The sequence below is a fragment of the Pelobates fuscus genome, chromosome 5, assembly GCF_036172605.1.
Source record: "Pelobates fuscus isolate aPelFus1 chromosome 5, aPelFus1.pri, whole genome shotgun sequence".
NCBI classification, from domain to species: Eukaryota; Metazoa; Chordata; class Amphibia; order Anura; family Pelobatidae; genus Pelobates; species Pelobates fuscus.
In genome coordinates this window covers 155,940,965-156,172,815 of record NC_086321.1, presented here as the reverse complement: position 1 = coordinate 156,172,815, position 231,851 = coordinate 155,940,965, and the positions used below count along the sequence as shown (strand labels likewise).

The 231,851-nt window shown below is 41.8% G+C and overlaps 3 protein-coding genes and 1 pseudogene across 5 annotated transcripts; 1 reads left to right on the top strand and 3 right to left on the bottom strand.

Annotated features, from left to right (window-relative positions):
* The first annotated feature begins 3,714 nt into the window (after window positions 1-3,714).
* On the top strand, window positions 3,715-102,388 carry BICDL1 (BICD family like cargo adaptor 1). Of its 3 annotated transcripts, XR_010090877.1 has the most exons (11): window positions 3,715-4,330; window positions 12,188-12,403; window positions 43,003-43,119; window positions 76,097-76,243; window positions 77,267-77,446; window positions 78,799-79,017; window positions 79,421-79,564; window positions 89,657-89,787; window positions 92,980-93,100; window positions 96,054-96,162; window positions 101,913-101,992. XR_010090877.1 is itself a non-coding variant. In XM_063454599.1 (10 exons), the coding sequence occupies exons 1-10, from the start codon at window positions 4,025-4,027 to the stop codon at window positions 102,111-102,113; spliced, it is 1,731 nt and encodes a 576-aa protein (XP_063310669.1). In that variant the 5' UTR covers window positions 3,715-4,024; the 3' UTR covers window positions 102,114-102,388. The 3 variants fall into 3 exon arrangements, 2 of the variants coding, with proteins under 2 accessions (XP_063310669.1, XP_063310668.1); XM_063454599.1 differs by lacking the exon at window positions 96,054-96,162 and having other exon boundaries at window positions 77,318-77,446; window positions 101,913-102,388; XM_063454598.1 differs by lacking the exon at window positions 96,054-96,162 and having other exon boundaries at window positions 101,913-102,388.
* Window positions 102,389-103,317: 929 nt separating this feature from the next.
* RAB35 (RAB35, member RAS oncogene family) lies at window positions 103,318-135,345 on the bottom strand. The gene is made up of 6 exons (XM_063454601.1): window positions 135,171-135,345; window positions 124,683-124,733; window positions 116,896-117,019; window positions 105,362-105,486; window positions 105,142-105,266; window positions 103,318-104,229 (listed from the first exon to the last, which is right to left on the bottom strand). Exons 1-6 carry the CDS (start codon window positions 135,220-135,222, stop codon window positions 104,101-104,103), a joined length of 606 nt encoding a protein of 201 aa, XP_063310671.1. The 5' UTR covers window positions 135,223-135,345; the 3' UTR covers window positions 103,318-104,100.
* A 30,676-nt stretch (window positions 135,346-166,021) lies between these two features.
* On the bottom strand, window positions 166,022-183,829 carry LOC134612046 (uncharacterized; annotated as a pseudogene).
* Window positions 183,830-193,902: 10,073 nt separating this feature from the next.
* Window positions 193,903-228,150, bottom strand: GCN1 (GCN1 activator of EIF2AK4). Its single transcript, XM_063454597.1, has 58 exons — window positions 228,078-228,150; window positions 223,853-223,955; window positions 222,489-222,552; window positions 222,277-222,408; window positions 222,080-222,188; window positions 221,305-221,403; window positions 220,923-221,057; window positions 220,752-220,820; window positions 220,562-220,670; window positions 220,069-220,143; window positions 219,709-219,837; window positions 219,578-219,628; window positions 218,772-218,870; window positions 217,979-218,152; window positions 217,451-217,603; window positions 215,481-215,573; window positions 214,453-214,528; window positions 214,183-214,342; window positions 213,725-213,917; window positions 213,520-213,644; window positions 213,187-213,365; window positions 212,993-213,086; window positions 212,756-212,869; window positions 212,113-212,311; window positions 211,779-211,928; window positions 211,442-211,620; window positions 211,237-211,317; window positions 210,986-211,129; window positions 210,709-210,836; window positions 210,403-210,592; window positions 210,037-210,107; window positions 209,710-209,875; window positions 209,310-209,504; window positions 208,969-209,215; window positions 208,771-208,892; window positions 208,575-208,689; window positions 208,213-208,392; window positions 207,892-208,112; window positions 207,263-207,331; window positions 207,019-207,157; window positions 206,736-206,932; window positions 206,493-206,635; window positions 206,277-206,394; window positions 205,530-205,745; window positions 205,292-205,456; window positions 205,016-205,177; window positions 202,506-202,598; window positions 202,256-202,399; window positions 201,528-201,797; window positions 200,331-200,444; window positions 198,658-198,888; window positions 197,954-198,147; window positions 197,745-197,859; window positions 196,956-197,052; window positions 195,427-195,575; window positions 195,132-195,239; window positions 194,735-194,953; window positions 193,903-194,348 (listed from the first exon to the last, which is right to left on the bottom strand). The coding sequence occupies exons 1-58, from the start codon at window positions 228,093-228,095 to the stop codon at window positions 194,223-194,225; spliced, it is 8,010 nt and encodes a 2,669-aa protein (XP_063310667.1). The 5' UTR covers window positions 228,096-228,150; the 3' UTR covers window positions 193,903-194,222.
* Between the last annotated feature and the right edge of the window lie 3,701 nt (window positions 228,151-231,851).

Genomic DNA, 231,851 nt, shown 5'->3' with positions numbered 1-231,851 from the left:
CCAGCATTTCAAATGGACAAGAGTGACACTTTAATTTTACAGGTGTGAGTGGAGGTGTGACAAACTGCAGGGCGGGCTGTTCTGTGACTTCGGATAACAGTTTATACACCTAAATTGTGTTACTCTGAGAGTACATGTAAGAGCTTGTGTACATGAGACAGGGAGGTGGGGATCAGTTAGGGAGGGGCTGGCGACCCACAACTTTACAAATTTTAAAAATTAAAATTTTGGGGGCCAAAATACTTGAAAAATATCTAAACATGCTAATTTGTCCTTTAATGTATCATTTTCCTCAACAATTCAAAATTCCCAGTTAAGTGAAAAGGCCATAAATGATTGTAATACACCTTTCATTGGTTAATTCAGGCTTCATATGCTTATGAAAGGTGTGAGTATATAAGCAATTATAAAACTGGCACTCAGAACCTTTTCCTGTATGTTTTTTTAATGTGCACAGTGGTGGACCTCCACTCCAGGTCCAAATAAATAGAAACAGGCTAACATAGTGGCTTGTAGTAAAACATTGCCACTAGTAAGGGGGGAATAAAGTGTCATGTAGGTTTGTTTTCCTGACACTATAGTGATCCTTTAACCCCTTAAGGACACATGACATCTGTGACATGTCATGATTCCCTTTTATTCCAGAAGTTTGGTCCTTAAGGGGTTAAAGAAGATTTCTGATTTGGCTATTTTGGCAGAAAGTGTCTAAATTCACTTTGAATTCCCAATTTGTACTTTAGTTTATAATCCTGATAGTGCCTCTTCCTCTCCAGCCCTTCATCCTTTATATGACGAATGGAAGAGATAGAATAACTAGCAGCATCTGCAAATAGCAGGTACTGGAATGTTACCCCAAGATTGATGTGTCCCACACAGCATAATGTGATGTTAAATAATGCAATTGCATTTTTTTGATAGACAGACAGATATCCCCCCAAATAAATGATTAAATAGGTAAAATAGCTGAAGTAGACAACAAACGTTCACAGGATTAACTCTTGTTCCAGGCTGGCTAATGACGCACCAATAACGCTGTCAGATTTTACGTTACACCTTCAGCATATGGGCTAAACTAAGTATGTACAGTGTTTCTTAGTGAAATGATGCATATACAGACTACAGGCACCACAACCACTTCAAATAACTCAAGCAGTCATGGTGCTTGGAGTAACTATATAATGTAAAACCTCATTAGGATAAATTCCTGATCACCATGAAGTGAAAGCAGACATCCCCCTACGATTAGTGAATATGTTCAGAAAGCAAAATCTATATAGGCTTTGGAGGAAAATTGGCTTTCATTCTTACTAAAACATTTTAGCTATCATCCAATATGGTTCCCTTGGACCGAATTCCTCTCACGCCCTTCCTCAGGGGAGGTTAACCCCATTCCTAGCTCCAGTATTACTTCTGATGTTGGCCATAGCCAGTAAGATCTTCTAGATCATTTGGTAATTCCACAGCCCTGCCCTGTCAAGTTGTTATACTTTTCATCGAAACACAATATGCAGCTCTGGCCTTTACCTCTTTGTTTCTGATAACCAACTTTTGAAAAGCAAAACTTCACAGTATCTCTGTTTTTGTTTTGTATTCTTGATGATTCTAAACTACCTGTTGCCCGGTGATGTTATCCTATGGACTTATTACAGAATACAGAGATACAGACAACGAATAGCACATAACAATTTTACATAGAAGCTGCCATTATTATGCATTGTATTGATGAAAATTGTTGTACGTTGTGAACATCTCTATTTGTATTTGTATATGCTGCTCAATTGTACTAGAAACTGTGCTGCATTTTTATACCCTGTATGTACCCATTATGTTTAATCAACCATTGAAGAAAAGAAAAAAGAATTGCAAGCAACCACCCTCCTGCAATTCATTCACATTTATTATAATTTACTCCATTGCAAACAAATGCCATTTCCCAGCATGTAATAACCAGAATGTGGAAAAGAAAGATAGGTTGATTTTCATATTAACATGTACTCATATACAGATTAACAAACTATTTTAGTACTATAGACTTGGGGGGGAGGTAGCAAGACTGTGTGATTAGTAAAAATTAAGTTCAATGAGTCTCTCTTCAAATGATATATACAACTTGGAAAGAGGGAGTAGGTGAAAATATGCACATAATAAATAGCATCAGTGTATCATTACCGTTTTCTGCATTTTGTTACTACTTTGGGTAGCAATTATTATTTTTTAGGAAGGGTGGGGTATCAAGGTTTAGACCTTTTTTTTTGCATTATGTCCTTGCAGATGTTCCAATTCCCTGATCAGAAACTGCATTTATATATTTAGTTGTTATGGTCCTGACCATTATTTAAATATGTATACCTCATTGTAAACCACAAGACATGGCATTTCGACTTTGGCTATTACTACCTTCTCTGTCCTTGGATTTTAATGTCCACTCCTGACAAACAGATGTAGTTGCCTTTAAATATAGTTTCACGGCGACAAAATGATGCACATGCTACTAATTTCCCCTGTATCCTCCTGTTTTTCTTATATTTTTATTATCCCCTAAAAACACCTTGTCCTCTTCTCTCTTCACTAATTGTTTCACTTTACTCTATGTTATCATTACTATTATTAATTATGTTTCAGACCCATTTATGGTCTAATTTGTTTACATGAACAACATTTTTTAAAATATGTTTTTGGTTTCTACTCTACCACGTATTGAGGGTGTATCTATTATAATCACACAGTTCATTATCTATTGTACTTTTCAATAAAAACTTTAGTCTTAGAATCCGTTCTGTTTCCTTTTATGGAGAGGGAGGAAATTTTAACTTTTGTTCAGGTTTTACAGCTTGTGAGATGTTTTGTAACATTCCCTCTACCACGGTGCTAAATGCAGGGGGAGGGGTTATTAACCAGCTGCATCGGCCCCCACTGGGTCCTTCTTGGCCAGAGCTGAGCCCACTCTTTATGTCATTACAATTTATTTAGTGATAGTCAATGAGGGTCTGATCCAGGTCCCACTCCCAGCAGCCCCCGCACTCAGTCCTGCCCCGTGCCCAGCTGATGCTGCCATGCTGCTGGAGGTGTGAGGGTCTCTCCACAGCTGATCGCGCAAGCTCTCCCGGCCAATCGGAGCGGCGCTGAGAGCAGGTGCCTGTGACGTCACTGGGCTGCGCGCGCACTTCACCGGGGTCTCGCCGCGATGGGTGCGGGGGAGCGCGGCGGCGCTGAGGGGCGAGGAAAGCGCAGCGCAGCCCGGGGCCTGCGGGGCCGGACACTCTCACTGTGAGCTCACACAAATCGCACGGGGAGAACGGAAAACAACTCACCGGGAGCAGCAGGGCAGCAGCCCGGGGGTGGGGGGGAGGCTCCGGCGGGCATTGCGCGTGCTCCGGCACCGGCTGGCATGGCTGGCTGAGGGTCCTGGGCGTGCGGGTGCGGTGCCAGTCACAGCGAGGTGCGGCCGGTGCTGGCACGGTGTGTGTCCTGACACCCGGACAGATAGGACAGGGTGCTTAGTGTGTAGCGGCCCCCCATTACCTCACACAGCCCCCCATTACTTCACACAGCCCCCCATTACCTCAACAGCCCCCATTACCTCACCTAGCCCCCCATTCTCTCACCTAGCCCCCCATTACCTCACACAGCCCCCCATTCTCTCACCTAGCCCCCCATTCTCTCACCTAGCCCCCCATTACCTCACCTAGCCCCCCATTACCTCACCTAGCCCCCCATTACCTCACCTAGCCCCCCATTACCTCATCTAGCCCCCCATTCTCTCACACAGCCCCCCATTCTCTCACACAGCCCCCCATTCTCTCACACAGCCCCCCGGTTCCCCATTCTCTCACACCCAGTGCGGAGGTCGCACTCCATTAATGGGGGTCTGGCTCCCCCGTGGGGTGTCCTAACGCCCGCCGGACACGGCCTCTCCGGGAGCGGCTCCGTCCATCACTCCGGCTGTGGCTCCTGGGGGCCAGGCGGGCGGCCCCGAGTGTCCGAGGCTCCCAGCTTCAGCACCACCGGCTCCGGACAGCGCTCCATGGAGCTCCCCATCAGCTTCCTGTCAGACAGCAGCCGGCCTGAAGCCTCCCCGGAGCGGGCACCGCGGGCACACCGGGGGGAGCTGGAGCTGGAGGAGGAGCTGGTGCTGCTGGCCACCGAGGCCGGGGAGGACCCCGGGGAGGGCGAGGGCCCCGGGGTGGAACCCGGGTTGCTGTCAGTCATCAGGAAGAAGGAGAAGGACCTGGTGCTGGCGGCCAGGCTGGGGAAAGCCCTGCTGGAGAGAAACCAGGACATGAGCCGGCAATACGAGGACATGCAGCGGGAGCTGACCGACAAACTGGAGGTGAGTCTGCTGCAACCTCTGCCATCAGCTGCTCTGGGATACTACTCCTAGCATGCTGAGCCAGCGTGGGAGTTGTGGCCTCATGCAGCTGGACGGCCAGAGGCTGCTGATCTTTTATTTGCCTGCATGCTTACTGTCTAATACAGAGTGATTGATTGTGGAAAAGGGGCTGACAAACCATGTGCAGTCTAATACCTGCATAGTGTAACATACTGATAGACACATACCACACTGACAGTGTAACATACTGATAGACACACATAGCCACTGCTACCCCTAGTGTAACATACTGATAGACACACATAGCCACTGCTACCCCTAGTGTAACATACTGATAGACACACATAGCCACTGCTACCCCTAGTGCAACATCCTGATAGACACACATAGCCACTGCTACCCCTAGTGTAACATACAGATAGACACACATAGCCAATGCTACCCCTAGTGTAACATACTGATAGACACATACCACAATGACAGTGCAACATACTGATAGACACACATAGCCACTGCTACCCCTAGTGCAGGGGTAGGCCATCTTCGTCTCTACAGATGTTTTGGACTACATCTCCCATAATGCTTTTACAGCCATATTGCTGGCAAAGCATCAAGGGAGATGTAGTCCACAACATCTGTAGAGCCGAAGGTTGCCTACCCCTGCCCTAGTGTAACATACTGATAGACACACATAGCCACTGCTACCCCTAGTGTAACATACTGATAGACACATACCACAATGACAGTGCAACATACTGATAGACACACATAGCCACTGCTACCCCTAGTGTAACATACTGATAGACACACATAGCCCCTGCGACCCCTAGTGTAACATACTGATAGACACACATAGCCACTGCTACCCCTGGTGTAAGATACTGATAGACACACATAGCCACTGCTACCCATAGTGCAACATACTGATAGACACACATAGCCACTGATACCCCTAGTGTAACATTCTGATAGACACATACCACACTGACAGTGTAACATACTGATAGACAGACATATACCACACTGATACCTCTAGTGTTACATACTGATAGACAGTCACATACCACACTGATACCCCTAGTGTAACATACTGATAGATAGACACATACCACACTAATACTTGTGCTGTAGCAGACTGATAGAGAGGCACATACCCCATTGATACCCCTCCTGTAGCAGACTGATTGTAAGGTTTATACTTCATTGATAATTCCTGTTAGCAGTCTGATAGACAGGCAGGTCTCATTGATCTCAGCCAGGGGTAGGTACCCTTTTGCACTCCAGATGTGGCTATATTTTCCCTAGTGCTTTGCCAGCATTATGTGAGATCTAGTCAATGACATCTGGAGGTTGTCTACCCTGATCTGGGGTTTTAACTAACTGTAATACAGATAGGTTGACATCTAATGTATCACCCACGCCTGTTTTCACCCAAGCCTGTGGCTATGCAGGCCCTTCTAGTCTTCTTGAATATTGAAGAGAACCCGATAAGAATCTTGTCTACCCATCTAAATGACCCTTTTTTGAGATTTTTCACTAAACAGTGAATGAGTAATATTTTTACAACCGACAAAAATTTAGGTCCTATAATTCCTGATTTGGAAAATAAAAACATCAGATACCTGCTGATATAAAAAAAATTTTTCCAACTCAACAGTTTTTGTCTAAATTTTGTAGTTGTCACACCTCACTATTCAGTCTGTGATAAATAATAAATAGGTCTATGTAAGCATAATATGCCCTGATTGTGTCAATACTCATGTAGTTGTTTTATTTTACAGTGCAGTATCTTGCCTTAACATCTGCACCATATTTATATTACATACATGGAAATATTCATTTTGCTAGCAGAGAAAACATCTTTCAGAGGTCTTTTGTGCATGCTTTTGTCTATATGAATTACTGTAATTTAGGTCTGCAGGCTTTCAAAGACTTTGATGTTTGTAATGTAGTCTCTTTTTCCTATGCAAGACAGGACTTGCAATGAATGTATAATAGTCTTGTCTTCTTCCTAAGATAGAAGAAATGGAAAAATAATTCATATATGATTAAGGATATTACAAATATGGTGGCAAAAAAGTATCACACTGTACATTATGGGACTAGGAGCATCATATTTTATATCTTAAAACAAATTCCATTAATATACTGCAATGGTTTGGCTACAGGACTGAATGGAATATTCCAAGCACCATAACCAATACAGTGACCTGTAGTAGGTATAGTGACCGGGCTGCACTCCTTCCCCCCATTTTAGAAAGGTTTGACTTCTTACTTGGGGTCTGCCAGAGCCTACGTCCACTACAGCCAGATACTCGCTGTCTGGCAGTGCATGGTTTAGCTCAGTGCTTGAGAAATCCCAGATCACCATGGCGACTAGGAATTTTGTCCTGGCGCCTGAGTGTTTGTCAGCCTTGGCTCCTTTTTGCGCCCGCCCCCCCAGGGGGGCAGCTGTGAGCAATGGAGGCGGGAAGCGAGGAAGCTGCCATTTTCCTGCTTTTCTTGCTCTGTTCCCTTGTGCCCTCTGTTGTGATGATGGGCATATGACGTCACTCTGGCCTCGGCATCACTAAACGGCGCTCAAGGGAGCAGTGTGAGAAGAGGAGGAAGATGACAGCCGCCAAATTGGATCACAGTAAAAGAACCCACTCCAGCTGTCCAAAAAGTAGGGAGTCTGAGTGGTCGTAATTTGAATTAAAACAATTTGTAAGTGTATCTGAGACAGAGTGTGTCTGTCAGCGGGTGTGTGTCTGGCAGTGAATGTGTCTTTTTAGGTGACCAGCCCCCTCCGATTGCATGGGAAAGGTGTTTTTACTCACCTTTTCACCTTTTTTCCCATGCAGTGCCGGTGTCACCATGGCTGGCACGCCACTATGGCTGATATAATCCATCTTGATGATCTTGGCCAATCCTGTGATGCTATTGGGCATGTGCCAATCAAGTTGCACCAATCAGCATCTCCTCATTGAGATGAATTTGAATCAATGTATTTCTGTGGGGAACATTCAGCATCTCCAAGCAATGCATGGAAACGCTAAACGTAGGTGCTGCACACTGTGCAGCACTGGACTAGGAAGCACCTCCAGTGGCTGTCAGAGTGAATGCTAAAGCAAAGTAAACTGCTTATACTGAAAGGCCTGCAAGGACAGTCTATAGACGCCAGAACCACTACAGTAAGCTGTAGTGGTTCTGATGACTATAGTGTCCCTTTAAGAATTGTATTTTTGTAGTTGAAAATAAAGCTTGCTGGTTTAAAAAAATTCAAAACTGTCTCCTGACCTTTTTAGCTGGCTCCTAGATTCAAAGCAAATTTATCGAGCTCTGGCTTAGCTCAGAGAGCTCTCTTAGCCAATGAGCTATCCCTGCTTTAAACTCTTCCAACTCTGCTGAAGACTGAGCGAAGGCTGGAAGAGCCACTCTGGAACCCCAGGTAAGACGTCAAGCCATTTGCAGAATTTTGACTACTTACTTTGTGGAGGGAGACCACTTCACTCCTAGCACACTGTAGTGTTTATGGTGTCTGAAGTGTTCCTTTAAATTTTTCAAATTGATCCATCACAAAACATTTGCAACCTGTAATTGTAACTATACAAAATATACTTTCAATTAGATTAGATTACTTTCTAAAAACTTTCACATTTAAGAGTGATAGCTATATAGAGTATTATTTTCTAAAAAATAAAAAAACTGTGTGGTCACCCCAAAGATTATTTTACGTTCTCAAATATTATTTTCAGTTTTATGTCATATTCAATGTGATATATTTATTGGAATACAATAACATTTCCTACTTTTACTTAAAAACTACTAAACAAATATTTTTGAATTTGCACTGCACAGTGTTATTCACAAAACCAGAAATTGCCAGAATGCACATTAAGACATTTAAAAAAATTCAATTCAGATAGTCGAAATGAAAGGGAATTTTACTGTGTAATATGTCAGGATGAATGTACCACCTAGTCAAAGTTTTGTATAATTTGTTTTTGGATAACAGTGTTGACAATGATTTTCAGTGGATTCTTCAAACTCGTATCACACACACTCTCACTCTCACTCTCTCTCTCTCTCTCCCTCTCCCTCTCCCTCTCCCTCTCCCTCTCCCTCTCCCTCTCCCTCTCCCTCTCCATCTCTCTCTCTCTCTCCCTCTCCCTCTCTCTCTCTCTCTCGTGCATGAGCATACAGGAGAGTATCACACTCTCAAAAACATTCTAACAATTTTGGCAAATTAATTAAAAAGGGAGTTCATTTTTAAATTGATTCATGCATTTTTACACCTAAAGTATTCATGAGTAGGCAAATCATACAACTTTGAATTTGCAACAGGATGTTTCACATAGTGAGATCCATGTGAAACCTCGAGTATCCCATCTTAAATAAAATATATGTTTGGTAATCTTCTGTAAAAGCAGGAATGCCAACTACTGAAAGCATTCATGAACCTAACTATGTGGGGCAGCTATGCAGTGAGTTTGTGCCAATGAGTGGTACAATGTGGGGTTTGTCTAAATATACAAGGAACAAATAGCCACTGTTAACAGTTTTTTCTCATAACACATTTTATATTTACTGCAATGTTACTCAAAATGAAGAGCCATATAATTGAATTTCTAATCTTGTTTTTGTTCTAAACAGTGAGTTGTGTCAGGATGACAGCTTGCACAACTTAGGATAAAATAGGCAATTTGGAAAACATCCACTTTACACAGAGTTAAAATAGGAACATAATATAAGAAAATGTTGATCATACCAGGCTCCTAATTAGTAATCCTGCATTTTTCTAGACAGCCAGACAGACAGATAAACATGTAAATCAATACCACTAAAACAGAATATGTGGTTATATTCTAGTATACCATATTAAATTCTCAGTAGTGCAGTACACATGCCATATTATAATTTGCAACAAAAAAATTTTTTTAGAAAAAATATTGGCTCTATTGTTATCTAGTTAGATAGAAAACACTAGGAGTGTTATTAGACAAAGCAGTATTACTTGTAAAGGATGTAAAGGGGAGGTAATTGGAGAGATCCTGTTGAAATAAACTTATTTAGAGTGTTTTCTGTAGTAAAAATATGATTTGTCCATTTTTAAAAGGCTATTAACCAGATAAACATATTTAGTTTTTATGGCATTCTATTTACTTAATACAAGTATAACAACTATCCTCATAGATAGGCAAAAAAAAAAAAAACTTGAATTTTCATAGAAATATAGGTTTATTTTGAAAAGTGTATATATATATATATAAAAGAAAAAACAGCTTCCTCCTCTTCTAAACCCCAGCACCATCCTCTACTAAACCCCAGCCCCCCCCCCTCTACTAAACCCTAGTCCCCTCTCTGTACTAAATCCCAGTGCCCTCTCTGTACTAAATTCCTGCACCCCCCTTTACTAAACCTCAGCCCCTGTTTAAAAAGAAAACAATTAGCCAACAAGCAGACTCCACTCACATTGCCGCTGCCAGTATGCGACTCCAGAGTCCAGCCTCTGGTATACCCCCAATGGTGATGTCCGCACCCTGTACCAAATCGGATCCTCCCATTACTCCTTAAAACCCTGTGGAGGTGGGGCACGTTGACGTCACGTCTGAATGTTACGTGGTCTTGCGTGCCTCTGTGCACCTACAGGTCCTCCACTGTCCAGTTGCGGCCATGGCAACACTGACCAACACACATGCTTACTGACAGACACGCGCTCACTGACACACACACGCTCACTGACAGACACACACACTCACAGACAATCTCACTGACAGACACACACACTCACTGACAGACAGACAGACACACTCACTGGCAGACAACACACACACACACACACTGACAGACAAACACACACACACACACACACTGACAGACACACACATTTACACATTCTTGCACACGCTCACAAATCATTTTATTTATTGCTCTCTACCTCGGGCTCCTCACTGCTCCCTCACGCGTGCAGTTTAATAATGCCGGGCAGGAATGACATCACATTCCTGCACTCGGCATCACTACAGAGGGCACGCTTGAGGGAACAGGAAGAACAGACTGAACTCCCTCACTGCCGCCAGCGACCTCTTCTCCTGGACGGGTAAATTTTAGCAGAGCAGGCACCTGCAATGTGGGTACCTACTCTGCCTTAACATGTCAAATTGCAGCTCGCTGAGACGCAAAGATATTTATTGTGGGCCGCATGCGACCCACGGGACACGAGTTTGACATGCTTGGTATACAGGTTACCTATTTAGAATTCTACATGCTACTTCCAGAATTGTAAAGCATATAATAAATAATAAACTTTCACTAACACAGTTATATCTGCGCTTTGATGTGTAAGCTTAAACATTGAGCATTTCAATCGGGTTGAGGTATGGACTTTGAGCCATTGCAACACCTTGATTCTTTTATTTTTCAGCCATTCTGTTGTAGATTTGCCGTGTGTTTGGGATCATTATCCTATTTCGTGACACAATTTAGGCCAAGTTTTAGCTGTTGGACCGATGGCCTCACATTTGACTCTAGAATATTTTCTAGAGGAGTTTATAGTCGACTCAATGACTGCAAAATTCCCAGATCCTTTGGATGCAAAACAAGCCCAAATCATCACCCCTCCACCACCGTGCTTGACAGTTGGTATTGGTGTTTGTGCTGATATGCTGTGTTTGGTTTTCACCAAACATGGCACTGAGCATTATGGCCAAACATCTACATTTTGGTTTCGTCTGTCCAAAGCACATTATTCCTGAAGTCTTATTGTTTGTTAAGATGCAACTTTGCAAACCTAAGCTGTGCTGCCATGTTTTGTTGATAGAGAAGAGGCTTTCTCCTGGCAACCCTGTCATGATTGGTTGAGCATTACTCACTATTACAATTCCTTTGTGAACGATCGTTTCCAAGTCAGTATCACTTGGTGATTCAGAACCACAAATTGCTTCCAGACCAAGCATTAAATATGATTTTGTTGCTTGGGCTCAAGCTTGGAGTTTTTCTAATGTCATTATTGTTTTTATGTATACATAAAAAATTTAGTGATCCACTAACTGACCTAAGTACTCTTTTACTACATATTTACTCTTTTTCTCTTAATACATATCCAATAAAGGTTAAGTTTTATACCATTATTTTATGGTCAGGGCATTCAGTCAGTCTAGTTCAACCCTGTCACGAACTTTCATTTGCGATGCTAACTGAGACTTTTTTGCAATTTCTGTGAGCATTGCCCGGTCTGACTGTGGGTTGAATTTGCTTGGATGTCCACTGCTGGGAAGATTGCTATCTGTCTTGAATGTTTTCCACTTTTGATTAATCTTTATCACTGTAGGAGGATGGGCTTTAATTTTTTGGAAATGACCTTATAACCCTTCTCAGTTTGATGGACAGCAACAATTGCTTATCTAAGATCATTGCTGATGTATTTCCTCCTTGCATTGTGTTAACACACACCTGAATGCTCCAGACCAGCAAACTCCTAAAACTTTGACTTTTATAAAGGTGACCACACTTGCTGATGATCAATTAATCAAGGGTATTTGAACTACTAGGCCTCTTAATTCATATGGAGGCAGTAATGGTGTACTTAGTTTTTCACACATGGCTTCCCAATTTTGACTTTATTTTTGTTAAATAAATCATGACATGGTGTATTGTTATGTGTTGTTCATCTGAGACTGCATTTACCTAACTTTCTAAGGAACAAGTGTTTGTTATTATGTCCTGATATTTAAAACCATAGAATTCAAAGAGGGTGTACTTTTTCCCCCCCATGACATATATATATCTGTTAGTAGAAGATAGAGTGGCAGTTATTTGGGGGGAGTTACAGAGCTAAGTTGCATAAACATTTTAATTTTTTTATGGATTTACCAGCATCTGGAACAAGAAAAACATGAATTGAAACGAAGATTTGAAAATCGTGAAGGTGAATGGGAAGGGCGAGTGTCTGAACTGGAGAGCGATGTCAAACAACTGCAGGAAGAATTGGAAAAGCAGCAGGTCCACCTTAGAGAAGCCGATCGGGAGAAATCCTCTGCTGTACAGGAACTGTCTGAACAAAACCAAAGACTCCTGGAACAGCTCACTAAGGTTAGTATGTGGCTAAAGATCCCTTAACACGCTAAGCAAACAATAGACACAGTGTTGGCAATAGCCTGCCCTCTAGCAGCTAGCTATTGGTTTATTTTTGAGATCTGAGCAGGGACCAACGGAAGGGCAAGCTATTGAGGTTTCTCTGAGCCTTTGCTTGTTCTCAGAGTTCTGATATACTCTGTTTGTTTGTGGTTTTTACCTGAATTTTCTTAAATTCCACTATATAGTTAAATATTTAAAACTCACTTTGAATTTATGACAAATCACAGTGACTCAGGTATATGTATAATAAGTTGTTGCAGCTGATCCATATAGTCAATATTTTTCTCTTTTTGGTTGTGTTTTTTTTTTTTTCTAAAAATATATACAAAAGTATGTTAATGCAATAATGAAATTGATGCAGTTATAACTTTGGTACACCTACTTTTAAAATAGTTTTGCTGATGGCGTTAAAATCTCGGTATCAATGTTTGCTGTTGACACAAATTTATGTACAGTAAAGAATTCAAAACATCTCTACAGAGGGATTTAAACTGACTGATGAGATTTTACATAGATCAGAGATGCAATCAGCAGTCCTCAAGGGCTAGAAATGTACTGTGTTTAATGATCATAGTTAGCATACAACTCATTGATCCACAAACAGCACTCTACATGTTTAAGCAGTTGCTGTCCTGAATGGTTGCATATTTGCATTTATTCTTAGAAATATATACTTTAACTATGGCTGATTATGGCATCAATTTAATATTGTAGGATAAGCTTTTCAAATGATTTCATGTTTTAAAAAAAAAAAAAACACACATTTAAAACCTGTATTTCTAACCCTATAGTGTTAAAATCACTATCTATCCCTCCTTGCCCTATGAAATATAGTAAAATCTTACCCTGTTTCCAGGCTGACAGTGCTGGCTGCGCCCCCGAACCACCTCCTTGGCCGATATCATCAGAAGTGATGATCTCAGCCAATCACAATACTTTCATAGGATAGCATTAGATTGGCTGAGGTTGGCAAGGAGGCAGAGCAAAGGACGTAAACAAATGCCACGCTGGCCAATCAGCATTTCCTCTTAGAGATGCATTGAATCTCTATGAGGAAAACTTCAGTGTCTCCATGCAGAGTGTGGATATGCTGAACGTCAGTGCTGCACAGTGCAGCACTGCCCCAGGAAGCACCTCCAGTGGCCATCTGAGGAGTGGCCACTGGAGGTGTCCCTAGGCTGTAATGTAAATACTGCCTTTTCCCTGAAAAGACCGTTTTTACAACAAAAAGCCTGCAGGTACTGACTATACTCACCAGAACAACTACGTTATCTGTAGTTGTTTTGGTGACTATAGTGTCTCTTTAAAGAATTTTAAATGTTTATCTAAAAATCTGAAATTATTTGAAAACCTTATCCAACAATATTCAATCGAGACCTATGTTTGGGTTGTTACATACAAAGGTCACTGTGTACTTGGGGTTGCATGTAAATATGTCCTTTCTCATTCCAACACCAGTGCCATGTTACTATACCCTTGTGTTTGTTTGTAAGGTAGACACAAACTTCAAAGTGTATATACATGTGTTCGGTCATTCATTGGCTGGCTTCAGAACCTTTCCTTTCTGATGTTAAAGTAGCACTGTCATCCCAAAGTTGCCTTTCCCCAATAGCTTCCTCTTCTCTCCCTCTCTCAAGATCTGTTCTTCTTTTTTGCATATCTGCTCTAGTTTTCTTTAAAAAATTAAAACAAAGTAGGGACTACTTTGTCTTATGGAGGATTCCTACAGCAGCTTTGACCTACTTCTCAAGGTCAAAGGAATTTTCTCACAATTCTCACCTGATCTCGCGATGCTTCCTTTAACTATTCCCCAGCGTCCTGTCATACAACAGTGGCTGCTCACTGTTGTAAAAAAGACCCCCTCATGCCTCTAATAAAGTGTCCCTTAGTGGGGCACCTATAACAAATAACGGGGGGCATAGTTTCATCCCCGAGCCCCCACTTGTGCACTGCGAGTGGGGGCCACTAAACTAAATGGGGGACTTAGTGTCTCCCCCTGGCCCACACCCATGAGCGGCAGCTGGGGGCCCTAACATAAAAGAGGGGAAGGGGACCTATTGTCCCATCCTCCCCCCGGCCCCCACACATGAACAGCGGGTGGGGAACCTAAATGGCAATGGGGAAGGACCTATTGTCCTCCCCCCGACCCCCATCCGATGCCTTCCCGTGCCCTACAATTTGACTCAGAGTGCTCTGATTGGAATTTTCCCACGCTGTGTAATTTGACTCATACCAACACTCTGATTGGTTGGCTTGGAATCCAACCAATCAGAGTGTTCTGAGTAATTTTACACGGTGTGGGAACTTTCCCACGCTGTGTAAAATTACTCAGAGCACTCTGATTGGTTGGACTCCAAGCCAACCAATAAGAGTGCTCTGATAGGCAAATAGTGAGCCAATCAGGTAAGGCTCACTATTTACCTATCAGATCACTCTTATTGGTTGGCTTAAGCCAACCAATCAGACCCCTTTGAGTCAAATTGCAGGTCGTGGGAAGGCTTTATAAGCCCTGCGGAGCTCAGTCTGCGCGGTGCCCTCGCTGGGTAAATATGGATTTTTTTTTTTAGCGTCAAGATATTTTTGGGCTTTATGGTTTTTAATTTGGCCTTTTTAGGGCTGAAAAAAAGAAGATTTTAGAAAAAAGAAGACTTCAAATGGTAAGTATTTATTTTTATTTACAGGGATTTAGTTTTATTGTCCCCCCTTCACTATTTTTAGGGTGAAGGGGTAGGTAGAAATGTATTTATTTTTTGAGCCCCCACCCACCACTCATAGGCCCCCCCCCTATTTTCATGTAGGGCCCCCACCCGCCACTCATGGTTGGGGTTAGAGGGACGGGACAATAAGTCCCTCCCCTTTTCATCTTAGGGCCTCCACCCGCCGCTCATGGGTGGGGGCCAAGGGGAGGTCATTAGGTCCTCCCCCCATTGCCATTTAGGGCCCCCGCCCGCCGCCCATGGGTGGTGGCCGGGCACGACGACAATAGGTCCCCCCCTATTTTAATGTAGGGCCCCCACCCGTCGCCCATTGATGGAGGCCAGGGGGCAATAGGCCCACCCCCTTGTCATTTAGGGCCCCCACCCGCCACTCATGGGTGGGGGGACAATAGGTTACCCCCCTATTTTTATGTTGGGCCCCCACCCGCCGCCCATGGGACAACAGGACCCTCGTCATTCCCCCGGGGCACGGATGGGGGCTCGGGGGGACACTATGTCCCCTCCGCTAGTTAATAGATAGATAGGGGGGCTTTTTAAATAGATGGGGGGCTAGTTAATAGATGGGGGGTCTGACGAATGAATGAATGAATGAATAGTTGAAATTCCCGTCTAAATGCAAAACTGGCATGCACGGGAATTACATAGAGCTATCTAGTGTGAGCAGATGACATGTCCGACAGGGACTTGATCTACCGACACAAAGATGGCGGCGCCCAGGACCTAGGTCCTGTCAGAAAATAAACATTAAATATAGGTAATATGGGGGGCTTAGGGGCATTTGGGGGCGACCAGCAGGGCTATTAGATGTATTACAGTCAGGAAGGGGGTTTAAAAAAAAAAAAAAAAAACGGATCCGGCCATGACAGTGCCATTTTAATATATTGCTACATACATAATGCATCTGAGCTTCTCAGAGAGCTGTGGTTTTTGATAGACAAGAATTATTTCTATACATCTTTAATAACAACATTGACTTGAATCTGTTAATACATAAAGTTAAATAGATGTAGGGTATTTAATACGTGTGTAGGGTTTTTTCATTCCTTCATTTTATACTTACATGTTTGTATTATTATTATTATTATTGCCATTTATATAGCGCCAACAGATTCCGTAGCGCTTGTAAGCTTATGGCCCCAGGATCTGATTAAAATTGATCATTGAGAAGTTACCATTAAGAAATAGCAGCAGACCAATGCTATATGGAAGTGACAGGCAACAAGATAATATAATTTAAATTGTTCCTCTGTAAGTACTTCAGTGATAAGATGCTTGCATAGTGCAAATAAATGCAAAGTAATGATAAGCGCTTCGGAATCTGTTGGCGCTATGAGTACTGTAAGTACTTCAGTGATAAGATGCTTGCATAGTGCAAATAAATGCAAAGTAATGATAAAGCGCTACGGAATCTGTTGGCGCTATATAAATTATAATAATAATAATAATAATAAGCTGCATACACTGCATGCACAGACACAGCCTACAAACTGTAGGACTTCGAAAGGTAAGCAAGCTCAAGCAAAGGTGGATGATTGGTTTGATAAACAAAATTGCATGTCTCATGTTCATTGAAAAGGGAATTAAGGATAAAACTGATACAGTGTTTGTTTAATGAGTGGCATAAGTAATTACATAGGCAAAACAGCCAATCTAATTCAAAATAAAAAAATATATACTCACTTCTAAAGTTGCTGCATTTGCAGTAGTTTCCAAGAACTAATCAGTCACTCAGGACACTTCAATAATGTTTTATGAGTAACATTGAACTCTTGTTCTGTATATGCTGAAAGAAGCCAATACTTGCCAATGCACATACAATACAATACCAATTGATTTATAGAAAGAGGGGAAAGGATGAATCTCCCAGAGCAGCCATTTAGGAGGTCAAACCAGGGGTCAGGTCCAATAGATATTTCCAGGATTGCATTAATACAATTAAATTCACTTTTGCATTTTTGTGTAAATAATTTGTTGCTAATGCCATTTCAGTTGTACATCAAAAGCGCTATATTGTAGTACCTGCTTCGTGGTTTATTTATGTTACATTTAGTATAGCTGACATTGCTCAATAGCACCGTGATAAAGCAGCATTTTGTTTTCAAAAGTGTTAGATGAAGTACATGAAGAGTACAGTCTTTGGACTCCAAATTGCAAATTTTTGACAATTCAAAGTGATTGTCAAATATGGCAAATTTATAAAAGCACAAAAAGTATAGTGAGTCTCCTAGTTGTCACCAACACCCCGGTTAACTCCAAAAAAAAACAGGTAATTGTTGCACACCACACCATTTGTTTTTGGCCTCTTATGGGCAATTTATGAAGGAATTTGTAAGCCAAATCAGCAGAGATAGAAAATTGCTGAGCTGGATGATTGTTTTCAATTTCTAAAATATGCAACTCCATTTTTCAGTCCTCCACAATTCTCAGATTAGTGAATCAGTCTCTTACTAATGCTTCTGCTAATGGCATTATGAGAAATTGAGAAATAGAGAAACTGTAGCTTGTCAGCAAGACATTATAAGACCTAATCCTGGGGACATATTACATAAGGCTTATAGCTGTCAAAACTTCAGCTGCACATTTTGTTTTCTATTATTTATTCTATTTTTTTCATTCACCTGAATGGGAAATATAGCCAGCAACAGCTGCAGGTTAACACATAATTATTGTAAGGTGCATTTCGTCCTTCAGTGACTTTACCTAATCGATAACTTTCCACGTTTTATACAGTATTTTGTTTTTCTATGTGTTTGGTTAGGTGTTACTTCACATTCAGTGGTAATTATTGTTACAGTGCAATTGGATTTGGTATAATTAAGTATTCATTATTTGTGGGGCCTATGTTTGGTTAGAATATAAGGACATCTTATAAAATTTTTTGGGAGGCTGTTGGAAAATCAGGGACAGAGTAAATATATTACAAGAGATGTGTTATCCCATCTAAAAAAAAGGCCCTGGGGGGGGCAGGGCCTGACCGCTGAGAGCAGAGGATGCAAACTCGTACAGCTCCTGCTCTGCGGCAATAAATCAACGGATTCAGACAGCCAAAACGGGATCTGATCGGTCCAAAAAGACCTCCAGATGACAGGCGGAACCCAGGGGCACACAACGATGCCACACAAGCTACGATTCCGGCTTACTGCACCTGAGTTTCCCGTGAGGCCTACACACATGGCCGGCGTGAGGGAGACGGCCGCTCCCCCGCTGGCACTGGCGGCTGACAAGCGGAGACCAGATCCTCATTCCCCCCCCCTATGGACCGGTGGGGGTCATCCCGATCCACCCTCGGGAGACCACGATACAGCCCGGCAAGAAAGCCGTGACGACACAGGGGCCTACCACAAGCGACGACACAGCACCCACACTTCCCACTCTACCAGTCCGCGCTGCGGTCCCACCAAGCAGAGGTATAGGCTGAACTAGCCCCTGGAACTGGCAGTCCCACCAACAACACTCTCAACCGAGGGCAACTGGGGACGTAGCCCTCATGGACTCTCCTTACTGGACTATCACTTACAGTTAAACTCACCACGCTGCTCACTGGCATAAATATTCTGCTACATGAAGCTCAAACGGGTTCACAAAATTACTTTTTTTTTTTTTTTTTTTCTACTAACATGAGATTACAGACTACCCACAGGCCTCAACCACCCACTGATCAGCCGACACAGACAGGCAGGCCTGAGCAACGCCTCTCTGAGGGACAATATTTTAGCGGCGGCTGGCGCAGGCTAAGTACCTATTAAGAACTTACGCTGACTGTATTAAACTTGCCGTACCACTAATGATTAGACAGCCTAGTACTGTCAACTCTGCCAGGATATCACTGTTTATAAGTTAGCCTAATGGATACCCTCAGACTGTCCCTGTGTTGCACCCTCTTCTATGACACACACTTTGATGCCGACAAGTAATAATCAGCCCCAGCGCTTTAAACTTGGCCTCACACACTATAATGCATCAACGCAACGATACCAAATATTAAGTCATTATAGTCCACAACCTGTTTAGCGATACCTGCCAATGTGGAAATGATGGCACAATTTATGCTTAGAATTTCAAACACTATTCACCAAGGTATTACGGTGAAACTAAAAAGTTTAACAACACAGAACAAGGAATGTTAGCATGTACCCTACTGATACCACACGTTGTTTTATCTGCTATGACCTCACATACTACTTATTTACTGCGTGCCTAAGTTATTGCATAGTCTAATGTTACTTTTTAATAGTCTATCAGGATAGGCATAGCTACTAGCTACAACATGCTTTTGTTACACGACAAGTTAACACAATTAAAAAATGAGGCATCATTACTCAGGAAATTTAATTTTCCAAAGCTATCGATGTACTAACCCTTTATTGTAAACCGTTTTTGCATTTTCCTCTCTTTGTTTCTGTACCCCATCTAATATAAAAAAGTGGCCCTGGCAATGTTTCAACCAGTTAAGGGTTTGTTTTATTTTCCCACGTCTTGCAAGGTCCACTTGTTCAAAGAGACATTCCAAACACTTCAAAGAGAAATCAGCGCTTTTATAAACAGACAGAGTTTAACCCTCTGAGCTGGAAGAATACTCTTGCTGGTTGGTTTGCGTTCCAGTGCTTCTCTATGAGAACTGATGATCTCCTGCAGGCTTCCATTGCTGGTGTGAATTGGAATGACTAAGGAAGTGTTATCTTTGCCAAAGCCATTCTTCCAGCGGGGACCAGGCTGTGGGCAGCCACTGACCACCATTCTTTAGGGCCTCCAGTCACTGTACCAAGTTCAATGAGATGAAATGGTTATTGTGTCTATAGTGTACATTTAATGGGGAAATAAAATGTCATTAAAGTTTGGTGTTACAGCTCTTTCTTTTATTTCTCATGGTAAACTAGGAAGTCGTTGAATTTTGCAGCAAAATCTTCACTCCAGGTGAAATGTTGAGGATCTCGCTTCTTAATTTAATTTGGTATGCAGCATATATCTTTTCTATAATATCAGGAACACATTGAAAATGTAAATAGGTTGATGTTTTTCCTTCTTTTTCATCTTCTTGGTATTGCATTCAAAAAGATTTCTTGGCTCATACTGTTCTATGACAACATTTGGTCTAAAGCCAGTCTTTTCAGAGACATTGAAATAAAACTCCAGAAGGCCAATAACTTCCAAGAATTTAAACCAATTGTTCCTTGCCTACCATCTGATTCTGCATTTGTGGACTATCTGCACAACATGTTGAAAAATATGAGGGCATCCTTCCTATTTGGTGGATACATCTATTTCTGCAACACACACACAGACAGAGTTGTTAAATAAGGCATAAATCATAAATCACGCAATCTTCAAATACAAAAAATGACAAATTGGTCCATAGCCTATGGATTTAAAAAGTTGCACAGCCATAGAAATTGTCCTTTCCAACTAGTCAGTTTGTGTATGTTTTAGCTTGCTAGGGGCACTAATATGTGCTGTCCTTTTGGAACTGGCTGCAGATTGCTGAAGCTTGTGGCACACATATATAATATCTGTTATCTGTGCCACTCAATAGAAAGCTCCAAACTGCTTCAGCTAAACAACTTTTCATTGGTGTCAGGATAATATATGATCCTAACACGCAGAACTGCGGTTAGTCCTAATAAAGACTAAGAACAGAAAAGATATCAGCATTTTATTGGGCATTAAAAACAGTAGGCATAATGCAGTGCCTAAATATGTAGAACAGCCCAGAGAGTAAACCAGAACAGAGTACAGAATAATCGAGTACTATGTACGAAAGTGACCTCGCCACTAGTTTTTGGAGGGGCCTGTTTGCTAGCCTCCTGCCCTGTGACTATGTCCCCTGTAATGAACTTTGGGTTAAAGACTCTGGTTGTGCCTCTTGGACTTCTAACAGGAACAATTTGAACACGTGGCGGTGGCCTTCTTGTTTAGTCGAACGCATCCTCCGGTGTTTGGTCGTTGAGTGCATGGAACTCAAATCAGACACTTGACTGCGCAAACACCGCTAAGCTTTACCTTCCATGGATGTTCGGCTATTCGAACATGACTAGAACGGCGTTCGGTAAAAAGAAACTCACGAACAAGAGACATACACTGACTTTATCCACAAACGGCTAAGTTCGGTATTTCGAACTGTACTTCGAATCCCCGAAGTAGACCGGCCACACAGCCTGATTCTCTGGAACTGTTTTGGGCATGGGACCATGTGTCACGGGTGACGGTACGGAGACCGGGACCCCTGTGTGCCCGATGATGATGGGAGTCAACCTCGTGGAAATGAACAATCAAGGCCTGGTGTGGGGTAACCACACACCCTGTGGTGTTGAACACCAGAGCTTTTTCCAGCCACATACCTGGGCCCTGATGCAGCTTCTGCGGATCCCAGGAGCTAGGCAACAATATGTAGACCGCCCAGGATCTGGATAGGGAGGCTCTGCAGCAGATATGTATCCAGTGCTAGAAACAAGGCAAGACTAGAACAGGCACCAAACAAGATAACAAGACAAGACTAGGAGAACCCAGAACCAGAGAAGGACAGAAAGCAGAGTCCAGAACATGTACACAAGACATGAGGGAAACCAGAACAAGGCATGGTGGGGACAAGCCTGTACATGAACTGGGAAGACAAAATAAAACAAGACAAGAGATACAAGGCAAAACAAGAGGAGACATAACTTAGTACTAATATGTGTAATAAACATTGGAGATTTAGACATACATAAATGGCCAAAATGTATGCAGCCCACCACTGTGCCAAAGTACTCCAATTACGGTGGGTCCTAACTGCCTAGATATGGACGTGACACCATGAGTGTGGTTGGTCAAAATATGACTTCCATAGAATTCTTGAACCCCTGAACTGATCTGGGTGATTTTTGGATATGTTGGTCACCCAAATCAGGGCTATCAGGGGATGTAACAATTGGGGGATATCATGTGTTTTTGGGGTACTTTTGGAGTTTTTTTTAAATGGGTGTTTTTTCTGCCTGGAGATAATTGAATTGATACAGTATCTGACTCAATATACAGCCTGTTTCCAATAATCGATATTGGTCTTGTAATTTACCAGTTTTACAGTTAACTTACTCACCTCTCCCAATCACCGCACACTGGGTTCAGCTACCGGAAAAAATTAGATGCCACATCTCGGTGAGTGCCCGCATGTGGAGCTCATCTGAAGACAGGGAAGGGAGACAGTGGATAATCTACAGTACTGGGCTAGTTGACTGAGAGTGATAGAGGTGCTGTCAGCAATCACACTCTTGATCCCAGCATTAGTGGCTGGCTGAGAGTGATGGGAGTGTGGTTTCTCTCAGCATGTTCAGTTAATGCCAGATTTCTGTTTCTTTGCCATCAGACACTTCAATGCACAATTCAGGGTTTGGTAAGTTTCAAACAAATACTATCTGCCTGACCTCTTAAAGGACCACTCTAGGCACCCAGACCACTTCAGCTTAATGAAGTGGTCTGGGTGCCAGGTCCAGTTAGGGTTAACCCATTTTTTTATAAACATAGCAGTTTCAGAGAAACTGCTATGTTTATTAATGGGTTAAGCCTTCCCCCAAATCCTCTAGTGGCTGTCTCATTGACAGCCGCTAGAGGCGCTTGCGTGATTCTCACTGTGAAAATCACAGTGAGAGCACGCAAGCGTCCATAGGAAAGCATTGTAAATGCTTTCCTATGCGACCGGCTGAATGCGCGCGCAGCTCTTGCCGCGCGTGCGCATTCAGCCGACGGGGCGGAACGGAGGAGGATCGGAGGCAGAGATCTCCCCGCCCAGCGCTGGAAAAAGGTACGTTTTACCCCTTTTCCCCTTTCCAGAGCCGGGACTGGAGGGGGTCCCTGAGGGTGCTATAGTGCCAGGAAAACGAGTATGTTTTCCTGGCACTAGAGTGGTCCTTGAAAACTACAATTTAAAATAATACTTTAGAAAATTAATTGCTTCCACTTTTTCTTCAGTGATGATTGCCTTTTTTCCTGTTTCAACATAGCAGTGCCCCTGTGAAAAAAGTGAATTCCATACAGAACCATGGAAGAACATGACTTGGCAATGGTCCTAAACCTAAGCCCATTAAACACTTTTGAGATGCATTGGAATGCATTCAGTGAGCCAATCTAATTCTTTAAATATTGGTGCCAGCCTCACTAATGATTTTGTGGCTATATACACTGATCAGCCACAACATTGAAACCACATGCCTTATATCGTGTTGTTCCCACTCGTGATGCCAAAATAGCTCTGACGCATCGAGTCATGGACTCCACAGGACCTCTGAATGTGTCCTATGGTATTTGGCACCGAGACATTAGCAGCAGATCCTTTAAGTCCTGCACGTTGCAAGGTGAGGCCTCCGTGCATTAGATTAACTGTTCCAGCACATCCCACAGATGCTCAATAGGATTGAGATCTTGAGAATTTGGAGGTCAAGGCAACACATTGAACTCTGAACAATGTTTTCAGTGTGGCAGGGTGCATTATCCTTCTAAAAGAGGTCACTGCCATCAGTGAAAATCATTTGCATGAAGGGGAGTGCATGGTCTGCAACAATCTCTAGGTAGGTTGTATGTGTCAAAGTAAAAGCCAAATTAATTCCAGGACCCAAGGTTTCCCAGGGCATAACACTGCCTATATTAGCCTGCCTTCTTCCCATGATACATCCTGCTGCCATCTCTTCCCCAGGTAAATGGTGGACATGCATCCAGCCATCCATCTGATCTAAAAGATAATGTGATTCATCAGACCAAGCAACCTTCTTTCATTGTTCCATGGTCCAGTTCTGTCACTCAAGTCCCCATTGAAGGCACTATTGGCATTGAACAGGGGTCAGCATCGGCACTCTAACCGTTCTGTGGAAACAAAGCCCCATAACCTGCATACCACTGCATGCCAGGAACACTACATAAGACCTGGTCATCTACCAATCATTAAAGAACAGTTTGACAACTTACCTGGGATCTGCTGAGATATGGAGCTGTAGTAGGGCATAGTAGCAATGGTGTGTGAGTGGTGCAATATGTGAGGTTCAGTGTGTGTGTGTGGAGGGTGTAGTGTGTCAATGTGTAGGGTGTGTGGGGCAATGTGTGTATGGGGGCAGTGTGTGTGTGGGGGGGGCAATGTGTGTATGGGGGTTGTGTATGTGTGGAGGGCAATGTGTGTATGTGTGTATGGGTGGGCAGTGTATGTGTGTATGGGTGGGCAGTGCATGTGTGTATGGGGGCGATGTGTGTGGGGGTGCAGTGTATGTGTGTGTGTGGTGAGGAGGTTAGGGGGGCTTTTTTATAATTTTTTAAAAGAAAAATACATTTATGTCCCCCCTCCCTTCTTACCTTTACTGAGGGAGGTGGGGGGACATTTCTCAATCCCTGGTGGTCCCAGTGGTGAGAGTGAACTCTAGCCCACAGCTCCAGGGCTAGAGTTCACTCTCGCGAGATCTGGAGCGTTGCCATGGTAACTGCGGCAATGCTCTGTGCTCGCGAGAGAAGGAACCGGAGGAATTGCAGGCTGAGCTCCCAGGTCCTCTCTCCCTCCCCTGCCTGCTGCCAGCACGGTGCCTGCGGAGCGTGGAGGGAGATCACTGATCTCTCCTCCAGTCGTTAAAGGCAAATTGCAGGGTTGGTTCTTGGATAGTGCCAGACCTGCATTATCCAGCAGGGGAGAGCCCTGGGGGGGGGGGCAATTGCCCCGTTGCCCCCACCCCAGCCCCCTGGACCGCCAGTGGCGTTGGTGAATAAATGGTTTAGAACCCTTTATTTACTTACCTTTCCTCAGGGCTGATGTCCCACCTCCCACGATGTCCTGCAATGAGCGTGCCTTAATGCGCATGCATGGCAAAGGTCCGTTTGGATCTAGGAATTGTCTCCAGTGTCTGACTAGTAGAGAGCCACTGGAGGCAGACTTAGTGCTGCAATGTAAACATCGCAGTTTCTCTCAAACTGCAATGTCATTTCAGCACTAAGTGCAATAGGGACACTGTACCCTAACCACTTCAATGAACTGAAGTGGACTGGGTGCCTGTAGTAGGAGTAGGAGAGATTTAAATGCTAGAGCATGTGCTATTAACCATTTTCCATAGCTTAATTTTGTCTTGACGAAAGTGGCAGGAAAGTCACAAAATCTGTTAACGTTTGTTGCTAAACTTTAGGAGACAACTTCCCATCCTTTAACACATATTAATGTCTTTATTATTATTATTATTTTATATTTGAGTTGCACTTTGCCTTGTCTAGTTATATTGTTGTTTCTTTAAATAAGAACTGTGACTGAAATGATGTCTGATCACTTGGAAATGGTATTAGAAATAATACATTAAAATAATGCAAACAAAAATAAAACTGCATTTAAAAGTTACTTATTTGCCTCCGATCTTCAGTATCTGCAAAGATCATGATGTGGCTGATATTTGTTAGCAGATCCTAATCTTTCACTTGTTTGAAATGAGATACATGAACAAAGCAATCTTAATAGTTTCATTTTTTAATAGTCTATTAACAATGTGTATTTGTTTTTTGTTTTTTGGTCTGGTAATGCCCTAATTTTGCAATGTGTTTTTGTGTTCACCACAAAAAATTCTCTCTTTAGAATATTTTGTTTTGTTTCATTGTGTTTGTGAAATTCATTTCCCTAATAAGCCAGCCTTTTATTCATATGACTTGTATTTTAAATGTACAACATCTTCAGTGAAAAGACTATAGACTAGGCCTTGTCCCAATCATACCTAAATGTAGAAGACACAATCATGTCATGTCAGAGCAATATTCTTTTTTTTCCTCTTCATAACACATGTATGTTTTACTTTGTGGTGAAAGTAACCTCACCACTGGCACTTGGAGGGGCCTGCTTGCCAGCCTCTGGCCTTAGGATTATGGCCCATGTATTAGACCTGGATTCAGGACTGGGGAAAGTCTTTGTTCGTGCCTTTTTCCTTCTACAATTCAGTATATGGCACTACCGAATGGATTGTGCCTATGGTGTTCGTTTACCAAACAAACAACTGAACAGTCGGACCACAAGCAAGTGGATTGTGCAGCCTATTTACCTCCCAGGCTGGTTGTTAACCGCAGCCAAATTGACGAACGGCTGGGTGGTCGCCGTTCGTATAGTCGAACATGTGGCGGCGCCAATCTTGTTTAGTCGAATGTGTTCAGCTGTGTTTTGTCGTCGAGTTCATGGAACTCAAATCGGACACGCGACTGCATGAACACCACTGAAAACGGTGTTCGACAATTCGAACGGCACTTTATCATTGACTATGTGCACGAACGGTTACCGTTTGACCATACAAACTGAACTTAGACATTGAAAATAGACTGGCCGCACAGCCGGAACTGTTTTGGGCATGAAATCATGCGTGCAGTCGGTCAAAAGAGACTTCCAGGAATTTCCTGAACCCCTACTCTGATATGGCTGATTTTTGTATATGTTGCTCACCCAGATCAGGGCTATCAGGGGATGTAATATGTATGGGGATATGTTATGTTTTGGGGTGTTTTCTGTACTTTGTGGAAAGTGTGTGTTTTCTGCCTGTGGATAATTAGGTTATTGTATTAGCTACTTTAATTATATCACAGGCAGAGGGGAGGGATTTTTTTTACTGTATGTGGGAGTGTCGTACTGTTAATGACTGTTTTGATTGGTTTACGTCCCTTGTGTCCCTGTCTTCCATCAGGTCCAGGAGGAGTGGCCTATAAAAACAGTATAAATTGTAAGTGCTGGCTTGTATTAAACAGACCTGCTTTACCCCTTCATGAAGTCTTGGCTCATGTTTGGGGGATTGGAGAACTACACTCTTGGGGATCGCTATAATCACAATACTCCCCTGAGTATAATCACTAAGCTCTTGAAAGAGCTTGTTCCTGCTACGCTCTCTGGAGTAGGAGAGATCAGCCCACTGGGAGCTGGATCCTGGTCTTGGGTCCAGGGTGGGTGGAGGACTGCGAGACCCCAGCGCAGCTGCATCGCTGGAAGAGGGGGCTGCAGTGCTTATGGTGTTTGGTGGAGTGCTTGGAGCCCTCAGAAAGCACTAGGAGCATCGATTGGTGGAGGTACTCGGTCGGAGTGCCAGGCGGTCCGTCACGGTCTTTTTAAAAAAATCTTTATTTATGTTCATCATTAGTGATGTCCCGAACTGTTCGCCGGGAACAAATGTGATGGTCGGTCCGCCCCCTATTCATCATGGAGGTGGGATGGTCTGGGAGGGAGGGTCTGCTGCTGATTGGCTGGAATGTGTCTGCTGACTGTGAGGTACAGGGTCAAAGTTTACTCAATGATGACGAATAGGGGGCGGACCGACCATCGCATATGTTCGCCCGCCGCATTCGCCACGAACAAGCTATGTTCGCCGGCGAACGGTTTCCGGCGAACAGTTCGGGACATCACTCTTCATCATCCAATGAATACATTGCCAATAAAATCAGATCATCATATATCATACATTTCTTCACAAGTTATGTATTCAGTGACAGGTTATAAAGAGAGCATTGCATTGCAAGTGGCAATCCCTTGTAACCAGAATGTGATATGGTGTCTCCATTCCCGTGGGGTACCCCCGGATGAGAACATTTTAACAACATAGAAATAAAAACAGGTGGGGTTGGTGTGAGGGGTCACAACAAGGGGGGTAAGAGGTTCTGCCTGATATGCTCCCCCAAGTGGGTTTCTTCCCGGTGTTACTATGGTCTTTTTGAGGACATTAAAACTAAATAAATATACATATGAAAAAACTAAAACCTCAATCTAACTTTGGCCTCTACTTAATAGTGTTGGATACACTTTCAAAATGATTTAATATTCTTGGATAAACATTTAAAATTATTTCAGTGTGAAAAAACTTTTAACTCTGTAATTCTTTGATAAATTTATGTTTTTTATATTTTGAAATAACCATTTTAAATGGTTATACAAATATTTTATTTTTTTTGTCAATCTCTGTTTATTGAAATTTTTTTCTTTTTTCATATCAACGCATTTTGGGTTACAGAATAAAAAGGAAGGGTGGGGGATACATAGATATACAAGATAAGCTTTCACATTAGTCAGAGTTGTGGTATGTGTCCTTGCGCCAAGTCCGTGTGCATTAATATGTAGTCATGGGAGTATGGTTGGCTTAGGGAGATCAGCCATGTGGTCAAGTGTGTCAAATCCAAGGTTATGGGGTCCGGCCGTCTTCTATATGTGCCCCTAACCAAGGGGGTGGCGGGGGGGTGTGGAGTGCTGTCCATGGCGTGTGCATTATGTCCGTACAGTCATATTAGGCTGCGCCTTATTTTGGTATTACCAGAGTGCGTCTGTAGTGGGTGTATTGTCGCTGTCATGTCAACCTAGGAGCCTTGTAGTCATGTTTATAAGAATAACATAATAGTAGGGTTTAACAGAACTAAACAGCTGTGTATGAGCCTCATGGCATTGGGGTATCCCCCGGGGTATTCAGGTTTCGGATCGTAGAGTCGGGTGGTCCATGGTCGTTGAGGGTACCGCTGTTCTGGTTCCGGAGTGTCTTTCCGGGTGGATCCGCGGGGCCTGGATACCCAGGGCTTTGAAGAATTGAGGCGCCTCGGCTAGCGAAGAAAGTTTATGGACAGTCCCTGTATGAGTGACCACTAAGAACCTGGGAGATCTCCAGTGGTATTCCAACCCTGCTGCCCTTAGATGGCTGGTGACTGATTGTAGGGATCGACGCCATTGCAGTGTGGACCTCGTTAGGTCCTGGAAAAATGAAAGGTTGGACCCTTCAAAGGGTAGTGGTGTCTTGCCATGCATCGCTGTCATCAGGAGCCTTTTATCCTGTGAGGTGGAGCAGCGGACGATCACATCCCTCACCATGGTAGAGGTAGCGCCACCTGCAGCTGGTAGGCGGTATATCCCGTCTATAGAAAATTTCTTGGCTTGGGGCTGGGGTAGTATGGAGGCCACCAGGCGCCTCATATAATGAGGTAGTTCGTCCGGCGTGATTGTGTTAGGGATCCCTCTAATTTTCAGGTGGTTTCGCCGAGACCTGTCATCTAGGGCTGTGTAATGCAGTGAGAGTGCTTGTTGATGCGTTTGCATGGTCAAGACTGTGGCTTGGAGGTCTGAGAGTCCCTGCTTAAGTGTGACTATATCCTCTTCCGAGGCCTTCACCCTAGTGTCCACAGCCTGTATGTCTGCCTTAATACTTGCCACGTCTGCCGCCAGGAGGGACTTGATTTCCTGCACCAGGTTGTGGAAATCCCGCTGAGTAACCGGCGCCGATCCATCCACCTTCTCAGCTGTGCCCGGTACCTGCTCTGGTAGTGGGTCTGGGCGAGCAGACTCTGCAGGAGAGATTGCTGGTCTGTGGTCTGCTTTGTCCGCCATCTTAGCTGCCTGGTTTCGCTGCAGTAAGGCCCCTATGTCTCTGGAACCTGGTTGTGGCTCCAGGGGGGCCTTCTGTGATCGTCTGCCCATCTGTGTGAAGGATAATTGGGAGGTGTCAGCGAAGTCTTCAGCCTCCGGGTCTCCGTGAGGCTGCCAGCAATCCAGCAGGTCTGACCAGGTCGGGCTCCGTGAGTGCGTGTAGGCCCCGGGTTTGCGTTTCTGCCGCTTGCCTCTCGCCGGCTGGATGAAAGGCATAGATCGTCTCCGGTTCTCACACTCCGTGGGTTAACAGCCTGTGGCAGGTAGGGCAGAGGGTTTAATCCCTCAAAATTCAGGCTTTTTTCGGCTAGGAGCCACGGAGCTCCGTGAGATGGCGACTGCTCTCGCTCGCGGTCAGGCTCCGCCCTCCGGTTATACAAATATTATCTCAGTTGGAAAGCTTATCCAACAATATTAAATTGAGCCTATTTTCTGCTCTTGTCCTTGCTCACTGTTTTTGTTTTGAATATTTTTATTGGAGTCGCAATAAAGTGTGAGCAGGCACATTGCGGATTCATAGAAACAACATTTGGTTGCCTGCGTAGAGGCATAGACATCAAAATAAACAGGCAGTTAAGTAAATGTAATGTACCTAAACTTTGCGGGAGGTAAGATGCCATACGTATTCAATCGGCATATTTACGCATTGTGCTGGCTATAAATTCCTCCTAGTTATACCTAGTCGTATGAGTCTCTTATGGCATAGATTTTTAAGTTTTTAATAGGTATCCTATGGTTGCCTGCGCAGAGGCCAATAATTCTCAGCAATCATTCCATGTTGTAGGCTAAACGTATATTAACGTATATTAACTTTGCGGAAATGTCCAGATTTCAGACCAAGCGTGAGAAAGCAGTACACTAGCTCTGTATATCAACCATTATAACTATACGTAGGCCATTAGTAGCATTTATCCGGTGAGTTACTCAGGCAACTACTAGAAGATGCAGGCACGCAGAATCCAGTAATCATTTGGTAAGGAGTATAAACATAGAATTAAGTCCTAGCTGCCTGGTCTGGGTCTTATCAATCCATTTTGCGTAGTTATGATCAAATCAAATATATTAACTAGTGCGTTACGCTAGCTGTTAGTGTGTAAGCTATTAATAGTAAACTTTAGTCCCTGTCGAAACATTTTAGCATTTCTAAGCAAATCAAATTGTGCAATTTCTGCTGATAACTAGGCATTTCTTTTCCGTATCAGCGTGCGTATCTTGAGGTTGCGTCTAATATGTATACGGTTAACGATATGGGCATTATTAAATCAGGTACATTTAGCCAGTGTTAGCTTATGCATTTATTCTTCATATGTTGCAGCAGTTAGGCTATACTGTAAGCGACATAGTGTATGCAATGTCTGCTGGTATCTGAGCAGCATGCCTAGAATCTGCGTAAAAGAGTAAGATTATTTAAACTAATATAACGGATATCATGCTGTTTTCAGTACAGTTCAGTTAATGTAAGACTGTAATATTAATATCTTTGATGCTTTTAACCACAACAGAGCTGAACTGTTCTCAAGAAATTAGGGTAAAGAGCAAATATAATATGTGAACAATTTCAGCAGACCATTTGTATTATATCGCCTCCAGGCTTGGACCCTAGGACTCAAACTGTGACACAAATAACCTATGCATGTTAGCATTCCCCTTATGATGCCGCTGTTCGGCTATAAATTAAGCAATAGAGCCTAACACTCAACTTTTGCCCATGGGGCACTGTGGCACCAATAGCCTATTGACTTTTAAGGCTGATAAGGGTAGTCCACTGCATTGAGTCCCTTCTCTGGAGGTGCTTTATCAGCTCCGCTGCGGGGGGGGGGTCCCTTATCCCAAGGTATATGGCTTCTCGGGGAGTCTTTTGCGCTTCAAACTGGTTGCTTGGTTGCTTGGGCCCCCCAGTGTCCCACAGGTAGCGAACCCCCTCAGTTTCTCCCAGGGCTTGCCCCTGCCGTGCATCGGAGAGTCTCTCAGTGTTGTGGGCACTCAGGGTCGGGAGCAGTCCGGCGGCCTCCCACCCCTGAAAAGTCTGCGGGTCCCCTGCACCTCCCCAACTCCTGCTGACCTCTGTTGGAGCTCCAGTCCTTTAACGCCTCACCTTTCTCCGGCAACATGCTCGGCGTCGGTGCGCGCCTCCCCAGCCACTGGTCCGTTGGGGGTCCGCACACCCCGGCACCGCAGGGCTCGCAGAGTTGGGGGCATCTGCCCCTGGACCACCACCAAATCCTGGGGCCCAGACCGGCTCCTTGCCAGGCAGTTCTCCGCCCCGAGTGGTCCTTCTATAGGGTCCGGTATCCTGGGGGTTCGAGTTACCTTGGAACCTCCTGGAAAGGGGGCCCAGCGCTGCGCGGGCCTTCGCCTTCATCCTCTGAAGGTCTGACTCATGGGCTGGGCTTACCCCCACCGGCCGGGGGGGGAAGCGGGACCGAGCCGGTGCCCATCTCTCTCCCTCCATCGCCTTACGAGCTCCACCGCCTCCACACGTGTGCAGGCCTTGTGCCCGTCATTAGGCTTCGCGGTTGCAGCCGCTTGTTCATCGCTCGGGCCCTTCTTACATGTTGCCCCGGGTCCCTGTCCTCTGAGAGGGTAACTTTTCCTTTGGCTTTTTTTTTGGCTTTTTCGGCTTTTTCAAAGCTTTTGTGCCGTTCAGGGTCGGAGCTAGTGCGGATGGCTGCCGCTCTGCTCGGCGGCACGGCCCGCCCCCGCCCGCTCACTGTTTTTGTATCAGTATTGGTATTGCTGTTTTTGCAACAGGTTTATAAATTATTTTTTATTTTTGCTGAGGAGAGTTTTTTGTCGCTTTGTAGTCACTAAAAAGTAAGAATTCACAGGATACATTGGAAGCTTTGTATTATGACCAGAAAAAGAATATATGTTATACTTGTATTTTTTTTTTTATTATTTATTATTATTTTTTTTTAGTTGGGACATTGTATAAATCGTTATGAGTGTCTGTACACCTTTCAGGATTTTCCCTGTTTATGCACTGTATAATTCATAGCTACATGGCTATATTTATGATTGTCACCATCCTACCTTGCCATATCTAGTTAAGAGATCTTCACATCCGACACTTTTCATTGCTCAAATCACGTTTAGTTCACTTATCGTTTTTATTCTCCTCCTTTCTCATTTCTCTAACCCTTATTTGTTGTGGTTTCTTTTTTTTGGCATAACCCTTGTATTTCTGAACCACTCCAGCTTTTAGCTGGCAGCCCTACATCCCCTAAATGCTTCCTCGCCCTCATTGGCTCTCTTTTTCTATCTGCAAAACACTATACATTCCAAACTGTCTTTTCTGCCAGCTGCACATTCAACTGGTACTTAGAGACAGAATGTGTAGCAATGTGATGAATGCAACCAGTTCAAATAAACAAGCAGAATGTTTGGAATGAGTACTGTATCTTAGAGACTTTACCTAATACAGATGAAATATGTGTGCAGCAGGATAATTACATGTAAATTACATATATTTAGATATAGAGACAAGAACATATACAGACAAAATAAAAATATTGTAGCAGTCTTGTCAATCATACCATCCAGAGCAGGTTCTTTTGTAACCCAATGTAAAACGAATGGCATATTCTTATTTAAGAAATGTGGCAGAATATGACAAGAAATTAAAACATGAGATTACATTTCATTCTGTTTTGGTGGCCATATTTTTTTTTAGAATCACCAAACTTAACCAGGAATTGTGAAGTATTGTAAACTCATGTGACAAGGGCCCTTAACGATCTCTGTTCCTTTTATTAATGTAAACATTAGACTTGGGCACCGCCAGAATTTTCATTTCGTCCGAATAAAAATTTCTTTCATCCAAACTGAATATTGTCAGTTTGTTCATTCATTTTCAGATGAAAGTCAGGCATTATTTTTGCTTTCGATAGTTCTTCTGATGAATGAAATTCTGATCTGTATTGCATGCCGTGGCTGTATTTTGCAGCCGTTTAGTAGATAACTCGCTAAATTGGTACACTAGTGGGTTTGCAATATTTAAGTGTAGAAAATTAGGGTACTGTTTAGTAGATAGTTTCTTTTTGGTATCCTTATAGCAATCCAACAAGGATTATCTACTAAGAAGTTGAAAGACCAAAATTACAAAAGCACTTGCTTTTAGGGGCACGGCTGCTCTCTGTTATAAAAAATCAGAGTGCTCTAACAGACAAATCTGGATACATTTAGAGTCTTACCTATCAGCCTCAAGATTTATATGTGAGAGCACTTAAGCCAACCAATCAGAGCGCTCTGAGTAAAATTGCATGGCGCAGAAAAAGCTTTAAGGCTTTTCCTGCCCTGCAAGCTCAGTCTGTGCGGAGCCCATGTCCGGGTGAAGATGAATTATTGTTTTTTTTTTCTGGGTTTTTTATTGTCCTTTTTGGGGCTCAAAAAAGAAGGTGGGAAAAAAAAGACATGTAATGGTAAGTATTATTTTTTTATTTTACAGATTTTTAGTTTATTGCCCTCCTCACCACCACTAGGGGGTCGGGATTTTTTTTTATTGGGGGGGGGGGAGGGTAGCTAGGGTTTATTAGACCCCTACCTATTGGGGGAGGAGGGGCTGGGTTTTTTTTAGGAGCTTGGCAATCCCTAGTCATGGGGAGAGAAATACATTTATTTGCAGCCCCCGCCTGATGCCGATGGGTGGGGGCTGGGGGCAACAATAGATCCACATTTCACTTTATAATTTAGGGCCCCCAACCACCACCAATAGGTAGGTATTGGGGGGGGCAGTATTATTTGGGCCCACAGCCAGTGGGTGGGGGTGTGTGGACACTATACCCCCCCCCCCCATTTATTTAATAGCCCCCAACTGTATGACCCCATTGGGTGAAGGGGGCAATGGGGGGTTAAGGAAGTGACGAAAAAAGCACAGCTCCCCACTGATGCTAATTTTAAATATTAGAAGGAGGGAGCCATGTTAGCTCCTGCCTTGTAATATAAAACAAACAAATCATTATTCGTTTCATTTGTTGTAATTTATATTCGTTAATTAGTCTTTCGAACGAATGGACAAATAGCCGAAATTGTGTTCATACGAAAATGAATGCCCAAGGCTAGTAAACAATACCATTCTAGCAGAACGGCATTGTTTTCAGTTGCAGGGTTAAGACTACAGGGGCATGACACTTAGACTCCTTCATTGAGATAAAGTGGTCTGGGTGCCTATAGAGTCGCTTTAATAAATAATCATTGTTATTGTGCTACAAAATATGTTTGCACTATGTATTTGGTAAAAACAATAAAAAAAACTAGAGAATTGCACATTTTTGGGCAAAATAGTTAAACTGTTGGAGAATTGTTTGTTCCTAACATTTGCAATTTAGTAAGTTTTTATTATTCTTGACATGCATCATTGTATTTTCAGTATTTTGCTCAGTAATTTATATGTAAATTATATAACAGAATATTCAGAGGAATATATTTACAATTGAATATTTGTTTTAGTCAATAAGGCATTTTCACATTAGCACGATGACATAACAGGTAAGATAGCTTCTTTTAATCCTGCCCTGTTCCTATTTTCCTTGCCTGTTGGCTATAAGAGATGCCAAAATCTTTATCATAGTTGCTAGGATACAGTATATTATACTGTCACAGTCTAGTGACGTTACCATGGAGATGTGGTTTTATTGCAGTTCTCTTGAGTTTAGGTGTAACATGCCTGTGACATCAGAATATTACTCAGATATTGCTCACTCTGAAAACATTCTGTATAATTTTGGTTTACCGTAACTATCCTGATCCCAGAGGAGCACATTAATTGTTTTATGCTGCAGTGAAATGCTTTCTTATCCTTTACATTTATTAAAGTAAAGGTTATGAAGATTTCTGTAAATTGATGTATGTTTTACAGTTATTCTGAGGATGTTGAAAAAGAAGCCCATGAGCTCCTTAGCAAGGATGCTCCACAAAATGCAATGCATGTTATATTAAGAAGATTTCCTGATAAAAAAAAAAAAATGGAACATGCGTTAAAGGCACTTGGATTGTTATATAAGCTTACACCACCTCTATTACTCTATATAGCTAACAGACCACATTCTCTTCTCTGAGGTTGCTTACAGTTACAATTTTACAGCCCCTTTTTAAATCAATCTACTTTTGATTTCTTCCCAACCTGTATCCCAGCATTTTGTTTGAGAATAGTGCACTTTTGTACAACATGCTAGTAACTGATTATGCATAGTGCATGAGTAAGCGCACTATGTTTTTGTTTTAAACAGTATGCTGTACATATAGGAAAGACCCATTGCTTGCAGATGAGCTGAGTGACTTAATATACTGTTTGACTTTGCTTGCTTATAAGCCCTGGAAATGAAGTGCCAAACCTGTAAGCTTCATGCTACATCTACAGAGTAGCTATCATGTGTTTAATTAATTCCTAACCTGTTAGGTTGCCATCAGGGCCGGTGCAATGATTTCTGCAGCCCTAGGAAAATGATCCATTTTGCCGCCCCCTCATGTCACTCACTCACTGACAGACACATACACTTTCTCACTGACACACACACATAGAAACTCACTGACAAACATACACTTACTCACTGACAGACACACACACACAGACACTTACTGACAGACAGACACTCACTGACAGACATTCACTCACTCACTGACAGACGCACACACACTCACTGACAGACATTCACTCACTGACAGACACACACACAGACACTCACTGACAGAAACACAGAGACACTCACTGACGCACACTCACTGACAGACATACACTCACTTCCTGACAGACACAGACACTCACTGATATACACTCACTCACTGACAGATACACTCACTGACAGTCAAACACTCACTGTCACACAGACTCACACAATTTTTTTTTTGAGGCCCATCCAGCCTCCCTACCTCCCTGGAATCCAGTGTGGGGCAGCTCCTTACTCCTCCCGCCCGCAGTTTAGTATGCCGGGGCCGGAATGACATCATATTCTGGCTCCCGTCATCACAGAGGGTGCGCAAAGGATTAGTGGGAAGCTGCAAGAAGAGGCTCCCTCGCCGCCTGCCTTCTCTTTCTCCTGGCTCCTCCGGTCACCTGCATTTGTTCGCAGAGCAGGCACCTGTCATCAAGACCGGTGAAACGCGTCTCGGACTGCCAACAGGATTGAAGATTAATTTGTATTACTGTTTTTATACAGCTATTTTATTTTGTATCAATGTTTTTATATTTCTAATACATTTTATTTTACTCAACTTCCTCCTGTGGACGTAAGCATCCAGTGTTCCTGATACCTACCTATAGGGTTTTGTGTCCCCTTATTGACACATATACTATTACACTCAGAGACAGGTTTTAGGCTCTGAATAAGGTGTGCAGTTCTGTTTACTTTACTATATATATTGGAATCCACCTACTTACTGCACCATATTTGGTCTCTTGTCTTTTTAAAGGAACAGCACGACTCCCATCAGCTGTAGGTTTCGTGTTACCCTAAACACTCTTGCCCAAGTGATCTGATCCTGTCCTGCTGAGGTCCATATATTTCTATTACCACTCCATTGTTACCAAAACGTACTTTACAATTCTACTCTGTTTTATACCATCCCCACCTCTAGGTTATTCTTAAAGCCCAAGAGGGGGGGTGAGTTATTTCATTTTGAGCACTCCACCTATCGACTGATGTTGGTTTTCTAACCACACAGTCTACTACTACACTCTATATATCTGTGCCAAGTTGTGAGAGAATTGCACATTGGGGGTAGCAGCATTTTGTCCACCCATATATGAACCTTAAGTGCCTGAATACACAATATCACTTTCATTATCTCTATAAGGGGCAAACTGAAGGGCAAATTGGGGGTGCCCTGAGGTGGCCAGATGGCCACCTCCTGGGCCCCCTGTGACAAGGTTCCCCTGGGCACCCCACCTTCGGGCGCCTGGAGGAGTGGCCCTGTGCTGGGGGTGGTCCCAAGACAAGGGCCCAAATATCCCGGGGGGCGCCGGCCCTGGTTGCCATAGATTTCAAACAACCAAATGAGATTTTAAATGGATGATAAAAATATTAATTATTTATGGCTTTATTTAAAGAATAGTGGCAAAAAGTCAGGAAACTGAATTTAAATATCTTTTGTTCATCTGCACTCATACTTTATACATGCAGACAGGCAGTCAGTATCATGCACATATTAATCTTAAAGGACCAGTTTGGGCACCTTAACAACTTCATTGAAATCAAGTTTTTATGGAGCCAGGAGGTCCCTGGCCCAGACTCACCTTTAAGGGTTAAACCATTCTCGAATGGTTTAACCCCAAAGTCTGTGTTCTGGCACCTGATCACTCTGCGCCCCTGTCCTTCCGTTACCTTAAATTCAAAATAACAGAAGTCTTGGCAGAGGATCCATTGATTGGCTTCGAGCGGTCATTTGGGCTGTATTAGGGGATTGGGACAGTAGTGTGTTTAAGGGGTGCAATATGTGTGTGAGGGGTGCAGTGTGTGTGTGTGTGTGTGGGTCAGTGAGTGTATGGGGGTGCATTGTGTTTGTAAAGGATGTAGTGTGTGTGTGAAGGATGCAGTATGTGTGTGTGAGGGGTGCAGTGTGTGTGTGTGCGGCAGTTTGTGCGTAAGGGGTACAGTGTGTGTGTGGGGTCAGGTTGTATGAGAGTACAGTGTGTGGGGGGGCAAGTTATGTGAGGGGGCAGTGTGTGTGTGTGAGGGAGGCAGTGTGTGTGGGGAGTACAGTTTATGTGTATGGAGGGGCAGTTTGTGTGTATGGGGGTAATTGTGTGTATAGGGCGAGTTATTGTGGGTCTGTGGGGGCAGATAAATATATGCTTTTATTTATTTTTAATTTAAAAAAAAATATTATTATTTTCATATCACCCCTCCCTTCCTACCTTTGCCTGGGAGGGGGGACAGTATAAGGTCATCCCTGGTGGTACGGTGGAGATGCCCTGGTGGTCCTAGTGGTCCAAGTGTTAAGATTGAACTCTGGTAGCCTCAGGAGCTGCTAGAGTTAACTCTCGCGAGATTCGAAGTGTTGCCATGGCAACGATCCGAGCTTGTGAGAGGAGAATCTGGCGGAGCTGTAGGTTAGAGCTTCCTGGGTCCTCTCTCTCTCCCTGCCGGCTGCCAGCATTACACTGCTAGGGGGCCAGTGAGGGAGATCTCTGATCTCCCCTCTGGTCCTGCAGAGATGGCAGGGGACAGTGGGGCACACAGTTTGGGAACCGCTGGAATAGATTATCCTTTTAATTGCAGGACTCTTCTGCATACTGTGGCATTAATAGAAACCCTAAGCTAAAAGGGTCACTCTAAGCACCATGATCACTTTATTTTACTAGTGTATAGTAGTTTATTTTTTTATGTGTGTACGGCCACTTCCCTGTGCTGTCAATCAGACAGCTGAAATAATCTCTTTCAGGCTGCCAGTGTCAGTTTCGTGCATTTTATGCATTTGGTCTCAGCACATACAGCACCTACTGCATGCTAACACCAGATGCCTTAGACAGGCTGTCCATAGTTAAGTGTTATACATACAATTTCAAAGCTACCATCTGGCTCTCAGGCAACTAACACTTCCTGGTAAAGAAAAAAGGTAAATCAGTTCTGAACTTTGACCTCTGTCCTATCTATATACAGAGGTCAGATGAAAAAAACAAAAGGCCCCTGTATTGGTCATCTATGTCAAATCAAATCGAGTCATGAAATTGCCTGTCACTGCTGGATTTCAACTCTTAAAATGATAGGAGCTGAACTATACATCTAACTAGCTGGTGCATCTAGGTAATTAGCGTGTGTGGAATAGAGCTACAATCAACCTCATCCAGTGGTTGGCTAAGTGTTATCAGAAGTTTATGTAGCAAATAACCATTTTAATGGATAAATAAAAAATAATACTTAAAGAAACACTGTAGCACTAAAAATATAAACATATTCCTAATGCTAAAGGGCTTTCCAGTATATTTTGATTATTAGGCCCCAGAATTAAACACAAAATTGTTTTTTTACTCACCTCTACTACACCAGCACGCTGGTCTCACTGTGGCCAGCCTGCCATCTCAGCTAAGATCATCAATCCTGACATTCTCAGCCAATCAACTGCTTCCCCATAGGTGAGGTTAGTGTGCACGTGCAACATATTGCCGCTCTTCACCAATCAGCATCTCCTCATAGGGATATCAATACACGTGACATACAACCGCACATCACGCCTCAATCTGAACGCTCATTCTAGTTCACATACATTTATGCCAATACTAATCCTACTGTCACAGTGGAAACTACTCTTGCCACACTTTAACTCTCTGTTGTTTTATTCTGCAATCTTCTCAACATTTAAAAAATTGTGCCGTCACCATATATGCCATGCTGATGTTTTATTCTGTTACTGTTGGACTTGTTATAGCTGTCCTTGCTATCCAAGCATGTTGTTAATGCTCGCACAATAAAAATAAAGATTTTTTTTTTTTTAAAAGAGAGCGAAAATTGACTCGCTGCAAAGACCAGTTCTGTACCTAATGAAAGGTACGTTTTTAGGGCTTAGGAAATATTTGTGTAAATTGCTTTTTGTCCCTGCAATGATTTTTTTCCCTTTAACACCACTGTAGTCCAGGTCAGTTCTCCAAAACAGAATATGTAAGAGGCAAGAAAATACTAACTTACTAAAGCACTGCTTTGTCTTTAAAATAACTCCCCATTTTTGTATTAGTATGTGCATTCTTCACTTCTTTAATCAGATCAAAGTAGATTTTTTAAAGAATTGTTTTATTACATATGATACATGTATGACTAAATATTTGAAAATTGCTCAAATCCTTTTTTTGGGCAGTGCAATGTGAATACAAGGAACAGCTTTACATCCAACAAGAGATTTTTGATGGTCACTGAGTAATCATTTGAATCAGAGCTCAAAATAAGTCTGTCAGGGTACCCGTTCCTAGTGTCAATCTCACACTCGCAACATTGTGAATCCCTCAAATTTGATGCAAGCTGCTCCATCTCTGAGATTATTTCCGCTCTGCATCTTTGCCAAGACAAAAATGATGCCGTACGTCGTTCCAGCATCTTGAGTGATTATGGTTCTTATGTACATAAAAAAAGACTCAAGCACAGCCACTAACGTTTGTCATTACTCAAATGGCGCAGGTGTCTAAAGCCTATATATTCTCACTCAACCATGAGACCTGTTCCCTGTTATGGTCTCTAGTAGCCTTAGAGTGTATTATTGTGTATTGTTTTTTTGGTATTTTAAATTTGGCTTGCTCTCTTACCATTCCCAACCTTGGCTTGTCTCACTTTCCTGTTGCTTGGAGGGTCCATATCACACTAATAAGGGGTGAACTTCTACTTGTAATGACTCGTTTTTTAAATGGTGTGCCCTTTTATTTAATAAAGTGTTGGTGGTTTATCGTTACCCAATATGTCAATTTGGATGAAGAGGTGTTTTGCAAACCTAAGAGAATAGTATGGAATTTTATCTTTCATTTTTTTTTTTTTTTAATGTTCTAAGGTGTTTAAATAAATTAACCTACAAGTAAATGTTTTATTATTATCCCCACTGAAATTGATATTGATAATGGCTACATTCTGTACTGTTAACTGGTAAGTTGTTGGAAAAGCTTGTAGAGAATGGCATTACTTGGTCTCCGCTTTGGTGCTAAAGGTCCATTATTTTCACAAACAAGCCAAAAAGCTGAATATGTATATACCACAATTATGAGCACTGAGTTATTGCGTTTGTATAACTGTTTAATTACTAAGATGTTCAATACCTTTCTACCAAGTGAGCTATGTAAATTATCATTTTTGTGAAAAAATGAAAATATCAATAACTAATAACTAAGATCTAAAGTAAAAAAAAGTAAAATATATATATATATATATTGGAAGAATTGTGCTAAAGGTATGTTACATCAGTGGATTTATTCATACTTGGATCTTAAAAGCAAGAGAACCTTGTCTGGTCTAAAGCTGGAAAAAAGATAAACTCTTTAATCTGTCTAATCTGATAAAGCTCTGTATTCTGTTAGAATCTTGAACTGCTAAATTACTCTATAATTATGCTGGGCTAATTGTACTATATTAAAGTGCATCAAGATAATCAGTTTAGAATAGAGTGATTTAGGCAATTTTAATAAGAATAATTTATACGTTTTTACCTGTTATGCATATTAACACTGGGTACTCATTCTAATTCTAGAAATAAACTTTACCACCTCAGGACAATAATAATAGCATGAATCAAATGAAATTAACCATGCATCAGGGAAATCTGTTTGTATAAATTAAGACTAACGTAAATATAAACAATTAACAAATAATAAATGCATTCTATTTCAATGTGCTATACAACATCATATTGTGTTCTGGTTTACTGTGAAGAATTGGCAGACCTTGGGAATGAAACAGATGACATTGGGTACACATTGATAAAAGGATGTTGCTGTCAATTTTCTTCACCCAGTTTTTAATAAAAAATAAATGACCTCTATAGTGTTTACTAGTGTCCAAGCTAATTTAATTAAGCAGCACTGAATCTCTGGCTAGCAAGTACTTCCATTAATCCTCTGTCCTTAACAGTAAAGGCTTTGTTGCAAATCAAGGTGAAAACCCTTACTGCAAGACTGTGAGATGCAAATTGGCAGGTATCGTGACAGCCCTAGCTGAACCTTAATCTTAATCATTTACATGTGGGTGAGTCAGTGGCATTATCCTGCAACTGCTCACTGGTAATGATCTGAAATATAATGTATATAAAAGGTCCCTGTGTTCTTCCAATACAAGAATACAACAATTTATCTTCTAAAATAACATTTTCTACAGCTTGTTTACCTGTTTAATGTAGATTGTCAACAATACATTTGCTTTGCATGTTAATCTGATCTTTTGTAGGCACATTTTCAAGTTGTCTAAATGGTACTTTGCATCTAAACATGGTAATTGTCTGTGTACCTGTACTCGCTAATGGGAGTAAAAACATGATCAGATTAGAATTGGAAACTAGCCCTTCATTGATAACAGACACGTTATTCCACATGTAAAGAGCACGATTTAATCACTTTGACTCAAACCAATGCACCATGCCAGTTATCTTCTATGTATGATACCTTATCTATGTGAAAGCATTACAAAAATGTAAGATGTTTCTAATTATTCCCTTATGCTGAGCAACACAGGATGAAGATGCAATTCACAGTAGGCCAAGTATCCCTTGTTATGTTAGGATTATTCACAAAATATTATATTTGCAAGGAATTTTGTCTTTTTTATTTCCAACACGGCAAACCTGGAACTTGCTGCTTTCTTTTTACCTGATAAAATGTAAAAGATGTATAGAAGGTGGGCTGGTCATATAATTATTTTACTGTTCTTCCAGATACACAGCTGCTTACCATGACTTTAAAGAAAATGCTACCATTATACTTTACAAAGTACATAATTGCTTATTTTTTCTACGAAGATTTCCATATGTAAAATTTAGATATATTTCTGGTTTCCCATCTAATCACATGGATTTGTCTACTACAGGCCACAGAGATGGAGAGACAGCTCTCGATGCAGGTGAATATTCTACAGGAAGAATTCCGTGGGAAGAGTCTATCTAGCAGCCAACATATTTCACGCTTGGAAAGTCTCCTGGCCGAGGTGAGCTTGCTCTGACTTGTTACTAAAATGACTAATGTAATTGAAGTGAGGTAAATGTTAGAGGCTGAATAGTGAGGTGACTAATGGAATGTCTTTGAGGAACTCTCCACAATACAGTATCATAATGTAGGATAACTTCAGAGGCCTAGTCCTTGCAATGCACTCTTTTCAACATCACACGTTAACCATTACATGGCAATGTTTATTTTATCCCTTTGAACTTTATTATTATATAGCAATGATTACTTAATTCCAGACGAGACAGTGCATGGTTCCACGGCTCTTATTTACAATAGAGTTCTTATTTCTTCTTGACACTGGGCCTTTCTTTAGGTGTATATATGAGGCTTAGCCTGCTTTGAGTAACCATTTCTTTCATTTTAGCATCATTTCTTCTTTTCAAATCTGCATTCAGCACACTATCCTGACACCACTACCTTAAATTTCAGTATTAGTCTATCCTATCAATTACTCTTTAGTTTAGGTAAAAATAAATGACCTGAAAAATTGATCATCTTGCACATTATATCTTTGATACTGAAATAAATCCTATTTCTTTCAGTATCAAAGATATAATGAAAGAAATAGCTATTTAAAAACATAGAATATTTGTGTTTGTGCATTCTGTAAATCTGGTTTTACTGCTCCATGTTGCATGAATGTTTTCAACCACCTTCTCCTTACCTTTTATCCTTCTCACCCTGCACCAACCTCCTTTAGTTTCCTTGTACATAAAAGCAGTGTACTGTAAAGTTTTCTAGGCTGCTATTCAAGACGCATAGGTAGACAAATTAAACGTTTTATTTGGTCAATGGATTGTTAATGAGGTGTTGCCACTACGTTCAAAGAGATAAGAGATGTAGAGATCAAAATATTGCAAAACAGATTACATTCATATTAAAGTAACATTATTTTTAGGTTAAAATAAAAACTAGCTTAAGTACTCAAGCGAAAAGCCACTGGAGCAGCATTGAGTGTCAGCACTATAAAATAGCTAGGAACTTTAACAGGCTCAGCAGAGTGAGGCAAAATAATAGAATACGGTCGAACGTAAAAGAAGCAGAAGGTTGAATTAAAAGAGAGGCACTCCCAATTCAGGCCCTACATGATAAAAAGTCACCCTATTCCCATCACTGGGAATTGCTCTCATGCAGATAGCAGGGTCCTAAAGTCCCAGCTTAGTGGGTAAATTTGATAAAAGGCTTCCTCCATTGAACCTAGACTGTGACCAGAGCCTGCATTAAATGTTTCCTGAACTCCTAGCATATTGTGTCCAGAACAATTTCCTGGATGGTTAGATAGGTTGAAGCATGAAGAGTCCTGAAGGCTTGTGTCCCCGATGAGTAGCAGAGACTGGTGGTAGGTGTAAGTGCCAGAGCCAGGTAATCCTGCTTGGGAGATTGGATATATAAGGCCCATATATTTTTGTCAATCTCATTTTATTGAAATTTTTTGTTTTTTATTGCACCAGTGAAGGCCATGTAACACAAAGAAAAGAAAATATAAGTATACATATGTTTGCAAAACAAGGTGTACATTAGTCAAAAAACAGGGATGTATCACAGAAATTGCAGACCAACATTGGTACGTTATCAGGAGTGTGTAAATTGCTCTGGGAGAATGGCCATGTGGTATAGGTGGGCTTAAATGCAACCCGGTCGGGTTTTGGAGTTATGTCCTTCTTCTAAGTGTGGGCTTGCAGTGGAGTGGCAGAACGCTCCTTTTTAGAGGGAAACAGCTCCCAGCTTAGTGGGTAAATTTGATAAAAGGCTTCCTCCATTGAACCTAGACTGTGACCAGAGCCTGCATTAAATGTTTCCTGAACTCCTAGCATATTGTGTCCAGAACAATTTCCTGGATGGTTAGATAGGTTGAAGCATGAAGAGTCCTGAAGGCTTGTGTCCCCGATGAGTAGCAGAGACTGGTGGTAGGTGTAAGTGCCAGAGCCAGGTAATCCTGCTTGGGAGATTGGATATATAAGGCCCATATATTTTTGTCAATCTCATTTTATTGAAATTTTTTGTTTTTTATTGCACCAGTGAAGGCCATGTAACACAAAGAAAAGAAAATATAAGTATACATATGTTTGCAAAACAAGGTGTACATTAGTCAAAAAACAGGGATGTATCACAGAAATTGCAGACCAACATTGGTACGTTATCAGGAGTGTGTAAATTGCTCTGGGAGAATGGCCATGTGGTATAGGTGGGCTTAAATGCAACCCGGTCGAGTTTTGGAGTTATGTCCTTCTTCTAAGTGTGGGCTTGCAGTGGAGTGGCAGAACGCTCCTTTTTAGAGGGAAACAAGTGGACTGGGTATGGCTCAAAGCAAACAAGTTAAATCACATCTTTAGCTGAGCAGTGTATGTTCTGGTTGCTGCTGCCTATTCGGTTCTCGGAAAGGTCAGGCATCCTGCTTGAGTGCGGGGAGGCCCAAGGCTTTACAGAATGTCAGGGACTCAGCTACTGTGGAGAGTTTATGTACAGTTCCCTTATGTGTGACCACCATGAATCTGGGAGATCTCTAGTGATATTCTATTCCCGCTTCTCTGTGGATGCTGGTGACTGGGTACAGTGATCTGCGCCATTGTAGCGTGGATCTGGTGAGGTCTTGATAGATGGAGAGTTGTTCTCCTTCAAATGTTAGTGGTCTCTTGCCCCAGAGTGCCGTCATCTGGATTCTCTTGTCTTGGGTAGTGGCGCAGCGTACAATCACATCTCGGACCATGGTTAGGGCTGTTCTGCCCGAGGATGGTAGACGGTATATCCCGTCTATGTTACATTTTTTGGCATGCGTTGGTGGCAGAATTGAGGCCAGGAGGCGCCTCATATAGTGAGGCAGTTCATTGGGTGTGATGGCGTCTGGCACTCCCCTGATCTTAAGGTGGTTACGTCTTGTCCTATCATCGAGGGCTATGTAGTGGAGAGAGAGTGCTTGTTGTTGGGCTTGTAGGGCTAGCACAGAGTCCTGTAGGGTTGTCATTCCCTGCTTGATGTCTGAGATATCATCCTCCGTGGACTGCACCCTGTCAATGATAGCCTGCACGTCTGCTTTAATGGCCGCTACGCTGGTTGCCAGGAGATTTTTGATTTCCCTAATTAGGTTGTGAAAGTCCAACTGGTTGAATGGGGCAGACCCATCTGGATTTCACTTGGTTGTTTGTGCCCATTCTGGAGGTAAGTCAGGCGGTATGAGGTCTGTTGGTACCTTGGCGTCACGTATTCATCCCCATATAAAAATGTGGTTAATGACATTTACTGTCCACACAGGAAAAGTTGTGCCGAGCAGCAACCTAATCCACAGAAGGGTTAATGCTGAGCAGCAATTATGCAAATGAAACATGGTAACTGAATTTGGGGTCAAAGGCCGGTTACAGCCTATCAGATCTAGAGGAGGGGTATTTAGGCCCAGTTCTCATCCTGCTCAGTGCCCTGTCGTGGTTTCCCTTGTGGTTGTCCGAGAGCGCGTTCCTGTTTATAGTTTTTTGCCTGTTTTATTACTTTGGCTTTGTTTAATGACTTCTCTATATTCTGGTATCCTGACTCCTGGCTTTCCTCATCGCTGTGTCCCTTTCTGTGTTCCCTGACCTCGGCTAATATTTTTGACTATTATTTGTACGTTAAATCCGGCCATTCTAAGGACCGGTAATACGTTACTTATTTGTCATCCGTGCTATACAGTTCTATGTGCTGGATCAAACAGTAATCCTGACACTTGGTGACTTCGTGTTTTGTGCTCAGCTGGTGCCCCCGGTCAGGAGTGGGTTATTTGAGGGTTTTAAGCCTCAAATATTAGGCTTTGATGCGGGTTTTGATCGGGAGCGATGCTGGGTTGCGTCTGCTCCGGCTCGTGGTCAGGCTCCGCTCCTATAATATGCTTTAGCCATGCCTTCAATGAAGGGTTGGGCTTTGGATGACTAGGAATCTCATTCAGTGTTAAACTGCTCAGAAATGGTTAAACACAGAATTGAGGGACAGCGTCAGAGGACTCTAGATCTAGGTACACTATAACCAATTGAATGAGATGAAATGAAGAGTGTGGAGAGAGTTAAAGGACGGCCCTATACTTTTAAAACCAACTACAATCATCTATATAACTGGACAAACTTTCTATCCTCTCTGTGTGTTCTAGAAGGTGATTTCACAGTCTAGCAATTGCTAAGATATGGAAGGTAAAATCCCATTGACATAATCTCAATATTGAGTGGGAGATTTGCACCTTTAACACCTGCTAAAACTGCACCAGGAGGGGGCACAACCACAATATGTGTGTAAGTGTTCCACCCATAAGCAAGGCTGAAAAGAAAATATGAACACCATGCTGTCTGGACATACCAAGGGATCAAAATCTTCTTATTAACCTCGTAATGAGAAACACATTTAGAAAATTTAGAAAGGTTGGCAAATTAATCACTATCAAAAGAACACTACTTTTTGCATGTATTTGTGTAACACAATTTGCCTGGGAAGGTTTGAAGTATCGATATAACAAGTAGATATTTCATGTTTTGCTTTCTCAGTCTTAGTAGACAAAGGAAATATTTGGTAGGAAGGGAAAAGCCTTTTAGTTATAAGAGTGCTATCCATTCTGATATAATTTCTGATTTGTAAATATGAAAAGGAGTCCCTACTAAGGAGTTCCCATTGCGCTTGGATCTGTTGAAAATGTGACAGTATCAAACCATGAAATAAATCTCTCAATACACATACCCCTCTTTAGTCCATTCTGAAACATTTAATGAGTCCATACCCATAGTCAGGTGCTGCTAGTGGAGTAACCCTTGATCCCATTACTACATCTCAATGAGTTGCACCCAATGATCTCCAAACCAAAAAAACATTGAAATGGGGCTGCATCCAGCAGGCAATTTAGATAGAAACTTCAACCACAAATAAAAACACAGCCTATCTGGGAATACCAGAACATTCTCAACATCCAGTTAGCAATGAGAACATCCCAAAGATGACATTAAAACTTAATTTACCAAAACAGAGGCCCTATAAAAACCAATAAGATTGGGAATTCCCAACCCACTTTTATTGAACAGGTAATATACATTTTATTGTTTAACCCTGGATGTTTTTGATGAATGCACATATTTGTTTAGCTCACACTGTTTAATTTTAAGAGTATTTACTGGAATGGAAGAGTAATTGTACAAAATAGATCAGGTAGCACCGTTATCTTACTCCCAGCATTTCTCCCAAGCTCATTTAATTTACATGCCAGCTGCTCAAGTACATTTTAATAGTGTCATACCTTATTTAAAGTAACATCTGCCACCTTACATACTGAAAATGATAATGATATGCCCAGATAAGTGATATGATATGTCCTAAGAGCTACAAACGTTGATCAAAGGCAAATATATATCAGCTTGGATTGAGTTTTCCTAAAGAGCTGTCAGTGATGCATAAGGGAAAATAATCATTAACAAGATGTCACCATCATATAAAATAATTTATTGCTGTCCAAGGTCAGGTATCTGAACTCTGCATATATCAGAATTGGCTATAATAGTACATGTTAGTGGTTCAAAGGGCAAACCTATTGTAACAGTGAAAATGGGCACCCCTGCCTTGTTCTGTTTGAGAAATTAAATCTGTGTGAAAGAAATCCTGCTGTCAACCTATGCTGATGGATTTAAATATAGTTCTATGGCTATAATACTTTATTTAATTTTTCTCAGGCTTGCCTAGGTTGTGCAGCACAGATTCAATGTAACCCCAATATAATCTGCTAAATGCCTTCTCTGCATCTAAAGACATAAGAAGGCATCCAAATAGTTCTTCTGCTTTATGAATTTAATTGAAGTCTTTTCTAGTAGCATCAGAGTAACTAACCCAAACTTATGATAATGAGTGAGTTATGATTTTAGAGTTAGATCTTGAATTCATCCTGTTTTATGTTCACTCTCCCATGCTTTGAAATGCATTTACTTATAGAAGAATGATCTAATGAACACACCAATAGTCACCATTTTGTCCCCATACTTACCCTCACCATACAAACAACTGGTGTCATAAAGGAGAAAAAACACTATTTAAAAGAAAAATGCTTACTAGCAACTTCTGCATGTATTTGCAGATGTAAGTAGAGTTATAACAGTCAGTTTATTGTAAAAAATTTGTAAAAACCTCTTGTGTCAACTAATCTATATTGGGAGGTAACCCCTAGGTGGCAGGCATATGCAGCACTCACCAGGATTCATTATTATATGATCGTCAGTTTTAGCTCTTATCAAATTAATACGTTTACTGTTTTTATGTACCAGTATAGTGTGTAGTGATGTACCAGCCACCTGGTGGGATGCGTTAGTAGTCCTCTGTTAAATAAGTTCCAGTTTGCTAAGGGTTTAGCTGTGTGTGTACAACAGGTACGAGGGATTGCAACTATTGCTATCATTATCTTAAATCATAGAGCTACCACATTTTCTGCAGTGCTGTAAATGGGTAAATGATACATACAAGTAATTGTGACAAATTAAAGAGCAGAAGTGATGAGACTGAGTTCTGCTCAAATGAGTTGAAAGTCTGAAGGAAGTGGGTATAAATGTACAAATGGTAAAAGTGTATTATGTCCAGACAAGAAAAGTAAGAAGTAAATATATATTATTTCATTTTCCTCTGAGAAAAATGTAGTTGCAGTTCTCAAGAGTTCCCACTCTCTTCCTAACCTGGTTTTGCAACACATATAATGTAAATTGCAACTACAATCATTCTTAAACAAACAAAAACAATTGTATTGTAAATACAATCCAAAGCATTTAGAGTGTGGAAGGTATTTTTAAAAATAAAACACAGATGCTGTAGTCCCTGGCCTAAGAATATTACCGTATTTAACTAACTTTCATGACAGCAGTCTAACCATAGTTTCTCATCCAAACTCAAATTACCCCTCGCCTAACCTAATCTTTAACCCTAACTCCCAAGAGTTATGTAGATGGCAACTACAATCACACTCAAGCTGGTTGTTTGATTGTCTCAGAGTGATGGCAGTTACAATCCATGTAGCAATCAAAAATAAATGCAAAGTGAACAGTAGGCGTGCACCTTGAGCCTGTATCTAGTTAAATAAATAAACCACTCAATACTAAATTGTTAATATTGGAAATAAAGGTTTTTTTTTTTAATTAAAAATGCATATACCATCTAACGGTCAATCTCATAAAAAAGGGAAAACATATTAATCACCTCAACAGGGTAAAGAGCAGGAAGCTGGAGTTGAAATGTTCAAAATCAATCATTGAAATCTATACCTAAAAATATCTGCAGAATAGTTAATAAATGATAAATTAATAAAACACAAACATCTATTAAGCGGGGGGGAAACAACAACAAATGAATTGGTCCATCCACTATTAGTAAGCATCTTAAAGTCAGTCTCAATAGAAGTGTGAGACTCCTTCCCAAAGCAATGAATGTAGCCATTTAACAGTAGTGTAAACATGAATTGATTGTTGCAGAGCATCAATATCACTGTGAAAAAAAATATTATTATGTAGCCATCTAGTCTACAGACTTCTGACTATATTAGGCAGGGCTAAGACTGATCTGCTGGATAATGAAGTACTGAATTAAATCTCTGTTTAGTACATCATCCCCAGAATAGAGATCAAACCATATGTGTATATCTATACACTGGATATACAAATAATCGATCTGCAGATCTACAAAAGAAAAAGCAAAACTATAGTGCTCTCTGTAATATTAGTTTTTTTTTTTTTTAAATCAAATGTATTAAAATGTAAGTAAAATACACACAAAAAATACAACACTACAAATAAAATAAAATAAATTAAAAAAATGAATATGTATTACATATTATTGACTGAACTTAAATGGTCCAGTCAATTATATATTAGACTTTTAGTTCTTTAAAATTAAGTTGATTTACTTTTACAAAGGGGCATCTATAGTGGAGGGGTGGGGTGCTCAATCCAAAAGGAATCTGGTCTGCATTTCTCAGTAGTGGTGCTGCCGTAAAGACCAAAATATTTACAAAATACAGATTAAGGAACAGCGCACACAAAAAAATGTTTTAAATGTAAAAGGCTACTTAAAATTACCTATCTCTGCAAACAAATATAGGGCTTCAGTTACACCACATGGCCATATTGTTTTAAGCCTACCACTACGTCGCAGTACCCCAATATTGGTGGGTCCTACACTAATTGTAACATAGGAGATTAGCACGCAACCTACAATACTTACTGCTCAAACTGCTTCCAGAGGTTCTTCTCAATTTATGCTTTCCTGTGGTCACCTCCAAAGGGGAACCCTTAACCCCTTAACGCCGTTACGGCGTTCTATGCTGTCGCGGCTTTAAAGGGCTTTAAAGCCGTTGCGGCGGCATAGAACGCCGTAACGGCTGAAGCCCCCAGGAGGTACTGTATACTCACCTCCGCCGCGATCCTCTTCTGGGGGGCTGCCTGAGAGCCCAGGCAGCCCCCCTCCGGCAAATGAGGCCCCCGGGGGCCATGTGATCGCTCTCAAAGAGCGATCACATGGCCCCCTATAGCAGGCTATGGATCTGCCAGCAGGGGGACTGTCTAAAATATTAGACAGTCCCCCTGCTGGTAGGAAAGTATAAAAAAATAAATACACATGTTAAAATAAAATACAAGTATTTATATATATATAATATATGTATATATATTATATATATATATATATATATAATATATACATATTATATATATGTAACGTCATACAAAGTGTATTTTAATATTAATATTAATATATATATTAGTATTAAAATACACTTGGAATGACGTTACATATATATAATATGTATATATATATTATATATATATATATAATAGATCTACATATATATATTATATATATATATACGTATAATTAAAATAATAAATAAATAAGATAAATAATTAAATAAATAAAATATTGAAACAAAATTTAAAATAAATTATATATTCATATGTAATTTCATTCTAACTGTATTTTGTTATTAATATATATATATAGGAAACAGAATACACTTAGAATGACATTCTATATATATCTATCTATATATAAAATACAAATAACCGCAAATATATATATATAGATAAATACATATAATTACATAAAAGATTACATTAGTATACACGTAGAATTTAAATACCTATAAATGCATATATATTAAAATTCTACGTGTATATTTAAGTAATTTTTTAACATAATTATGTAATTTGATTAATTAAAATTTGATTGACATGCCTGACAACACAGGGAGAAAGTGCAGAGAATTTAATTCGCAAGCACTATATTTGACCCTGTAACTCTCCAAGACACCATAAAACCTGTATATAGGGGGTACTGTTTTACTCGGGAGACTTCGCTGAATTCAAATATTAGTGTTTAAAACTGGTAAATTGTATTACAACGATGATATTTTAAGTAAAAGTGAAGTTTTTTGCATTTTTTACAAACAAACGGCACTTTTATGGACTACATTATTGTTGTAATATGTTTTACTGTTTTAAAACACTAATATTTGTGTTTAGTGAAATCTCCCGAGAATAACAGTACCCCTCATGTACAGGTTTTATGGTGTTTTGGAAAGTTAGAGAGTCACATATAAGGCTTGCATTTCATTTTTTTGACATTTAAATTTGCCAGATTAGTTATGTTGCCTTTGAGACCGTATGGTAGCCCAGGAATAAGAATTACCCCCATGATGGCATACCATTTGCAAAAGTAGACAACCCAAGGTATTGCAAATGGGGTATGTCCAGTCATTTTTAGTAGCCACTTAGTCACAAACACTGGCCAAATATTAGTTTTTTGCTTTTTTCACACAAAAACAAATATGAACGCTAACTTTGGCCAGTGTTTGTGACTAAGTGGCTACTAAAAAAGACTAAACATACCCCACGTTCAATACCTTGGGTTGTCTACTTTTTCAAATGGTATGCCATTATGGGGGTAATTCTCATTCCTGGGCTACCACACCGTCTCAAAGGTAACATTACTAATTTGGCAAATTTCAATTTGAAAATGGAACGTTCTATATTTGACCCTGTAACTTTCCAAAACACCATAAAACCTGTTAATGGGGGGTACTGTTGTACCCGTGAGACATCGCTGATTACAAATATGTGCATTTTGTTGCAGTAAAACCTAACAGTATTATGACATTTACAGCTAAAATGTGAGGCGGAACTACAAATTAAAAAAAAAAAATCTAATTTCTCAGTTTTTTTTTTATTTTATTCATAATAAATTGTTTCATATATAAATATTTTATATGAAATGAAAGCCCTGTTTCTCCTGAACAAAATGATATATAATAAGTGTGGGTGCATTTAATATGAAAGAGGTGAATTACGGTTGAACAGACATATAGCGCAAATTCCAGTTTTTGTTTACGTTTTGTTTTGATCAGAACGTGCACTATTGACTCCGTCCTGGGGTTAATGGAGGGGCAGGGTACGCAACCCAAATTTAGAAATAAATAAATAATTTGGTCTGGATTCCAAATCTAAATAGTAAAAAAAATGCATTACATTTGGAAAGATGCCATTTATCTACAGTAGCACAAATTCTCCCTGAAATACTTCCACAGCCATTCCCTACACACCTATTGCATAAAACTTACTACAATCTCAGTAAGAGTATTTTATACCTCTATTTATTGCACTCAAAGAGGGCAACATTATGTTTTTTCCTAGCTCCATATAACTGCACTTGTGTTAAAGGAAGTGGATCCCGAAAGAGCAATTAATGCATAATCCAGAAGAGTTGAAGGGTTTTGGGTGGGCTGGATAGACCTGCCAAAGTAGAATTATCTGAGCGTGCAACATACAAATATAGAAAGATGGCACAAGTCAAGGTAGACTTTAATGTAGTAATTTATTAATAAGGGAAACAAGCAAGAACACTGATAGAGGACATTCTAACTCAGAATTATGCAATATAGCTCTTGTGCAACAGTGTAGTAGCATTCAAAAATATTATAGTTAAATAGTTAAATATTTCGTGCATGCACTGGCAAGTAAAGAAATGTCATTGACATGCGATGATTAATTATTCATATACTGTATCAGTCAGTGATCATCAAATGAATTGAAATACTGACTGACTGACTGACAATTACAGTTGTTCGTGTTAATGGGTCAGCTTGTGAAACAAGTCCTGCTACCATGTAATTCCTTTTGTGATTGTTATTAACCTTACTAAATGTAATCTGCTAAAGCTCTCTCATGCAAATTAAAACTAATGTATTAATTTCAACAGCCCACTTGTAAATCCTGGATCATTCCTTGTAAATAAGCACAGTGCAAGGCTAATTAGTTTCATAGTAATCTAGATTGAAACAAGTCCATAAATTCAACCTTTAAAACAGTAAATATAAATAAAAAGAGCTTAAACTCAAAATCACACACAGTAAGTACTTTTTGGGCACCTCTGCTCTACACTATAAGTTAGGTTAGAGGGCAGTACCCCATGTTATTTAAGCCTCAGATACAGAAGCGTAATTTCAACATACGCAAGCTTAATGACACGCCACTCATATGAACATTGTATTATTAGCCCATTGCCCTATTTAATGGTTACATTTCTTCCTTTTGTCATTCAAGGCCAGAAACATTTCTAATTTGACTTCACAAGGTTGATATTTTAAACATGCACAGTTAGTTAAATGCAGGGAAATACTTCTGCTTATCAGTATGTGTGTATAAACAAACATTATTGTTTTGGTTTTTGTTGTTGTTGAGCTAGTGTGCAGGGTGAGTTGCCCCTGATCTCTATAAAAATGTACAACAATTGTTATGCTGTATTTTACTGGGACATACATTTCAATCCAGCATTTATGGGTTGATGCAGATTTGTGAGGCCTGACCTCAAAAGTGCCAGTTGGGATTGGCCGAGATTGTAACACAGTGTAGGAGGACAGATAACAAATAACAGAAATGACAGGCAGTAACTGTTGGCTGTACCTCATGCAGTATTCTTGGAAGATGCCCAGCAATCACTGACAAACCTTGTAAAAGGTGTATAAGAAATGCTGCAACATCAATTTAATGATGCAAAGCAAAATCTGATATACCCTTTTAAAAGCTTTGAATAGCTGTGTGGACTGAATAAACTGCACAAAATTAATTTCATTACTAGTACATACAGCGATTTATGCTCAGATGAACATCTCTGCTGAAGCTTTGGGGCCAAAGCTGCGAATTGCAGATACACTCTACATTTACCTCAGCTACTTCATGACCTAAACAGGACATCTCTTTTCATACCAAAAAATCAGTTTGTACAATATTGCTTCCAATAGTTTGTGGTTAATGCTCCAATAGAGACAAATTGTTGAACAGTTGATTTCCTAACAAAGCAAAAGGTATTATACCAACAAGTTTGCAATTCACAGCATATGTACAGATTTGCATTAGGAGTTTGCACAACACTACAGTTACTCTGCTGTCCTTGTGAGACAACAACTTGTGTTGTAATGACTGTATGCTCTAATGAATTGATCTCAGTAGCAAACTCAGCATTACAGTTGCACAGCATTTCATCCTTGACATTTCAGTAATCAATGCAAACTGCTGCTCACTGGTTCCATAAACAACTTGATACCGGAGAAACTGACGGAAGCCAAGTACAGAGAGATGGACACAGGTTTCTTCAGGAAGGAAGAGATTCTTTATTGGATCACCGATCGGGACTCAGAGGGACTAATGTCACCAAAATACAGCAAGTTCTGAGCCCCGGACAATAGTGCAGGCTCCTTATATAGGCACATAACTCCTCCCATATTAAGCTCCACCCGCACATTCTCTTGACCAATCAATACAAATAAGAATTAACTTCCTGCTTGACCGCATGGCCTGTCCAGCACAATGGAGGAGGGGAATACTACATCCTGTATTCTTGCACATGCTCCGTACACTACTGATCGTATCTTGCCTCGTGCAACCAACTGATCGATACGTCAGCATATGCACGTACACATGCCACGTGGTAATCTCGGCCTACTAAATTTATTTTTACAGAGATTCCACCACATTCCCCCCTTTGATGCCTCTTGATATTTCACAATTACTTGAGGCATCACTTAACCTTAGTTTGCATACACCGCAAGTTACCTTGAACCAGACCAGACTTATCTATGATGTGAATCTTCAACACTCATCTTCCTGCATTGGTTCTCCCTGATCTAGAGCCTTATATTTATAAATTGCCATTATCTGTGCAGCAGCCTTCCTCTCTGCTATATTTTCTATCAGGCTTTGCACAGACCTAACTACTAAGGGTATAAGACACGGCAGGAGTAGACACAACATTAAAATTAGTAGGACTCCACCTACCACTGCCTTAAGCCCTCCAACCCACTCATACCAGCTACCAAACCAACTACTTGGATTATACCCTTTCCATACCTGAGTAGGCACATGCGCTAGTTTAACCATATGGCTAGTAAGCTCAGCTATTGCTTGCCCTTCGTCATCTATTTGAAGACAGCAATTGCTCAGGTTAAACTTCCCACATACACCTCCCTCTACTGCCAAAAGGTAATCCAAGGCTAATCTATTTTGGTATACTGCTGTCCTCATCCTGGTATTGTGCTTCGCTAGAAGATTGAGCGCTTGTGATGTCTCGTTAGTAATGATCTCAACCACTGCCTGTAATCTTATAATACGGTTGAGCATATAAATTGGGGTTCTATAACCAAAGGTACCGTCCTCTGCCCACGTGGCTGGCCCATAGTAATCTATAATACGCTGGGGAGGCCATTCATTATCTTCCCAGGCGCCTATCTCTATGGGTCCCCTTTTCTTCCTATGATTCACATCATACACTTTAACACCTAAAGTCTCACCTGTTTCAATAGGTAACAAGAAGAAGGATGGTTTGAGCATACCCAACACACATGCCCCTTCCCAGTCCTGTGGCAACTCCGAATAGGCTTTCTTACCACAGATCCAGTACAAATTTGCTGGGGCTCTCCAGTTAGATGTGATGGATAAATCAAACCACACATCCTTTAAATTGGCGTATCTAGCAAACGGGTTAGATGGTTCTGAGACATTTGAAGCCGACCACCAAGTTGTATTCTTCGTATCATCATCATAAGCTTTTTGCCCTAGACAAGTTAATTCTCCTACAGAAGTATTATACATCATTCCTTTCCTCGCTATGCAAACATAACATATGATGGAGGTCTTTAATCTCCACTCAGATTTACCTCTAACACTCATATGATAATCGGCTTGTGTAGATATTAATTGGTCAACTGCCTCAGAACCGGACATTACCTCCTTTGCTTCCCAAGGCCATTGGTCTCCCATGTTAGTACCTCCACACACATAGCAGTTGGTAACATTAAGACTACCGGCAATACTTTCAGCTAAATCAATAAACAGGTTTTTAGCATTATGGGGGATCTTATTATCTATGCTCATCTCTTCATAAAAGGAATGGTATACTTGATGAGTCTGGGAGGATACCGTATCAGTCTCTATCCCTATAAACAATACTGTCCCAGGATCTAAACCCGTCCCATATATTTGAAACCCAAATAAATTACCATATTTATCTAAGAACTTGTCGGGGTTATTTATAAGTATATGGACTGGATTGCATTCCATAGACTTACAATATGGACTAGTAGGCAACTTAGTCACAATCATGTCCTTGTCTACTGTCTGTCCCCAAGTTGCCCACCCCACACAAGACCAATATGGGCAAAAGTTATAATCTCTATTTGGGCATCTAGGGCTCACATACTTATTTTTACTACTGGGACAAATATATTTATCGTTAGACCCATACGTCCTCTCCCATCTAAGATCCCCACATACATTCCACGGCTTTCTACCACTTGATATCGCCTTACACGCATCAAATAGCAGAACACCCGAAGAATGTACGGATTCTAATACCGTCTTATTAATTAGGGTCCCCTGAGGATCTCCATTCCTGAGAGTCAACCAAATTGTACGAGGTTGATACTCTGGACTGAAGCACTTAGGTTCTCCTACTCCTAAATGGCACACACTATATTCTATATTTAGGTATCTACATCTTGATAGATCTCCTTTACACTCGTATTGCGAATGCCAAATTAGGGTTTGGGAAATATGGTTACCTGTTCTTGTAGTCTTAATGCATACCTCACAGCTAGGAGTGTCGGTACCTCTACCTTCCTGAATATAAAAATACACATATAAAAACATTATTAAGAATACATCTTTCGTCGTCATCCTCAGTCTTCGTCCGTGCGAAGGCACCTCAGCTTCCAGGATGTAAGGGCTGCAGGGAATGGAGTTCTGCTCGTCTTCACAGGGGTCCCTTCGGGACTTTTCCTGGCTTATACACTCGTTGGTGAGCGGACAGGCTTTATTATGGCCTTCTCACTCACTTACCAAATCTCTGAAACAATAAAATTTGTAATCCACAAGGTTCCTCGTCACTCCGACTGAGTCGTGCGCTTTAACCGGATCTTGCAGGGATTCTCTGGATCTGCTGTAGCTTGCCAAGAATCGACTGCTGCTGGTTTAACCCTGGAGTGATGTATCCACGGAGTCACTTCGGCTACTTTTATCGCTGTAGGGGTAGACAAAAGAACAACATAAGGACCTCTCCACTTGGGCCCTAACGGTACATTATTCCACTCTTTAATCCACACTTGGTCTCCTGGGTGGTAACTATGAACTGGGGGATAAATATTCACAGGTAATCTATCTTGTACCCATTTCTGTACCTCCTCCATAGTCTTACCCAACTCTACAACCTGCTGCCGGGTAATTCCTTCTCCCAACTGACTCAAATCCCCCCTTAAGTTACCAAGTACGGGAGGTGGTCGCCCATACATGATTTCAAAAGGAGAGAGGCCCATCCTTCTGGTAGGTGTACTGCGGATTCGCAATAGAGCTATGGGCAAGAGAACGTTCCACTTAAGTTGGGTTTCCTGACACATTTTAGCCAACTGATTCTTAATAGTTCTATTCATTCTCTCTACCTTACCAGAACTCTGGGGTCTATATGCCGTATGAAGCCTCCACTTTATACCAAGCATATGAGTCAGTTGTTGTAGGCACTGATGAACAAAAGCTGGACCATTGTCCGATCCTATAGAGCAGGGTAGTCCATATCGGGGTATTATTTCTCGTAGCAGCAATCTCACAACTTCCCCTGCTTTCTCCGTACGAGTAGGCCATGCTTCTACCCAGCCTGAATAGGTACACACAACTACCAGCAGGTAGCGATGTCCACCAGATTTAAGCATTACTGTATAGTCAATTTGTAAATCGGACATGGGGAGTCCCCCCATAAACTGGACTCCTGGTGGCTTTACTGGTCCTTGCCTTGCATTATTTTTAGCACACGTTACACATCTTCGTACAATGGCCTGAGTCAAGTTGGACAATCTTGGTATGTAGAAATGTTTTCTGAGGGATTCTTCTGTACTATCTCTCCCAGAATGTGTCCCGTTGTGATAGTTTTGGACAATTTCTACCGCTAGTGATGCTGGAATGACTATTCTTCCATCTTCTAACTGATACCATTTGTTCTCCAAATACTTTCCAGGTTCAGTCTTTAACCACTCCTCTTCTTGAGCTGTATAAACTGGAGTCCATTGAGACAGTGGAGTTGGTATAAGAGCAGCTATATGCCCCACATACTCCTGTCTTCCCGATTCAGCGGCACGCTTAGCTGCACTATCTGCCATCCGATTTCCTTTGGTTACATCACCATCTCCTCTCAGATGCGCTCGACAATGTATAATACCGACTTCTTTCGGCTCCCACACTGCTTCCAATAGTTGTAGGATTTCAGCTGCGTACTTGATTTCCTTGCCTTCTGAATTCAATAGTCCTCTTTCTTTATACAAGGCTCCGTGGGCATGAGTGGTTAAAAACGCATACTTGGAGTCCGTGTAGATGTTCACTCTTAAACCTTCAGCCAATTGTAACGCTCGTGTCAGTGCTATCAATTCTGCCTTTTGTGCTGATGTTCCTTTTGCCAGTGGCCGAGCTTCTATCACCTTGTCTATCGTTGTTACTGCATATCCTGCATAGCGGATCCCTTCTTTCACATAACTACTGCCGTCGGTGTAATATTGAACATCTGGGTTCTGGATGGGAAAATCACGAAGATCTGGTCTACTTGAAAATACTTCATCCATTACTTCCAAACAATCATGTTGACTTTCAGTAGGTTGTGGCAAAAGGGTAGCTGGATTTAAGGTGTTTACAGTCTCTAAATGCACTCTTGGGTTTTCACACAACATTGCTTGATACTTGGTCATACGGCTGTTACTAAACCAATGATTTCCTTTGTAATCCAACAACGTCTGTACTGCATGTGGGACTCGTACATAAAGTTCTTGACCCAGAGTGAGTTTATCGGCTTCAGCTACTAGCAGGGCGGCTGCAGCTACGGCTCTTAGACAAGGTGGAAGTCCGCTGGCCACTGCATCCAGTTGCTTAGACATGTAGGCAACAGGTCTTTGCCATGATCCCAAGTACTGTGTCAATACTCCCACAGCCATTCTTCTTTGCTCATGTACATACAGGTAGAATGGTCGTGTGTGATCAGGTAGACCTAATGTTGGGGCACTCATCAAAGCCTTCTTCACATCTTCAAATGCCGTTTGCTGTTCTTGAGTCCATAAGAAGGGGTCGTGCTCTGTACCTTTGATAGCTGCATACAGAGGTTTTGCCAGTATCGCGTAGCTGGGAATCCATATCCTACAGAAGCCTGCTGCCCCCAAGAATTCTCGCACTTGTCTTCTATTCTTGGGTATCGGTATTTGGCACACAGCTTCTTTTCCCTCTGGCCCCATAATTCTTTGACCTTCAGAGATATGGAATCCCAGATATTTGACAGTTGGCAAACACAACTGAGCCTTCCTTCTAGACACCTTGTATCCTGCCTTCCAGAGAATGTGTAGTAGATTGTGCGTTGCTTGCTGACATATTTCCTTTGTAACTGCTGCTATCAACAAGTCATCTACATATTGTAACAATACACACTCTCCTGGGATGGACTCGAAATCCAATAAATCTTGACTTAGAGCTGAACCAAATAGGGTAGGTGAATTTTTAAACCCTTGGGGCAGTCTTGTCCAGGTCATTTGGCGTTTTGAGCCCGTTACAGCGTTTTCCCATTGGAAAGCGAAGATACATTGACTTTCTGCGGCAATTCGGAGGCAAAAGAAGGCATCTTTGAGGTCTAGGACTGTAAAGTAAGTAGCCCCGCCCGGAATTAAAGCAAGCAGGTTATATGGATTGGGCACAACTGGATGTATACTAACAACCGCATCATTGACTGCTCTCAAGTCCTGCACAGGTCGATACTCATCTGTACCGGGCTTTTGAACAGGCAGCAATGGGGTGTTCCAGGGGGAAGTACAGAATTTTAGGATACCATACCGTATGAACTTATCCAGATAAGATTAGATGTTCTTCTTAGCCTTCTGCGGGATGTGATATTGTCTTAGGCTCACTGGATAAACCCCAAGTTTTAGTTCGATTTTAATAGGTGGAATATTGCGGGCCAGTCCTGGTGGGTTGTTCTCTGCCCAAACTCCTGGTATGTTGAATAAGGACTCATCACTCCTAGGGTTTTGGCTAGTCAACGCTGTATAAAGTCGCCACTCTTCTTCCTTTGGTACGGATAATGTCATAATACCTGAAGGTCCATTAAACTTTAAGGATGTTGTTCCATTTGGTAGGAACGTAATCTGCGCTTGTAACTTAGATAGCATATCACGTCCCAGCAATTGGACTGGACATTCAGGCATATAAAGGAATTGATGTTTTACTACGTGGCCTCCCAATGTACAGAGTCGACTTTTAAGAACCGGTTTTGCAGCACTTCTTCCAGTTGCTCCTATTACAGTAATAGTTCTTCCAGATGGAGGAGCAACTAGGTCAGTCACCACCGAATGTTCAGCACCAGTGTCGATCATGAACGCACTCCTTTTTCCCCCTATTGATACATCGACCATAGGCTCCGCTCGACCAAGGGGGATGGAGCCCGGTCGGTATCAATAGTCCTCCATGACCATGTCAGCCAATCCTACAAAGTCCCTACCTTCTCTATCGCGGGACCTTTGCGCTGCTGGATAGTACCTATCTTCCCTTACACTTCCTCTGTTCCCATTACTCCCTCTATTACCATTGCTCCCTCCGGGGCCTCCTCTACCTCTCGCTCTGCCTCTAAAGTTTCCGTAACCTGCCCTGGGTAGGTCTCTCTCGTACTGCTCTCTTTGCGGACACTCGTTTCTCCAATGCCCTTCTTCCTTGCAATACGCGCACTCATTCCTACTCAAAGGCTCCCTATTCCATCTACTATCGCCTCTATCTGGGCCCGTCTATCTACGCCTGCGATCGCTACCGCTAGCATATCAGCCTTTTTACGCATCTTGCGCTCTTCCTCTTTCTTTGTCTCTGTTTCCCTGTTCATGTATACTTTATTTGCTACCTCCATTAGTTGGGTGATAGACATTCCTGCAAACCCTTCTAACTTTTGTAGCTTGCGCTTAATATCTCCGTAAGCTTGGCTGACAAAGGCGGAGTTTACCATTCGGGAATTATCAGCGTCTTCCGGATTAAAGGGGGTATACAAGCGGTATGCCTCCAATAATCGGTCATAAAAGACACTGGGCGCTTCATCACTTTTCTGAATCACCTCAACTGTCTTCGACATATTAATAGCTTTCTTCCCTCCGGCTTTCATTCCAGCAATTATAGCGTCTCTATAGGCTTTGAGTTGAACCATATCTGCGCCATTAACATTCCAATCGGGATCGGTATTAGGGTAATGTGTTGCGGCCCATGCTGCCGGATTGGCTTGATTTAAAGCACGGGCTCTATCCTCTAGCGCTTTAATGGCCGCTTGGTTAATCCTTGTCCTTTCCTCATTATTAAACAATGTCATTAATAACTGCTGGCAATCAGCCCATGTCGGATTATGTGTCTGAACTATCGAGGTGAACAGATCGGTCATAGCTTGTGGTTTTTCAGTGTACGAGGAATTGTGGGTCTTCCAATTCAAGAGATCGGTAGTCGTGAACGGGACATATACGAAGACTGGGTCAGCATGTGCCATTTGACCTGCGGCATCGAGATAGGCTGACCCAGGATTCAGACGAAGGGGCATCTGGTAATGTTTGAGTTGTTGGGTACCGGTCAGTTGTCTGGTTAGTATAGGGCTAGGTGAAGGGGCGTCAGTTATGGGTTCCAGTCGGGGGGAAATAAGGCATGAGGATGTGGGAGCTTGATTTTGGGAAAAGCTAGTAAATAGAATACTCCCAGCCGAGCTAGAAGAAGCTTGACCGGAAGTTTGAAGTGGCGCCAAATCAGGATATAGAACTTCCTGCACTCGCGTCACCTCTTCCTGTAGGGAAGTAAGGGGGCGGCAAAGGGATCTCGGACTCAGGGGGCGTGTCCAAAATGGGCCTAACCACAGTCCTAGTGGACAAACAAGTCCTGGCCACCATGAGGCGACATTGCTCCTCGTGGCATATCTGAATCCATTTTGGCGAGTCGTTTACGGCCTGTCTCCAACAATCAATATATGGAAACTGTCCGTAAAGTTCAGGCCTACCTGACACAGCCACGTGTACACGCTGTATCAGGGTTGGATCCAAACTACCACGTGGTGGCCATGCCGCAACCAAAATAGGCCACTCCCTAGTGCACAAAGTGACCAAACGTACAGGAGACATTTTAACCCCAAAATCACATGTTTTAAATCCCTTTTTAAAATGCTTTACCATACAACCTAAGGGATCCAAAATCGTTGACTCCGACGCGCCCATACTTATCAATGGAACGTCGTTGACAACGAATACTATGCACGCGTTCTGTTCAACAGTCACACCCCTTTCCTTCGGCAACAGCACCACGTGGTACGGTTACCAAGTGAAACGTACACAATAACACAATAAACACTCAGGGAATTCCCGTACACACACAGCTGTTACACCAGTCACTAAATAATCAATATTATGCCCTTTGGCGAAACTATACAGTCACCCACGCTATAATTCTCTATATATGAATTACCCGTCTATAACACACCCCAGTAACATCGTCTTTTACAAACAGCGGTTACAGTACGGTTAGCATAGGTCAAAGCACAATTTAAGGTCACAATACAATTATTAGTGGTTATGGTGTTAAACATGCAATAGACGACAATGATTAGTACTTATATACAGTGTCAGTAAATATACAGGGTTATGGTACCGTGCACTATGATACAGCAACACACTATTAACACTCTCGCTAGACGGCTGAGCTTGCGCTATCTAACAAGATATACACTTTACTAACAATCTTTAACACATATACAATCCCAACTAAACTATTGGCCAGTACCTTGAATGGACTACCTAAAACTATGTACACCCGTTTTGGTTAGCCACACTGCCCAAGCACCACATATAGCGAACTAGAGGGCGGAATTTACAACAGAACCCTCTTAGTCTATTTACTCTATCAAAAATCTAGTGGGTTCCAAATTTACACGCCTTCCCACTTAGCCAAGATAGGTTGAGATCTAGCGAACCGAATTTACACAGGCGCCGCTTAGTCTCCCGGTCCCTCCGACCTAGCGAACGTAATATACACCCTAGAACGCTAGTCTAGACAAGACACCGGTGTCCGGCTAGGGCTATTTACACAGGACCCCGCCTGACTCCAAACCAAATCAAACGGTCTTACTAAAGAGCGTTCGATTGAGCGGTGCGCCTTCGCTCCTTCCCTCCGACAGAGGGGGCAGATTCCATACACAGATTTAAACCCCTTTTGGGCCTACCGCACAATCGGTATACCCCTAGTGGGTCTGCCGTCTAAAACAGCAGTTGTCTTACCTCCTCGTTCCTGAACCTGAGTTCACACTCATCGACGGGGACACCCCAGCACTTCTTACGTAGAGGCCGATGATCTCCTGGACAACAGACCAGTGGCGCCGAGACGAAGGGAGGTCCACGCAGAAGTTCAGGGGTGCAGCCGTAGAGAACGTGGGCAAAGATAGACCGTCTCACGCCTCTGCCTCTCAGCTACCGTTGAACGATGAGCTTCCCGGCCAATGCACCAAATGATACCGGAGAAACTGACGGAAGCCAAGTACAGAGAGATGGACACAGGTTTCTTCAGGAAGGAAGAGATTCTTTATTGGATCACCGATCGGGACTCAGAGGGACTAATGTCACCAAAATACAGCAAGTTCTGAGCCCCGGACAATAGTGCAGGCTCCTTATATAGGCACATAACTCCTCCCATATTAAGCTCCACCCGCACATTCTCTTGACCAATCAATACAAATAAGAATTAACTTCCTGCTTGACCGCATGGCCTGTCCAGCACAATGGAGGAGGGGAATACTACATCCTGTATTCTTGCACATGCTCCGTACACTACTGATCGTATCTTGCCTCGTGTAACCAACTGATCGATACGTCAGCATATGCACGTACACATGCCACGTGGTAATCTCGGCCTACTAAATTTATTTTTACCGAGATTCCACCACAAACTGATTTTGTGACTATAGCCAAGTTGAAGATCAGTACGTTTTGTCGAAATATGTGCAATTCCATCTACAGTTCAATACTGTTCACTATTAATTCCATAATTCCAACCATGTCTTTCCCACAGAGGAGATGTGTGACTTTTTTTTCCCCAGCATCCTTTGGATGTGGGAGCCAACAAAAATACCATGCATCTCTGCAGGGTGCCAGAACTCACTGTTAGCGTTGCTTACAGGTTTTATGGGCGATCTTGTGGCCAGCCAGAGCACAGCTTTACCACTTCAGCTTGACTCCTTTTGACAGTATGCATAATAATGTACTAAATTCAAGTAATTTTTGTTTATTCTTATAACTATTGTGGTTGTAATTAGTGCTGACATTTCCCAGTTTAGAGATTTACCCTGACAGACAATTTGATACAAGGAGTTTTGAGAGTCCTGCTACAAACTTTTAGTCTAGTAGGAAATGGCACTGTTAAAACATAATGTACAGAGAATGGGGTATGAACAGCTAGTTCTTTTGATAACCAAAGAGAATAATTAAGAGTGGCACACAGCCAAAAAGGAAGCAGTGCTAGGTTCCAAGTGACCTTCATGTGATTGCTGCACTTAGGCAGGCTTGCTGACACCATTTAGATGCCAAATACTGCTGACTGAGTTGGAGAATTTTTCTAGTGTGGTTTAAAATTTGCTATTTTTTTTATTTTTCCACATTTCATTTCATTATTTTTCCACATTTCATTATTTTTATTTTTCCACAGTGCATTATTCTTATTTTAATTAATATTTTTGGTTTCCTCATATTACGGCAAACACTAACACAGTGCAGCCAAAAATAACTACTTCACAATCAATGTGCAAAACAGCACGAACAATAGACCTAGACAAAAACAAAGAAAGTGGAAATCAGAGTAAATTTTTGAGATAGATGTATTTTAATTAGTGAGTGCTGGTTGCGTGTTTTCATATTTTTTATTCAATGTATGTGATCACTTGTTGCACAGATACCATTGCAGAAAACTGTCACTTCTTACTCTAGGAATTAATGCATTACTATGAGAATTGTTTATCTTTCTGAAACCTTATATAAACACTTCTTACCCCTCAGCAGCTTGTTATTAATCCTGCTGACTGTATTTGCATGGTGCTCCTCTGCAACAGCTACATTTCACCCAGAGACCTTTACAGTGCTGGCTGTCTCGGTGGCTTTCTCTCCTGTGGTAGTAGATTCATTGTAAAATGAAATCAACTTTCAAAAGTTTCATGACGTTCAACCAGAAACTATTAAGTGCGCATAGGAAACACATTGAATTCAAGCTTGCCATGTCTCATGAGATATGTCACAAGAGGCCATTCCAGTGTGCAGAGTGCAATAAAACATTCTCTTATTATTTCCAGGAGGAATAATAGCCCTTCTTTCAATTGATGATTCACATTGTTGCCTCAGGGATATTAAACACAGATAACTGTTTCAATTTAAGCACTGACTCATGTTCATACGCCATACTGTAAAAACCATAAAGAATGCTTTACGCAATACAAATGTTAAAAAATGATTATATTGTTTTTCATCTTAGAATAGCTTCTTGTTGCATTACATTACTTTCATGCTAATCTGTTGGGTATATAGTTGTCTTTAACTGATACTTTGAAAATACCACAAATAGAACAGGCTAATTTTATTCACATGTCCTTTACTGATGTTTAGGGCCTTAACCATTGTATTAAAGGAACACTATAGGCACCAAACAACTTTAGCGTAATGAAGCAGTGGTGTATGGTGTATACATCATGCCCCTGTAGTCTCACTGCTCAATTCTCTACCATATAGGAGCTAAATTACTTTGTTTATGCAGCCCTAGCCACGCCTCTTTGCATGTGACTTACACAGCCTTCCTAAACATGTCCTGTAAAGATCTAATAGTTAAACTCCCTTTATTGCACAGTATGTTTCATTTAGAATTTCTTTTCTCCTGCTTTGTTAAAAGTCTACTAGAGCCCGCAAGAGCCTTACATGTGGTTAAAGTTTCTTTTATAGAGCAGGAGATACAAACTTCTAAAGTAAGTTTAGGATCTGATTGAAATTAAATCATTTTTGTCATGCAGGCTGTGTCAGTCACAGCCAGGGCAAGTGTGGCTAGTGCTGCATGGACAGAAACAAAAGTGAATTAACTCCTAAATGGCAGCAAGACATTTGGGTACATGGTCCATGCACCCAAACTGCTTCATTAAAGGGAATCTATAGTGTTAGGATCTCTAGTGACTTATCATTTAGACCGTTACTAGAGGCAGTCTTAGTACTGCAATATAAAAGTTGCAGTTTCTCAGAAACGTCAATATTTTACATTGCAGGACTAAGGTGGACAGGGACACTGCACAAGGCCACTTCAATGTGATAAAGTTGTCTGTATGCCTGTACTGTCAATTTAAGTTAAAGTTATTTTGATAATATTCATATAAACAAAGAGAAAAAACAACCAACTCCATTTTACACTAAAATACTGTTTTTTGCTGCCCATCTAGATATTTAAATGTATTCTGTGTTGTACGATGAATGAGTTAAAATCTGTTCTAACATGTACTTCATTATATCAGTATTTGTCAGATAAGATGACATTAGTCAACAAACCCTAGAAATAAAAAAATGAGGAGCTTTGTGATTTTACCAAATACAGTAGGTCAGTGAGAATTTGGATAACATAACATGAAAGAAACTAAAATGAATCCTTTTGAATATTTATCAATACCGTATATACTCGAGTATAAGCCGACCCGAATATAAGCCGAGGCCCCTAATTTTAACCCAAAAAACTGGGAAAACTTATTGACTCGAGTATAAGACTAGGGTGGGAAATGCAGCAGCTACTGGTAAATTTCTAACTAAAATTAGATCCTAAAAAAATTATATTAATTGAATATTTATTTACAGTGTGTGTATATAATGAATGCAGTGTGTGTGTATGAGAGCAGTGTGTGTATGAGAGCAGTGTGTGTGTATGAGAGCAGTGTGTGTGTATGAGAGCAGTGTGTGTGTATGAGAGCAGTGTGTGTGTATGAGAGCAGTGTGTGTGTATGAGAGCAGTGTGTGCGTATGAGAGCAGTGTGTGCGTATGAGAGCAGTGTGTGTGTATAAATGCAGTGTGTATGAGTGCAGTGTGTGTGTATGAGTGCAGTGTGTGTGTATAAGTGCAGTGTGTGTGTGTGTGTGTGTGATGCAGAGCATTGGTGGGGGTTGGGCATTTTTTTATTATTATTTAATTATTGTTCTTTTAATATTATTTTTTTTTATTTTATTATAATTTTTTTATTTTTTTTTTTCGTCCCCCCTCCCTGCTTGCTAGCTGGCCAGGGAGGGGGGCTCTCACTCCCTGGTGGTCCAGTGGATGGGCTGTAGGAGGGGGGCTGGCAGAGAGCTATTACTTACCTTCACAGCAGCTCCTGTCAGCTCCCTTCTCTGTCCTCCGGTCCGTGCAGCTCCCAGGTCAGCTCCCTCTGCAAGTCTCGCGGCCGCGCGGAGCGTTGCCATGGTAACCCGTGGCAACGCTCTGACCCCGCGGCTCTTGCGAGACTTGCAGAGGGAGCTGACCTGGGAGCTGCACGGACCGGAGGAGAGAGAAGGGAGCTGACAGGAGCTGCAGGAAAGGTAAGTTACAGCTTCCTGCCAGCCCCCGGTCCTTGTCTGTATTATGGCAATGTAAATTGCCATAATACAGACAATTGACTCGAGTATAAGACGAGTGGGGGTTTTTCAGCACAAAAAATGTGCTGAAAAGGCGGAGCCTGACCACCGAGGCAAGCAGTCGCAAGGCCTAACAGCTCCGCGTGTAAAACGGGAAAAAACGGTGGAAAACCCAGGCTGGGTACCCCCAAGTCACCACAAAGACGCAATATACCCCCTACAAGCGACATGGGGCGAAAAAACAAAAAAATGCCGACCGAGAAACACTCCCCGAGACTCACGATTGGCGATATGTGGGGACAGGTCTGCGGGGCAAGCGGGACCAACATGGCGGCGCTTCATGGCGGATGCTCCGATTTTTCGGATGACCTCTCTGGAGAGGAATATCTGCCGGCACCCAAGACGGGGAGACCAACACAGCCGACTACCCTGGACCCAGACACCGCTCCGGTGACAATAGCGGCTCTCACGCGGCTACTGGCAGACCACCACAAGGATCTGCATAACGACATCGCTGCATTGAGGGGAGACCTAAAGGGAATAACGACCCGCCTCAATACGCTGGAACATACAGCCCGAACCACTAACCAAGACTTCGGGGAACTCAGACAAACTGTCCAGGACATCCAGCGGCAACAGAGACTCCTCGAACACCGCATGGCGGAGCAGGAAGACGCTGGGCGGCGTGATAACGTGAAGATAAGAGGGATCCCGGACGGGACCTCCGAGGCAGACCTAGCCCAAGCTGTTGAACGCCTCCTGGCGAATATCTTACCACCAGCGCTGGCCAGCAAGATTGCCCCTGCCAACGTATTCCGGATCCCCAAACCGCCAAGGGCACCGACCGGGGCCACACGGGACGTCATACTTACCTTCCACACTCGACTAGACAAGACAACAGTCCAGAATGCCCTGAGGGGAAAGACGCCGTTCCATTTCGAAGGGATGACTTTAACCTTCTTCCCCGATCTTTCGAGAGGCACCCTAGCCTGGAGACGTTCCCTCCAGCCGCTGACCACGCTACTCCGGCAAAGAGACCTCAAGTACAGATGGCAAATGACCCACATACTCACCGTACACCAGGGGACGGACACTCATCAGATCCGAGAGCTGAGCGACGCAACACCGCTTTTACAGGCACTGGGCCTACCACCAGACATCCTCGCACAGACAGGACAAGGGAGTGACACGTTTCCTTCACACTCATGGGACCCGGCGAGATCCATCCCGTTTGTGCCGACAGGCCACACACCCGAACCCTACGTGGCACTCACTACCTGAACGGCACATAGGACGGTAATATGACGACCTCTGCAGGATATCCCAGCATACAAATACAATTACAAATAAACAAATGGACGATGGACAAATATATTTAATTTAACATGTACCACAATGTGCCTACAAATACGTAGGAGATCTATTAACCCCTGATTGCCGGACATTTCTCCTGTCATACCAATTTAACGGAGGTAGCTCTTACTATACACTGGCGCACAAAATAGCACTAATCCTCATTGACATCACAAGGTATACTAGGAGTTAATTGCCCCCAACCAAGAGTAGCCCTGCATGTCATCTCCTGGATGCTGGTTACGCATTTCAGCCGTGGCCTACCCACTCTGGCATCTAAAGTTTCCCGTACACTACTGACACAGATACTAGGCCCCCCGCCTAACCACGCTCCCATCACTAGACTACACCTGGGGACACTCACAGACACGACTTCGTCGGACAGTTGACAACCCAACACACTATTATTGTTCTCCCGGTAACCCCATCCCCAACCATCACTAGGGCTTTGGCACACCTTGAGGGGCCCCATGGCTTCAACTTTTGCCCCCCGCATACACAGGGGAACCCTTCTGCCTACTACATCACCACCCCGTGCTTCCCGGCAGACAATTCCTACTTAATTCCTACTTAATGATAGGGGGCACAACAGACCCCTAGGTAACCCCATGCACGCATTTCCACCTTCATGGACCGCTACCGCCTAGATGGGCTTGGACGGGCAGTGATGCCACAGCAACCCCCTGACTCGGACCATCATAAACCCCATCCCTCGCCACGACTCCGGGGCCAGACCCTGCTCGTTGACGTAAACCGCCCCCAGATACACCGATCGACTAAATGACCACGGACGACGCAACGAGGTAGCAGTGCAGATAAGTGATAGTGCTGACACTCCTATAGGACACAATGTTTTGACACATGAAAAGCTGCACCCAGATAAAGCCACCAGACGGTGCATCACCCTCCTGCTAAGCTTGGTTTAATCTGCCTTTACTACAGGCGAGGATGTCGCCGGCAGCCGGCAAACAACTAGTCACAACACTTATAATATCGAGAGGCACATACCCGTCTCACCCACTTCACCCCACTTCCCAAGCAAACCAACAGGCACCATACATTAATTGTACAACGTATACTGTTAAGCCTCAGATAGTAAAAGGATAACTGACTAGGCCTGCTGATTAACACTCTTCGTTCATGTCCTACCTAATTCCCCCCCCCTCTAGGTTAAAACTAGGCACACCCAACACGCTAGGACGCTGATTAGTTTGGACCAGCCGCTGTCTGTCATGTAACAGGTCATAGCCCATGTCTCCCTAAGCATCATACTTTTATCGTGCCTACCATGTACCGTACGCATTAGCACTACCTAAACCTGTTCCTATACACACGTTACAATTATAATTTACCTAAAATGCACAATCGGGTTAAAGTAACCAACATATCTTGCTTCGTAACTTGTTCTTATGCCTTTTGTTCTACCACTTATAACCTTTATAATTTTTCTAATCGTGTATTTACTGATGCTGATACTCGTATGCAGTATAACACTAGATGGTCTAACTACGTCTACATTTGTTAAAAAAAAAAAAATTTGTTTAAAAATGTGCTTCCGCCTCAATGCCACATACATTTGCACTTGTGTTAATGTTGGGATTATGTTTGCTGTTGTGGCAGCGTATGTCTTCTTGTTCAACCATGCACGACAAAAATAAAGAATTGAAAAAAAAAAAAAAAAAAATGTGCTGAAAAACTCGTCTTATACTCGAGTATATACGGTACCTAATGCATCTTTGTGACACTAAACTTCACTTAACACAGAAAAATGATATACTAGATATTATAATCACAAAAAAACTGTTTACAGGTTTGTTCTGTAAAGTTACATCTTATATACTTTGCCTATACTTCACAAATCAAAGTATATGAATGTGTTGATAGTATTTATTTATTAAATAATTTATAAAATATTTTACCAGGATCGGTACATTGAGATTTCTCTCGTTTTCAAGTATGTCCTGGGTCCACAAAACATTGCATTGTTACAAAAGGATGCAATATTACAAAAAATACAATATACAAACAATAAATTATATATATATATATATAGTAAGAAGTGTGAATGGCACTCACCCTTGCTGGTACTTTAGAGTTGAAGATTATGCCCTGGTGCACTTCCACGCTGATTGGATATAAAGTAAATAGAAAAAGGTAGCACTCTTGGGTCTTTGAAATAACAAACAAAAGTATTTATTCCATAAAAAGGTATACAATAAGTTGACCGACGTTTCGACCCATTCGGGTCTTCCTCAAGGTCCTTGAGGAAGACCCGAATGGGTTGAAACGTCGGTCAACTTATTGTATACCTTTTTATGGAATAAATACTTTTGTTTGTTATTTCAAAGACCCAAGAGTGCTACCTTTTTCTATTTACTTTATATATATATATATATATATATATATATATATACTTACACACATATATACATTTAACAATATATTCAGGCTGTGTACCGAGTTTATGTCACAGTAACGGGTACCTGGGACTTTTTCAGATAACCAACTACCTAATTGTTCTCCTGTATTAGAATAGTTTATTAATTCACCTACTTGAGTTATTCAAGGGGGGGGCGGGACTAGTTGTACCATTTCAAGATGCTCTATGTACATGGCGTGTTCTTTTGTGGTAACACCAAACACTTTTTCCGAACATCTAAGCAATAATTAGAGAGAATAGATAGTACACGTTCTCCAGAATTCCTGCTGTAAATGGCCCATACCATACACAATATTGTAAACATATGAAGCAATTTCACTAACTGTCCCTAAACTCCTATTCTGACCATGCGCTTGTTCTCATGTACATCTATAGTGACTATACAGATCTACACTGTAGACATTATATAAGCCTAAATAGATAATGTTCCTCAGTCACTGCAACCCCGACTTCCTCTCTTCACCCATTCAACCCCGTTTTTCCTCTTTCTTTCTTGCCGTATATGGAGCAGCAGATTGTAGAAGTAAGTACCGCTGCCTACATGGGCCTGGAGTGCATGAACAGCTCTAAAGTGTTATTTGCTTATTGCTGTACTTTTATTGTCTGCATGAATTATTGTGAACCTTACATACTGTGGCCTGTGAAATTAAAGTAATATTTCTATATTTTTTTGTGCTGGTTAAGTTGCTTTCAGTGGGGAAAGGAATGTGAGTCATAGACAATTTACTATGTAGCAATAATGAAGGAACAGAATGTAATTGTAGAGAATTTCCGATGCAGCTCACATGTGAATATATCAAAATATTGATAGGGTCTAAAATATGAGGCACTAGTGTCATAGAACTTGATAAGTGACCACATTTAAAGTCATGATCCACTATTTTGTATAAACAAATGTTCACATTTAACTTAGTCACTGACTGATATGCTGACCTCGTTCATGGTGTGTGCAAGTACATCATTTCACAACCGGTACAGGTTACATGATGCATATCTCATAAAAACAGTTGGTAACATTTTCAGGAGGTAAGGTAATGAATTCAGGGTTGAGGTAATAAAAAAGTATTTTGGATTTTTTGTCAATACCTTCAGTGCAGAAACTTTTAGTCCTCTTCAGTCCAAGAAAGGTGTGTTTTTGCCCAGTGCCTTTTATTTCCAGTTGTTTCCAAGAACAATGATATTTCCTTTAATGAGTGATTATGGAAAAGGTGTATTAGAAACACGGGATCAATCTTGTTAATTTTGTTGACTTTTGCATTGATGTGTTTATTCCTGCACTTCAATTTGCCATTCATCCTGATATTCTGTCAGGTCTGGAGGGAGGTTTGGTGCACTGAATTGCCCTTGCTAAATGTAATGGACCCTTTAATTGTTGAAGTTGTTATGTTATGTATAAACTATTTCTAGTTCTGTTCAAGTATGGTTAGCCGGTGATCAAGCTTCGTTCCTTAGCCCATAATAAGGATTCCAAATGATGCATAAAAACTACAAAACCCTAACGTGTTTCATCACATCAAACTTGCAAACAATTATATTGGCTGTCCAGTTTTTCATCGATTTGGCACTAGTATAGATGAAAGTCACTATATTTACTAACAACTCTATTGAAATAAGAAAAGGGGAAATAATACATCAACTGTTAAAAAATAATTTCTCCAAGTGGCGCAGGAATGTCCATAAAATGGGAACCAAAATTAATTTGGGATTTGACAAAGAATTTAGCCCCAAGAAACTTAAATACTTAATACAAATATCACATGATAAAAGAGAGAATAGATAGGAAATTAAAACAAGCAGAACAAGAAACCTTTAAAATCTCTTCCTTTACTTTGTTCTTGAGCAGAGGTTTCTGGGCACCACTAAACAAGTTTTTCTCAGTCAGGGCTCTCAACCTCCACCATGGATGCTCAATCCCGTCTTCTTTCTCATAAACAAATAAAGAAATCCAGGCAAGGAGGGGGGAGTTTCACTTTACTTTTACCATAAAATAAAATAACCTTTAGATATAACGCCATTGACTAGCATTGCCAAATAATAATTGTAAAAAATAATAATGCTCATAAATCCTCATCTTCTGGCCATGTAAATAGACATCGTCTAATAAAATGCATCTTCGAAATGAAAAAAGATTCAATAGGTCTTCCCAGCCTGGAGCTATAAAAGCATTAACCCCTGTGAAGCATTAAGGATTTAATTCATCTTACACAATGGGATATATTAAATCAGGGTTCACACTTCCATTATAAGCACACATTCCAAAGGAAAGAGATTGGAACAGGGTTGTAACCAAAGTCTGCCTATTTGGTAATATTAATTTTATTGCGAATAGGGGGCTCTTTGGGCTGGAACTCTGCAGTTAATAAGGGTTCTTAACCAATTAAATTAGATGGAATGCTTATAGTGCCTAGAATGTGACTTTAAGGGGTGTGCGGTACCTCATTTTCCTATTAATTGAATATGCCTAAAATTTATTTTAGATTTCTAGATTGTCTGACTCGTCTCCTTGGTGATGCTAACTTTGCTATCTGTTCTATGGACAATAATGACCCTCCGAGTCAGACACATAGAGTTTAAGTTATTTTGAAGCCCAACAGTGAATGACTTTTTTTTTTAAGCAACATTGTGCATGCATCGAGATTTAGCTACATTATGTGCAAATAGTACATGGTATGGCATCTTGCAGGAGTTAGAAATGTATCAAGAGTAACTGTGCATGTTTGAGATCAAGGTAAAGAGTTAACTCAGAGATGTAGCTCACTGGCCTGCTTTATCTCCTGGCATTCCTTAGGCACTCCCACACAGCTGGCTTGTTTCTGGTCCTTGATTTCAGGGCAGATCACATTCTTTTTAATTTTTTTCTACCTCCCCCACTTTTGTAGAAATCTCACAGATTCCATGCACCTTAGTCTCCACTATTTTGTGCTGAATAGATAAATATATTTTTCTTTCTGGAGAATCATTCAACGTCTATTCCCTTCTCTCTTTACCTGTTCTTTTTTTTGTGGCTTCCAGATCAAAATGCTTTCAGATCGGAAACAAGAGTTGGAGGAGCAACTGGGCACCATTATGGAAGAGAACGAGCAGCTCCAGGGACTCGTGGATGAACTACACGATCGAGAGTTAATTTTAAGTCAACAAAGTTGTGCCAAGGAGCGTCAGGTAGTCAAATTCCAGTAACAGTAATTCCAGTTTTAATGAGAAAGGACTGGAACAACATGCTGGGAGGGGCCAGTATTCTCTCAAAGTAAATAGTGCCACAATTGTCTTTAATACACCTGTTCTTTGATCAATCAGGAAATTTCTTAACAAGTCAGAAAATTTATATATCCCTGCCTAAGCAGCAGTGAGTATATAAAATGTAAGCAATTAATTAACTCACCCGTGATCAAGCTGGGATGTTCAAAAGTCCAACCATAATAGGGGATCTCAATATAGTAACAGATAAGACCTTTGTGAAATATATATGGTACCAAATTTGTTGTATTTATAAAAGCAAAATATAGGACACGAGGTTGGTTTACTCTGATTACTGAAGTTTTAGATATTTTTTTTTTTTATGTTTTGGCTGAAAATCACCAGCCTGCCCCTGGCAGTAAAACTTTTTGTAGGTTTTTGTTTGTGTTCTTTCTTTGTGTGGTTTATAATCACAATGTTTTCTCAGCATTTGTTAAAAACAATTGCCCACTCTTCCCTTCACAGTTGTGCTTAATGAGTGAATATTTTTATGTATGGGCCAAATAATCAAGTTAGGAATAACAGTGAAGAATTGTATATAAGTGAACATTTATTTGTAAGTTAAATGATTAGTGAATAAACCAGCCAAGTTTTATTATTTAATTTCAGTACTTGGTGATTTTTATTTATTTATTTTGCATTTTGCTTTAATGGCGAGAATACAGATAACATGATATTACTACTTGAATCCTGGTGAAGATGGGTGGTTTTATAATTTTCCTTTTATAATTCCTTTGCCCCATGTTTTGGTTGTTGAAAGCAAACACAGGCAGGCACTGGCTTTGGACTGCATCCTCTGTCATGTTTATTGAGAGGGTGAAGGTTGTAGCCTATAGAATCTGGAATGCAAGAGGTTGTCAGTTTCTGATTTAGGGTAATGATATAGCACTTGTCTCATTTCATGTAAATATTAAATGATGGAATGCTTTGTTTCTGCTACACCTGCAGCTGGGAGAGAGCCAACTGGAATTAGAAGAACTTAGACTTTCTTATCGGCAGCTGCAGTTGAAAATGGAGGAACTCAAAGAAGAGAAGAGTCTCCAGCATCTAAACAGCACAAACACTTCTCTCCTATCTGAAATTGAGCAGAGTATAGAGGCCGAAGAACAGGAACAAGAAAGAGAGCAGGTAGATCCTGTTTATAATATATAAGTAATGTGTTGTGCATATTGGGTAAAATGAATGGCTCATGAGGATCTTCTATTTTTGGTTTCATTACAACTAAAATGTAGCAAGAATTAATGGAATTTATAGAACACAGATTGTCTCTTGCCAGTAGCATTTAAATCTTGTAGCATTCTCAAGGGTCTGAATGGAACAAGCAGGCATATTGATTTTTATTAGACTGCAAATTAAAGGGGATATATAAGCTTGAGTGCCTCCATAGCAAGTAAAAAAACATTGCTGCTGAACACCCTGTGTAAAAGGAAGTTTTCCATTCCTACTACAACCGGATTGCCCAGTCACCTTCTTTATTGTCTGCAATTTAAATGGATGCTCTAAGAAGCATAGCCACTACAGCATCCTGCAGTGTTTATGCTGCTAAATGTATATGCTGCTAAAAGTATCTGGGTACAGTCCCCAGGCAAAGCTGTCTAGGAACAGATTGCCATAAACAAAGACTCTTCCATTTGCCCTGAAACCATGCCCTCTTAAGACTCTTTAGTAATGAAGACTTAACATGGATGGTAGTGATTGGCTAAGAGTACTGGTGTGGGTTAACCTGGTGCTAAAGCTCTACTTTAAATAGATCGAAAAGTTAGCACATTTTCTAGTGCAAATATTAGTGACCCTAAAATGAAGTATAATTGGCAAATCAAATATATAGACCTTGGCAAATCTCCATAATTCCTGATTTAGTGAGTAACAGCAAGGAGTCGTGATTGACAAAACAGTTTCGGAATAATATTAAAGCATTACTTGTCCAGTTTAGGTCAATTAGCCCCCCCAAACTTTTTTTTTTAATATAATTATTTTAAAAGGTATACATAAGTGGAAGTAGTAACTACTCCTTCTTATTCTGAACCTGCAAGTTTACTTAAGTTGACAAAGAGTGGAGCTCTAGTCAAGCTGCAAATCCTTTGTCAACTTTGTCATTGCCACTTCTCACTCCCCTCCCTCCAACATCGCATCACCTTCTCTCTGTGCTGGCTTTCGTGGGATCCTGAGAATCAACAGAGTGCAAGGAAAGCCTAACGCGCATGCCCTAGGAAGGGCAGAGGTAGGACATCTGGCGAGCTCCATCTTGGAAACGCCATGACTAAAGACCCGGTGGGACAGGCAGGAAATGAAAAACAGTACATTTAAATATCGTGGTGCCAGTCACAATCATATGATGGGGTGGGGGCACTAAGGAGACCCAAAGTGTGCCATTATTGTTATAATTGTGCTTTAAAATGTTTATTTGTTTGTGAAAGAATTATTTCTCAATTGATGTCACCATAAGAGGTTTTCAGCCCTCTCATTCTTTTTCATAAAAGTTGAGGTTGCAGCTCTGGGAAGCACACTGTCAGGTCCGATCTCTTTGCTGCCAACTAAGAGGAAATGAAAGTGCAGATTCTGCTGTTTCCACTGACTCCTCCATGGATGAATCTTCCGAAACTTCTTCAGCCAAAGATGTACCAGCTGGGAGCCTCCGGACAGCCCTAACAGAGTTGAAGAGCCTTATCTTGAGTATCCTAGACACATGCGAGTCTGCGGTATATGCCTTATAAGCAATTCACCTAACATTTAAGACAAATGCAATACATATCATACTTTTCCTCACTACCATACTCTCTTTTCTTATACCAGATGTCATGGTTTGACACATAATCTTGTTTGTGACTGTTGGATCAAATTTATGAACACCAAATAGCCCTAACACTACCCCAGTATAAAATACATTTTTGTCCCCTTTTTATTCCCAATCATAACTTCTAGAATTGAATTTCATATGACTAATAGTCCTAACACCCAAGGATGTTATACAGTTGCTGTCATTCGTTATTGAAATGCAGACTTTTAAAAAGGAAAATAATTAACTATTCTTGTGGATTGAAGATTTGATTCACAATTCCTTGTCATAAATAACACTTAGTATTTATAAACTATGTTTTCTAGAGCTCAAGAAAATGTGAGGATGATGGTTTAGAGGAGCAGATTAAACGAACAAGTGAAGACTCCAAAGCTTTACGGGAACTTTTACAAGGAGAACAAGTGAGAATGAAACAGACATTTGAGGAGCTTCAACGGCTTCACCAACAGGTAAAAGTCTTGTCCATTAAATCAATACTGTTTTCTCAGTATTCCAGGTCCAAATATTCAGTTTGGTATACAGTGTAAATAAATGAATTAAATATTGAATTCAATGTTATACTTCTCACTGTATCAAAATAAATACATTTTAGCATTCTTTCTATACGTATGCATGTGTGGATGTGTGTAAATATAATTAGTTTTATAAAATTTTATATATATATATATAAAATGTAAGGTTTGATAAATGTATAGGTACACTTTAAATTAAAGTATCATGATATTTTTTTGCATAGTTAATCTCAAACAAAAGCATAAACTGAGTGATAACTAATCACTACTAGTCTACACAGTGGAGCACTTACAAAATTTACACTTATCCCTATTTGGTGGTTATTTAGCAATGGAATACTATGGGGGGGGAAAAAACACATAGTGTATTACAATTAAGTAAAATAGGATAGTACAAAATGGACACACTCGCATGGAAGAGAGCCAGTGGTCCTATGTTTCCAAAACCAATTTCACTGTTTCCAGTACAGCTTTTTCAATCAGTAACCTGCTTCCTTCTGTAAATTCCTTAAAATCCCCTGTCTATATCCTAATTGGTTGCCTGGCTTGTGATTCGTCTAAGCCCAGGGAAGTGTGTGTTCTGGCTGTGTAGTATTGATAATCATGTCCCCTTTAGTTTCTTAGCTCGCTTTTCAGCCAATCACATAGTGATGCAGTTGTGGTAGTATGAAAAACACACGACTGGGCTGTCTTAAATCATCACTCTGTCATGACTTCCTGTGTTTTCTGGCATGCTAATGTAACTAATCTTCTTTTTCAGTTAAAGGTACACTATAAGCATCTATAATAGAGTGGCTCCGGTTTGTAGACCATGTCCTTGCAGTCTAACTGCTCAATTGTCTTTCATTTTGGAGATAACCCACGTAGTTTGTGCAGGCCAAACTACACCTCCCCGCTTGTGACTTATACAGTATCCCTACACATTTCCTGTAAAGAAAGATCTAATGTTTAAACTTCCTTTATTGCACAGTATGTTTAATTTAGAATGTCTTATCTCCTGCTCTGTTAGTAGCCTGCTAGACCCCGCAGAAACCTTCCGTGTGTGTGATTCAAGTTCAATGAAGTAAACACTATAACGTTAGAAATACAAATATGTATTCCGAACGTTATAGTATAATAGTCCCTGGACTTTTTTAGGTCGCTGCTTAGCTCTCCTCTATCCAATCCAATTCTCTGCGCATGCATTTAAACTTTCCCCATAGGAAAGCATTGCGATATTGTTTTCCTATGGGGCATCTGCAGTAATAGGTTCCAATGTAGGGACACTCACATTAGAGCTGCCTGCATGCAACATAAAGAATGTTAGACATTGTCACGAACGTGAGCTATTGGCCCAGCCGAGACAGTGGGGAGAGTGTGGAAGTGAAAGAGTTAATAACACCAGACCCCTGGTTACCTGTTGCTAGTCCCAGCAACCACTAAATTAACCCCTGCAATCCCTTCTACACTAACACCCTAGTACACACTTTACTGCCACCACCCAGACAATATACCCGGCGTCTTTGGTTACCCCACACACAGTCAAATTATAGTATCACAACCTTACTTTACTGATCAGACATATATGATTAACCCTTTTGGTAACATGTTTACTTGCATTTTCCCTTTAGAAGAGTAAGCTCATAGAGAACAAAGACAAGCTGATTAAGTAAATATTTAATCTGACAAAAAGGATTCACAGTGCTGGGTACAAAAATACAGAAATAAATGACATACAGAAACACAGATAACAAATTGCAAACAGTCCATAAAATAAAATAGGAGAAAACACAAGAGATATATTTACCGTTTATATAAAATTCTTGTGGGAGATTCTGATGTTAAAATTCAAGTAGTTGTTAAAAATAAATCTCTCACTGGATAGTCCAACATCCTCTATATACGTTAAAACCAGTTGTTTTTCAGTGGGCCGACCCCTGGGTGGATCAGAGGGGTTTGGCCTGGCAGTTTATTTCCCACTCCATATTTTCTTAAATTACGTATGTTTTCCTTTGAGGAACCCAATGTCAGAGCATATGCACCAATACCTTTTACAATGCGCTATGTCCAGCTCTGGTGATGGTCATCTTAGTAGTTTTATAGCTTAGGCCTGGTGTAAGATAAAAGCCTACAATAAAGGTTGTCCAAACATGTACAAAGCAAAACCAACTCATTACATATATCAAATGCCAACTCATGCTTTGGTATGACAGACCTTCTTGTGCAAAGCGTGAACACTACAGTTTTCTTTTTAGCAGAAAACACTGACGGTTATTCACTAAACTCAGAATTGTAGCAAAGAAAGAAAAAATTATGTTGAAATAGCTGAACTGGATAAATTCTCCAGCTCACCTATAGGAAGTCTGTTGGATTTTAATTAAGGTTAGAATTTAGAGTTTTAAATACACTTGTGATTAAATTTGTAATATATGTTTATTTGTGTGCGTCTCTGCCAATCTCTACTTGCTTTCTCTAAAATGTAATGTGTTATATAGTTTGACAGGGCTATCCTTTAAAACATTATACATTCTACCCCAAGAATTTTTTTGCCCCCCCTCTAGCGCAAGGGTGTCCAAAAGGTAGGTTCACTGTCTGTCATGCTATGCTAACTGGGGATCCACTATTTGCTCATCGTTCAGGGTTGTATTTATGAGCAATGTGTGTTTTGGAATGTAATCATGTTTTGTATGGAGTATGTATGCGTACATGTAGGAGTGTATTTGTATTTACTGTTTTTTACTGGACTGTATTGTGCGCTTCTACAGTTGTAACCCCCCTTGAAAATCAGGTTTACAGACTTTCAGCTGTTTGCAATTAACAATTCAAACAAAAGCAATTGAAATAGCTCAACACAATGAATGCTTCAAGTGGTTTCCTCAAATTCAGCTGAGAATGCAACTTATAATGACTTCTTTAGTCCCAAAATTACTCAAGCCCCTCAATAGAATACCTCACAACAGTACAAATATACAAAATAAGTGTTGTCTCAAGCACACCTGATGCAACTAATCAAAGGGGTTTGTTGATTGTCACATTTGACTGCATGTTAGAAGTCTGGCTAAGTCAAAAGAATTGTCCACAAAGTTAAGAGAAGAGATCATAGTGTAACGTTCACTAGGGAACACTAACAAGCAGACAGGACAGAGTAGAGAGAATTGCAATACCAATCCTTAGAATGGTCAGGTTATGCAAAAAGGGCTAGTCAAAACATGAGCTGTGGTCAAGGGAAACAGAGAGACAGAATAACGAGAGACAAAGCCAAATATCAATAACCAGGAAATCCAAATAACAAGTGCAACGCTCAATGGTAAACCAAAGACCACAACAGGGCACTGAGGCAAGGGAGAGGTTAGCTTATATACACAGGGTCTGTCTGATTGGCTAATCTCCAATTAGTGTTAACCACAACATGTGGGAGGAGTTTCTTTCCTCCCTCGTGGTCTCTGAGGTCATCACTGGGTGCCGGGTCACATGACCGGGTGCAGCACACTTATAAGGAAGCTGCTCTGGAGCGTGCAGCGTCAGACACACTGCAAGTCTGGAGACAGGGACCAGATGACGCCGCTTGCTGTGATGAAATAAAGTCGCCGCGAGCGGCGCGGGGGCAGGGGATCTGACACATAGCCCTTCACAAACAAGGAACATGATAAAAAAGATAGAGAAGGCACTGAATGTTCCTAGAGATACCATTGGAAGCATAGTTTGCAACTTCAAGGTTGAAGTAACAGTGGTTACACTTCCTGGACATGGCAGAAAAAGAAAATTATTACTGGCTGCAACCAGATTTCTGAGACGGCAGGTTATGAAAGACCCTCAAGTAACTGCAAAAGACCTGCTGCAAGACTTGGTGGCAACAGGCACTGAGGTTTCAGTGAGCACAGTAAGGTGCATGCTAAATGCAGAAGGTTTCCATGCCAGAACTCCAAGACCTAGACCACTACTGACCCAAAAGCACAAGAAAATTTGTCTCCAATATGCTCAAAATCATATAAATAAGCCACAGAAGTTTGGGGATTCTATTCTGTGGAACAATGAAAGAAAACTGGAACTTTTTGCCCAATGGATCAGCAGTACGTCTGGAGAAAGAAGAATTAAGCAAATCCTGAAAAGAACACTCTGCTTACAGTTGAGCATAGTGGTGGCACGGTGATGCTCTGGGGCTGCTTTGCATCCTCTGCCACTGGAAACCTGCAGTGTATAGAAGGCAAGATGGATTCATTGAAGTATCAGGAAATCCTCGGAGAAAATCTTATGCCATCTGTGAGGAAGCTTGGACGTCATTGGACCTTCCAACAAGACCATGATCCCAAGCATACCCCAAATTCTACCAAAGCTTTGTTGCAGAAGTTGTCCTGAAAAATTCTACAGTGGCCATCACAATCACCTGACTTGAATCCCATAAAAAATGATCTTGTGGGATTTGAAGAAGGTGGCTGCAGAATGCAAACCCAAGAATATTACTGAATTATTACATGAGTGATGGGCTAAGATTCGTCAGGAACGCTGGAAGAAGCTGGTATCTGGCTATGCATCTCGTTTGCAGCAGATCATAATAGTGAAAGGGTGCTCTACTATGAACTGAAGATTCTTGTCATGAAGAGGTTGAATACTTTTGAGACTGGAGACTTCATTACAAGTTAAATTTTCACTTGAATTTGGGGAAACCACTTGAAGCATTTATTGTCTTGAGCTATTTCAATTGCTTTTGTTTGATTTGTTCATTGCAAACAGCTGAAAGTCTCTAAATTTTGACAACAAACCTGATTTTAAATGGGAGTTGAATAATTTTGATTACAACTGAATGTAATGTTTGCATTTGAATGCAGGGGTGTGTTTGTATGTAGTGTTAGCTTTTAAATGCAGGTGCACTTCTGTGTTGTGTTGGTGTTTGAATGAAGGGGTGTTTGCATATAATTTTGTCATTTTAATATAGGGGTCTGTTTGCATGTAATGTTGGGATGTATACATATATATACATACACTGCGACATACATAAATACATACACATTAACACACACCTACACACACAAAAATACATACACACTCACACACACACTTGCACACTCAGATACATATGCACATACACACACACTGAAGCATACACATACATACACCCTACACACATTAGGGATCAACCGATTACCCTGGCTCGGATTCCTAAGTGTGAGTGCAGTATCCTCCATTTGTGAATTACTTTGGCCAATATTATCAGCCGATATTCAGCATTTTCAGCAATATCGTTATTGGCCTATAATTGTACAGATATTGCCGATAAAGCAGATGGCGGCGGAGGCCTGGCGCATGCTATGTGCAGCACCTCTCTCCATCTCTCGAGCGAGCGAGCGAGAGAGGACCTGCCGTAAACAGAACATAAAGTGTGCTGGGTCGTTGCTTTCCAGACATTGAATAGTAATTTCATGTAAGATAATCAGGAAGAGTTGCGTTTACTTGCTAAGGAGTACTGAGTGTGAAGTGTCCTATACATTTAAAGGAAAACTACCTTGAAAAAAGTGATGAAACCCCCTGGCAGACTGTAATGCCCCCCTCCCTGGCCACTGCTAAAAGGCAGAGACTGGAAAAGAAAATGATTTTTTTTTTTTTTTTTAAAGTTACTAAGTAATGTAATAATATTTATAAGAAATTATTATTTAAAAAAAAAAAAGAAAAAAGCTTTTAGCCTATCCTATCCCACATATATATATATATATATACACACACACACACTGCATCCACTACACAAACACATATATATTCTTGAAAACATTGCAAAATCTGACTGGCATGTATATTTTGTGCATTTACCACTCAATAAAGAAAATATTTGGGGTCGGAGCCAGCAGCGAAGCTGAACGGACGCCATTTCTAACGGCTCCTGAACAGCGTGTATAATCTTACAAATATCTTAATTTACCTGCACAATCCGCAGACCCCCCAGCAGAATCAGGGGTTGAAGCTGCGCAAATTGATGCCCTTCTTTCAACCCATCAAGTTACCTAAGCGGAGACGCAGGCATGGCGCCTTACGGATCTGGAGACATTCCTCGGAAGTGCATATGTGGCCACAGAGCCCAACTCACTCAGCCAAACACACCCAGAGCCCTCTATACACATGCCTGGCATGGGATGTCGCTCCCAGAAGACGAGCACTCCGGCCGAGCACCAAGACATCGGAGCGCTGCTCCAAAGACAGGTACGATGGCGCCTGCAGAAAGCCTCCACACTGCGGCCTCTGACATATCCTCAGAGCACCAACAACAGCCTGGGCGGCCCACAGCCGGCCCGGAAGACTCGTCTCCCGCAACGAAACACGCCCTGAAGGTACTGCTGCAGGACTTCCACAAGATACTTGCAGCTGAACTTGCAATACTACACTCAGACATGCAAAACACCACTGACAGGGTCCGGGCTACAGGAGAGGACATTATAAATGCAGGCCTCACCAACATACACACCATGGTACAGCAGCTGACTAAATCAAATCAAACACTCTCACTACAGATGACCACCATTGAAGACCGGTACAGACGTAATAACTTTAAAATCATGGGCATACTGACAGCAATATCGGTAGAAGAGCTATCCCTTTATGTCAGGAGATTGATGGCAACAATATTGTTCCCGGCAGTGGCAAAGAAAATCACTCTAGATGGGGTGTACAGACTCCCAGGGCCCACCAGGCCTCCACCGCACACCGCCAGAGACATCATCATAAGATGCACCTCGGCATAAGATAGGGGGCATATCATGGCAGCTCTGAGAAGCAAGACGCCATTAACCTTTGAAGAAAAATTGACCTTCTATCAAGATCTTACCAGAACAAGTCACGCAACAATTGAGAGCTGCAGGCATAGCTTACCGCTGGGGAACACTGGGCACGCTACACGTAAACCACAACGGAACAACTCACTCACTTACCGACCTGGCGGACGCATCTAAGTTCCTTTCATCACTGGGACTGGCAGAACCATGGACTGGCCCAGAAACCAATGCTCCGGGCAGGTCATGGGACCCGGCCACACCCATACCCTTTGTTTCAAGAATGGGAGGCAAGAGGCAACTGGGCACCTGAAAGCAAAAGAGGTGTTCGTGTCCACTCTAAAGACAACTGGCAGAGATCTGCAACTTAACTGACCTCATGTTTTATTTTCTATCTTTTCTCATATGGTTTCTCTTAAATTGTATTTGATTAATATTGTTTTACAGTTTGACTAAGCTATACAACACTTCACAGAGGCTCCACTGAGACTTACACTGACGGAAGACCACCCCATGCGGTAGTGACCCAGACAGCTCTAGAGCCCAAAGGCCAACCCATCACAACTCCTAGGCCAGGTATACACTGCAACCTCCCCCTCCCCCCCCCCCCCCTGCAGCTCCCTTGGTTAGGGGCATGCCCTGCTTAATTGCAAGGTACCCCTACATCAGTTCCTTGTTGGAACCTATCACGCTGACACCCATACAGAACAATCTCAATGCAGAAACCAACACGACAGGCAACCTTTCATGACCTCCCCACAATGTCAGTGACCCTTGACGGGTCTTGCCTCATACAGAGGACCACCAACCAACGCTGAACCCAAGATCCTAACATTATTATTATTATGATATTTATAGAGCGCCGTCAAATTCCGCAGTGCTTTACAATGGGTGGACGAACAGACATGTAGTTGTAACCAGACAAGTTGGACACACAGGAACAGAGGGGTTGAGGGCCCTGCTCAATGAGCTTACATGCTAGAAGGAGTGGGGTAAAATGACACAAAAGGTAAGGATAGTATAAGACTAGTGACAGTTGCAGAAGAGGAATCAGTCGGGAGCTATTAACAGTTTAATTGATACGCTTTTATGAAGAAGTGGGTTTTTAACGATTTTTTTGAAGGAGTGGAGACTGGGTGAGCATCTAACGGAGGAGGGAAGCGAGTTCCACAGGAACGGTGCAGCCCTCGAGAAATCTTGAAGGCGAGCATCAGAGGTGGTAGTACGGACAGAAGATAGACGTAAGTCTTCAGCAGATCATTGTGTCACTACTCAGATATAGAAACCCCGTACCTCAACTTTGCAATATATGAGCACACTTACATATACTGACCCAGAAGGCGCACTCACCTACTGATATTTACAGAATTTCTCATGTTCATGAAAAAAAATGTTTGTGCCGCATACTCATGTCACACCTTTGTCCAATTGCAAAAGCCATTTCATACTATCGTGGCATTCTCGGCATGTCTGTTACTTCATGGCGCAACAAAAATAAAGAATTATAAAAAAAAAGGAAAGATTAGCAAAAAAATAAATACAATTAAATAATCAATATGTTCAGTTAACAGCAGATTTGTGTAGAAATTTTTCTTTTTTTCAAAACGGTAAATGTTCAAAATGTCGGTACAAGTCATTGGCTATCGGCCTGAAAGGCCACAGATTATCAGTATCTGCCCTAAAAAAGCAATATTGATCGATCCCTAACACACACTGACACATACATACTCAACTACAGACACATTCATACACAGACACATACCCACTCACTAACAGACACATACTCACACATACCTGTAATATTTTTTATATTTTTAGCCACTTTTCTATCAACATATCTTTTATGTGCAGGAGGGTGGCTTCCCTGGGGTCCAGCTGCTGGTGTCCAATAGAGGTGTAGATCTGGGGCTGGTACTCATCTAGCGCCTGCCCTCTCTTGGGTTAGCTCTCTCCCTGCCGTGGGGCTCCCTCTGAATGTGGGAGGAAGTGACAGGCACTCACTTCTTCCCAGCATTGATGATCTTCCAGGGGCCTGGTCGCGCTGCTAAAGAGCAACATGATTCTGGGGAAGTGCCTAACATCTATGGGAAGTAAATCCTGGTGTCTTATCTCCATTTTTACTTGCTGAAAGCAGCAAGCAGATGAACACAACCAGGGCTGGTATTTACATGGTTGTGGGATTATAAAAGTAAGTGCCTTTGGTTTGTGCCCAATTAAGTTCCATTTTATAGTCTAAAATGTAGCATTTGCCATATAATTGTTTTTTTTTTTTTTTTTTTTTTTATTCTTTATTTTGTTTGTGCATGAGGAGTTACAAGCATATATCAAGTGCCACAACAGCACACATGGATTAAGCACCAGTATTGACAATGTGGTACTCAAAAACTGCACTTTTTTTTTTTTGTACGTTGTAACAATCTAGTAACAATTTTGACATGTAGTGAAAATGATGCTAAAACAGCAAGCGCATCTGTGTTTCAAGCTAAATTCAAACGCAATATTTATGAGTTGCAATAAAAAGATAAACGCAGGTGTGTTATATTTGCTTATAGTCTCCTACATGTGTTAACATATAATGGAGCGATCACCTGGAAAGCAGGGATAGTAGGCATAACATACAGGCATATACTGCTGGATCAGCTCCCCTAGTTAACTTTAGGTACCTAGCACAGCAGCCGTGCTTGCCAAGCTTAGATGTATTGGGGAGACGTCAGAAGCATGGTATTCCCACATGAGTCTCTCTTTGTACCTTCAAGCGAATTGACATGCAAATAAATCAGCAGTTACCCATTGATTATTAGTCAGGCTTAGGTTGCTACAGTAGGTTTTTAAGAGTACATAGCCCTTTCTTCTTTTTTTTTTTTCGGTTAAAACCAGAGGAGGTCTAAGGTGATGGAGAGCACCCCTCCGAGGGACTAAAACTTAGCAGCAAGCCTCTCCTCGGGACCAGGGTGGCTGTTAACGCAGGGTCGCTGTCTTTTATCGTCGGGTGGGTATTAAATCGGTTTTTAATCATTAAACCTCAGAGAAGTTGCAGGAGCTGTTCTGTTGTGCGACCTGCTCGCATGGCGGTCCGGCCCCGCCCCCCATATAATTGTTGTGTATAATAAAACCATGGTGAAGAGCAATCTTTTAGTTTTGATGGAGGTTACTTAATCCCACATTTGTCCTTGAGGGATGCCCAATGTAATATATTTTTAATGAAGGAATAAAAATCAATTTTGATGTATTTTATTTGTGATTTTTTTTTTAATTCAAGGATTCCATTCCAAATTATACACTTTTCTGTTTTCAGGTGAAACTTTTAAGTATTGAAATGACTGCACTGAAAGAAGAGCGGGACCATCTCCTGGTGCTAACTCAAAATACAGAGACACACGAGCAGTTAACGAAGGCCATCAAGGACCGGGATGAAGCAATAGCCAAGTAATGACAATATTTGCTACTCATTTTGAGTATAGCCCAGGGGCAGGGGTAAATCCACAGAGCTAATAAGTTAACATGTCACGTGCACTCTTGGGTCACATAAATGTGCTGCCTGGTGTTATTTATTATAACTAAACTGGTAAGAAAAATCCAAGATTTACATAGGTTAAAAAAATACTTGTGCCCATCAAGGTTAGCTTTTCTCACATCTATTCCTGTTGTTGATCCAAAAGCCAAAAACTAATTTTTAAGCTCTTTCCAATTTTCAGGCAACTAGTAAAAAGTCCTTCTCCACCCCAGAAGGGCAGTTAGATATTTTATTGGATCAATAGGTTGTGTATTTGTGTTTACTGTTAGCATTTGAATGCAGTTGCATGTTTTTATGTACTATTGCCATTTGAAAGCAGTGACTAGGGATGTTGGGAGTCAGTTGCCCTCTCTCGTGCGATACTCCATATACGAATGTTAGCTGGGAGGAAATGACCTGCACTTACTTCCTCCCAGCAATGGTTGCCATTTTTCAAGGGGCTTCGTCATGCTGTTAATGAGCTGCAGTGCAGACTGGGCCCCTGAGGACAAATGCCCATCATGTGGCCTCCTCAGCGTTCATGGCTCGGTGCCGCCACCACTGTTTTGTAGCATATTCCAACCATTAATTAATTTCTCATCTTTGACCCATGCAGATATCTACTCATAAGTCATCCATATGCTTAATATATGGCATTAACTCATGATTGACATGGCAGTAATCCGTTAAGAACCACCATGATACATATTCCCTCCACTAGCATATGAATGATAAACAGTGAAAGGCAGTATATTTTTAAGTCAAATCTCTGCTGGTTTTACCATACCATTTTCTAATTTCTAAATATGAAAATCATGACAGTTAAATATGGAAAGAAAATTAAGACCTGGCTGTAAAGTAGCAGGTAACGAGAAAACGTGGAAAGGTAGGGGTATGGATAGAGGGAGGACTAAAAGATAGTCCAAAAGCTATACCCTAACATGCCTTCGAGGGCACCCCTTAAAAAAGTCTAGACCTCCAAACTTCCCAGACTCCCAAAATTGTATACCATGACATGAAGAAAATTCCTTTTCCTGCTTACCCCCAGCAACAGAAAGATAAATAAAAAAAAAGAGAAAAGTAAATGTAATTCTAAATAAATCTTAATAAAGATCTTATACTAAAATCACAGCTTGGTGGCTTGTCTTTATCTTAGAAAATAGCTGCAGCATCATCCCTAATCTTCTTGCCAACCACTGCTAAAGGTTCGCCAAGTAAAGGCTCTTTACTGTTGCTGGGGTACGCAGGAAAGGGTTTTTATTCATAGTGAATGATTTTGGGAGTCCAGTAGGTTTGGAGGTCTAGACCTTTTTAAGGGGTGCCCTCGAAGGCACGCTAGGGTATAACTTTTGGACTATCTTTCAGTCCTCCCTCTATCCATACCCCTACCATCCCACATTTACTCGTTACCTGCTACTTTGCAGCCAGGTCTTAATTACTTTCTTTCCCCTCCCCCCCCTATCATTTCAGCAATATTCACACTTTTGGTTATAATTTTTTCGTTAGTTAGCACTATTTTGGATTTATAATTACTTTCTTTGCCCACTTATGCTGGGATTTTATTATACTTATTAAAGTTTACTTTTTATCTATGGGTTGCTCCCTCATATATATAGGGAAGACTCGTAAGAGGTTTGAAACAGTTTCCACCTCCGATTCTCCCCTTGTTCTCATGTTTATACTTACTTAAGGCAGCTGCCCCAATTACAATATCAGCTTTTTCTGAGTAAGGTGGTGAGAATTACATGAAAGATTGGTGTCACATCATACTTTACATTTTCTCTCTTTCGGTGGTGATGATGAGGGTGATAAGTAGTTAAGAGACTGGTGTGCATTACTGTTGTGCAAATGGGGAGCAGGGGTGCAGGCTGCCCTACGGGACAGACAGCAGGAGTAGTACACTGAGCAACCCGCTCCCACCAGACTCGGTTACATCATGGAGAAGAGCAGGCACCTACCGGCACACTTCTAATAAAGGAGCCCTATAGCAAGTGTCTGCTTAGAAGATTTAAATGTGCAAATGCAAGGAAGCACCTGGGCTCACTATTTGCACTAGTTGGATAGCTCACTAACATGTCATCTACTGCCAGAAGATGGGATGTCATGTCTCCTAGCACTGGCATCAGTATAGAGCTGCAGAGCACCAGGGAACTGTGGAACATTTGTACAAATTAATCCAAGCAGCTTTACACTGGAGTCTCCCAGCAAAGATAAGAAAAGGGAGACTGGGTGTGTTATCCTAGACCTAAAAAAGTGAAAGTTGGCTTATCTTTGTAAATACACTTATGTCTACAAATAACTATTGTCATTGATGCTGCTGGTTCCTAAAAAAAAAAATGGCTAGCAAATGTCAACAATGTGCCATCTTTTAAAGGAACACTCCAGACATGAAACACTTGAGCTTTTTCATTTTAATTTTTGTTTCTAAAAGTGCTTATATATATTTGAAATTGTCACTTTTATTTATATGTGCAGACACCCCTTCTTGGCTGTCAATCAAGACAGATAAGGAGGTTATCTTCCCGATTTCATTAGCTCAACAAAGCTAACAGAAGTGGCTTGTCTGCCTTCTCCCCAAAGTCACAGTAATTCTGTGAATGTACGTACTGACTGGCTTGCCGTGGCTCCCTGGCTAAGGGCGCATGCTCATGCAAGACTCAGAGGCTTTTCAGTGAGAAACCTGTGATTTTGAGTGGTCATTCTCACTGCCCAGTGTAAAAAGTGGTGCTGGTGAAGAAGGCGAGAGCTTGCAAAGGATGCAGACAAGAGATTTTTCAACTTTTACAAGCTGTCTTTAGATATATCCCCAATGACAAAATGCACAATGAAATGCATGATTGTTTTCAATGGGTGTATATCTACTAAATAGTGATTTTCATTATTTATTTGGGGGAGGTGGGGAGGGAGGCAGTGGAGTGTCCCTTTAAGCAACTTCAGGAATGTATGCTAGCAATATCTGATTGGATATTCCACCAAAACTACAGTCTTGTTAAGAACCAGGAGAAACTGTTATATATTAGCTAAGCAGAAGCCATTATATATAGAGAGAGGTGATTTTTATTTTTTAAATACACACATGAAAACAGCAAGCTAATGACCATTGTTGTGTCTGATTACCGTTTCAGGAAGAATGCAATGGAAATGGAGTTGGCAAAATGTAGAATTGATCTGATGTCACTGAACACTCAGCTATTAGATGCCATTCAACAAAAACTGAATTTGTCCCAGCAACTGGAGGCATGGCAGGTCAGTGACAGGTTCTAGAACTGTGCTAGTAGTTGTGTTTCTTAATGTAAGATGACATAAAACAGGCAACATACCTATGGACATCTGCACAATTTTATCAAGGAGGGGGCATAATTGTAATGACATCCATGCTCTGCACCTTTTTGACAATGTCATGGGAGGGGCATTGTCATTATCACATAAAGCTAAGGCATGCACAAGTAAGAAACCTGATGCAAAAGTTTATTAGAAGAATCAATATCTGATTTGATACATACACTGGCACAGATGTACAGACACAGATACAAACACTAACATAAATAAAGATGCAGACACACAAAGCACACATATAGATGCATAGATACAAACACTGACACATGCAGATACACAGACACTAATACAAAGACTGCCACACATGCAGATGCAGAGATACACAGAACCAGTTACACAAATACACAGATACACAGAAGCAAACACTGACACACATGCAGATATACAGACACGCAGATACAAACACTGACACACATGTATGGGCACAGACAAACTAGTGCAAACGCTGACACACATGTATGGGCACAGACAAACTAGTGCAAACACTGACACACATGCAAATACTCAGACAGATACAAACACTGATGTTTTACTTGCTTTGTGCTTTATTCACAATAATTTTTTATTACTCAGGCAAAGATGCATCTTTACCAGTGTGTCTCTTAATCCCCCTTTCGAAATTCGTACTCCCTTTTGTGTTTCTTATCACATTTGTTGAATGTCTTACTCCTTTTTGTGCATCTTATCTCCCGTTTTCCCTCTTTATATAAATGTCCACTTTTTTGTGTAATTGTTCAATTCCCAAGCCTCTCTGTGTGTCACTGTCCCCTTCTCAGTCCCTGTGTTTAATTATCCCAAGCCCCTCTGTCTCTTTCCCCCAGTGTGTGTTACTGTCCTCTGCTCAGCCCACTCTGTGTCATTGTGCCCTTTTCACCCCCTCTGTGTTATTATCCCCTTCCCCTGCCTCTGTGTGTCACTCGCCCCTTTTCAGGCCCTGTGTAATTACTGCAAGCCCCTCTGTCTCTTTCTCTCAGTGTGTGTTACAGGCCTCTGCTCAGCCCACTCTGTTATTGTGCCATTCTCAGCCTCTCTGTGTCATTATCCCCTTCCCCAGCCTCTCTGTTTAATTATCCCAAGCCCCTCTGTCTCTTTCCCCCAAGTGTGTTACTGTCCTCTGGTCAGCCCACTCTATGTTATTGTGCCATTCTCTGCCCCTCTGTGTTATTATCCCCTTCCCCTGCCTCTGTGTGTCACTGTCCCCTTTTCAGCCCCAGTGTAATTACTGCAAGCCCCTCTGTCTCTTTCTCTCAGTGTGTGTTACGGTCCTCTGCTTAGCCCACTCTGTTATTGTGCCATTCTCAGCCCCTCTGTGTCATTATCCCCTTCCCCAGCCTCTCTGTATTACTGTACCCTTCTCAGCCCCTCTGTTTAATTATCCCAAGCCCCTCTGTCTCTTTCCCCCAAGTGTGTTACTCTCCTCTGCTCAGCCCACTCTGTGTCATTGTGCCTTTCTCAACCCCTCTGTGTTATTATCCCCTTCCCCTGCCTCTGTGTGCCACTGTCCCCTTTTCAGCCCCTGTGTAATTACTGCAAGACCCTCTGTCTCTTTCTCTCAGTGTGTGTTACTGTCCTCTGCTCAGCCCACTCTGTTATTGTGCCATTCTCAGCCCCTCTGTGTCATTATCCCCTTACCCAGCCTCTCTGTATTACTGCCCCCTTCTCAGCCCCTCTGTTTAATTATCCCAAGCCCCTCTGTCTCTTTCCCCCAAGTGTGTTACTCTCCTCTGGTCAGCCCACTCTATGTTATTGTGCCATTCTCAACCCCTCTGTGTTATTATCCCCTTCCCCTGCCTCTGTGTGTCACTGTCCCCTTTTCAGCCCCTGTGTAATTACTGCAAGCCCCTCTGTCTCTATCTCTCAGTGTGTGTTACGGTCCTCTGCTCAGCCCACTCTGTTATTGTGCCATTCTCAGCCCCTCTGTGTCATTATCCCCTTACCCAGCCTCTCTGTATTACTGCCCCCTTCTCAGCCCCTCTGTTTAATTATCCCAAGCCCCTCTGTCTCTTTCCCCCAAGTGTGTTACTCTCCTCTGGTCAGCCCACTCTGTTATTGTGCCATTCTCGGCCCCTCTGTGTCATTATCCCCTTCCCCAGCCTCTCTGTGTTGCAACCACCAGCCCATTCATGTATCTTATCTCCCCCCCCAGCTCCTCAATGTGTCTCATTCTAATCCCAGTCTCTCCATGTGTCTCATCTCCTCCTCCTCCCCACCCCCCACTACACTCTGTGTGTCTTCTCCCACAGCCCCTCTAAGTGTCTCATCCCCCTCCATGCTGACCTCAGTATGACAGGAAGGGCTCACTGAGAGCACTTCCTGACAGAGCGTGATCCGCTCAGCCATGCTACATAGAGCGATGTGTATGAAGATCTTTGACAATGATTTTAGATTACACATTTATATTTTGTTTTGTGCTGAAATTAACTGAGGTACTTTGTTACGAATGTATATACCTAATACAATCTCTTTATATTGTATGTTTTATATTATTGATATGCACTTTAATGTCATAGTCCCTTTTACTGGGATTCTGGCCCATGGATAATAAAAAAAAAAAACATGGGTATGGCACTCTGGTGAAAATGTGCTAAGATGTTACGAGATATTCTACTGAGAGGATCATCCCCATTTTTTTTTTAATACCTGTGTTTAACCCCTTAATGACCAGACTTCTGGGATAAATGGGAATCATGACATGTCACACATGTCATGTGTCCTTAAGGGGTTAATAGCAGTACAGTTTGATGCTGATACTTAGCAAAAGCTCTCTGCAGTGGAAATTCTCATGACACCTTAATACATTGCCTATATTTTAGAGTACCATTTCCAACTCAATGAGTGTTCACCACTTGTCTTTGGGCTCTAGTTTGCTTCCTCAGGGCTTTTTACAATCTGGCTCCTTTGGTTTCTGATCTAATGGCCTTTCACAGTTCCTGTACCGACAACTTTAGTCATACACCCCTCCTGCCTTAGAGGTGAGACCTTGTCCCTGTGCAAACCCATTTAGCACTTCCATTACATCAAATAAGCGCTCAAATCACCATTGGCAAGTTTGTACTCACCAATCTGCATTCATACATTTTTCACAAGTATGCTCATTTCTATAATCATATGGCAACAAGCTGTCCATCCCCTTAACTGTTATTAGCTTTCTGCTATTAGCTTTCCATCCGTCATCTTAATGTATACTTGCATGATTGTGAGTTGATGTCACGTGGTCTGTGAAAAGCACTAGCATGTTAGTGTCAATTTATCCAGAGCTGGAGAGCCCAAGCTTGCATCTCCTGTACCAATCAGGGCTGACAGAAGGTAATAGGAATTGTTAACCAATAGTTGTAGGGTTTAAATCAGTGTATACATGTTTTTTTAATTGAGCAATGCTATGTTTAATTTGCAGCAGTCTTTATAACGAGGAATGCTACTTCACTGTGGCTCCTCTACCTCTCTTCCCAAACAAAACATCCAGCTGTACTAGAGAGATGCATAGTTGGAAATTACCTTTTGACCAAAAGAAACAAAGGCACTTTATTGGACACAGAATGGTAGCATCATAATAAATCACATATCACACGGGGGGGGGTGTATAAATGTGTGTGTGTGTGTGTGTGTGTGTGTGTGTGTGTGTGTATATATATATATATATATATATATATATATATATATATATATATATATATAAAAAACATACAAAATACACAATCCATACACACATCAGCGATGCTCTATAGTCAATAACAGTAACACTGAAGCAATGACACCATAGACGTTAAGTGCAAAACCACACAAGAATACACAAAATAGAAATACGATTGCAAACAGAATGTAAATAAATAAATAATGAATTCACCAATACAGATATGGACAATGAAAATACGTTCTATCCCACTTCTGGTTCGTGGAGTGTGGTACTATTGGGAATGCAGTCCCCCTTAATCCCTTAAGGACACATGACATGTGTGACATGTCATGATTCCCTTTTATTTCAGAAGTTTGGTCCTTAAGGGGTTAAAGCGGCACTGTCATGCCAAACTTACCTTTACCCAATCGCTTCCTCTTCTCTCCCTCTGTCAGGATCTGTTCTTAATTTCTTCATGTCTGCTCGAGTGTTCTTTAAAACATAAGACAAAGTAGGGACTATTTGGTCTTATGTAAGTTTCCTACGCATGACCAGTGGAGGAGCAAAGTGTGCTTCATTTCCTGTGGTCAGAGCGATTTCCCACAAAATGGGACCCCTAGTCAATTGGGGGTTGGGGAGGTTACATTGAGCCCCCACCCTCCGCTCATGGGTGGGGAACAATAGGTAGGTGTGTGTGTGTGTGTGTGTGTGTATCCATTTTCATTTAGGTTCCCCACTTGCCGCTCATGGGTGGGGGCTGGGGGGGGGGGAGAACAATAGATCCCATGTTGCCACACCCCCCCCCCCCACCCCATTTTAATTTCACTGTTTAGTAGACATGCCCCTAATCGCAGCATAGCTTGTAGGGGCATTCAGGAGATTTTAATAGTTTAATCTCCCTTATGCTATTATGGGGGTCATATTGAAATAAAGATGAAAAAAGAGGTAACATGGGGGCTTAGGGGCATTTGGGAGTAACTAGGGGGACAATTAGATGTAGTGAAGTCAGGAGGGGGGTTAAAAACAAACAACTGGATTCGACCATGACAGTGCCGCTTTAAATATCAAAGGTGAACTCATTTATACATTAGCAACTCTGCATTATATCCTATTATGTTTGCAATCAATATATGTATATTTTATGTATTCTTGTGTGGTTTTGCACTGAATATTAAAGGACCACTCTAGGCACCCAGACCACTTCAGCTTAATGAAGTGGTCTGGGTGCCAGGTCCAGCTAGGGTTAACCCATTTTTTCATAAACATAGCAGTTTCAGAGAAACTGCTATGTTTGTGAATGGGTTAAGCCTTCCCCTATTTCCTCTAGTGGCTGTCTCACTGACAGCCGCTAGAGGCGCTTGCGTGATTCTCACTGTGAAAATCACAGTGAGAGCACGCAAGCGTCCATAGGAAAGCATTATGAATGCTTTCCTATGTGACCAGCTGAATGCGCGCGCAGCTTGTGCCGCGCGTGCGCATTCAGCCGACGGGGAGGAGAAGAGGAGGATCGGAGGCAGAGAGCTCCCCGCCCAGCGCTGGAAAAAGGTAAGTTTTTACCCCTTTCCCCTTTCCAGAGCCGGGCGGGAGGGGGACCCTGAGGGTGGGGGCACCCTCAGGGCACTCTAGTGCCAGGAAAACAAGTATGTTTTCCTGGCACTAGAGTGGTCCTTTAATTACATGTGTATGGTGTCATTTCCTCTATAGACTACAGTGCATTAACTATGGGGCACAATAATCTCATTGATATACTAGTTTTGCATGATATAAGTTAGGCTTCATAAAGACTCATTGGAGTCGATCAAACCCTGCACTGGATTAACCGCTGAGGGCTCAGACCTTTGTTTCTTTTGAGCTCTGGATTTGAGGTCTTTTCAAGACGTTTTTATGAATGGGGCACTGCCAATTGGCCTCTGTCCAATGCTCCTTCGCCCTACATTATGAAGAATTTCAGAAAGCGGCATAACAGAGGTGCAGAGCAGAATGGCACTGGAGTAGACACATTAATACTTTAAACCCTATAAGGTAAGCCTCCGGGTACCATGACTTAATTTATGCAAAGTTGTTATGGTGCCTGGAATGTTCCTTTAAATAAAATAACCATTACCACGATTAAACCTATATGTAAGCCAGAGATAAAAGTAACTTCCTACAGTCTGTTTTAAAATAATGTTTTCAATATTAGAATTTTTAATGAATCTAATATGAAAAACTAGAAGCCAATTAAATAAATAACCACACTTGTATTGAACGTAACACCAAAATTGGACAGAAAATATATAAAATAAAAATCTACATTTAGTTAAGCAGGGTGAATTCATTTACACAGCAGTGAGAACAGTTTATGAAAGTCCATTTTCAGTATCAGCTGTGTTGCCAAGTGAAACACTACAACACATGCAAAAAAAAAAAAAAGTATTCACTAGCCACTAGACTAGTGCTACCATGTATGTGGAATGAAGACATCCCAAGGTACACATATGAAACCAAAATAGTAGCATACAAGTGTATAGTGGCATTTTTAGGAATTTATATAGGTGGCAGAATTGGCAATAGCTTTAAACTTACTGGTGGATCTGTGCACATGTCAAGGAACTAAAATTAACCCCAAGCCCCAGGAGAGCCATCACATCCCTGTACAGGGGAGGGGAACCAGGGACTGACCCAAGAGCTGGAACTACTTTCCTATCAGGAGATTAAACCTATAGAGATGCACTACCCAGCCCTGTGTAGATTGTGTCCTACAGCTATCTGGGAATTCCCTGTAACGTGATCGGGGAAGTCGCAGTCAGGTCACTGAGGGAGGGAAGCCAAGCTAAAGCCACGTGGGGGGGAATGGATAAAGAGATAGCTGCCCCATGCTGAGGGGGGAGCCAGGGTGACTGGGGTCTGAGCCATTGAATGAGGCCTTGCCCCCCGGAGTTCCCTAGTCACTATGTCCCGGCTCACCTTAGCTCCGATAGTGTGGGCTGGCTGTGATGAGAGACATGGCCGGGTGGTGTGAGGTCTGCCTGGTTCACGAGAGGACGAGGAGGAAGCGGCATGCCCTGGGTGGGAGAGACTTGTACTTGGAACCGGCAAGGAGCGAGCCTTAAAGGCCAGAGCCGGGACAAGGTTGAAAAGGACTCTGGCCCCTCCCCCTGCGCATTGACATCACACGGCCGCCCTCTTTTGAGAGGCAGAAAGCAGAAGGTGAACGGGGATAGCTCCTGGAACGTCTGGGAGGGTTGGGATGTCTGCTCTCGCGGGGGAAGGTGTAATTTTCGGCAGATTCTAGCAATTTTCGTCCGAATTGGAATAGGTCAATTTTCGGCCGAAAATTTCAGCCGCCGAAATATCGGTGCACCCCTAGTTGCTTCATTTATTTGTAGTGGTCATAGTGCCTGGAGACTGTACATGAAGTGTTTTAGCATTATTCTGGGTTGGTGAATGTTAATTCAATGCAAAATTGGCATCTTATGCCAGCACACCAATAGCGGCTCATCTGCCATGCTGCCCCTGTCCCCCCTCTGGTGATGGGGAGTGACATCAGGCAAGAAGAATGGGCCATGTTATCTCTGGGAGACAATATCAATTATGGGATCTTTTGAATTTCAGCACCTGTTCCAGCCAAAGTTAGGGGTAAGGTTTACATGCACACTAGATTTTTTTTTTTTTTTATCAATTTCACAGACCTCGGTCTCTATTAATTTGAAGTAGAATTATTATTTCTGTGCAAGTCATAGTGCCCCATTCCCTTACTCTAGATAGTATATGTTGACGCTTTTACTGTGGTGAATATTACATTTTTCAGCAGCTTTAAGAATAAAACACACTTACCTTCACAGCACTTCCATGTCAGGACAGTTTCCCATGATGCTCCAGTCATGACAACAAACACCACTTGCTGTGGTTCTAATAAAGTGCCTGTCTTGAACCAAGGAGAGCCTGGACCCCTTATTTTATTCTACTAATCTGTGAATCTGGTGTTTGGTTCCGGTACAGTAAGCACCCTGGCTCTGACTGATGGGAGTGCAGTTCCATACATACTTCAAAAAGACAACAAACACTCAGGCACCTGCAGGAAAATGCTGTACTAATGCATGCACACTCAGGCATTACTGCTCTAGTGCCATTTGTGCACATAACACCAGTTAGTTGGACCAACCGGTATGCCGTTTTTGTACAATACTAATAACATTTATAAAAAATGGGGGGGGGGGGAGGAAATTCCTAAATATAGAAATAACATATGACAAGTCTGTCTTCCATAGCAAACACAGTGCTTAGGATCTAATCATGATCCATTGTTGGACAACTACATTGGCTGACCCTGATGTGTAACAAGTACAGCTGATGTCTAATGGACCAACTACACTATAATCCCACATTCAAAGCTGTCAAATGCCATCAACAGATGAGGCGTTGCTAGACTGCTCCGTGTGGGAGGCATCCAGAAATAGCCTGATCATGCCAATAAGTACATCAGCTGAAGACATATTGTGACATCGAAGTGCCTTGTACGCTTGCCATCACAGAGCTGGAAATTTGGTCTATAGCAGAACAAGTTGCATTTCAACCAAGCCAAAAACGTTCTAATGATTTCAGAGGGCAAAGACCATTAAGCATGGAAGCAAAATTAAGTAGCCCACTTGTTTACTATTTGCTTTGATCCCAGTACTTAATTGCCAGTTACTAAAAAGACAGTTGCTGAATTTCTTAAAACATTTGCAAATATATTAAGGACAGCCATCTGCACACCCCATGTATTCTTTAATACCTTTATTGTGCAATGTAATGCTTTAAAAAAAGAAGTCAGAATGGAAACCCTGTTAATGATGCTACCAGATGATCACAGAAGTTGTAGTTCATCAACCTCTGAAGGTATATAGGATTATATGGGTGTACATGTAAATAAATAATGCCAGGACCTCTGTACTATGATCAGCTAAAGTGTAGTCAACATTATTTGGGGGGGGATTTATCTAATTGTATCGCGAGCGGAAAGGGGTTGTGTGTTCTATGTGGTGAAATGATAAGAAATAGGGAGAAGAGAAAAAAATATATGTATGCACTAATTAAAGTAGTTACCTAAACTCCCCTCCCCCCCTTTTTTTCTCTTCTTCTTCACAGGATGACATGCACAGAGTCATTGACCAGCAATTGATGGACAAACACCAGAAGGAATGGAACGAGTCTGTATATTCCTTCACCAGTGGCCAACCAGTTAAGCACTGTGGCAAAGTAACCACTCTAAACCGTTCAGAGCGAGAAGAGCCTATTGGAACAGAAGGGAGGAGTCTCTTCTCATTTCTAAAGAAAACCAAGTGCTAGTTTTAAACTTTCCACAACTCCCTTCAATGTAAAATTGCTTTAGGATTAATGGCATAATGAAAAGCAATGACATGCAGGAAGACAGCTGTATACTAAAGAAATGATCTTCAATAGTGACATAAACCTGGAAGGTCTCTTACTGAAATGGGCAATCACTGTATTCACAACATATAAAGCCATTTGTGTGTGATCTACAGATGTACTTCTAACAAACTCTGAAATCAAGGTGTAAAAAGACTTTAGTAAATGGCAGTTAATAGAGAGAAGAAAAAAAAAACACCACACAATATTATAGAATTTTTTTTTTCCATAGATGTTACTTTGTATTTTTTTTTACATTTTTATTCTGGTTAATATCTAACCCCTGTGTGCCAGATGGATATACATTTTCCATCTTTCTAGCACTTACAGGTTAACTGTTTAACTGCCATTGGTCTATATAATGTTTTGCACAGTGCTCTAGTACTCACAGGGTTAAAAAGTGTTTTGAATAGGGAGAGAGAACTTCATGCTTTCTTCAGGGGGTTTTACGATGAAATATTTTGCACTTTTAGAGCAATCCGTTTCTATCCACTACACAGTTGTTTTATTTGCTGTAGAAAATGTATAGAAGTCCTGGGCTGCTTTCATTCCAATGAACAGACTTCCTACCTCTGGTCTTCCAGACAGAGCACAGCACAGGAACCGTCACAGCCTGTTTCTTACAGCCCAACTACTGAGAAACACTCTATATATGTATATAGAAGAAGCAGAATTTTTATAATGGAATAATGAAACAGTCTTTTATAATATATACAGATATACAGAGAACGTCATATTTTTAGTACAAATTATGCTCTTTTTAATGTAAATCCTCTGGAATAAAATATTTATGACTTTTTATGTTCCATTTTGTACTTACCTTTTAGGTTTCTGTTCACACTGCAGTAGTAAAAAAAAAAAAAAAAAAAGACATACTCCCACCCCTCCCCAATACAGCAGCACAAAATACAAGCCCTTTTTTCTTGAGGCAGTGTGGCTACTCCGTATGTATATGAAGCATTTGCACAGTATTCTATTGAACTTTTTGCTCTGACAAATACGAATGTTTTCTCCACAACTTGACTTACCTAAAACACATCACTGAGTTTTCACACCACAGAATAAAATCCCTACCACCCCCAAAACTTTACAAATTTAGGAATGTAAACTCAAAATGTCTTAATTTAGGACCCATAGTTCACATTTTTATTATCGTTTGTTCCCATTTATGAACAAGATGGTACAAAAAAATTTGGCAGATTGTTTTCATAATTTTGTTTCTTAAATTCACAATTTTTTTTGTTTTGTGTTTTTTTGTTTTTTCTAGACAGATCAAAACAAGTGATAACAGTTCAGAATAAATCCATTAAAAACAACCAAAAAAAAATTGTTGTAGTCTTATATCCTGCCCTGGTCAATGTAATGGTCACTTTTCTATAGCATGGTTTTAAATATTGACATAAACTAAACAGCAGAAAAGCAAATTAACAGCAAGGCCTAGTAAATCTTACCCTAACGGCAAGGACAGAAACCAGACGCAAGCCAAGGTTAAGACACCATCTGTACTAATAAATCTTTAAAAAGTGGATCAGTTCATATTCACGCATCATGACAGATTGGCGATAAGAAGCCAAAAGCGATGAGGGAGAAGAGGATGGTTAACGCAATATACAGTATGTACAGACTCTTGTTAATCAGTCCATAATGTAGGCACTGCAATTGTCCTTTCCAAGCAGACGCTCTGGACAGGGGGCCCGACAAGAATCCACAACACCTTCTTGGCACAGCAATAAAAAGGTGCCTGCGCCTCTCAACAGAAAATCTGGAGTAAATTCTTAAATTAACAGCACAAAATTGAGAAAATGCCCCAACCCCTGAAAGATGGGCACTGCCCGTGGCACAGGTACTCTTCATCCCAGGAGCGAATGTTCGGATTGAGAGCAGGCTCTCTGTGCTGTGCCTGCACCTAGCAGCACCTCTTCTTTCGTTTACTGTTTTTGGTTAATTTCACCACATCATTCTGTTGCTGCTGCTGCTGCTTTGCCAAGTTCTCTTTCTTAGCTTTCAGGACTAGCTCTGTAATGCAGTTAAACATCTGGAAAAAATAAAGAAATCAATTAAATTAAATTAGACTAGCAGATAACTTGACCGTGGACTTCATTTTGGAGATATTGTTTTCATTTCTACAAACAAATATATTGCATATTGAATAGATTGTGAATAATTGCTATGGGAAATAATATATTCTTAATTTACCATGGATTATCTACAGTATCCATGAATCCCACTTCAGAAAACATTTTACAGCTAACAAGAATAGAAATTTGGGAAAGAGATGCTTATACTAGCTCTCTTTAGCTAAGCCCTGAAATTGGCTAGCTCTTGGGCTGAGAGCAATGTCTTCGCTTTGATAAAGAGCAGGAAGCTCTCTCCAGAAAAGAAGTCAAAGTTCTAAAAGAGGTTGATTGAGACAATCTTCTCTCCCTGGCTGAACTGAGTCAGGAAGACATTTTGCAAAAAAAGTAGTGGTAGAGGGGATGGGGTTATGTAACAGAAAGCTTAGTTTTTTTTGTTTTGTTTTTTTAAATACACAAAATTTCAGATATTTGAACTCGGAGAAAAAGGATGACCTATCAAATAAACTTAAGTTGTGTTGGTGCTCAGCGAGTAGAAGTTTACCGGAGGCAATACTGAAACCCCCTGATGTCACATTAATGTATAGAAAAAGGAAGAAACAAACGTAAAGTGCATCCCCTACATGACAAGGCACCATAGCTTTCCATTCATATACAGAAACACACTCAAGCAGCAAAAGAAGAATGACCAGCTAGGAAAATTCTTCTAAAAGAAATTAAGACAATATCTGGGTATAATAGATACATTATTATTTTGATGCAGTGTTAATAGTACCTGCCAAATGAATGGAATCACATGATTTAGTATTACTGTGGTTGTGTAATGTGCATCCAATTTGGAAATATAAGTTCAAGAAGGACAACATTTATACCTCTTCAACATTTAAGTTTTCTTTGGCACTAGTCTCAAAAAGCTGTATATCCATTTGTCCAGCAAACTTGAAAGCATCTTCAGTCTCCACCACTTTCCGGTCAGGGTCATCATTCTTATTGCCCACTGGTGAAAAATAGAGGAGTGGAAAGGAAGTTGAGGACACTTCATAGCACTCATTACTATATTCATATGTGAACATATTGGGCATGATAACTCACCTAATATCCGACATACATCATCGCAATTCTGATTGATTTCATGTAACCATCTTTTGACATTGACAAAAGATTCTGCACTGGTTACATCATAAACAACAATAACACCATGTGTCCCTCTGTAATATCTGCAAGAAATAAGAGACATGAGTTTTAATGTATTATTCACAAGTGTGTTTTACAGCTCCATACTCTCTCTACACACACACTTGTCTGATATATTCGAAATCCCAGTAAACGAAACGCACTCCAGGGTCTTTGATTTGATATAATATATATATCCTGATATATCTCCTGATGAAAATTCCAGATAGGGACTGAAACGTTGATCATATTTTTAATGGATTTATAATAAAGCTTGAAGATTTTTAACTACTAAAAGACCGTGAGTACTGATCACTACCCTGCATGAATATATTTATTCAAGCACCCGACAACTACCATTTAAAGCGTGAGTGCATATACACACTATATATATATATATATATATACACACACACACACACACACACATATATACATATATACATACATACATACATATACACACACTCTCAATACAATGTCAAAAAAAGATTTGCACACCAGTTAAGCAATAAGACTTGCTTTTCCAAAAAAAAAAAAAAAAAAAAATCACAAATTTGCTGTGATATTACTACTGCAAAGGATTCTGGGTGGGCATATGCAAATTAGTTTAACAATGACTCACATTTTTGCCTCATTCCATTTTAAACATATTCCTTTGAGTTTGTGTTTGCTTTATACAACAGCTTTGAAACACAACTTAGGAAAAGATGCAAAGCCAGTGAACCACTCATGGACAGCTGTACACACATTAGAAAGGATTGTTACAATCAGACATAATATATTAAAATAAATTAACGCAGAATAAGAACATCAATAAACAATGCCTAAACTTCAACATTTCTTTGTATGGCATCATCCAAGAGGTTGAAAATAGCCTGGCTATGTCCCCAACACCACGCTAGACAGGAATATCCCTCTACAGATTTTTACTATATGAGCACCCACAATCACAATCAACATTTTTCTCGATTTTTTAGATTATGGAATATACCATTCTAGCAAGAATTGTGTTCTCAGCAGGAACGTATAACAAAATCATATGGCGCAGATATATGCCAATAAAGTTTTGAGAGAGAGGTAGTCAAACACAAGATGATGGGGAGATGGAAAAAACAAAACTAGAGAAGTGATTAACCACTTCACGACCGGTGACGGAAATTTTCCGTCAACCTTATCCTTCAGTTAAGGACCGTTGACGGAAAATTTCCGTCAGTTACTAAAGTTAACCCCAGATCGCCGCAATCGCGGCGATCGCAGGGTTAACGGTGCTCCGGTCTTCCTCTGTATTAGAGGCAGACCGGGAGCACCCTATCAGGCTGCCCCAGCACCGGTGCTCGCTCTGACAGCATGTCAGAGCGAGCACATGTGCTCCAAATACTCGCCTTCCGCCTCCCTGCACTTCCGGGTTCTGTGTGAAGTGCAGGGAGACGGATCTTCACTGATCCTGCCCCCTGGAGGAAAAAAAAAAGTTAAATCCCACCCCCCCTTTACCCCGTTTTAATAAAATTAACCCCTTCCCTGCCAATTGATCACTGACTACAGTGATCAATTGGCAGGGTATACATTTTAATGTCATCTGATTTTTTTTTTTTTTAACCCCTGAGGGATAATTATTTTTTTTAACCCTCAGGGGTTAAATTTATTGTATTAATTAATTTAAATATTTAAAAATTATATATTTAGCTAGCTGGGATGGGTGGAAGTTAGTGGGGAATTTGGTGTTAGGCTAACTAGGGGTTAACGTTTAAAAAAAATTTTAACGTTTACAAAATTTTTACAATAAGCTTTAAAAAGGTAAAAAAAATATTTTTTTTTTAACTGTTTTAGTAACGTTTAAGTAAAAAAAAAAATATATCACCCCTTTACCCAGTATAAATAAAAATGAACCCCTTCCCTGCCAGTTGATCACTGCCTACAGTGATCAACATACAGATCGCAGTATTATACTGTGATCTAATTTTTTTTTTAACCCCTGAGGATTAACTTTTATTTATTTTTTTAATCCTCAGGGGTTCCATTTATTTAATTAATTCATTTAAATATTTTATAATTATATATTTTGCTAGCTGGGGTGGGTGGGAGTTATGGGAAAATGGGGGATTTACTATTAGTGCTGCTTACTGCAAGTTAGGGGTTAACGGTAAAAGAAAAGTTTAGAAAAAAATGTAACAGTGTAAAAAAGTTAAGAAAATGTAAAACATTTAATAAGTAAAAAAAAAAGTTTAAAAACGGGTTTTACAAAGTAAAAAAAGTTTTACAAAGTAAAAAAAGATACATTAAAAAATGCTCATTACCACTACACCTGGTAAAAGCTAGCGGAAAAATGATCCCACGCTAAGGTTCAAAATATGCCTTTTGAATTACCCTGGGATGTCTTCTTTAAGAAATGGTATGCCTTTATGGAGTAATTGGATTATATAGCCTTGTAAAATACTCTAAAATGGGACATTGACACAGCGTAAAAATTCAAAGTTTGAAAAAAACTGGAATGGCTGTGTCTCAAATGTGCCCCTTCAATGTCCACATATACCTGGCAAAGGTACATACGGGGATATTGCTGTACTCAGCCGACATAGCTGAGCAACATATTAAGTATTATACAGTCGTAGTACACATAAGGTTTGCAAAATATACTGCGCAAACTCACTGTGTGTCAAAAAGGCAGAAAAAATGCGTATTACCACTACACTTGGTACAAGCTAGCGGAAAAATGATCCCACGCTAAGGTTCAAAAAATGCCTTTTGAATTGCCCTGGGATGTCTTCTTTAAGAAATGGTATGCCTTTATAGTGTAGTTGTAATATGTAGCCTGCTCAAGTGCTCCAAAGTGGGACACGGACGCATCAAAACCCTCCATGAAAATTCACACTTAAAAAACTGAACACATCTCTTTTACAACGCTGTAACTTCACAGAATAGTGTCTGGTCATACATTGGGCATATTATTTTACTCAGAAGGCTTAGCTGAGCATAATTTGGGGGGTTTGAACTTAGTGGCACATATGAAATGTACAAAATGCCCAGCAAAAATGTAATCCATATGTAAAAAAATGCCCCAAATTATATTTTACCACATACTTTGGCATATATTGGTGAAAAAATGGGGGCGTGTTAAAGCACAATATGCACCATATGAGATACCCTGAGGTGTCTACTTTTACAAATGGTAGGCCTTTGTGAGATTTTTTTTTTTTTTTTAACAGTCAAACTGCTATAATACCCCAAATTGAAGCATAGGCCCATTAAATCCGCCTCTCAAAATTCTACTGTAAATGTTGAAACGGACAGGTCTCCTATATGGCACTGTAGCTTCACGAAATAGTGCCAAAGACATACAATGGGGGTACCGTTGTACTCCGCAGAAGTAACTGAACACATAATAAAACATTGTACAGGAATAGCACACACCAACTTTACAAAATACACATGAGAAGTTCTTTGTTATAAGTTTGTGTGCCAAAAACCCCAAAATACTAAATTTTACTCCAATATTTAGCAGAGATTGGCGGTGAAATGGCTACTTAGAAAGTGTCAAAACAACCTTAGGACAATAGCCTATGATGTCTACTTTATATAAATATATACTTTTGTGTGGTAATTTTGTTTTCTTTTATGGCTATTAAGCTTACAAGACAAACATACCAAAATTGCTCCACATTAAAAGTTTATTTTACTCCTTGTGCAGAATCTACAGATATAAAAGTAGGGTTTAGGGCATTTTGGTCGAGGCAATCTGGTCGCCATGCATTTTGGTCGCATGGCATTGTGATTGCATGCATTTTTGTCGCCATTTTAACTACACATTTACTCCCCTTTCCCCTTATTACCTTACTTTGCAAGGGGGAAGAGGGAGCAAGCTGCTGATCATCCCTGGTGATCCAGTGGGCTAGTGATGTGGTCTGTACCTCCGCAGGGTACAGACCATGCCTTCCTCTCGCGATCTCCGATATTTTCAGAGCGTTGCCACGGCAACGCTCTGAAAATATCGGAGATCGCGAGAGGGCTGCCCTGCGTGCAGCCTGGAGGCGCTGTGCTCCGTATCCAAAATGGAACGGAGCACTTCAGAGACTCTCTCCAGGCTAATCTGTTGTGCTTGAGCCGGCAGGGGAGATATTTTGATCTAACCCTAACCCTAAGATATTGACACCTTATATTACCCAAATGACACCTTATATCAAAATGCGGCCAAAATGAATGGCGACCAAATTGCATGCGATCAAAATGCACAAACAGTGTAATTCGACCAATTTGTCACGACCAAAATGCATGCGACCAAATTGCATGCGATCAAAATGCTTGATATGTAAAAGTAGTAGCAATATCACTTTCAACATTCCTTGAATTGTGATGCAACTAAGGAAAATACAAAAAGGATCTCCCTCCTATATACACATCTTAACAAAGAACCCTCAGTATGGGGACCACTAAGATATATGAATGAATGGGAAACAGATTTGGGCCAGACTCTAGAAAGGAGAGAGTAGGAAGAAATTTGGGAAGAAGCAGCTGCAAAAATCTGTGTCTTATCTCAAGAACAGATGTTTAACCCCTTAAGGACACATGACGTGTGACATGTCATGATTCCCTTTTATTCCTGAAGTTTGGTCCTTAAGGGGCTAAAATTCCATTTAGATGGCCCCAGTTTGGGTACATAGAAGAGGTAAAAATCCAAGAGACCTCTGCTGGCGACTTTGTGGTCACAAAAGCAAATACCTACACATGTGGTGGGATTTCCTAAAATTACATGGCTTCTGGTCGAGCATAAGGGATCAGGTAACAGAGGTCTTACGGAGAGCAACTGATCTCTCTTCTTGGACCATCTTCTTGCCTAAGTGAGGTAATTCCCAAACAATCAAAAACTTTTGAATTTAATTAATTACACTAGCGGCCCATAGGGTCCTTGCAGCCGGATGGCTGAAAACAGACGCCCCAACATTACAACATGTTATTACAAAAATCTAAGACAATGCGGTAATGGATCCCTAAAAAGAATTTACCTCCAGTTTTTTTTTTGTTTTTAAATAGTTATAACGAAGTCTCTGTGTAAATTGCACACAGTGGTACCCTCCTCTTTTCTCAGGTTATTTTTTATTTTTTTTACTTTTTTATTTCTCATTCTACCTCTGTTCAATAACAATTACGAGAGCAGGACATTGATCTTGAAAAAACAGGTACATAATGTCTCAATAATAGACACAGTAAGGAAAATTAATGCATTCATTGTTAGCATAATATTAAATGACTCTTTATGATACATAGTTAATATGACATATGTGTCTAATCCAAGACTGATGCTTATGCTGTCTTTTTGTACACTGTATTTCTACATGTCTGCCTCTCTTAAAAAAAAAAAAAAAAAAATAGAAATAATAGAAATAAAAAAAAAACCCTAAGTGGAAACATTCCTATGATACCACTGCTTCTTATTTGTTGCAGATTGATTTTAAAAACACATGACTGATATTCAGCACAAAAACTGATTGCTCACCGTTTCTTAAAGGATCACTATAGGGTCAGGAACACAAACATGTATTCCTGACCCTATAGTGTTAACGCCACCATCTAGCCCCCCGGGCCAATCATGCCTCCATAAATATAGCAAAATCTTACTGCATTCAAGCCAGAAGCTGTAGCTCTGCATGCTGTTTGCCTCAGGGGGGGAAAAAAAAAAGCAGTCTGCTGACATCAGACAGTCTGCTGATCCAATCACAATGCGTTCCCATAGGATTGGCTGAGACTGACAAAGAGGCAGAGTCAGCACAAGGCAAACACAGCCCTGGCCAATCATCATCTCCTCATAGAGATGAATTGAATCAATGAATGTTTATGAGGAAAGTTCAGTGTCTGCATGCAGAGGGAGGACATACTGAATGTTTGGATGCATTTTAGGCAGCCATGACCCAGGAAGGATCTTTCAGCCATCTGAGGAGTGGCAAGTGGTTATCACAAGGCTGTAATGTAAACACTGCATTTTCTCTGAAAGACAGTGTTTAAAGCAAAAAGCCTGAAGGTAATTGTCACGGCAAGGGTGTATAATTTATTATTACACCCTTGGAATATTATCATTTAATGTAATTTGTGTAGTAAATGGCACAAATTACAGAGATGCTATTGCTGAGGTCAACAGGGGGTTCCATCTTATGAAGCTGGGACCCCCACAGAGGTCAGCTGACAGTTGGCTCCCAGACTTGGTGTCGTCTAGTCCTTGGGGAAGGGGGATTTTATTATTTACGCTGCCTGTGTTTTACCTGCTTTATCCGGACTACCAGCGGGGATACCGTGATTACACTGCTACTCCGCTACAGTGAGTAATTAGGACTTCTGTATTTTATCCTTTTTGTTTTTATCTGTTGGTGTAAATAACTTGTTTATCATATATTGTTATATGCACTGTGACTATTCTTTGTTCATAATAAACATTCATTTATTAAGTTCTGCCTTTGTCTGGTTAAGAATCACGTTACCTGAAGAGACTAGTTAGTATTTTTGTAATTCCTTAAATATTGTACTAAGTAATATTTGGTGGGTTTTATTGTTGATTTACCTGGGGGACCAAGGCACCCCATTTATAAATTGTCTTGGTGGTAGCAGCGTTAAAATAGTAATAGTTATATTATTATGTTTAAGTGTGGGTGGTGTTAAAAAGAGGGATTTTGTAATTTTTTCTGCTCTAGTGAAGACAAATAGTGTACTTTAACCCTTTCACCACCACGACTACATCACACACACTCTTGGAGAAGGGTGCGTTCATGACAGTAATGATTCTACTCACCAGAACAAATTCAATAAGCTGTAGTTGTTCTGGTGACTATAGTGTCCCTTTAAGCAAGGTGGCAATATTCTTTATTTTGAAAATAAAGTGTATTTCTTTTCCACTATTGTCTTGTTAAATAGCAGGTAAAACAAAATAGAATCACGTTTAAAGGGAGACTGAGCACCAATAAATGTTTTGAGGAATGCTCCACCATAAGTCTAACCCTTTAGCCACAACCCCTCCCTCCAGAAAAAAAGACTTGCTTATCAAAGACTTGCTCATCACAGCTCAAGTGTAGAATAAACCTCAAGAAACCATAAGTCAGATTGCATATTAGTACTTCTGGTTACTATTGGCATATATTAACCTGGCAAGCCTTTAACAGAACAAGATACAGTGAGGGAAAAAAGTATTTGATCCCCTGCTGATTTTGAACGTTTGCCCACTGACATAAATTATCAGTCTATAATTTTAATGGTAGGTGTATTTTAACAGTGAGACAGAATAAGAAAAAAAAAATCCAGAAAAACGCATGTCAAAAAGGTTTTAAATTGATCTGCATGTCAATGAGGGAAATAAGTATTTGACCCCTTCAACTTCGTACTTGGTGGCAAAACCCTTGTTGGCAATCACAGAGGTCAGACGTTTCTTGTAGTTGGCCACCAGGTTTGCACACATCTCAGAAGGGATTTTGTCCCACTCCTCTTTGCAGATCCTCTCCAATTCATTAAGGTTTCGAGGCTGACATTTGGCAAATCGGACCTTCAGCTTCCACCACAGATTTTCTATGGGATTATGGTCTAGCGAATGGCTAGGCCACTCCAGGACCTTAATGTGCTTTTTCTTGAACCACTACTTTGTTGCCTTGGTTGTGTGTTTTGGGTCATTGTCATGCTGGAATACACATCCACGACCCATTTTCAATGCCCTGGCTGAGAGAAGGAGGTTCTCACCCAAGATTTGGCAGTACATGGCCCCGTCCATTGTCCCTTTTTATGTGTTGCAGTTGTCCTGTCTTCTTAGCAGAAAAACACCCCCAAAGCATAATGTTTCCACCTCAATGTTTGACGGTGGGGATGGTGTTCTTAGGGTCATAGGCAGCATTCCTCCTCCTCCAAACACGGCGAGTTGAGTTGATGCCAAAAAACGAAATTTTGGTCACATCTGACCACAACACTTTCACCCATCTCCTCTGAATCATTCAGATGTTTACTGGCAAACTTCAGACAGGCCTGTACATGTGCGTTCTTGAGCAGGGAGACCTTACGGGCACTGCAGGATTTCAGTCCCTCACGGCGTAGCGTGCTACCAATTGTTTTCTTGGTGACAATGGTCCCAGCTGCCCTCAGATCATTAACAAGATCCTCCCGTGTCGTTCTGGGCTGATTACTCACCATTCTCATGATCACTGAAACTTCACCAGGTGAGATCTTGTATGGAGCACCAGACCGAGGAGCAGTTATTTTGTGTTTCTTCCATTTGCGAATAATCGCACCAACTGTTGTCACCTTCTCACCAAGTTGCTTGGCGGCGGTCTTGTAGCCCATTCCAGACTTGTGTAGGTCTACAATCTTGTTCCTGACATCCTTGGACAGCTCTTTGATCTTGGCCATGGTGGCGAGTTTGTAATCTGACTAATTGCTTCTGTGGACAGGTGTCTTTTATACAGGTAACGAGCTGAGATTAGGAACACTCCCTTTAAGAAAGTGCTCCTAATCACAGCTCGTTACCTGTGTAAAAGACACCTGGGAGCCAGAAATCTTACTTATTTCACTCATGGACATGCAAATCAATTTATAACTTTGACATGAGATTTTCTGAATTCTTTTTTGCTATTCTGTCTCTCACTGTTACATCTACCATTAAAATTATAGACTGATCATTTCTGTCAGTGGACAAAAGTTCAAAATCAGCAGGGGGTCAAATACTTTTTTCCCTCACTGTATATAGACATAAATTACTTATTTGAATCAACCAGGAAAACACAGAGAAAGCAAATTTATTACATCAATCACTGACCGTACTGAATGATCTATCAACAAAACGATCTGCATTAGAAGGAGGGGACACACAGGGAGGAAAAAAATAATAAATATTTCACTACCTGTCTACAGCTAGGTTGTGAATTAAAAACAGCTCACTCAGTGCGGTTGGTGTTGAGACTGTACATACTTTGATAAGGAAGTCTTTCTGGCATGAGGGGGCGTGACTGAGAAGGCAGGCTTATGGTGCAGCATGCTTCAAAAAACACCAAAACTTACTGGTGCCTGAATTGTCCCTTTCAGTATACACTGCATGTGTGTGTGGAGTGGCATGCTTGCTCTACTATAAAAAGTGAGTGCACAGTTAAATATATTTATACAAGAACTACAATCCAAGGGATAATCTACAGAAGCTTGTAATTTTATGAGCAAGGCCAGGTTTCATGTGTCTCGTGTACCATAGGTGGTCTCAGTTCCTGAACTACTTCAGATGGTACCAACTATAATTGGGTACACAGCACTGTTAAAGGAAAACTCCAGTGCCAGGAAAACAATCCGTTTTCCTGGCACTGCAGGTTCCCTCTCCCTCCCACCCCCCAATCCCCAGTTGCTGAAGGGGTGAAAATCCCTTCAGTCACTTACCTGAGGCAACGATGAAGTCCCTCGTCGCTGCTTCCTCCTCCGCGGCCGCTCCTCCTTCTGACTCCGTCAGCCAGTGGGCGAGACTGATCCCGCCCACCGGCCGAGGAGACCTAATGCGCATGCGCATTAGAGCTCCCCATAGGAAAGCATTGAAAAAGATTTTCAATGCTTTCCTATTGGGGAATTGAGCGACGCTGGAGGTCCTCACACAGCGTGAGGACGTCCAGCGACGCTCTAGCAAAGAAAATCTTTGCTATGAGTCAGGAAGTTCCCTCTAGTGGCTGTCTACTAGACAGCCACTAGAGGTGGAGTTAACCCCGCAAGTTAATTATTGCAGTTTATAAAAAACTGCAATAATTACACTTGCAGGGTTAAGAGTAGTGGGAGTTGGCACCCAGACCACTCCAATGGGCAGAAGTGGTCTGGGTGCCTGGACTGTCCCTTTAACTGAGAGCTGGTCTTAAAAGCACTCACCAATGAACCGCCCGAGGGAGATAGGGACGATACAACATAATGGACACACTGTTGCTATTTATGCAGACATCCCAATCGCAGTCCTGACAGAGAAGAGGAAGCTGGCCCTGATAGCTAAATGACAAAGATCACCCCATAAAATACCGCTGGGGAATAGATGGGTCCCTATTGGTAGACAATGGAGACGAGACCACAATGTTAACGTCAGCAGATAATCCGAAGCCGCTCCTGCAGACATTGGGTCTTTCACCGCACACGCCAGGGAACAGGGTGACAGGGAACATACAGAAAGGGGCAACTGCGGGGTGGTGCAACCAATCAAGAACACACTAAGGAAACTGCAACCTCTATCAAGAGATCGAGACCCCAACTTCAGGATTTCAGGACCACTTAACAGTCCATACAACGTCAGACTCCTCACATAAAGCGAGTCAGTCCTGTACAGAGTGAGGTCCGGCAACTCAACCGTATATCACTAAATGCCTAAATCTCTCTAAATGCGATCACCCAGAGGACAAAACATAAACACTATGTTACCATACCTGAAGAGACTGACAGCCGATAATGATATGCCACATGTAGTAATGTTGTTAGGTACATTTAATGTTTCGTTAGCTCCAAGCATATGTTCAATTTTTTTTTTTTTTATATACAATGGATAAAACTTCTATTGATGATGTACACTCAATAAAAATACAATTGAAAAAGCACTCACCAGTGTTAGGAGTTGATAAGCATCTATGAGAATTGGTGTATAAGCAATATTACAATACATTGTATGTTTTTATGCATGCATTACATGGAGTTGTTCCTTAAAGTGAAAGTCTGAATAAGAAGCAGTGACATCAAATGCATATGTCCACTTAGGGGTTCTTGTTTTCTATGCTTGTTATTTTTGAATGAAGATATTCACTAATTCTGTCTTGTGTTTTTGCATTGTATACCAGTGTAGTATTGCGTTTCCAGTTATTTTTTATGTTAGTTCATAGAGATGGCCTGACAACAGAATTTTCAAATAGGAAAAAAAAAGTTACAATATATGGGGGAAATTTTATTTTGTAGACAAAATGTATTTATTTATTTTTTTTTAAATATACCTGATAAATCAATTTTAAGAAAACTACAAGTGCTCTTTTTTCCGCTGCCAACTTTTTATTGTAAGAATCAGGAAAAAAATGCAGTACTGTGCTGTGAAAACCCAATAAAATAAAAATGTTAACAGATTCCCTAATTAGGACAATCTATAGGGACAGGAGTTTACCAAGACCAATAAAAATAGGACCTATGATCACAACAGTCCACAGATATCTGTATGCAAACACATCTGAACCATGGTAAACTACATTCTGCTACACTGAACACATACGTTTAGAATCAATGGCACTGAAGTGAGTTTAAAGTGTTGACTTGCTGTGAACCCACATCCTGTATGCAGCTTAAGTTAATGACATCACATCATGAGTTAACCTGTAAGTAGATATATATATATATATATATATATATATATATATGGCAATGTAACTTATGGAATGTACAGATACACATAAAAGTCAGGCAATTTACTTGTTTTGCATGCTTTCCTCACAACAGATACTCACGTGGAGGTGATGGTTCGAAATCGTTCCTGGCCTGCAGTGTCCCAGATTTGAAGTTTCACTTTCTCTCCATTAATTTCAACAGTCCGAATCTTAAAGTCCACTCCAATAGTAGTTATATAGCTGCCTGTGAAATAAAATGATACAATCAACACATCTATGATGACTATCTGCCCTATCTGAATGATTTCTTAAGTCTAAAGCTGCAATTAAAGAAACTCACTGAAGTGGTTCTGGTGCCAGGAGTGTTCAGCACCCCATTAAGTAGTCAAACTGTAAGCGGGTTTCCATCTTACCTGGAGTCCACAAGTCTCCAATCACCTCCTCAATAAGAGCCAGAAGTTCTCTGCATTGATCCAAGCCAAGCAGTGCAGAGCTGAGAAAGTTCAGCTGACACTCAGCAAATGAGCTGGTCCTGCACTGCAGGATTTAGCTCAGGAGAGCTAAAAGAAACTGTACAGTAGCTTCCAGCTCTAAATTGAGGATGTGACTGGCACCCAACACATCCCACGTAAGTTGTCAAAACAGTCATAAATAAGGAACACTCCCCATGCCATAACCTCTAAAGCAGACCCATATTTTATTTCACAATTTCATATGGCATATTGTTAAAATGTAGGTTTTTGTTGTTTTTTTTTTTAAAAGTAAAATTACTGATTTTAATAGAAAACTGTCACTTCCTAGGATTTATTAGGTTTACGGATATACATCTCAAATCTATATTCTCAGCCTCCATGTATGCATTATTGGGAGCTCAGTAATACTCCTTGTAATATATCCAATACTTGCTGCACATTATATTTTAAGTTACTGGTCCCAAGTAGAGTGCACATGCCGTGTTGTGATTCCACTACCTCACACCAGCACAGTTCCATAAATGGTAAACATAACATACATGCCAGGTCAACTTGCCTGGGCTCAATTTTGAGATTTGCTAACCTCTTCCTGACCTTGCCATTCCATTAACTTAGTAGAAAAACACTGGCATTTTCTCAAGTATCACATGCCAAGTTGGATGTAAACGTAAATTTAAAGCGTTACTCTAACAACCACGACCACTTCTGCTTTTAGTGGTGGTCATGGAGCAAGCAATTTGCAGCTTGAAACACTACCAATGCAGAGCTATATGTACCTTTGTGCTGAGGTATAGCTAAAGTCCTAGCACACAACTTAGGCAGCCTGTAACTATGTTCCAGACTGCATAATGTGAGTTCTGTGCAAAAATTACATCTATCGTCAGCACACACTGCACGCTGGTGATTAATGCAATCACGCTCTTCACTTGCAGGTAGCGCTGTGAGAATACCTGCAAGGAGAAGTCAACTATATTATAAATACCAATATTTATGAACAACTTCCTTGCCTCCCTATATGAGTTTTTTTGTTAGTTTATGGCTTTTTTTTGTCCCTCCCTCCATTTATAAATCGAGCGAGTACAGCTTTCCCAACCTCCGTGATTTTTCAATTTTTTTTTGTGTTGTCCACAGTCCTAGTCCACGTCACACCCTTACTCCCCTACTCAATTCTGAACGCAGCCTTGGAAGTTGGTGGGCTGGCTTTAGTATAGAAAAGATCTGTCACACTGATCACCAGCGCTCAAACCGCAAACACACACACACATTGTAATGTTTCATGCATCTGATAAGAGGGCATTGGATTGCCACTTATGTGCACAAGGTTTAACAATGCCTCTCTGAGGAGCATGTGATGGGACCAAGGACCGGAAAAGGTAAGGTTTACTTACTATTTTTACAAATTTATGTGGTGGGAAAAAAAGGAGGGGTGATAATGTCAAATCTTAATATTAGGAGAAATAATTACAGGCTCCAACAAGGAAGGGTGCTGTAACAATTTAAATAAAAGCCGTCTGAAAATAAAAAAAACTTTGATTGCTTAGTGTCAGTGCTTACTTTTAACTGTTTTAGCGTTTTTAATTATCTGCAAAAGATTGCAGAAAAAAATTGAAGTGTTATTCCCGCTGTGAATATCTTTGTCACAGAATGTGTGACCAATGAGTAATTGCAATAGACTTCCACCACATCCTCTCAGCTAAATATACAAGAATACTTTTACACACATAAATGTCAATGATATCGAACAGAAACATTTCCTACAGCTACAAGTGTATACCACTTGCTATACAGTGCCTTGCAAAAGTATTCACTCCCCTTGACTTTTTACCTATTTTGTTACATTACAGCCTTAAATTCAATGTTTTACTAATCTGAATTGTATGTGATGGATCAGAACACAATAGTCTAAGTTGGTGAAGTGAAATGAGAAAAATATATACATAAAACTTTTTTAGAAATAGAAAACAGAAAATTGGCCTATCCTTATGTATTCACCCCCTTTGTTATGAAGCCCATAAAAAGCTCTGGTGCAACCAATTACCTTCAGAAGTCACATAATTAGTAAAATTATGTCCACCTGTGTGCAATCTAAGTGTCACATGATCAGTCATTACATATACACACCTTTTTTGAAAGGCCTCAGAAGCTGCAACACCTAAGCAAGAGGCACCACTAACCAAACACTGCCATGAAGACCAAGGAACTCTCCAGACAAGTAAGGGACAATGTTGTTGAGAAGTACAAGTCAGGGTTAGGTTATAAAATAAATATTCAAATCTTTGATGATCCCCAGGAGCACCATCAAATCTATCATAACCAAAATGGAAAGAACATAGCACAACAGCAAACTTGCCAAGAGACGGCTGCCCACCAAAACTCACGGACCGGGCAAGGAGGGAATTAATCAGAGAGGCAGCACAGAGACCTAAGATAACCCTGGAGGAGCTGCAGAGTTCCACAGCAGAGACTGGAGTATCTTTACATAGGACGATAATAAGCCGTACGCTCCATAGAGTTGGGCTTTATGGCAGAATGGCCAGAAGAAAGCCATTACTTTCAGCAAAAAACAAAATGGCACGTTTTGAGTTTGCGAAAAGGCATGTGGGAGACTCCCAAAATGTATGGAGGAAGGTGCTCTGATCTGTTGAGACTAAAATTGAACTTTTTGGCCATCAAAGAAAATGCTATGTCTGGCACAAACCTAACATCACCCAAAGAACACCATCTCCACAGCAAAACATGGTGGTGGCAGCATCATACTGTGGGGATGTTTTTCAGCAGCCGGGACTGGGAAACTGGTCAAAGTTGAGGGAAAGATGGATGGTGCTAAATACAGGGATATTCTTGAGCAAAACCTGTACCATGACTGTGCATGATTTTTTTTTTTTTTTTAATTCTTTATTTTTTGTAGTGCATATAAATGGTACAAGCATGCATGAGGTGCCCCGAAAGCAGTCCTCAGGCTTTTCCCAGCTAAACAAGTGGGACATAAGATTAACAGGCACATTTTTTTTTTTTTCTGTTGTCAGGCTTAAGTAATCTGCTTTTCTAAGAGTAAGTTTAAACAAACTGTGTTTAGGCTTAATCAGTATATACTCTATTATATCGATGTCACAAGTAACGCATGGATACATGTAAGTAGGCTTAGTTACAACTGAGTAGTAGTATGTCAATGCTAACAGTGGATTATAGAACAAAACTGAGGCATAGAACATAGATAAAATACCACTGGGAGTGGAGTCTGAAGAAAGAGTGGGTGTAAGTCTGGTAGGTACTTTGCTCTGCGCTTTCTCCCCTTGCCCCACATGGGCTTCTGCAATGCATCCTTGGCAGTATTGGTCTGGGGTCCCATTCAGCCAATGTCTGCCAGGGGTACCTCACTTTCCTGCAGGTTGTCGTGGTATAGTGAGTCTCTGGGTCCGTGGCCAGTTAGATGGAGCTGGTCTGCTAGCAGGGTCTGATTCTGACTCATAGCAGGGTGTTGCTGTCTTTTGAACCCTGGGACCATATGGTGGGGTAAGTGAGCTCGTCGTGTCGAGCATTTCCGAGGTGCTTGCTGTTCCTGGTGATGGCTCACATGCAGCTTCGACTTCCTATGCTGGGGAGGAGCATGCAGCTTGGTCCTGGGACTGGGGAGTCATGTGTGGTACTGTGTTCTTGTAGCTTAGGTCCCCTGCCTCCCATGCCATGTGGGGCAGTTGTGTCGGCGGCCATCTTAGAGGGTGAGCCGGTTCGCTCCGGTGTTGCAGCTCCGGATCAGCCAGGCAGCCATCTCCCCTGTGGGGACCGGGATATCCCCTCCGGTCCAAAGGGGGGGGTGAACGGAGCCGGGCAGGCCCCAGGTCGGTCGCTTGGTAGTAGTGGCCGGGACGGAAAGCGAGGCAGCGGCCGTCCGCCCCACTCCACTCCCGGGTAGGCCTCAGTCCCAAGTCCCCGAGCATCTCACCAGGACCCAGGATCACCCGGTTTCAGGAGCTCCAGCTGCACTGGGACACTTCAGGGTCTTGTTCCACGGGTTTCCAGGGTGTTACCAGCTTTAGGAGGCCGGTTTCTAGCCAGAAATAGCCATTTTCCTCAGGAGCCGTGGTGACCTGCAGCCTGTCAGCATGGTCGCCCGGCCCCGCCCCCGACTGTGCATGATTTGAGGCTAGGATGGAGGCTCACCTTCCGGCAAGACAATGACCCCAAACACACTGCTTAAGCAACACTTGAGTGGTTTAAGGGGAAACATGTAAATGTGTTGGAATGGCCTAGTCAAAGCCAGACCTCCATTCAATAGAAAATCTGTGGTCAGACTTAAAGATTGCTGTTCACAAGCACAAACCATCCAACTTGAAGGAGCTGGAGCAGTTCTGCAAGGATGAATGGGTAAAAATCCCAGTGGTAAAATGTGGCAAGCTCATAGAGACTTATCCAAAGCGACTTGGAGCTGTGATTGCCGCAAAAGGTGGCTTTAGGGGGGTGAATAGTTATACACATTAACTTTTTCTTTTATTTTGTCCTATTTGTTGTTTGCTTCACAATTAAACAAAAAAAAAAAAATAATAATAATACATCTTCAAAGTTGTGGGCATGTTCTGTAAATTAAATGATGCAAATCCTCAAACAATCCATGTTAATTCCAGGTTGTGAGGCAACAAAACACGAAAAATGTCAAGGGGGTGAAGACTTTTGCAAGGCACTGTATCAACTGCAGCTCTAGATTAATTTAACAAATGGTATCAATACAAAAATAAAATAAAATAAAAATAGTAACAGGCCAAAACAAATCAATACAGTACATGCTGAGAAGAACATCCAATCAAGGAAAACACACTATGCCACTGTGTTCAAATTCATGGTGAAAATGTAGAAAAAAACCACCTTGCGACTCTCACATTCAGATATTAAAGCAGGGGGGTTACACACATTCTTGTTCTTTAGCAACCCAGCAGTGTCAGTGAAAATGCCAATCCAATACTCATTCATCTCAGGCTGTAATGGAGTAATCAGGGGGAAAAATGCAGATATTCTCAATAGTTGTGTGCTAAATGATTGGAGTTGTTGGGTTAAAGAAAAAATATAAGCTATCAGAATTATGGAGCCAGGTCGCTGCTGTAGTCAAAGTGGATTCAGCAGAAAGCCCAACTACTCCTGGAGTACAGGCTTTACTTTGACATACACTCCTCAAATATGAAACGGCACAGCCTTTTCTAGTAACTACTACACAAGTACTAGAATATTTAAAACATGCACACCATTACAACACTGTCACTGATTTATGTTAATTATTTTAATACTTGTATTCCTTTTACCCTTTTAAAAAAAAGGGGGGGGGGGGGGAAAGCACGCTCCCCGCAATTGACAATAACTGTTCATTTCAACGCAACAGTTCTCCTTTAATAAAACAACTCATTTAATGTGGCAGTCAAAGCACCACAACCAATACAACCAGCTGTAGCAGTTATGATGCCTGGTATCAGTAAAACCATCCTATGGTAAGTAGTCTAACAGTTTGACACTCACCTGGGATCTCTGGTAGTCGCAAGTATAACCTCCATTTTTTTGTAGACTGCAGTAGTTATGGCGCCTAGACGGTCCCTTTAAAATACATTCTGTCTATAAATTCATACCATATCACTGAAAATGCAGAGACCCAAAGAGGAAAGTGTTTTCAAGCATTCACTTTTTTTTTTATCCTTTATTTTTGTTCTGCAGGTAGTATATAAGTGTTAAACACCACAACAGTGTACATAGGGGTACACAGGTTAGAGACTGTGGCATGGGGGTTTGCACATTTTTCATTTATGAACAGGCTTAATGTATCTGATGAGGTTCAGTTGAATATTTTAGTATATGTATGCAACAAGAGAGTGTTACACGATAGTCGCTTGTGTTAATTAGGCTAGGTACAAGATATTATATAGTATCCTGCATGGCTGCCCTTTAGTATGGGCATGCGCACAACACAGTTATTTTATAATAGCATAATGCAGGTACATAGAGTATGTGTTATGAGAGTAGCTTTTGGGGTGAGCCATTAAAGTAATACTAGTGAGGTAAACCCCTGGATTGCCTCAACATATCATGGTGTGTGTAGATAGAGGCATGCAAACAAAACATCAATTATGGTATAACAGAAAATTAAATTAAATTAGCGGCATCATCAGCACGGGTATAGAAGTGCAGCACAAGGAAACATGTCCTAGAGATTACGGGTGCCGCACACAGGGTGGTATAGTGATATCAGCCGATGCCTCGGCTCAGTATTTTGGGTGAGTCTCTGGGTGTTGCTATGCAAGTTAGGTATGCCAGGGTGTTTTCTCTCTCCCTCCGGGTCTGCGAGGGGGCCCTTGTCCGGAATCTGTGGAACCAGGCTATGGGATATGTCAAGTCCCTCTCCGCCGCTCTACTGTGGGGGCCCGGAGTGGTCCGCCTCTGGATGCAGGTGCCGCGACTCTGCCGTCGTGGAACATGCTTTGCGGTTGTTACTGGAGCGGCCCTTCATCTTGGTAGGTTAGGCTGAGGGTGCACTGGTGCTTTGCCAACAGGAGACCCAGGCTTTGTGCGGTTCCCGTCAATTTGCCTTCTCCCCTGTTGCTGAGGGTGTGGGTACTGCTTTCGAGCCTCTATCTTGTGCCAGAATTGCTCAAACAATTTGTCAAGGCGTTGTAGCATGCCTTCTACCAAGCCCAGTAGATCATCCACCAGTCTGTGCAGTTTGCGCCCCTGTTCAGGGAGCACGTTCGTAATTTTGAGTTAGTTGGCCGGGTTCATCTCGTGGTTGGTGTCTGGCAACTGAGTGTAACGCTTGGGTATGGTGCTAGCCAGGGGGGGCCGGGATAACCCCCACCGGTCCATTAGGGGGGGGGGGTGGACAGCACTAGTCGAGTATCTCACCAGCAGTAGAAGCAGTAGGAGAGCATCCGCCTCTCCTCCACTCTGTCACTGGTAGGCCGCAAAGCCTCAAGTCAGGGTTTCCAGCAAGGGAGAGGTCCACGGAAGGGATCTCCAGCACCACCGGGGTTTCATTCACAAGCTTAGTCGTGCTTTGCGTCCAGGTGAGGTATTTGTTCGAGAATAATGTCAGATTTTGGTGCCATTCGTGGGAGCTCAGGCAACACATGTCTGTACTGCTCAGTAGCCAGGCTCCGCCCCCAGCATTCCCTTGTCTTGAGTGAATGAAAGTCCTACTTGTTGGAGTCAATTAGGTCTATGTGTGCACCAAAAAACATAACATCAACTAACAAACTGCTTGACACCAAGGATGGAGTGATGCAGTGTTCATGCACACTAAAAGGTGTACAATGGAGGTTGAGAGAATTGAAAGAGATACCTTTAACTTGTTTCATCAAAGAGTAAAACTACCATCACTGCAGATTTGGCAAACATATTGCACATGCAGCTAGTACCTTGCATTTGAGAAAAAATAAATATGCGAGGACATTGGAAACTCACCTGAAAAAGTGTTGTCAGCAAATCTCAGAAGTAAACTGCTTTTTCCAACACCTGAAAGGGAAGCATTGGTAAATTAATAAGAATACTTCCAAAAGCTTAATATTTATCTATGGATTTATAAATCAAAAATAGAGCAAGCCCTGATTTTGTGCTCTATGAACCACTGGGTAAACTTAGAAAAGAGACAAACAGTGGGACAGAGAACTGGAATTATGAATATTGAAAGGAAATTTAGCGAGCCATTGCCTTCAAGATATACTTTCAGAATAAATCTTTAGATTTTACATACATTTCTTTACACACTTTTTCAATTAAAATATAGCCAGCCATTCTGCAACAATGCTGTGGAAGGGTTAGCTGTGTAAAACCGATCTATCTAAACTAAGCCCAGCAGTGCAGGGCTTAGCTCATTGGCTATAGTGATTATAGCCATAGCCATTATTGCCATAGCAGTTTATATTTTTTGTAGTTTAATGACAACTTGAAAATTGCTAAAATTGTTATGGCACTTAAATGACCTTTGTTTAGCTGTATGCTGCTTTCAAGGAAATGAGCACTTAAGTTCGAATTTTGTCCAAGGAATTTGAGGTCTGCTAAAACTTAAAGGAACACTATAGGGTCAGCAACACAAACATGTATTACTGACCCTATAGTGTTAAAACCATCTAATCCCCCTTGCGTACCTCAATATTGTAAAATCTTGGCTTCAAGTCTGCAGCTGCTGCCTCTGCCTCTGCCCCTGATCTGCCTGCTGTCATCAGAAGTGGTGGTGTGAGCCAATTACAATGCTTCCCCGTAGGACTGGCTGATACTATCAAGGAGGCAAATCAGGAGCAGAGCCAGCACAATTCAAACAGAGCCCTGGCCAATCAGCATCTCCTCAATTGAATCACTGCATCTCTATGAGGAAAGTTCAGTGTCTGCATGCAGCACCTCTAGTAGCCATCTGAGGAGTGACCAGTGAAGGTAACCCTAGGCTGTTATGTAAACACTGTATTTTCACTGAAATACAGTGTTTACTGCAAAAAGCCTGAAGGAAATTATTCTTATCACCAGAACAAATATAATAAGCTTTAGTTGATCTGGTGACTATATTGTCCCTTTAAGTTAGTATTATCTATACATTTAGACTCCCTTACAAATCATTCCACCGGCAACATTTCCCAACTTTTCCCTGAATACAAAAAAAGGGTTATTTACTAAAGAGAGAATTGCCAGGAATCCAAAATAAATGTAAAAATGTAGACCAAAACAGTCAAAAATTATCCAAGTCAATTCTGTTTTCAGTTTGGTATTTTCCCATAAATTTGAAACAATCCTTAACAGTAGAAAATAAGATTGTAGCGCTAGTACTCACTGAAAACAATGCATCATGCTAGATAGCACCAATCATGTCATTAGTAGTTTGTTTTTACCAACAATTTATGTAGAACATTCCATGTAATGTTGTTTTGGTGACTATATTTTTCCTATAAGTAATACATACATGATGTTAAGTGGAAGATAAAAGCAGTGTGTATGCAGAGCACAGAGGGTATTGAGGCTGCAAATGTATATTAATAAAATATAACCAAATGTTTCAAAAAACAGTGGTAAAGTTTAGACTTGACAGACCTCATCTATGTATACTAGCCTATTGTATGTCCTCTTAGGGACATTTATATGGTTGAATTTAAAGGGGCACTCCAGACCCCTAAAGCACGTTTAGCTGAAAAGCTTTATATGTGAAGAGCGTGTCCTTCATTTTGCAAAAAGTGCAGATTTCTAGAGAAATTGACACTTTTATAAATCAGGTAATGTTACTTCCTGGCTTGGTTAGCTCTGTGGAGCTAAACTCAAGAGTCTGCAGTTTCCCCCAGCACATGTCTTGCAAAGACTTGTCAATGACCTGCATTGGTGTCACGGTTCTCACCGCGACATCCAGACGAGGTCGCCCCAGAAGTGCCCAATGAGGGATTTGAACCTGGGTACTTTGCAATCCTGGACCTGCTTTTTTGCCTCTGAGCCACTATACAGCTCTAGTAATTGCCTGAAGTATAATCTTGCCTTGTATACAGCACTGGGGGCTGGACGTTATTCTGTGGCTGCTCCAACATTCTCAGCACACCTGTGGCTGATCACCAATTAGCCAGGTATAAGACACTGCCTCTGGTTCAAGTATTGCTGTTTCGTGTTCTCCTGTTTATTTCTGACCTTGGATTGTTATTTCGTGTATCCTGACTTCTGGCATCCTCTGACCTGGGCTCTTTACTCGTCTATCCTGATTTCTGGCACCCACTGACCTCTGGCTTAACCACGACTATTCTCCTGTTTTTGTCCTTTCTGTACTGCGAATTGGAGCATTAACCTGCACAGCCCCCGTGCACAGACTCACAGGCCAGGTGAGTTCTTACCTGACCACCTTGGCCTGTGTTTAATTGCAAGGGTGAGCATATATCTGCACTACAGACTCCCAACCAAGGTAAGCCGTTACAATTGGGAAGTATGTGATTGGACAGCTGGGGAAGTCTAGGTGGGGTTAAAAGGGGATGGCTTGCAAAAGAGCAGACAATAGAAATGCAGGTTTTAGAAATGTAACTCCAATTTAAAAATGAATAGCTAAATGCATGTATGTTCCCTTTGGAGGTATATCTACTAAACAGTGTTTTCATTTTTGGTTTGGGCAGTGGAGTGTCCCTTTAAGTAGTGATTTACAGATTCTAAAAGAGAAGATGGATTAAAATCATAGACAAAACATAGGGGGTAGCCATAGTTTACTGTCACTTAAACAAAAACAGTGCACGCCGAACAATTATTAGATTGTTTCTCTAGTGTTGGCTCTTCTTGTAAAATGCTGCTATGCTACTGCTTGGTAACCTGTAAACATGGTGGGGGGAGTACAGAGTAAGTGTTTGGCTTTAAATTCTAAACAACTCTATGCCTAAAGGGCCCTTTTACAGTTATTGGAGTATGAGAATGTTGCTTGGCATCACTAGAAGACATGCTTAATTCTGCTTCCAGCAGCAGCCTACATTCTGAGAACACATTCAGATTCATAGATTGTACAGTTGCTAGATGGGCAACATGTACATTCTGCTCTTTAACAGTTTGCTTGCCAGTCAAAGAAAGGCATAAATTAAAACATTTTTGAAAACACAAATTCCATCTAAGAAAAATAGTCACAATTAACAGCTGCTTCTGTAAGTTATGATCCACAAGACACTCACCAGTGGATCTACCACCAGTATGAATGAAATAAAAAATATTTAACCATGAATGCACCTATTGCAGAAGGATCAGCCAGTCCACTTGTCAGAGGTTACTAATACCAAGTACCGGAGATGGCTCTACCAATTCATTGGCTTGCATTGCCAACAACTGCAATATTTATTGATCATGTGTATTTAGATTTTGACAGAATGCAATTTCTATAATTTAGTTAGTAATTTAAATATAGCATTCAATAAAATGGCATTTCATACACAAAACAAAAAAAAATGTTATATTGTATTTGACCAATTGTCAATTAGTTTATTTTGTAAAAAAAAAAATCTTTTCGATATTGAGGCAGTAAAAGTGGCACAATCCATTTAACCACTACCAAATTTGAGACCAATAAACCATAGAATTAAAAAGCTGTATAAAGAACACATTAACATCCCAACCCCATGAAAAGACAAGAGAATAACCCTCTCCAATTCACTCATTTGAGGGTATGTGAATCACCAAATAGATTGGGGATCCTAAGTCCCTATAAGGATACATGCTTGCGTACTAATTTTATTTCATTAAAAGGGACACTGTAGGCACCCAGACCGCTTCAGCTAACTGAAGTTTGTCTGGGTGCTGTGACCCGTTTGCGCTTAGTGCTGAAATGTAAAACATCGTTCCAGAGAACTGCAATGTTTACATTGCAGCTCTAAGTCTGCCCTCAGTGGCTGTCTAGCCACTGGAGGCGCTTCCAGTATCCAAACAGACTTTTGGTCCATTATCGGAGACTGGACGTCCTCATGTTCTGCGTGAGGACCTCCAGCCTTAGATATTTCTCATAGGAAAGCATTGAATAATGCTTTCCTATGAAGAGGTCTAATGCGCGTGCGGCCATTGCCGCGCATGTGCATTAGGTCTCCCGACGGCCGACGTTGGCGGAGCCTGACCCCTTCAGCCCCACATGAGGGGGGACCCTTTAAACCTGTAGTGCCAGGAAAATTGCTTTGTTTTCCTGTAACTATAGGATCCCTTTAAATTTTTTAAATTCATAAAATATCAGTCACAGTAAGTCACACAAGAAACATGGATGGAGTAATTTTGGAATCATATTGCCCAGAGAACTTGCCTTGCAAAAACGTAAAGGGACACTATAGTCACCAGAGCAACTACAGCTTATTGAATTTGTTCTGGTGAGTAGAATCATTACGTTCAGGCCTTTTGCTCAGAGAAAATGCAGTGTTTACATTACAGCCTAGTGATAACTTCACTGGCCACTCCTCAGATGGCTGAGAGATCCTTCCTGGGTTATGGCTGCCTAAAATGCATCCAAACATTCAGTGTCTCCTCCCTCTGCATGCAGACACTGAACTTTCCTCATAGAGATTAATTGATTTAATTCATCTCTATGAGGAGATGCTGATTGGCCAGGGCTGTGTTTGAATTGTGCTGGCTCTGCCCCTGATCTGCCTATTTGTCAGTCTCAGCCAATCCTATGGGGAAGCATTGTGATTAGACCTGCCTACTGCCTGTTGACATCATCAGAAGTGGTAGCCTGATCCAAAGTAAACAGGCACAAAGCATGCAGCTGCAGACTTGAATACAAGTAAGATTTACTATATTGAGGGGACCACGGTGGCTAGATGGTGGTTTTAACCCTATACGGTCAGGAATACATGTTTGTGTTCCTGACCCTATAGTGCTCCTTTAAGCTATGAAAGCAGCTTGTAAATCTTCAAGCTCATACTGCTATGTAACGTTTCAGTTTTGGGTAACTACTAGCTGCCTAATACCAGAAACATCCAAATCATACTATTTTATGCAGTAACACAAACTAAAAAAAATATAAATACTACAGTGATATGTGCACAAAATATTCTCAATGGTCTTTGCTACTTTACTATATGAACAAATTGTGTATATTCTACACTAAAACTGCAATAAATGTTATTGCTCTTGTAATCGTAACACAGTCACATTAGTACCAGAGCGCACACACAATCTGCAAAATGTAGTCATTGAATGCTACAATTAATTCCACTGTTTAGTTTAGGACCCGGAGATAAACACATCCAAATATAGAAAGATCATGGTTAAAGAAGAATTAAGGAAGAGTTCCTAATACCAATAAGCACTAATTAAAGGGTTATTGCAACCACCATAACCTTGCATTTTACAATGGTTTGTCCTCTTACCTGCATCATCACTGGGTGTCACGTCTCCTGTAAAGCAGGCTTATGAAATCCAGCTTCTGCAGAACCTGATCCTGACGCTCATTCACTGGCTGAGTGTGTCAGCCAATGAATGAGCATCTGTGCATAGCAATATGCACATAATTGACTTTAGCCAACCCAGAACCCTCGTTCCAGGCTGGCTAATGAAACCCCAGAGGTGTGACGCTGCCAATATCTCACTGCAAAACGCTGCCATAGAGACATGAGGCACCATGACCACTTCAAAACACTAAGGTGGTCATTGTGCTTGGAGTAACCCTTGAACCACTGTGGTAAAATGTACAGTAGAGGTAAGTATAAAAAAACACCTTCCTCTGGGGGGCGGGGCTGGACCGCAGAGCTGAGAATTAGCAATCCTTACCAGCTCCTGCAGAAGAGACATTAAGCTGCTGAAACTGCACCAAAACACCAAGCTACTGCCACCAAAAGAAGGGTGGAAGTCGGGGAAGACAGAATGATACCCCACAAGTGACACCTGACCCGACCGACGCCCGACGCACCGATTAGGCCTACTAGCATGGCGGCCGCTCTCCTAATGCCCAGAACAGAAAAGCAAACTCAGAGCCCTCGCCCCCCCCCCCCTCCCCAATGGACCGGCGGGGGATATCCCGGTGCTCCCTCACACGATCAGCCGGACAAGCCATACCCAAGAGTCAGGACCACACATTCCAGAGGCCATATGCGAAGAAAACAAAATGGCGGCAGACACACACCACTACTAGGTGCGAGATCAGAAGGGACAGGGAGCTCAAATACGAGCGCATGTTCAGGGCAGTCTGGGAGAGGCTGGAGGCCCTACTGCAATCCCCACGCACAGAACCCTCAGCCGGCGGGAAGTTGCAGGACCCAGCGCGCAAAGGCAATAGGAGAGATGGGACAAACCCCACTCTCGAAACGAACACCCAACGGAATGGGTTTAGCCCAACAGCGCCCAAACGGAGCCGCACTGCGAACAGACATAGCCCGCACAAAGCCCATCCAGCTAAAGGGACTCCTGGCACACAGCCTCACAGACGGACCCGCTGGAAAGCAGTGATCCAGCACAGATCCACGGAGAGGGGGGGCAAAGCCCACCCAGACAAGCAATACACCACCCCCCGCACCGGCAGCAGCCTGCGACTACACCGATCTGCACAAGTCCCAGCCGGGAATCCACGCTACTCCCCAGCGACCCTGGAATAAACCTGTCGCACCAAGACGCCGCAAAGACCCCTCAAGGCTTCGGCTAACGATTTAAACAGTGGGACAGTCATGCAGTCTTTGGGACAGTAACCTCCTTAGGGGAGACGTACCACACATATGGCTGACCCATCACACACGCTCCTATCGCTTTGCGGCAGTAGCGAGCCTTAACCCAATCACCTACACCCATTTAACCAACAACCGGACAAAGGTACACACCACTCAGGGAATCCTTGGGGGACAAGCATAGACACAGCAGACCACGCACTAACTGAGAACGACTAACCATTTCACTGAATAACTCTGCTAATGCCAAAATCTAAGCCAATTCACGTTGACCTCACATAGCCTGGGCTACCAAATTTCTTATCACTCAGTGCCCAACTATGCCAGAACTCCGAGCACCAGTTGACATTACTGTTAGACTTTACTCTCATGCCTGTGTTTAATTCGAATGCCAGCTAATTTAACTTACGTTGTAGAAACACTAACGTAGCGAAACAGAGTTGCCATCACTAATAATATTGTAAAATGTGCCGTAACCTCAGTACCACATATGTGAATTTATATGTTATTAACCTACTTACTAATGCTGTTGTGGCATTGTAAGATGTTATGTTACTCCATGCACAATAAAAAGTAAAAAAAAAAAAAAATCACCTTCCTCCACAGCACTTGTGTCCATGCACCATCTTTTTAAGATGCACTAGTTATTCTAAAACATTTAAATATCATATTAGAGCATGCCAAGACATTAATTTTGAAATGGGTAATGCATGCACCAGGTTGATGGGGACCCTGGACATTGGCAACCTAAATAAGTGTTGTTTTTTAACCTCATAATGCCCTATTGGTCATATCTAGATAGGTGTCACCACCTCCCTCAAAACAGGGTTGTTTTATTTATTTTAAATAACTTACCTATAATCTAGGGCTAAGAAGCTGCCGGCGCTGATCTCAAGCATAGAGGCAGCACTTACTGTTCAATCACAGGCTTCTCGTTTTTTTATTAAAAAACAAAAAACTGCTCTAACAGAGGGAGGCAGAGGGAAGTGGGAGGCGGTGAGCAATGCTGTGCGAACTGCAGGCATAAAATCTGCACAGAATTGACACTTGGCAGTCCATAACAGAGTTCCAGCCTGCCAAAGTCACATGTGCCTGGCACAAAAGGTAATATACATCTGGATGAATTACAGACTCCTACAACCATAATCACTTCAAATCACTGAAGTGGTCATGGGGGTTAGAGTCACCATTTAAAACCATATGGAAAAACTGAGGCAAAAAATAGCTTATCTGGAACAAAAACTTAAAATCACAACTACATATTTGTGGCTGAATTTTATCATTCTGATTTAATCTGCAAAATTATGGATTTCCATCCTGAAATGTGTATTGTGGGCATGGTTGGGGTGGAAAATTAGAAATCTGTGGAGGAAGAACAATACCTTCCAGTCCACTGAACATCTAAGAAGTTTCCTGTCTGAGTGTAAGGTCTTTACCTCCGGCAGGTTCAAACCTCAGTAATCACTCCTCGTAGTTCCGGTGCTCAGTGAGTCAAAGTGCATGCTGGGAATCCCAGCAGCTGCACTCTTACTCACTGGAGAGAGCCCGACAGCGAGGGAAAGAGCAATTGCTGAGGTATGAACCCGCAAAAGGTAAAGACCTCCCACATTTGCAACCTTGACACAGTACTTCCCATAGCAGTCCTGCCACTGGCATGCAGCAGAGCTAAATGCCAAAAACACTGCCTGTCAGGAAAAACAAATTTATCAGTGCAATGTGAATTAAAAAATAAAAAAATTGTTTGTTTAAACAAAATAAAATACCTGAGCAAATACATGATTATTCACAATACATTGAACTGTGTGAATTAGATTTAAAAAGCAAAATCTAGGCTAAAATACCCAAAATGTGACTATAGCCAAGTTGGAGAATATTTTTGATCAGCTATTTTAGCCTAAATTTGTTCATTTGCTTTCAATTTGCTAAAATTTAGAGTAGTGAATAAACCTCATAGCGTAAACTTTATTTTGCAATTAGGTCGTGCACAAATCTGACAAAAAGCTCCATCTTAATCTAGATATACCAGGTGTCCTTTTGCCAAATCTGCATGACCAAAGAGTAAGAGTGAGAGTGTGTAGATTTTGTTATCAGGGTTCCTCTTCAGGTTGCCTCAACTGCTCAAGCATTGAGACAAAAAGGAAGGTGAGAGAAATTTATTAAATAAGAGTGGACAAAAGAGAGACTAATTTTCAATAGTAAATGTATCTATTCACAAAACTTATTACATTTTATCCTCAGTTTAAAAAGAAAAATAATTCTGCCGATTTAGAATTCCTGAAAATATCTGCCCAAAATAAAAATAAGCTGTGATAAAAGTGGAGCTTTCATTTTCACTTCCTCAGATGTTTCAAATGTATATATTTACATATCAAATGCTCTCCAGGATACAAAGAATTCATAAATCTTAACAGAAACACTCAGAATTACATTATATCACGAACGTAATTCTAACTAACAATTTAGCATACTTTTACAGGCCATGCAGTTTGCTGTAAATTTAAATACATAATATTTTAGTTATAACATTACCACCATTATTACCCCCCACCCACCCCACACCCACAGGGTCAGCAGTTTTTAGAATTCCTTTCAGTGGTGCTCTTATATTGTTAAAATAACAATATGAACATGCTTGCTATACTTCGCAAACTGTAAATGCTACTTAAGGTACATATAAACATATTGAGTGACATGGCAAATCTAAATGGAAACATTCAGTAATGATACTGGTTGACATGGGTGTGCATAATCTCCCAAGTGCCTAACTTGGCAAAATACAGCTAAGGTTTAAGTGTAAAGAACAGTGAACAGCACAGGTTTTAAAGAGTATCTAGTTAATTTAAGGAATAGCTGGCATAATTTACAGAAATGCTTTCCAAAGACTCAATCCAATGCAGTTTCCCCTTCTCCCTTGCAAAACCAGGAGTGCCATAATGTTGGATTATGGCTATAAAGGTGACACATAGTCCTATAGGACTCTTTTTGTTAATCTAGATTATTATAACTAGTTTTTGAAGTATGTACCATGTCATGGCTGCCTAGTAGTAAGTAGAACGCAAATGAATCAGGAAGGAACTCCTACATTAATACAGCGATTTAATTACTGCCCCACATGAAGTATACACACAGCGGGACAGCATGCTTCCTGTACTGCACACAGAAAGAAAGCTTCAAGCAAACCAAGGTGGGTCTGACAACCTTAGCGGCAGGATGTGCAAGCTCTTGGGGTCAGGTTTAAATAAGAAACCCTATTAGCCAGCTCATAGCCGCAGTAGGGAGCTCCCACTGAGAGGGTGTCCAGGGGGCCGGTACAGGGGCTATCAGACGGTAATGAGCAGTAGCTGTCACAGATAGGCTGTCCAGGGGGCCGGTACAGGGGCTATCAGACGGTAATGGGAAGTAGCTGCCACGGACAGGCTGTCCAGGGGGCCGGTACAGGGGCTATCAGACGGTAATGGGAAGTAGCTGCCACGGACAGGCTGTCCAGGGGGCCGGTACAGGGGCTATCAGACGGTAATGGGAAGTAGCTGTCACAGATAGGCTGTCCATGGGGCCGGTACAGGGGCTGTGACCGCTACTGCCCATTACCGTCTGATAGCCCCTGTACCGGCACCCTGGACAGCCTATCAGACGGTAATGGGCAGTAGCGGTCACGGACGGGCCTGGCCATTTATATCGCTGTGATTTGTGTGTGAGAAGCCGGACGGTCTTGTGGCGCTGCCGATGCTGTGCAGCCCACTCCCATTGTCCTCCTTTCCGGTACTGACCCAGAGGACTCTCCCTGTCCGGCCTGGCCCCCCGCCCTGCACCCCGCTCTCACCGCTGTCTCCGATGATGAGCAGTTTGAAGAGATGGTCGTAGTCCCGGGCCATGGCGGCGGCCTGGTGTACAGCTGGTGGGCCGGGTCCCCGGGGTCCGCGCGCTAGGCTCCGAACGAATCCGCTTCCCGGACAAACAGCCGGAAGTGACAGCGAAAGCCGCGCGGAGCACGCATGCGCAGTCTCCGCCCCCTAGCGGCCCCACCTGTGTGCGCGCCTCCCGGGGCTGGGTTCGGAAGCGCGCGCACGCCGCGAGGCCCGCCATCTTGTGTCACTTTCTGTGACCAGGGGCGGGGTGTGAATGGCTGGTGTCATATAATAGCTATTTACTAACGCATCGCCAGGAAGGCCGGACACGGAACTGGATAGGATAATAATCATTACAAACCAACAAAATCTAATAAATCTGGGCTGGGTCAGCTCAGATAGTCACAATCCCTTCTTATGGGAATATTAACACGAGCTGGGTATCGTATAATATAGTCAGAGCTGTTTCTTATCCTTAATTCCGCAGCTCGCGTTTTAAAGGAATACTGTAGGCACCCAATATAACTATTTCATGTAATTGAAGTGGTTATGGTGCCTAGAGACCCTGGCTCTGCCCCACAGGACTATTTACTAGTTATAATTCAAAGGGAATTTCCCATTTAAGGCCAGAGTAGCAAAACTGAAAGCATTGCTGACTTTTTTCAGTTCAGCTATTTTAACCTTACATTTGAAATTCCCTTTGAATTCCCGCTGTCAGTGTTAAATAATTACCAGATTTTACTATTTACATGATGTAAAGTCATAATTTTTATTAGCGACACAGAGGCGAGTATTATGCAGCACTCTTTCTTTATTTCCCTCAGCAGCAAAGAAAAACTTTAACAATGAAATCCAAGCTGTAAGAGAGAGTAGAATATGGTAATATCCAAGTATAAAACTGGATTCATGCATAAAATAACCGTGTAAATGAATAGGCAATATCTGATTTAAAATTGTATTCAGGGGGGCGGGGCCAAGGCAGCAATCTGAGCAGTCGCATGAAAGGTGGACTCCCGCTTTAATTGCAGATTTCCTACAGATACTCGCCGAACTCAAGACAAAAAGCAACCTGGGGTGCGCTACCTACTTCAGGGGTGACCTGGTGACAAGCCTGATACTTTTCCCAAGCGTTTTGGAGATCGGGAGCCCATGGTGGATAGACGAGGCCTACAGATGGTGGAATTGGGGAGAGGCGGCCGCTCTCCTCGCCCATACATTGGAGGTACATTCCCACCGACACCCTGCTCCAATCCTGAGAGGCAACCCTCCTGCAAAGGCCCCAAAGGTGGAACTCTGCGAGCAGCGGGAAGAAGCGAAGCCAAGCAAAATGGCTGCCACCACGTGTGCTCGGAACACAGAGAAGCCTGATCTCATGGCCAAGATGGACAACCTATTCGCCAAGTTCTGGAGGACAATAACATCCAGGGAGCAACATGCTAAGGCACGCAAACCTGTCACATACATACCCACAGCGTTGACGGTGACCTCCCAACACAGGCGCACACCTCATCGAGCAAACAGAGCCCAAAAATGGCGCCAAAGATGAAGACGAAGGGCCTGCAAACCCACGCAACTGATGCTCCCGATGGCGGCGCTCCACCGCAACAAACCCCCGGCAAAATCCAACCTACCAGCAAGGCATGAAACAGGAACCCTGCAGCATCTACACCCTGCTCCACGCTGGGACCTGGCCAAGGGGGCCCGGGCGGATCGAGTCTCTTTTGCCGTCATCATCCAGAGGCAAATCCCCACTCAGGCATACACCTGGGCATAGCTCTGAAACTATCACGGGACTCTGTAATCCCCCAACGGGGCATTGGCTGATATTGGTGCAGAGTTGAGGCACTTACCACTCCTGGCTGTGCAGTGTCCCCTTGATAACCACAGACGCTGCAAGTTGTGGGGCAGAAATGTTTAACCCCTTAAGGACCAAACTTGGGATAAAAGGGAATCATGACATGTCACACATGTCATGTGTCCTTAAGGGGTTAATCAGCTGTATGGTATGGGTTTATCGCCTAAATGTTGCAAGTAGCCTCTTGGGATATCTCATGTGCAGTTAAACCAGTGTTTACCTTTTTGATGATTCCGCAGCATGACATAGTTTAACCTAAGTTCTTAGCAAAAGTCAAAATAGCTTACTCTTGCAATAGTTAACTCCTGATTATTAACCCTTTAAAAAATTTACAAGTTCTATCAAATGTCCTAAATGCGTTTATATGCTTTGTAAGCTCTCCTGCTTGTTACTTGCTTTTGGGGCATGACAAGCTGTATGTAATAATATGCAAAACTAAATTTTTTATTTTTTTTTAAATTGTATTCAGTCGACATATTGTTAGAGATGGATACAGACATGAGAAGTTTGAACCTAAATCACCTTAATATTGAACAAGCCCGAATTAAAGAAATCTACCCAGATTACATTACCATCCAGGGAAGGGTGGGAGGGATAATACTCGCCTCCGTGTTGTTAATAGACTCATGACTTTATGTCATGTAAATAGTAAAATCTGGTAAATTTTATTAAGATACGGAGGCTCCTATTATGCTGGTTTAAAGCTGTAAAATAACCATTTGCGCAAAATCTCGAAGTGTAGCTTCTGTTGTCCAATCGAAATTTCGTAAAATATCGTCTACTGCAGAAGCTTTGGAGGCCATAGCTCCTCGTACAGAATGTGGAGAGAAAACGGAAGTATCAACGTTGGCCAATGTCATAATCCGTTTGACCAGCGTGATTTGCAGAAAGAGATGAATAATTGAGGTCTCTTAGGATTCTGGAGCGAAGCCGTACAGAGTTCGTATTCCCCCACTGTGCAAAGGAGAGACTTCTCTGGAAATGCCAGGTAGAGTATAGACTTTGGTGAGGTCAGGATCATTCTAGAGATGTCAAAGAGGACGCCTTCCGGTGTAAAGGAACAAGTGTCTGTGTCACGAGCTCGTACATCAGAGACTCTTTTGCATGAGATGAGGCAGAAAAGCATGACTAATTTAGCTGAAAGTTGTTTGAGAGATAACAAAACGTTCTCTGGCCATGACTCTAGAAAATGGAGGACAAGAGAAACATCCCAGAGTGAAGAATAACGAGGTAACGGATGGTGAGAAAAATGTACTCCGCGTAGTAGATGACAGACAAAGTGATGTCGTCAGATGGGGACATTATTGATGCCCTGATCTCCAGTGGAAAGCGCTAAACGGTAAAAGGTAACCATGCGATATGCTTTCCCTGCTTCAAAAAGGGAAGTCAAAAAACGCAAGATAGATGTCAAAGGAGCTTATAAGGGATCCAGATTTCTTTTCAAGCACCAACCACTCCATGCATACCAAGCAGATTTATAAGCTTGTCTCATGCCGGGTGCCCATGCATTCTCGAAGTCTGAGAGTTGATTGCGGAATGCCCTCGATTGACCAAGGTCCCCTGAAATCAGCCAAGCCATAATTTAAAGGAGACCCTGGAGGATTAATGGGTGAAATTGCGTAAAACCAAATAAGGTGATAAGCGCACACATATAAAAAGGATTAGTTACCTCACATACAAATTCTTCTTAACTTAAAGTTACATACACTGCTCAAAAAAATAAAGGGAACACTTAAACGACACAATGTAACTCCAAGACAATCACACTTCTGTGAAATCAAACTGTCCACTTAGGAAGCAACACTGAGTGAAAATCAATTTCACATGCTGTTGTGCAAATGGGATAGACAACAGGTGGAAATTATAGGCAATTAGCAAGACACTCCCAATAAAGGAGTGGTTCTGCAGGTGGTGACCACAGACCACTGTTCAGATCCTATGCTTCCTGGCTAATGTTTTGGTCACTTTTGAATGCTGGCGGTGCTTTTACTCTAGTGGTAGCATGAGACGGAGTATACAAACCACACAAGTGGCTCAGGTACTGCAGCTCATCCAGGATGGCACATCAATGCAAGCTATGGCAAGAAGGTTTGCTGTGTCTGTCAGCGTAGTGTTCAGAGTATGGAGGTGCTACCAGGAGACAGGCCAGTACATCAGGAGACGTGGAGGAGACTATAGGAGGGCAACAACCCAGCAGCAGGACCGCTACCTCCGCCTTTGTGCAAGGAGGAACAGGAAGAGCCCTGCAAAATGACCTCCAGCAGGCCACAAATGTGCATGTGCCTGCTCAAACGGTCAGAAACAGACTCCATGAGGGCCCGACGTCCACAGGTGGGGGTTGTGCTTACAGCCCAACACCGTGCAGGACGTTTGGTATTTGCCAGAGAACACCAAGATTGGCAAATTCAACACTGGCGTCCTGTGCTCTTCACAGATGAAAGCAGGTTCACACTGAGCACATGTGACAGAGTCTGGAGACGCCGTGGAGAACGTTCTGCTGCCTGCAACATCCTCCAGCATGACGGGTTTGGCAGTGGGTCAGTAATGGTGTGGGGTGGCATTTCTTTGGGGGGGCGCACAGCCAGAGGTAGCCTGACTGCCATTAGGTACCGAGATGAGATCCTCAGACTCCTTGTGAGACCATATGCTGGTGCGGTTGGCCCTGGGTTCCTCCTAATGCAAGACAATGCTAGACCTCATGTGGCTGGAGTGTGTCAGCAGTTCCTGCAAGACGAAGGCATTGATGCTATGGACTGGCCCGCCCGTCCCCCATACCTGAATCCAATTGAGCACATCTGGGACATCATGTCTCGCTCCATCCACCAACGTCACGTTGCACCACACAACTGTGGAGTTGCCAGATGCTTTAGTCCAGGTCTGGGAGGAGACCCCTCAGGAGACCACCCGCCACCCCATCAGGAGCATGCACAGGCGTTGTAGGAAGGTCATACAGGCATGTGGAGGCCACATTCACTACTGAGCCTCATTTTGACTTGTTTTAAGGACATTACATCAAAGTTGGATCAGCCTGTAGTGTGTTTTTCCAATTTAATTTTGAGTGTAACTCCAAATCCAGACCTCCATGGGTTGAAAATTTTGATTTTAATTTTTGTGTGATTTTGTTGTCAGCACATTCAACTATGTAAAGTACAAAGTATTTCAGAAGAATATTTAATTCATTCAGATCTAGGATGTGTTATTTTTTTGTTCCCTTTATTTTTTTTGAGCAGTGTATATTAATCCTATACAGAAACCGAAATAAAACACAACATAGTGTAATCTGTAAAAATAAGTCATGAGTTCGAATTCAGAACACTCACAATTTTCTGAGCCCATTAAAGTTGGCTCTGGAATTATGGAGCATATATATGTCCTTGTAGACATAGAATGAATTCCTCTAGCAGTTAGGGTCTAAAAAGTGCTGAATTGCTGGAAACAGGAACTCCAAAAAGAGGTAGATGTATAAAAAAAATGATTTATTACATAGGTAAAAAACATAACATTAAAATAAGTGCACAACCCCACAAATGGGTCTTCCTCTGGTGCTCTTGAAAGTTCTGTCAGTATACACATTCTTTAAATATACACACACATATTACAGACAATTAATCACACATGTTGTAAGGGACACACCCATTTCCAAATATGGTCTGGACTGGATACATATGCCACCTCCAAGATGGCGCAGTTTCCGGTTTGGACATACACTTCCAGTCTTTCAACCATATTGGTAGTTTTTTTGAAAATGTGTAAATAGGATATACATTATAACACACATAACAAATAACAGCAAGTTCGTTCTATCTCTTCCACAAAACATCATATCTTGTCAAAATCCTTTTTGGAATAATCCTATCCGTCGCACCTCTTCCATAACGTCACTTCCTGTGACGTCTTCACAGAGGCCAATCTCCTTTAGCAAATTTTGGCGTCCATATATGTCTCTCATGCCCGACCAGCAGGCACCATTTTACAAAAGAGCATTAGTCCATATATGTCATACACAGAAGAAGGGCAAGAAGAAAACAGGGAGTTAAGATACACAAGAAAAAAATTGTTTAAAAAAAAAATCGTTTGAAATAAACAATAAAATAATTCCAAGTAATAACATTAGTCCATATATGATTTAAAAATAAAGGGAATTTGGTCATTATCTGTCTTCTTTTCTTTATTTTTATATTTAAGTAAAGGTGATCTATTTAAATTGGCAACTCTCTCTTTTCCTCTGTTTTCTTTTTTTTTTCTAAATTCTTTATTTTGTCGTGCATGGATTATACAGAATACATGTACGCCAGCAATGCCACAACGGCTATTGCCAGAGTTTTCACATACATAGAATTACATTTGGCATAAATTTAATACGAGTAAGCCTTAGAGTGATGTAGGTCAGCACGTGTATATAAGTGAGTGTGTGGGCTTCGCTGTGGGCTGTGTTGATATAGAAGTGTGGCAGACGCTTCGTAAATGAGAGTGTATCTCTGGGTTTAGGTGTTTACCGCCTGGCCTCTGCATCGCCAGGTATGACAGTCGGTTAGAATTGCATTCATGTGGGGTGTGTGTATGAGTGGTGCGGTGCATTTGTGGGGTGTGATCATACGGTCGTGGCCACAAGTGCTGAGCTAGGTCGTGGACGTGTGTGTGTGTGTGTACATGCGTTTGTATTCAAGCTATATGTCCTAAGGGATAACAAACAACAGGAACGTTCTTCAACTGGGGAGGAAGGAAATGAGCTGTCAGCATGGTACTGGAGCTCCAGAGTTTAGTGCCGATCTCAAGTGGCATTCGCTGTGTGGTGTCCCCGCTTGGGTTGTCGCGGGACGAACGTCTTCACACTCTCCATGTCCCAGCTATGAGTTGGTCTCCCAGTGCCCTGTGGCCCCGTGGGTTGTTGTGGTAGCAACAACGTGGTCATTATATCTTGTGCATCTTGCAGGTTGAATGCTTTTCTTTCCCCTTTAGGACCAGCAGGGATCGTGTTGAGCGCCAGTGGTACTGAATCCTGTGTCGTCTGAGAATTGAGGTTATTGGCTGAAGGGACCGCCGCCATGCCAAGGTGCCCCCCGAGAGGTCTGAGTAAAAGGAGAGAGTCATTGATTCAAACTGGTATGGGGTGCAGTCTCTGACTGCAGCTAGGACCGCTGCCTTTTCTTTGCTTAGTTGAAACTTAATTATGAGGTCTCAGGGAGCTGCTTGTGGGGCCCTGGCCGGCTTTGGGACCCGGAAGACACAGTCGAGGCCTATTGTTTTAGCCTGTCGGCACCTCCTCCGTGATGCCACGGATCTTCAGGTTGTTTGCCCTGCGTGTATCCTCCAGGGCTGCAAATCGGCGGTCGTGTTCGTCTTTGCGCCAGCGTAGCTCTTGCATCTCCTGTTGGAGAGAGGTTATATGTGCGGAGTTGGTGTCAGAGGTTGTCTCTAGTGTGCCCAGCCGGCCTGTTATACCTTGTATGTGCGGAGGTTGGCCACGTCCAACTGTATAGTCGTTTGGAGGTCTGCCAGGAGGCTTTTCAGCACCTCGATTGTTACCGGTGTGGCGTCTGTGTGCGTTTCGGTGCCTGTGCCACCCTGACAGGTAAGATTGGTACCTCTTCTTCCAGAGAGTAGTCATCTGAGAGCTCAGAGTATGTGTCCAGGTGGTCGGCCATCTTGGGCCTAGCCGCCTCGTGTGCCTTGCGGAGGAGATCGGCAATGTTTGCTCCCAGCCGCAGTTTATCAGGCTTTTGTCGCTTTGTCTTACGACCCATGTTGCTCAGCCACTATCTGTCCGGTGTTCTCCGCTTTTGGGTGTCAGTGGCCTCAGGAAAAGCCAAAGATATTAGGAGCTGCAACCGCTCGATTCGGATGTTTGGCTCCGCCCCCCCTTTTCCTCTGTTTTTTAGCTTTGTTTTGTACTTGGAGTTTTTTTATTGTTTAATTAAATGATTTTTTAAACTATATATTTTTTGTGTGTTTTCTTCTTGCCCTTCTTCTGTGTATGACAAATATGGGCTAATGCCCTTTTGTAAAATGGCATCTGCTGGTCAGGCATGAGAGACATATATGGATGCCAAAATTTGCCAAAGGAGATTGGCCTGTGTGGAGATGTCACAGAAAGTGACGTTACAGACCCGATACATCAATGGAAATGAAGAAACGGAAGAGATGCAGCAGATAGGATTTTTCCAAAAAGGATTTTGACAAGATATGTATTGTGGAAGAGAGAGAATGAACTTGCTGTTATTTGTTATGTGTGTTATAATGTATATCCTATTTACACATTTTCGAAAAGACTACCAATATGGTTGAAAGACCGGAAGTGTATGTCTGAAAAGACTACCATTATGGTTGAAAGACCGGAAGTGTATGTCTGAACCGGAAACTGCGCCATCTTGGAGGTGGCATCAGGCCCGGACTGGCCATCGGGCAAACCGGGCAAATGCCCGGTGGGCCGCGATGGCCACGGGCCGGGGAGATCCAGCCGGTCTATGCAGGGCCGGCGCTATCCGAGCGCCGGCCCCGCTGTGTTGCATTAAGGGCCGGTGGGGAGATCAAAGATCTCCCTCACCGGCCCACATGCAATCAAACGCGGCCGCCGGCGGGGGAGAGAGGGAGGGAGCCAGCCTGCCTGGAGGAGGACCCGGCGGAGCTCTAACTTGCAGCTCCGCCGGGTTTCTCTCGCGAGATCCGGTCCGTTGCCATGGCAACCGGCCCGGTCTCGCGAGAGTGAACTCTAGCCCCAAAGGGCTAGAGTTCACTTACCACGAGGACCACCAGGGATGGATGTCAGCAGCCCCCCCTCCCCTCCAGGCTATAGGTAAGAAATTAAGAGGGGGGGGGTATAATGTCCATTAAAAAAAAATATATATGTATTATTAAAAAAAAACACATTAATATTGGCATTTACCTGCCTCCCCTTACTACTGGAGGGGTTAAAATATATGTTTATTATTATCATTGTATGAGGGTGATGTGTGTTAGGGTATTATTTAGGATACACCACCCTCATACAGCATCCTAACACACATCACCCTCATACATCACCCTAACACACATCACCATCATACATCACCCTAACACACACCACCCTCATACAGCATCCTAACACACATCACCCTCATACATCACCCTAACACACATCACCCTCATACAGCATCCTAACACACACCACCCTCATACAGCATCCTAACACACATCACCCTCATACAGCATCCTAACACACATCACTCTCATACATCACCCTAACACACATCACCCTCATACATCACCCTAACACACATCACCATCATACATCACCCTAACACACACCACCCTCATACAGCATCCTAACACACACCACCCTCATACAGCATCCTAACACACACCACCCTCATACAGCATCCTAACACACATCACCCTCATACATCACCCTAACACACATCACCATCATACATCACCCTAACACACACCACCCTCATACAGCATCCTAACACACACCACCCTCATACAGCATCCTAACACACACCACCCTCATACAGCATCCTAACACACACCACCCTCATACATCACCCTAACACACATCACCCTCATACATCACCCTAACACACATCACCATCATACATCACCCTAACACACACCACCCTCATACAGCATCCTAACACACACCACCCTCATACAGCATCCTAACACACACCACCCTCATACAGCATCCTAACACACACCACCCTCATACATCACCCTAACACACTTCACCCTCATACAGCACCCTAACACACATCACCCTCATACAGCACCCTAACACACATCACCCTCATACAGCACCCTAACACACACACAGCGCCCTCACAAATCACGCTAACACACACAGCGCCCTAACACACTCAGCGCCCTAACACACTCAGCGCCCTAACACACTCAGCACCCTAACACACTCAGCACCCTAACACACACACACCACCCTAACACAGCGCTCCAACACACAGCACCCTCACTCACACACACAGAACCTTCACACAGCACCCTAAAACAGACACACACACATCACCCTCGCACAGCACCCTAACACACACACACATCACCCTCACACATCACCCTCACACAGCATCCTAGCACACACACACACACTGCACACCTCACACACACAGCAGCCCCCAAACACGCTGCACCACTCACACACACACACAATACTACACACCAAACATATATGTATATATACTACAGAACCCCTCACACACATACTGCACCCCTAAACACATTAAATTCCAGCCAAACAATAGATTCCTACCCAACTCTGGATATCTACAGATATACACACACTAAATCTCTATATACACTCTGAATCCTCTATACACGCACACACACACTCACTAGATCTCCTATACACACTCCTGAGTCCTTCAAACACACACTAGATCCCCTACACACAGACGCTGCACCACCTACACACACACTCTGGATCCCCTATGCACACACTAGATTCCATGTAAGCAAACACATAGCGTCTCCATAAATGGGATACAGTGAGTATCCCAATTATGGAAACCCCTGAGACAAGTTTCAAGCAAACAATGCAAGCATGTTATTAAATTTGCTTGCACTGTGCAGAACAAATACAGGGCCTTTTTCTCATGCCCTGGAAGAGCATTGAACCAACATGCTCACTTTGAGATGGGGCGTGCTTGTCATTAGGGATGACAAAACACACCCTATCTGGCCCCGCCCCCTTTTCAGTGGGCCGCTGTGAACAAAAAATGCCCGGGCTGAATTTTTTTCCCAGTCCGGCCCTGGGTGGCATGATACGTATCGGGTCCGGATCCTATTTGGAAATGGGTGTGTCCCTTACAACATGTGTGATTTAATTGTTTGTAATATGTGTGTATATATAAAGAATGTGTATACTGACAGAACTTTCATTAGCACCTGAGGAAGACCCATTTCTGGGGTTGAAACGCATTGTTATGTTTTTACCTATGTAATAAATCTTTTTGGAGTTCCTGTTTCCAGCAATTCAGCACTTTTTGGGATATATATGCTCCATAAGCCCAGAGCCAACTTTAATGGGCTCAGAAAATTGTGAGTGTTCTGAATTCTAAATCCTACTCATTAGACATGTGCAATTCGTTTCGGTCCGAATATGAATTCGGACGAATTTCGGACAATTCGGACATTCGGGTACGGTCCCGAAGATCCGAAATTACCGAATATCCGAAGGGCCGAAGTTCCGAAGCACAGTATTGCCTAAGTACTAATTTACTTACCCAGTGAAAGAAGAAGAATGTTACATTTTAAACAATTTTAAATAAATAGTATACAAACATAACCAGGATTCAGCTGTAAGCATTTGCAACACTTACAACAATCAAGTTACATACATTCATATAAAATGTAAGTTACTTGGCCAGTCAATGTAATGACAGGAATGAATAAGTAGATAACTCCCTAATTCCCACGGTATTAGGGAGCTATCTACTAAAAGGCTGAAAGACCTAAATTGGTCTTTCAGCCAAATGTACTAATACTAAGTAAAGATTACTTAGTATTAGTAAATTATGCCCCTACTCACTATACCGCCTGTGGCTGCTCACTGTAAAAATAATTTTTTTAAATAAGGTCAAACTAAAGTGGGGACCTATTGCCCCCCCCCCGGCCCCCACCCCTGAGCGGCAGATGGGGGCCCTAATGTAAAATAATGGGGGGGGACCTATTGTCCTCCCCCCAGCCCCCCACCCCTGAGCGGTGGGTGGGGGCCCTAAATTAGAATAAGGGGGGGGACCTAATGTCCTCCCCCTGGCCCCCACCCCTGAGCGGTGGGTGGGGGCCCTAAATTGGAATAAGGGGGGTAACCTAGTGTCCCCCCCTGGCCCCCACCCCTCAGTGGCGGGTGGGGGCCCTAAATACTAATAAGGGGGGGACCTAAGGTCCTCCACCCTGGCCCCCACCCCTGAACGGCAGGTGGGGGCCCTAAAAACAATGTCCCCCCCCAAGGTGACTAGGGGTCCCCAAACCCCTAGTCACCTCTCCCACCCCCAATAAAAATTATCCCCCTACATACCCCCCTCACCCTAAAAATAATGAGGGGGGGACCTTTAACTATGTACCTGTAAAAAAAAAAAAAAAAACTTACCATTCGATTTTTTCTTTATTCTAAAAAAAATCTTCTCTTTTCAGCCCCCAAAAAGGGCAAATAAAAAAACATAATAACCGACGCAATTATAAAAAAAAAAAAACAGCGCAAAAAAAAAAAATCCTTCTTCACCCATGGAGGGCTCCGCGCAGACTGAGCTCTGCAGGGCGGGGCAAGGCTTATAAAGCCTTGCCCCGCCCTGCAATCAGGCTCAGAGCACTCTGATTGGTGGGTTTAAGCCATCCAATCAGAGTGCTCTGACGGGTAAATGAAGAGACTGACAGGTAAGTAACTTAATCCACCAATCAGAGAGTTATAAGTCAAATTACACAGCGTGGGAAAATTCCAAAGAACTTTCCCACGCTGTGTAAAATGACACAGAGCACTCTGATTGGTGGATTTCAAACTAACCAATCAGAGTGCTGTGACAGGTAAATGTAGAGACTTACCTGTCAGTCTCTTCATTTATCTGTCAGAGAACTCTGATTGGATGGCTTAAACCCACCAATCAGAGTGCTCTGAGCCTAATTGCAGGGCGGGGCAAGGCTTTATAAGCCTTCCCCGCCCTGCAGAGCTCAGTCTTCGCGGAGCCCTCCATGGGTGAAGAAGGATTTTTTTTTTTTTGCGCTTGTTTTTTTTTTTTTATATAATTGCGTCGGTTATTATGGTTTTTTATTTGCCCTTTTTTGGGGCTGTAAAAAGAAGATTTTAGAAGAAAGAAAACATCGAATGGTACTTTTTTTTTTTTTTACAGGTACATAGTTGGTCCCCCCCTCATTATTTTTAGGGTGAGGAGGGTAGGTTGGGGGATAATTTGTATTGGGGTGGGAGATGTGATTAGGGGTTTGGGGACCCCTAGTCACCTTGAGGTGGACATTGTTTTTAGGGCCCCCACCTGCCGCTCAGGGGTGGGGGCCAGGGGGGAGGACCTTAGGTCCCCCCCTTATTAGTATTTAGGGCCCCCACATGCCGCTCAGGGGTGGGGGCCAGGGGCGAGGACATTAGGTCCCCCCCCTTATTAGTATTTAGGGCCCCCACCCGCCGCTCAGGGGTGGGGGCCAGGGGGGAGGACACTAGGTCCCCCCCTTATTCTTGTTTAGGGCCCCCACCCACCGCTCAGGGGTGGGGGCCAGGGGGAGGACATTAGGTGCCCCCTTATTAGTGTTTAGGGCCCCCACCCACCGCTCAGGGGTGGGGGCCAGGGGGTAGGACAATAGGTCCCCCCCCATCATTTTACTTTAGGACCCCCACCCACCGCTCAGCAGGGTGGGGGACACTTTTTTTTTTTTAAAACAGTGAGCAGTCACAGGCTGCTCACTGTTTAACAGACATGCCCCTACTCGCGGTATAGCGAGTAGGGGCAAAATTTACCAATACTAAATCATTTTGACTTAGTATTAGTAAATTTGGCTGAAAGACCAATTTAGGTCTTTCAGCCTTTTGGTAGATAACTCCCTAATACCGTGGGAATTAGGGAGTTATCTACCAAGCGGCTGCAAGAGAAGTCCCGAGGTGCCGAAGTCCCGTAATTCAGAAATTCCGAAATGCCGAAGTGTCAAAGTGCTGAAGTGCCGAAGTTGCCGAATTTCCGAAGTACCGAAGCTCCGAAGTCTTGACGTGCCGAATTGCCGAAGTCCCGAATTGCGAAAATCCCGAATTTCGGAATGCCGAACCGAACCGAACCGAAAATTTTCCCCATGCACATGCCTACTACTCACAACTTATTTTTACAGATTACACTATGCTGTGTTTTATTTCTGTTTCTGTATAGGATTTATATGTGTAACTTTAAGATAAGAAGAATTCTATGTGAGGTAACTAATCCTTTTTATATGTGTTCTCTTATCACCTTGTTTGAGTTTACACTGTTTTGCACTTTTAAATTCATCTAGTGACAAATATACTTAGGTGAATTAGCTGCACCGCATTTTCTTCTCTTGAGTGCCACCTATATTCTGTCTGTAACGGGTAAAATTGTCCGTTCAGAACCTGGAGGAGAAAATCGTACGATGTGAGAAGGTGGGGAAAGTCTATCGCCTCTTGGAAAAGCTTATCCCATTCGTCGACCAATAAGGCTTCCAGAGGGAGAGGAGCTAGAACCTCTGAGAAAAACTTCTGAAGGTCTTCAGACCCATTCGGGGATTGTGGGAGAAAGACTGAGGTTTTTTACCCTGTGTGGGCCGCAAATATCACAGACATCTGGGTCAAATCCATCACAAAAGAAGGTTACAGGATAGAGTTTTCCTCTTACCCAAAATCCGCTCTCTTCAGGAAATCGAAGGTGTCGACAGGCATCAAACGAAGGGCCATGAGGAACTGCATTTATACTCTTCTGGAACAAAAGGTTATAGAAGAAGTTCCAAAAGAGGAAAGGTTCCAAAGGGTTTACTCCACAGTGTTCTTGGCTCCAAAACCCCAAGGAAAGTGGCGTCTCATCCTGAACTCCATGCTTGTGAACTCCTTAGCGGCAGGTGGGGGCCCTAAATACCAATATGGGGAGGGACCTATTGTCCTCTCCCCCCCCAGTCCCCATCCCTGAGCGGCAGATGGGGGCCCTAAATCAAAATAAGGGACGAGGACCTATTGTCCTCCCCCCAGCCGCCACCCCTGAGTGGTGGGTGGGGGCCCCAAATACCAATATGGGGGACACACGTATAGTCCTCTCCCCCGGCCCGCAACCCTGAGCAGCAGGTAGGGGCCTTAAATACCAATATGAGAGGGGGACCTATTGTCCTCCCCCCTGAGCGGCGAGTGGGGGTCCTAAATATTGTACTCCCCCCGGCCCCCACCCCTGAGAGACGGGTGGGGGCCCTAAATAAAAAATTTTTTTTACAGGTACTTGGTTATAGTTCCCCCCTCACTATTTTTAGGGTGGGGGTGAATGTAGGGGTTTATTCGTTTTTTGGGGGAGTGGGTGACTAGGGGTAACATTTCTATTTAGGGTCCCCACCCGCCACTCAGGGGCAATAGGGGCAGTATAATGAGTAGGGGCAGAATTTACTAATTTTTACATATTATTAGTAAATTTGGCTGAAAGACCAATTTAGGTATTTCCGCCCTTTGGTAGATAGCTCCCTAATACCGTGGGAATTAGGGAGTTATCTACTTACTCATTCCCATCCATTGACTGGCTAAGTAACTTAGATTTTATATGAATGTGTTACTTGATTGTAAGTGTTGCAAATGCTTACAGCGGAATCCTGGCTATGTTTGTATACTTGTTATTTAAACTAGTATACAGTGTAACTGTCACAGTTCTCACCGTGACATCCAGACGAGGTCACCCCAGATTTGCACTTACCCTGAACTGTGGTCCTTCTGTGCCGTAGTCCTGCTGTCTTGCCTCGGAGCCACACTCCAGCTCTTGCTTCAGCCTATGTTTATCCTCACCTTGTCTCCAGCACTGGGGGCTGGTCTTTACCCATGGCTGCTCCGGTCTATGTAGCCCACCTAAAGCAGATATTAATCAGCTTGGTATATAAGCAGTTCCTCGCCCTGGGAACTTTGTCAGTTCATTAACTCTGATTCCTGTGTTTGTATTCGTGATCGAGTGTTCTCCAGTCGGCTCCTGACCTTGGCTTTCTTATCGTGTATCCTGACTTCTGGCATCCTTTGACTTTGGCTTATCCTCGTTTATCCTGACTTCTGGCACCCTCTGACTTTTGGCTTATCCTTGACGTTTCTCCTGCTTGTGTCCTTGCCTGTACTGCGACTTGGAGCAATATCCTGCACAGCCCCCGTACACAGTCTCACAGGCCAGGGGAATTCTTACCTGACCACTTTGGCCAGTGTTTAATTGCAAGGGTGAGCATATATCTCTGCCTGTAGTAAAATAGAGAATGGTGGTGAGAGCACTCAAATAGAAAAACAGATAGAAAATCAGATAATATTACCCACTTGTAGGATAACACTAAAAGGGAGAGAAAACACAATATAGGGTAATAACGTCAGATTAAAATAAACTTTGAACAAAGGGGGCAAATTACACTCACAAACGGGGGGCCAATTAGAAGCTGGCCCACGCTACACGCCTTGAACAGAAGAAATCTCCCAGAGACTGGAACAGGGACGAATTGTAGAGGGTGTCTTCCCAGGGTAAGTGCAACACACAGGAACGCAGGTTGTAGAGTGCACACCAAATTTAATATAAATTTAAAACAAAATAAACAAAATTGTTAAAAAGGAAAGTCCCATAAAACTTGCCATAAATGTCCCAAAAACGTCCTCCGGGTCCACCTTACGCGTTTCGGCACAAAGCCTTCATCAGAGGTGCTATCTTCTGTTCTGGCACAGAGTTCCTTATAAGTCTTATTCTTGGCGCCGTTTTTGCCGATCACCGGCACTTCTCTTCCGGGTTCCGGCGTCAGGACGTCCTGCGTCATCACGTCCTGACGCTGCTAGTGGTTTCGGCGAGAAAGACGTGTAGGAACCGTCCTCCATTAGAATCAATATAATTCCAACTTAAAACATCAAGAATTCTTAAAACGTCCCTCAAACTTCAAAATAATACAGGGGGGGGGGAAAAAGGAGGAACATATATACAAAAAATTATTAAATCCAACTTACATTAAAAATGCATATAATATACATGTTACTGATGTGTAAACCTATATCCATAAAAATATAGTAAAATCCAAATCACAGGGGAGGATAAAATAAGGTAGAGTTAGTGCAAATTGGGTACAAATATATAAAACACATTTAATATATTTAACCACTTATGGACCACGGTCCCCAAATGGATACTCAGATGTATTTATTAATTTCAAAATCGATATTTAACCCATTGGGAACCATGGTCTCCATTTCAAACATCCATTTCATCTCAGCATATCCTAAATTATACTCTTTGTCTCCCCCTCTCCAATGTGTTGTGATAATATCGATCCCCATAAAATCTATGCCTCTTGGGTCCCCATTGTGTACCTTTGCACTAACTCTACCTTATTTTATCCTCCCCCTGTGATTTGGATTTTACTATATTTTTATGGATATAGGTTTACACATCAGTAACATGTATATTATATGCATTTTTAATGTAAGTTGGATTTAATAATTTTTTGTATATATGTTCCTCCTTTCCCCCCCCCCCCTGTATTATTTTGAAGTTTGAGGGACGTTTTTAGAATTCTTGATGTTTTAAGTTGGAATTATATTGATTCTAATGGAGGACGGTTCCTACACGTCTTTCTCGCCGAAACCACTAGCAGCGTCAGGACGTGATGACGCAGGACGTCCTGACGCCGGAACCCGGAAGAGAAGTGCCGGTGATCGGCAAAAACGGCGCCAAGAATAAGACTTATAAGGAACTCTGTGCCAGAACAGAAGATAGCACCTCTGATGAAGGCTTTGTGCCGAAACGCGTAAGGTGGACCCGGAGGACGTTTTTGGGACATTTATTGCAAGTTTTATGGGACTTTCCTTTTTAACAATTTTGTTTATTTTGTTTTAAATTTATATTAAATTTGGTGTGCAATCTACAACCTGCGTTCCTGTGTGTTGCACTTACCCTGGGAAGACACCCTCTACAATTCGTCCCTGTTCCAGTCTCTGGGAGATTTCTTCTGTTCAAGGCGTGTAGCTTGGGCCAGCTTCTAATTGGCCCCCCGTTTGTGAGTGTAATTTGCCCCCTTTGTTCAAAGTTTATTTTAATCTGACGTTATTACCCTATATTGTGTTTTCTCTCCCTTTTAGTGTTATCCTACAAGTGGGTAATATTATCTGATTTTCTATCTGTTTTTCTATTTGAGTGCTCTCACCACCATTCTCTATTTTACTACTAGTGTTCTTTCTAGTGGTTTATTGTGGCCCACTAGGGTGATTGTAGCACCAGAGTGCAGATTATCTTTTCACCGTATGCTTTTGTATTTTATATATCTCTGCCTACTGGACTCCCACCTTAGTTAGCCGTTACAGTAACATTCTTCATTCTTCGACTGGGTATATTAGTACTTCGGCAATTCTGTGCTTCGGAACTTCGCACTTCGGCAATTCAGCTATTCGGACATTTGGAAGTATCCGAATGTCCGAATTGCCCCAAATTCGTCTGAATTGACATTTGGAATTAAATAATTGCACATGTCTAGTCTAGATTTTGCTCTAACTAACTGTCAAGACAAGGTCTTGGACATTTTGGGCCCTGCAGAAAAAATCTTCGATGTGGTCAAAGACAACCGGAATCTGGATCGGGATTTCATCTGTGGTTGGATCCAAAGAATAATTTGCCTAGTGGACAGCGTAAATGCTGGCTACTGATAAACCCCAAGGCAACATGCGCAAAATCTTTCACCAAAAGATTTTTGCCGGGGCCGGAAGAGGAAGGAGACGTCTGTCCGGCCGTAGACAGAGAGGTTCGTATAGGCAGAACCGAGGTTCCTATTCGGGATGAGCTGGCTTTCATGAGCAAAAAAACAGCACCAGTGTTCTTCCCACACAGAGGCAAACCCTGGGTCGCTAGGGGCATCCACGGAGCTCCTTCTGGACGACCTTATGAAAAATGCCTTCTCTATCTTTTTTCCCTTCGGGTTGTAGACGGCAGACTCATACATTTTTATCATGTGTGGTCGCATCTGACGTCAGATGCTTGGGTCCTTCAAGCTGTAAGATGTTATTATATAGATTTTGTGTCGCACCCGATCCAAATCTCCCCTCCTAGAGAGATTGTTTTTCCCAGCAAGATACTCTCCTAATATGCAAGGAAATTCACGAATTGATGTGCAAACAAGCCATCACAGTATTTGGCACTTGTTGCTTTCAATACTTTATTTTATTACTTTGACTCTAGGGTGTTGGGGAACACCTTTTTCCACTCCAGTACTGTGTTTTGATTTTACTGTGCAAGCGCCATCTACTTCTCTTTTTTATTTCCATTGTACTATTCCCCAATAAGTGTAGGCTGCTCCAGTCCATCTAAAGATGGAACTATTTGAAAAAAGAAATAACTGGCAGGATAATTTGGCCAGAAAATTTCATTGTGAATCGGAACCCATTAGGTTTCGTGAATATGATTTTGATTATACCTGTGACTCACTACAGAAGTTATTGATTAAGGAAAACAAAATCAAATGGGAAATTTTCACCATGGAAAAATACCTTACAGAGAACATTACCCCGAGGGGTTTAAGGTTCTTTAAGAAACCTACCTTTGATCAGGATGATGATGGATTCATGGATATTTGGAATTCAGCATTAGAATCTTTCTCCGCTCGCATGATGTCCATCATCGTCCAACAAAGGAAACGTAATCTCGTTAAATTAGATAGGGAAATCAATGAGATTAAAGAAAAACTTCAACCAATGCTAGGTACTGAAGAGGTTAACACCTCCTTTAAAAAAATTCAAGAAAACATAGACAAACAGGAAGAAGAGGTTGTCTCTATTAAGAAAAGCAAATACATCAGGGATAAGCATGATTATGCATATAATAGAGTTCGCTCATTTGCTAAGTATAAAAGAAATTACCCCAGGAAGCCCAACCCTGGACCAACACCTAGCGGATATAGCAGAAACCACAATGTGGATTACCCAAAAAAACATGAAAATCCATACCCAAAATTCCATCGCAGGGAGTTTAATAAACCAGCCCCTAGAGACTCTCCTAAAACCAATGGTGCAAATAGAACACAGTTCTCCAAGCAAAATCAGCAACGCACCCCTAACTATGGAAGTAGATATAGACCCTTAATGGATAATACAATATGTGATAATGCAAATTATTCTGCTAGAAACAAAGCGAAATCCTATGCCGAAAATTCTTTACATTCATCCCATTCTTCTTTTTTAGTACAGGACCCCCCCCGCCCACAGAGGTCCAAAAGACCATGGGATCAGGGAGAAGGGGATGCCGAGCAGGAAGACTTTTGGACTTTGAAAAAAAGAGGGAAAAACCATCATTAGGAATTTTCAATCTTTCAAATAAAATACTAACTAACAAAGAATTGGAAGTCCTTAATAAGGGCTTAAAATTCGCACCTACTAGTACCAACAAGCCCTTTAACACCTTTATAGACCTCCACAAGTTTATTCGAAAACTCTGTTTAAAGAAACATTTCAAGAAATTTCCTACTAATGAATTAAGAGAAATTGATAATGATCACTTTATACATACAAATTTAAAAGACAAATCTCAGTTTTTCCCAAAAAATCACATTAGTGGTGAAATGAAAGTTTTCGAAAAACTAGTAACCAATGATGTGAGGCAAATATCCAGAAAGAAAAAAAGCAATCTGAATTACCCTCAAACCAGAGCCCTTAGAGATCTTCAACAGGATCACAGTATTGTGATTAAGCCGGCAGACAAGGGTGGGGGCATCGTTGTGCTAAATGTTGAGGACTATATGGAGGAGATATACAGGCAGCTCAACGATGCCTCCACCTACGTCAAACTCAATGCTGACCCTACCCCAGAAATAAGAAATAAATATACATCACTATTGAGTAAAGGTATGGAAGATGGGATCCTCAATAAACATGAATATAAATATTTAAATGTATCGGTATGTCGTATACCAGTTCTTTACATCCTCCCAAAAATCCATAAGGATGCAAAGAAACCTCCCGGAAGGCCCATAGTATCCGGGATTGGTTCCCTATTAAGTAGGCTATCTGAATACATAGATAGACAACTTCAGCCTTTGGTGATATCACAACCAACTTACCTTAGGGATTCCACACAACTATTAAAAATCCTACAAAATATACAATGGGAGGAAGACTATCATCTGGTCACATGTGATGTGACCAGTTTATATACTATCATTTCACATGAGCTGGGCTGTGAAGCGATTAAATATTTTCTGCACCAAAGCAATAAGTTTGTTGAGAACCAGATCAATTTTATTATAGATAGTATCCATCTAATTCTCACCAACAACTTTTTTTGGTTTGATGGCTCATTTTTTCTTCAGTTAGTCGGTACTGCGATGGGGACCAGATTCGCTCCCAGCTATGCTAATTTGTTCATGTCCCACTGGGAGGGCACTTTCCTCCCAGGTCGGGAGGCTATGGGGGCGGGTCTGGTCCTCTATCGCAGGTATATCGACGACATTTTCTTTATTTGGAAGGGGTCCAGAATTTCTTTGGATCTCTTTTTGAAAGACCTCAATGACAATTGCAGAAACATTGTCCTGACTAGTCATATCAGCCAAACGTCGGTCCAGTTTCTAGATTTAGAGATTTATATCTCTAACAATCATATTTCCACTAGGACTTACTTTAAACCGGTGGATGTTAACGGGTACATTGACACCACGAGTTGTCATTACGACCCGTGGTTGCGCAATGTACCCAAAAGTCAGTTCAACCGTATCTTCAAAAACTGCAGTGACATTGAGGAGTATGAGGAACAGGCAGGACGTTTAAAAAGTTTTTTTGTTGAGAAGAAATATGATCCGATTATCTTAGATCACCAAATCAAGGAAACCAGACAACTAAATAGAGAGTCCCTATTAGAATATAGAGATAGACAAATAATCGAGCAAAAAAAGGAACCCCCATTAATTTTGGACTATAGTGGTGATGCTAGACATATAAAATCTATTGTTCAGAAATACTGGCATATCTTGAAAACTGATGAAGGTCTTAATGACATCATTGGTGATAAACCCAAAATCGTATATAGAGGTACAAAAAATCTCCAAACTTTATTGGTTAAAAATCATATAAAAACCCATACTGCTAATATTAATACCTTTAATCAAAAACATGGCTTCTATCCATGTAAAATGTGCACAGCCTGTAAAAGAACAAAATTTAAAAAAGATACACGTACTAATTTTGTTTCCAACATATCCAAAAAGGAATATAAAATTAATTCCATTCTCACATGCCACTCAAGCAATGTGATATACCTCCTCTGGTGCCCCTGTGGATTACAGTATGTGGGAATGACCACGAGAACTTTAAAAACCCGCATACTGGAACACTTGGGAAATATACAGAGGGGGTATGCCAAACACAGTGTCTCTGCACATTTTTCACAATGCCATAATAGTGATCCTTCACACGTTAATTTCATTGCCATTGCCCAAAAGAAAAAAGATTGGAGGGGGGAAGACAATTTTAAAGAATTATGCAAAATTGAAAGTAGGTGGATATTCGAACTAAACACTCTATCCCCCAATGGCTTAAATTTAGATTTTGAGTTGGCTCATTTTTTATAATATATTTTTTATAAATGCATTATTTTTTACACAGTTTTTTTACATACCTTTTTACATTTTTATCTATATTCATTCTTATATTTTTGGCCCTTCCACCCCATCAATCTTATTCTATAGGGGCTATATCCATACAAATTGGAGGTGATATACACCTTTAAGGCATTACATATTATGTGCCCAGATGTTGCTTATTAATACACATATATATTCTGCTTTATTGCTGCTATTTACATAAGCAATTATGTCATTTTTTCACTACTAATCATTGTTTATATGAATGTACTTTGTAAGATATGAAAAATGCCCATTTTTAATATGGAGCCCTTTGCATCATTTGGGCAAATGCACCAACAAATTAATATTGACATTATGCATTATGTACTTATAAGTTGTTAAGTCATTAAGTCCCTCTACTATATTATTCTCCGTTATCTGTATATATAATTATGTCACTTTCCCTATTACAAGCTACTGCTTATATGTATGCACTTTAAGGACTATACAAGGTGCCCATTCACAATGTGGAGTTTCCAGCTTCAATTGGGCAAATACATTGAACAGAATGAAGCCAGAAAACGAGCGCCGAAAATACCGGAAGTGACGTCAGACGCCGGCCACCCGAACTTCCGCCCATGTGACCGGCAATCAGAAAAGCGGAGAACTTAAAACGGAACAGCAGCTGGATGTTTTATGCACTGATGAAAACTCGGACTGAGTTGAAACGCGTCTGCATTACTGTGATTTTGTGTGTCACCATATGGGACCTGCACAGTTATTTTTAAACTTTTATTTACAATAAATGTTATATTTTTTTATCATCACTTGCTGCTTTTTCCTGCTTCTGGGGGACATCATCCAAGATTCTCCATATAGCCTTCTAAGGCACCCTTGGGCACTATATACAGAGCCTGGTACGGCTCTGGAATCCGTGAGTGTATTCAATCACTTTCACATATTTCTTTTTATATATACAGTCTATACTATGTATTTTTTGTCTTTATAGGACTTGACTACGTGGAACATCTTCCATATGTACCTGTATATATATAAGTATTATCATCTCTTATTTCAGACACAGGGAGTGGTGTGTGTATTTGGCACTTGTTGCTTTCAATACTTTATTTTATTACTTTGACTCTAGGGTGTTGGGGAACACCTTTTTCCACTCCAGTACTGTGTTTTGATTTTACTGTGCAAGCGCCATCTACTTCTCTTTTTTAAAGCCATCACAGAGATCCCAAACCATACACCGGGTTATGTCAACAATCTCTTCCTGGTAGCCAAAAAAGGCGGGGGGTGAGACCAGTCATAAATTTAAAACAGTTGAACGGTTACGTGTCCTATCACCATTTCAAAATGGAAGGCGTATACTGTCTACGCGAGTTACTTCAACCAGCAGACTGAATGGCCAAATTATAATTGTAGAATGGCCAAATTAGACTTACAGGACGCATATCTCATGGTCCCTATAGCAGAACAACATCAAAATTTCTCAAATTCACGTGGCAAGAACGGATTCACGTCTTCTGTTTGGTCTGTCATCAGACCCGTGGTGTTTCACCAAGATCATCAAACCCGTGATTGCTCTGCTATGAAGTTGAGGCGTTCGGCTAATCATCTATCTGGACGATATCCTCCTTCTAGTTCAGTCATCCGAACTTCTCCACACACATCATCTGATGTGAACTCTGGCGTTACTACAAAGCCTGGGTTTCATTATCAATTGGGAAAAATCCATTATGACACCGGCTCAACATATCAAGTTCCTCGGTTAGTGATCGATTCAACCTCTCAGATGTTACATCTCCCAGCATCAAAATTGCTAAATATCAAAAAAGAAATCAGAATATATTCCCAGCCTCTCCAACACCACACCAGAGTGGTATTCCAGACATCTCAAGGACTTTTTATATGTGTTCTCTTATCACCTTGTTTGAGTTTACACTGTTTTGCACTTTTAAATTCATCTAGTGACAAATATACTTAGGTGAAATAGCTGCACCGCATTTTCTTCTCTTGAGTGCCACCTATATTCTGTCTGTAACGGGTAAAATTGTCCGTTCAGATCCTGGAGGAGAAAATCGTACGATGTGAGAAGGTGGGGAAAGTCTATCGCCATTTCCAATAGATGAGGGAACCATGGTTGTGATGGCCATAGGGGGTTCACAAGTACCAACGTGCCCTGTTGGCGACACACTTGCAGAAGGCAACATTGAAACAGTGCAAACGGGGGGAATGCATAGTTTGTCTCCGTGGCCCAATCTTGAGAGAAGGCGTTTCCAGCTGAAATAACTAGTTGAGTTGAGCGTTCAAACGAGAGGCAAAAAGATCTATTCCCAGAGGTCCCCAAATGTCCGTAATTTTCTTGAATGTCAAGTGGTCCAGACGCCAATCGCTGAAGTCCTTGAGATGTCTGGAATACCACTCTGGTGTGATGTCTGGAATACCACTCTCCTCATTGGGATCTCCCTCTAGTATTAAACACTAACAGAAATCCCTTTTGCTCCATTGGAAGAGTAAACCTTACTATGGGTATTACCCATAAGTGATGCTGCCATTGTTAGCCAAAAATAAGGAAAATGTATACAATATTTACCATAATTTCTTTTCATGGCAGCATCAGGTTCCCATCCTACAAATTTTGAACTGGATAAATGGACTGTGGTATGAAAGGAGGAAACTGAACACTATAATTAATTAGTTAAATTACTTTCTGTCCTGTGAGGACTGTGGATGCTGCCATTCAAAATAGCCAAGAAAAGACAACTACAGTAAGTATTGTATACATTTTCCTTACTGTTGATTATCATAGACACCTCATTGGGATGAGTTGGTAATGATGCCTGGGTGTTCTTTGACATTTTAATCTTTTTCCAGAATGGAGGCTGCTATCTTGAAACTACTTCAAGGTTGACCACACCTTGAAATACTTTTATAAATGGAAAAATAATAAAGTGTATCAAATAAATGACCAGGTTCCACACTTTTCTGATTGTTCTTGCAGTGGCTTTGTGGTGTTTCCTGTCAAGGACAGCTTTACCTCCATCTGTCCGTGATACAAAAATATAAGCACAGACAATTATATCTGATCAACCATAACAACTACGAGAAAATAAAAATGTACATAAGAGACTGTGGCCATATATTTATAGAGAAAACAAATTCAAGAATCCCACTTAAAAAAAAATATATATCCAAGGAAGTTCTAAATTCAGATACATATGTAAATTATTATTTTTTATAAAGCACCAACAAATTCTATAGCACTGTACAATAGGTGGACTAACAGACACGAAGACGAAATGGTAGGGCAGGGTCCTGCTCAAACAAGCTTACATTCTAGAGGGAGTGGGGTAAATTGGCACAAGATGTAAGGGAAGGATGTATTCATGTATGGGAAAAAGTATGTTGCTAAAATAGTTTACCATAAAGGGTTAGTTTTTTGGATGACACAGTTGCAGGAGAAAAGGCAATGTAGGTTACCAAGGTGCAGGGGGGAAAGTTATTAACAGTTTAATTTCCATGCTTTCCTAAAAAAAATATTTTAAAGGATTTGATACTGGGTGAGAGTCTAATGGAGCAGGGAAGGGAGTTCCATAGGAACGGGGCAGCCCTAAAGAGGTTTTGGAGATGGTCGTCAGATGTGCTATTACGAACAGGCGATAGACGTAGATCTTCGTCAGAGCATAGGAACCTGGGCAGTTGGAGGCTGGCGTCAGAGGTGCGATTACAAACAGGTAAAAAACACAGAGCGTAGGGCCCTGGACGGGCCATACTTGTGTCATAGTGTGGATAGGTAGGAAGGAGCAGCGTTATGTAGAGATTTGTAAGCAAGCACCAGAGTGAATGGTGAATGGACTTAAGGGGACAAAGGAGAGATTGGAGTCAAACACTGAGGCAGCGAGCCTGCAAGGTAGAACTGATGGCAGTATCACTGACTTGGAGGGAGACAGACACAGGAGTAGCAACACTTGAGGTAGGAAAGACGAAAAGCTCTGTTATGGATAGGTTGAGTTTTAGAAAATGAGCAGCCATCCAGATGGAAACAGCAGAGAGGTAGTCTGAGACACAAGTCAAGAGGGACGGTGAAGGGTCAGGATAGATTTGCATGTCTTCCATATTTAAATGATATTGAAAGGCAAAAGGACTAATGATTTTACCAAGAGAAGCAGTACAGATCGAGAAGAGTAGGACCCAGGGACATAACCTTGCGGAACACTGATATTTATTGTTAAATTCCCCTTCATAATACTTTAATGCACTGCAGAATAAGTTATATAAATGGCAATAATAATAATAATCCTGATACTTTATAGGCAGCAGAAAGCCTCATCGACCGAGTATTATACACCTGTTGAAGCTCTCCAACAAGGAAGCTAAAGAATTTCAATATTCAATATGTAAGCAGTTTTTGAGATGTCTACCACATGTGTGTTAAATACATTTTGGATAGTTGGGCATATATTATTAGAGATTGTACCCCTTTTAGAACTAATGATAATAGTAATTCCATTATATAAAAAGATGTGACTATCCACAGCTGTTGCACAACCACTACAGCCTTACCACTGCCAGATCACCATGGCAACAGCCAAGCACCTACCTTTTGGATACTCCTGATTTATAGCAATGGGATTTTCCAAGAAGTGGTGTCAAGGCTGTATTAAATAAGCAAGACATTGCATTTATACTATAAGGTCTTCAGGGCCAAATTGTGCAGATTGTAAGAACTATCATTGGTCATTGAGGGGGTTATGCATATGATAAAACAAGAGATGTATTACCTCACCAATACTTTGGCACATGATGTGAGGCACATGGGTTATGTTTACCTGCACGTTAATGCAACACCAGATAAGTTTCAGCTCTCACAAGAGCATCTCTCAAACCTTCTCAATAGTTTGAAAAAGACCATTGTGAGAGCAGCAGCCTTGCTTGAAACATATTAAATTGCCATAAAACGTAAGCCACCTTGCTGGTCCTTCTTTATTCATTACCTTTGGGGGAATGTGGCTGTCTCAGATGTATGACTCCAACAGGGTTATTCACTGAACTCCAAATTGTAGCAAACTGAATGTAAATGGCGCAACTGAGGGAAAAATAGTGGTTGCATCTGAGGTATTGGAATTTTTTTTTTACAGATCAGCTATTTTTGTCTTTTTAAAATGCCCCTTGGATTGGGGGATGTGGCCTGACATCCAAGATGGCCGCACATGTCCATATGTAGCTGTCACCTCATTGAGCTAAATTTATTCATATCATTACTATTGTTATTTATATGGCGCCAGCTTATTCAGAAGTGCTTTAAATTTAGGTATTTAAAGTTGTTAATCTAACTGCCACGGAGTCCTAAGCTATTGCAAGACCGATCTAGTGCTCCATCTTGAGTCTGGACCAAGCCATCTTGCCGGACAGTAATCCAGTTCTTTTTTTGCTGCCTGTCGACCCTGCTTTGCCAGCAGAGTTGAAACGTGTATGATCTCCCAATGTTGTGCCGCACCTCAACGCCTATTACTTTTCCTTAATTATAAAGCAAAATTAACATATGCGAGGAAAGCTGAATTTTAACCAGCATGTGTACTTTAAACTTTTTTTCAGTTTGTAAAAGTTTTTGTTTTTTTCAAATGTAACTTCTGTTTTGCATTTGAAATTGACAATAGTCTTATATTCCACAAGTACATACATTCACAGAAAAGGTGTCTTTAAAAATGGGTGTAGTAGTGGACTAATTTTACGAAAAACTTTTTACAGTTTTTGAACTTGGCAATAAATTCTACAAGGAACACAAGAGCAAACAACGACTGAAAATTTCTGTGCTGGTTTCCTCAGTAAACTCACCTTCAGTCCAAACCTCTCTGGCTCTTTGCTTTTTTTTTTTTTTTTTTTTTTTTTTTATAATACTTTATTTTTTGTGCTGGTAGGTACAGAATCTTTGTCATGACGCCACAACAGCGTACGTATATGCAGAACTTTACAGATTAGGTAGTGGCATGAGTTCTTTGCACATTTTTAGCGAGTATAATAAGAGTTAACGTTATGTTACTATAGGTTAAACATCATTAAACAAATTCAATCGAGTGTTTACCGTTACAGTGAAAAAATTGACTGTTGCTGGCTTTTGTCTGTAGATTAAATAGTAAACACATTCAATCTATCTTAACGTCACATTGAAAAATAAACTTTTGCATGCTTTCGTTGTAGGAATACAATATTATTCATGTTATTTCCAGCATAGGCTATTATATTCCGTTGTTCGCTTTTTACATTTTTAACGTATATAGTAGAGTTTCGCGTTCTGAATCTATGGGTTAAACCTTAAACATATTCATTCAAGCTTAACGTTACAGTGAGAGAAAAAAAAAAAAAAAAAAAAAAACTGTTGCCTGCTTTTGTCTATATGTTAAGTATTGAGCATATCCACACGCGCTTAACGTTATAGTGAAAGATAGACTGCTGCGTGATTTTGTTGCAGGAATACAATACGATTCATGTTATTTCCGGTATAGGCTAATATATTCAGTCCCTCACTTTTCTTTGCGTATGTTTCACGTCTAGCTAAAACAATAACCAGCGAATAGATACGAACATCCTGCTGTCTAGAGTTTTCTACAGATAAACAAACTAGCTGGATAGATGCAGTTGGAAATACATAGAGCATGCGGGTATGTTTTATGCGTCATTTAGGCACTATTATGCACTATGGAGTAAAATAACATAAACTGTTAACACAATAGACGAGTAAGTATTGTCATAAACTGACGTATATCTTCCCCCGGGTCGATGGGCAGACTGGCTAGCATTAGGGATCCATTATGAAAATAAATGTTTGAGTGTGTCTAAAACCAGTTTAGGTGGACAAAGCAAATAGAGTGAGAAGTTCGATTGTTACTTTGGGCGTTCATCTAAGTCCGGCTAATACAAGTTATCAAGCAGGCATCATGGGGTAGTGAGAAGTCATAGCTATCTTTTAACTGCGCCTAGTGAATCATGTCACAGGCATGTGATAATAATGAATACATAAAGAATAAAAATTGATGATAATGGTAGCTTACAACAAAATAACAGCATAGATAGACATATTCCATAGGTCTTAACAAGGCTTAGTTATGGCAGGTTATATGAGGGAGTTAAATAAAAATGCCCCAGCCTTCTAGGAAGGGGAGGGGTGTAAATAGAAAAAGGGCCTACGTGAGGTCCCCTGTAAAGCTCCAGTGGGAGTGTCCCCTGTGCTCCAAAGGGCCTTGTGCCAAGCACGCACAGCCGGGTGTTGCGAGACACCCTAATGTAAAATAATAAAACAAACAGAAAAATCAATTTTTAGGAAGAGGCTAAATTTAGAAATACAAGTAGTAGTCCATCCGATCTTGACAGGCATCAGGTAGGAAAGTGAGTAATTTCACTCCAGGCGGCCATGTGCCGCCCGGTGCGAGGAAACTGTTTCGTTGTGAGCGCTAGTCCCCTGGCAGGTGTACACACCAGACCCCCCCTCGGGAATCATATATGCGCGGTGTTGCGCAGGGCCCATATGCATGTGAAGGGGAGAGCCTTTTACATCTGGGCACCGCGGTCCTCCCAATGACGGTAACCCCCTTCCTTCCCCCCCTCAGGGCGGACTCCAGTCTGTCGGTGGATAGTTCCATAGTGCCGTGGGCACTCGGGGGCATGGGCAGTCCAGCAGACCCCCGCCCCCCCAAAGCAGAATCCGCAGGCCGTCCATCCCCTGCACCTCCCCAGCTTCTCCAGAACCACCTTGGAGCTCCAGCCAGATCACGCCTCACCTGGTTCCGGTCACATACTTGGCGCCAGCGCGCGCCCCCCCGGCCACCGGTCCACCGGAGGGTCCGCGCATCCCGGCCCCACAGGGCTCACAGACTCAGGGGCAAAGTCCTCTGGACCCCCACCAAATCCAAAGGGTCGGGCCGGCTCCGTTTCAACACACCGGTCGCCCGAGAGAGGGCATCCGCGGGTCCGCCTCCGCAAGAGGCCCTGGGTATCCTGACGCAGTCGGCCCCAAGAGTGTGTAGGACTCTGCGCGTCGTTTTGAGGGCACATGTTGATCCCCTGGATTCCGAGGGATGGGGTAGCGCACCGGGCAGGGGTGCTCCTGGAGCTGGGACTCTTGGCCGGGATAACCCCCTCCGGCCGGGGGGGAGGCGGGGCCGGGCCTCCCGTCGTCTTGGCTGTCACGGGGCAGGTCTGTATGTGGAGGAGTTCGTTGTTTTGGGCGCGATTCTGCGCTTCCATGCTTGCAAGGCCGCAAGGGCCAGCCGTGCTTGGGGTGTGCTGTGAGCGGGTCGCAAGCCGGGTCTATGCGTTCCCGGGGATTACCCCCTCCTTGCGGTTTATTTTCCAGTGGGTCTGGTGGGCTCTAATTGTGGCAGGTATTCGTTTTAAGGGGCTGCATGCCGGAGCTGGCGAAGATGGCTGCTGCTCAGCTCGGCGGCCCGGCCCCGCCCCCCGGCTCTTTGCTTTTTATACGGTTAGAATTACATTTTACATCTTCAAAGAAATATACATGATTTTATATCTTCAGATTTTCAAAACCAATTGGAAACACATAAAAACCTGTCGTAATTATTTGCCACAATAATCTTGGTGTTAAAATGTTCCAAAGGGAGCAACCAACTGTACCAGTAGGCTCAGACATTTTAAATATTGTTCAAATACATCATATGTGAAAAATGAAATAATAAAAACAGGGGCCTGTTTATCTCAGGGGAAGTGTTCTGAGATTCATGAGGCAAAATCATTGGTTGAATGATCAGCGGTGGTAGTCATGGATAGGTACGCCATAGAGACAGGAGACACAGATGAGTCAGTCTGAATAACTGGTTCAGTAGCAGCAACAGGGATTGACTGCATCATGTAATGGTTGCTAGGCAATGGCTGCTGCAGTATCTCTCCAGGATATTTTGCAGGATTCCTCCCGTTCTTGCAGAATATTGGAGACGCATGTTCACGGTTGATCTGCACATGCATGTCTGCTTTATGCACAGTACAAATGTGTTTCTTCATGTTACTGGGGTGTCTGCAGCCTTTACACCGATATGGTAGCTCCCAGCAGGGCCGGTGCAAGTATTTTTGCCCCCCCCCCCCCCCCCCATATGTCCTGCACACCACGTGACATCACAATGCTTTGCCATATGGGCCAACCCAGTTATGCACAAAGTGTCTTTTATCTAAAAACGCAGTGTGTTTACATTAAAAAGCCTCAGGGACAGGCTACAGACACCAGAACCACTACATTGAGCTGTAGTGCTTCTGGTGACTATAGTGGCCCTTTAATGTGAGGTAAATTAGAGATTAGTGCCACTAATAATATATCGGATTGCCTACTTACCACCAGATAAAGACAAGAGGATGATGATGGGCTCAGGCTGCAGTCTGGCTCCACTGGTCTGGTGTAGAACACGCTCGCTGAAGGCTGTTTGTAACAGTGCTCACAACAATTAACGAACAGGAAGCAGCTCCATTTTTTGTGCATTGAGTGTGTGTAAGAGATTAATTTTGTTTCTGTGTGTGTAAGAGAAGCAAAGTGTGTGTGTGTGTATGCACGTGTGCATGAGCAGTGCATTGTGTGTTCTGGTGTGTCTGTGTGTGAGAAGAGATGCAGTGTGTGTGTGTGTGTGTGTAGGGATGCATTATGTGTTTCTGTCTATATGCAAGGATGCATTGTGTATGTGTGTAGTGTAAAAGAGAGGGTTTGTGGGGTTGGATAGGGACTAAGAGGGGAGCAGCTCTTTAATTATTTTTTTTATAGTGTACTCCCCTCCTGTGCCTTAGTGCTCTCTCCTCCCCTCCTCTCCCTTGGCCCCCTGTCCCTCTCACTCCCCACGCTCCCACCTTAGTGGTCCTCCCTCTCCCCCCCTTATTGTAACGCTGTGCGCTTCCCTCCTGCCGGTCACTGAAATCTAGCACCCCCTGGGTCAGTGCGCCCTAGGCGACAGCCTAAGTTGCCTATAGGATGTGCCGGCCCTGCTCCCTAGTATGCTTTCATGTGTGCCTCTTTAATTCAGACATACAATGAAATGACTGTACACAGAAGTTTCACTTAAATTCCTTTACTCCACTGCAAAATATTTTGTGGCTCTTGTAATGCTTCACAGCCTGGCCATAAAATTCACAGAGTTGAAGCAATGGCGGTTTTCCATTGGCTGCTTCTATGTGTTTCACTAAGACATGCTCGGTGGGGTCATTTTCCCCTTGTAGGCTTTATCACAAAGTTGGAATTTGTGGGGTCTGGCATCTGAGTGGTACACAATGTCATCATGCAATTTCTTGAGGGTACTTAGCTCCTTCCCACATTGGTAGAACTTCTTGTCAAGGTGGCTGGACTGATGCACAGCAAGCTGGCAACTGTAATTGAACTTCTTTTCACAGAAGTTACAATGAAGCAAGTTCACCCCTGGATCATCTTGGTGATTGAGATACTCTGAGTAGGCAAGTAGATGATCAAACCCATCACGTTTGTGTACCACTTCTGTATTCTTCACCATCCACTCATTCCTGTTGCCATTTTGATTATTAGGGTAGGATAACCGGGTATATAAGAATAGAGAAAATTTAGTCAAACTTACTGTAATTTTCTCATGGCAGCATCACTTATGGGTAGCTCCTCCCTTAGCAGTCACAGGACAGGAATTAGATTAATTAATTAGACTGTTAGGTAAAAAGAGTCCCTCCTCCCCTTAAACCTCAGTCCAATTATAAAGCTGAAAAATAAAACAATGGGCGGGAACCCTGATGCTGCCATGAGAAATAGCCAGGAAAAGAAAATTACTGTAAGTTTGTCTAAATTTACTCTCTTCCTGGCTAATCATGGCAGCATCACTTATAGGTAATACCCAAGCTCACAGAAATAAAGGGTGGGAATAAATAAACCGAAAAACACTAACAGACTCATGCTGCAGAGAACTTTCATATCAGTGGGATAATGAAACCGTAGACAGAACACTCTTCCCAAAGGAGGTGGAAGAAAAGGCTACTTCCAGATTGTAGCGTTTATGAACGTCATCGGGGAAGACCAGGTGGCTGCCCTGCAAATATCATCGTATGGTACCTCTACCCAATTAGCCCATGAAGTCGACAATGCCCTGGTAGAATGTGTTCTTATCTTTAATGGAGGAGACTGACTTCTAGAGACATACGCTTTCCTGAATATTAGCGAAATCCAACGTTTCAATGTAGATAAAGAAGCCGCTTCACCTCTCCTAGCTCCTGAAGGTAGAACGAAGAGTTGGTCAGTCTTTCTGTATGACTTAGAACGAAAAAGGTACATAGACAGACAGTTCTTAACATCCAAACGTTGCCACCTAACTTCCTCTTGAGAAGTAGGATTGGGGTAGAATGATGGAAGGTCCACTTCTTGAGAGAGATGAAACTGAGAGACCACCTTAGGAAGAAACTCAGGTTTTGGTCTCAGACACGCCCTATCCTGATAGATCTGTAGGCATGAAGACATGGTAGAAAAGGCTTTCATCTCTGAAATTCTTCTTGCGGAAGTAATAGCCACCAAAAACAAAGTCTTGTAAATCATAAGGGTAGTATCCAAATTTTCAAGGGGAACGAACAGATTATCCATCAGGTAGTTGAGAACAAGAGGAAGGTCCCAAGGAGGGGTACCGGATCTGGAAGGAGGTCTAAACCTGAAAGCTGCCTTGAAGAATATGGAGATCAAAGGATCCGAAGCACATGAGATGTTGCATAATGCTGAAAGAGCAGAGGACTGAACTCTAAGAGTCCAAACCTTCTTGGAGGAAATCCAAGATCTGATTATTGCGAGGATACAAGAAGTCACTGTTCTTGGCCAAAGCCCATTCTCTAAATATATCCCAGATCCTATGGTAGCACGAGGAAGTAGAAGCCTTCCTAGACTGCAAAAGGATATTGACCACTGCTTCAGAGAGGCCTAAGTGACGTCTCTCCTTTTAAAGACCCCAGCTTGAGGAGTTCTGGATCAGGATGGGAGATTGGACCTTGACTCAGCAGATCTATTATTATTGTGAGAAGCAGAGGTCATTCCTGACTCAACTTGATTAAGAGAGGAAACCATGGCCTAGGCCTGACCGGGATAATAGCAATAACAGTATTGCCTTCTGTCCAAACCATGCGCAGAAATCTGGGTATCATGGGTAGGGGAGGGAACGCATACCCCAGATCGAATGACCGGAGGAAAAGAAAAGGGCATCCTGGCCCATTGCCCAATTGTCTGGACAGAGAGAGTAGAATTCCTCTACATGACAGTTCCTGAAAGACACCATCAGGTCGATCTGGGGTATGCCCCACCGATGGGCAATCAATGAGAAAACCGCCGGGTGAAGCCTGCATTCTTCTGGAAAAATTTCTGTTCTGCCGAGGGAGTCTGCAGTAATGTTCTCTGAACCCGGAAGATAGATTGCCTTTAGATCTCGAAGCCCGTTCACGGCCACTTCCATCACGAGAGCCAGTTCCTTCAAAGGTAATTTGCTCTTTGTGCCTCCCTGGTTATTCACATAAGAGGCAATTGTAATTATGTTCCAAGAAGATTCCTCCAACGTGAAACCTTCCGACAATTATTTTTTTCCCTTCCACCAGTATAAACCTTCTCTTACCGGGAAAGGTGGAGTAATCCTCTGATCCCAATCTGCTTCTATTCTATTGAATTGAAGAAGGAGGCAATGCTGAATAGGACGAGACTTCCATTGGGCCCATTTTACCAGCCCAATTGTAAATGTCAGAGAACCTAAGAGGCTCGTGACTTCTCTCGCTGAGGCCTTTGTGAGACTTAGTATTTTTCCTATTTTGTCTCGGATTTTCAGGGTCCTGTCCGAAGAGAGAAACACATGGGCTGAGATCGTATCAATCACTGCTCCCAGGAAGATAATCCTTTGAGAAGGAATCAGGGAGCTCTTCTCTATGTTTAGAAGCCAGTCATGATCTCGAAGAAAGTGGCTCATCATACTCTAGAGACGATGAACAATCTGGTGAGATGGATCTATGAAGAGGATATCATCCAAGTAATGGAAGATTTCTATTCCGCTTTCTCTTAAAAAGGCTATTAAAGTGGGGGCGGGGCCTGGGAGCTGAGCTGAACGGACGCCATTTCCAACAGCTCCCGACCTTGCAACGCTAATCTTGAAATTATCACGAGCATCTTAATCCTATCGCAGACATCAACCCCACTCCGAGCATTGGGTAACCGAGAGGAGCCGACTAATGCCCTTCTTTCAACAAACGAAGCCGGGAAAGGTGAAACTTAAACACCGGGCCTACCTCACTCCCACGAGATACGGCCTGGGGCCCTTTCTGGACGGCATCGGGACGGTATACAGCCCGGACTTGGAGGAGACGATCCCCACACCACACGGCAGCCCCACTGCAACCATGGGGCGCCGCACGCAAAAACAGCACCCGACAACGGCAGCAGACCAACCGAACATCGGGGAAATGCTGCAACGACACGCACCCTCCAAAATGGCCGCCACGAGATCCTCTACAGTAGGCCTCCCGCTGGCGCTACCAGAGCGGGCTCACTCACCAGATCTAAGTCCTGAGGACAAGCAACCCAACTCACCCCTGGTTGGCACAGAGCTAAGCGGGAACACGTTTGCCACAAAGCAAGACCTACAAACATGGATGCAGGAGATTCAATCCCTCCTAGCCGCGGATATTGGCACCCTCAAGACGGACGTACGTAAAACCGCGGAGAGGGTGAGTGCCATGGAAGGGGAAATGCAATCACTGACAAGTGGGACACCAAATCTCACTGCAGCCCTGCAGTCCCTGCAGACAGCCCACCAAGCACTGGCGACCCAGGTGGCCACCCAGGAGGACCGCCTGCGTCGTAACCATATCAAGCTCAGGGGAGTCCCGCACGGAATCACCCCAGAGGAGTTGCCCCACTTTGTGAGGAGGCTCTTAACCTCCATACTACCGCCAGCCACAGCCAGAAAAATCACCCTAGAGGGCGTATTTCGTCTGCCAGCAGGGACTAACACACCAACCACGGAGGCTAGAGACGTTATACTAAAATGTGCCACAACACATGATAAAGCAGCAATACTGGCAGCAATTAAAGGCAAGACTCCCCTACCGTTCGAAAACTCCAACCTGCTCTTCTTCCAGGACCTCACTCGAGCGACACTACACTGGCGGAGATCGCTAAAACACTTAACGGGACGCCTGAGAACCGCAGGCATTCAATACAAATGGGGCGCACCGCGGACCCTGCTGATTCCGCACAACGGGACCGTTCATAGAGCCATGTCGGAGACAGACATTCTTGCAGTCCTACCACTCCTGGGACTATCGGACGCTCCCCAGTCTACAGTCCAGACAGGACCATCCCGGATGGGAGATCCAGCCACTACGAGACCATTTACCCCCCGATCCCCAAGCACCGGCTCGGAAACCTGACGCAACTTGCAAGCAGACATAGCCAACCCGGCTCAAGCGGACTCTAAAACACCTGCACACTGAACTGTTCCTCTTCTTATATTTTTGACTGGTTATTTTGTTTTACCTGTTATTACCTCCGTTATTAACCCACACACTCTGTGCCACTCATTCACCCACGCACTCATTTACCCACGCACTCAGTGATAGCCACACACACAGAGACAATCATAGGAGACCTCACCAACGCAGGGAAGCTCCAGACAAGCTATCTACACCTCCTCCCCCCCCCCCGCTGTCCCCCTAGGTTAGGGGACCTCAACACCGTGGAAAGAGCTGTGACCCCACGAAGACAATACGTTATAGCCGACTGGCTCACAGAGATTGGCCACAACCAAAGTAGCACCACGAGTAGACCACCCATGCCTTCTCATGAACACCACTAACCAGTGCACATACACATAGCAACTCATAGCCTCATTAAGATTAAACACATGTGATCTTCACTACGAAGTACAGCAATAGGGGCTAATACCACCACACAAAGGGTCATACACCCTGAACCATATGTAAGCACTAATACACACAACCGTTACGCAACATGTTATAAAAAAGAAAATATGTGCTGAACAACTTGACTACATACTGTGAAATGCATATTCTAACTCCTGTACTTGTCAATATATTACATGAAACCAAATAACGCACAAACAAAATAAAGAATTAAAAAAAAAAAAAGGCTATTAAAGTGACAAGAACCTCCGAGAACATTCTTGGTGCCAAGCTGAGACCAAACAGAAGGCCCCTGAATTAGAAGTGTTTTCCTAGAGCCCAGAATCCAAGAAATTTCATGTGATTGTAGTTCATAGGGATTTGGTAGTAGGCATCCTTCATGTCTATCAAAGTCATCCAATCCCCTATTTTGATGTTTTTCATAATGGTCTGTAGGGATTCCACTTTGAATGTTCTCACATTGCATGGAATTCACTCCTTCGAGTTGAGAAACAGATGCCACTTCCCTGGTGGTTTTGGAGCCAAAAACGCTGTGGAGTAAATGCCTTTGAACCTCTATGTCCGTGCAACTTCTGCTTTTCCCCCTTGTTCCTGAATAGTAGAGATGTATTTCCTCATGGCTTCTTGATTGGTGCCTGTCAATACCCTTGACTTCCTAAAGAGAGTGGATCTTGGTTAAGAGGATAACTCTATCCTGTAACTTCTTTTAAGATAGAACTAATCAGATGTCTGTGATATTTGCGGCCCAAACAGGGTAGAAGAACCTTAGTCTTCCCCCCCACAATCCCTAAAGGCCTGAAGACCTTCCAAATTCCTTCCCAGATGTACTAGCACCTGTACCTCTGGAGGCTTTATTTGCCGATAACTAGGAGAAGCATCTCCAAAAGGAATTTCTAGAATATTCCCTTCCTGGGTTATAGCTTCTGCTAACCTGAAAATAACTGATCCTTGAAATGTTTGTTCTTCCTGGAAGAGGAAAAAGGCTTCCTTCTTTCTTGCGGCAAAAATACTTTTTCGCCATCTGCAGCCTTTTGAATGGCTTCATCTGGGTTGTACCAAACAATAAATCCCCCAGAAACGGAGAGCCACACAACCATGCCTTGGAGGCATAGTCTGCCCCCCACAAATGAAGCCACAAGGCCCTATCTAGAGGCCACAGATAAGGCCATACCTTTTACAAACATACGAGTAATGTGTAAAGAGGCTTCCAAGCAGAACGCCGTAGCCAGCCTGAAGACCTTAAGAGATTTCAGAAGATGTTCTCTGCGGACTCCACGTTCAATGCCCTCCTCTAGATTAGCAATCCACACTCACAAGGCCTTCAAGAAAGTGGTTAAGGCCACTGCAGGATGGAGGGCGGAGCCCAAGGCTAAATAGGAGTTTACGAGATCCCCATCCATACGCTTTTCAGCCTCTCTCAACTCTGATTTCTCTTCCGTGAGAGTGTGCCTGATAAGGGTAATCAGCCTATCAATAGACTTAGAGTCAAGAGACCCAGAGGTGTATTCAACTTCCTTCTCACAATCATCTGAGACCTCCCACTTATCAGCAGGGGCGGACTGACCGGTCGGGCACTTCGGACATGGTCCGAGGACCCGGCCGGGAGGGGGGCCCGCCATCAGGGGGCCCGGCCGCCCCTTTAAATGCTGCAGCCGCCTGAGTGCTCTCTTAAGAGCCTCAGGCGGCTGCAGCTTCTCCCCTCCCCTCCCCTGTAGCGTGGCCGAGCTGCACTCCGGTCCGCGGTGCCCGGCCGGAGTGATAGGAAGGTGCACACTGAGTGTGCACCTTCCTCTCAGTCCGGCCGGGTACAGGAAACAGAAACTCCTGTTCCGCACTCAGTGTGCACCTTCCTATCACTCCGGCCGAGCACCGCGGACCGGAGTGCAGCTCGGCCACGCTACAGGGGAGGGGGTAAGAACAAAGAGGGATGGGGGGGTAAGAACAAAGAGGGATGGGGGTAAGAACAAAGAGGGGAGAGGAGGGGGGTAAGAACAAAGAGGGGAGGAGAGGGGGGTAAGAACAAAGAGGGGGGGTAAGAACAAAGAGGGGAGGGGTGTAAGAACAGGGAGGGGAGGGGGGGTAAGAATGGGGAGGGGAGAGGGGTAAGAACAAAGAGGGAGGGGGGTAAGAACAAAGAGGGAGGGGGGGTAAGAAGAAGGAGGGAGGGGGGTAAGAAGAGAAAGGGAGGGGGTAAGAAGAGAAAGGGAGGGGGGTAAGAAGAGAAAGGGAGGGGGGGTAAGAAGAGAAAGGGAGGGGGGGTAAGAAGAGAAAGGGAGGGGGGTAAGAAGAGAAAGGGAGGGGGGTAAGAAGAGAGAGGGAGGGGGGTAAGAAGAGAGAGGGAGGGGGTAAGAAGAGAGAGGGAGGGGGGGTAAGAAGAGAGGGGGGGTAAGAAGAGAGAGGGAGGGGGGTAAGAAGAGAGGGAGGGGGAGTAAGAAGAGAGGAGGGGGAGTAAGAAGAGAGGAGGGGGTAAGAAGAGGGGGAGGGGGAGGGGGGAGTAAGAAGGGAGGGGGGAGTAATAAGAGGAAGGGGGAGTAAGAAGAGGGGGGAGAGGGGGAGTAAGAAGAGGGGGGAGTAAGAAGAGGGGGAGGGGGGGTAAGAAGGGTGGGAAGGGAGGGAGTAAGAAGAGGGGGTAGGGGGTAAGAAGAGGGGGGGGAGTAAGAAGAGGGAGGAGTAAGAAGAGGTGGGAGTAAGAAGAGGGAAAGAGTAAGAAGGGGGAGTAAGAAGAGGGGGAGGGGGAGTAAGAAGAGGGGGAGAGTAAGAAGGGGGGTAAGAAGAGAGTGAGGGGGGAGTAAGAAGGGAGGGGGAGTAATAAGAGGAAGGGGGAGTAAGAAGAGGGGAGGGGGAGTAAGAAGAGGGGGGAGAGGGGGAGTAAGAAGAGGGGGGAGTAAGAAGAGGGGGAGGGGGGGTAAGAAGGGTGGGAAGGGAGGGAGTAAGAAGAGGGGGTAGGGGGTAAGAAGAGGGGGGGAGTAAGAAGAGGGAGGAGTAAGAAGAGGGAAAGAGTAAGAAGAGGGGGAGGGGGAGTAAGAAGAGGGGGAGAGTAAGAAGGGGGGTAAGAAGAGAGTGAGGGGGGAGTAAGAAGGGGGGTATGAAGAGGGGGAGGGGGGAGTAAGAGGAGGGCAATTGCCCCCTCCCCTGTCCGCAGGCACCGTGCGGGCAGGGGAGGGAGGAAGAGAGGACCCGGGAGCTCAGCCTTCAGCTCCTCTGGGTCCTTCTTGCGCGAGCACAGATTGCGCCAGCACGTGGTAACCGCGGCAACGTTACGGCTCTTGCGAGAGTAAACTCTAGCCCTGGAGCTACGGGCTAGAGTTCACTCTCAACACTGTGACCATCAGGGATTCCTGGTGGTCGCAGTGGTGAGAGTGAACACTAGCCCCATAAACACACTGCCCCCACACACCATACACATTCACACACTGCTCCCATACACCCACACACACCATACACATTTACACACATTGCCTCACACACACACACACATACACTGCCCACCCATACACACACACAGCCCCCCATACTAACATTGCCACACAAATACACAGCCCCCTCATACACACATTGCCCCACATACCCTACACATTCACACACTACACCCCCTCACACACACACTGCACCCCTTACACATTGCACCACTGCTCCTATACCCTACTACAGCCTCATATCCCAGCAGACCCCAGGTAAGTTGTCAAACTGTTCTTAAACGGTTTGACTACTTACTCTGAAAGGGGGGCCCGGCCCTCCTGGCACCATAACGACTACACAGAGCAGTAGTGGTTATTGTGCATGGATTATTTCTTTAAATAATCTACAAGTGCCCCAGTAGCCAGCAAGCCAGCCAGCCCACAGGCCGGCCAGCCAGCCCACAGGCCGGCCAGCCAGCCCACAGGCCGGCCAGTAGCCAGCCAGCCAGCCAGCCAGCCCACAGGCCACCAGTTAGGCTTACAGCCAGCAAGCCCACAGCCTGCCAACCACAGCCAGCAAGCCACAGCCTGCCAGCCAGCAAGCCACAGCCAGCAAGCCACAGCCAGCAAGCCAACAGCCTGCCAGCCGCAGCCAGCAAGCCCACAGCCTGCCAGCAGTAGCCAGCAAGCCCACAGCCTGCCAGCAAGCCCACAGCCTGCCAGCTGCAGCCAGTAAGCCCACAGCCTTCCAGCAAGCCCACAGACTGCCACCCAGCAACAGTAATTAAGGTAAGAGGAGCCAACTTGGCCTAGGTATCAGCGAGCTATGTTGTGTTGCTATATTGTGAATAGGAACCAGAGTGTTGGAGAGACCCCCCCTCCAGGCCCCATTAGACTCCATTGTAGTCTCTAATGGGACCTGGAGGAAATTCTTTCTAACACACTCTCTAAAGGACACTGAGATAGCCTCTGCTAGAATGCTCCCCCCCACTCCATGGCCCATTAGCCCTCAATTGTAGCCTCTACTGGGGCCTGGAGGCGACTGTTTCCAGCAGGGACACTGAGATGGCCTCTGTTAGAAAGACCCCCTTCCAAGCCTATTAGACTCCATTGTAGTCTCGAATAGGGCCTGGAGGGGATTCTTTCTAACACACTCTCTAAAGGACACTGAGATAGCCTCTGCTAGAAAGACCCCCCTCCATGGCCCATTAGCCCTCAATTGTAGTCTCTACTGGGGCCTCGAAGGGATTATTGCACTTTTGTTCTTTGTGTCTAAAGATTGTGTAGGGTGTGGCTGGAGGCGGGACATGGGTGGCGCTTGCTGCGGAGAATGGGTGGGGCCTGTAAGGGGGCCCTTGATTTATTTGCCCGGGGGCCCTGAGGGTTCTCAGTCCGCCCCTGCTTATCAGGGTCTTCTTCAGAGCATGAAGACTGAGGTTCTGCTCTTCGTCTTTTATATGGACCACTTTCTCCGTGGTAGACTTAAAGCCCTCAGCAATAGCTCGGGAAATCCAGAGTTTAAGGTCGTGTTGTTGGGAACATCTATCGGAAGCATCCGCTATTCCCAATAAGCACACTCTGCAAAGGTTCTTACCCTGAGGTGCAGAAGACAAACAATTTAAGCATCCGTTGGTTTTAACCCTTGCTTTACTTGGAGGGGAATGTAATGTCTTGCTCGGGCTGAAAAAAAACCCATATATGAACATATATTAAAGGCTTATTCTGGCACTCTTTTTAATAAGAAAAAGTAATTGGCTCACCTATGTTTTCTAGAGAGGGATCTTGCAGAGGCAGAGGGAGAATCCATACTACAATGTAAGATCAATACAGTATGTAAAAGACTAAAAAAAAACTAATCTATCAAAAGCATAAGCAAACACTGAAAGGCAAAGAAAAACTGAAAGAATAATAAAATCATACTTTCAGGCAAGGACAAACAGTCCAAGCAGCCAGAAGAACATGAGATCACCAGCTTCAATGCTCTCAAATAAGGTGATTGAAGATCCATCAGATGCTCTAGCAGGCACACAGCAAACCCCAGCTTGTACCAAACAATAAATCCCCTCACGCTGAATTTAAAAAGAGACCAGGAAACGCCGGTACCGCACATGCGCCATGCAGGGGTAGCCGCAAACGGCACTTCCGCTTGTTGGAATGCAAACCGCGTTCCAGCGCCCGAATGGAGGAACCTGAGGTTGAAAAGAACAGAAGACCCCATCAAAAACAAACCCCCTCTCAGGGGAAGACAACATTAAGCTACTGCTCAGGTAACCAAACAGGGAAAACAGAGTCCCCAGAGGGCTCCCTCCAAGGGAGGACCCCCTATACAAGTATGGATCCCAAAGAGCTGCCTTATAAGGGTGATTTTTGGCCCCAATTTATAGGGGTAATGCACAAAGGGAGATTTTAAGGAGGCCCAACCCCATAAATACCTTTTTGTAGCTGTGTCTCCCTCAGAACACGAAACATAAATCCCACGCAGCAGTTCAGTACTGACACTGCACCTGACCCAGTTAGTCCTGCCCATGCAGGCTGTTTACCGGGTCCTTCAAATGAAGAGAGGCTGAACTTCATTTGGAACAAACCCACGACAAACGCAGGAAGGTGGCCAAAAAGAAAAAAGTGTTTAAAGTCCTGTAGAACCAGCTAAGGACAGGAATAAAGACTGAGGTGTAGGGGGAGGAGGGACTCTTTATACCTATCAGTCTAATTAATTCCTGTCCTGTGACTGCTAAGGGAGGAGCTACCCATAAGTGATGCTGCCATGATTAGCCAGGAATAACCTTATATAAAGATGGAGGGAAAAATCACACATGTACTGCTTGCATCTGTGTCTTTATTGTAACTTACTCAGCTTCTGCTTACTGTTTGAGGAGGGAAAGGAAGGAGTAACAACAAACTTTATTTTCACTCCTTTTAATCATACAATGTATAACATAGGTTACAGCACTATGAGAGAAATTTTAGTCTATAGCTCAACAGTTCCAATACTCCACCACCCTGCAAACCAACAATTGTTGAATACATTTTAGGTTTAACAGTTTCTTTCTGCATTCTCATATCATTAATGGTGTGAGGCTCCAAAAAATCAGGGGTATCTTGCTCATCAAATAAATTAATGCAAATGTCAGCTGCCTCATCATCTGCTTCCTCTGAAGGTCCATCATTGTGAATTGTAATAGTTATCTGCCTGATAAAAGCAGGGTTGTGGAAGGAACTTTCTCTAGGTTCTTCAGGGTTTCCTCTTCCCATCCTTGCACTTTTGCTGACTTGTTTGCTAATCAAGTAGTTTGGGTTTCTGGTGGCAAAGGACTAGTTATAAAATGTAGGTCTTTTGAACATCTTGGCTTTGTCTTTCAGCTGGGAGACAGTCTCAAATCTTCTTCTCATGGAAACATAAACATAGAAACATAGAATGTGACGGCAGATAAGAACCATTCGGTCCATCTAGTCTGCCCAATTTTCTAAATACTTTCATTAGTCTCTGGCCTTATCTTAAAGTTAGCCCCAATATGGCATAGAGAGTTAAGTACGGAAGGATAACAGCGCTCTACTTGATAGATTAGGCCCCTAGGTTGGTGGCACGGCTGTTGTACTTTTTATTTTATTTTAAATAAGATAAGAAAATCAAAATAAAATAATAGCTTAACTGAGGCACAATTATATTCTTGGAGTTTGAGAATAGGGGAGAGCTGTTTAGTAGAGATCTAGTTGATATGCAAAGATACTTGTGAGTACACAGGTGAGGTGCTGAGTACAAGTGACAAATAGCGTCCCCCAGCTCCCTAGAGTAGGCTTAGAAAGACCTCAGTGCAGAGCACAGAATCAGCTATGTAAAGGCCACATATAAAGCATCTATACCCATGTCATTAATTAAGTTGCCTGCATACTTGTCACAGAAAAAAGCAGAGCAGTTTACTTGTGTAAGGGTATGCTAACCTATGTCCACTTAGATATAATTTAAAAGCAAAATAAATCTAAGTAAATGCATAAACAAAAGCAACAAACAGGAAGAGTCCACTGGGTCTTCAAGAGGCAGACCGCCGCAAGCCCACAGGCACAGTGTCACGTTACAGCTGCTGAAGGTATGGCGACCGGCTCACCCGGTATCGTAGCTTTGGTCTACATAGAAACATAGAATGTGACGGCAGATAAGAACCATTCGGCCCATCTAGTCTGCCCAGTTTTCTAAATACTTTCATTAGTCCCTGGCCTTATCTTATAGTTAGGATAGCCTTATGCCTATCCCACGCATGCTTAAACTCCTTTATTGTGTTCACCTCTACCACTTCAGCTGGAAGGCTATTCTATGCATCCACTACCCTCTCAGTAAAGTAATACTTCCTGGTATTATTTTTAAACCTTTGTCCCTCTAATTTAAGACTATGTCCTCTTGTTGTGGTAGTTTTTCTTCTTTTAAATATAGTCTCCTCCTTTACTGTGTTGATTCCCTTTAAGTATTTAAATGCTTCTATCATATCCCCCCTGTCTCGTCTTTCCTCCAAGCTATACATGTTAAGATCCTTTAACCTTTCCTGGTAAGTTTTATCCTGCAATCCATGAACCAGTTTAGTAGCCCTTCTCTGAACTCTCTCTCTAAGGTATCAATATCCTTCTGAAGATACGGTCTCCAGTACTGCGTACAATATTCCAAGTGAGGTCTCACCAGTATTCTGTACAATGGCATGAACACTTCCCTCTTTCTACTGCTAATACCTCTCCCTATAAAAAAAAATACCTTCTCTCTTCACTATAGATTGAACTGTTGACGCCAGAAATGTTATCATCACGATTTCTTTTTAATGGCTGGCTCTCAATTTCTCTAATCTCTAAATTTTGGTCAGGAACATTGTAATCCTCATCTGGAATGCAAATTTCCTCCTTTGGAGCATTTGCATGTTGGCTGCTGAAAACATTGACAACTTCAATTTTATTAAGACACGGAGGCTCCTATTATGCTGCACTCTTTCTTTATTTCCCTCAGCAGCAAAGAAAAAACTTTATAAATATAACAGTAGTAACATTAACAGTCTTAGGTGTATTCTTCCTAGTAACAGGAACAGCCAATCAGGAACAGCCAATCAGGTTCCATTTCTCCAGCATAATAGGCTCTGTCAGCCAATCCTGTTCCTCTTTCTTTGCTGCTCCCTCAGTTAAGTATACCTGATCCCTCAGCTCCTTAACTGTGGGATTAATATATCATTATTATCATTTTACTATTATTAACTATTATTGTTATTACTATTCATTATTATTACTACTATTAGTATTATACCGTTATTGTATTTTAATTCATTTATTGATTCCTTCTATTTTCTTGACTTTAATCCTTTCCGCGGTCCAGCCTGTCCCCAGAGCCTAGTTTAACGAGCGGCTCGGGGACGCCGACTGGAACCGCACTCGGCGCTTCGCGCCCCCATTTCTTTACTGGCGCCGTGAGTGACCGCCATAACCGCGGAACTCACGGAGCTCAGATGCCGGTTCCCTGCTCGCGGCGCTGGAATGTGTACACTTTATAGTGATCTACACATTCGCCGCGAGCACAACTTACCGGCTAAATCTTCCTATTCTTTCCTATTCTTTCCTTTTCTGCCGCCCGCGGCAGCCATTTTCTTTGCCTTCCCGCGCTCTCACACAGCTCCACCCCCAACGTCCGGTCCTCGGAGTTGGGTTAAAGCTGTAGTGGCGGTCGGACGGCTCTTTGCTCCCTCCTTGCTATTTTCCTATTTACCTGTGAACCTTCAATACTGCTGTTAGTTTGAAGTTTATGTGAGTAATTAATTTTGTTCTTAAGGTATATTGTTTTCCTTTGGGTTAATCAACCCATTTTAGTTTCAGCTCAGATTTTATTATTACTACCAGTGTCATACTAAGCATGCCTGGTGAGAAAGATTTACCCACCCCTTCTGGGTCCCTTGTCACCAAACCAGGGAGTGTTAAAACACCCACAGGGGTATCTGAAATTGGAGCGGCTAACCCCGCTGATTTTGCTCCCACTGCTGATATGCAGTCTCTGATTGACGACACTATGTCTCATGTTATGACTAAGGCCCTCACATCGGCCATGGGATTGATGTCTGAATCTTTCTCACAGACGCTTACACAGGCTCTGCTTGAGGCACAGAAATCGGCTCAGCCGACCGTTACCCAGGCCTTGCCAGTAGTGGTCCCTTCACAACCTCTCACTGGTCGTAAGGCCACTGCAAAAACCAAACACTCTTCAATCTCACAGATGGACAGCTACAAACCTGTCACAGATGGCGCGCCTAACATACCACCGCGCAAAAGAGCCACTAGCCGGGCAAAATCGGCTAGGTTATGGAAACGGGCAAAAGCCCAACTAGATTCTGAGTCAGATCTCAGCGAGTTTGAAGAGGAAAACTGCATGGATACTGAGGATCCATCGGATCCCGAATCCGATGATCTGGTCGAAGACCATGGCCTCAGAGAGCATAATACGCCTCCATCTGAATCTTTTGACATGGAGCTTAAGGTCCCAGACGATGCAAACAAATTAGTTGACCCCTATGGGGAACCCCTGTTCGACCCCGATGACCTACGTCATCCAAGGTCAGCAGACTGGTCCCCTTCGGCCCATGTGGCCAAATACGTTGCATCAAGGACTCGCAAGCCTTTAAATAAGGCAACACGCAATAAGCTACGGGCAGAATGCCCACGCCCTACTGTCCCGGACGAGGCCTGCAGAACACCTGCAGTAGACCCAAAAATCGTCCAATTCCTGGGCAAGACTGGCTGGAAGCCTAATAAGGGCCTTGATTTCTCCCTGCGCAATTGCCAGGATAAATTACTGGATATATTGGGCCCAGCAACCAAAATATTTGATATGGTCGAAAACGACCAAGACTTAGATCGTACCGCCATAAGTGGTTGGATTCAAAGAGTAATTTGCCTGATCGGCAATGCCAACTGTGCGATAGCCACAGAGCGTCGCAAGGCGATCTTATTAAAGATAGAGCCAAAATTGGTAAATATGGCTATTACCGAGCCGGGCACCCAGGCCCGTGGTCTCCTGTTCGGAGACAATTTTGTCAAGGAGCTTGGCTCCTTTGTACATACTTTTACTGCCCTAGACAAGGCGCAATCAAACATGCGCAGAGTTTTCCACCCTAAGGTTTTTGGTGGGGCCGGAAGAGCCAGGAGCCGTCTGTCCGGCCGTGTTAACAGGGGTTCATTCCGACAGAACCGAGGCTCCTACACTGGACAAACCTCCTTCACGGAGCACCGCAACACCCCGGCCTTCTTCCCACAACGTGGGCGGCCATGGGTTGCTCGTGGATCACGTGGCACCAGACCAAGCAGACGACCTTATGGTAAGTCATCTCCTACTTCCTTCTTCCCTAGGGGCAGTGGGGGGCAGACTCCGACATTTTTTCCATGTATGGTCACACATTTCATCAGATGCCTGGGTATTGAACACGGTAAGAGGGTATTCCTTAGAGTTCTTGTCCCTCCCAGTACAAATCTCCCCACCACGGGGAATGTTATTCTCCCAACAAGACGCCTCCCTTGTTTCCAAGGAGGTCTCAGAATTGGCACACAAACAAGCCATCTTAGAGATTCCGATAACTACCCCAGGCTATGTGAGCAACCTATTCCTAGTTGCCAAGAAAGGCGGCGGCGTCCGCCCAGTGATAAACTTGAAACAGCTCAACACTTTTATTGCCTACAACCATTTCAAAATGGAAGGCATACACTGCCTCCGAGATCTCCTCCAACCGTCGGATTGGATGGTCAAGTTAGACCTACAGGATGCCTACCTCACTATACCAATCGCACGTCAACACCAAAACTTCCTCCAATTCATATGGCAAGGAAGAAAATGGAGATTCGCCTGCCTCCCATTCGGACTATCCTCAGCCCCATGGTGTTTCACGAAGCTCCTGAAACCCGTGGTGGCCCTACTTCGAAGTCGAGGGGTTCGTCTAATAATCTACTTAGACGACATCCTCATCATGGGTCAATCCAACCACATTATCAAGACCCACCTGACGTGGACTCAGAATCTCTTACAGAACCTGGGTTTCCTGATCAATGGGAAAAAGTCCATCCTGACCCCTACACAACGCATAGAGTTCTTGGGCCTCGTCGTGGACTCTACTCTACAGACACTACACTTACCGACTGCGAAATTGGCCACCATAAAGAAGGAAATCAGACGCACTCTGAAGATTCCCCTGATCTCCCTAAAACAATTGGCGAGAGTGATTGGCCTCTTGGCGGCCTCCATCCAGGCCATCTTCCCGGGCCCTCTACACTATCGAGCGCTACAGCGCCTACAAGCCTCTCATCTGAGAGACGGGTCCTCATACACGGACATGATCTCTCTGGACACAGAGGCAAAAACAGAACTCAGATGGTGGCTCTCCCATATGGAAGCATGGAATGGCCGGGCCATTTTCGGCACCACACCAGACATAGTAATAGAATCCGATGCGAGCTTGCACGGTTGGGGTGCACGCTGTGGCAATATCTCTACAGGTGGCAGATGGTCCGAAATGGAATCTACGCTTCACATCAATTGCCTAGAACTTCTGGCCGGTTCTTTTGCAATCCGCAGTTTCTCAACGACTCAAGCCCGATGTGCCATCCTATTGAAAATGGACAACATATCGGCAGTCCGCTATATAAATCACTTGGGCGGGACGAAATCCAAGGTCCTGGCGAATCTGGCACGAGACTTTTGGCAGTTCTGCCTGGCACAGGGCATCTCAGTCACAGCAGAGTACATCCCGGGCCTCTGCAATACAACGGCGGATTGGTACTCAAGGCACCTCAGGGATTCCAGCGACTGGCACTTGGATCCCAGGGTCTTTCAAGACATCCAATCCCTATGGGGCCCTCTGGACAAGGACTTGTTCGCCTCCCGTTTGAACAAACAACTTCCCAGATTTTTCAGTTGGAAACTAGACCCAGAAGCACTGGCAACAGATGCATTTACCCAAGACTGGTCCTACACAAGGAACTACGCGTTTCCTCCCTTTGCGTTGATTCCTTCATGTACAGTTTTATGTTCGGTTGGACACTTTACTACTTCGGGACTGCAAATAAAGAGGAACAGGATTGGCTGACAGAGCCTATTATGCTGGAGAAATGGAACCTGATTGGCTGTTCCTGATTGGCTGTTCCTGTTACTAGGAAGAATACACCTAAGACTGTTAATGTTACTACTGTTATATTTATAAAGTTTTTTCTTTGCTGCTGAGGGAAATAAAGAAAGAGTGCAGCATAATACTCGCCTCCGTGTCATTAATAAAATCATGACTTTACGTCATGGTAATAGTAAAATCTTTTAATTTTGAGTGGCAAGCTAACAAAGGATTTGGGCAGCCTGCATAAAGTCTTGTACATGACATGAGGGGATTTTGTACGAGTATATGAAGTCCAGAAGATGACTAAAGCCTTCTAAGCAAACATTGTCAACAACCAGAAACTGCTGCTGCTCATTCCTGCATACAAGTATTCACTGCATGCAGAAAGGACATTTTTGTGGGCAAGAAATATTTTACCTTCAACCATTGAGACATCACAAAAAAGCCCCATGGATTTTTGTTCATTCAGCTTCTGAAGAATAAACCATCAATGGGCTTCAGGAGAAATTGGATCCATCCTGATTCCTCTACTCTGTCCACTGCTACTTCCATTCACATGTGGTGACATCCTCAATGACATTACCAATGGTGTAAAAGTATTTTTATATACCTCCCCCTTATTGCATCCTGTTTTTTTTGTAAAATTAGGTAAAAACCTACCTTGAATCCAGCACCAGGCAAAGTTCTCCACAAACCTTTCCATCCTGTGTCACCAATTCATTCTCCAAGGTTCAATCAAATGCTTCTCTTAGTGGAGCATTCTTGGACCTTGGGCACATGCAAGACTCACCAATCTGTGTCTTCAGATAGAGAAGCATTACATTTAATGCTTTTCTATCAAAAGCATTAAAACCCTACACCACACATGTGCACATTTCAGAGCGGCAACTAAACTTATCACTGAAGCCAATGTATCTCCAGCCCCAAGGCAGAGTTTACGGAAGGAGCAAGGGCAGCACACAAGAGGTGAATTTGGGGGGAGGTGAAGGAATAAAATGTAATCAAGGGAGGCGTGGAGCGCTAATAGAGCCAGAGACTTTTCCATAGAGCCCATTATTTGGCCAGGCTTCAAGCTCATTATGTCTCATGACAGAGGTTTCTTTTTTATACACAGAACATTAGGCAGAACAGAGTTCCAGGCAAAGTCACATATACGGGAGGTGGAACAACCAGCACAAATTAACACAAAGGTAGTGTTTCAAGCCGAGACAATGCACCTATAGATTCCTTGCAACATGTCCACTAATAAAAGCAGAAGTGGTCATAATGGTTGGACTAACCATTAGAGCAAATAATATAACTCGGATTGGCATTACAGTAGTTTTCCTATATGGACTTCTGGCAACAGAACAAGTTATAGATATAAAAAGTAATCTTTGTAATACAAACAGATGCTCTAAACCTTTGAGCCTCACATCCAGCATGTTGCCAAATCCTGTAGATTCCATCTTAAAAACATAGCCCGCATCAGCCCCTTTCTTGCACCAGATACTACCAAGGAGCTTGTCCATGCTCTAGTAATTTCCCGCATGGATTATTGTAACCCTGTCCTGATTGGTCTTCCCAAAAGCCGTACTGCACCCCTACAGTCCATAATGAACGCTGCTGCTAGACTGATTTTCCTCTCTAGTCGTTTCTCTCACACCTCACCCCTCTGCCAGTCCTTACATTGGCTTCCTGTATGCTATAGGAGTCAATTCAAGGTACTAATCCATACCTATAAAGCACTGAACAACTCTAGCCCCTCTTATATCTCCTCACAGATCCATAGGTATGTCCCTTCTCGGTCTCTCCGCTCTGCCCGTGACCACCTCCTGTCCGTTGTCCGCACCCGTATGGCCAACTCGCGCTTGCAGGACTTCTCGCGGGTGGCTCCCTTCCTATGGAATAGCCTGCCTACCGCCATCAGACTCTCCCCTAGTCTTGCATCTTTTAAGAAGTGCCTTAAAACCCATCTCTTTAGGAAAGCTTATGGCCTCCAAGACTAACCCCTACCTCACATACCTGTCTCTTGCCCTCTCCTAAAGGGCAGCCCACCTTATTTGATTGCAAATTCCTGTCCTAATGTGTTTTACACCCACCTCCTATAGAATGTAAGCTCGATTGAGCAGGGTCCTCTTCAACCTATTGTTCCTGTAAGTTTATTTGTAATTGTCCTATTTATAGTTAAATCCCCCCTCTCATAATATTGTAAAGCGCTACGGAATCTGTTGGCGCTATATAAATGGCAATAATAATAATAATAAACCATAGCTGCCATACATGCAGCCCGGGAGTTCAAAGTAATTCACAACGAACCAGAACTCCCGCCGCCCATAGGTTTATGTTGTAACATGGCTAAGCTTTCAGCGGAGCACTTGTGTTTTTTTAGTTTAACCCCTTAAGGACACATGACATGTGTGACATGTCATGATTCCCTTTTATTCAAGAAGTTTGGTCCTTAAGGGGTTAAAACAGAAGAATTTGATGTAATCTCATGCACTGCCCCATCCACTCAGAGACAAAGAGAAGTGCTGCATAGTTGGCTCAGCCATGGTACAGGCAGGGCCGGCGCGTCCATAAGGCGGCACAGGCGGCCGCCTTAGAGCGCACGGGCTCTGGGGGCGCAAGATTTCAGTGACCGGCAGGAGGGAAGCTCTCCCTCCTGCCGGGCCACCATCTCGGCCCCCGGTGCTGTGTGCGGCTGTGCTGAGATCAGACGCGGCGAGGGAGCTCTAACCTCTCTGCTCTGCTCCCTCGCGCGCTGCCTGTCTGCTGATACTGCGGGAGCCGGAATATGACGTCATATTCCGGCTCCCGCGGTATCAGCAGACAGGCAGCGCGCGAGGGAGCAGAGCAGAGAGGTTAGAGCTCCCTCGCCGCGTCTGATCTCAGCACAGCCGCACGCCGCCCAGCAGCCCCACTGGACCCCAGGGAAGGATTCATCATCCACACCAGCTCTCCAGGTAGGGAGGCTGGGTGGAAAATATTTATTTATAAAATAATTAGTGTATGTGTGTGAGTGTATGTGTCTGTGTGTGTGTGTGTGTGTGTGAGTGTATGTGTCTCTGTGTGTGTGTGTGTGTGAGTGTATGTGTCTGTGTGTGTGTGAGTGTATGTGTCTGTGTGTGTGTGAGTGTATGTGTCTGTGTGTGTGAGTGTATGTGTGTGTGTGAGTGTATGTGTCTGTGTGTGTGTGAGTGTATGTGTCTGTGTGTGTGTGAGTGTATGTGTCTGTGTGTGAGTGTATGTGTCTGTGTGTGTGTGAGTGTATGTGTCTGTGTGTGTGAGTGTATGTGTGTGTGTGAGTGTATGTGTCTGTGTGTGTGTGAGTGTATGTGTCTGTGTGTGATTGTATGTGTCTGTGAGTGACAGAGTGTGTGTCTGTGAGTGACAGTGTGTGTCTGTGAGTGACAGAGTGTGTGTCTGTGAGTGACAGAGTGTGCGTCTGTGAGTGACAGTGTGCGTCTGTGAGTGACAGAGTGTGTGCTTCTGTGAGTGACAGCGTGAGCGTGTGCGTCTGTGAGTGACAGAGTGTGCGTCTGTGAGTGACAGTGTGTGCGTCTGTGAGTGACAGCGTGTGTGTGTGAGTGCGTCTGTGTGTGTGCATGTGAGTGTATCTGTCAGTGTATGATGAGTGTGTTTGTCAGTGTATGAGTGTGTGTCTGTCAAATCACTGAGAGTATGTTTGTCATTGAGTCTGTGTGTGACTATCAGTGTGTCTGTCAATGAGTGTCAATCAGTGTGGGTCTGTCAGTGTCAATGAATGAGTGTGTGTCAGATCAATGAGTCTGTGTCTGTCAGTGACGTCTGTGTGTTTGTCATTGAGTGTGTGACTGTCAGTGTGTACAGAGTGTAGCGGAGCGCGGTACAGGAGCTTCTGTTTCCTGTACCTGGCCAGACTGACAGGAGGTGCTCACAGAGAGAGCACTCCCTGTCAGTTCGGCCGGGTACAGAAAACTGAAGCTCCTGTACCGCGCTCCGCTCCGCTACACTCTGTACACACTGACACACCAGGAAGGGGAGTGTGACCACTAAAGGGGTGTGGGGTGCACCAAGGGACCATTAATGGTCAGGGAGGGGAGAGGGGCTGGTTAAGAGGCACATAGGTGAAGATGTTTTTTTTGGGGGGGAGCGGAAAAATGCATCTTCGCCTATGTACCTAAAAATCCAAGCACCGGCCCTGGGTACAGGAAGTGAAGTGGGCAGGTGACATACACATCAATACTGCAACAAATACACAGGGAACACAGACAATGTTTGCACAAACACTGAGAGCACCAAATTATCCATGCACTGACAGTATTTAGACACATACTGACCTTGCACACACAGGAACACTAAAACATTCACACATACTGACACTGTACACACACAGAAACGCTAACATTCTCAAACGGGTTTTGCACACATATAGCAACACTATGTGCACACATGACTACTGTTTTATCCATGTGTTATAAGAATGAGCACTTGAAGTCCTTGGTTTGTCCCTTCTTGTTTATGAATATATTTATACAATTGTCCCTTGAAAACAAATGAGCTTAACCCCTCCCCCCCCCACCTTAACCCCTTAAGGACACAGCTTCAGAAGCTTGTCTTACGCTTAATGACACAAGCAATTTTTGCATTTTCTTGCTATTTGCGTTCAACTGCAATTTGCATCTCTCTCGTTTATTGCACCGACACATATTATATACGGTTTTTTAAAGGACAGAAAGGGCTTTAATTTGATGATGTAACATATATATATATATAAATGCTTATTTATTATCCAAAAAATTCAGAAGAATGCAAAAAAATAAATGTGTTTTTTTGTTTTTTTTTACAGTTTTTTGCAATAATAATGTGTGCATAATTAGTGCAGGTTAAAGAAAGTAATTAAAAATAAATTCATTTAGTTGTTCTGATTTACAGAATATATAATGTGTCTGGGATTTTAAGTTTTTTTTTTGGTAGTTACAGGTCACAAAGCACAAGGAGTAAAATAAACTTTTAATGTGGAACAATTTTGGTATGTTTGTCTTGTAAGCTTAATAGCCATAAAAGAAAACAAAATTGCCACACAAAAGTATATATTTATATAAAGTAGACATCACAGGCTATTTACCTAAGGTTGTTTTGACACTTTCCACGTAGTCATTTCACCGCCAACCTCTGCTAAATATTGGAGTAAATTTTCTTTTTTTTGGTTTTTGGCACACAAACTTATAACAAAGAACTTCTCATGTGTATTTTGTAAAGTTGGTGTGTGCTATTCCTGTACAAAGTTCTATTTTGTGTTCAGTTACATCTGCTGAGTAAAATGACACCCCCTTTGTATATGAGACCTGTCCTTTTCAGTATTCACAGTAGAATTTTGAGAGACGGATTTAATGAGCCTATGCTTCCATTTGGGGTATTATAACAGTTTGACTGTTCCAAAAAAAAACACAAAGGCCTACCATTTGTAAAAGTAGACACTCCAGGGTATCTCATAAGGTGCATATTGTGGCTTAGAATGCCCCCATTTTTCACCAATATATGCCAAAGTATGTGGTAAAAAATTATTTTGGGCATTTTTTACATACGGATTAAATTTTTGCTGGGCATTTTGTATATTTCATATGTGCCACTAAGTTCAAAACCCCCAAATTATGCTCAGCTAAGTCTTCTGAGTAAAATGACACCCCCATTGTACGTCTTTGGCAATATTTTGTGAAGTTACAGTGCTGTAAAAGAGACGTGACAAGTTTACGTTTTTAAGTGTGAATTTTCATGGAGGGTTTTGATGCGTCCATGTTCCACTTTGGAGCACTTGAGCAGGCTACATATTACAACTACACCATAAAGGCATACCATTTCTTAAAGAACACATCCCAGGGTATTTCAAAAGGCATATTTTGAATTTTAGCGTGGGATCATTTTTCCGCTAGCTTGTACCAAGTGTAGTGGTAATAAGCATTTTTTCTGCCTTTTTGACACACAAAGTGAGTTTGCTCAGTATATTTTGCAAACCTTATGTGTGCTACGACTGTATAATACTTCATGTGTTCCTCAGCTATGTCGTCTGAGTGCAGCACTACCCCGTATGTACCTTTGCCAGGTATATGTGGATGTTAAAGGGGCACATTTGAGACGCAGCCATTGTTTTTTTTTCTAACTTTTAAATTTTACGCTGTGTCCATGTTCTATTTTGGAGTAGTTTAGATGGTTGGTTATTGAAACTTCCCCACAAACACATACTATTTATTAAAGAATACACCCTGGGGTCAGTGGTGTATCCTTGTTTTTGTGTTGCCCTAGGCAGGACAAAACTCAGGCGCCCCCCCCCCCCCCCACACACACACACATTCACTGACAGATACGCATACACTAGCTAACAGACACACACACTCACAGGCAAACAAACTCACACTAACAGACACACACACAATCAGACACATACACACACACACACAGTCAGACACACACACTAACATATATATATATATATATATATATATATATATTATTTATTTTTTTTAATTTAACCTACCCCCCAGCCTCCTTACTTTTGGTTTCTCCCTGGTGGTCCAGTGGCTGCGGGCCGGGCGTGCAGGCTGCTGTGCGCTGGCGGGTAGGCGGCTGGTGAGGGAGCTCTTCCTCTGAGCTCTCTGCTCAGCTCCCTCGCGCCGCAGAGTGAGGCTGGGAGCCTGAAGATGACATCATATTCCGGCTCCCAGGCTTACTCTGCGGCGCGTGAGGGATCTGAGCAGAGCGCTCAGAGGAAGAGCTCCCTCGCCAGCCGCCCGCCCAGCCCATCAGCCCAGTTAGCCACAAGGCATTTGCCCTGGGCATTTTGGGGCGGCGTTTTTTGCCGCCCCCTGGAAAATGCCGCCCAAGGCAAATGCCTTGTTTGCCTTGCGGCTAAAACACCCCTGCCTGGGGTAATTCAAAAGGCATATTTTGAACCTTAGCGTGGGATAATTTTTTCTCTAGTTTGCTCCAGGTGTAGTGGTAATGAGCATTTTTTTAATGTATTGTTCTACTTTTTTAAAACTAGTTTTTAAACTTTTGTTTTGCTTATTATTTTTTAAAACTTTCCTTAAACTTTTTTTTTACAGATTTAACATTTTTCTAAGCTTTTTTTTTTTTTACCGTTAACCCCTAACTAGCAGTAAGCAGAACTAACCGTAAATTCCCCCTAACTCCCACCCACACCAGCTAGCAAAATATATAATTATAAAATATTTAAATTAATTAAATAAATTGAACCCCTAAGGGTTAATAAATAAATGTTAATCCTCAGGGGTTAAAACAAATTTGATCACAATATAATACTGTGATCTGTATTTTGATCACTGTAGGCAGTGATCGACTGGCAGGGAAGGTGTTAATTTTTATTTGGACTGGGTAAAGGGGGGTGTTTTTTTACTTAAACGTTAAAAAAGTTTTAATACTTTTTAAAGCTTATTTTAAAACTTTTTTAACGTTAACCCCTAGTTAGCCTACCTCCAAATCCCCAAATTCCCAACTAACTTCCACCCACCCCAGTTAGCTAAATATATAATTTTAAAATATTTAAATTAAGTAAGTAAATTTAACCCGAGGGTAAAAAAAAAAAAAAAAAAAAAAAAAAAAAAAGAATTAACCCTCAAGGGTTAAAAAAATAATAATCAGATGACAGTAAAATGTAATCCATGCCAATTGATCACTGTAGTTAGTGATCAATTAGCAGGGAAGGGGTTAATTTTTTATTAAAAGGGGTGTGGGATTTTAAACTAACTTTATTTTTTTTCTAACAGGAACAAGATCAGTGAAGATCCGTCTCCCTGCACTTCACAGTGAACCCGGAAGTGCAGGGAGGCGGAAGGTGAGTATACCAAGCACATGTGCTCGCGCCACGTGCTGGGACAGCCTGATCCGGTGCACCCGGTCTGCCTCTAATACAGAGGCAGACCAGAGCACTATTAACTCAGTGATTGCGGCGATCTGGGGTTAATTTTACCGCGTGACGGACAAGGTCTGTCACCCGTCGTTAAGGGTATCCCCAGGATGACGGACCTCGTTCGTCACCCGTCCTGAAGGGGTTAAGCACCAAAATTACTAATGCAAAAACTTACTTTTAACCAATAGATAATGCTAATGAAATCTGAACTACCATTTTTGCATATCACTGAAGACAAGGAGGATAAAAGACACCTTTAACAAGCCCATGTAGTGTTAAACTGTTCATTAACTGTATGACAACTTACCATGAGACAGCACCAGGGTATTCCTGGAACCATAACCACTATGATGATTATAATTATTCCTTTAACTGTGCCTTTTCAGCCAAAGAAGTATATGTTAGCAGCTAGTCTATAACATAAAAATAGTGCTAGAACAGATATCAAACATCTTAATTGTAAGAAAAATATTGAAGACTGAGACTGTAGTGGAAATCTTTGCCAAGTGTAATCAGACAAAAGGGAGACATAAGAGCTTCTTTTCAATTCTCTGCTTTGTATAATACACATCAGCCTGATATGTTTGCAATCCTGTTTTAAAGTACGTAATACGGGTGTGTAATCCTGCTTGTAAAACTTAAAGGGATAATATTTAAGGTTGACGCCCAAAACCCTAATTGCAGAGATATCTCAAACGTTAAGTTTAAAGTAACAATCTTTGGATTATAGATCACTTTAAGCACTATAACAACTTTGTATCATTGCAAGAGTTATGCTGTAGAGAGAATCCTGCACCCGATCTTCCATCCTAGGGCAATTTACAAGTGCAGCGAAAAACGTGAACTGCTTTTATTGACTGAAATCGCCCTACTACTGAGAGAGCGAGCTCTGGACTGTGGCTCCGCCAGTAGTGATTCATAAATTTCATTTCACTACAAAGTGAACTGAGCTATGTATATATAGCACATATCCATTTACAGAGCAGTTTCACTCATCTTAAATAATGAATGAACCTGCTCAAGGATCAACTACTTATACCATTAACCCATTTTCTATATATATATATATATTTTTTTATACATCAGGTATGGTATGGAGGTGTGCCTGCCACTGAAATGTGAACCAACAACAAAATGAAAATTATCTTTTTTTATTTTTAAGGGTTTTTGTTTACTTTCTTGAACACATTACCTTTAGAACGTAGAAGTAATTTTTACCGAATACTTTTTACCGCTGCAGTGAAATAGAAATGGTTTGTACTTTTGTAAAATTCAACACAAACATGTCCTGTATATGTATATTCAAATCATGAACCTGCAAACCATGTGTAATTGAGTTGGTAGGGTTGTTGTTTTTTTATTGTTGAATTGTTGATCATAAGCAGCTTGTTTTTAGTATATCATTCATTTTCCTAAGATATTTTACTTGGTATGTGAATTTGGAGAGAAAAAAAAATAACTCATGATACACAGAGGAAACGTTTTAGGTGTTTCTGAGCAAGATTTATAGAAATTGACTAACAGATTTTTTTTTTTTAATTTAAAACCCAAAGAAAACTATCTTTCAGACTGTAATGCACTACCCAATTAGTGCATTTTCAAAAGCAAAAACCATCGATGATCAGAGGTGAATTGTCAGCAAAGGTTCCTTATCACGTCAAAATAGTTTCATCAATCTGTTCGCTGGAATCAGCCTGGGATGCAAGCTTCTTTAGAGAGCGACGGCAGCTTTCATTCAACATCTCTATACTAGCCGTATCCAGTATCTTCGTAATACTCTGAGAGCACAAGATAAAACTATATTAGTGGTGTATGATGGAGCCAAAGAGAAAACTAATAATATAATAAAACAAGCCAATAGATGCAGATATATTTAGAATTCAAATTAAAGGCAATGTTCTCTATGACCCTTTCACGGTCCCAAATATGAAATTATATAATTTTTAACCGATTAATCTTGGTGGATCCTTGGTAAACTGGAAGTCTAGTGCAGCGGTCACATACTTGCTTGTAACCGCTCATATATATTACCCAATATTTTATTTAAATGCATTTTATCTATGCTACCAGATCATATTTACATGACAGCCCACAATTCCCTGTCTGTTCATGTGAAATGCAGATATGTGCTACAACATAGGTTCTTCATGTCCTATACACATACCTGAAAGAGGTCATTGTTAGTCCTCATTTTTAAAAGGTTCACTATAGCCTGATCACTGTACGCTCGAACACTTGTATTTTTGTCCTTTGTATTGTCTAAAAGCGCCTTCAGTAGTGGTTTGATGGTCTGTGGGTCCATTGGTGGCAAATGATCTTTGTTTGCCCACCAGATCATCTTCTCAGCCACAAGTTTGATATCACTTGATGGATTCTGGAGACACTGTCAGGAATTCAGAATAGGAAAGCATTAGATACATAATAATGATAATATAAAGGAACACTTCAATTCTCAGAATCACTACTGCCCACTGAAGAGGTTATGGTGCCATTATAAAGAATTTAATCCAACAATGCTAAATGAACTATAGGTGCCAGATAGAAACCGTTTTCACGCCTACCTTTATAAGGAGAGTTGTCAGTTTTGGAGGTAGAGTCCCACCTTCTGCCTCAATGTAATATTTCATCAGATATCCCAACGCTCTTATTCCACTCATAGCTATTGGGATCTACGGAACATTATTTCATTAGCAATCAACATGTTTTTTTCCTCTAGAACAATCACCATATTAACAATGAAGTACTAGAGTAAAAAGTGTAATTTAAACATTGTAAGAGATTAAACTGTGAGATATGTAAAACAGCCCTTACAAATTCATTTATTGTCATTCCCAGCCACGCAGTTTTGAATCTTACCCTGTCTGCTGTAGCATGGCTGATTACCACAGACTCAAGACTACTGGAAAACTTGGGAGTGCAGAACTTGGTGGAGGCCACATTTATAGCTACCGAGAGTGCCAAGCTTCTCCCATGCCTGACCATCCAGTCGATTCCGGTAAAATCAGCTGTGAATGATAAACAGCAAGAACATTAATCCAATAGACTAATACAAAGAAGACTATCAGTAGCAAAACATTTAAGCAGAAGAAGAGAGAGAGAGAATGCCTTTATAGTGTAAGTATGTATCTACAAACACTAACTATAAAGAAAAGTATGCTCCTTAACTTTTCTACTATAGAGTGACGCTGAAAAGGTCATATTGTAGACTGAAACATTCCTGAAATCAATTCAAAATCTATTACCTATAAAGTACCATCTACATATCCACCCTGATAAATATCTCATTCCAACCACTCTGCTCTGCCGATGGCAAACACCTTCACTCTGTGCCCACCCGCACCGTCAAATCCTGTTTTGAAGACATCGCTAGGGTTGCCCCTTTATTTTGGAATTCCTATCCCCCCTCCAGTTAATTAGGCTTTTCCTACGTTTCAACTGTTTAAGAAAGCATTAAAATACATCACTTTACGAAAGCATATAAACAGACCAATAAAGGAACACTACTGAACTTCCTGTAAGTCAAACACATACATTGAATTTATTCTTAATTATTAATATAGGAATTATAGTGGCATTTCATGTTTTAACTGAGAAATGTACTGATTAAATACAGGATGGCCAAAAATTCATAGTAGGATTTGACAGGTAAATAACTTATTTGTTAGTAGTTCTATTTTTTTTTTTACTGCAGGTACAGATTATAACCAAATCTTGGGAGCATTATCATTTCACAAAGGAACAACAAGTAAAAACAGTGGAATTTTATTTTCAAAATGACAACTGTTCGGCGAGCGGATAATTGCAAGAAATTCACAGATTAACTGCCCGCCACGTTCGCCCGTTTCAGCTCCTGAATACTTCCTGTGGAGAAATCTGAAGGAGCAGGTGTACGCGAACAAACTGCATAAACTTGAGCAGCTCAAGGAGAATATCCGTGCAGAAATTCAAGTGCTAGAGCCTCAAACGTTAACTAAGGTTATGGACAATTTAATCAAAAGAGCCTGACTTTTCAAAGTGGCAAATAGACCTCCGTTAAAAGATGTACTCTTCTGTATCTAGTCAACCAAAATCTCCTTACATTGCACACTCATGGTATGCAATATCATTGAAATTGGTTCATTAATACAAAATAAAAAAAGTTATTGACTCCTCAAACAGCACTCTGAATTTTGACCCACCTTGTTCATCCATTGAAAGATGCATATTTATAGCTTGACTCATAAATAAACGTACATTCTATAGATAACAATATAGTAAAAAAGCCTAATCCCTCATATGCTTTGTGGAAATTTCAAATACATTTTCATAACTAGTAAAATGTCAGGCTACCTTTAAAGATGAACAAGTAACACACAAAATAAATAGAATTAATTGATAAGACAGACCCAGCAGATGCAGCTCTAGGAGTGCATTGAGTTCTTCTTCAGGAAGACAGGCACAGAGTTCCCCAAGGCAGCCAGCAGAAGCCATGCGTGTAGCATCCTGAAACAAAGTGGGGGGAAATGTAAATGCTAAAAACGTGAGCACCCAACATTAATGAAACTGTGTGAGTGTAAACAGGCTTTTGACGTTTCGATGGCGGCTGTCACCTGATTATTTCTAAAAAGGAAGTTTATGTTTTAGCAACTTATGTTAACTGTTTATACAAAGTATTTGCAACACTGTGCACAATATGACATAGATACACTTTTTGTCTCTTGAACGCCTGATGTACAAAATGGAATGTATGTTACCTGTCTCTCCACCTAATTGCCTATTCAAAAAATATAGAATTAAAAAAAAAAAAAAAAAACTTGTTTTAATTTAACCAGCCAGTAACAAATCAGTAACGATCAGTTGAAGGTCTGACGATGTGAAGTTGGTTATCATGGAATCACATCAGCATTTTAAAACTCCCTTTTAAAAGTACTAGGTGAAAAATGATTTTGAGATAGTCTTTTCTAATGCCAGTGGAAACCAGGAGCACACCTAAACTGGTTAGCTCCCTGCATCCAAGGTGCTAAGAACAGAAAGTGATACTCCCAGCTATCTAAAAGATGCAGATATTCCTCTGTGCCCAAAGAAAACACGTTAACTGGAATTCCATGTCTTCATTGTGTTTGCGTAGTTCAAATGTTATTCCCATAAGACTCCCCTAGACCTAAAGAGCAAACCAAGTAATCACAAAGAAATACCTCATCATGTCCCAGCATCTGAATCAACAACGTGACAAAATTCTTCCGAATTGTTGCGTCCATCTTTCCTCCTCCACCCTGAATAAGGAATCTAACAGCTTGAAGCATGGTTTCCCTGCAAGTGTACACAGCAATCATTATATGGGTAATGGCAAGTTATTTAAAAAGATCAGTAGGTACTCGGGTCGGTGGGCCAGAACTAAAAATACCTGATTCCAGAATCTTCGCACGTGCGGATATTGTTCAGCAATTCTGTGAAGAGTGGGTCAACTTTAGTGTGAATAACGATGAGTTTACCCAAGGCATCGGCTGCCTTTAGTCGTACAGCGCGGTTGGAATCCTGCAGGGCTTTGGTAAATGTGGTTTGTAGTTGTGGAAGGAAAGGTTTTAAAGCAATATGAACCTGAAGTGGGGGTATAAAAACAAAAAAAAAAAATCAGGCTAAAAGTTCAAAATAAATCAACAGATAGTAAACAAAACAAAAAAATGGTATCATTTTGGATATAATAGCCATAAAAAAGTAGTATTTTCGCTGCACATAGAATAATACAGGATATTAAAGCACCTAGTCACATTATTAGCAGCAACTACAATTGCATATGTTCCTCGATATGCATAAAAGAAAAAGATGTAGCCGCATATATTTTGACCCATTGTATTTGTATTGTATTTATCCAGTGATTTTGTGTCTGTATAAGAGCAACTACATCTTTCCTTTTTGCTCTTCCCCGGTCTATCCTGTACAGCATTACACTTCTTATAATGAGCAAGCAGATTCAATTCTAATGAATGGTGGCTGTGACACAGTCCTCAACACGCTGCTTGTTAATCGTCACCATATTGATTCACATATATGAAAAACATTCAAGAATACCAGTATTTACCAGGCTGCTGTGTGCATGTCTCACTTTACCTTTCCTAGGAGGAGGCTCAGGGTTTCAAGCAGGGCCACTTTCACAGTCCAATTGAAGCGGTCTCCCAGTATACGGATTAAAGGTCCTGTGATATTAATTACTGAAGGCTTTAAAGCTTCGGCAGACGTTAACTGAATCACCAGACCTAAAGCTTTAGCTGCCTCTTCTTTCTGTTCCGGACTCCCTGTAAGTACTCCTTCCCTCAGTACTGGCAAAATTGAGGTCACCCCCTATAATGGAAGTTCAACACAGCACTTAAAACACAAGTTTGTTAAAGTGTCCCTCCATGATTGGAGATTCCAGGATTTGAATAAAAAAAAAAAAAAAAACTTTCTTGAAAGGCAAAATTTTAATTGTTCATGGGTTATTTTTAAAAATGTTACAGAATATAACCAAACGTAAATTTAGCAGATTAACTTAAACCAACCAGCTAAGTTTCTAATTTCCATTTTTATTTAAATAAATTATTAAAGGACCACTCCAAGGACCATAATCTCTACAGCTCTATGTTTGCCAAGTACCCTGTGCCCTTCCAGCATTAGTAGTCAAACTGTTTAAGAATGGTTTGCCAACTTCCTGTGTCCTGCTGCACCCATGCAACTTACCTGGGTCCTGCCGCTGAGTGAAGCGTGGCCATACAGGGTCGCATTAATTGCCCAAAGAGCTGAGGCAACGGGAGCCTGTTAGGACCCAGGTACGTTGTCAAAAGGTTTGACTAATTACTGTAGGAGGGCACCAAACACTCCTGGCACTAGAGATACTACACGAATAGTTGGCTGTATTGGTTATGTTGCATAGAGTGTTCCTTTAACAATAATAAGATATTAAAATACTAACAAAATAAAGAAATAAAAATCGGGATAATTTCTAAATAGTAAATATGAATAGAAAATGTAACCTTGCGTTGATGCTGTGAACATGTAAGCTCCTCCAAAATGGCTGCAAGTTGGGGAGAATATGACTTGAATGGTATGAGTAGCACTCCTGCTGCCCAGGAGTAGTGGGAATTTGAAAGCAGGGCTTAATTCTGTATGTTTGGATTTGATTTTGGCATTATACAGCTATGTTGCAGTGCTGCTGCCCATACAATGTTTACCCTATTAAGGATTAATACGTGTTAAGGGGTTCAGAAAAACACCCCTCTCTGTCTCAGGTGAATTGTTCGCGTAGGACTCACCTATTGAGTTTTGCCTTGACTTTAGTGGCCATACGAGTGATACTAAAAATCTCCAGTTATTTAAATGTGCATACGGATTTGGGATAGTGCACATAGAGCTTTATTTTTCTTTTCTTTTTTTTTCTATTATATGTATTTGGGGCTGAGGTGCACTATAATCATTGTGACCACAACGTAGTGGGAGTTTGTGAGCAGGGGAATTAATTTTGATTGTGGGTGCAAATACTAAGACAGCACAATGGTGAAGCACCTTAAACACTGCAGCAAGCTGTAAAGCAGCCCATTTTTTAAAGTTAATGCTAAAATGTTTAGTTTTTTTTTCACATTCCCCCAACTGTCCTCTCACAAGCATCTTGTGTGTTTTGGGTCAGGAGCAGCTGTTCCATCAGCCACTAACTGAACAGGGAAAAATAAAACATTCTAAAAACCAGATCCCATTGTTGGGTTGCACTTGTGAGCCTAGGATTTGTGGGGCACTGTGTGTTATTTAATTACCTTCTTTGGAATACAGAACCCAGGAACATGCTCTCCTTTCGCGTCATTCCCCACCATACGGACATCTCTGTGCAAGTCATCAATCAACATCAACTGGCTTCCAGCATCCAGTTTCTACACAAACATAGAATTTCAGTTAAGCACACTTTCCAATTTTTAACGACTTGAATAAAAGAAAACATTTAAAAATAAAATATTACAGTAGCTATTAATAAATTATGTAAACAGACCGAGCTGCCTTACATCAGCACGGAACCCTTAATTCAAGCACCAAATGTACTTGTATATACCTCCCAATGTTCTAACAGTTGTGATCAATTAATCACACATACTACAGCGCAACTTAAAGCACTCAGAGGAGCAAGGAAAATGTTGCATTTTTAAAAGGCTTTAGATTCTGTTTTCATGTTTTATTAGTTATACAGTTCCACTTATTTTTGCAATGTTGTATTTACAATTTTAGGTGCTATAGTTTAAAAAGAGCAGTAGAGATAAATTCTGCATTACGTGTGCATGCATCTGCTAATATACACACACACACAAATACTATTATGCATCACTGCATATTTCACACTGGATTTTGCCAAGTCCTTCTTGAGCATACGAACTTGAGAAATCCACAACTATCCCAGAATTCCCAGACTTCATACTGCACTTCTGCAGACACGTCTTAACCTGCCTGAGCTCATATGCATGTCAAGCTGTGAACTCTGGGGTAGTTGTGGAAACGTGATTTCTCAAGTTAATTTGCTCAATAAGGACTTTACAAAGTCCAGCTTGAGATATGAACATTACAGTAATTTTTGTATTTGCACTGTGGGGAGTTTTGTCGTGATTTTGTTACATGCCATATTTCTTATCTTGTGTAGTGTTCAACTATAATCACTGTGAAGGCAAATACCAGCAATGGCAGATCTGTAACTTATTTGCTGTGTGATCCAATGCATTAATACCACAGATGGGGCGAAAGGAAACAGAGTTTGACACTCATGTGATGGTGTCAGACTTGGATAAAATGTCCTATTAGTTTCATCCTATTTCAGACAACCGACTTGTTACTACACACATATTATAAGGTGTGCCGGGCATGAGAAGGGGAGAGCTGTAATACAAAGCATCCCTTGTCAGAAAACACAGTGGATGGTTGTCAAAATGAACGCCAGGGATAGCACGACTTCTATGAACTACAATACTTACTTTGGTAATGGAATTAAGGGCATCCCAGCTTTCATTTAGAACGACACTATTATTGTCGTTGAAGAGTCGAAGCAGTCCAGAAACCAGGCTCCTTAGATGTGGGGTGTAATCAGCCTTTGTCTTTGCACAGTACATATTCAGTATAATTGCAGCTGCCTGTCGCATGCCTACATCAGGACTGCGAGTGGCATCCAGCAAATCCTCAATCACAATTCTCTGACCAACATCATCTTCCACGGACAGGATGACAGCCTGGCAATTTGCCAGCTCCTGCAACAAAGATGGACATTTGCAAATGTAAAAAAACAGGAACCCATTGAAGAGAAAAAAAAAAGCGTAGTGCCACTACTTTTTACACATTTTACTACTTTTTACACATGTTCGGTAGAACAAAATAAAAGGGTTAAGCACTTGCCAATAAAGTGTGTATTACCTTTGCCCTAAAAAGAGTTAAGTAGTAAAATGCTTCTTTGCATTAGCCCAGCAAAGCGGTAGATTTCTTGTAAAATAAATTGCAGCCACTATTTTATAAATCTTTTATTCCAAGAATTCTGATTTCTTTCTAACAGACAAGGCTTTGTAGAAAATAAAACACACAATGACAGGTCATCCCGGTTCAATTTAAATTAGAAAACTGTACAGAGCAGTGATTTTTGTTCAGTCTAAACCTCTGGATTAACAAACTCGCATTTAAGAAAACAGTGCACATCAAAGTCACATTTGCTTACCGCCTGCTCATCATCTGTTCCTAAATGTGCTTTCAAAGCAGACATGACAGCGGGAAGGATAACATTCAAGTGTCTAGTCAGAGCATCCCCAGCTACTGATGAAAGGAAGGCCAGAACACGGGTGTTTACAGGAGGGATGATCAGCTGCAAAGGGCAAAACAGGGTAGAAATAATTGAAATGTCCCTACTGGGATGGTAGGTCTTCATCAGCTGCTAACTAAAGCGCAGTCTCAATTGTAACTAAACATACCTTAGGCACCAGATAAGGAAGCACAACTCGACTCTTCACTGCCATAACTTGCTTCAGCCCATCAAGGGCAAATTCTGACATTTCTTCATCATCCTGGGGAGACATATGTAGATAGATTGGTTACCTGAATTTAGTGTGCAAACATTAAGCTAAAGGAACAATCTAATGTCCATATAAGAAAACAATTATTGAAATGACTGTTTAGTAGATACGTGGATGTATTCATTGGGGATACATCTTAAAACAGTTTCAAAAACTCCAGTTCTTGTGAACTGAAACCTTTGCAAGTCCTCCCCTTTTCCTCCAGAAGAGACTGTTTTCAGGGTAAATCAGAGGGGCTCCTTCAGTGCATGTGGGCGAGCAGCATACTGATGTGAGGTCTGGATGCTGGTCGGAGGAATGCAAATCTCAAGTAATGCACCTGCAACTTCCGTTAGCTCAGGGGAGCCATTGGAAGCTGGCAGAAACGTCCTTGGATGTCAAACAAACAGGAGGATTTCTTCCTGCTTCCATTAACTCCTCAGAGGGGTTTCATGAATTATTTATAAAAGTGCTGATTTCTAATAGAAACAGTCATTATTATGGGATACTCCACACCCATAAAGAACGTCAGCAAACTGAAGGGCTTTATGGGTGTGGAGTGGTCCTTTAAATTAAAACCTTGCGATGATCAGGAGCTCTATTTTCTGAGTGCAGTACTCTTCCTTTTTAAGTGTATTCTGTTGGCTCAGTTCCCCATAGGCCTGAGTGACTTCTAACTACGTGCAAATTATTCCAGCTGCTTTTATAATTATTGATAAAAAAAATACCAAAACAACATTTCTGAAGAATCCGTATATGCGAATAATAAATAAGTTGGATTAAAAGGACAAAAGACAAGGTGTACTCTTACTATATTTTGATATTTGCTGCCAGCAGTGGCTGTTAATGATTTGGCATTGTCAGCAATAGTTTCTGCACAATCAGTGCCTAACTACATGTTCTAATGTGCAGTCTCTACAGGGGAAAAAAATAATTTGTGTCTTCTAAACACTGCCAATTTTTAAATCACAGTCATATTAGACTTCCTCTCTCCGGAGGCTTACCTACTGCACACTACCCCAATGCCAATCATGAGATATAAGAAGACCGTGATACCGCAACTTGATCAATGCGACAAACAGCCTTATACCATGCCACTGGAAACAGAAGACGCTCCCTTCCACTAGAGACTGGATACAGCGAGTGGAGGAGATTTTAGGCATTGAGGAGCTCATTCTCAAGTTGGCTGGAAAGGCCCAACTATACCATGGGCTTTAGTATCAATGGACAGACTGGCTCTCCAAAGAGCCAAACAACAGTCCGGAGGGCAACAATTGAGACTAGATGTCGAATACCTCATTCTGCCAATGTCGCTATCTTGCTCACCAAGGGAGGGGGGGGTGACAGCCCTGATGAGGGCGCTATTACTGTACACTCTCTCTACTTCCCAAAATCTACAGACCCTCTTTTCTTTCTTTGTACCTCGGCAACAGGAAGGGAATGGAGGAGACACAAGATGATATGTTCAGGCTTGTGCAGTATGGTACATTTGGCAATTAGGATAAAAACAATCTTGTAACATTCACTTCTTGTATGTTGATGTCATGTTATAAGTCTACCCTGTATATAACACTTGCTGATGTAAAGATATCCACCTGAGGGCATGTTGCCCCAACTACATGTGACACAATGTAATTGTTTTACAATACAACCTTGAATAAAAATAAATAAAATATATATATTTTAAAATTAGTGCGCAAATTGTTTTACAAAAAAAATAAAACTTCAGACTGGGTTTAATGAAACTCCAGCACATTTAAAAACTACCAGAAGATGAAGTATGGACTACTTTGTCTTGTGTACCACTGCCATGGTTGAATAAAAAGTTTAAAAAAAAGCTAACCAATCATGGAGTTTCCACCTTCAACTCTTTTCCTAACAGCCATCACTAGTGACGACTATGGGGAGATTCAACTAAGTATATTATTTTTATTTATATAGTGCCACAATCTTACTTTAAGCTTATCAAGTGTTCAATGGATTATTTAAGAGACAAAAAGGGTGAAGAAGGTCCAGCTTCTTCACAGTCACCTACCCTAGATAGTTTACTATCTAGGGTAGGGGTAGGCAAACTTTGGCACTCCAGATGTAATTGAACACAACTCCCCTTTATGTCTGCCAGAGAATTAAGGGATATGTAGTCCATTACACCTAGAGTGCAGAAGGTTGCCTACTTTTATTGTAGTTAAAATTCCATTCGCTTCTCTTAGCCAAATAAACAGACTCTAAAAGTGACAATGCTACCTTAAGAATAAAGAGACCATGTTTTGAAAATCCTAAACATGAAAATACATTATAAATGGATTGTTACTCCTGATAAACATTAGAATGGAATCCTTCTTTGCATACATAGCAAATGCAACAATTCCCCCTCCTACCCCCCAAAAAACAGTAGAGGCAGCTTCTTGCCCACTTGTTACTGTAATTACCAACTGCAGAAGAAGGAAAGGCAGAATGTCTTCAAGAGCCTGGTACCCAACAGTAGAATGCAGCTGTTCAAAGGTTTTGGCTGCAGCTTCTCTGACTTCCTCTAGGGGGTCACACAGGGCCTTCCTCACAGTGGGAACAAGAGACTCTGAGAAAAAGAGAACCTGCAAAATAAAAATGAAATAAATAAATCAATATAGAAGACACAAGGTGATCGAAATAAAATAGCCAAAAAAGTGTAGGCTCTAATATGCATAGTTTCAACTCCAGTATCGTACCGCATCTCGACTTGTCGATTTCATGATTTCACTAAGGCCAATGCACACACCCTGCCTTTCATCACTTTTATCAGATCTCAAACTTTCTTCCAAAATCGGAATGATTTCAGGGAGGATTTTCTCCCCAAGTTTCCTGACAAGGTCTCCAAGTGTTCTTGCAGCAATCTAGGAAAAGAAAAATAAGTGAGTGCTGCATCAGTGAACAACTAAAAAGGAAAGCATTAGGAAGTCCACTTACTATCCTCTTATCTGAACAAGTGCTGGCCAGGAAGCCCAAAAGTAGAGCAAACAGAGTCGGCAGAATTTCTCTCAGCGTGCGAGGAGTGTTTGAAACCACAATCTTCCAAACATGCAGAGAAGCCTGTCGCACCATGAGCTGTGTGTCTGAGCGTCCCATGTACAGACCGGCTAACACTCTGTTCCTTCTCTCGGGACCCAGAGCAGATATGATCGCCTGAAACAGCAAGGAGTTGAAAGAGACATTAGTATCCATTAAGAAATCAACAAGCCCAACTGTGAGCCATCAGTTACTGAAATGAAACTTGGCATACATGGTGTAGAAACAGCGTGGATCTGCAGTAAGTAATCATTCCCAGACTAGGTTTTCGAGTAGGAGAAATAGCTCACATTCCATATTGGAGACTGTAATTTACCTACGAAGTGTTTTCCCGTTCTATATGCATGTGATTAATTATACCTTCATGCACACCCACACAAAAATACATGTAACGCAAGGATCTGCACACATTGCTGCATTATCATTGGTGCATTTTCCCTTACACCCTTAACAGAAAAGCCAGCGTAACAAAGACGGATGAACAGTTCATGTTTGTATTTCAGCCATCTTCAAGCCAATATAAAAAACCTGCTGCCAAAAAATATTTTTGACGCTAAAGAGCAACTAATTAACCCTTCAGGGTAAGGCACCCTTAGATTTAAATAAAACCAAAGTAAAATCTGAAATTAAATAAAAAGCAGCATTCACCTTGGTGGACTGTTGAGTTCCAAAGTTGTCATCTTCAGAAGCGGTTTCTGTTGTCATTTTTCCGGTGACCCCGGAAATATGGAACAGCAGATCTCCAAGGAGCTGCACAGAGCTAAACCTACACATGGAGAGACATAATAATTAATACCAACATTCCCGTCTGCTAAGGTGCAATAGAGAATGGGATTATAGTAAGCGCCAAATCAAGCACTTTACCGTATTCTCCAAAGATCATCAAACAGGCCTTGCTCAAGCTGTGGTAGAAGAAGTGCAATGGCAGTCTCTGCATACATGGTGATTATCCTTTGCCCTGCACGTAGTGCTGTATCTCTTACAAACTCATTTTCATCTGCTAGGGCCTGCAATCATGCAAAGAGGGAAAGAAATTAACTTTGGACATCGGAAAAAGCGCTCTCCACTCTAGTCCGATAATAACTGAAGGCTGTTTTATACACTTACTTTTAGAATGCAGGGAATTATGGGTCCAACATAAGGAGTAAATTTGTCACCAAAGGTGATTGGCAGATAAATGAACATCATAATATAACCGTCACGGACGTTAGGAGCAATATCCACTTTACTTGCGGTTGCTACAATTTCTGGCATGAGTTTATCCAGTTTCTCAACTCCTAACCCAGCCATAACTTCAGACAGACCTGAGCGATAGAGAATTAAGGGAAATGGGTTACCTTATTTTCCTAGCTTTTCACTTTAATGCAAAACAAAATGTAATTGTTTCTACCTTGAGCAGCGCCAGACCGATCCACAGAGCTACAGTCAGAGGCCAATGTGTCCATAAGCCATGGCAATAAGTCCTGGAAGCAGGATTCTCCTGTCCCCTTTACCATGGCCCCCAGAGCCTTTGCAGATACCGTCCGCACCTATAAAAAAAAAATAAAAAATTAAAAAAGGTAATTCATTGGTAAATTATGGAATATAATAACTTGTAAATGAAATGTAGCTAACAGCACAAATTGGATTCTTACTTCAGGAACAGGGTCTGTCAGTGAAGCTTTAAGTCCAGGCACGACACTTGGAAGGTAAGGGGCCAGGTCCTGGAATAAATTAATGGATTTTATAGTAAATATTTTGCCAAAACCAGTTCACTCTGTACAGAAACAACGAAACAAACAAAACAAAAAGACACTGCCAAAGGACAGGCCATTGCTAGTGCCAGTGATTTATTTCTATATCTTATTTGTTAAAATAAAACAGTACCCCATAAAGATCATAAACATGTTGGGGAAATTGACAAATAATGTAAATCAGAGAGTTCTACAGCTTAGCAAAAAGTCCTTCAAAGAGATGTGCAAATGCATCTATTTGTCCCCAATAAAACAGAATATAAACACTTGTTCTGCACAAATTACGGATTTATTTTTTTATTTTAAATCTCTGCCACTGCAGCATAGGAAGCTTAAACCAGAGCTATTGGTTTGATATGTGAAATATGTAGTGCACAGCATCTAAACAGAACTTAAATGTATACTTCCTCAACACTGCTTTCCTGAGGTTCCATTTATATATTATATACAACACCATTATATTGAGTAACAAAATGGTTTAAAAAAAACAAAAACACAGATAAAAAAAAAAAAAAGTATATTATTCATACCTTTTGGTCTGTGAGGGAGTACATGTTTCCAATAATCTGAGCAGCCATTTTCCTAGTATCAGTGGACCGGTCCTGGAATGCCCTTTGCACAATGGGCATGATTAAGGCTAGAGAGGGAGCATCTATGAAATGCACAAACTTTGTGTCCAGCAGCGTTTGCAGACACTTCTGTGTCATTCTTGATGGGTCCGTAAGAGCATCCAGCAAAATGGGAGAGATTGCTAAAGGCAGAACAGAAATCCAGCTTTCAGTACCTGGGTTTGTGTGGCACATGGATTCTAGCAAAGTCACATTATTATAACTAGTAACTGAAAAACTCACCCAAGATCTCTGGATTGCGGATTACTGCACCAATTTGGCGTAGCGCCTGTTGGCCAGCTTTCTGAACTTTCACATGGGAGTCCGTCAGTACTTCAGTGAGCTTAGGCACGATATTTGGGAGACAAGAGGACAGCTGTTTTGGGGCACAGTAAGCCATGGCACCCAATAATTCAATGGATCCTGTTTGAAACACATTACAATAACAAAATGACTGCACCATCATTAGGGAAGAACATCATAAACCAGCTACAGTGAATCATAGCTTTGACATATTAAAAAGAAACATATTCAGAGAGAGCAGATGGCAGTAGATACTAAATCTGGCAAAGACACATTACTGAAAAGGACAGATGTATAAATACCAGCTTTGGTTCTCCAAGATTCCTCTTCTAGAGCTACCAGCAATGATGGAAGAACAAGCTTCACTCCGTGGGCACTCAAATTACTCATAACTGCTTTGGCACATTCATCTGCTGCCTGGGAAAAATATTAATGGAATTAACCATTTAATGCTACACTGGTGGGAGGAAAAGCTGGAACATTGTGTATTGTACTAACCTCTCTCACATACTGATTGCCATCTCCAAAGCACAGCAGAAGGTGAGGTAAGACATGGACCACATAGGGCTCAAAAAGCTTTCCGAGCATGTTACATAGCATCTCAAATGCAAACAGAGCACCTGGAAGAAGGGAAACAGCTGTACAGATCTATCCACAATCAAGCCTGCAGCAATGGGATTAACATATACTACATACCCTCCCTGCGTCGGAAATTCTTTTTGTCTTGTATGGCTTCAGTAAGCGTGGTCATCATATCCTGCTGCTTCAGGGACAGGATTCCTAAGCCTTTAACCAGCCCTGCCAAACCATATGCTGCGCCTTTACGCTCTGCGTACTTATCAGATTCCAGAAGGAGGGCCAAGAGCTTCTGAATCATTCCACCGGCATCTTCTTTAATGGCTGGCACAAGAGGTGGCAGGCAGCCAGCTACCGATTCTTGAACCTTTCAGAAAGCAGGCAAGTGTTATTGAGATATGTCACTCATAAAATGGAAATTACACCTATACATTATGCATTGTAGATCTGAAAAGGCTCACCTGCTGCGATGGAGTAGAGAGCGCAGCAATCAGTTTGGCAACAATTGGTTTAACCTTCGGATCGCTTTTGTCCAAGTGTTTTGCCAACGATCCCATAAGAATGACGACACTTTGTCTGACTGCATCATAATTGGCATCATTTGGTGCATTCTTTAAGAATTCTTCAAACACTGGTAATAAGGAATTTACACTCTCCTGCAACACAACAAGATTTAATAATACCCTGAATGGGAAGACTAAGGCTTTAAAAAAAAAGTTGTATGCATTTTGAGGTGACCCACATACATCAACAAAGATTTGAGGGAAGATCAACATTACAGTTTTATCAACACTGATCCCACCACAAAGCCTAAAGAAAATGTACAACAAATGGGTTACATATTTGAACATTAATACTGACCTTTCCATGTGTATTTAGTGCAGACAAAGCAGCATCTAACATACATTTTCTGACTTCAGGGTTTCGATCGTTAAGTGCATCAGGAACAAAGAACTGGAAGAGTGGAGTGACCTCAGCGCTGTCTAAATACTGAGCCAGCTTGTTCAGTGCCAGAGCTATGCCGCACCTGAAAACAAAGATCTTAACCTCAGTATCTACATGCTACAAGAAAAGGAGATCAATACCAATAGACACATTACATCAAAGAATTATGGTTTAATTTACTATGAATTGTCAACGACAGGTCCTACTAGGTCACTGGTGTAAAAACAAAACAAAAACACTTACCTAGCTTCAAACTGATCAGGAGGAGACTCGGAAATAACTCGACCTAAAGCATCTAGAATAGGAGGTGGACGCTGAAATAAAAAGAGTGAAAACTTCTGAAACAGATGTTTTGTAAAAGTGCAAAGATTACAATTACAGTTTTTTTTGTGCAAGTGGTGAATACACTCACTGACCAAATGTTTCCCTTCCATTAGCACACCAACATAAAAGACAACGGCAGTGTTTAGTCCTGAACACTTATGTACATGCACACAACCCTTAATTTTCTTAACGGAGAGGGTTCACTCACAAAACCCATGATCTCACAGCAACCTCACTCAGGGCAGATGAAGCCAATTATTTTAATATTTTTTTTTGTGGACTTACGTAGAGCTTATCGTGATATAATCCAATCAGTTTCTTCATGACCTCAGTGGCCTGATCACAATATTCCTCTACTGCATGAGACAAGGCCTCTGCTCCAGCCTGTCTCACTGCTTCCTCGTGATAAATAACATCATCAATCAGCAGCGAGCAGAGTTCAGGCTGTAACTCCAAGCCCATGGACTCCCAAAATCTTTATTGGAAAAAATATATAAACATAAATATTTGTTAAATGAAGTCTAATCAGAATTTTTTGTGATCAGAATTAAAACCAACATTCGAAAACAAGGATCATGACAGATTTCTCACCTTTCACCTTGTGCTTTTATTTCTTCTTCCACATCAAACTTCATCACCCAGAGTCTGTGCAGCAACTTCAACCCATTCTTCTCATCACTGTCTGGAGTCGGTAAAACCAGCTCAAGCTCCACCAGTCCCTAACAAAAACAAACATCAGTTAAATAGCCTGCAAACAGGAGTAAAATATACTGAAAAGATGTAATCACCATAGGCTTACATCAAAGGAATGAATGGAAAATAACTATTAAAAAGAATAGAAAGCTAAATGAAATGAGAATCGGCTCACCCGTAGAGAGGCATCTCGCACATTTGAGCAGGAGGACTGTAAAGCCTGAAGTAAAACATCAATCTCGTCCTGTTCGGCATAGGTACACCCTTCACCTCCCCCACAGCTTGTACATAATGTTGTCAGTGTGTTAGATGCTAGAACCTGCGAAGAGCGTAATGATGGGTAGAATTGTGTAATCCAAACAGAGATAGAAACTTGAAAAAACAAAAGTTAATAAATTCCCTTTTACAATAAGGAGCAGCACGCACTTGTAATCTTGGGGAAGCTGTCCCGATTATTCTTGTTAGAAGGAGAAGCATATCTGTGCGAGGAAGCAACTCTGGCCCATTCTGTAGAAAGAACATTTTGAAAAAGGTGCTGTGAAAGCTGTGCATCTTGCAGCTCGTGTAACAAATAAATTATATTAGTTATTGATTTATTAAGTTTCCATGTCTCTCCATGCCTCACGCTCACCTCATCAAGAAGTTCAGTTTCATTCTTTGAGGCTCTCAGTTGCGAATGTACGGTAAGGATCTGCAGAGATTTAATCAGAAGTTCCTCCTTTTCTTCACAATCGTTGGTCGTTTCCATCAGAACCATTTTTATGAGTGGGAAGACAAAGGAGAATGCTGGTGCTGACAAGGAAGAAACATCTAGACAGGGAAGGAAGAAATTAAAATGTTCTTGATATCAGAATGGGTTTAAATGTAGAAAAGCCTAAAAGACAACTTCAAAGTTGAAATTAATTTTCTCATCATGCAATCAGTGTGATGCATGGATAAAGCTACATGACTTGAAAGATCTTTCTTACCTGGGTCCTCTTTACGTTTAGGGACTGTGTATGAATGTAAGAGAGTCACGGCTCTCTTAACAGCCACTGGTAGTTCTTCTTGACACCAAGCAGCATCTATATTACATTCTGGGTTTAACATACGGAGGGTTATGTGAGCAACCAAAGACCCTGTGGAAACAAAAGGAGATTGCATTAGCCAGTTATCGGGGAAAAAAAAAATTGTAGGTAAAATATATATATATATATATATATATATATATATATATATATATATATATATATATATATATATATAGATAATTTAAACAAAATCATTAAACTAGAAGGCAAACTGAAAAGAAAAATTGCTTACCAAATGTTTTCAAGTGAGCTGGCATAACACATCCAGCGAGTGTAACATAAAGTTCCTGAATTCGAGGTGCAGCTAACGGAGACTTTAACAGTGGTAGGAAGCAGCTGATCAGAGTCGGGATATGATAAGATAGACTAGATGGTCTTTGCTGTACAATGCATGACAAAAGCTTTGTAATGTTATCCAAGTCCATGTCCATCTAGAAGAAAAACAAAACAAGTAAGAATCGGGTTGAAATCTTCTGAAGGCTTATCAGAAAACACTTTTGAAATTACTTCCGACAATAAGACACAAAAGGCAATGTTTCACAACTGCTTAAAGACAACATAAAACTAATAATATATAACAGTCCAAGTACTAGACACTCCAAAATATTGTTGAAACATTTGCTCTATCTAGAGAATAAAAAATAAATTTGGATTGACAAATAACTTCCCCATTTTTGGAGAGACACACACCCAGTTTATGAAATGGGGTGTCCAAAAACAAAGGAAATTAGATCTTCAAACCAACCTATCATTATCAAATAGTGGTGCAAGATCATCATTATTTAAATATTTCAGAAGGATTTTAGTACACATCCACACGAGTGACAAATCTTAGTAAATGCCCCTTTTGCAAGTCAATGCAATTAAGTGCTCACCTGGAGCAGTCTCTTGCGTATCTGGCTCTCTTTCTCCAGTTGTACTTGAACCAATTCCTTCTGTTTGCTTGTTAGTTGCAATTCTTCTTTTATTCCTTTCTTCTTCTTTATCTCCTGTAACATTCATCTCCAGTTAACGATTACAGCAATAGACGCAATATATGAATAGTAAACTCTGCAAGAGGATGTCACTAGTGTGATGCGGACACGTTTTCAATATGCAGATAAACTATATACCTCTTTTAGTTCCAGTTCAATGATCTGCTCTTTAAATGAATATGCCTTATTCTCTCGCTTCATGTTGGCTTTTTTCAAACTATCTTGTTGAGCACTAAAAGAAAAAAGCAGAGACTCTAATATTTATATAATATATATATATATATATATATGGTTAGAATAGGACACTAGTATGCGATGACAAAGTTTCTCACCTTAATATAATAGATTTATCATACAGCTCCCCCTCGGGTGTTTGCATTATGGCAAATTCTTCACGAGTAACGAGACCGAGAGCTGGGTTTTCCAGGGATTCAGTAATGATTCCAATCAGTCGCGGCAGAACTTTACCAGGAGAAAGACGAGACAGCAAACCAGCAGCATTAAGAGATGCCTAGAAATAAAATGTATTTTTATTGGGATAATAAGGACTGAAAATCAAATAAATGCAAATTCAATTTATTGAAAATAAATGTAAAAAATTTATTTTATGCCATTAAATTTTAACATTTATTGTACACATCTATGCTAACATCACATGCAATCACCTGGTCTGCAGCAGCCTGTGGCATGATTATAGGAATAATATCATCAAAGTGTTTGTCAATGAATTCAGCTGGTTCAATCTTCATCTTATGTAAAAGATCTACCCAAAGGTCAGCATATACAGTGCCTGTTTAACGACAGAGACAAAGATCAAACAGCGAAGTGTGACCAAGTTGTATTAGAAGGCTTTTTATGTACATTATTTACCCACGGATGGATGATTTGCCAGAATCAATAACTCAAGAGCGAGCTTTTCTGCTTCCACTAAGTCAACCTCCAACCCAGGCAAAGAGATGAGCACATATAACGCTTCTTGAAGGAACCGTGGAAATAGATGAGACTTCCCTAATTCTGCCCCTTCTTCAGACTCCGTATGAGTAGTATCCACTGATATTAAATTCTGTAAGGCAGATATAGAGTATGCACAGCCAATAATAAATAGATCAGAGTATCACTCATAAGAAGTTGCTTTATCCATTGGCCATGTCTTATCTTTTTATAGTGTTGGGCTTCTTAAAGGTTATTAATGTGGAGAAAACTACAGCATGAAAATGAGGACAAAATCAATCAAATGAACTTGAGTTTGGTTGGTGCCCAGAGAAGTATTGTGTGATCCTTAAAAATTAACAACATGGTCATGAAAATTGGTAATCAAATAAACTCACCTTGTTTGCATTCAGTACAACTTTTAATTCTGCCAAAAGACCATACACTAGCTTTGGTCCCCCAAGGGATGCCAGAAGCTTTTTGACCGTCTGCTGGGCCTGTTTACGTACTTTCCATGAGCGATTCAGCAGGATACTGACCAGAGCACGATAATAAGGGCTACATGAAAACATGTATGACAGAGACAATAAGCAATCTGGACATTGAATAAGGTCACAATATAAAAGATTTTGGGGGGTTTGCATTTTTAGGTTAAAAAATAAACTTACAATGCTTTGCTGTCGGGTATCCAATGCGCATGATCAAGGAGGAGTCTCTCAATCAGCTGTAGCAATATGCAAAGAGCTAGAAAACAAATACATATTACAACAAGAATGTGTAAATAACAAAAAAATCCACAATCAATCTTGAAGTGTATATTTTCCAAAGTTACGAATAAACAAAAGCAAATCTTATCCAAATAAAATGAACAGCAGCATGTTTGATCACTAGACAATTACAATTGTCAATTACTATGCCTGGTAAACATAATTGATTTGCAAAACATTTCAAGTATGTAACCAGGAAATGTATATTTAACTTTCACTAGTTTTCAAGTACATTCAAGGAACCAGATACTACACAACTCAATGAAATTCACTGTATAAATCCTGAAAGGATGAGAGGCTGGGTTGAACTTGCCAGGAATTAACCCCTTAAGGACACATGACATGTGTAACATGTCATGATTCCCTTTTATTCCAGAAGTTTGGTCCTTAAGGGGTTAAACTTGCCACTTTGAGGCACTGCAGCTCAGGTTCTATCCACTGAGCTAAGCCACTCTATGTAGTCCCTGGCTATACCTCTTACCATGTCCAATTCAATAATCTGTTTTGGATCAACCAATCACACAGATTATATTGTTAGTGTTAGTCTGCTGAATATGAATTAGCTGGCCTGCCTGACAGTGCACGACCTTGTCTACTGCCTCACTGAACAGTCATTGTGAGAATTCAAAGTGAATTTAGAGTTAGAAACATTCTCTTAGCTATGCTTCAAAATCAGCTACTTTGGTCTTAAACATGAAATGCACTTTAAATGTCTAAAGCAGTTAAAGCAGTGTTATAATTAAAATGTCCACAGAAGTCAACGTTTATATTCCTAGAGACAAAAAATTCCTTGATTCCTTGCACAGGCAGTGAACTTAGTTAGTACTCCTGCAAATGCAAACTATGCAGCCATCTCAGTTAAGCAGTAGTATGTTGAGCCTGCTGGCAGTGACAGTTACAATAGTGAATAGGGATCTGAGCTCACTTACAGTCTTCTGAAGCTGAAGAAATAAATTTCTCTGAGGTAAAAATCTGTTTCTTCTCATCCCCCAGTATTTGCCAGAAGGTGCCAAGTTTTGCCTCTACAAGAAATAAAGAGAAGTAAAAAGAAAATGGAATATTTACTTACACTGAAAATTAAAAATGTTTGATAAATGGTCAAATGTTACTATTTTACTCATAACAATAAATTATTTTAAAAAAGTTTTCATAACCACTTCAAGTAAAACTGCTTTTTTGTTTTGTTAAATAAAGAATGGGGAAAATTTCATTTAATTTAGCCACTGCGTGCATTATCCTGTAATGAATATAAAGTGAATACAAAATAATAGAGAGATAATACACATTATCCTTTACTTTAAATACAAATTAAGAGTTTCTCTTTAAAAAAAACAGACTGAATTTCCAAAAATGTGGAAATGATTTTTAAATACTTTTGCATTCCACCTTTTACTCTGCCAAGCTGGACTTGCCAGAGAATCCTAGCTGAGATAGCAACTGGCTTCCATTTTAGAATCTGGTTTATGACCAGTCAGTAAGAAGTCCATGGTGATAAGAACCATGTACATCATACTGTCAATACATTACATTAACAATATAATGGCATTTCAGTGAGCAATGCTATTTGTACTAACTGTAACTGCAATGCCAGTTAGTATTAGAAATGATGTACCTATACTAAATGGCATTTTTCAGCCCAGTGTACTCAACATTTCACTTTGCATTTAGTACCATTGCACTGCAAATGGAAATGCTGGAAAACCAGCAAAACAGAAGACCTACCCCATCCAAGTACACCCACACTGGACCCACTGACTACCTCAACAACACACATATACAAGGAATCATTGAATCTCCTCTCCACAGACAAGGAGAAACAAACCATCTCCTTCCGCTTCCCCAGAGAAACGGATCACAAGGCCACATTTCCTCTCTCCTGCTGCAGACCATCTCGATTAGTTGACAGACAGGAGAGGGGCAGGGAAGCTACGAAAACGTAGCAGAGGTGCACACAATTTATTAATTTAACTAGCATTCAGTTAGCAATTGCAACAAATTCTAGTTGCAATTATAAATACTCAATGCTCATGTCTACTAAACGGTGGTTTAATAACCTGGTGCGCACACATACAAAGAATTCAATGAGCTGTAAAAAGATGGTAATGAAAGATATCCAGAGGGGCAGACATGTAGAGATATAGGTACTGCATACCTGCAATATGTCCTCTCCTTGCCATGCCAGTTTCTAGTCTGCAGCTCAGATCACTACTCCGTGTTGTCAGTGGCTGAGCTGCGTACATACTGGGCTAAGCCAGAATGAATGTTATAATGGGGAGCGTGGGCACAGATGCAGGTTTATAGTACAGAAACCTGTTAAAGTTGACTTTATTTTTGCAAAAGTTAACCATATTTATTCACACAAAACTAACAGCATGTTAAGGAGACTAAAACCTCAATCACAGTAATAGTTGTTTTAGTGCCCAGAGTGTCCCATCAAATTTTCACTTCTTATTTTTTTTTTAAATGTTTATTATAGTTAATGAAATGTAATTTGTTATATATATATATATATATATATATATATATATCATTTTATTTTTTCATCTAGCTGATCAGCCATGTTGTGTCAGACTCCACAATGTTATTGAACCTGACTTGCCTGTGGCTGCAGGTTAACACACAGCAATTACAGAAACAGACAAGTCAGGCTGAGCAGTAGTTGGTCAGAAAACAGAAAAGTCTGGGCCAACACGGCTGCTCAGCTATTTAAAAAAAAAATAATAAACAATACACACACACACACTTTTTAAATTGTATTTATCACTAAGTTTCATTAAATGTAATAAACTTTCAAAAAAACAAGGAGGGAAAATGTGATGACAGTTGTCCTTACATAGACGATAAACAATGGAAACAGAATGGTCAGCATGTCCCACAATGCACTTGTTTAGACACTTACCAGTCTGAGGTTCTGCTACTGAAATTCTGCATATCAGGACAGCGGCTGCCAGAGCTTCTGCCAACATAAATATTTGTGTTGTTTGTGACGTGGTCTTCTCCACAGTTTGAATGAGTGTGGGTAATAACGCTAAAGCCTGCAGTAGTGTATCACCTATGGAACAAAATCATACCGATAAAGACAGATGTTGTACAGAGAATAGATATATCCAAAGGCAGGTCTCAACTTTTTACATTAAAAAGGTAACTATAAACGAACATTATAGTTCACATTAAATAACTTAATTCTTTAGTAAAATATTTTACCTTGAGATTATTAGCAGCAATATGAAAGGTTTTCCTTTGTGTAACATACAAAAGGCTATTTCTGGTGAGTGAGTGTATGTAGATAGATAGATACTTGTTCTGCATATGTTTACCTCCTCACACGACATAAGGCAAAAAAAAAAAAAAAGCACTACTATACTAGGTAGATATTTATGCAAACCAGGTCCTCACTTAATTAGCCAATGCAAATAAATTAACTTACCTTTGAATGTCACCAGCATACACTGCAAATAGGAATGTCTTACTCCAGATGTGCTAGTCTTTAGAACAAAGGCTTTTTGAAACCATTCTATTAGCTTCTTGGGGACCTCAGTTGTAAACCTTTGACACCACAGAGCAAGCACCGACACAGCATGTATTAGAGTTCCTTCATGAACTTAGATATAAAATAAATAAATACATTTTTAAAAAAAAAAGTACAAAATGCAAATGCACTATATTTTTAGATCATATATATATACACACACACACATACACACCGAAAAAACATTGTGCACTGGACTTCTTGGTAAAGAACACAAATGGCTGTTTATTTAGACACTGTTTGAGTTTGACAGTGCATACTTTCTTCAGGACCTGGTCCTGATGAAAGCTTTTATGTGAAGTTGAAACGTTGAACAGTCGCATACATCACTTTTTTTTTTTTTTTTTTTAAATCTACCTAGAGAGTGTTATCCTCTACTTTTTTTATTTTGAGCTAACCTTACAGTGCATATTTTTTCCACTATAGTTAATCTCCACAGTAAACTATAAAAACCAGCAAAGTTATGTACCTGGCTTTGGACTTAATTTAATAAGTCATTAGAAAAACTTTACAAATGCTTTATCTACAGAATTCCCCTTTAAAGTCTATGGGAATTGTTGTAGCTAATTTAGAAAGCTTTGGATCTGTTTTGTTCTTATGTACTTAAATGTTTTGTGCATACCAACACGGACATCCGAAGGACACACTAATTGTGTGTTGGTTAAACAGCTCACATCTTAAATGTGCTTACCTTCCTGCTGGAGGAAAGGAATAAACATTTCTGAAATGATCCTACTGAGCTCTTGGCTGGAGCTTCCAGAAACAGCATGGTGACTAAGACAACCAATGCCTGAAAAGGAAGAAAAAAAAATAAAGTTGTAAAAAAACAAAGCAAGGAGATAACAGATTGATCTTTTGAATATGAGCGGCAATATAGAAAATATTAAACAATTATTGTGAAAACTGATCAGACAATATATATTATGAATACAAGTGAGGAATATACATTTCCATGGGTCTTCCAAGTTATGGCAGTTGCTTGTTACAGTAAGTGAAGAGAAGTTACTTAAAAACACTGACATTTATGAAGATAAAATCATAAAGATAAAATGACTGAAATACTCATATTGACTGAGTTGCAATTTCAATCAGAAGAGAACATGTTTCATGTATTTTTCCTATGCTTAACAAGGAGGAGCTACCACTGTCAAGTCCTGCACTATCACTAGTGAAGTTTGAGGGGGGGGGAAAAGGCTTTGTCTATGGAGGCTACCTCAGTCGTCTCAATAGATATTGGAGCCTTCTCGTACATGCACAAGAGTATAGCAATAACGTTGGCTCGTGGAAGAAAGATCACCAGGAGCTGAAGAGGATCGAGGTAGCCATGAGGGATGGGTTCAAGTAGGTAAGACTCACCTTTCTATGCACCCCGCGGCCACCGCAATGCAAGAGGCAAAGTCACCATCAGGGGTCTTTGCAAAATATTCAAAGACACCAGGAGACAGAGCCGCTTTAACTAGCTGCCTACATTCAGATTCACAGCATTAGCAATCTTACCGGAGAGGACACTCATTTTCTGAGCCACAGCTGTCAGTTTGCCCTCTGAACCTAAAATTAAAATAATTATTACTATTATGCTCCAACAACAGCAGCTCATCAATTTTCTAAAAGCTGCATTGGTACCTTACCTCCTAAGATGGCAAGCAAGTGTTTACCAAGTGCCTCAACTGCAGTTGAGTCACTACACTGATGTGCCAGGTTCTGCAAAGCAACTACAGCTCCATCCATAAGGTTTGAGTTGTTTGATTTTAGCTGACCTTCAAATAAATAGAGAATTAAAATGCAATTTTTAGTACTCCACAGAGGAAATAAAATCATCATTGGATACAAGAAGAACTATAATAAATCTAGAGTTAAGTTCCACTAAAGGGAGTACCAATAAAACAAAAAAGTCTCTAAAATAATCAAGTTAAAATTCATAATTAAAATAATAAATAACTATTTTACAAACTATGCCTAAAATGCTCCATCACATGATGCATATATACCTGCAAGACCTTTTCCAAGGTCAAGGGCGTACTGGCTTAGATCAAGTGTTACAGAGGCAAACAGAGATGAAATTGCTGAAAAACAAAAGCATGAATAATTATTCCATATAAATAAGTCTAGCGAATCATGGCTTATAGCTGCATTTTAATGACGATGACTCCGTACAGGCTTGTTAGCACTAAAATGTGGATTGTCTGAAATTCAAAGTGAATGTTTAGGCCAAAACAGCTAAGCGGAAAACAAAAGACACGTGAGATTTGATTTTTATTTATTTTTTCAACTTGTCTCGTTTGGCCTAAATATAAAATTCACTTAAATTCCCAGCAATATACGCGATAGAGAATAATCTTGACTCTAGTGCAACATCTCAGTTCTATTAAAGGGAGTGTTGTACTATTTGACTATCAGGCAAGCACTAGCTTTTTTTTTTTTTTTTTTTACACCAAGAAATAACTTTCAAATATTCTTAACATTAGCTGTTGGAGCACTTACTTTCAATCACATTTTCTGGGCTGCGGAGAAGAGATTTTTGCAACACGGGTAAAATCTGATCCTTAAACTCTGAATGGGAAAAATGTTGTATCAGTGGGATACAACTCTCCTGAAATCAAAGAATATATGAGTTTACTTTCATTTGTCAGACCAATCAAAACATTGACTCAGACCGCAGCATGATACTCACCAGTAGGTATTTCTGAGGTTTTCCTTTACTCATGAGCACGTTCTTCACATAGAATTCAAGAAGGTTGTTCTGAAAGGAAAAAGCTCACAGTATACAATAAACAGTAAAAGTAGATTACCAATTTAACAAACATGTCATGTATACACAGCATGGGACAATCCATAAACATACCTTGTATGTATTGAGCATTTCCACATATCTGTGTTTTGTGCAAAACTGCACAGAGAGGCCAAGCATACCAGCAAATGCCTGGCTTGACTCCAGACTAAATATGGTGTCCAGGTATTGTTCCACAAGACCAGGATTCTGTAGACAAAACACGGTCATTATAGGAGAGGGAGAGAAAGAAAGACTGCATTTCCACAACCCTCCCAGAATTCCATGCTGATCATGCAAATGAGCACAGACAGTAACCTTTATTTGTACATTTACAACTCACATTTCTTGGGAAGGAGGGGAGGAAGGAAGTTACATTTAAAAACCCACATTTCTGGGGAGGTAGGGGAGAGAGGAACACAATTGCCTGTCTCCACATAGACAAGATTTTACATACCTCTTTCCACAGTGAAGTCATCTTCTTCGAAGACCCAAGCACAGCATGCCTGTGTGATCCTCCTAATATCTCCATCAGAAGGAAAGACTGACACTCCACCTAATAAGACAATTTAATGAATAACCAGCTTTGTCAACTGAAGGGGATGACGAAAGATACAGAGCGGAGAGGCAATTTCAAAACCAGGGGTGGAATATAGTCATATAGAGCATATATAAAGTATACATAGCATACAGTATATATAACATACAGACTATTTAAAGGGACATGCATCACTTTGAGACAACTGTCTCATCCAAAATATTTTGCTTTGAATGAGACAGTTGACTCACTTTGCAGGCTGAAAACACAGGTAAATATGATTTTTATTCATATTTACCTGCTTCTTTCTTGTGCATTCCACACCCACTCCACTAGGGACTTTGATCTAACCAGTGTCCTATCCATAGGAATACTAAAAAAAAAAGTGTTATGCCTGACAGTCACATATATCTCTTCACCTTGTAACATGCAGACGAGAAAGTCTGATCAGTGTCATTCACGCAGAGCAGGCTCCTAGTTTTAGCTCTCCCTGTTGTGTTTGGGGGGAGGGGATGTTGCTGAGGTATGCCCATGAATGCATTTGACCAAGTTTAAAGATTTTCTTGCTTATTTTGCATTGTATATTTGTTGAAAATGGTTTCTTTGCTGGTTTAAATTGTATTTATTTTTTTTAAATAGCGATGCATGTTTCTTTAACTAAAAAAGATTAATGAAATGCACCCGAAACACGTACCAACTTCTTCCATGTTTCGCCTTGCCGTTTGTCTGGCATTGAGAACACAACTCTTGTTACAACACACGTCCAAGAGAAGGCTAGTGCTGCAGCGGAACCACTGCACTTACTGCAAATAGATCAAATAAAGATGAATTATGAATAACTAAAATCAATCAAAACAATCTTCCGATTGATCCCCTCAGTCTGTAATTTACCTGGGCTCTACGTTTTTTGTCCCAACACCAAAAGACTGTAATGACTGCAACAAATTCTTAACAGTAACATCTGGCTGAGATTCCACCAACTGCTGGAGAACAGACTGAAGAGCTCTGCGGGACGCTGCATCTCTGTAGAAAAGCATTAAAATAACACTGGTGAAATAACTGGATCCAAGAGCAAAGTTTTACAAGAATGTCTGGGAACTCACCGATAACGATGCAATGTTAGACAGAATAACTTGCAGAGACCTTTCACTGCTGGTTCTGGAAGCTCTGGAAAGCAAAGGAAACCATACACATGAATTACTACTATTCAATATGAAGTGCTTATGTAGTCGAACACATAAAAAAAATATTATATAGATCTGTATTAAAGATTAAATTATGAAGGCAATTGATAACCAACTAGAGAGATATGACTTGCGTCCATTTAGAGGAAGAATTTTAATTAAATTAAATAGAAAAAGGTGTGTTTTTTTTTTACATTATTTATGGAAAAAGATTTGCAGTTTTACAGAAAAAGAAGGCATGCATCACAAGACAGTCATCAATCTTTAGAGGTTTAAAAATGCGTTGCCACTGGTGGGCCGCCATTATTTACAATTCACCCCACTCGCAGTGCCATTTGCACATAATTATGCGGACAGTTAAAACAGCCTGGCACCATGCAGGCGTTTCGGGTATCCCCTGGGAGTCGTGTCCCTGACCGCAAGTGATCCGATTAAGCTGTACATGGCTTGCCAGGTTGTCAAAAGGTGTTTGTTTTAAATACACATAACTCTAAAGATCCATGAGCACCTTTGCATAGGTTATCACACAAGAGTTAGTAGTCTGTCTCCCTGAAAATCAGTTCCTAATTCATAAAAGCATAAAAAAACATTACTGCAAAGTTTAGACTTATAAACAATTCACTGATTTTCCAATGTAAATATTTAATTCTTGTACTTTTTTTCTAAAAAAAAATTAAATAAACTACTGCTTTATTAGTTTGCTAATTTAAATCCACTGACACATACACAGGCGGTGTGTAAACCAGCATTTATCACGGATGTGATTTCCTCTTACCATTGTTATGTTTGTGGATCTCAAATTTGTATTGGTATTGCTGCATGTTTAGTGCAGCAGTACACCTATACTGGGTTCTGTGCTGTATTGATAATCCCTTACATTTCTAAATAATACCCTTATAAACAATAAAATGCTGCCCACTATTACTAACACATCTGTTTACAACGTGGAGCAACATTATTATTATTATTTATAAACCACAAACATTCATATTTTTGCAGATAAAAAGACAGAAATTGTATAGGAAGACAGCCAGTGGGGGAATCATTCGATATTGTAAAAGGACAGATGAAATCAGTATAAGATTATATATTGGAATGTTTTGAGTGCACCGATCAATGGTAGAAAGGATACACAATGAAACAATGGTATTAAGAGAAGATGTGGTTGGACCCAAAAGGAAAATGTCAGAAAAATATGTTTATAAATAAGAATAGAAAATAACACCTTAACCAATAATCTACATGAGTTTTATATTCAGATTTATTTGATTAATTAATCCCACCTTTTCCTGTGATGCAGGATTTCAGCTCATTGAGGACGTGTCTGCGTTCCTTCACACTGGCTGTTGTGACTTTTGCTGCAAATTTCTTCAAAGCATCCTGTGCCTAATTGAAAAGAACAAATTTCAGTTAGACCTGTGCAAAGGTTTGTTCAGACGGTTTTGCCTGAATCAAATGATTTTGATCTATTTGAATCCATTGTCTGGAATTTAAATCCAGGAGAATCAATTCGTCTGAGTGTGGATTAAAAGGCACTTTACTCGAATGAACCACCCAAAACAAACTTTTGCTAGTTTAAATAAAGCAAAACACAAATATGTATATACAGAGACACAACAAAGTTAAATGAAGCTTAAAGGTTAGATAAAACAGTATGGAAAATAATACACAAAAAGGTAAATAGTTTTAGTGACAAATGTTTCAACAAAATAAAAAGAACTAAAAAAGGTGTTGAGTTAATACAAGAGACACTACCAGCGTAATTATCATCAAACATAACCATTTACACCTAAGTAATGCATGTGACCGACAAGAACAACAATGTTCGTTCATAGCAATAGATGTTTAACATGAATCCCACACGGCAAATGTTGGTCTAAAAGTCATAAACTTTAATTTAAAGATCCTTTTCCAAAACATAGCTCAGAGAATTAAAGAAACATTAAAAGCCAATATACAGTTCTAAAGTTTGGAGTGTTCCTTTAACCCTACCAATGTTGGGCGCAACTCCCCTAACATAAATAACGTTTATGTGCCTTTTTTTCCAACTAGTGAGTCCTTCCTCATTGCTGCTCCGATCCAACCATGGTAACTAAACTTGGAGTGTATAGCGAACAGTAGGGTGAACTTACATAGGAAAACAGCAGTACATGGAAACTAGTAATATGCATTTTGTGAGGCGTTCAGGTCACCGCCTTCTGCCACTCCTGGGGAAGAATGGAACAGTTCTCTCTGAATCCCATGCGTCGGGGTGCTCAGTGTTAGTCCCAAATTTTGGAGGAAGGCAGGGACCTCCGACAGTGTGGAGAGTTTTAGGACATCTTCTCCGCTGACAACTGCCAATGTTCTCGGCAATCTATATTCCACTTTCTCTTTCCAAAGTCGTGCCGTCATTTTGCCCAAGGACTTTCTCCAGGGTAGGGTGTTTGGAGTGATGTCTTGGAAAAAGGTGAGTTGTGAATACTTAAAGTCCAGTGGCGTCTTGCCTCTTACCGCTGCTAGTATGCGGCGTTTGTCTGACGGAGTGACAACGGATTAGGACGTCCCTTGGAGCCGTTGTGGGTGCCCGTTTGGCCTTATTTATGTGAAAGTGGGCGTTGAATTCCAGCTTTTTAGCTTAAGTGTGCGGCAGGAGTAGAGGCGTGAGTCTACTCAGGAACTATGGCAATTCTGTTGGTCCGACTGTATCAGGGATTCCCTGAATTTTGAAATTTGTGCACCTGCTGCGGTCTTCCATGGCATCTAGCGTGTTTTGGAATGCTGTGTTTGCAGACTAAGTGTCGCAGGGTGACCCCCATGCTTTTCACCTCTTGTCTGAGGTCTAACGTGTCCTCTTCAGAAGCCTGTACCGTGCAGTCACTGCCTGCGTTTCTGTTCTCACCAGGTTTATGTCAGCATCAAACATCTGCTTAATTTCTTGCAGTAGGTGCCTGATATCCTTTTTGGTGGCTGGGGCTGAGTCATCCGCTTCTGCTTTTGGTCTGCTGGAGGACTCTGATCGCCGGCCTGTTCTGTGTCCCTCTGACTCAGGGTCCTGTTCGGCCACCATCTTGTGGCTTGCGGAGCGTTGCAGTAGGGCCCCTATTTCTCGGGAGTCCCTGGGTGTACCTGGTTGAGGCTTTTGCAAGCGACTCCCCATGTTGTTGCTGGTGGTCGGCTGGCTGTTGGGACCATTCTTCCAGGCCAGGAAAGAACGCAGCGGGTAGTTGCGACACCGGCAGGAGGGCGAGGTAGGCCAGAGATTTGCCGTGTTTTTAAATGCCCATTTGTGCGTACAAAAAGAGCTTCAGTGGATAGCCCTTATGCTGTGGGTCTCACAGGTCCATAGTTCCCTGTCCCTGTGATATTTGGAGGATTGCCCGTTAATGCTAGGGAGCTGTGGAAAATGGTGTCCATTCAGCTCCGTGGTTAAGCTCCGCCCCACAAAAGGTGTTTTAAAGCAAAATTTTACTTTTTAAAATATATAAATGGGGGTCAGTAATCGAAGCTCGACCATTCTAATACTAAAAACTAATTAATTGAAATGTTGGAGTGTTGCTTTAAGTGATAAAGGGACAACCCATTTGAATGTTTTTTGTTTAAATTTAGTAGATACATCCCCAATAAAAACAAATGCATGTATTTATTGCTGCATTTTTTCATTGGGGATATATTTAACATATACATCTGCTGTCTGCAGATTTTGCTCTCTCTATACTTCTTCCTCCGCCCTGACTATCCGTGGCTGCCCAAATCACTTCCCAATGCCGCTCAATGAGTCTTTGCAAGGCAGGTGCACTGGGCAATTATCTTCTTGAGTTTAGCTTCACTGAGCTAAACTGTCAGGAAATGGAAGACAGGTTGTCTGATAGCTAGGAGGGTGTAACAAGTGTGATTTGCACTTTTTGTAAAATTAAAAATAGAGGATCCATGCTTCACACGTAAAAGAACTTCAGTAAGCTAAAGTGCTTCATCGCTTTGTGCGTTCCTTTAACTGCAAAATATTTACTATAATTGTAAAAAAGAAGATAAAGTTCTTTGGGTAAAATGTGAAACTAATAGTGTAACTTATCATAAGATAAGCAGCTTCATCCATGCCAAGAAATTATGCGAATACAAAATATGATACTGTCAGAATTATTTGCTAAATAATTTTTTCAAGAATTTATCCATAGATCTGCATATTTTAAGCCAGAATGCCAGAATTGAAAAAAACTGTCTAGCTTGGCATTATCATTCCATTTGAGAAAGCCTACATGGTGAAATGCATTATGGACATTACTTTTTAGATTTTTTTTAAATATGAATAAAAGATTTTGGTTTCACAATAATTTATTGTGCCATTACCTTTTTATTTCAATAACCTATTTATACTTCCTGGCCTTTTGTCTATTTTAGCAACTATTTTTATCACTCCTACTCTCAATAATATCCCGAGTGGGGATCATACCACCAACACTATCATCATAGAGCAGTGGGTCTGCTCTACGCTTGGGAGTATAATGCTGCTTATTTTATATACCTTTTATTATATTACTGAGAGCACTATTTGTGGCTATTTTTTTTTTTATTTCTTTTCTGGGCACCTAGACAACCAACTGCTGTGAAAGACAATCGTCATATCCCATTAGTGGGGATTATACCACTATATGCGATATACACTCGAGCTGGTCATAGATCTTTTACATGTGAGTGCAATATCTTTATCATTCACGTGTTGTCTGTCAAGCCCTGACATATTGCATTATTAGGTTGCTTTGTCTTCTCTTTATCCACAAATGGAGACTGAAGACACTCAGACCTTCCACATCCCCCATGTATAAAGAACTCAAACCACAGCTACACAAGATACCTTCATATGTGACAATTTTATTTTTTGTGTGTGTGGGGGGAGTTGGACAGCCCTTCCCTGTTTGTTTTCTTTCTCTGTATATTATTTTGAAGGGTTCAGAGGGATCCCCTTCTTAGGGTTGCTGCCTTATACTCCACTATTTTCTGTTATTAAGCACTGACCCATTGTGTGTTTTTAACTTCGCTTTATTGCCAAAAATGCAGTAGTGTTAATGGTTCTTAGAGTGGTCCTTTAACTAGAATCTCCCTTAGAAGGATTTCCATAATCACTATATATTTTTTTTTTCTATAGAGCCTGTTCTACATACAGCAGGCCAGTTCATGAAAAGAGCTGCCCTGCAGAATGTAGATTTCCCAATATATAAATCATCTGGCAGTACAACCATGCCGAATACTCCAAGGCAGCACTTTTCATGTATCGCTCAACCGCACAGTAAATGAGCCAGTAACCAGCAAAAACTAATGCATCGGTCCTCCCACCCCCCCTATCTGTTCAGCCCACCCGGTATCACCATTATCAGCCCTGTTATCACAGTATACCACTCTCAAGCCTCGGGTGAGTATATATAAATACATGTACATGCACCCAATCACAGTGTGCAGCATTACTGGTACGGATCACACGCTGATAAGCCAATCTGTAGATAGCTACATTATAGCCAATGCTGCCACACTAACCTGCGTGTCCGCCGCCATCTTACCGGCTCTCACCCAGGAAGGACTCCTTACTTCCGCCACGTATCTTCACAGCGGGTGGAAGGTCTCCGAGCGCTAAGCACTAGAGACGTCTCTGTGAACCCACAGTCTAGCGGGAGTGTTAAACTTAGTCCAATGGTGTTTGGAACTTTAATACTGCATTATTTTATTGTGTTACAGCGCTCTGCTTGCGAACTTGCTCCTGGTGTTTAGTTTTATTAGTATGCTCATTTTATTTTATATACCACCAACATATTCATTCCATGGTTCCACTGACTGACCAATAGTCTAGTCATATGGACATGTGTCCTCAGCCTCCATAGCCCATCATTGCTCTCCCGTTTCCCTGAATAATAAATTATCTGTTTTACCTGTAAACTCAAGAAAAGTAATTGTTAGCCTGGTTGCTGTTAATTATATTTCTCTTGGTGTTTTTGTAGTGACAACACTGTTTGTACAACCAGTTACATATCTCTGAAGTTTCCTTATTTAGGAGGAACATGATCTATTTTGGACCCGAATCACTCTGTCCTTCTTTTCTAGGAACTCAATATTTTTGGTGTCTTAGTGTATAAATCCACAGCAATAATACTCCCGGTAATGTTTCTTTTAACTATAATAAATGTATTTAGAAATCAATCTGTGTAAATAAGATACATTGTTCTTCTTCTAAATTACATTTTAGTTCCATAAATTGTTATTAGTAAGTCACCTAAAATTTCGTAGAACACTACCACCCATGGCTAAACCTCTACACAAACTACTCAAATTAAAGTGTACCTCTTTGACGAAGTGTACCTGATAAGCCTTGATTATAGTATTGGAGAGCCAACGTCTCAAAGTGGAAGTAGAGGCTGCTTCCCCTCTTCTGAGACCTATCGGAAGAACAAACAGCTGTGGAGACTTCCGAAAATGATGAGAAACTTCGACGTACTTGAGTAGGCACTGTCTGACGTCCAATTGATGAAGTTTCACTTCCACTGGAGAAGAAGGAGACGGATAAAAGTGATGTAGAATTATTAAAAATCTTTATTGAACTTGTATTGAATTGTTGTACTAACTCCATTTTAACCTCACACTGTGACAAATCCTCCATTTTGTCCTCATTACCTGACTTCTCCATTTTGAGCTACATTACATGACAGAATTTCCCAGCTACACTTAATACAATGAACAGAGACTGTATTTTCTATAAAGACATGACTAACTCAGGAATTGCTGAATTTCCCTATAACTTGCAACATAGTATAATCTGAAGGCCATGAGAACACTGTACTAATGAAATGTTCTATTCATAAGAGAACCTTGCACCTGACCACAAGACCTGACATCACTGACTGTGTAAAATGACGCTCAAGCCCCCCTTTCCACCGAGTAAACCTCATGCTAGGGAAGATGGCGCTTGAGCCCTCTGTCCACACCCGTGTCCAGAACAATACCACCTATTGGTGGGTGGACACTTAGCTAACCACTTAGTTTTTGAGCCAATTAATTATATTGATAGGTGGACACTAACACAGACACTTAACAATTAATCCAATTTATGATGTTTATTTACTGATATCTTGATAATCAATGATGACGCAAAATGCCTCTTAAAAGGGCCTGCGAGCCCGCTCTTGCTTCACTTGCCAATAAATTTCCTCGAAGTTATTTTAACCTGAACTCCGTGTGTCAGTCTGAATTACTTCAGCGTATATACGCAATTTAATTTCCTCTAATTTGGACAGGAACAGATAGACATTTAAACATCTTTGTTTATTTCTAAATTACACTATAACAAAAGGAAGGAATAACAATTTCCTGTAGGATGTGGAAATTCGAGACTACTTTAGGCAGAAACTCTTGTCTAGGCCTCAAGATCACAGGAGAATGCATGAATTTCTGACATGTGTTTTGCAGAAGTTATAGCCACCAGCAACAAGGTCTTATATGTTAGTAAGACAATACCCAGCTCATCTAATGGAGCAAAGGGGTTTTCAGACAAAACCTCCAGTACCATCGGTAAATTCCAAGGAGGAGAATAATTCCTGTTCGGAGGTCTTATAAGGATGGTTGCTTTAAAAAATCTAGCAATTAGAGGATCTGATGCCCATGACTTGTTGCAGAGAGCAGATAAAGCCGATGATTGGACTCTCAGAGTACTAAGACTCAGCCATTTCTCCAGACCTGTATGAAGAAAATTTAGAATGTTGATGTTAGAGGGCTGAAGAAAATTTACATTATTATCTTGAGACCAGGAACGAAAAACCTCCCATAACTTATGGTAGCAAGATGAAGTTGATCCTTTTCTGGATTTAAGGAGAGTATTAACAACAGACTCTGAGATACCTTGAGCTAGTAGTCTCTCCTTTTCAAGAGCCATGCCCCCAATTTCAGCTGGTTGCGGTTGGGATGAACAGCCGGTCCCTGAGTCAAGATGTCTGGTCTGTGAGGAAGAGGCCAAGGAGGTTCCAGGCTCATCTTGTTCAGGAGAGGAAACCAAGGTCTGCGAGGCCAAATTGGGATGATGGCAATTACCTTGAGACCTTCCTTCCATATCTTTCTCAGCAGTCTGTAAATCATTGGTAGGGGAGGGAACGCGTACCCCAGGTCGAATTTCCATGGAAGAGACACGGCATCCTGTCCTGCTGCTCGATGATCCGCATGTAGAGAGTAAAACCTTTTGACCTGAGTATTGTTGTATGATGCCATCAGATCGATCTGAGGTACTCCCCACCGTAGGGTGATTAACTGAAATAAATCTGGGTGCAACTTCCATTCTCCTTGGAGAATCCTTGTTCTGCTATAGATAGTCTGCCAATACATTTTCTGGCCCCGGAAGGTAAACTGCTTTCAAGCCTTGTAAATGGAGTTGCGCAAACCTCATTATAGGAGACAGTTCCATCAGAAGAGAATAGCTTTGGGTGCCTCCCTGGTGATTTATATAAGAAGCAACCGCTCTGTTGTCTGTATGTATTCTCACCCAAGCATCCCTCAAGAGAGGACGGAACCCCTTTAGTGCCCTGAGAACCGCTCTCATTTCTCTCAAATTTGAATGAAGCTTTGACTCCGACCATGTTCCTTGAATCCATGAGTTGTTCAAGTGTGCTCCCCATCCCAGGAGGCTGGCATCTGTTGTTATAGTTATCCAAGCCGGTTCTTCCAGGGGGAAACCTCGAAATAGGTTTTCTTCTTTTGTCCACCAATACAGATCTTTTGAAATCCTCGGGAGGAAACAAATCTTCTGATTCCAATTGCCTGTTTTTGCCTTGAACTGTATGAGAAACTGCCACTGAATAGGTCGCATCCTCCACTGGGCCCATTTTACTAGGCCTATCGTGGAAGTAAGAGACCCTAATAGGCTCATACATTTTCTTGCTGAGATGTAGGATTTCTGACACAGGCCTCTGATTTTCTTCACAATTCGTTCTTTTCTTTCTGTAGACAGAGATACCAGGCCATTTACCGAGTCTATATTTGCTCCCAGGAATATCATCCTCTGGGAAGGCACCAATGAACTATTTTTGGGATTTATCAACCAACCATGTTCTTGAAGGTATTTGATGGTAATTCTTGTGTGGAGATTCACTATCTGACTGGATGGACCTATGATCAGAAAATCGTCCAGATAATGATAAAGCTCGATGTTCTTTGTCCTTATAAAGGCCACAAAGGAAATTAGAATCTTCGAGAATGTTCTGGGGGCCAAACTTAAGCCAAAGGGAAGTCCCTTGAACTGGTAGTGATTCCCCGAAATCCAGAACCTCAGGAACC

Coding starts and splice junctions, on each gene's coding strand:
- BICDL1 (XM_063454598.1), top strand. CDS start 4,025: ATGGAGCTCCCCATCAGCTTCCTGTCAGACAGCAGCCGGCCTGAAGCC. Junction 4,331..12,187: donor AGCTGACCGACAAACTGGAG/GTGAGTCTGCTG, acceptor TGGATTTACCAG/CATCTGGAACAAGAAAAACA. Junction 93,101..101,912: donor AGCAACTGGAGGCATGGCAG/GTCAGTGACAGG, acceptor TCTTCTTCACAG/GATGACATGCACAGAGTCAT.
- RAB35 (XM_063454601.1), bottom strand. CDS start 135,222: ATGGCCCGGGACTACGACCATCTCTTCAAACTGCTCATCATCGGAGAC. Junction 124,734..135,170: donor GCTCATCATCGGAGACAGCG/GTGAGAGCGGGG, acceptor CTTCCCTTTCAG/GTGTTGGAAAAAGCAGTTTA. Junction 105,487..116,895: donor TTTCGAACCATCACCTCCAC/GTGAGTATCTGT, acceptor TATTTCTTGCAG/ATATTACAGAGGGACACATG.
- GCN1 (XM_063454597.1), bottom strand. Junction 221,404..222,079: donor GCGAAACATGGAAGAAGTTG/GTACGTGTTTCG, acceptor TTGTCTTATTAG/GTGGAGTGTCAGTCTTTCCT. Junction 208,113..208,212: donor CCGCAATCCAGAGATCTTGG/GTGAGTTTTTCA, acceptor TTCTGCCTTTAG/CAATCTCTCCCATTTTGCTG.